The following is a 283,904-nucleotide window of genomic DNA, read 5'->3' on the forward strand; positions in this document are numbered from 1 at the left end:
TTCCACGAACCCACCACCACTCACTCCTTCCACCATCACCCCCAACACATCTTCCCTCCCTGCCCCCACCCCTATGGAGACACCCATGCCCTGCAACCTGAAGGTGTCAAAACCTAGCCCGAACCATTAAGACTAATCAAAATCAGATTGGTTTTGTATTGGGGTATGACGGGACCGGTTGAAAATCGGACCACACTAGACCGACAGATATCCAAACTGAAAATCGAACAAAATAAAATCGATAAAAAAATCATTGAGTATAAAGTTATGAATAGGTGAATTGATTATCCATTGATTTCAATATTAGTGAACAAATTTCTTATTGTAAGGGGAATTGTTACAAATCAATAAGTATGAGATTATGAAAATAGGGAAATTGATTCATAACAATGCTTCTTCCATTGATCTCCTTGTTCACTATACAAAATTAGTTGGATTATCAAATAAATGATTTGATAGGAGAGATCATTTTGTAATTTCAATATTAGTTATCTTTTCAATGACTAGTCATTGATTTCAATATTAATTATCTTCTCATTGATTTCAATATTAATTATCTTCTCATTGATTTCAATATTAATTATCTTCCCCTTACAATGAAGGATAAATAATTCTATGATTTGTAACAATGATTTCGCTAAGAACTCTATTTATCCATTAATTTAAATATTACCAATCTTTCATTCTTTCCCTTACAATTTATTCTTCTTTGTTCGGATTACAACATGAATATATCTTATTCATGGTTGTTTACTTATTTAGACCTGGAAAGGTGAATCAAAGTGTTTTTATCGAATCTTTTCCCACTACAAATAATGAATGTAAGATTTCATTGTAGTTCAAACCCGAAAAATAAACCGATATTGAAAAACCAAAAATCAAAGTTTCTTAATAATTTGGTTTTGCTTTCACAGGGCCAGGTATCTCGAACCGAACCCTGTTCGGGCTCAGGGTAGGTCAGAGCAGATTCGGAGCGACAGGGCAAAACTTGCACCCCGGCCCTACTAGGACCCATACATTCACACGTGGAAGTGGATCTATTCTAGGGGTAGATATTCGTGGACCTTTTGCTTCTTCTTTAGAGAGAGAGAAACTTTTTAGAGGCCAAATCGCATGCATTGAATCAGCTTATCATTGGATCCGATTCTAATGAGGCCATAAATTGCACCACATACGGATTTAAAATCACTCGGTGGCTGAGAGGCCATGTCTTTGCCTTTATGACAACGTGGCAAAACTCCATTCCAATGAAGTCTTGTATTTCACCAACCACATGTTTCACACATGCTAATCAATAGAAATTCCTTTTACCAAAAATATATCATCATCAATTACTTGGGCTTAGTTGGTAATATTCGTGTTCTTTAGTTCAGAAAAAGAACAAAAATAGTTTTTGGTAAAATCTATTCTAAAACTAGTTATTACCACTATTATCAACAATTACAAAAATGTCATTCTACTGTTTTGTTTGTGCGACGATTACCTAAACTAACTATGAAATGAATAGTTAAATAAAAAAAATTTTGGTGGATTCAACCCACCACCCCCTTTGAAACATGCTTGAGATATGCTCAATTGCCAAGAGCTCTACCCATTTGAGCTAAAGACCCAAGTACTACATCTAAAACATTATGCATGGACATTATCATCTTCATAAACTACAAATTTGATAATTCACCATAAAAAAAAAAAGAAAAAAAAATAGATGTGAATGTATAAACTTTATACAAGCATGTAACATGATAAGTTTTGAGTCATTTTTCACTTTCCTCGATTAATTAAAGCAGGGAATAGATGCACAGTTGGGTGCTTATAAGCTGAAACAAAAACATAATTAAATGTAATTCAAGATTAAGAAAGAAGAATTATCATGTTGGATTTTGTAGAATGATATATAAGCTCAGGCCCAGTTGCTTCCCAACACATGTATCAAACAATCTTATTGTCTAGTTGTCTTCCAAGCATACAGAGTTGAAAGTGGGAACTTCAAACAAATTCTATTGTATTGTATTGAAGTACATCAAGGATAAGATATAGAAACAGCTAATGCTACAATTAAAAGTTAAAAACAGTAAAAATAAATAATGGGCAAGTTCCAAATGCCTAAGGTATTGAAACTCAACTCTTCAACTTCAAATCATTCAAACAAGATCAAATCAAGTAAAAGAAAGCTACATCCCTTGAAACATAAACCCAAAAAAAAAAAATTAAAATATATTGCATGTTGTAACTTGGAAAATGACATAGGAATTTCATCAAGCATGATCAACTTGATTATAAATATCATATTTTACTTCATGGTAATTCTTCAATCTATCTCTTTAAAATAATCCGAAGAAAGGATATTTACACACAAGACCTTCTACAACAAAAAATGAATTGGCTTTGTTGACGTCTATATCTCCGTAGCCTCGTAGCAAGTTTAGCAATGTTCAACTGTTCTAAAGAAAACCAATTCTAGACAAAGCCAACTTTGAGAAGAAGAAGATGACCCCAAACAATGTAACCAAATGTCACCTTCCAGTCACACAAGCAGGGACAATTCCGGGAAAGAAAAAAAAAAAAAGAGAAGGGAAAAAGCTCAAAACCCTTCTTCAAAAGAGATCAATTCGACACCCAAAAAAAGTTATACTTACTTTGTGTGGCTGGCACGTACGTGCGCTGCTTACCTATTTTGGAGAGAAGATGGCTGAGTCTAAAGATGGAAATAGGAACCAGGGAAGATAACGTAGGCTTAATTGAGGAAACCTTGCCTCAACCTCAGAGAGATGTTTGTTGGTTGCAAATCTCCCCCCTTTCATTAACTTTAATGGAATAAATAGGCTATATTGTGATACACCTCCCTACCAACACTCACCCACGTACATAAATTGAACCCACATTCCCCTACACATGCTGATAGCACTACCCATGACTAACAACCACATGTGATAACAACTTCACATGCAATAATGAAACTAAACCAAATAAGGACTCAACTCACGTCTACCACTACTTACACCACCTGCTGACCAAGCACTCGCCCATTACATGCACTAACTACTAAACCTGCACGTAACAGTTACTTTGTGGCTACTATGAGATTTTTATTGCAATGGACAAATGTAAAGTCATGCAAGATTTTCTTTGAAAAAAAAAAGATAAAATGCCACGTATAATTCAAAAAGATTACATAAAGCAATCGAGAAAAATTATACTTATTTTGTGGCTACTACTTTCAGATTTTTAATTGCAATGAAGAAATGTAAAGTCATGCAAGATTGTTTTTGGAAAGAAAAAAAAGTTGAATAATCTCAAGCTTCTGTGAAGCAGAAATATAAATTCAGCAAATAAATCCTTACAATTTGACCCCATTGATTGGCCTCAGAACCTGAAACTAGCGAAAACATAAGAGAATTTTTGAGATGTTTTAACTGCATTAAAAAGAAACATACATTCCAAACAAAAAAACTATCTTAACCATCAGGATACGAATTCTGAATAGAAGACACTACTAACTGATCTAATATAACCAGAATCAAGCTGTTTCAAAAGGAGATGCATTTGCCTGACCGTGAGCTTCATAGTAAAAACTTATACAACAAACAAAACCGCTTCCATTCATCCATGGCTCCACATGATCGACTTGATTATAAATCTCATCTATAACTTCATAATAAATCTTCAATATGTCTCTTTAAAATAATCCGAGAAAAGGATGACCACACAGAAGACCTTCTCCAGCAAAGAATGACTTGGCTCTGCTGAAGTCTATATTTTCATAGCCTCGTAGCCAGTTTAGCATTGTTCAGCAAATTAATTTCTCTAACATTAGGGTTTTCTTTAGTAAGGAGACTTCTATTAAGAATACGGATAGCATTCCAGATTTTTGGAGTCTGAGTCTATGGATGAGGGTGCTACCTATTTAGGAACCCCTCATGTTAATTTGGGACAATGTTTTGACTCCGGTCCACATTATGTTGCCGCTGTGAAAGACTCCTCTTTTTGATAGGTCTGTGCTCCTACCGAATGATTGCTTTGCCTTTCCTCCAAATAGGTGTTGTTGGACTCTTCTATTAATACAAGATGTTAACGTAGTGCTAGCTTCATGGGTAAAAGATCATTTTTTGTTTATTGGAATACTATTTTGTTGTCCCAAGACTTGTGGGTGTTTAGATTTTATATTCAATTATGTTCATAATAGGTCTCCGTTGGTTAAATTGGCTTGGCTCATTCAAGCTCAAGCTTTGTGTGCTAAAGCTCTTAAAGTTAGATATTTTAATTCGTTCTTTGTTCTATAATGCTACAATTACTAAGGGCTCTCTTATTTGAATAGTATCTATTAGATTATAGCCTTGCTGAAGAAATTGGTTTGTATGAAAGTGCATATTCGATCTCATTTATCTGATTTGTTTGACCCCTGGATCCCCAATCTTTGAAGATTTCAGAATTCCTATTGCATTAATTTGGATAACGAAGTGCAATATGTTAAAAGGATCTAATGATTGATGGCAAGATGAATTTTAACAAGGTTATTCTTTTTTTTCGCTCCTGATATTTGCAAAAGCAATTTTGAAAGTTCCAAATGTTTCCATTCCTGATAATGAGTGGCTGTGTGTTTTTTCTTGTAAATGTGTTACTTTTGAAACCATTACATATTACTAATATTTGTTTGACTATATTCTAAACTTTGTTAAATAGATGTAATCTTTTGTCTTAAAAAGAAAAAAAAACCTATATTCTAAACAGTTAACCATCGGTTTAAACCACTTAACTACATGGTTATAATTTTGAAACCAAAACCAAAACATTTATTAAAAATATTATGATTTTGGTGTAAACGGCTGGTTTTGATTTTGTTGACAACTTTATGTGGAGGTCTATCTGCTAAAAATAAGCTTGCAAAGTTTATGAAGGTTGATATTATTTTCTCCTATTCCAGTAAGCATTCTGTGTTGTCTATTGCTACTGTAACCATGTAGTTTATTACTTGAGCTGGCTGATCCTTTCACTGTCGTCTGGGCCTCTAAACTTTTTTTTTTTTTTTTTTTAATCTGAATATGGGGCATTACCATCCAATGCTTATTTGTGATTGGTATCATGATTCGGCCACCATTACAGCTAAATGTGCTTTTGCTTTGCATAAATCTCAATTCTGTTATGTTGACTTCGAATCGAAGCAGCTCCAACCGCTGGAAAGAGGGTACAAGAACGTATTTTATTTTTAATATTTTCATTATTTTTTTTAATGGGATTTTCTTATTAAGACTCATGGGTAACTAATGATTTGTAGGTTTATTTTTTTGAGGTCTTAATATAGGACCCATTTTGACAGCGAAAAGGGTAAAACATTTCTCATGTATACTAATACAAGAAAAATACATAAAACAATATTTTTTGATCATGACATAATGATAAATCACTTTCAAATTACTTTTTATAAGACAAATAACTATTAAATGAATGTATCACATTCTGAATACAACTATCCTTTATCCATTAAATGTAAAGTTGGGTTTAAACTTATCTTATGTAATATGTAAAAACTACGGCTATATTCAATTGAAGTTATCTACATCACTCTACTCCACTTCCTGAGTGAGGATCTATCGAACTTTATCCACGTTGTAATCTGTGCCGTAAGGCAGGTTGCACCTAAATACGTGGAGATAAACACAATGACAACCCTGTCCCGAGTGGTAAGCCCATGTGCCTGGACCCAGTCTGCACTGCCGTCATAAGGAATATTCTCCCAAAAAAGTAATAATAATTAGATTTGCATTCTCAAGAAACACAAACCGCTAGCAAAGGGGGCTGGGTTTGCTAGATTCTATTTTCTTCCTTTTTGCCCCCTTTTTTTTCTCTTTTTATACTTCTCAAAGGAAATTATCTCGCTGCCCTAAACATATGAATCGACTCGCAACTACAGCTATGTAAGAATGTAAGAATTTCAATTAATGATAACGCAAACAAAATTTACAAGGTAAAACCACTGCAACTTAAATTTGCAACAACTCTAAAACTCTGCTATTCACAAAACTAGGAAGAATGAAATTTTTTTCACCCAATAAAAGCCAAGTAATTTAAAAATGAAATTCATGCATGAACTTGTAAGAAGGAATAACATATAATGGACGAACTTGGTTGGAGGAGTGTCTCGACAATTTGTAATTAAAAAAAATAATGCATAATCTTGTAACAAGTAATATGATAACATATAACGGACAAGCTTGGAGTGACTCGCAATTTTGTATTAAAACAAAATTAAAAAATGTGAGTGAGCATGGATATACCCTGATAAATATAGAATTTAAAGCTTCCAGCAATTTCACCTGTAAACGTCCTCTCCAGCCAAGAGCTGCGAAACAAAATCTCCATGAGATCAAGACCTGCAACATCAAGAAAACCCTCGTGCCTTTATCTTCGACAATTTGCGTCAGTAACAAGTAATGTACTGGACAGTGGCTGCAGTACTTCAATTTCATGTGCAAAGGAAGGAGAGCTCCCTAAAGCCAACCACCACAAACCAGCAATTCAAGAATTCTTACATAAGACACCAATTACCAGCAGCACGATCATTCACAAATATACAAAGCAGCACTCCAAAGCACAAACTAGTAGTGTGTCCTTGTACAATTCCTTACAACCTTAAATGGGAAAACAAAACCAACTCATTCATATGGTATATTTGATACAACAATTGGGAGTAATGATTACAACCCAGATCCGTAGTTACACTCAATTTCTTGGCTTTTCTTTAACATGGGATTATTAGGGATGCAACAAAAGTATAAACTTTTTTAGGGGAAGACATAATATTTCCAGGGGAATCTTGTGGAAGCTTTTGGAAGGAACTATGAATTCGTGGTCATGTATTTTCCACATACGATTCCATGTTTATATTATTTTGATCGATAATGCTTAAAAAGTAGGTGATTTGATCGACAAATATGATGCAGGATGAAAAAATTAGAACGAGTGAGATTGATGTGTCACGAATGTACCTGCTGGATTTGGAATGCGGATCAAGTTGGTTCCTTCATTGCTTGCTTCTGTTGGTAGATTGACAAGTATATCTAGAGTTCATGTCTCAGATTGCCTCGTGGTTTCGCAAGTATCGTCAGAAATCCTATAGGAGGATCGATAGGAGGAGCTACGCCGAAAACACACACACACACACGGACCCAGGGCGCAGACGCAACAGGGGGGAGACCCCAGGCAACAACCCCGTGCGATCTCCCCAAAAACCCCAAAAAATATGATTTTTTTTATTAAGTTTTGTGACCTGCCATGCAAGCGCACCTGACATGGCAAAGGTCCTGATGATACAGAGGATTCGATACATATCCCTCGAATGTCTCGGGGCCTTGTAACGATCTCTTTTTATGAATACATACCGCACCAATCTCTCGCCTCCCTCTTCTTTGAGCAACGACTATCATCAATCTTCGATTAGTTACAAAAAGCAGTTCAGGAAATTCCTCCATCATTCAATCGCCCTCTGTTACCCCAAATTCAAAACAAAACCCGCGCACCGCTTGAAGAAAGGCGCCATCTTCGGGAAAACGCAGAACCTGCAAAAGAAAATCCGAGAAAGAAAAAAAAAAAAAAAAAAAAACGCTCAATCAATTATAAAATTAGATCGACAAACCATAACCGGATCTGATTGGCGCTCTCCACAAATCGACCTCCACCTGACGCTCTGCGGCACAAACTACAAGAGAGGAGATGAAAATCTTAGAAGTTTCATTCGCTGGATCGTTGGACGATTCGAAAAAAAAATCTAAATACACTCGATCGAACAAGTAAACCAGGTAGGCGAAAACAGAAGAGAACCGATCTAAATTGTAGAATTGTTGATGGCAGAGAAATTACGGGATGTTGAGAGATTGATTAAACGGAAACCCTAATTTATAGAGGGAAACACTAGAGGATGTTGCGTTCATCCCAAGGCGGTGAAAAGAATAAACGGAAGAATATTTAACCATAAAAGGCGGTAATGAGAATCGACGGTGTAATTCTTATCTTCCGATTTATTCCAGAGAAATATCACCGCCTATACTTGATAGATCTTCTTGTGTAGAGGGAACAGCTGGACATGGCCCATGAGTAGGGTAGGTAGTGCGGTGTGCCATCACGTCAGGTAATTGTTGTCCTTTTGGATTACGCTAAACTGCTCATAAGGTGGCCGTTCTAGAGATGGAAACGAAGATGGGACGGCTACGATCCATTACTAAATTGGGACCCACGCAGGCATGAATGTTGTTGATATATCTATTCTATGGGCAGATATTCCGGTATCAATTGGTCCGGTTCTTTAACGGTTCCGATACTTGTATCGGTTTTTATTCCACCGGTCTTAGTTGATTTATCGGTTCTAGAATCGTTGGGAGACCAATGACTTGATCGATAGATCCGGAACCATATCAATAACTTAAATTCAGAATCGAATGGATAAGCTATTGTGTGAGTCGATTTCGATCAGTGTCCCGATTCTAATCCAACATTGACATCGTTAAGGTATTGGACTTGGGACTGGTCAAAATCGACTCGGATAGATAAAAAATGACTAAAATCCAAGTTTTACTAGAACGGGTTTGGATCGGTCAAAAATATTAATAAAATTCTAAAATTAGTAGGCGTCCGTAAAAAAATTCAAAATAAAAAAAAAAAAAAAAAACCAAAAGTCCCCCCAAAAATGACTAGTATCGGATTGGTCAAAATTGATAACAAAAAACTAAAATTGATATGGAGCGGTAAAAAATAAAAAATTATTAAAAAAAAATCAAAATCCAAAAAACATCGATAAAAAAACCTCAAAAAATGATACGTATCGAATAGTATCAGCCACTGTAATCGAGTTGATCGCTCAAAAATAATACATGAATACCTTGCCAGAACCGATATCATTTGATCCGATTTGAGATTACGAATCATAGTTGATAAAGAGCAAACACCACACAATGAAGAGGTCAAGAGTTGAACTCTCCTTTGGACTTATTAGAAGAAAAAAAATCTCTCAACTTCGAGCTTATTAGGCATATCATCCGTCGAATGAGGATCCGTCTACATGACAGAATAAATGTTTAGTGATATTTGAAAATAACAGATTTTTTTATAATAATAATTCTTATAAAAAAAAAATCTTCCAAAGCCTAGAAATGAGTAGCTCAAAACTCATTTTGTTATAAGAGCATGCAAATTCTCGGTTCTATTTATACGAGAAAATGAACAAAAATATATATTTTCCAGAAGAAGTTGTATTTCCTTGAGAATGGAGGAGATCCCTGTCAATGGTTGTAAGATTTGATAAACCAATCATCGAAGAAGCACTTGACAATCCGATTGTAGCTCAATTCAACGAATTTGAGAGAGTGAGCTTCTTTCAAGCAATTTTAGTTTTATTTACAAAAGATGGCCTCTCTTGTAAGAATAAATTATGAGAGATGTGTTTTCAAGCCCGCATTTTTTTAATAAATATTTGAAAGTAAGAACAAGAAAGGGAAAATTAGAAGTGTAGGCAACATTCTTGTGACCAATTACAATTTTCATATTGTTCTTGTGATATAAAAGTTCCAAATCATTTTAACAAATTTTTTTTTTTTTTTTTTTTTTTGTGGGGTGAGACAATTGTGGAGGTATAAGCAAGAAGGAAAAATTACAAGTGTAGACCTAGGTGTTAAGACCAGCTACAATTTCCATTTGGTAGTTAGAATATCGTAAAAAATCAGGGTACATTATTTGAAAGATTGTCTATGTTCACGATGAAATGCGATCTATTTTATTATCAATGGAGAATAAGGTTACAGTCGTTCATCCTCACACGTCTCAAATTGCATTTCAGAAAAAAATCCTCGTTACAATTTATAGTCAAATTCTATACAAAAATTTTACCGAAATACCCATATAGCCCTAACGACTCTTTAGAATCAACCGACTAATCCAAGCGACGAAATACAAGACATCATACTTCCAACAGTCTCTTGCTCACATGTGAAGTTTCAATCCAATGAAATTTGTTGATTAGACCACCAATAACGTGCATGGACATACATGGGAGAATTTGCAATTTTTGGGACATGATTCTATTGCAGAAATGACTTTTTGTACATCTGTTACTAGGCCATATTTTTGGGCAAAAAAATTGTTTGGTAATGCATACTAATTTTTATTTCTTGATCTGAAAAGAAATAGAAACGCGTTTATTATGCATAATCATTTTTGTTTCTAAAATTTCTATAAAATTTTAAAAAAATGTCATTAAATACCCAAAAATTTGGTGGAGGTTGACGTGGTGGTGATGGTGGTGGTAAAAGTGGTAGTGGTAGTGGTGGCGGTGGTAGTGGTAGTAGTAGCGGTGGAGGTAGTGATGGTGGTGGACGTAGGTGGAGAATTGAACGACTAAATCCAATTCAGTAGATAGAGAAACAGAAATGTTATCATGTAGGCCCATAATGACTGAATCCAATTCAGTAGATTGACATTTGAATGTTTAGGGAGTCTGAGCCCACGTAAAATCTATGTAAAAATTTTTAGATAAGAGGTTGGACTTTTAATTCGTGGGCTAAGCTAGAGTTGGGCCGGATTTCTAGGCTTGGATTGGGTTCGGCCTAGGACGAGTGAAACCCAGCCCTAATCCACATTACCAAGTTATGTTCAAATGCCTACTTCTGCCACATGAAGTATCAAGTTGGGCTAAAAGTTCATATGTCAAGTTTCAGTCCTAAAGTGTGAACAGACATAGATGGACATGGATACCAATCATATGGCCTGGTTTGCCAAAGAACTTATGCCTCTAATGTGTAAAAAAAAGGTGTACCCAGTGCACGAGGCTCCTACCATTGCGGGGTCTGGAAGGGTCATAATATACGCAACCTTATCCCTGTTTTCGAAAAGAGACTGTTTTCAGACTTGAACCCATGACCACTTGATCACAATGGAGCAACCTTACCGTTGTATCATGGCCTGCCCTCTTCTACCGCTAATGTGTCACAAACCAAATATTCCATGTTAAGTATTTCACAAAACCATATACAATCTTTAAACGTAGACTATCTAGGAAATTGATATTAATCATATAAATCACAAAGGAAGAAGGGTAAATTAGGTATAAAATGCAGACAATGATGCTCAAATGAAATAAAAAACAATGAAGATTGTGTATTAAGCATGTGACGATATGAAATATGTTTGATGAAAGAAAAAGGTTATCTTTGGTGTCACATTCACAGAAATAGTTTCATTTTCAAGCTCTCAAATACAAAGGTACCACCTGAGAACCCACTTGGGTCAGGCAGGCTCACATTAGCCAATAAGCTCCTGATTTCCACATACAAACACTCCTGATTATTATTAATGTCTCTCCTTCTTATCAATACTTTTACGATTTTATATACAAAACGAGCACATCTGAACGTCTCACTAACACAAAAGTGGTGATGGTGTCCATTCTTTTGTTTACGCAGTATGGGTTTAATCCTTCCATTCTCCTTCTCGCTCATTTCCTTCTTTTTCTCTTGCTCTTAACATACAAAGAGAAACAAGAATATCTTTTAAGGATTGAGTTTTATTCAAATTCCTAACAAGTGATATCAGAAGAGCTAAGACTATGATAAGGCTTAACACATCGAATCCAGCCTAGAAAATCAAATATAGATACCTGGATGATTTTCATGGATGACGTCGTCGTCCTCCTTGTTGTTGGTCTTGGTCATTGTCTGGTTCTCTCCATAAATTGTCCCTCCAAACCCTTCTTCTTCGGACCTCGTTTCATATTTAACTCCGAACGAGCTACACATGGTTTCCCTACCCAAAGTACCCATTTATCCAAATAGAAAAAATCAATTTATAGATAGACCTTAGAGAAAAAATTTGGACCAAAAAACAAAAAAGAGAAGAGAGAAAGAACTGACTCGGTTTTCTCGTGGGTTTCGTCCATTTTATCCTGCAGGTTATTGTCAGACTGGGTCGACACAGATTTCGCTCGCCGGTATGTGACGCTGAGGGGCTTCCGAGCAAAAGTCGTCAACGGCAAGAGAACTAAGGCCGGGTGGTGCGTACGAACCGCTCGAAGTGCAGCTGGAAGCATGATTTATAGATCAAATATGGATGGATAGGCACAAGAGGCAGAGTTGAAGAGCGCTTCTGATGAACAAAGTCTTATTAGTGTATCTGAAAGAAACTATAAAGAGGTGGTTCCGGTTCAAGAATACAAAATCTAGAAGATATTGCACAGTGACACATGATAGTGTATGGAGTCGGTGCCGCCATAGCAGTGCAAATTATCACCGACTGTATACGTGGGAATCTCTGGTTTTACATGTTGACAAGTGGCAGCAGCAACAGCAGACAAGAGCTGAGAGGAACTACGAGTATTTTTTTTTAGGGGCGCTGTTCTCTGTGCCGCCGCAGTGCAGGCTGCGTCTAGGCACATGGGAGTGGACGTAATCACCACCCTATCCCCCTGAATGATAGGCTCGTGTGTGGGCACAACGTGCGCTGCTGCAGTATAGAAAACATTTTCTCTTTTTCTTAATTTTTTTATTGTATGGATGATTAGGTAAGCATAACAAAGATTAAAATTCTTTGTAGTGCTGCGTCAGGTGGTGCACAATAGTACGTTCCTGAGAGTTCGACACATGAAAGAAGCACTGAGGATTTTTTTTCCGCATAAACAATTTGTGTTGCAGGAGTTGAGACTAAGCCATGAGTAGCTATTCCCTGCTTCTAATAACCAAAAAAAAAAATGTTATTTCCTGTTTCCTACTGTTCTTGATAAATTGTGAAAATAAATGATGATTGATTCGATAATTAGTTGTTTACCGCATTACTTATAAAAAAATTCGAAAGTTTATTTTTTAAAATTTATTATACTTATTTCACATATATTGTATTCTTATGACTTAATTTGGTAGATGTTGTGTAGTGTATCCAGTCCATGTCATTTATTCATGTTTGACTAATCTAATGGTATATCTCCAATTAGATTTTTTTCCCTGATAATAACAAACAATTAGATTAAATTATGAGAGTACATATCTTAATAACCATTTTTATTCTCTCCCTAATACCTTTAATAATTTAATGAAAAAAAAAAAAACTCATTTTGAATTGTTAACAATTCCATAGACTTTGCTGAAAAATCCCCCCAAAAAAAGGTATTATTGATTTCCAGGAAGACCTGATGATATTCAATCCATTCTGACAAATAGAGTTTGGGATTTGACAACAGATTGGGTCCATCTATATATGGGACCATGCAGGTCAGATCTGAGTTGGGGAATTGATGATAAATTTTAAACCAAATTGAACAAAAGCCCAGCCCAGTTCAGTTCATTTTTGGTTAAAAGCTGAACCCACTTCATGCCCACAGGCCACATCTAATGGCATCTATTCAAAATATTAAATAAAAGAAGTTGGCGAAAATTTTGATAATGGAGAGACTGCATCCCTTTCCTTCGGTAGTCTTTTTGGTTTCCCAAGGATAGCAGTAGCTGGGGCAAAGCCCGCTTTCTTCGCTCCGCGAATGAGAGAGAAAGTAAGAGGAAATGCCGCACGGCTCCAGCACCACAATCTAGCTGAAAAATTACAGTGCACACGTTAGTGCATTGGTGTTCTACGATCAGCTTTACTCCGTCCAAGTGCTTGTCTCCAGCAAGATACAGTCAAAAGCCGCGTCAGCGCTCAAGCACCCTTACCATTATTAAGTAAATAGAATAACTTTCGAGCCAGCAAGAAAATCAAAACTCTAACAATTGGGCTAACACGCCAAGAAATATATATATATTTCTTTTAGGGTAGGGTAGGGTGGGGTGGGGTGAGGTGGGGTTGGGGGGGGGCGGGAACTCGAGAGTTTTGAAGGTAACAATCAGGAGACTCGAACTTGAGACCTCCTAGTAAGAATTATGGGAGTTACGATTTCTTTTGTTTTTTGGTAAAATGGGAGTTATGGTTTCAGTTGTTCTATGAGGGTAAGAGAAGTGGCAGGAGTTACCCTAACTATGAGTTGTAATAATTGCTATGCCTAATAATAACTAGATTGAAAGAGAGAAGACTGAAAAATCCCAAATATTTTCTCTTGATATATATTTATTATTTGGAGTAAAAATTAATCCCGTATTCCTATTTTATCTCTTTTATTTTAAATGATATTTTTTCTCTTTCTTATTATCTTTCTTTTCTTATTTCATCTTTCCTCTCTCCCAACGGTGTACATATCATCCTTTTCTTTTAACAGAAAAGATTTGAGCAAGCTTTATGCAGATATGCCCCCCACAAATTTGTAGTTGATGTAATGAAATGTCCAATAAAGCCTTGTTCTTTTGCCAGCATTAAGGAGATATAATCAATAAAAGATTCATATATAAAGGATATAGATCGTGTTGAATCCATTTTCACATTAAAACCTTGGCCAAAACGTTGAGTTGCATTTATGTATTCATACATAGGGTTGGGATCTTTATCCTCTCCAGTTCTCTGTCCAGCCCAGTTGCAGTTCCTCACAACTCACAAGCGTTTTTTTTTCTAGTTCACAGTAAAAAGAGTGGTTTGTGGATATTCATCCTCTCAACTGTGGTGTATTGCCTAATGAATCGGACAATGGTCATAGCACTTAGGGGTGTCAATTTTCGACCGGAATCGGTAACCGAACTGGAATTGATCCACCCAATAGCTTATTGGTCCGGATTTAGTCTGGTCCCAAGAACCGTTAGAACCGGAAGAAACGACTAGAACTAGATTATCATCTAATAAAATCTAACAAATGATGTCATACAAAGAAAGACAACTTAGAAGCTAGGTTTTGGTATTATCTTCATTCATACCTAACAACCGCAATGTATAGATTATTATTTCAATAAAAAATTTATGCACGAACCACCAAATTAGTGATGAGATGAGTGAATTATTATAATAGTTTGTTATTTCTAAACTCTCTCTCTCTCTCTCTCTCTCTCTACATAAACAAAATCTAAATGTAAGAAATTATGTGAAAGTTGTAGACATCAAAATTAGTTCAAATCTAACATATCTGTTCGCATGAGATGATAATATATACATTGACACATTGGAACGTCTATCGTTTTTCTAGATCGAGCAACTCTTATTGTCCTTGTTTTGGACTCTACATTATAATAATGTTTGAACCCGCTTAGAAACCAGAACCGGGCCATCCATTACTTAATAGTACTGGATCTCAAATTTGAAACCGATGAGCTTATTGGTCTGGTCTTGATATATTAGAACCGAAACCACTAAAGAATCAGATTGATAGCCCAAAACCGGACCGACAAACCCTCCTGTTTTAGCTGGGCTGTATCCTCCAACTTTCGTCACAGTTGGAGGAGAACCAAATCCCTATAGCCGCGAATTGAGGCATGCTGATAAGAAATCCCCACCTAGAAAGTCGGTGCTTTTTACAATCTTATTATTGATACCAATATCTGATCCAGGATCGGATAAAGATTGATATCAGTCTTGGCCGGTACCACTTACAGGTCGTCTCTACCATCGGGTGGCCGGTTTGGTTTCTCTCACCACCAACAGAGAATAGAATAGAGGAGAGAGAGAGAGAGACTACGAGCCAAGGACAAGTTGGAGAGAGAGACAAATCTGACACTGTCCCGCAAAGTAAGGACTCTAACCAGTATGTGAGGAAGACAAAGGGCGCAGCACTACCTGGTCGGTGCGGGCAGCGAAAGTGGAATCTCCCTGCAACGAGTAGGAGTTAGGAACGTAGGACTAGTAGTAATAATCTTGGCTAAACATAAATAACCAAATGTGACGTCAACCTCTCCTTCCCTATTATTAGAGATGTTACGCTGACACATATTGTCCCGCAGCTGACGTGACAGCTAATAGAATGCGAAACCCACTCCATTACATCTGTTTTGAATTCACACCTGGACCTTCTGTAGTATGCCCGTCTCTCCATGTGGGAGTATCAGGGATTTGTGAATCTTTCCATCTGTAGAAGAAAAACTTTCTAAAATATTTTATGAGAAACAAAATAAAACTTAAATATTAAAAAATTAGGAAAAAGAACACTATGTGGTGCCTGTGCCTAGACTCAAGAGGGCAAAATGACTGTCTTAACCCTCATGAAATGAAAAATCACCCTAGTGTAAGTTTTAAGCATTGCGCTGTGTGTCATCTAGTCGAAGAATCAAATTTGAAGATATCAAGTTGCTCAAGAAACTTTGTTTTGGAATGGTAGAGCTAGCACAAACATGAAGATCAAGCCTAGTCATCCATGAGGATTTAAGCAACTCGAACCAAGATTGAAAATTTCCTTTTTGTTTACTTGGATATAATACGTGGCGTTGGTTTTCATCTTGTGTTATGTAGTTAATCCTAGGATGAAATTATCCCATGTGCTCAGGCTCAACTAATTACCTAATGGATGTAATGGACCTTAAACTGAAAAACCTAAGATAGGTGGTTCATCGTATTGACTAACTAATTGGTGATATTCATATTAATATTGACATAACCCTATGATAACCTCTATTGGACTTGAATTTGGTTCACTTGGTATGATATAAGCTTTAACTAGAAAATATATCGAACTAATTTTAGCTAAAAATGAGATAAGGCCAAAATTGGCTATGGCGGTCGATATGATGACCGACCAGATGTCATTTGGGCGATTGATATGATAACCGACCAGATGTTATTTAGGCGATCGATATGATGACCGACCAGATGTTATTTGGGCGATTGATATGATAACCGACCAGATGTTATTTGGGCGATCGATATGAGATGTTATTTGGGCGATCGACCAGTACTGAGATAGTTGGTTAGTAAGAGCACCTTAATGCATACGGTCGATATGGAAACCGATGGACCATCGACTGGTAGATGTCCGAGAGGTGTTCAAATCAATCTACATGATAGTGGTCGACCAGAATTTGAATAATTAGTCCATTAAGAATCATAACAGCTAGTTTTTTTTTTTTTATTGTAACTATCTCTACAAATAGAATAGATTAGCTTTTGAAAAACAAATTTTAGACAAATTGTGGGAAAACCCTATCGGAATAAAACTAGAAAATCCAGTCCAAGTGAGCCTAAACTTGTAAATCAGATGAGTGATTGATCATAAGCTATTGAGCTTCAAAGGGAATCTTAATATGAATTTTTTGATTATGAGCATCTAAGCAAAGGGGATCAAAATATTAAGCTCCAACTTGCAAATTTGCCTACATAAGAGGTACCCCGTTTTGATTGTGAACTCTTGTTTATCATTATTATAGTGATTATAGTGATTGTGTGGCCCTAACACTTGATCACAGTGGTGATTTGTGTAAGGTGTTTGTCTTACCATGCAAAGAGTGTGTTTGATCTCAAGAAGATCATTGTGTGCAGGTGTTTCTCCTATCCTACAAGGAGATTATGTTAGCTGAATTTCAAGTTGGCAAGAGCTTTGGGAATGGACACAAAACGGTACTGAAATTCAATCGAACCACTATAAATCATGTGTACACTCTCGATCTTTTTTTTTTTTTTTTATCTATGTGAACAATGCAAGAGTCTTATCTCTTCTTTTTTTTCAGGTAAAAAAAAAATTTACTGATTAATATGTGTACAATCAAACGCGTTGGACCTATAAAGTTATGAAATCTGATCAATCTGTCAGACACATAATAGTCCAATAGATTTTTGAAAGAAGTGTGATGGAGAACTTTCCCAGTCCTATCATACAAACTTCAATATAAAGGATCTGACAAAATTTCCCCATTATTTATTGCCACCTCACCAAAACCCTTCTATCTAAATGGGTGATTTGGGTTGGACCGTTGGATCATCCAACAATAAAGGAGGAAGCAAGGGGGTGTTTATGGAGAAGACACGGAGAAAAGGAGAGGAAAGGGGTGTTTCGTGAGAGAGGTGTGTGTGTGATACGAAATGGCTTTTCAATTCTCGTGTCAAGAGCCTCAGATCCCTCAGCTGTTATCCAATTTCCGCGCTTAGAGAAAGAGAGAAAGAGAGAAAGAGAGAGAGAGACACGGAAGGAACAAAGAAAAACGCTTCCCGTTCAATCATGTTTGTTTAAAAAAGGTTGACACGTGGCATTCACTCGTTGTCTAGTATTCCCTCCTTCCCGGCCACAAGGTTTTCAAAATTTCGCTCGTTCTTTCTCTGATATTTCAGTTTCTAATCACTGGGTTTGTTCATCTGAGGCTTCAGCTACGACCCTGTTGATGATCAACCATTTCAATTTTTCAAATTCCTCAATCGACGATGTCTCATCTAGGCTAGGGCATGGACACATTTCTATTCGATCAGTTATTGATTTATAATTAGACTCAAAGTAATTAATTTACTCGGACTATAATCAAGTTTCAAATGGGCTAATTGACTAATTGTGCTATAAAAAAAAAAAGAAAAAGGCTACGGTTCTTAGATGGGGTATAATCGGATTGGTATAATTGGATTATATCATTGGACTGTAATCTACTGTTTTTTTTTGGTTCTTCCACAGCCCTTCGGAATTAGCACACTTAAGCAAACAACAGAATGATATTATGTCCCTAGTGTAAAATGAGTCTGAATCGCCTTGGCATTTTTTTTTTCTAGTGCTGTTTCTAATTACATATGGGCAGCATGGCCATTAGGGTTACAAACAGAATTTTTCGAGTCTTTTTTGTTTTGTGATCTTTTTTCTTGGTTGACCTGTTCTTTTGCTATACCTAAAATTGAATTGCTAACTAGGTCTAAACCCCTTTTTATATGTATTTTCATGTATAATTTGGATGATATATTTTTAACATCTATTTAGATTTCGGTTATGTCTCTGATTGAATATCAAACATTACAATCAGGGCATCACCCAATTATTATTTGTGATGGCTGTGTAGATCTTATTACTTACAATGGTTGTTGGGCTTCAATTATAATTTTTCAAATCCATATTTCATTGTGGTTACTTGAGTTATGGCTTCCTATGGATTGTGCTGACATTAAAAGCTAGAGGTATCATGTAGAGTCTCTAACAAACAATGGCAAAAGGATACAGGAAGATAGAAATATGGGTGGATAGTAGTGAGCTTTTGTACATGGTCACTCGGCTTTGTCAAACATAGTAGAAATATGGGTGGATAGTAGTGAGCTTTTGTACATGGTCACTCGGCTTTGTCAAACATAGTCAAGGTGAGTCATGTTTTTTAATTTCTAATGCAATAAATATATATAAATTAGGTAAAAATCAGAAAAATATGGGAAAATTAGAAAAAATAAAATAAATAAGGAATCACATATCAATGCATTTTGAGTTTATATAATGAACAAGAGAAGGGAGTAGAGGATCTCTGTATTAGACTAAGGATTTACTATTTTACTCAACTCAGTTTCTAAGTGAATCAACTTTATGATTATTTAAATAACGACTAAACTCACCAAGTTTGTGATGACTCGGATAAAAATACCAAGTCTTATTTGACTTGGACGATTAATGACCTACTCTCATCATTTTTTACTTTTGACCGGGTTTTTCAAAATTTTGACTCAACTAAGGTGACTTGTCCCAATCAAAACCCGATTTTCCAACTATGAAAGACATTAAATAAACAGTTGCTAAAAGCATGCCTTTGTTGAGTTTAATAATAAAAAAAAATATTTAGGGGTGGAAAATTAGTATTGCTAAAGGTTTATTTGTAAATTTTGTAGTGGCAAATGTTACAGGTGACAACAAAATATCTCAACATAGCAATAGTTGCGTCACATTTAACAATAAATTTTGAATAATAATAATAATAAAAATGAGAGAATTGGACATGCTGCAAGCTTTCAATAAAGAGGGGAGACGATGACACATGAGGGCAAAATATAGGAGAGAGGATGGCACATTCTGGGCACCGTGGCCGTGCCTAGCCTTTTCCCTAAAAAGAAAAAGAACCAGGAAAGGATTTAGCAACAGTTTTTTTGGAATTTTTTTCTTGTAGTGTAGGGTACGTCCGGCCTCTGTTTTTCAGTTCTTTCCAGCTCCATTCTCCCCTTCATGTTTTTGTTTTCGTGTACACCAATTGTGAGTTGTGAGTGATAAATCTCTTTCCTAATATTCCCGTGAACATCCGTCGTCTCTCATCATATTGGTTTCAAATCTAAAATTTATGTAAATGGAGAAAAGTTATCTGTGGGGTATACCGTACACATAATCACACGGTCTACACCCAAACATAGTGGGGAGCGATATGACTATCCCACCCCCATAAAAGGGAAAAAGCCCACCTCCGAAACTGCCCGTGTTCTCATTGGCTGTCACATGCACATAGCCCGTGCACTCCCCCACCAAGAACGCTCTCCTTATGTAAATATACATAGGAAGTAGGGATGTAAATGAATAGCCGAAATCCGTTTCCATATTCATATCCGTATTCGTCCGAAAGCTAATCGGATGCGGATGCGGATATAGCACTATTCAAGCGGAATCCGATCCGCTTACATCCCCAATAGGAAGTGTACTAACCAAAAAGGTTTTTTTTTTGTTTATATATATATACACTTTTTCTTATGAATTTGAGTTGGTGAATCAACCTGAGGTAAGGAGATCATTTTTCTCATAACCATAGTAGACTTTTTTTCATTCTAGCAGGTGCTTATACCAAATCCCACATTGACCAAACCAAACACTTATTTTTTTTTTTGGTAACTACCAAACACTGATTAAGTCCTTTATTTTTCACTGAACAAACCATTAAAAAGGAATAGTGAAAACGCCTACTCTGTGAGTGGATCAGTAGATCTCTAAGTTGTAAAGGAGACCGCTTGGGGCCTTTGGGCAATTGAATAGCCCAACGGCATAATTTTCAAAATAGTATATGGTGATAAGAAATCGAAATGGTCCTAATGTTTCCATTACAGTGTCGAATGACAGCGATTAAAACCAGTGAAGCAGGAAAGGATATATAAAAGAACCCATGAAAATAAAGATAACAAAAGAAGCAAGCAACCAACCAAGAAGAAGATGGAAATCTGAAAGCGGCATTGCCCGATGATGATCTAATTCTCTGCAACTCCAACTCTGCGTAAATCTGTACAGAAGCCATTTTAAGGACTTTAAAAGAAAACGACTGGTTTCCAAATTTAGGTCTGTTTTACTTACATTCAAAGTACGACAATGAACATCGGTAGAGAAGAAGACTAAGTTCATTTCACAAGCAACGTAACCAAAGATTCAAAATTATTTACAGATGACTAAAGAAGACATTTTTCTTTCCTCCCACTTCTCTTTTTACAGTTCTTCCTACTCAAACCTGTAGGGAAACTCAGAAGAAAAAAAAAAAAAAAAAAAAAAAAAAAAAAAAAGGAAAAATAAAACTATGCCAAGAATCACAAGTAATTGTTCAGATCAAGAAGCTTCAAATATGCTCTAATGGCGATTTTTGCTTAAAGCAGAAATTTCCACACCAGAGGGAGAAAAAAAACCCAGGTGGAATTTGCAAACAAGCAATCTATATTAAGGTTAAAACCCATCAGTGCCATGACGAAACAGTAAGAAGGGGAACATCGTTCCAGGCAAGCGAAAGAAACCCAGGTGGGGATTCCATTAGAGTGTACATAGAACTGTAATTGTAGTTCCAAAGTAGAATTTTAGCTTGGCTCACAGCGTAATGACTGAGTGATAAGGATTCAAAACCACAGCTTTCCATTAAAATCTTCCACTGCTCTTTCTCCTCCATCCGTACTCGTCTGGTCGGACCTTCTTCTGGTCCAACCACATTGGTGATCCGTCTACCAAGCAGTGCCTTCTCGATTTGGAACCGTTCAGCCGAGTCTCTTCCTAAACTTGGTTCCAGCGACTCGAAAATCGCAGAGTAATACCATAACGCGTATTTGAACCGGTTCATAAAACCGACCCGGTTCAAGCTCGCTTCGTACTCTCCCAGCGTCAGTACACTGGGGCTCAGGGATTTCGCCAGTTGCAGAGCCTTCTCGACTGCTACTGATGTCTCGTCCAACAAGTTATACAACTGAAGCATGAAATTCACAGCCAAAACCTCGTCCGAACCAACTAGGAAACTCGATTCGTTCAGTTCCGAAATCGGAGTCAAGATGGGTTCAAACTCAAAATTCAGATCGAGAAGCTTCGCAAAATCGCGGAGACGATTGCCGGTGGCAAACAAAGACATCGACGGCGATTTCCCAAGTGCCGGTGCCGGGATTCCGGAGATTCGGATTCTCGAAGGTTTTCCGGCGGATCGTGTCGTTAGAGCTTGGAGGAGAGCTGCCCACTGAACTCCTTGGACGATTCCGAAGTCTATGATATGTATTCGAGTTGCAGTTTCTGTGGCTTCGAGAATCGCTTGGTTTGCAGTTAAATGGGCGAATTTCAAGTAAGGGCAGGCATCGTTTAATGCCTTGTAAGAGAGAGTGAAATCTTCGGGAGACATCTCAAACGTAGGAAGGGTATTCTCAGTTTTCGAAGACACCCGACTATAAAGAGCTTCTGCGAAATGATACACCACTCGCTCCGTTGGAGTACCCTGTTCGAACACCGGCTTTCGGAGTTGAACAAGTGATTTCACGGCGCGTTCCGGTTCTGAATCGGCCACTCGGGCACAATCGAGTAGGGATTTCAGCAGGGGCGAGGCCGACTCGCTTTCTGGTGACTGAGCTGGGATGCTGGCGACGTCATTTTTACTGTGGGTCAGCGCCAGATGATTGTCTGGTAGAGAGTTGTCAACCGCCGCTGGTGGTGGTGGTGGCAACGACGGCGGAGGTAGAGATGGGCCCCATGTAGGCATTTGGGCTTGCAGCGCGGTGGGGTTCTTTGGGGTGTCCGAGAAGAGAACCCGATTGAGATCGGTGGGAGGGGATGGTGATGAGAGGTTGAGTCGACTCGAACAGGGGAGGAAGGGATCGCGACCATAGAGAGAGATTTCGGCCTTGCCGTGCCAAGCGTTGCAGCCGGAAGGAAGCTCTGAGCTCTCCGTCGACTCTCCACCTCCCATTAGACTTTCCATCCATTCGTCCGAATCGAAATCGCCAACCGTGCTGCCACCCAAATCGGAGAATCTGAACCCGGTAGAATGGTGGTGCTCTTCTAACTGGGGAAACGATAGCATCGTTTCTCCCGTATCATTGGTTTCGGCCACCGGAAATGGGTCAGAGAATCCGGCGCTGGTGAGACCATATACGGAGGAAGAATTGGAGATAGGTTGGTGGGTGCCGGTCCATGGGTTCAGGGAGAAAGGGTTGACGCCAAGGATTTGTTGTTGCTGTTGTTGCTGCTGCTGCTGTTGCTGTTGCTGCTGTTGCTGCTTGATGACTTGTTGAGCGATCGCCATTAGATTTCCACTGTCGGCACACATATACGCCATTCTCTGGTTGATACCGCCGGAAAACACCAGGGCAGTTTAAGGAATTAGGGGGACAGCATGGTTACACGGTGGTTTCCTAGATTGGTTTTCACAGACAAAAGATAGTGTATGAGCAGAACAGGTTATTCCAGATTGCACAGCAGGAACAGAACGGATTTATGCGAGAGAGCGAGAGTTAGTGAGTGACAGAGAGTAGATGAAATGACGTTCGTGGGCTTTAAGAAGAGAGTGTGAAAGAGAGAGAGAGAGAGCTCTTAGCTTTAGAAAAAATGGCCCCAAAACCAACGCGATCGGTTCGACAGAAGCGCTTTTAGTAAAACCTCAAAGCAACGGGACTAGAGAGAGCGATGGCTCCCAGGAACTGGATTTTTCCAATGAAGAGGGTTTCATCACCTGGTTCGAGTTGCGACTCAGAGAGGGAAAGAGAGAGATAGAGAGGGAAAGCAGGAGGGACAGTCGGAGAGAGGGGAAGTTTTTGAGAGCCGAGAGAGAGAGAGCTGAGTGTATTTAATTATTAATTTGTTAATTTTTAAAAGCGCAAACACCTACAAACCAGAACCAACGCTATCAGGGCCCCCCGAAAAAAGAAAAACCAAAACCAAAACCAAAACGGTCCCAATCACATCGTCCCCAACCCAACAGAAACAGACTAACGGAGATGAGACTCTTAACCCTTCTTCTCCCCCCCCCCACCCCCCACCCCCCACCTAAATAAATAAATAAAGAGAAGCAGTTTTCTGTCCGATAGTGTGGCCTATGCCAACGCTCCCATTTATCTATCTTTCTCTTCCTTAAAACAAGGGGGCATTCGCACATGAGGAGGAGAGAGATAGACTCATCACTCATGGGAGTGTGGCCTAGACTCATCACTCAAAACGGTCCCAATCAATCGTCCCCAACCCAACGAAACGACTAACGGAGATGAGACTCTTAACCCTTCTTTCCCCCCACCCCCCCCCCCACCTAAATAAATAAATAAAGAAAGCAGTTTTCGGATACTATGCCAACGCTCCCATTTATCTATCTTTCTCTTCCTTAAAACAAGGGGGCATTCGCACATGAGGAGGAGAGAGATAGACTCATCACTCATGGGAGTGTGGCCTAGACTCATCACTCATGGGAGTGCTGGCATAGGCCACACTCCCAGACAAAGATCTTTTTCCCATAAATAAATATGGTAAAAAGAACCGGTTGCACGGCACGGTGTGTACCTGCGCCTGGACATAACCGAGTGTAAAATGATCGGCATACCCCTTGGAAATGTGGAAAGGACCAGGGGTGCGTCGATCATTTTGCGTGTTGTTGTTTCTAGGCACAGTTACACGCCTCACTACACGGCTATATGGTAGACAATTTAGCCTTCAATCGTTGGAGGGGGGGGGGAGGGAGAGAAATAGGTAATTTCACTTCTTCCTCCCACCCCCATCCAACGGTTCTTTAAGAAAGCGACATAGAGAAGCACACCAGTGAGGTGTAACAAGTTCATTTCATTTGAGGAGAGAGAGAAAGAGGATGCTTGCAAACCTTCCCTTGGTGGATCAAAGAACCATTTCCCTAATCAAATAAAGGGGAGAATGTTATGTTCAGGAATATGGCCTTGATGCCAGTGCGAAGGCAAATGCGAGTGTGCATAGGAATATCAACAGGAGTGAGATTTCTACCTTTCATGGGGGGTGGGGTAGTCATTTCATGGGGCCTATATTTGGACATAGGAGGCCATGCATGCTACCAGACAAGTTCTTTTTTCCCATGAAATAAAATTAGGGGAAAAGAACTCTGTCCAAGAGTGTGGCCTATGCTAGCACTCCCATGAGTCTATCTCTCTCCTCTCCATATGAAAAGATAGCTCTGCCCCCTTGTTTTAAGGAGGAGGGAGATAGACACATGGCAGTGCTGGCATAGGCCACACTCTCGGACAGAAAACTGCTTCCCATAAAATAAAAAAGAGGAGGAAAATGAACTTTGTCCCAGAGCGTGGCCCATATGGCAGTGCCTCGACAAATGAAAGCACATATGCTTGCATCGACAAAGAGGAACACAATGGTCATTTTGCACACCCCTACGTCTAGGCTTAGGGCACACTCAAGAATAGAAAGCAAGAGTGTGCAGAATTACCACCTAACTCATTTTGAAATTAAAAACCCCATTTATGTTTATGCCCCTACACCTACTGTCATTGGCCTTCACACTTGTGTAGGGGCTACATGACCAAATAGTGATCTTTTACCTCAAGAAAGTACTAGTAGTTAAGTAGTGTATTAGTATAGTCTATTATTTTTTGAGTAGAAACATTTTATTCATGATCAAGGTGAAACACTCATGGCACGAGTTGAACTCATCTTCTGAATCTAGATTGGAATTGAGCCAAATAATCGTACTTGTTATCGATAATGTTCTCTTAATTAGAGAATCAACCAAGCTGTTAATCTCAATTAAAATAAAATTAAACCAACAAACAAGATACAAAATAAGAAGACTAGTGAAGAATATCTTTCAAAATGACTCTCAATTTCAAATTTGAAGCTGTAAGCCTGTGATTCTAGTAGTGTACGACAGCTTCTCTCTCTCTCTCTCTCCTCTCCAGTACAGCGGCGCTGCTGCCTACGCCATCATGCATGCACCGTTCTAGCTTCGTATTCTTTGGGGGGAATAGGGGAGTGGGAGTGGGCCCCATTTACTGTGTAATGCTTCCCTTCGATCGAGCTGTATATGACGTGGCACCCTTTCTCTTTTGAGATGACACCACCGTGATTGAGCGTTTTCAGACTTTCATAGTCACCCATCCATCCATCCCTCAGTACGGCAGTGTATACCAACCCCCCTCTCTCTCTCTCTCTGGGTTTTATTCCTATCGAAGGCTATCTTTTCCATACAGAACACGACACGTCAGTAACCGGCGCCCGCACAGTCGCCGTCTAATGACGTCATAGTAATCTCTTCCAATAAATTCCGCCATGACCCGTTTTTAGATATCTAACGGGAAAAGTAAGGCGGGCTGGTGGACCCAACGGCTACTTCTAATTTTCTCTGGTTTCTATCCAATTCTCTTCCTTTTGATTAAGAATTTTCTCTTCGGTCAAAAAGGTCGCTTGGGGTAAAAACAAAAAAGCGCAAGTAAAAGGTTAAAAGTTTAGGAAAAAAAAAAGCACCTCTCTCTTAGTCTCTCTCAGTCAATTTTAAAAGCTAAGCCGTCTTCTTCTATTGGGAAAGTGGAGGCGTACCCATCACTTCCACGTATTTGCTTCCGTTCTTTTTTGGACGGTTAATGGGACCCACATTTTCTATGTAGGTCCCACGTGCAAAGAGAACTAGATGACATGTGTGACAAGTGGAGCCCATGAACAGTTCGGCTTTCGGACCAACCCATTTTGTAACAAAGCAGCAAATTGCGAGATCTGAGTAGATATCGTGACGAGTCCTTGACCAAACAAATAGCTGCCAACCGGTTCAACTCGTATTGTCCATAGAGTCCAGTCACGTGATAAATGATCTTCTTTTTGTCTTGAAAATACTAGTATCGCTGGTGATACGTAACGGTTTTGCTAGTGGTCGATTCTGATACTCTGTTGATATCGGTGACATGGTACAAACAAAGGGATAAAACAATTAATTGGACAAATTTGTTTGTGATAAAGTCAATCCATGCCGATATCATATCAGTATCGTAACGGACATATCTGAGTCACGAACCCATATTTTGAAATGATTGAAAATCTATGGGGAAGAACCGAAGAAGTATTACAAAATTGCAGTTTTATTGGTTCAAATTGAATCTTCAAATTAGTTTTTGTGAAACCAAATGAGACCTAGATCAAAAAATAATAATAATGCTTTAGCTTGTCATTTTTATTTAATTTCATTTTTCTTGTGTTTTTATCACTTCAATGCTCTATGGCTTTGTCTAGTAAAACATGAAAAATAGATTGTTGAAATAATACCTTTATTTTTACCAATAATACCTTTATAGGTGTATTTAGAACATTTTTTTTGGTAGAAAGGTATATTTAGAACATAGTAACCGTGTTTTGATTGTTCCTTGTTTTATTCTCAATAGTTTTTCATGTTAAACGAAAAAATAGAGGGTTTCCAAAATAATTTGAAAGTGATTTTCTATTATATCATTTTCAAAGAGATGTCATTATCTTGTGTGTTTTTCAAGTACACGAGTGAAATGATAGGATCTCACCTTCACCGTAAGAAAAAGTGTACTATACTGAAAAAATGAAAACAGAAATAAAGTTACACATTATTCGACACTTTAAGGAGCTAAAAGAGTGAGGAATAAGCCTAAAATAACCATAGGAAAAGTTGTGAGGAAGGACATACAAATTCTAGGTCTTATACCAGGTATGACCTCGGATAAAACCTATTGGAGGACAATGATCCATGTAACAGATTCTATTTAGTTGAGGTTCTCATCAGCTAGGGTGTACTTCTTTCCTCTTACTTTTATCTGTCACTTTTTTTTTTACATCATTCATTTGTCATTTCCCAATTTTTACTTCTCATCTCATTTCCCTTCCACCTTTTTCTATCTCTTCATTCCCTTATTTCGTCTAATTCTCAGTTTTATCTACTTTTTATGTTTGGATCCATGTAGCCAATCTCATTAAGTTGGGATGAGACTAAGTTTGTTGTTGTTGTATTATTAACACTTTAAAGATAAGTTGACAAACAAAGTTTTCCAACACAACTCACATTTTTCAAAACTTGATTCTTCTCCTTCTCCTTCTCTGAATGAGAAGGGTGTGAGGCTATGGTTGTTTCGTAGCCCATAGGTGAGAAGAAAAAAAAATGCTACTACTGAAGACAAGGTACAAAAATTTTACGGTACTTTTGTTTAGTTGTAGATCAAGTTTATGTTCTATGAATAGTATACAACTCAATAAAAAAAAACTCGTCGAGTTTCACATGGCTTACGCAAAAATACAGTCAATGAAAACTCAAACCTAGTTTGATCATTTCTTATACTTGGGCGTGTCTTCATGACTCTTGACCAGGTTTCATGTTTTTTTTTTACTCGAGTGACTTGCTCAAGTCTTGACCTACTTTTCCACTATGCTTAAATTTTAAGGGTGTCAATAAGAAAATCATTATGAAAAATAGAAAAAAAAGAAGAATTTATATAATATATGGATTTTTATTATATGTGGAAAATTAGCCATTCAAACCATTGGAGAGGTAATGTAAGTTTATTGCATTAGTCATGTGCTGAGTTTGGTATCACTAATTACAAAAATTTTCATTATTACCGAAAAAAAAAGTATTAAAATTTTCATTTGTATTATCAAAAATAAAAGTTTTTTAATTAACTTATCAATCAATTTTTTTTTGGGCCCTTATGAGTTATGATGGCACATGGAAAAATTTTAATCAAGCTAAATATGAGATCGATATAGTATTTGATAACATGGGCTCCAAGTATGTATGTCAATTAAGGCTATGTTTGGTATGCATTCTAGGTCAATTTTGCACTCTCGGATGATAAAAACAATTATTTTCAACATTCGAGAATGTAAAATCGATTTAGAATACATTCCAAGAATGCATACCAAACGCAACCTACCACACAGACGAGGTCATGGGATTGGGGTACAAAACCTTTTGTCATAAATTTTTTTTCAAAGGTTTGTTGATAGGATGTGAAAAATGGCATAAAATATAAAGTAAAAGTTTTACAACGTTTGTTTGACCATGTAAAAGCATTTTCTACTAGAGCCACTAAGGAAAACTTTCATGGGGAAATTTTTTTCAACAAAAGTGTAGATAATATGTGGTCACCATGGTTTGAGGAATCCGTAATGGATGGGTCAGATTCATCGATTCATATTACTCTCATTAGAGACCGATATCGATTTGTATCGGTGCCAGTATTAATTCCCGACTGTGATCCTATATCGGTGTGGACCAAGGGTTAAAAAAAAAATGCATTTTAAAGAAAACATGGGTAAAAAATCCATCCGATTCTAGCCCATTCAGATTGATACTATCACTATCAGGCCTGCGATTATGATGATCCGAACAATGAGAACTTGTGTGTATTACTTTGTTTTCTTGCGTGGCGATGATTTAAGTAACTCTTGCCCAGACAAAACTTGGCTGCGGCCGTGTTGCGACCATGTTCCCACTGCCCCAATCATAGGCACGGAATTAGAATCTTGAAGGATATTTTGGAAAATATTAAAACCTAAACGGGTATTTATGAACCCAAAGGGGAAGGGAATTATTCCAAGTTGGTGCCTGGTACTGGGGCAGCAGGAACATGGTTGCAACTCAGGTTACCAACTCTTAACATTATTTGAAACAACCAAGCCACCTCCACATAGTGTTCGAAAAACAACGCCTAGAAATGGGATATTCTAGAAGAAAAATGAAAAAGGAAGAGAAGATCAAAACAAATAAGCACACAACACCAAGGATTTACATGGTTCACTCCCAATAAGGTAAGCTACATCTACGGCCGACGATAGAGCTGTTTTCACTACTTCTCTGAAATGTGTTACAAACCCTCAAATCTCACACACAATCCTCTCAATGAGATAAGAACATTTTATAAGGAAGCCTTAACCCAAGAAAATACAGAAATGTCCCTAAAGCCCATAAAACCTACCCGGTCTGGTTCGGACCAGAACTGAACATATGTCGAAATACATATCGATTCGAAAGTCTCGATGAGCTTTACAGGGTTATATAAGCCTTTCTGGCATGTTTCGAAGCCGAAACAGTCCTCCGAAGATCCCCACTGCACTTTCTGGACTGAAATCAGGTTTCACCAATAACACATAGTCCACACTCCACACAGTCGAACATTGTGAATGCAATACTGTCGATCCTAGTCATTCTTGCCGAGCAACTCTCAAGTCTTGACACAATTACACAAAACTTTCCTTGTTTGTCTATAGACGTATTAGGTCATAGCATATTTTATTTTTTTCTCAACCCCATTGCAATATGTCTTTGCTGAGGCCGTTGTTGTATGCATGGTTTTAGTGCATGGTATCGGATCAGGTATCAATCACTTGTAAAACCGATATGATATCAATACAGTATCAACATGGATAGGCCGTATTGAACAAATTTACCCCTGATTTTCTTTTAAAATAAGATTCCCTTCAAGAGGACGGTAAAAATCACTGCACTTTCTACCAAAAAAAAATAAAAAAATCACTGCACTCACAATTAAAAGCATATATCAATGGTAATTATAGTTATTTCTAGATTAACTCACTTTGGCATTTCACATATGTTCAACCACAAATGAAAATCCCACAGGACTTGGTCATTGAATGAACTCATAAGCATTATGAATATTGAACTCACTTAGCAATCTACCATAGATGGAATCACAATTTAATGAACCTCATCACCCCCACACATTCCCATATGTGAATATATTTATTGATGAATAATGAATGGACCAACACCTTTGATCTCATATTAATAAGAAAACCCTATGAAGCATTATGGAAGAAATGCAATTTGGACCCTCAGGGCGTGGACCCCACCCGGGCAAGGTGCTTAGGCAGTGGACGGGGCGGTCATTTAGACCCTACCTATGTGAGGCAGCACAGCTGCCCAGCAATAGAAGATAGAGATGAGCAATACATACACAAAATTGAATGCAAGGGAAAATAACAAACTCACTAGAATCAATTACGAATGGCATCACCCAATTTGGATCCTCTCTTGCTGCCTGCCCGTGCGGCCGGCATGAAGTCTCACACAAGCAGAGGTGTGGATGAAATGACCGTCCTACACACTGCCCCAGTCCTTAATCGGGTGGGGTCCACATGGGATCCAGACCCTGCCTGTGTGAGGCTGCACACCAGCCGCACGGGAAGACGGCACCAGAGGATCTTGATCCTGACATCACCACACCTAAGAGGCTTACACAAAGAACAAGGAGTTAAGAAGTAAATCCAAATGTTTGATTTTCCAAGAAAAATCCACATGTTTGATGAATACAACAACCTCTAGATTGGCCAATTGTCAGGTTTTGTGTCTCATTCTAACCTCATGAACCACCATGTACTGTACTGGACTTGTCCTTTTGTAATGCAATTATCTAAACATATTTTGAGACAAAAAAAAAAAAAAAAAAAAAAACTATCCTATTTTTAACTCTACAATCAAATTACTTCAAAGTTCAAATGATAAAATATAAACCCAATCTGTCTCCTATGCATATTATATGTTTTTTTAGTGTTAAACTTCATAATGGTCAGAAAACAACGTGATCACGGCTGTTACGGCAAAAACAACTGACATCACCCTGCTTCACAATTAAGGTTCCTTCATCAACTTTTATAATCTTCATTTTTTTATTATTACCAAATGATAGAACTGTCCAATATCAACCCTGAAACTTTACAATTATAAATGGGGTCACGATCTTCTCTGCCCGGGAGCGCACGGGATGCGGGCTGCATTCAGACACATGGGGTGGAATGTGACGATTATTATTTCGGCCATTTAAGGGGTCAGGATGATCATTTTGCCCACCCCATGTGTCTGGCTGCATTCTGTGCCCCCAATGCTAAGAACATTTCACACTACATGACTATATTTAATCAAATATTTTTTGTTTCTGCTTTATTATGGGAAGAAGGAGAGACTTGGAGATAACAAAATTGAAAGGATTTACAGAAGGGAAAGAGGAAAGAAGACCCGGAGGGCTGGAGGGGATAGAGAATACTAATTCATGTTGGGAGTCTAATCTAGTTCCACATCAGTTATTAATGTACAACCCCTTTATACAGTTGGGAATCTCCATCTGCTAGTTCAAAGCTAGCTATTGATATTTTCTTGGAGTGATTATCATCATGTTTTTAAAAGGGTTTGGTTAGGGTATTTTTCTGGTGCCGGCTACCAACCTGACGGAGCAAGGGTATGGTATTTTTGGTGTCGACTATCGACTTAACGCACCAACCCTCCTCCTTTATCAGGCTTGGGACCAACAACAAACGTTGACGAAATTTAATCAATCAACGGATCGCATTACATATATACCTAATGGGGATGTAGAGATCTTCCATATGAACTTTGTCATCTTATAAAGATGAATATGACCCATGTATTTAGGACCTGGCTCCTGTCCAACCGTGGTGGGAGCTGGATGGTCCAGTGCTCGAAAACTACCCCAAAAACCAGAGGGGTACGTGGTCATTTCACTTGAAGGGCCTAGGTGGGACCCACCTATGCAATGATCATCCCACCCCTGTTTTTGTTGTCGTTTGGCGGAGTTGGACGCTCTAGCTCCCACCACGACTGAACAAAATCCTTTTGCATGTATTTATTACATAATGTAATATTTTTTTTGCTTAATGAAATATTGGGGGAAGATTCAAGAACACCAGTGAAGTGAATTAACAGAAGGGATTTGTAAAATGGGCATTTAGCATCACTAACAATGGTATGAGTTGGATCTTGAGGATTCCTGAGGATGAGAGGGGAGACCTTAAATCCTTTTTTTTTTTTTCTTTCCAATCCCAAAGGTAGGTTTGGACAATCATGGAGATTTTGACTTGTATTAAAGGACATCATGAATAGGTTTGTAGAAATTTGTCAATGACACGTTTGTCCTTATTTGGAAAGTGAGTCAAATAAGTCTTGAGCTTGTGTCATATATTTTCCACATACGCCCATTAATTTAGACCATAAGCTTATGAATCAACTTGCATGGGCAACTGCCACTATTGGGGGAAAAGAAATATAAACAAAAAAGTCATCAATAAAATATTTTTGTGAAATTCCACTTGGGCTATTACTTTATATGTGAGAGAATCTAGTCTGCTTATTCAGAAATTTTTGTATCTCATTTGAACTATCAAATTGTGAATATCAAGGAGTTGCATGGAAAATCCAACTAAAGGGTGGTTTTCGGTGCAATAGTAAGATTGCGTCTGACCTAGTGGTTATGGGTTTGAGTTGGGAAATAATTTCTTCAAAAGGAGGGGGGGGGGTAAAGCTGCATACATTATGATCCTCTTCAGACCCTATAGTGGAAAAAGCCTTTTTATCAAAAAAAAAAAAAAAAAAAAAAACCTCGTGCATTAGGTATGCCCTATTCCATAAGAATAATTTTACTCAAGATGAGAAAGTGAATTGATAGCGACAACCACCAACATTACCATAGCTGACAAATTAAAAATGAGTTAGAAGTCTGATTTAATTTGAGAAATCACTATGAAAATTTGGTCAAAATTTTGAACTACGGCAAAATGTTGAATTTCAGAATATTTTGGATCATGTCTTAAGGAACTCTCACGAAGATCATGATTTATTAGGAAATAATTTAATTTGAGAAACCATTATGAAAATTTGGTCAAAATTTTGAACTATGGCAAAATGTTGAATTTTAGAATATTTTGGATCATGTCTTAAGGAACTCTCACGAAAATCATGACTTATTAGGAAATAATTTCTATTCTATAATTATTTTTATTTTCTAAGTGTTGTATTAGTGATTCTCATTAGTACTTAAAACACCCAAGGACTTAGTCTTAAGTCACCTAAGTTTAATTGGTCTCATACTCTAAGTTAGGAGATTGAGTATAGTGACTTAACCCCATCCAAGCGCATGATGGATGCAATGCTTGAACTTAGAATGAATCTGACATAAAGTGATCAACATGAGACTTGTAGGACTTCAAGTTTGCTTTCATTTTGATTTGGAATCCATTTGCCCGGATAAATATAAGAGAAGTTATGGATCATACAACAAGATTAGTTCATATAGTTCAAAACCCTGCTTCTGCACATGTAACAACTTCATGAGCATTTTAAAATCCCTTTCATTTATATTTGGTACAAGCTCAAAACATAATACTCTCTTTTGGGGTTTTGGGAATTTTCTTGTATGTGATTAGTTCTCCAAAGCTTGGCCTTTTTCTGATGGCATTGCCGAAGGTGAAAGATTGGACTTTGAGAAAGTTTTTTAGTACCTTTTCAATCTCTTATGTAACATCATTTTTTTTTTTTTTTTTTTTGGGTAAACAACTTTTTTTTCTTCTTAATATATACTTTGTTGACCTTCAACAAAAAATAAATAAATCAATCCAAGCGCGAACGACAAAGTTGTAATCAAAAGACATACACACCGTTTGCATGGGTAAAAAAATGACCTTTTTTTTTTTATCCATTGAAGAGTCTAACGGCTAGTTTTTCTAAAGGGGTTGGTTAGCCTATAAATAGATGACTTTAGGGAATTTTTCCACAAGACTTTGGGACATCATTTAGGCATGTTCTGGTCTTGACTTTGGTGTTATTGAAAATTAGAGAGTTGTTCTTAACATGCATTATCTACCTTTTAGAAATTTTCAATTTTGTGCTTTTATTTGCACATCTTGGCTTATAGAGGTTTTGTATATTGAGTGGAAACACTAAACCACTGAAGTGATTATTCTAGATTCGTATGTAAATCTTGGGGAAAACAACTTGTAAAGGTTGTAAGTAGTGAGCATGAAAACTATTAGGTTTGAGTTTGAGTCGGTGTGAGAACATGGAAAATTTCATCCATATCCTTGAAGGTAAAGAATTAAGGGTATCTTCTTCTTAAAGAGAGAGAAAGAATATACAGATAGAGTCGTCACCTAAATTAGGGTTTAGAATCCATGAATATGACTCCAAATATGATTTTAATAGAGGCATAGGTCAAATCAAAGAATGAGGACTTGTCAAGTTTCGATCTAAAGAAGGTGTTAGACATCTCTATCCACCAAATCAAACTGAACTTCCTAATTATTTGGTATTCTAACCTTAAAACAAGTATTACAATATGATGAACAAATAATATCAAAGATTAAAACAAAAAACATTATGTAGAAGGATTCTAATAAGATAAAAAGAAAAAGAGGATACTTACCTCTATGCATGCTCCACAAAACAAAGTAAGTACTATATATTCTCACGAAAAATCAATATAAACTATTGCTATCATCCAAACAAAAAAAAACCCTAAATAGCAAGTATATGATATTTGTGAGAAATACCATTCATACCCGATCCTGACAAATAGGAAAAGTGCCTCAAAAGTGATTTCAAGATGACAAAGGCTAAATAAATGCCACAAGATTTTGGCAGCATTTGGTATGCATTCTTGGAATGCACTTCAAGTTAATATTGCATTATCGGATGATAAAAATAATTGTTTTTTATTGTCCAAAAATGCAAAATCCTAATTATGATAAAGAAGAAGATCAGTTTTTCCTAAACCACAATGAAGGAATTCGGGGATGGCCATCATTGTACTTGGATGGGTGTATGAGAATAATGAATGGCATTTCAGATTAAAAAAAAACAAAACCTTATATCCGTGGGTAAAGTGGTAAACAGGGAAAACTTTCCCCCAAAAAATTATGGATGTAGATTATAAACTTGATCTGTTGGTGAATCAGTTCGAGTTTGGTAATTATCCTGAATCTGGCAACAATGAGTAGATTCATCTTTTAACGTGTGTAGAGATTGTGCAATCACATAGTTATAACACAACCTTTTGATGATTACTCGTGGACCTCTTCATTTCTTGAAAGTAAGAAGAAAAAAAAAATTTGCCTTTTGGAAACAGGGATTGTGATGTTCTTTTAGGAGATCAAACCATGAAAGATAGGGGGAAGGGGAGAGCCAAGGGGGGCATTCTTGTTCTTCCTTAACTTTCAATTTTTGAGAGAGAGAGAGAGAGAGAGAGAGAGAGACCTTTTCAAGGGAAGCTATCAAACAAAACAGATGCAGGTAGAAGAGGGGAAGAAGAGAGGCTCCATGTTGAAGAAACTTCTTGAGGGGTTTCTTTTTGTTGAGTAGAGTAACAACTCCCAATGGCAAATCCCAGTTTCCAATTAAAAGCAAAAGTTGGGGCTTGTGTTACAGCCTTTTTTAGTTGAGGCCGATTGAAAGTGTGTCATCTGTTGCTTGCAGTGCATCTAAACTCTAAATCCCATCTAATCCCGATTTGCTTAATTTAGTGAAAAATTGCAAGTAAACATTTCAATCAAAACCTTTGTTGAATAAGTTTGAAAATTCTCACCAGAGGAAGGGAAAAAAAAAAAAAAAAACGAGGCAAAAGTATATATGGAGAAGACTTGGAAGACAAGCCCTTGGGAGTTCTTGCCTTTGCTTCAATTACAATGAAAGTCAGGCACTCAGGCATCAAAGGACCAAGAGGAATCGTTCACGTCAATCTTCAGCTAAATTCTCCACTAGCTTTTTTTTATTGCTTCTTGACAGGACTCCCCACCTCACCCCTCTACACTGAAAGAATCATCTCAACTGATGTTAATGAAACTATCCCTTCATTCTGTCATTTTTTACCCTGTAAACATAAAAATCCAAAGAGGAACAAAGAGAATTCTTCCATTTGCAAGCTTGAAGAGTCCTTTCCTTTTTCCATTTCTTTTCACTTTCGCATGGGACGGGAAGGGCTGCAAGAAGAGAATTCCAGTTCTAATTGAGAGAGCAGAAGATGGCAAAGAGATCAGATATATCCCAGAAGCTCCTGGATGATCTAAGGATGCGGAAGGAAAAGATGGCAATGTCTCATACATCAAGCTATTCAAACCAGATGTCCAGAGGTGAGTGAAAACAAACCTTCTGTATTAGAATCCATTGAAGCACTGTTTACTTACGTACCTTTAAACTGTGCTCACCATTTTGTTGTAAACTCCAGAAGCTTGTGCAAGCATTTTTACCTCCAATCTGTTAGTCCAAACTCCCAAGTTATTCAATATATAGGAGTACTTACCTATTGATGATTGATGATAGATTCTATCGTCATAAAACCAATATGCCCAAAAGTAAACCAACCTCTTGGACAGCTTCGAAAAACACCATCAGATTTCAAAGTAGAAAGATCCAATTCAAGAAATTACATTCACCCAATTGAGTGTGTCTAGCATATTTTTTTCACAGTAGCTGGACCGCTATAACTATCTCCGCTGAGTTTGCGTCCATAGAACTCAACAGTTGTGGAAGACTATATTGGCAAAACCTGACCACTTGTTACTCGTGCCAATGGTTTTCGCTGATAATTAGATTGCCAATTGCAGGTGGAAACTCCAGAAAACCCATGCAAGGATCGCGAACAGTATACAATCGTGAAACAGTAATTTCTTCTTTTACCCCTTCTAGACTTCTTTCCCCTTTCCCTTCTAAGGGTTCTATCTAATAGTATAAGTAGAATTGGTCCATACACTTCAGTTGTGTTAATTTGTTGCAGACTAGTTCTTCAATGGGAGACCAGAACAAATGGTTTAGTACTTCACATAACAGACCAGTAATCAAAGAGGGAGCATCAAAAGAGATTGTTCCATTGGGGAGAGCTCAGAACTCTTCTCATATTGGGGATCTATCGATGGCACTTGCTTTTGCACTTGAAAATGGTGGCACTCTGAGACAACTGACATCCTCAGACAACCGGATGTTGGGTTTCCTGCGTCATATTGGGAGATCAGTAGATTTTGTGCAAATGGACAGGAGCAGCAGCAGCTTAGTTAGGACTAGACCTTCAAACAGTCATTTCCCTAATCTTTCTCATCTCCACATTAAAGAAATATCAAAAGGTGCCCAGAAGTTAAACCAGATCCTCAATGCCTGCTCCAATGGCCTTAATTTTGACAGATACTCCATGGATATTGGAAAGGAGCTACTAAAGGGAGCCATGGAATTGGAAGAGTCACTAAGAATGCTTGTAAATCTGCAAGAAGCTTCACAGTACATGATCAGTTCACAGAGAAAACAACGAATCAGATTGCTCGAGGATGAAGATGAAGATGACGATGAGACCACTATCGAAGTAAACCATCATAGGCAAGTGAACGGTCCAAAGTTCTCTTTCAAAGGGCCCACCCGAAGCTCTCCTGAAGATGCCCAAGAGGTCACAAAGATCACCCTCCTTAAGCAACGACTACTTGCTCTATCATACTCTACAGAAGCAGCTCAATTCAGCTCCAATAACCACAATTCAACCACCTATTCCAGTTCAGTGTCTCAAAGGAGATCAGTCAGCTGTGGTCTAGATTCAAGCACTCTTACTGCATCATCAGAACCCATGAAGCACTCAAATACATCTCATTCAAAAACTGGGACAGGGCGAATCCCAAATGTTATTGCAAAACTAATGGGACTTGAAGAACTTCCACCGAACACAAACCCAAAGAATGGAGCAGAGAAAGACAAAGTCTTGAAGCCAGAAAAAATAAGAAAGGATGCAAAGCAAATTACAGAGGGAAGGGTCAGAAAAGAAGAAAGGACTCTTTTGGAGAACAAGAGTCAATCCGAAAGGACCCAAACACCTAGGCCACAGGGGTTACATGCAAACATCCGTACAACTCCAGGAAGCAGCCTTGGTCCTGGAGCAAACAAAATCCTGGTGCCTCACATTGGCAGCCTTGAATTCATGTTTCATGAAGAAACACCACAATTGAGGGACCGGAAAGATCTGGAAAATTTGAACCAAATATCAACCCCGAAGCCTGCCGCCAAAATCAATAGTCTGCAGATGAACACAAACCAGTTGAGCAAAACTATTGGAATTCAACAAGACAGACATGGAAAGGAGAGAAAGGAGGAGAAACCCAATCCCAGGTATTGGAAAACAATACGGAAAGGTGTAAATAGTGAAGCATTCTTAGATGACTTGCAGAGGATGGTACCACAAGCGAAAAAGCACCAAGAAGCTGTTGATTATAAGCAAGACAAAGGAATGGAGAAACAACATCATAAAGAAAAGAAAAATGCTGACAATTTTAATATGTCGAGCAATCAACAAAAGGCCCCACATAAGAGTGGATCTCAGCAGCCTCGACAATTTGAATCCCAAAGTGCAATGCTTCATGAGGATGAGATAAGGAGACACAACACAAAAGGCAAGTTGCAAGTGAACAATCCCAAGGGTAGTGGAACAGTGTTGAAAAATTCACTGAAATCTTACCATGGCAAAACAAATTTGCAAAAGAAGCTGCCACGTACCAATCACAGCACAGCTGGAGACAGAATCCCCAAAGAAGCTTTTGACAAAATGCCAACTGAAGGATCTCACAAGAAAAGCCACAGTGACGATCTCATCAGTGATGGAATTGCCACAAACCATAAACTCAGCATTGACTCACCGGATGAAAGTTCAGAAGCACGAGCTGATAATGATGTCAAAAGAATTTCTTCTCAATGGATGCTTTCAGAGGCTATGCATGTGCAACTAAGACAGGAGAAGTTAGGTAGCAGAGACATGCATAAAAGAGTCAACTCCCAAAAGAGAGATGGAAAAGTTCATGAAGTGGTGACCCGAAAAAATAGATCAACCAACAATACAGGTCAACCATTGAAGCAACAGATTTCAGTATTACAACTACTAAAACAGAGAAAAGCAGAAGAGACCCACAAGTCCAAAGAAGCAGAAATAAGCATTGACATGTCCAGGAAAGCAAAAGCCAGCAAACCAATGAATTTGGTACCACATGAAACGGGGGAACCGAGTTCCACCTTCAACAATCCTGTAGGAGACAGCTGCCAAAGTCAGAGAGAAATGGGTGCAACAGCTCCACATGCCATTGTAAGATAGTATTCCTTCACATCAGTAAATAATCCTAGGGTGAAACCATTCAGTATTTGCATCTAACATCTCAATGTCCAGCTGCTTTTGTTCCCATAAATATGCTTATTATCAAACCTAATTTTGGTAGATTACTAGATTCTGAATTTTTGTCTTCTGTGATGCCAGACCAATGACAAAACCTCAGGAGTTTCAAATTCTCTACGAGATCTTGAACCCATGCTTGAAAAAGATGAAGCAGTGCCATCCTACTCCATGTCAGTTCAGCTCAAAGGTAAGTACAATTAAGATTCCTTGTTCACCAAACATCTTAATGAAAACACAAGTTGGGGCATTGTTATCCTCCCAAATTTCCAGAATCTCTTCTTCCTGCTTCTTTTAGAATCATCCTTCCCCAAGGTTTCTCCAGAACCTGTCAGATGAAGTCACCATTACGGTCTCCAAAGCACTTCTAGACAGCTATTTCTTTGATTTGCAGAAAGTTAATAAGATCAACTCTTAATTTCAAAACAGCATGAACCTCTAGTCTAACTGGTTGAACAATCACGTTGCATTCATGCTCAATGTTTTTATGTTACAGTTCCAAATGAAAAAAACATGCTAGGTATCTTTAACTCCTCACAACTGGAGCACCAGAAAAGCTTTGGGGAACACAGTTTGCTAAAGGAAAATGAAAATCATCTCAAGCAGACACTACTGAGAAGCCAAATATTCCTCAATACAGCGGAGGCACTTTTTGGACTTCTGATTCCTATCGACATCCTCCATTCCAGTGCTAACACATGCAAAGATGATGACAGCAAGATAGTTTTAGACTGTTGCTATGAAGTGATGAAAAGAAAAGGCAGAAGAAAAGAGCTCACATATTATCCTTGTGTAAGGATATCTGTCAGGTCAGTGAAGCTGAAAAGCTTGGATGATTTGGTTAAAGAGTTGCAGGAAGATCTAGAAGAGTTGAAATTCATCAATCAGGATAGCGGTAATGAAAATGACACTGCCCTCTACCTACATAGCATGCTTGAGAGAGACATTCAAAATAAGAATCCAGATTTGAACTGTATGTGGGATTTTGGATGGAGTGAAACAATGCTCGGATATTTTGAAAAAGTAGAAGTTATACGGGATGTGGAGAAGTTTGTGCTCAATGGACTCATAGATGAGATTCTGGAAGATATTTTGTAAGTAAGCATAACAAAGCTGAGAAATAATCTTTGAGTAGGCTTGGTATTTCATTTCATTACACATCAAAGGAGCTTTTAAGAATCTAGATATTTTGCAAGAATGCAATTCATAATTATGTTTGCTTCCGTTGTCCATGTTCAAGTAATTATTTATTGTTCAACACTTCAACCTTCAAAAATCAATAAATTCACCATCAGATTTCAGAGCACAAATATAACTGTACTTGGAGAAGAATAAAATACCACACACAAAATTAAAAAGATGTCAAAGCGGTAAATCATTTGATTCAGGTTGACAATGGTGCAAAAAATAATTCATGGATAATACAAAGCCTGTTATTATTCTTACTATTTCTGAAATGAAAGAAAATTTTATCATACAAATCAGATCAACACACTAATACAGGCCATATTGTCACAATCCTGGATCCTCAATAATTTATCAGAACCTTGTGGTCCATCCCTCCAATCTGCCCATTTTACATTGAAAAATGTTCAATATACATGTGCTTTTGGAGGAAATGACTCCCCTGCATCATCCAATGTGTTCATATGGACAGGTCTGTAGTCCAGCTGCACCTTCTCATTCTCCCAGTATCTGCAGACCAAAATAAAAATCAGTTCCATTGACAAGAGTTGACTTGGAGAAGTGGTAATTAAAGCATGTCTTTTAATGGTTTGGCATAAATAAGACTTGATATTAAGTTTCAATATCTTAATAGAATACTAGATATTAAGTTTCAATATCTTACCAAACACAATAATTAGAAATGAATACTAAGTTTCAATTCTATTCATTAAATACCTTGAAGCTACTCCCAAAAAAATAAGGAATATAAACTGAACCAAACTGCGCTGTTGCATACATAGGATATGAAAGACTCACAGGAAATTTTTTTTTGTTTCACTGACCACAGGACCCTCTTAAATCCTGATGTAATAGGCTTAGCCTTTAAGTTTCTTACTCTTGACATTAACCCCATAATCAGGACAACTTTAAACCTACTGGGGTAGATAAGAAGCAGAAGTAGGCGTACCCCAAAGTGTGTTTCATCCAGTTCTCATCATCTCTTTTCCGCACAATCAAATAAGGATTATTTACTAAATAAAATACAAGGGTAAGCGAATAAATGATAAATTGTTGGAGAAACTGAACCAACCGTAAAATCTTCACAGGCATGTGCTCCTCTGCTCTCCTTACTGGCCTCAGCAGAATGCATGGTTATACATGCATTGATCAAAAGGTTCCTTTCGTATCTATAGTCTCCATCATCAAATCAGAGTTCCTGAAACAAGATGTCAGTGGCCAGATCTGACGAAGATGGACAGTTTGTGGATTAATTTTAACACCAACCAATAGCTTGATCTCATATTTACCATATCAGACTCTGATCCTTCAACTTAACATCATGAAAGCTGTCCCTATCATAAGAGTAGTTTAGATAGATTATCTTGTTTGTTAGTTTCCTTTCGTATCTATTTTTACTTATTCAATTGTATCTATGACTGTTTGGATCTATATAAATAAAGTCTAAAGTCCAGCGATAGAACATACAGACTGGTTCTATCGCTGAACTAGTTTTCTCTCCATCGTCTCTCTCTATATCTCTCTATCTCTCATTGTATCTTCTCTGTTACTCTCTGGATTGACTGGTTATTGAATCTCTTACTTACTCACAAGGTTAAACATATAATGCAATTAAGTCTTTTCTATAGTACACAATAATAGCTATATATTATACACCTTGCCTCTGCATATGGATTATAATCCATATTTTAAGTATAGGTTAAAAATAAACCACTAATAAACCACTCCTGCAATTGAGTGTGATGTAAACATTTTCAATGAAAAAAAAAATCCAAACAATTCCAGTAGTCTCAAATCTAAAGGCTTGGACCTTCACAAATTATCACTATTGAGCCCAAACCGACCAAGTTGTAGATTGCATGGGCTACATGGTTTGTTCACATTAACAAAGAATGCCATACTCAATATACTAACCCCAGGGTGAAGAAAAAGTTAATAAGAGAGGAGCAATATAGTTGCACTGTAGCAATAAATTATTTCATTGACTTCATGAAATAATATACTTCCCTTCCTTTTTCCCTCCCACTCCCCCTTATCATACTGCCAAGTGGCATCAGAAAGGGATAGCTTATAGTCCTAAATTTAATTAAATCTATTAGTTGCTTGACAGTAGTACAGCCTACCATGATGACATCACGCATGTGTATAATTTATAGCCTCTTATAGTTTGTATTTTCTACAAATCCCCATTTAGCGATACTTCTTAGAATGTACCCTTGTCCTTTTCATTCTTCAATGGAAAATGGTGCAGTTCCCATAAGATATAAAATACAGTGTAGACACTGAATTTTGTCACCCCCCAGCAATGATGACAACTAGACACGGACAGACATCGGTATCTCTCTTAAAAAGGACTATTGCCCCTACATTTGAGCCAATTCACCCTAACATCCCTAAAAATGACTTATAAGACCCTTTTACCAAATGCTAAAGGAGGTACTGCTCACCTTCCCCAACCACGGCGATAGGCCCAAACAAACCCAAAAGAGCCAAAAAGTAGAGGATGATGTCATCCTAAGGGCACGGCGCCGTGGAAGGCTCCCACGGTGTAGTGGCGAATTTCCACATCGCCGTGGGAGGTTGAAACATCATCAGGATGACGTCACCCACGGCGCCGTGGAGGGGTATGGTGGACCCACACGGCGCTATGAAATGTGGGGCTCCCCCTATAAATAGGAGGGTCCCCCTCCCCCATTTTTCAAGGAGAAAAAGGTAGAGAGACCCTCCTATTTCTCCCACTCAAGCTCTCTTGCCCCCTTTTAAGTCATTCTGAGGTGAATGTGAGCGGTTCTGTCCGAGTCATGGGTAGATCCTTCGATTACCGACTTGAGTGACGAATACTCCTGTCCCAACCCAGCTGCTATTCCATCAGCATACGGATAGCAATAATGTTTTTTTTATAGCCGTTATTCTGTCTGTGTACAGATAACGAGTATCCCTTATACAGCCGTTGCTCTGCCCGAAATCTGAGTAACAAAATCCATCTCATATAGTCCTTACTCTGTCCGACAAGAGAGAGGCAAGCTGATCGTCCGTCTCCACCTGAGCCGTGGGACATCGCATATTTCGTATTTGGTACATTTTCATTTATTTCTTGTATTTCTTGACAGGTATCTGTTTCTTTCCTTCTTATTATTTTTGGCATAATTTAGACCATTAAAGTAACTTGCTTTAATAGACATAGTAAATGATTTTTTTTCTTTCTTTATCATGTTTAGTATATCATAATCTAGCCTTGCATGTTGATATAGGATGTATTATTAAGGGAGAATATTCGAAAACAAGCATCTAGCAAAAAGACCGGTTTATCCAGGCGAGGTGGGTGCCTAATACCGTCCCACTCTTGTAACCTGACTACTTACCCTGAATTTCTGACTAGACCATATGGAATCACATAGCCCTTTCCGCTAATCCTAGATGGGGCTACACCCATTGGGTCCTAGGCCCTAATCCTAGGTGGCGACTCCATTTCTTTATGAAGCATGATCCCAATCCCCATGATGATATGTCAAGGAACGATATGTCGTTATTCATCGAAACCAATCCTTGTCGCCATAAGGCTGAGGAACCCTCGTCCCGAGGACCGCAGTACTTACATACAGATTCAACTATAATAAGCATTAGAAGAGGTATAGGATAAACAATAAAGGGGAATGGAATTGTTTTTATCATTTTCATTGTATTTAATTCATAATTGTAGTTGCTTTTGTAGTCAGTATGGATATTAAACTGCGAAAGTGATGACTTGTTTTATTCCACTCTCAATGCCCACAAAAGAAAAGAAAAATGCAATATCTGTCGGCAACAGGATTTGTCCCAATATTAATACCACAACATAACCTACTGATGATCATGTTAAAAAATTATTTATTCACCCGTGTCCCCCTTTGGATAGTCCACCGTGTTAGAGCTCCTGTATGATATACATATTGTTTCCTCCCTTTCCTACAAGGTCGGCCTTTTAGAGGAAGCGGTTTCTACATGGTATCAGAGCAGGCGCCGTGTTAGAGCTCCTGTATGATATACATATTGTTTCCTCTCTTTCCTACAAGGTCGGCCTTTTAGAGGAAGCGGTTTCTACAATCCGACATAGCCCACTTACACTTAATAACATAAGAAGAGCCAACTTACACTTAATAACATAAGAAGAATAAAACTACCCCAAAAAGACCAGAATACCCCACGGTATTCTAGATTACATATTCCAACACTCCCCCTCAAGCTGGATTATACAAATAAGTAAAGAAAGAAGATCCAGCTTGAACTAAAGAAAAAATAACTCATAATAATGCTAACAGATCATCATCAAGAAGAAACAACAAGGGAGGCATTATGGTCAGCAAATTTTCTTACAGTTATATGTCATATTGCATGCATATATCAAATTTTTTTTTCTTGTCAATATCAAATGTTCTATTTACATGCCTAAACAATGATTTCGTTTGAACTTATATTTTAAACAAAAAAATAATATAGCACTAGTTATTTGGATACACAGCAAGATTCCAACCAACATCTATATTGAAAATCTCATATATTTCTAGTAATAATCACATGAGCAACTTCACATCATCAATACAGCCTTCACTAAAACATATAAATTTAGAGCCCTAACATTTTCAATTGTGGTAACTAAAGGCTTTGGTCCATGCCAACGAAGGTCACCAACAGAGGTTATGAAACCTTAGCAACATGTTTAAAAGACAAGCAAAACCTTCCATACCTGAGCTGTAACAGTATGTGACCTAGTAGGGAAAAGTTTAGTAATGCAAGCCGTATTGAACCCATGCTCAGAGAGCCTAATGGCCGCTCTCAGCCCTGCTCCACCAGCTACCACCGCAACGACATCATATGTATGATCTACGATGGTATAAGAAGATCCTCCCCCCAATCTGCCACCCCAAAAAAAATGAATAAACATACTTTTCTAGCGTATCAACTAACAACTGCATTGATTTGAAAATCGAGAAAGGAGTTACAATTAAAATGAAGGGAGCACAGAAAACTTAAGAATATAATTCAAAGCAGACAAAGTTAGAAAAGGAAAGGGAACTCATAAATCATTACCGGACAAAAACGAAAAATGTAGTAGCTATCGAAATTATATGAAATTTCAATTTCTGTTAAATTAGAGGAAAAAAATGAAACAGTTGATGAAAACTAGCTTCCATTGCAGCCTTGCAAACACACAGATTCTAAGAGGAAATTAAAAAGAGAAGGAACAGAGAGAGATCTTACCGATTCAGTGGAAAGAAATCTTGAAATAAGGGATTTAAGAGGTTCACTAACGATCGATTTCTTCGAAGACGCAGAAGAAAATTCGAAGGCCAAGGGAGACGCAGCGCCACATATTCTCACTTCTTCCTCGTCGTACTGGAGAGAATGGAGATGGCAAACGAGGGGAAGCGAAAACAATAACTGAAGGTGGTGGAGGTTGTCGCGGTCACCTCCTACTCCAACTGACATGTCTTGTCCCTAACGAATAAAGGAAAAGGGCAAAGGAACGCGAATTTGGATCCTCAACTGCCGACCTGCCCGGTAGGACCGTGTTGCCTAAACATGGTGCTACGTGCAATGTCCGTCTTATCCCTGCCCAAACTCCTTGCCCGAGTGGGGGTAAGGCGGTCTTTGTGTGCGGCGCCATGTCTGGGCAGCACAATCCTGCCAGGCAGCTCGGCAGTAGAGGATCCAGATTGAAGGAACGCCACCGTGTGTTGTGGCATGTACCTGTGCCTAGACAAGCTGGATGCAAAATGATCGGCATACCCTTGCCTTTCCATGGGGTGGCACAGTCATTTCACGTTCGGCTATGTCTGGGTGCAGGTACACGCCACAGTACACAAGCATGACTTCTGCTGTGTCACTGGATATGCACCGCCGCCCCGCTGGAACTGCAGAGGATTTTAAGGACCCTGATCTTCTACGGCCCCACGGGCAGAGCGGCCTGAGGGGCGCACATACAGGTCGCCCTGCAATGACTGCCTTGCCCCTGCCCGAGCGGGGGTAAGGCGATCATTGCAAGGCGCCTTGTTTGTGCGCCGCTCAGGCCGCTCTGGGCAGGGCGTCGTAGACGATCTGAATACAGATTTTAATTCTTAATAATGCTCTTCCTTGAGGCCCGTGATGGGCTTACATTGAACCGTCTAAGCCAACTTTTGGGCCTTCAATATTTAGAAACAGGACTGGGAGATGCCCATGAAATACAACCAAATCTGCAGCCCAGGCCCAGTATCCACCTATGGTTAACCATGAAGATGTCCATGGGAAACCTTGAAGCAGAGCTTGAGATTTCTTGTACTATTTTTTGTGACCTTCTCATGGCTCATGCCAAATTTCCAAAAGCAGAAAGGGTGAGGTTGTTGGGTGATTTTCAACCAATTTAGGTCCAGAGATTCATGCCTAGGGTTGTACACAGATCGGATTCGGCTCGGATCGCCTATATAAACAAGAAAAAGGTCAGAAAGCGAAAGGAAGCTAAGAGGCCATTGACAATTAGGACATAAACACCTCATAGACCACATGAAGCATATGTGCATCTTTTTCTGACCATTCACAGGATTCACACTTTTTTTCTTTCTTAATGAGAGGAAAAATCTAAGAATATGAAATGGGAAAAGAACGCTACCCGGTCATGCGCAAGGCGTGGCGACCATGACTTGACACAAAAAGCGCCTTGGGCACCTAGAAATTACCTCCTTACCCCATGTAAAATTAAGCAGAATTTTGTATCTAGGTGTGGTCACTACGCCTTGCACACGACCGGGTAGCGTTCTATTACCCATATGAAATATGTATAAAAAAATTTTGCTAAGGAATCAACTCTCTCTTCTCACACTTAAGTTGTGTTTGGTATGCATTCTTGAAATACATTCTAGGTCAATAATGCATTCTAAAATGATACAAACAGTGAAAATTATCATTTCAGAATACATACCAGACGCAACCTTAGAATTCCATCAAACTCACTCTTTGCTTTTCAAAAAAAAAAAAAAAATTTGATGACCACACTATCATCATCCTCCGTTCACACTCTCTCCTTCCTGACATGTGGACTCCTTTGTATAGGATTGTGCAACCACCTTCTCCCATGCTCCCATTTGCTTGGTGTGGGGATTTCTTTCCATACACCAACATGGTGATACTTAGGTAAATAAATAAATAACTAAAGGGGAAAAAAAGGTTTCCAGGCAGCGTGATGCCTGCATTCAAACACAATAAGGGAGAAATGACTTTGATGAAATGAAAAATCCCACCATGTTGGTTATTTTACTATTACATTGTTAAAAAATCTAGTGAAATTTCGACAATTTGTTGTCATGTTTAAGTCACCTAAGCTCAAAAAACAAGCACTACCATGAAAGGAACAAAGGCGAGATAGATAGGCTAGAATCGGGGAAGGTTGGAAGCTCAACCATCAACAAAAATGCTCGAGAGACGGGCTAGGCTCTAGAATAGTGTTTAAGCCTTGCGTGTTGAACTAACTCTTAATTTTAATACAAATCCCTTACTTGTTTTGAATTGAAATTTGACCAATGAGAAGGGTATAGAGTTTTCCATCACATGTATCCATCTATGTTTGCTAATGTTACAATGATCTGGATCACAAGCCCCATTCCTCACCCTCTCCCGGAAAAAAATATGAAATTTTTAATGATCCAAACAGCCCCTTACAGTCATATCTACGTCATAGAGTGGGAGAGAGATTCTGAAGTCAAAATTGACCACTCGAAGTTTTTGGGCTTGAGCTGAAGTGCCGCACCTGGCTGGTCGGACAACTTTTGAGCTGTTTAGTCTAGGCATGGTCAGGTCCAGCCCAAGTTAAGCCTACTGACGAAGATACCCCTTTAGGGACCTATATATTACCTATAGCCTTCATTTTTTTCTGGCAATTTACTTTGTTTGCTTGATGATATATAGATATTAAACGTTTTTTCCCCTATATTAAAGATAGAAAATTATTACAGCTAAAATAGGAAATGATGAAACAGAAGCATTATCACACAAAACAGACAAGTTAGGGGCCCAAGCCCAAACGGGGCCTAGAAAAAAAAGACAAACGAAAATAAAAATGTTACAACAAAGGCCGTGGTCCTATGAATCTTTGTAGTTAATGCTACAAATCCTCTTTTTTGGGGTTTCTCTTCTCTACTTTCATGTGAGGCTAAAATACCCAAATCTTCTACTCATCAAACAATGGCTTTGGTGTTTTCTTGGGTTTTTTTTTTTCTCTTGTCTCTTTACATACAAAAGAGGGATATCGGTTTCGGATATTCGCCACTCTTTAACTATTTTTTGTCGTTTGATATCCAGTACATTGAGAGGCTTATAAGAATGAGAACTGAGCTTTCATGAGTATAGTTATTCTTGTATTGGATCATGGTGGTTGTGGTTGTGGAGGTGGTGGACCTTGATTGGGAGGCCTTTGGGGAAATCGACGAATGGAAAGGCAAGAGGATGATCAGGTTCTGCTAATTCCCAATGGAAATTGAGGACCAAGTGATGAATGAACACGGCCATCTCCAACTTGGCTAGTTCTGAGCCGGCGCAAAGTCGTGGTCCACCCCCGAACGGCATGAAGTAGTTGCTCGTCGTCACGCTCGGAGTGGATGATGCACTTCCCCTACCACCAGTGGTCTGCACATCCTCACCACAATACCAGAAAAAAGAAATAGATAGGGTCATCAATGAGAGAATAGATACGAAATGGAAAAAAATTTCATGCATGCCCGGCATTAAATGTAGTTAGATTGACATAAATGTCCATTTGAAATGACATAAACACCCATGCCCCCTATTTGATGGAGTCGTTCAGAGAAACTTCTGTGTACGAATACAAAAGAGCTTCCCCAAAGATATACACGCGGACGTTAGTATAGGTGGATTTAAGTGATATCAAAGTTGGGGAAAGAAAAAAAAGATTACCATGGAAAACAAAGAAAGAAGCACTGTCAAATTATTAACAAAATGTCCTTTCTTTTGTTGGTATGATAAGCTTGAAGATATCCAACAAAGTCAAAGAGTTCATGGCGATTTGTGTTTCGTGGGGTTCCCATATCAATTTTCTTCTCTTTCCATCGAAAGAAAACTAAGAATGCACGGCTGTTGGACCACATGGCTCCTCTAACCATGGAGTGTAATCCGGTCATATACTGTTATACATGCTATTGAGAGAGCCTTCCTTGATACGGAATTAACAACCTTGTTGATCTCTTTAGGAATACAAAGAAAAGAGTTTTTCATTTTACCATTTTCCACATGCCTAACATTCTTTGAAAGATTCATGGAAAAATAGTCTCCTAATCTAAAAATTGTAGTAACTTTTCTTCGAATAGTTTCATAATCATTTTATCTTTTTGACTGAATTGATTTTTTAAAAAATCATTCTTAAACATAGTTGGAAAACCAAGTTAATTTGTCCAATGCCACTTGTCTATTTTTAAAACCTGATGAACCAGGCAAGTCAATCCTAATCAAAGTGAGTCATTTTATTCCCCTTATTTCTTTAATATCTTTTTTTTCACCTTTTCCCCGAGTGAGGAGGGATAGAGGTTATGGTTGCTACATAAGTGAGAGAAAAAAATGGGGGAAGGGGGGCTAATATATAGACAAACAAAAATTTTAGGATTTTATTTAATTGTAGAACAAACTTATGGTCTATGAACATTACATGGTCCAACAAAAAATATTTACCAGTTTTTTTTTTTTTTTTTTGCCATTCGATTTGAGACATGCCCAAATCAAAATCTGGTTTTGCAATTGTTCTCTTAAGTCTTAAACATTTCAATTCTTACAGTAAAAACATAAATTTAGATACTGAGATCAAACAAGAGCAACACCCACTAATCGACAAAATTACACCTTCACTCTGTCTTCTCATTGACAGTATCTCTCTTCCCTAATCATGTAGGACTTTCTATGTAATATATAATATATTATTTTTTATATATTCTATTGATTTGACGTATAAGATAATTGATTTATTAAAAAAAATCAATTACCACATGCACCGACCGTATATCATCGCTCGCATAGAGGATATGCAACTTTTACGTTTTTCGTTTCTTATCCAATAAAAAAGAACCGAAAAAATATCATTAAACAAATTATTTTCTCTTTTTGACCCACTTATAACACAGGCGCACGTGCATGCCATATCCCCATTCTCCAATGACCTTTAATCATTTCCATAATTTCATAAATAAGAGGTTTTCTTTTAAAAATAAAATAAATAATTAAAAAGAATTAAGAAAGAGAATGAAATAAATTAATAAAATAAGTACTTTAAGTTAGACTAGGACCTGTTTGTTCATAATAGCTGATGGGACCTAATTCCGTACATTATATATAACAATAAGTCATTAAATAGAGGCAGACAATAAATCTGCCCAAACGGGCCCATACCTCTCCTTGGACGGAGCCACTACTGGGTAGTCCCTAAAATCTAATCCATTTTCGTGGTTCTGAATTCTGATATGTCAAATCAGTTATAAAACTGAATGGTCTAGATTGGATTACTTGGTGGGACCATGGGGTCCACTTTAGAATATAGAAGATTGGGAAAAACTCCAAAAGCATTAAAAAAGGCAATTAAGTAGGTAGACATGAACTGACCTGCCATCTCCATGGATTGAAGTGTTGAGGCTGGTCATACATCGAAGGATCCAGATGAACCGAAGCAAACACCGGAAGAACTTTCCACCCTCTTGGAATGTCATACCCTTTTTAAGACAAACAAACAAAGGACGGGAAAATTTTCAGAATTGGAAAATCAGATTCCAATGTAAAATTTCCCACCTTTAATTAAATTAATCTCTCTAATCCTCCTAATTAGTCTTACCTTTGTATCTAACATCTTTGAGAGCTTTTCTGTGTACGAATCTAACCACGTTTCCAAGCCTAAGTGTTTCATTAATAACCTGTATTTAAAAGAGATTAAGTCTCAATCAAATCACAGAGAGAGAGAGAGAGAGAGAGTAGTTGAGGTTAATTACACATTGTGTAAACTCCATTCTTCTGTAATCGTCCCAATTCAATCCAAAATCTCCAGGTTCTTGCTTAGCTCTTCTGATCTCATCGTGTTCTTCCTGAAAATTAGCAGAAGTAGTTAAGAATTTACCAGAGAAAAAGAAAGAAATTAGAAGTTCCAGCAGAAACCATTTCAATCATACCCTTAATTGTTCGACTGCTTTGGGGCAACCTTGCAGGAAGTAGATAGCCAAAGAAATTGCAACAGAAGAAGTTTCATGACCGGCAAAAAGCAAGCTTAGTATGAGATCAAGAATCTGCTCTGTAGAAAGGTTTGAATTCTTCAATACCCAACCAAGAAGATCATCTTCTACTCTCTCGCATTCATCAAAATCATTTCTCTTCGGGATTCTTTCCTCCATTTTACGCTCGATTACTTTAAGAATAGTCGTTCTCGACTATTTTATCCATGAAAAATTGATGAATTTAACATTCAAAATCATGAAAATTTGTTGAATTTAACTTTCAAAAATCATGAATAATTGAAAAAATTAATTAGTATACCTGTAAGGCTTTCCAATAAGCTGTACCAGGAAAATTCAAAGGAGCTGAAACAACGCCTTTCATGAACGTAATGTACTCTCGTTTCAACTGCTCTGTTTCTGGCTTCCCTGGATCCATACTCATAATATGTTTCGCCATTAAATTGAAAGTGAACTGCAAATTAACAATTCCCCTATCAGTTAAACTTCGTCGAATCCTTTAATTTTAACCTAATTCAAAATAGAACTTACCTTCTTTGCTTCATCTTGAGCAGAGAACAAGGAATTCTCCTTCCAAGATCGTAGAACCAGCAAGGTATGTCTCTCGACTTCAGGTAACAGATGAGTTCGAAGCCTAAAATTGCTCATAAAATTGAGAGAAATCATTCTCATATCTCTATGCATATCTCCAACCAGAACCAACATCGACCATTTCCCAAGAATCCCTCCAATGCTTCTTGGATAACTACATTCGAATAATCTTCCTTCGTTCTGTAATATATATCGATTAAGCCCTGCATCTGCCGATACTATTGTAGGCTCACCGAATAGATTCGATTTGTATATTTTTCCAAACCTGCAAATGAACCTCTCTAGCCGTTGGATTAGTCTCTGTATCAAAAAAATTTACAACCGTAGGATAAGAATTTTCCGATCTGAGCTTCTTTAACTTCTTAAATTATAGTAGTAATTGTCGTCTGTTTTGGTTTCATTAACTAACTTCGCAACAAAACGACAGAGATGTTTCTTAGATCTCAGATCTGACTGAAGTCGTAAAAAGGCATGTTTCGCATTGAAGAAACCACCGGAATGTCGGACGTTTTTGGTGGTCGTCGGTGGTTAGCATTCCGGTGGACTCTTCACCGGAAGTCGGAACTAGAAAGAAGGGAATAATGAAACAGGGTACGAGAGAGGAAAGGGGAGAGAGTACCTTGAAATGTGTTGCTCCATGAATTTTCCGGTAGAAGTAGCAGAGTGAGACTTTAAATAACCAATTGTTTCGCCGAGAAAAGGCCAACCCATATTTCCCGGTGGAAGATTATGTGTTCTTCTTCTCTTGGTTCTGATAAAATTCCATGAGATAATAAGAGCTACAATTGCTGTGGGAAGCAAGAGAAGTAGCTCTGTTACAGACATGGAAACGTGAAACGTTGAAATAGCACGGCGAGGCGACCCTCTTTAGTTCTCTTTTTGTATTGTCGTTCGTCTCTGATTATTCGTTTGAATTGAAGGAGGAACGAGGAGTTCAGAACTCTTGCTTTCGTGAAGCTTCTTTGTGGAACTTGAAATGGAGTTTCAGAAAGAAAAAGCAATTTAAGTCCTCGAGCTCGAAGCGACACTTGAGAGTTAAGACTTAAGAACTAAAGAGTAAGTTGAGCTGCTTTTAAAGCTTCTTTTCCTTCTGGGTTTTGCTACGACAAAGTGAACTCACTCTTTAAACAAGTAATTTACGTAAATAGCCCTTGAAGTACTAATCGTCATTACGCATTACATTTAGGAACAATAATACTAATCCGGTCCGGACCATCCTAGTAAGTTATACTACGTCACATCTTGTGCCGTGTATGTATATCACGGTAGGTAGGACACATGTTTTGTGATACTCTTGAGCTACACAGGATCAAATATTTTGTTGCGCCAGAAATATACGAAAAGCCTGGCCCAAGAACCAAGACGAGGAGTGGTGGAAGACCTGATCAAGATGGTAAATTAAAAGGCTCTGTAAAAATATGGATAATCGGACCAGGTAGGTTGTTGACCGTGCCAGGTTCGTAGCCTGAAAACCTAGCTATAACGTAGGCTTCATTAAATGGGGGATTGGTAGTTCCGTGGAGTCAAACTGTAATAAATTTTGACCCATGACCTAAGTTGACCATTTCAAACCCTAGTCAATTTCGGTCAACTAGGCCCAGCTCCAAGCCAGGGCTAGGTAAGGTGTGGACCATTGGATTCGGTGATCTCCTCTCCTAGAAACCGGACGATTTAGATTAGTACTAACGTTGAAGAAGCGTAATAAGATGTCATTTGTAAATGATGAGGACCCACCATGGACGGCGTCATGGAAAGATCATCTATGCCAGCAAAATCAGACCAATCGTAAGTGTGTTGGACGGTGCAAAAGAGAGCATGCATTCATTACTCATTAGTGGGAGAGAGAGAGAAAGAAAAAGAAGGGTACAGCCTGCAAATTGCAAAAGGGTAGTTGGACCAAGGGGATATAGGGCCCCTTACCTCCTAATGAGGTCAGCATTTGACTAAGAATATCCTTTAATTTAAGTGGGTCCACCGAATGGTCGGCCATAAAACGCATGCACGTGTGCCTCATTTTGGTAGGAATATGAATGCCCGTCCACACGATATGAGACGATGATTATATGGCAGGGATTTACTCAAGTATGTGATGGACCTTCATAGTCCTTATAGTCCATCAATCTCTTCCATGTATTCGTTTTAGGCGAGACTGGATCATCTGCACGTAGTAAACGTACATCTTAGAGTGAATTACTTGTTTATTTTTTTCTCATAAATACAGAATGGATCAACTGCGCGTATCAACAGGTGAGAACGTACATCTTAAAGCCAATTATATTTTAATGGATAAATTATACGTCGTTCTTTGGCTTTCAAACAAAACTCAGATCATCCCTTGATTTTTGAAAAAACCCAAATCACCCCCTCTATAGTATCGATGTTATTCTGCTGTTAGTTACTGATGTGAAAGGATTATTTTACCCTTGTATTAAAACATTAGAACTAAATTGCTAAAAGGTAGTTTGGGAATTTAAATTTATTTAGCTGGGTGACATCATCACTTAACGACGTAAAACTAACATTAGGGACTAATTTGTCATATTGGGGTCTAAACCAGGGGGTGATTTGAATTTTTTTCAAAAAATCAGGGGGTAATCTGAGTTTTGTTTGAAAACCAAGGGATGACGTGTAATTTACCCTATTTTAATTTTATTTTCATGAAAACCCCTCTTCCCCTTGTAAATGACAAAATTAGGATAGGTGGTTGGCTCTCATATCTACGTTCACCAATTGGTACGTGCAGAGGAACCGAACTCCCATAAATACTCCTACAAAAATAAAACAAATAGTTATGTGAAGAGGAACCTGAACTCGTCTGAGACCGTTATCTAAATGAGAATGGATCATCTGCAAGTACATGCAGGTGATCCTACATCTAAGAGCTAATCATATATTTATTTTAGGGAAATTTACATATACCACCCGTGAGGTTTGACGAAAGGATATTTTCATCCCCCAGTTTTGGAAATTTCTGCTTACCCCCATGAGGTTTGCAAACGATAACAAATAAGCTCATTTCGTCAGTTCATGACTAACACTTTTAAAAATTAGACTTGAACAGATGGAATTGTCCTTACAAGAAAAAAAAAAAAAAAACATGCAACTCATCTTCCCCAAATCGATTGGGAAGATGAGTTGCAGGTACATACAACTGTACAAAGGGAGAAACTAGAAAGGGAGGAAGCCACTGCTGTTTTACTACTGCTTATTGCTTGGATTATGGAAGAAGAAGAAGAAGAATGAGGGTTGGAGCGAGGGGTGAGCAAAGTAACTGAACCTCTGCAAATTAAAAAGTTGGAAGTGAATGGAATCAGAAATGGCAATATGGGTTAGATACATAATGATATAATGAAACAAATCCATGCGATTCCAACAGATATCCTGACAGTAGGTGATATTTATTTCTCTCTTTCAAAGGTTGCATGACTTCAAGTCAATTAGATCATCACTTATCACCAACTCCACTCTCTTGTCACTTTTTTTTTTCCCTTCAAAAACATAAAATAAAATCAGTTACCTGCTTCACAGCAAGAAGCTCACGGCAGTGTTCTTTCAAGGACAATAGGCCTTTCTGTATCTTCTTTATCCGATAAACAAGCTTCATCCGATTCGCCTGTAACATTCACATCCAAAAGGAAGGAAAAAATTTTAACTTGAAAAAAAGTAAAGCATCTAAGTTCATAAAATTAAACAAGAAATGAAACACAACATTTAGTCTAGAAATCACATGAAAAGAAAGACGAGTGCAAAGCAGAGGGAGAAAATTTAGATCTATAGGAGAGAGAACGGAGGGAAAACATTTTCAGGGTAGATTTGCTGGAACTCCTTCTCGAGCCGGTGATGAAAAACGCTTAGGTCATGATTCGCTTTGGTGAACAAGTTTGCCAAATCGTCCACCGCTTGATGATGACGATGAAGGTGAAGACGATTCTGGTGCCCCATGTCTCTTCTCTACAGAGCTCTGGAATCTCTCTCGCTCCGTCTCTCCGTCTCTTCTTCGTTTTTCCTGCCGGTTTTCAAAACTTAAATAGGGAAGCGGGAAGCTGCAGTTGAAGCCTTCTAAATTGTCGTCTTCTTGTGAGATTTAAGGATTTCGGATTTCCTTCATGGCCCACTCAAATCTACAATGGATGGCGATTTTCCCTCCTCAAATTAGGGTTTTGATTTTCGAAAGCAGAGGTGCGCTGTGGCTGTTTCTTCATTTCTGGATTTTCCCGTCAAAGATTGATTTTGTGAGGAGCATTTCGATCAATGCATCTTTCACTATGGAAACCTATATCCCACTGTGCGTCCCTATTCCTGGAGAAGAAGAGTAGGAGGAGAGATGGGTTGGATTCAACAGAGGAAGGCAATGGCAACCCTTCCACCCTCCGGCAGTTGCAGGAGAATAAGCTCAGAGAGGCTCCCGAGGAAGCATCGGAAGATGGGTTACTCGTCAAATCCAAGCAATAAGCACTAGTAGTAGTGATGAGCAAAGCAAATCGGAACTGTTTATTGCTTGGACAACCTAGTGAAATGCTTCCATCCTCCGGCAGTTGAAGAAGAAGAATAATGAGTTGCAAGTGTTTTTTTTATTTTATTTTTTTCTTGTAAGGATAATTCTGTCAGTTCAAGTCTAATTTTTAACAGTGTTAGTCATGAATTGATGGAATAAACTTATTCGTTACCATTTGCAAACCTCAAGGAGGTATACAGAATTTTCCAAAATTGGGGGGTGAAAATATCTTTTCGTTAAACCTCAGGGTGGTATGTGTAAATTTTTCTTTATTTTATTTTAATAAATACCCCTTCTTCCTTTCCTTGTAAATAGTAAAAATAGGATAAGTGATTCGGTTTCACATATAAGTGCACCGTGCACCTAGCTGCACGTCCATGCAGAGGAATCCAACTCTATATAAATTCCTCCTTCCCTGTCTCAGTTGATGGTGTTGTATCTCACAACGCCATGTGGATAGAGATGATTGGCTTGCCACGTGAAACTTTATCCACTACTACTCTGGACGTGATGCAAGGGAGGATTGTCTCAAGTGGGAGAAACCCGTGACCAAAAAGTCTGATTAGTTATTCGTTTGGGCCCCAAGAGATCAACATATAATACAAAACGAACTAACTCCTATTTTTCTGAAATGAAAGAATGCCTAAGTTTAACACGTGGCTAAAAATAGAAAGACAAGAAGAAGAAGAAGAAGATGATATTACATGTTAGGATAGGAGGCTAACCACCCAACCACCCACCCACCCACCCGTGCGGCTGGGCATCGGTTGAGATTGACAGTCGAGACGACGTGTGTATGTGTAGTAGGAAGTGTGTATGACACAGTGTATGGGTTATGGTATGTAGTCGTACCAATCATTGTTACCATTGGGCTTTCACAATCCTTGCTATCAACAAACGCATACACGTGTATCATTAAGACAGGCCATATGCGGCGGGGAAATGAATGCTCACCGCCTATGTACTTTAGTTTAGGCCCTTACAGCTGGAAGAAGCAAGGAAGAAGCAAGTTCCTGGCAGTTTTTTTTTTTTTTTTTTTCCTTCTCTGGCTAAGTACTATTGGGTATCACAATTTTCACGTGTCGAGTTCTCAAACCTACAGTATACTGGAATTTTTATCCATTGTTGTAATTGGAGCATTGTTGTGCACATCATGCAGCGCAACAACGATCATGTGTGCATAGTGCGGCTTATTGTGCACACATAATCGTTGCTGTACCGCACGATGCACACAACAACGCTCTAGTTATGATAACGAATAAAGGTCCCTATGATGCACCGCAAGATTAGAGTATTGGAGAGGATTTTTTCCATTGGTAGAGAGTGCAGACTACAGACTATAACGCTATAGAGGTGATGATCAGCTACGCTGCCATTTATGACACTAGCCATTAACTTGGTCAACTTCTTAGATAAGTATGTTTGAAGGGTCAGAATTAAGGGTTTTTTTTATTTATAACCAAATTAATAAATAAAAAAGAACACAACAACAACAACAACCCAGTCAAAGATCTTAGCCCTCCAATTAGTCTTATTTGAGATCATCCTGAAAACAAGACCTAGGCCGTACATGTTTTCGTTATCATTTCTCTTAGGATCATTTTAGGTTTACACCTAGTTCTTTTAATACATTCAACCTGAACCAAATCACAATTTGAACTCGAGCTTCCCAAGACCTCTGTTAAGCATGACCATGCCACCTCAATTAAATTTTCTCGTAGCTTATTTTGAATCAATGCTACTCTCAAATCAGTTCTAAGATGGAAGAAGGGAATATCTCTTCACCTACTGTTTAGGTTAGTGGGTATCTAAAGGTAAAATGAACATTTCAAATCCACTCTTAATGACACGTCAGCAATTAACATTGGATGACTAGCAATCAGTTTTAGTTTAACAGGTTTTTGAAACTACGAGGGGTGCACTCGTTCACTTTTTGAAATCTTAGATCGATTTATATTTAACGCTAAGTATAGGGGTGTACGCATAATTTTCCCAAAGAATTATTATCTTGGAGAAAGTTTTCCTTCACTCAGATGAAGGGGGTCCATCCACAAATCTAAGGTCATCCATCTATATATTGTAGGTCCGAATGCCCTTCATTGTTCATCTTATACTCTTATCATAAGATGATATGATTCTACCTTTCAATAGATAGAGTACAATCTAAATTGGTCACATATCAAACTTCAAAGCTAACTTCAATCATATAAAATCCAATCTGGTTTGGATACAGGTCCTTGCATCTGACTGTTTGCTTGAAATATCGTATTTAATGTATATTTATTACCACATGATATATTTTTTTAAATCTAATTAAGGCTATTAAGGCCAATAAATGTTATGTATAAGATTAGAACTCAAAACCTAATGGATACAAAATAAAAATTTTACAATATAATGTTTATTGCACATAATTAATTTAAGTCTCATTTGTTATCTTTCATTATCTCAATTTAGCTAAATTGTTAAGTTATCTAAATTACATAACTTGTTTCGACTTGCTTTTTTAGAAAAAGTTTTCCTACACCATAGGTGAAGGAAAAGTACATCCATCTAGGATCATAAATTTTCTACCCCCTATTGAATGAAGTCTATAATATCCTTCACCTTCACTATTTCCCAATGTCTTTAGCACACTATCTGAACCTCTCCTTTGTTCGTGGGTGAAGGAAAACTACCTCCAAAAAAGTATTTTGAATGAAATAGATGACAGAAGTGCAATAATACATTCCTTTATCTCCCTCCATCTAACGATTGAAGACACGACCATATACATACATATCGTCGTGCATAAAACCATTTTCTTTTCCTTTAGATTTTAAAAAAAATAAAAATGGTTACAATAGCTAGGGATCGATGTAAATGGATCAGATTCAACTTAGATTTACTATTATTCGAATCCAGATCCGTTTACCAAATGGCATAACCATATCCAATCTGATATTTGACAAATTTTTAAAAATTAATATCATATTTGAATTTAGGATTCTATCGAATATTCAGATATTATCCGATTCGATAAATTATCCGATGAGTAATTAATTTGACCTATATCGATTACCAATTTCCAACTCTGATTATCAAAATATTCTTATAAAAGTGTTTATAATAAGAGTAATATAGTAATATATCATATGTTTTTATAAAAATATAAAATTAATCACATTTTACACTCAAATAGTAAGTTAACCAGATATTATCTGGATCCTTGACTATCGAACAAATTCAAATATTTTTAAAAATCAAAATTCAAGATTCGAAAACCCCTAAACTGATTCCAACAATAATCAAACATGGATTTGCGAGTATCCATTTACATCTATAATAATAGCCCACCCTCGTTTTAGTCTTTAAGAGCAGCTCTCCACTTGCCACAAAAAAATAAAATTGTTTGATAAGTGGGTCAACAACGCCACGCGCGTTTAAGTTTGATGAGCGTGGGTAGGGTGCACTTTGCAGGGACTAGTGGAGTTACGGTCCCCTACGGACGGCTGGCAGCTAGGCTATCTCTCGCTTAATCAGGCACGCCTACAGCGCGGTCGCTTATTACATGCACGTGGGACATGCTATGGAGAGTGTGACACTTGCATTTAGTACTTTACTTACTTACTACCTTGCAATCGTAATATATGACGGGTTGTGTGTGACCCCAAGACCCCAAAATGAAGGCTGCCTATATACGTCTGCTCGATCTGTTCCTCTCACCATGTGCATGTCATCATCTTCTGCTGCTGCTTTGACTCCAAAATTACCTAACCACCCACCACCCACCACCCGTGTTGAATACTCAGTTGACCTAACCTTTATTGACAACTCTTTCTCTTTAGGGGAAAAAAAAAAAAACCAAAAAAGGTGATTTACACATACCACTTCTGAGGTTTAACGAAAGTATGATTTTACTCTTTGATTTTGGATAATTATGCGTATCCTCCCTAAGATTTACAAACGTTAACAAATAAATCCATTCCGTTAATTCATGTATGATTTTACTCTTTGATTTTGGATAATTATGCGTATCCTCCCTAAGATTTACAAACGTTAACAAATAAATCCATTCCGTTAATTCATGACTAACAGTATTAAATCAAGGGGTAAAATTATAAAATTATCCCTTCAAGAAAAAAAAAAAAAACTTGCAACTCATTTTCCCCAGTTGCATCTTCCCAACCAATCGAATTGGGGAAGATGAGTTGCAGGTATCCTTGAGTCTTGGATGTGCTAGTGGAGCTTTGTCGGATCAAGATTGTCATCGTCGGCCCAATTTTTTCTTCATCTTCTTCTTCTTGCTGGTCTGGAAAGGAGGTGATGAGACTTTCCCCATATGAGAGATATCGGCCATGGTGATGAGACTTTCTCCTGTCTGTCTTTGCCTTTCTTTATCTTTCCGCCTTTTTCTTTTTCCATCTTTAGATACCCTGCAAGATGATGCATCACTGGAAGAAAGCATGAGTTTCGTAAGCAATGGTTTCGGTTTCTGGTGGGGATTTACTGTTCTCCTCCTCCTTGTGACTCGGTCTTTTGGGTTAAACACAGACGGAGTTCTTCTACTCTCCTTCAAGTACTCTGTTCTAAGTGACCCTTTGTCAGTGTTAGCGAGTTGGAACTACGACGACCAAATGCCTTGCTCATGGAACGGAGTTATGTGCACCAGAATTGGGACTGCGGGCACGGGCAATTCTCTTCGTGTCATCAGCTTGGTTCTCCCCAGTAGTTAGCTTCTGAGTTCGGTTCTGCCAGACCTGGGCATGATCGAACACCTTCGCCATCTCGATCTCTCCAATAATTCCTTCAATGGAACTCTACCCGTCTCGTTGTTCCACGCTTCTGAGCTTCAATCACTCGCTCTCTCCAACAACGTCATCTTTGGTTCGTTGCTGGAGTATGTCAGTGGGCTCAATAGCCACGAATTTCTCAACCTATCCGATAATACCTTGGCGGGAAAGATTCCTGACAATCTAACTGCGCTTCCTTATCTCACTGTCCTTTCCCTCAGCAGCAATTACTTTTTTGGCGCTGTGCCCAGTGGATTTGAAGGTCTAGAAGTTCTCGATCTGTCGTCCAACCTAATCAATGGATTGTTGCTTGCTGATTTCGGAGGAGATAAACTCCGTTGCTTGAACCTCTCTTACAATAGGCTCTCTGGAGCTATCCCACTGGACTTTGCAAAGAAAATCCCTGCCAATGCTACTTTCGACCTCCCCTTCAACAATCTAACCGGAGAAGTCCCGAAATCCGAAACTTTCAGTGATCAGAAGACAGAGTCATTTGCCGGGAACCTTGATCTATGTGGGAAACTCCTTAACAAACCATGTTCCATTCCTTCTTCTTCGGTCTGTACTCCTCCAAATGTCACCGATGCCACGTCTCCGGCAATTGCAGTGATGCCCAAGGCTATAAACTCAACCCCTATAACTTGGTCGAGCGGGAATGGGATTCAAGACACTCAACAGCAGGGACGAAGCGGACTTAGGCCAGGAGCGATAGCAGGCATCGTCGTTGGGGATTTGGCGGGACTAGGGTTGCTAACAAAGATGAAGGGACAAAGCTCCACTAAGCACATCCAAGACTCAAGGATACCTGCAACTCATCTTCCCCAATCGATTTGGAGAAGATGAGTTGCAGGTGTTTTTTTTTTTTTTTTTTTTTTTTTTTTTTTCTTGAAGGGGTATTTTTGTAACTTTACCCCTTGATTTTAACATTGTTAGTCATGAATTGACGGAATGGGTTTATTTGTTAACGTTTGTAAACCTCAGGGGGATACACAAAATTTTCCAAAACTGGGGGATAAAATCATACTTTTGTTAAACCTCAGGGGTGGTATGGGTAAATTACCCAAAAAAATCCACCTAAATTCCCTAATCCCCGAGTGCGGTGTAGTTTAGGAACGAGAGCTCAACACATGGAAGATGTGACATTCAATGATGTCAAGTTCAAGAAAAAAAAATGGGTCAATCAAGCTCGTAACATTAGATGAAGTATTTTTCACGTGTCAAGTTCTCAGCCTCGAATTGTACCGCACTTGACAATTAAGGAATTGGTGAGAATTTTAATCCCTCTCTTTATGAATCGTTATCCCCTGAGGTTCGTTGACCGGTACGATTGTGCGGTTCCTCTCATAGGGGGTTGAAATGATCATTCCATCCCCTGACGGAACACACTGCCCGGGTGGGATCCACCCCACTTTTATTAGAGGCACTAGGGAACCGTACCGGGCAGGGGAACCGCAGGTGATAAAAATTCTCTCTTTATATGGGTGAGAGAAGGATAAAAATCCTCATTGATGCCCACATTGCTACTGCAGTGCAGTGTGGGCAGCAGAGAGGATTTTTATCCGTGAGAAAAACACAAGTGGTATCAGCTACCCTCAACCCTTTTTTGTTTTTTATATAAGTATTTCAACGAAATTCTTGTATATGATTTCACTATAAATTTGTAGCAACTATTCTTTTTCTGTAATGCAATCTGTGAGAGATATGAAAACGAGCGACTGTAATCAAATCTTTGTATGTACTATGTGATTGTTTATTTACAATTTCCATTATTCTCTGCATCATTATAAGTTACATTTCTGTAAAATCTCTCTCTCTCTCTTTCACTCTTTCTCGTTTATTTGCAAATTCCATTATTCTCTGCATCAATATAAGTTACATTTCTATAAAATCTCTCTCTCTCTCTCTCTCTCTCTCTCTCTCTCTTCTCTAAGTTTATCTTTTTCTCAATCATATATGGTGGTTGTATCTATGATCCAGATTCAGATAAGGAAGATTTAATGCTAAGTCTTGGCTGCATTAGTTGATATGATTTTGTGAAGCTTCCGAGAAAGAAAGAAAAAAAAGTAGTTAAGAGGTTTGTGGGTTCCAAGTTAATTACTGATGTTGAGCCTTTTCTGCCAAAAAAAATTGACAGTTCATGAGACCCTTTTGGAATTTTGTATCAACTAATATTAGAGGCTAAGAGTAGAAACACATACATTGAAGTGCTTATGTCACCTCAGCATGACTCAACTTTATTTTATTTCCCTACCTACTCCGTCTCCTCCTTTTCCCTTCTTCTCCTACTCCTAGGAAATTAACCAATCAAATCTCTTGAACAAGTTATGGATTCCTCTCTACACTACATGTATTACATGATCCAATTCAACTTTAAAAAAAAAAAAATTTCAATAATAATTCATATAGTGGATGCATGAAGATTAAATAAATTAATTAAAAGCCCTTTTACATGTTTCTTAGCCTATGAGGTTCTTGTTTCCTGCCATATTAATGATGAGTACCCCATTATGTTTCTTATTTGGTTGTTGGAGTTGCCTTTATGAGAGTTGGGTCCATTCTTCCCTATATATAGGGATGGTCGACAAGGCTTATTATAAAAAATTAAAAATCTTGAAAGGGAGCGTGATTCGATATAGAGAAAGTAAAAAAATCTCACTCCTGTTAATGCTTTCATGTACGTTTATATTAGCCCCTACTATAAGGGCCACATTACTTTTTAAGGAACAACAAAAGAAAGTGACCCCATGAGTAGAAATATAGATATTCTCCTCATCAAGGATGCCCATACAATAGACAACTAAGCCTGGTGATCATAACCATGGCAATAATAATAATATGAGACATTAATACCTCCATCAATCGATCATCTTTTTATTTTTCTTTCAATCTCAATCAACTATACTTTTCTTTGTCTTCTCAAATGAAATATGTGTTCAATATGCTTCCTCGTCATGGATAATTTAATATAATTTATACAATGTAGTGGATTATTGGGGAAAGTTTTCCTTCATTAACGGTGAATGGTTCATCTACAAATCTAAGATCATCATTACGTACTCTCTCCTTCCCTCTATATGTTGAAGGTCTAAAAACCTCGTCTTTCATTGTGACTTAAGGAAAACTTGGTCCAATATAGTGGGTAGCCTCATAAGCAATAAAATCAGTGGGGTTTGGTCAATTTCATGATGAATTGCAGGTATGGTGAGCTCATGATCATTCCATGGAAACTCTTGGATCCATTGTGTGTGACCATATTGGAAGACACTAACTCCATCATGTGGTGGTTTTTCTAATCTCAATCAATCATGTCTACTTTTTCTTTTGAAATGAAATAAGCCCAAACAGTTTTTTTCTTGGGGTGGGGGGTGGGGGGGGGGGGGGGAAGAACACTAATCGGTCACGTGGTTTCTACGCCCAAACACAATAGTGTATCCAAACCAATGCCTCTATACACACTCTCATGGGCACCGTGCTGATGCATGGGCTATAGGACCGGTAAGCATTCTCTTGCACTTTTTTTTTGGGGGGGGAGGGGAGGGGATCATGTATAATTTAAAAAAGACAAATATACAAAACAGGTTTTGTAACAACAAATGGAGTTTTTAAGCAAAGACTGAATCAAATGGAAGCTAACTACAATAAAATTGCAACAAAAAAAATCTTTTTTTCTTCTAAGATGACCCACCTATCCAAGGGATATTTGGGCATTTTGTTTACATTTTTCAATCTAACTTTTACATGAACTATATATAAAAAAAGATATTTTTTTATTGACACTCCTCAAGATGTCAAAAAATTTGTAATCTTACTTTTTTGTCCTAGTATGATATAAAAAAAAATTTCTAATGAAAGTAATAACGTCATTTCAGATATATACTTGAAAAATGTGTATAACAATGACACATTTTGATAATGACATTAATACGTTTTTTTTTTTTTTTTTTTTGGGTGAATTTTTTGTTTTTTTTTTCTTAATATTGTAATGTAAGACACAGACTCACAATGACATTAATATGTTACTTTCAAATTATTTTTGAAAACATTTTTATGTCTTATCTTAAAAAACTTTTGAGAATAAGATAAGAAAAAAATAAAAGGTGTCAAGTTCTAAATACACCTATATGTTGAAGGTCTGAGATCGATCTCTTATCAATGATTGATGAATGAAGCACTTGTGTTACCCAACTCACCATCGCCACGTAGGCCCACACAAATTAATGAGGCCATGGCTCAAAAGGGGGGGAGGAGTAGACAAAGCTTGGTAAAGGTCCTTCTATCTCAAGGAAGTAAAAGGAATAGATATTCTTGGCTTTGTTTCATACATGTCACTTTAGAAGAAGAAGAAGAAGAAAAAAAGTGTATGTACATAGCCTTTACCTTGAGAGAGCTAGTGGTCAGTGATTACTACTAATTATTTTGTTATTTCAAAAGCCTTCTAGAGCATCATACCTATGAAATAGTTCAAAACTGATTTTGGCCATGGCCAAGTTTAGGGATGGAAAAAGAATCAGATATATTGATGCATAGGTGGGGTGAAGGTAGCATCAGCCCTCTATATCTATGGTCCTCAAATCAGCATTGAGCACAACAACTAAAGGTCCCCCATGATGGAATTGGATTAGTGATGACCATGGCTCAAAAGTAACTAAAAAGTCACACTAATTAATGTATAATTTATATACTTAGTGGGATAACATCGACTAATCGTGAACCGGGCATCTTCCAAGTGTCTTAGGTATCACATTGGCACATCAGCTAAAGGGAAGGTTCATGCATTAGGCCTAAGAGTTCTACACTTAGGGTTTATGGCTAGAGATATGATCCTAGACTTTAACTAGTATTTAGGATAGCATATATGCATTACCATCCTAAAGTTGATGGAAATGAAAGGGGAGACCAGAAATGGCCTCTATGTCAGAAGCAACCTAAATATTTTAGAAGATGATTTCCTTTTGGAACCTGCAAACTTTCACTTTTGGATAAAGAGATTATGATTTTGATCAATTATAGAAAGATATAAAACTATAGACCTATGAAGGTGATGATCATTTCATAACTCAATAGAGAATAGATTTTGGATGGAATATTACATTTCCCTACCTACCATTGTTTAAGGTTATATATTACTTCTGTTCTAGTAGATTACATCACCCTCATGAGTAGGAGCTATGAAAATCTTTTGGTGCAAACCTGAGATAAGATGGACCAAACTCAATGTTGATGGTTGTTCATTAGAAAATCCTCGGGGAGAGCAGGAGTGGAAGGTGTTTTCAAGGACCACTTGGGTCAAGTGATAGATACTTTTAACGTCTATATTGGAAACACTTAAAATTTTCAAGCGAATTTACTGGTCTTATCCGGGACTTATTCAAATCCAAAGAATTAAATGTTGAACATTTATGGATTGAATGTGACTCCGCCTTAGTGGTTATATCCTTCCAAGCATGCTCGATCAATCCTTTGGTATTTACAGAAGGAGTGGCATTTCCTCCAACCTTTTTTGAACTCTATCAATTGGAAGATTTCTCACTGTTAATTAAGAGATGCCAACTAGGCTGTAGACTACTTGGCAAGAGATGCAGCGAAAAATTTATCATCAACTACACATATTGCTCTCCCTTTTCACATCAAATAAGAGCTCTCGATCTATTGATGAGGCAGGTAGACCGAGATTTAGGTTCTTTTTTTAATTTCTTTTTACTTTGAGTTTACGGAGTTCCTGTTGATGGCAATGCCAAAGGTGGTTTCTCTTTTCCTATGTACTTGTATAAGGCAGGGTACGCGTATGCCCTCCTTCCCTCTTTTGTTTACTTTTTTTTTTTTAAATACAATCTAACCTTCTAGCAAAAAATACACCACCCTCATGAGTTGAACTGATCTTACTAGACAATTTGCAAATTTACTCTTAAAAATGACCTCTAATATCCCTACCCAAATGGGGGGGGGGGGGGGGGGAAGTGCTTTAGACCTTTAAGTACACAAGCAACCAATTAATCAGAGCATTAAGGAACAATTTGTGTGTATTTAGGGGTTGGAGGTTTGAATGGTACGGTTTGTATATTTTAATGAGTATAATGTGGATGGAAGATCAAAAACTACCCTACTAAACCGTCCCTAAGAACCTTTAACATGCATTGTTAATCTACTCACTTTAGTGATAACTGCATTATTAGGCACTCTCAACTGTCTTGAAGCACTTTAGATAATCTACAGGATTTGGTTATGGAAAGAATGAAACAGTTGGAGAGCTTTGTATGTAAAGAAACTAAATAACAGGAAAAAAGAGTTCAGAAAATCAATGGTCCATCTTGATCCACACCATCTATCTAACTATTATAAGCTTTTAAATGTGAAGTCAAAGGAGATGGATTTAATATTGTAATAATCATTTGGAGGAGCCCCTCCTGCCTGGTCCCTCCCCTCCCCATACTATCTAAAGATCAAACAGAGAAAAGTGAAAGATACCCTCTTCCATTCCTTCTTTGAAGGCATGCTTGGGGACCAAAGTTGTTACATAGCTAGATGTGTTCTTTTAAGTGCATATGCGCCCATGAACATGATTGATTGATTGATTGATTATAGTGTTTCTTTTCTCCTTTGTTTGCTATTTTTGGGTTCAGAAACTGTTAAAGCAGGGAAATATATATTTTTGTTCTTTTAAATGCATATGCACCCATGAACATGATTTATTGATTATTATGTTTCTTTTCTCCTTTGTTTGATAATTTTGGGTTCAGAAACTGTTAAAAGAAAGGAAAGATGGATGCATGAGGCATGCCGGAGGCACATGAGATGAGCAGGTTGTTAATGGCTTATTATATACCAGATTGAACTGAAGATCTCCGAACCCAGTGAGCTACCAAACTTTCTAGCTCTGATGCCACTTGTTGAGGTGTAGCACTTATCCTTAAAAACTAGCCATGAGAGGGTGCTTAAGTCCTTATAAGTCTTCGCATAAGGCTAATCACATTAACTTCCTGCTATTCCTTCCCTTACATTAGTCCAACAATTCACATTAGAAAGTATTTTGGATGGTTTACAGAATACTAATTCACCAAATCATAAAATGATCCACCTAGGCACATGAGTTTTTATGGTTTCTCCACTCTATGAGCCTCTCTTTTTTTTTCTCTGTTTCTTGATTCCATTCTTCTCCAGAGCATTGTAGCCTCATTTTGTTTCAATGGAAAGTATTCTAAAGATTTTTTTTTTTTAATTCCAGAAAAAGGAAAACATTGTCTTATTTCACTGAAATGCAATACACATTTTAGAAAGGAAAACCTTCAAATTTCAAGTTTTTAATGTTTTTTCCCAAAATGAAAAAGATGATGCTTAGAACAATAATACAGTTTCAAACCATGGAGAAGAGCACCACCTTACATTTCTCAGTCAGACATGCAGAAATAATAGAGAGGGATGGGAGGGTCATAATGTACGCAGCCTTATCCCTGCTTCACAGAGAAGCTGTTTCCCGACTCAAACAAACGACGACTAGGTTTGCAATGGAGCAACCTTACCGTTGTGTCAAGGTCCACCCTCTCCTAGAAGTGCTTCAGAAAAATGGACAGCAGCCAGTATAGTTCACCCTGTGACCAATACCCAGGGCTTGATAACCATCTCCTTTTTTTCTTTTTTTGTTAATTTGCACTTGACAATTTTCTTGATGGAAATAATACAATAGGCAACTGTCTTGACAACCCCAAATTTGCAACCTTAACTGGCTGATTTGAACAGCAAACAGTTTTGTTCTTGTATATTCTGTTCGACTGGGTTCAGTTTCAGTATCACATTTAACAACACTTTTAGTTCCTGCTACAATGCCAGTTTTTCTCAACTTCGAAAATGAAATGCTCCATAGAAGATCCGCTTGAGTGAAGTACCCACCTTTAAACCTGACTGAAATTTTACAACCCACCATGACAAAAGAATACAATTGGTATGGATCTAAAATGTATGGTGTTTACATCAAAAGGACCCTGTTGTCAGATTATCACAGGTCTGAGATCCAAGATGATAGAAAAAAAAGAAACCATAGCATCAACTCCATGGAGCTGGTGAGTGTCTTTCCTCAAAGCTACTTGTACAAACTACATGGTTAAAGGGCAAGCAAAAATCTCTTTCTGACGCAAGTCGAGGAGCCAACAACCTTGTAAATCTCCATAAGAAATATAATGTTCACATTGACAAGGGTAGCAACAACCTTCTCTCCCTTTTCCTTGCCAATCTCCTCTGTCTAGAAACATGCAGGAAAGTGGGAAGAAGGATACTGAAGCATATAACCACCACCAAGATTCGGAAGTGTTTCAAGTACAGTGTCACATAAGAGGTCACTACAAGCACACTAAACAGTAGAGCCCATAGGAAAGCCACAATGACATCAGCCCTGCATAAAATCAACAGAAATTGTTCACATTTTTTGTATAATCATAAACCCCCTTTTTGGTACATAATGCCAAGTAGACATACGATCCATGCAGATTAATGCAAAATTTGCCTAATAATAACTAAAAGAGAGTGGGCAGAGGGAAAAAAATGAGGGAGATAGAGAACATGGAAAACTGGAGAAGTTACCAGAATATATAAAGATAAGAGCAGCAACTCCCCTTTCCTATTTATCCAAGGTGCACACAATTTCAGGCACTTCTAGTTGTGATTAGAACTGCTACTTCAGGTCTTCAAAAGTTATCGTTTTCATAAACATAAGAATTTCATTATAGAGCATCAACAATAAAAGGGGGAAAAAAGACGGAGCATGTAAGAATAGGATAGAGTTTCCACTACTCAACAAAAGTTCTTGGTTCAATTTTCTGACTCATTCCCCTCCTTGGGAACATGACAGAAGGAATTATCCAACATTAGACAAAGATCAAGAGGATCGTGCAACAATCAGATATTGACAATTCAATCTTCTCTTAATTTATCAAAAACCCAAATAACCACTAGCCTTGCCGCACTAAGCAAGTCCATATTCAAAACCAAAGGAAGAATGATAAACTGTCCTAGGCATCAGAAAATTTATTAGAGTAGCACAGTAACAGGTCTCCTAAAGACTTCTCGTCGAGGGACGGGTACCTCTCTTCTCTCGAAAGAAGAGAAAAGGGATGGAAGCATCATAGCACTACTTCTCAAAGATCAGTTACCAACTCATTATGTCACTTGGGTGAACCAGGAAGTGAACAGAGATTGTCAAATCAGCTCCCTTCAAATGAGAAATAGGAGAGAGTAGGCACTTAACTGTAAACAAGAGAGTAGGTTGTCTTAAACCTCTCAACAGAACGCAACCAGGAGTAGATTCCTCTTACCTCTTGCGATCAATCTGGCCCCTCACACAAGGCTTCAAACCTCTTGAAATTTCAGAAACAAGCTTGCAATCATCAGTCCTTCAGATTCCAGACCAAAGAAATCCCAACACCCTAGATTTATTTGGGAAATAAGTTGCTGAAACTGGACCTAGCTGTAGAAAGGAAGGACCAGATCTGGTCTAGGACTGCAACTCTCTAATCCAGCAGGTTTTCGGACTATAACTTGACAGAATGGGTTGCCATTAGCTACTGATTATAGCCTCAAAGTTCCAGACTGAATGGGTTGATCTCGAATGAGATAGACCAAACTAAGTGGGCCTGTACGATCGCCCAGAACAGACCAGGGGTTGGGTTTAACAAAGACGGTTGCAACAGTAACATAATAAGAGTAATGACAAAGAAAAGAGTAGAAAAGAGGGAATCTAACCTGAGAGAGAGAAAGGAAGAAGAGGAACACCAGTAACCACACACAGCAGCCACAAAATTTCAATTCAATCTATTCTACATTGGTTACATGCATCCAAATATAACTCAAAACAATCCTAATCGTACTCTATGTTGGAGGTAGAATTTGAATCAAACTCAACTCCATGATTCGTCCAACAGGGGTAACAGAAAATAATAATGAATAGAAAATGACACGTATAACCCCAAAACAAGTAAACAAACCCTTATAAACTCCTATCGAGGTCAATCCAACCTTGCAACTGCATCACCTATAGAAAAGAACACCAATATAGTACAAAACCTTCTATATCCTGTATTAAGTTGGTCACTGGAGAACTTCCATCCTAACTTCCATACAACTTTTCAGGAACTACCTGCACTAGCAGCTTCTCCTTTCTCCCATTCAGGTTTGCTAAAGTTGATGATATCCTGGAAAGTCATCTCTCTGATATTGCATCTAATCTAGTTCCTTCTGGTTTCATAAACAAGTGAGCTCACAACTATATGGAATTTTTTGTATGTTTCTGCTTCAGAAATATGAAATTCTGTGGGCATTTCTACTAGAATTCCCAGTATGGCATTTCTAATTTCTGAAATTTTGTCTCTGAAGTCTGAACTGTAAAAAAAAAGCACTTTCAAGTTATGAGTTTTTTAGACAGGGTCCATGATGCAAATCAAGAGGTGACTTGGCCTCAAAGAAGAAATATACATTCAATGAGGAAAGGTTTTGACCCTGGTATTTCTCCCAATAGGAAGACTCTTGACAATTTTAGTCCATGGAGTGGATGAAGAAGTTTGCCCCCCCTGTAATGAATGACCAGAGAAACTTTCATCTCGTTGACATAGATTTTACTGCTGACAAACTACTGATTTATTTTGCGATTCAATCTTCTCACATACCCACTCCCTCACAGCATCTCTACCCTATATGGTGAGATAAAACCATTCCTTCTAATTGGTCATCACATCCAACTCTCGTAAGGCTTCATTCAAAGTTTGTTAGGGTTTGAGAGCCATTTGATTGGGCTTCTTAGTTTTCTCCATCCAAACCCTGGAGCAAATCCTGGTTCCATCCAATATCTATTCTACCAAACCCTATTATTTTCACTCACTCAATCACTTACTTTTTTTTTCTTTTTTTTTCTTTTGGGGGGGGGGGGGGTTGAATACTCGCTTGCTATTATTAGCTAGGTTAAAGATTACTTTCAATTAGATGAGTAAGGATCACTTTCCCAGGCCTCTTACGAGCAGGGTATATCAATTACTTTATCTAGTTAAGCTAAACTTATTCTCAGCTGCTCGACTCCTTTCAATACCACAATATTCTTGAAGCTTTCAACTCTATTGAGTATTGAAGAGAAAACAGATTGAGCTTAACATGGGCCAATTAAAGGTTTTCCGCTTGAACACAGCTACTAAAATGTGTCACCAAGTCTTACAGAGTAGACAAAATAACCTGCTGCAAACCATAAATCACCTTTTCTGGTTTGCATGCATGATGATTATTTCCAACACCATTGATCATCTGGCAAACACGATTTATGCCCATCAATATATTGCATAAATGAACTGGGAATCAAACCCATGACCTCAAGATTGTAATTACAAGTGCTTCCCAATGTACAGGATTTTCTATCCCAACTTTTGAATCATCCTTTGATTAAAGATCTAGTTTGGCTACTGGTTTGAGCAATCGAATCCAGTACTACATTAGTCAGTCTACTCTTCAGAAGTAACAAGGCACCCACCCTTGCTTTTGACAAATTTTAAACTTGGTGAGGGCTGGAAGACAACTGTTGTAATAAGGGTACAAGGGTATATTTGTCCATTAGGGTATAGTTGGTGTTGCCCCAAGGGTACAACTATAACTTATACTTCATAAGTTTTATTATAAATAAAGAGGGTTTGTGTCTCATTGACATAAGTTCAATTCCCCAAATCCAACATGGTATCAGAGCGAGAATTGACATTGGGATCCAAACCCTAATGGCCTTGCTCATGAAACATGGTGGTCTATACTTGCTTGAGAACTCTCCATCAGCTTTGACTATTGTGGCTTCTCTCCCTGGTTCGTCTACTTTTGCATTATCAGAGTTACATGGATGGCATCGTCATTTGGGTCACCCCCCTTTAGGAACTTTATCTAAGCTTTTTCCTAATTTGGTTAAACAATGTAACCCCAAAAGTTTCTTTTGTGATGCTTGCATTTTTGCAAAGAAAACTAAAGTTGTTTATCCAATTTCTGATAATAGAAGTTTGTTTCCGTTTTGTATGATACATTCTGATGAGTGGGGCCCTGCCCAATGTATGTCTACTTCTGGTTTATAGATGGTTTGTTACATTCATTGATTGTTTTAACCGCACCACTTGGGTTTATTTGTTACACCAGAAGACCGATGTTTTACCCTGTTTTCAGTCCTTCCATAAGATGGTCCACACTCAATTTGGTGCCAAGATCAAGATTCTTCAAACAGATAATGGAAAAATGTATATGGATGGTTCTTTCCAGTTGTATTTATCTGACCATGGGATAATCCACTAGGCTAGCTATGTTGGCACTCCTGGTCAAAATGGTGTTATTGAACGAAAGAATCGCCATCTCTTGGAAGTTGCTCGTTCCCTCATGTTTGCCATGACAGTTCCTCCACAGTTTAGGGGTGATGCAGTTCTCCTGACCACCTTTCTTATTAATAGGATGTCGTCCCGTATGTCGGCATCACGCTGCCCTCTTGACGTTCTCCTGGGTTCCTCCTCATTTATTGTTCCACCAAAGGTGTTTAGTTGTGTGGTTTTTGCTCGCAATCACCAGGTTCGTGGCAAGTTTGATCCCAGGGGACTCCAGTGTATTTTTCTTGGTTATTTTGCCACTCAGAAGGGTTGCAAGTACTACCATCCCCATTTGCGCAAGCTGTATATAACCATGGACGTGGTCTTTCAAGAATTTGAGCCTTTTTATTCTTCTACTACACCTCTTCAGGGGAGTCTTATCCTAGGGAAGAGGTGCCGTTAATTAATCCCATGGAGATACCGATGGAGGATGAAAGCTTGAAGAAGGTATAACAGGGCAGGAACAATAGCCCACGGTTCAGGTTCAGAGGGAGCAGCCCACGGTTACTTCTCCAGTTCTCCTCTGAAAGCCTTTGTTCGCACTCGAAGAAAGAAGAGTAAAAGGCAAGTAACCAAGATCACCACCATCATTACACCTAGCCAATCGGCCTTACCGGATTCAAGTTCTGCACAAGTTCCTACCGTGTCTGGTGAGTCTCTCTCTCTTCCTTCTAGTGATCCAAGCCTTAATTTACCAATTGTTGTTTGTAAACCCAGTAGAACTCGTACTCAACATCCCATTTCTAATGTTGTCTCATATGAATCTCTTTCTCCCTCCTTCCATACTTTTATTTCTTCTTTGTCTTTTGTTTCCATTCCTAATACCTGGCAGAAAGCCCTAGCTAACTCAAGATGGAAAGAGGCAACGAATGAAGAAATAAGGGCTATTGGGAAGAATGACACATGGGATTTGGTACATCTTCCTCCAGGGAAGAAATTTGTAGGTTGTAAATGGGTTTACGCAGCTAAGCAAAAGATTGATGGAACAATGGACAAAAACAAAGCAAGATTGGTTACTAGAGGATTCACACAAACATATGGGATCGACCATCAGGAGACTTTCACACCAATAGCCAAAATGAATACCGTTCGAGTTATTCTCTCTTGTGCAGTCAACCTAGGATGGGATCTTCATCAGTTGGATGTTAAGAATGCATTTCTCCATGGTGAGCTTGAAGAGGAGGTGTGCATGGATATTCCACCTGGATTTGCATCCCAGGAAACCCATGAGAAGGTCTATATACTAAAACGGGCTTTGTATCGGTTGAAAGAGTCTCCTAAGGCATGGTTTGGTCGATCTCATAAAGCCCATGTCCATTGGTTATAAACGAAAGTAATGCAGATCATATTTTATTTATTAAGAAGACAGATAGCCATATTACTATCTTGATTGTCTACATGGACAACATCGTGATTACTAGGAGCAGTATTGATGAGATATCACACCTGAAGAATTATCTGGGAACAGAGTTTGAAATTAAAGACCTGGGGAGATTGAGGTATTTCCTTGGTATAGATGTGACTCACTCAACTCAAGGAATTTTCTTTTCTCAATGGAAATACATCGTTGATCTTTTATCAAATACAGGAATGTTGGGTTGTAAGCCAGCAGACACTCCATTTGAGCCTAATTCCCATCTCAGGTGCAAAGATGGTGAATCAGTCGACAAGGGCAGCTATCAAAGGCTGGTTGGAAGACTGATATATTTGTCCCACACTAGGCCGGATATAGCTTTTGTTATTAGTGTGGTTAGTTAGTACTTGCATGATCCTCAATCATCACACTTGGAAGCAAAGTATAGGATCCTAAGATATTTGAAATCAGCCCCTGGGAAAGGTGTCCTCTTCTCTTCACATAATCACCTACATATTGAATCTTTCACAGATGCAGATTGGGCTGGCTGCCCAGATGATCAAAGATCTACTTCTAGATATTATACCTTTGTAGGTGGTAATCTGGTTACCTAGCGAAGCAAGAAGCAAGCAGTAGAGGCTCGATCCAGTGCAGAGGCAGAATTTCGGGCCATGGCCCATGGCATATGTGAACTACTCTGGCTTAAAGAGTTACTTTAGGATTTAGGAGTCTCAGTTGAGCTGCCTATGCGCCTATACTCTAACAGCAAATCAGCAATCAGCATTGCCCATAATCCAATTCAACACGATCAAACAAAGCCTGTTGAGATTGACCGTTACTTTATAGCAAGAACTTGTTTGTATCCCATTTGTCCCATCAGATAATCAGTTAGCTGATGTGTTTACTAAGGGACTAAGTATTAAGAATTTTGTTTATATTGTTAGCAAGTTGGGTATGATTGATATCTATGCACCAACTTGAGGGGGAGTGTTGTAATACGGGTACAAGGGTATATTTGTCCATTAGGGTTTAGTTGGTGTTGCCCTAAGGGTATAACTGTAACTTGTACTTCATAAGTATTATTATAAATAAAGAGATCTTGTGTCTCATTGACATAAGTTCAATTCCCCAAATCCAACAACAACCAACCTTGAAGTTTTCAACCCACCTTTTATGAATAACTCTCAAATAGGGGGGGGGGGGGGAGAGGAAATGAACTTCCATTATTTCATCATCAAATGAGAAAATTTATTCTGATAAATAAAGTAAGATTTCATCAAATAAAGGGGAAAAGCAGCAGTATCAGTTTTACCAAAATCTTTCTATTTCCTACTGATTTTCTCCTAATTCCCAGTTGAATATTGCCTTGGGAATAATTGTTCATCCGCACATCTACTTCCCCTTCACTAACATAGAAGTTTGGGGTTAGGCAGACCGAGCCAGACCTCGAACCACTAAAACATATAATACATCTTGAAAATTTTATTAGCAGTAGGTCAAAAGAATAAATAAAACTGGTGATGCAGCAGCAAACCATTGCACAACCCAGGCCATCGGTTGGGTCCAAATTGGACAAGAACTGGACCAAAACCTGGTCCAATTGACTGGGTCACTTCTACTCTCCAGATTCAATGAATCTGGTTGTTTTCTGACCCTATCAGGAAACTCTCCAGTCAAATCATGGAGGCTTTTCTTAGTAATTTATTTTATAATTTAATGTAATTAGTTAGGCTGGATTAGGAGATTATGTTGAAATAGGCTGCTTACTGCTTACCCGATTGGGGTAAGCAGTCCTAGTTCCACTAGGATTGGTCCTACCTGTCCTAGCTTACTAGGATTAGTCCTAGTCGAGTTAGGGTGGTTAGTCCCACTTTATTTATGTTTCTTTTTCTTTATTTTTTATTTCCTTTTATTGTTTTTCCCCAGCTGAGTCCTAGTTTGGGATTCCTAGTTGTATTAGGAATTCCTAGTAGGACTAGGACTGAGTTAAGTTTCTATTTTCAATTGTAATTTTGTTCTTTATATAAACAGGGCCTGAATGATCGAATTAATCATTCAAGCATTCTCTACATCTCTCTTTTAACATGGTATCAGAGCTAGTCTCTCAGATCTAGCCTGGTTCCTAGCCCCCCACCCTCCTTCCATTATCACTCGATCTCCATCTTCCCCCCCCCCACTCAACTCTCTTCACTTTTTCTGGTTTTTTCTCCACTTAGGGCAGATCTAATGAGGTGATTTGTAGATGCTGCCCTAATTTTTCACCTCAACAATTGATGATTTAAGAAGTTCTTTGATCGATAGCTGCTGCCCACACTTCTGCAAATTTTTTTTGGAGTTCTCCCTTATTGAAGATCAGATTCTCTTACAATTACAGGCTGGTTTTCTTGGGATCCAACACTGCAGGTTTTTCTGGACAGCTGCTGTCTCTGTTTCTCTTCCTACCATTGAGGCATATATCCATATCACTCTCCAGGTTTTTTTTTGAACAAATATTCAAGACCTGCTGCTTCTCGATCTGGTTTATTTCTCCTCTCTGCGTGGGCAGTTTGTTGCACAGATCTGCATCAACTTTGAAGACAGTTTCTACAAATTTTTTTACGACTTGAAGACCCCTGAATCTCAATCGACTTCTCTTCTAGGGTTTCCTCAAAACCCTAACTATCGATTTTTATTTAGGGCTGGTTCTTGTTGCTACAGAAGGGACTCATCTTTCAGTTTTTATACTGTTTTGTCTGCAATATGGGGGACTCAGATGTAACCACGGCCAACTCTGGAGTTGATTCTCAGCCGCAGACAGAATTTCTCCCTTATGCTGCAGCTATTAGACTTGAGGGATCAAATTACCTCATCTGGGCCAGATCTATCTCCTTGACTGTGGCTGGTAGGGGACTCACTGGCCATCTTACTGGCACCACCACACAGCCTACTGAAGAAGGTGCTGCCCGTACTAAATGGGCTGCCAATGATGCTATGGTGATGTCCTTTATTACAAATTCTATGACCACTGACCTCTCCAGTCAATATCTACTCCTTGACACTGCTACCCAGATCTGGACTGTTGTCAAGGGAACTTATGGCCGTTCAGGTAATGATGCTCAGGTGTATGACATCAGGAAGACACTCCAACATACCACTCAGCAGGAGCTATCTGTCACTAAATACTATGCTGCCCTCAAGTGTTTATGGCAGCAATTGGATCACTATGTTAGGTTTTCACCTACTACTACTACTGACATCACTGCCTATCATTCCTATGTTGATAAGTTTCGGGTCTATGATTTCCTGGCTGGCCTCAATGATGATTATGATCCTATCCGGGTACAAGTCCTTGGTCGGATTCCTTTCCCCACTTTAGAGGAAACTTTTTCTTATGTTCACAGTGAAGAGACAAGAAGGGCTGCCATGATGATTACTCCCAAAGTTGAGCGATCAACATTACTGACTGCTGCCTCCACTCCCGTTACTTCTTTTAACAGTGTTGGTGCTACCACTACTAAAGAGCCTGTGAAAAGTGAGCATTGTCACAAACCATATCACACGAAGGCTCAGTGTTGGAAATTACATGGCAAGCCTGCTGATTTTGAGGCCAGACGAGGACGTGCTAACTCTAAAAGCAAAGCCAATCACACTAAAAGTGTAGCCCCAACTTCTACTGCTGACATCGGTTTCTCTCAGGAAGAACTCCAGGCTCTCCGTCGTATGTTGAACACATCCGCTGCCTCTACTACATCTGTTGCCAATTCAGGTTCCTTCTTTGCCCGTACAGGTATTTCTTTTGCTGGTCATTGTGCATCGGTAGTATCCACTCCATGGATCATAGACTCCGGTGCTACTGATCACATGACAGGTTCTTCTAGCCTTTTTGATACATATTCTCCTGCTTCTGGTAAGGATAAAGTCAAAATTGCTGATGGGTCCCTCTCCTCCATCTCAGGGAAAGGATCTATTGGTTATTCTCCTTCCCTTACCCTGCCATTTGTGTTGCATATTCCCAAATTTACAACTAACCTTCTTTCCATTAGCAGTGTCACTAAATCCCTAAATTGTAAAGTGACTTTTTTTCCAACTCACTGTGTTTTTCAGGAGCTGGACTCGGGGAAGACGATTGGATCGGGTAAAGTGCATGGCGGATTGTACCTGCTTGATGGAGATCCTACACCTACTTAGTCTTTACCTTCGGCATCTTTCTCCTCTGAAATACATAAATGGCACTCTAGACTAGGCCATCCCCCCTTAGGAACTTTATCAAATTTATTTCCAGCATTAGTTAAGGATTGTAATAAGGAAGATTTTTTTTGTGAACCTTGTGTCTTGGCTAAACAGACACGTTCAACTTATCCTATTTCTAATAAGAGATCCTCTTCCTTATTTCATTCTGTTCATACTGATGTATGGGGGCCTAGTAGGAAAGCTTCCCTGACTGGCCATCGGTGGTATGTCACTTTCATTGACTGCTATTCTAGGTTCACTTGGGTATACCTTATGCACACAAAAAATGAAGTTTTTTCTTGCTTTCAGCACTTTCATCAATTAATTAAGACCCAATTTACTGCCACTCTTAAAATTTTGAGGAGTGACAATGGGAAAGAGTATACGGAAGGTCGGTCCAAAAATACCTTCGCCCATGGAATCCTCCATCGGACCATGTGTTGACACTCCCCCAAAATGGTGTGGTGAGAGGAAAAATCGCCACCTCTTGGAGGTGGCTAAAGCTCTTATGTTTGCTCGCAATGTCCCTTCCCTTTATTGGGGAGATGCAGTTCTTACTGCAGCCTATTTAATTAATAGACTGCCCAGTCGGGTTCTTCTTTCCAAGGCCCCTATTGAGCTATTACTTGGCTCTTCTTCCTTCATAGTCCCACCTAAGGTGTTTGGCTGCGTTTGTTATGCCAGGGATACAAGGTCCCCTGGTAAACTTGACCCACGTAGTCTCCGTTGCATTTTCTTGGGTTACTCTGCTACCCAGAAAGGGTACAGTGTTATTACCCTCCTTCCCGCCGGACTTTTGTTAGCATGGATGTTGTTTTTCATGAACATGTTTCATATTATGTGTCCCCACCTCTTCGTGGGAGAGTGTTAGTGAAGATGTGCGACTATTGACTCTCCACCTCCACTTCATCTGTTTACCACAAGTCCGAACCTTCGGCTGTCCCGATTCCCCGACTCGGGGGAGAGGTTCCTATAGTGGGGAGACTATCTCTATTCAAGAGGAGCAACCTACCGTGGTCCAGACTCCTATCCAGAGGACTATTAGTGAATTTCAGAGGAGGATTGATGACCGTACTGTGAAGACCTATGGAAGGAAACATAAGCAGGTTCAATCAACTGTTGCTCCAGTACCCATCCAATTGCCGAACCCGGATCTAGAACCTACCACTCCACCTGGTAATATTCCTTCTCCTGAATTACCTATTGCTCTTCGCAAAGGTGTCAGGACTTGCACACAGCATCCCATATCTCATGCTATTTCTTATAACTCACTTTCCCCATCCTTGCATGCTTTTGTTTCCTCTCTTTCTTCTGTTCGTATTCCTAACCATTGGCAGGAAGCTCTATTAGACGGAAAGTGGAAGGCAGCTATGATGGAAGAAATGGAGGCCTTGAAGAAAAATAACACATGGGAGCTTGTGGTTCTTCCACCTGGGAAGAAAACCGTTGGATGCAAATGGATGTTTGTGGTGAAACAGAAGGTTGATGGCACTGTGGATAGGTATAAGGCATGGCTCGTGGCCAAGGGGTTTACTCAGACATACGGCATTGATTACCAGGAAACTTTTGCACCTGTTGCAAAGTTGAATACTGTTCGTGTGTTATTATCTTGTGCAGTCAACCTTGGATGGGATTTGCAGCAGCTAGATGTAAAAAATGCCTTCCTAAATGGAGCACTGGATGAGGAGGTGTATATGGACGTCCCACCAGGGTTCTCTAGTGACAGAAACCAAGGAAAAGTGTGTAAACTGAAGCGTGCACTTTATGGGCTGAAGCAGTCACCTTGAGCATGGTTTGGCTGGTTCCACAAAGCTATGATTTCTGTGGGCAATAAGCAGAGTAATGCTGATCACACACTCTTTATAAAGAGGACTGGTGAAAAACTCGCTGTTCTTATAGTCTACGTCGATGATATAGTAGTTACTGGTCATGATGGTGATGAGATCAAACGATTGAAGACCTTCCTTGGACAAGAATTTGAGATTAAAGATCTAGGGAAATTACGATACTTTCTTGGGATTGAAGTAGCCAAATCTTCTAAAGGCATTTTTCTCTCCCCAGAGGAAGTATGTCCTAGACTTATTAGCTGAAACCGGGTTGCTAGGCTGTCATCCTTCAGATACTCCTATGGACCCTACTGTTCGACTCAAGGAGAAAGAAGGGGAGCTTGTTGATAAAGGCCGGTACCAAAGACTTGTAGGGAAGTTGATTTATCTCTCACACACTCGTCCTGACATTGCTGTCGCCGTGAGTACTGTAAGCTAGTTTATGCATGATCCCTATTCTTCTCATATGGAGGTTGTTCTTCGTATCTTACACTATTTGAAGTCAGCTCCTGGAAAAGGAATTCTTTTGTCTACGCATGGTCATCTACGGATAGAAGCATACACTGATTCTGATTGGGCTGGTTCTGCGGATCGCAAGTCTATTTCTGGGTATTGCTCCTTTGTAGGTGGAAATCTTGTCACGTGGCGTAGCAAGAAGCAAAATGTTGTTGCCCATTCTAGTGCCGAAGCTGAGTTTCGAGCTATGGCACAGGGTATTTGTGAGTTACTCTGGCTTAAAGGGTTGTTACAAGATCTTGGTGTTCCTATTCGTCTTCCTATGATGTTGTACTGTGACAACAAGGCTGCAATCAGCATAGCACACAATCCTGTACAGCATGATCGTACCAAGCATGTTGAGGTGGATAGGCATTTCATCAAAGAGAAGTTAGAAGATGGGCTGATTTGTATTCCTTTTGTGACATCTGCGGATCAACTTTCTGATATCTTCACCAAGGGATTGTCTGGAAAATTGTTTCATCCCAATTTAGTCAAGTTGGGCATGATCGACATCTTTGCTCCAACTTGAGGGGGAGTGTTGAAATAGGCTGCTTACTGCTTACCCGATTGGGGTAAGCAGTCCTAGTTCCACTAGGATTGGTCCTACCTGTCCTAGCTTACTAGGATTAGTCCTAGTCGAGTTAGGGTGGTTAGTCCCACTTTATTTATGTTTCTTTTTCTTTATTTTTTATTTCCTTTTATTGTTTTTCCCCAGCCGAGTCCTAGTTTGGGATTCCTAGTTGTATTAGGAATTCCTAGTAGGACTAGGACTGAGTTAAGTTTCTATTTTCAATTGTAATTTTGTTCTTTATATAAACAGGGCCTGAATGATCGAATTAATCATTCAAGCATTCTCTACATCTCTCTTTTAACATAATCCAGTCCTTTTTTATTCTGTTTCCTTTATTATTTAGGTGTTTTAGTTAGTTAGAAAAACCTCCCAGAAAGGTTACCGATGGAAGGAGGTTTCCTTCTTAGTTAGGTTATTGTTTTCTTGTTTTAGGTGGTTTGGTCAGAACACTCCCAAGACTGCTGGGTGATGGGGATGTGTTTTAGTTTATTTGGGTTTGTTATTTTTACAGTTCTTTGATAAATATTATAAAGGCCTAACAGCCTAAAAACGAATTTGAGTAATGAATGAAAGCTTCAAGTTTTTTCGGTCTGCAGATTCAGGTTTGCATCTATGGGCTCCAGCTGTGTTGACTCTTGTGGATTCAAGAGTATCTAACTGCTATGAGATTCAGTAGTGAACCCTGCTGGGATTCCAGGTAGGGGTACAGGTGGTTTCCAAGCCTGAGGATCAGGTGGGATTCCTGGTTAATATCATATCTTCCTGATGGGTTTCTAGAAGCCTAAAGGATTAGGGTTCAGAAACTCAATTAAACCAGAATCACAGTGAAATATGTGACCAGATTCAAGAAAATTTTGATAACTAACGATCAATAGTTCAAATACATAGAGTTATCTGGTTTTCTCTAATCTAGCTTTATTCCTTTATCCGCGATCATGTTGCAAGCTGAACTCCCACTAGATCTCACTAGTTCGGCATTAGCACTGCATTAAATGGCCTGCTCGGCAAGGTTACAATAGAAAGGAGGAAAGTTTTCCCACTTTAGTTGTCTGCCTATGTGCACAAATTCTCACAAGAAGGTAACCATTGCCATGAGTGATTGATAGACTTTGTTAAAACTACTAATTCAGAGTCAATTTATCCCTAGATTCTCCTTTACAGATTTTGTTTGGGTGTGAACTAATTCTTCCTAAGATATTTTGGAACACAGAACCACAGAAAATAACAATTGGAGTTCCAATCGGGAGAGAGGATCAAATACTGGCAAGCGATCATTTAATTGAACTGGAAATTTGAAATACTGTAGCTATGCTACCTAGACATGGCAAAGGGTATATCTTGGGTGCAGAGAAGTTCAACTTCGCATTCATATTGGCTTTCCTGGAGTGTTGGACACAGGTGGAAGTATCCAGTTCACATAGCACTGTTGGGTTCTCAAGTATAAGATAAAACGCTGAAGGTTAAAGATTGTTACATAACTGAAATGGGACATTTGTAACCCAGAGGCAACCAAAGAGTTAAACTGTGTTTTGAGACCATCTTTGGTAGCATTTAATTGGAACAATTAAGGCTTTTCTTTTCTCTCCCCCCCCCCCCCCCGAGATACGAATCGACATCCACCGAAACTCTTCTCCCTCTAGGAATTTATTATGCCAATATAAGGGGGCAGTGTGTCGATCCCTCTTCCCAAAATAATAATAATAAATTTTTGCTTAAAGAAAACAGTCATATACAGCCTTAGATGATCAAAATTACAGCCCAAACATGAATAAAAACAATACCATACCCAACTTTAGTTCCTCTATTGGTTACATACGAAACATATATAACTCCCTTGAAACATAAGACTGGCAATTTGATGGCCTCACAAAATGGTCTTCTACTACTACAGATGCCCATTCTTTCATCATGTAGCACGTGTAAAACAACTAATTTTAAACCAGATGGATAAGATTAAAAAAAAATAATAGATACACTTTTAACTAATTTGAGAGGACAACATTAGGATTTTGGAAAGTGACAAGTATAACCATGGTTTTAAATTTCACCAAAATTTTGACTTTCGAGTGACAGAATAATTGAGATCTCAAATATTTCTGGTATATCAGCTGAAATTTCAGCATAATTTAGATTTTGAAATTTTGATAAAACTTTGCACCCATAACGTAAAATTTTTTTGTTTCAGGCAAATTTTTCTGAATATTTTCAGAAAACTTTGACTAGAATATTTTCTTTCAGAAAATAATTTTAAAAAATTTTGAACTTTGGACATATTTCAACTGAAATTTAGGAAATTTTCTTCCTAGTTCCTAGGCAAAAAATTCAAAATTACATTTCTTTTTAAACCTTGGAGTAGGACAGAAACGTTTGAAGAAAACCCCAGAGATTCAAAAAATTGTGACAATAGTAATGAGGACCAGTAAATACTAAATAATTAACCCCAAGGGAGTTGCTTAGTTGGCAAGGACCAACACCTCACAAATAAGAGGTCATGGGTTCAACTCTCCTTGGGGCCTAACTATCCCAAAATATATATATACTAATTAATTGGGTAACCTAGCCTTCTATTCTTGTCTCTCACTTTTTCACCCCATCTTCTGGATGTCCAGTGGGCAGTCATCTAATCAGGCAACTGAAGATCATGTAACCAGAATATGTGAAGACCACCTTTTCCCCCAAAGTTTTAAAATCAATTATCAGATGCAAAGAAAATAGAAAACAATATTGACGAAAGGCTAAGAGAAAAGGAAACCACTTTTTATCTGCACACCATCAAGAGATTCTCAATAAGATGACTAAGAAATGCAATAATCTGAGAAAAAAGTTCCATCACAACCAAGTGTTTGTAAAAATGTGCTGAATTATAATGATGTACATGCATAAAAATCTCTCGCGCTTGTGAAAGTATACCAGATATACAAATCCATGAACACACACCCCCTGTCAAATGCACAAAGACACAACATATACATATTGCATGTTGCACACACAAAAGACCACATTCTGGCTAAATAGAACTTGAATTTTCATGAGCCCTATCAATACCTAGAAAGTCCTTAGCAGCATTGGAAGGTAGGTTTCAAAATCCAGATAAATGCTTGGAGCAGCCAATTTACCACCAAAAGTCTGTCTATACATCTTGTTGGATATCCTCCACAAGATAAAGGAAACAAATTTCACCATACTATGTCATAATCATGACCCTATTACTCAGAGAAAGTCAACCAAGGTGATACTAACAACCCCACATGAATTTTAATCGACAAAATGATCTTTTTATAACCTTTGGCAACACTGCTGTCCAGTTCCTCCCTAGCTTAAGTATCTGTCACAGTGATGAGTGATCCACCATAAATACTTTCATTTATCTTGTCTACCACATACCATTCATTAATGCTGTAATTTGACCTCACTTTTATCTATGAGGACATATCAACTAAGGCCTTCAAGCCTCTTTTTGTTTCATTTACCATATTTCATATGTTGGACTATACTAATGGTGCATATCATATGGTTCAGAGATCCTTTTTGCAGAGCTTGTGACATAGCATTTCAAAAGCTTGAATGACGTTGTGATGCAGGGATTTCGGCTGTCCCTGCCAGTTCCAGCCTAAGGTACTCCAAGAGGTACCATCTCAGGCCCAAGCCCCCTACAAGTCCCCTAGCTGACCCTGCGGTTCAGGCCCAGCCAAGCCTAGACCCTGCGGATGGTCTGGCCAGGCTTCCCTAAGCCTGCGGTTTTTTGGGGGGTTAATTATTAGTCTTGCTTGGAAGGCACTAGAATAGTATTAATTATTTTTAGATTTTAACACTAGGCCTTTTTGTATTCCAAGGCATATTTATAAGCCTTTTCCTATTCCTAGGCTGGTAGTTAAGTTTTTTAATTTTTCTAAGTATTAGTCTAGAGTCTACTGTTAATCTTTTCATATTCCTAGATTCATGTATTATGTCTTTAATGTTTTATAGCTTAGTTTCTAGGTGTTGGGAGTCCAAAAGTCAATTAAATGTAATTGCATGTAACCAAGAGGCATTCAGCCTCCATCTTATGGCTATATAATACAAACCATGGGCTCTCTAGGGCACACACCAGAATTTTAACAAAAGAAATCTCCTCTTGAAGGACTATATCCTGTGGACTTTATATCCAAGGTGGATCTCCCTGGTGGTGGCCTTGGTGGATCTCCAAGAGCTGGGCACTAGTGGATCTCTAGTTGCCACATATCTATCATCATTTAATTCATCAAGTTCATCACATCAACCACTTCATCCTCAACCTCCAACATCAACAAAGGTTCTTCAAATCTGAACCTGAACTTCAAACAAGGATCTACCCTATTCAACCTATATTTATACCATCTAAACTAGTCTATACCAGTTCTATACTTCAAACTCAGTCTGTCCTATACACTTTAACCGAACCAGATCTGGGTGTGTGTTTCCTTCACCAGTTGGATCCTAGTTGCTTGACATCTTGTCTTGCATCACGTTGTTCGCACAGCTTGAGATCTAGCATTGGAAGATGTTATTGAACTTCACAAATGGGCAATGTGGTATCTAAAGGAATTTCTAGAGCCTTTTCTACACTAAATCGAGCCTCATTAGGCACATAACAGACCACCACGCTTCTGCAGCTATCATCCTCAGCCCTTTCTTGATGGCTTTCACTCTACTCTAAATAGCCCTCTCCTCGGTAGCCATTTCAATGACTCGAACCTGTGACGTGGTGTCTATCCCTGTTACCAAATGTTAGGTACTTAACTGATACGCCAAAAGCTCCAAAGCTGATGGAACGTGTTAAATCAAGCCCTTTAACCTATCTCATACTAGGTTGGCCGAATAAACCGCCCATACACTAGATTGAGCCTCATTAGGCAATAACACTTTGTCAACAAAGTGGAGAATCGTATAAATATGATAACATTTAACGAAAGAGTGAAAGACTCCAGCAATGCTGAGGTACTATATAGATGAATCTGAGAATTAGATTCTGATTTTAAATGAAACAAGAAATGAACTGCCCTTTAGTTATATGATGGGCACAAAGCCTGTGTATCAGATCCCAATCTAGTTGGGATAAGGCTTCGCTGAGTTGAGTTGGGTTGAGTGGGATGGGTAAGAGTGGCACAAAACCGGCAACTTTCCGGGCCAGTTTCAAGGTGAAATACATCAACCAAATTCGTTACGGGCTCAGACCATGAAACATTCATTGTTCCTAATAATCAGCATGACTATTTTTAATGATCGCAGCAACTAAGGTACAAACTCGTTTAGAAACCAAGACCTACCACTCACCGACACAAGCCCTTACTCACACAAAGCGCTAGCTACAATCACTATCTTCATGATAGATTTTCCCAAAATTTCCACATAGACAGAAACCTTCATCAAAGTACCATCTAATCCATTAAGATCAAATTGCTTGAATGAGAAATTTTTATATATCTGATCCATTAAACATTTAAACCAACTTCTATTCGCCCTCCCACAACGAGATGAATTCAGCAATACACAAGGAGGGGAAGAAAAATCACAATAAGCATAATTGAGTGAATCAGGGAATGGACAATACCTGTTAGTGATGTGGGGTTTCGGAGAGAAGAAAATAAGTGCTGCCCACTTGTGCTGTGATCGAATCTGATATTCTCTAAGTTGCTCGACGAGCTTAGAACGAGTAATCATTTCTCAGATCGGAGCACTTCTCCGACCCTCCAGCCAAACGGGGGGGGGGGGGGAATCCTAAAACTCAGAAGAATTCAATTGTTCTTGAAAAGGGCAAGGATCTGAATCTGATTTCTGGACATGAACCCCCCCAGTACAAGTAAGAGGACGACACAAAGTCACAGAAATTAATGCAAAATTGGCATCGATGAAACTGAGAGTTCAATCTTGAATTCTTGATATAGAACGAAAAACCTCATGCTCTGTGGCTAGCAGGCAAATTGAAAGAAATTGAGAAAGAAAGACGATGTAGTTCACCTTCTTGAAGACTTCAAAACACAGGCTTTTTGCAGAGTGCAGATATACGCGTCGAATCGATACGGAGAACTCGAGAGCGTACAAAAACAATCTACGGTGTAAAGAACGCTCGCTTGCTCAGAGGTTTCGTTCGTCAACGTAGAGGACATGAGGTGAAGTATACAGGTGAATCATGGAGGACATTTTGGTCATCAAAAAGACTTCGGATCTTCTTCCTTCAGGTTTGCTGTTGAATGTTCAAACTTGACAGCGAAACTGTACCATATTAGAGCCTACGCGATGGACCGCTAACACGCACGCGTAAAACGCACGACTGGTCGAGCCTCGGCTGATACAGGCGAAGCTCCTCACAAAAGGAATGGAAGTGATTACATCTTGAAGCTTTTTGGTACAAATTTATGTTTTGGAATTTGGAAGCCAAAGAAAAGAAACAAAATATTGAAATTGAGGGGAGTGATATCTATGCAACCCCTCCTAGTCTTATACACCCTTTTGGTAGTGGAAAATAATCCCCTTCAATTCCTTAAAACTGTGCAGTGTGGCAATTCGGAATGGAGATGCCAACATGTGGCAGCTTGGACATTCAATGGGATTTATTTTTTGGGGGAAAATTACATGATTAGCTACTTTTGGGTTTTCATTTACAAAACTGTCCACCCTATGTTTGAGTTAATAAAAATAGACAAAAACAAGTTTAGTTTTACAAAATTAGACAAAACAGTGACTCTCCTTCCTTCCTCGACCGTTCCCCTCTGAAAAAATCTCTTTTGTTTTTCCTCTGTTACTTGGGATAGCAGAGAATGGTGGTGGTTGGGACAAGGGTAGGGTTGCAGGGAACGGAAGATGCCTGGGCAAGAAGGCAATGACAGGGATAAAAATGTCTAAAAAAGTAAGTGTGGGAGTGAGAGACACTATTTTGTCCAGTTTTGTAAACCTTAATTTGTTTTTGTCTATTTTGTTAACTCAAACATAGGGTGGACAGTTTTGTAAATGAAAACCCAAAAGTAGCTAATCATGTAATTTTCCCTTCTTTTTTTTTCTTTTTTTTTTTCTTTTTTTTTTTTTTTTTTTTTTTTTAGGAGAAGGTTTGATCACGAGATCTCGCTTCCTGAGGCGGAGTTTCATGTCCCCTTCAAGCCAGCTGCGCTAACCCCTTGAGGTTCATACTGACATATGTTACTCTCTATTCAATGTTTAATGAGGTTTTATCAATGTCAAATGAGCATCTTCTAGTGCATCAACGATATCTTATTATGTTATCCAGATTGCATCAGACGTCACGATTACTAACTTTCTATTTGTTCTCTAATAGAGAGTCATGTCTTGTGAACCCCTTTTGGATGTGTATGACCAAGGGGTGTCTTTCATCTAGATATAGAAGTCCAGAGGTTGTCTAGGTCTTTTAGAAAACATCATTTTTTGGATCTCTCTCTCTCTCTCTCTCTCTCTTTTGTATTACACCATAAGAAGCGACTACGGTTTTAAGGAGAGTGATTGGTGACATGACTTAATCCGATCGTATCTCCTATCATTTTTCAAGTGTTTTGATGATTCTTATTGATGTCAAAGGACTATAAAAATCATGATTGCCAAATCATTAATGTAAGTCTATTAGTCAATGTTCTTGGTGCTTATTTGACACGTAAAGTCGAGATATGGTTACACAACAAGCAACCAAGAGAGGAAAGGTGAGGCACCCTCACCATGGTCCATGGATGCCACAACCCATGAGGAACAAGACTAGAGAGAGAGAGGTAGAGGAGACAAAGGCAGACCAAGGAAGCCTTGATTCTTTCCTGACTTGTTGCAATCTGAGTCTTCTCTCTTCATCCAAACGGGTATTACCGTGATGGTCCTTAAACCTTAGAAAGATTTCTCAATTGTTAATGATAGCATCGAACTAACACTAAAATAAAGGGAAAAAGAACTTTGCCCGGTCAAGTGGCCCCTGCTCCAAGATACAATTCCTCCTCAAATGATCACCCCATCCCTACAAAATGAAAGATTTCCCATGGTCGTTGCCCTTGTGTGTCCTCTCATTGCCTCCCTCGTTGGTACAAGGGTTACATCGGCCCACATGACTGGGATGCATTCTTCTTCCTAAATATAAGGAGTTTTCCACACGGTGGTTTAAAGAAGAATCTATTTAATGGGCACATCTAGTATTATTATGTGACAGAGTGATGTGGGACATCTAGTAGCCGTTGTGTATATAGGGAATGGTTTAAGTACGAAACATGTGAAATTCTAGCCTAAAACTCAATCATTTATTCACCCATTCCTCAAATTTGATGTCATAACCTCCTTTGTATGTTCATGCACCACATCAAAGTCATGCGAACTCTCTCTGGTAGTCCTAGATTTTTTTTATTCATTAAATTGCCATTTTGCAAACTCACACTGGTATGAAATTGAATATGTGAGAAGGTGGCATTGGAGTCTGTCTATTTATAAAATTTTAATCTCATCTGGCTTATCATGTGGCAAATTTAGATGCTAACTGAAGATATATTTTTTTTAGAGAAACCTTTTTCGCTGCACAATTCTTCATCCACCATTATTTGACCTCGTGATTGGACTCTAAAAAGATTAAATTCATCATTAACTCCCGCTCTTTAAAGTTGAAAACATCTTTTCTTAATCTAATCTAAACGTTAGGTGTCATGGCTTAAGGTGTTCCCTCTGCACCATAGAAGAAAGGAAACTCAATTTTCTTTATTTTGAAAATCCATGTAAAGAAATGAGGAGGGAGGAAAAAATGGTGACATCAATCCATTGTCTTTAGTATTATGTTTGGATGCTAAGAATAAAAAAACATAATGAGACAAAAATCATCATGATGCAATGATTAATTTATGTGCCTCTCTCTCTCTTTCTCTGAAAATTCCAAAAAAAAAATTAATTTTTCCCTATCTTTTTTTGGTTTCCAAACATAGCCTAGGTGACTCATATGGAAGAGTTTTTCCTTATATTCATAACCTATTACCCATTATTTGATATAAACAACCCTAAATGTCATTTTGCTATTTGATTAATATGCTTGGGTAAACTAACCATTCATTTCTTAGGTTATGTTTGGATGTCAAGAAAACAAAACAAAAAATTCAACAAATTTTAAATTGAAGAGAGAAGTGATTTATTATTTCATCATCATCTTTGTCTGTTTTTTCTTTTTTTGGCATCCAAACATAGCCCTAGGGCTTATATGTATCTAACGAGATCCCGCAAGGGAGGGCCGTGGATCCGACGGTCGAGCATTGTCAATCTGGTCCCACTGTAGAAATCTGAGAGAACAACGAAGCCCCGATAGGCGCTTTACAAGTCACAAATTCCAGACAAAAGGCTACACAGTTGAAACCAGATAATAGCGGTTTGGATTTGCCACGTGTCATAAGATAAAAGCGATTTAGATTTGCCACGTGTCACATCAGACAACTTACCTGTACCCTCAAAGCCCGCATCTTATGTGTGTTTAAAAATAGATTTCAGAGAAACTGCAGCGCTTTAAACCTTCTCGGTGCGTCAAACTCAAGCGACAGAACATTTCCTTCCTTCAAAGAGAAGAACGAGGGACTGAGGGTATATAAGAAGCAGAGACACCTCTGTATCATCCGAAATTGAAGGGTGAGAGGTATTGGATCAGAAACTGTAGATGGAGGAGAATCTGATTCAGAGATTAGAATCGGCGGTTGCTCGCCTGGAAGCGCTTTCTACTGGATTCCATCAGCCGGGTTCCTCTAACGTTGATGTAGATGCTCCGGTCGACGCGACAATTGTCGCTTACGACGACATGACAGCGCAGTACCTTTCTAAGGTTTCTGCTGCTGCGGAGAAGATTGGTGAACAAGTTCTTGATGTGACTAAGATTGTAGAGGAGGCATTCTCTGTTCAGAAGGAGCTTCTCATCAATGTCAAGCAAACTCAGGTTGGTTTCCTTTTCCATTAGTCTTGTTTTGGTTGAATTACTTGATTGTGGATTACAATTAGGCCCCTCCGATGATGACATCTGGATCTAATTTCCTTCCTCGACATATGTTTGGAAAGAAGCGATATTTTTGCTTATTTTCTGTTTGTGTTTCCTTTGTGAGTGTTAAGACTTCTGGCTAAAATGGTTAGATCTGATGAATGTGAGAAATTGAATCTGGATCAGTTGATTTGGAGTTGAATCGTCATTGGCTATATCATATCTATAAAAAAAATTTGGGGGGTAATAGCCTTGTTTCTAATTTTAAGCGAACAAAAACTAATATATTATGAAGGCAAAAGATACCGTTTGTGGTTTTCTTATTTGATATATTTTGTATTATTTCTTCATATGAAGAACTACATTGTGGTATTCTAAAAGAAAAGTAGGGTAAAAGATAACGGTGGAAAAAAGCAGTTGTAGAGAATCTCAAGATGTTTGAATTTGGATGTGTTTCGGCTGTTAACTTGTGAAAAGTCCATGATTTGGGGTTTCGTTTTAGAAATCATTGACAAGTACTCGGATGGTTGGTAGTGAACAGTAGAAAAATTCATCATTTCTAATAGCGTGTTTTACATAATATAGTACTAAAATTTTATTACATTTGTATGAAAGATAAAATTAGCTGCGTGGTTCTTAGTATTGGATTTACGAGTCATATGACTCACGGCACAGCGTCCTTGCTCTTTAGAAAATATTCAGTTATTTCTGTAATTACAAATCTCTTATTTTTACAGTAATTTGACTGTGAATTGCAGTTAGTCCTAACTTTTTTTATAACAAGAACAACTGTGATAAAAAAAAATAAAATTGATGGACTAACTGCAATTCAGTCAAATTACCTTAATGTTTATCTTCGGACAACTTGTTCTGGTAAATCATGGATCAGTGCTCTACTTCTCTATCCTCTGAAATTTCATCCACTGATTTTTCCAGAGTTCTCATCCTTATTCACTTTTGTGTCACCTCCTAGTGTTGATAAACTACATATTCACAGTAGTGTTCATTTCTCTTCTCCACTGATGATTTCTGAGCCATCTTTGGTTTATTATGAGGGCTATGCACTTTATATTTCATCGTTTAAGGAAAGTGTAAAAATGCCAGCGTAAAGGCACAGCTTGGAGTTTGAGAGCGGGCGAACAGCCACTTGGTGCTACAATGCCAAATTAGGGTTGTCGCCAATCCACCCCTTTGAGGACCCAGTGAAAGTGGTACTTGCACTGGGTATGCCCCCTCCCTTCCTGGGTTTTTTTTTAGGCACAATAGTAGCCTATAAGAACTCTTGAACGAATCTGAAATTATGGCTATCGAAGCTTCCATGGACGTTGAAATGGAAGAGGCTGCACCTGGTTAGTATGGTTCAACCAACTAAATGAAATTTAACAGAGCTTTAACTCAACTCTAGTGATTTCCATGGAAGGCGGTGAGATGATGTCTTGAGCTGTTATATATCGAGGATCCCTGATGAAGGATTATTTGACACTGTGCTTTAACTTATAATCGATTAACAGAAAATTTTCTTGTGTCAGTATGTGGATGGGTCGGCAACTTATGGATATGGCTACAATGAAGGAAAACACTACTTCAAAGGAACTTTTATGATAGCTCATCAGTCAATTAAACAATTAAAACTACCTAATAGAGGGGGGGTGGGGGAGGAAGCTTCCTTTTCCTCCTATTCACAAAAAGAAGAGAAAATTCTATGTGTGGTTTTCATATGCACTGGTATTTGCTTGTGCACAAATGATCAAACATACAAACACTATGGAGAATTTTATTTTTATTATTTCTAATTTGATTTTGTTTTAAAATTTTCAGAAGCCCGGCCCTGCAGGCCTTGCAGAATTTCTCAAGCCATTGAATGAAGTGATAACTAAAGCTAATGCTTTGACAGAGGGCAGGCGATCTGATTTCTTTAATCACTTAAAGACTGTTGTTGACAGTCTAACAGCTTTGGCTTGGATTGCCTACTCAGGCAAAGATTGTGGTGAGAAAATGTCTGGTTATGCTTCTGCTCTAATGCGTAGAGTTTCAGTTCACATTTGTTTCTTTGTCTTTTGCTTTGAAGGTATGAGCCTTCCTATTGCGCATGTGGAAGAAAGTTGGCAGATGGCTGAATTCTATAGCAATAAGGTATCATAAGCGATTGATATTTGGATGATTTACCATGACATAATGTGAGCACTTTCCTCACTGCAAAAAAGAAAGGAGTAGAAAATAATAAATTTCTGCTCAATGACTCGCTCAGAACCAAAACATACTAATCCTGTCTTTATGTATGCTTATGCTTTTAGCTTGTTTCACAGTCTTCCTTTAATTGTGCAAGCTATACTAATAATTCTCTAAATTACTTAAGTACTTAGTCTTTGCATGTTTCTCTCTGTCCCGAGTTCCCTCCTACATCCAGTAGGCACTAACAGAAGAATAATTCTGCATAATTTCAGTTGGTTCCAACTTACCTTCCACGTTCTAATTCAGGTTCTTGTTGAGTACAAAACAAAAGACCCAAATCATGTTGAGTGGGTGAAAGCTCTGAAGGAGCTGTATCTATCTGGTTTGAGGGATTATGTTAAGAGTTTCTACCCTCTGGGTCCAGTGTGGAATCCCAGTAGTAAAACAGCGGTTTCTGCTCCTGTTTCCACAAAAGCTTCTCCACCGAGTGCCCCTGCCCCTCCACCTCCTCCACCAGCTTCTCTTTTCAGTTCTGAATCTTCTAGTGCATCATCATCACGTCCAAAGGAGGGGATGGCTGCTGTTTTTCAAGAAATTAATGCAGGAAAATCTGGCACATCAGGTAAAACAAGTAAAAGTTTGATGAATATTAGCTATATTCTTAGATGCTCAACAGGGTGGTATTAATTCAAATCCTTGCTTTGTAGGTTTGAGAAAGGTAACAGATGATATGAAGACAAAGAACCGTTCAGATAGAACTGGTGTTGTTACCAGCGGTGAAAAAGAAGCTCACGTTGGTTCCCCTTCCTTCTCTAAAACAGGACCTCCAAAATTGGAGCTTCAAATGGGTCGCAAGTATGTCTTGGTTGTTTTGCTAATTTAAATTTTGCACTATTTTTAGCACTTTCTCCCATATATAAGCTTTTAGCATTACATGAAAAGTGTATGTTTGTATGTCATAAGTCATTATTGTTCATGGTGTTATCGTCTGCCAGATGGGTAGTTGAGAACCAAATTGGAAAGAAGAACTTGGTTATTGATGACTGTGATGCAAAACAGTCTGTGTATGTTTTTGGGTGCAAAGATTCTGTTTTGCAAGTCCAAGGTAATTTTTGCTTTCCCATTGGCTGAATTATATTGCTTGCCTTCTCCTTCTAAATAAGACTTATCCTATTAGTTAATAAGATTTAGGAATCTGACATAGGAATATATAATTCAAAGTTATGTACAGGCTATTCAAGTAGAAAAAGAAGAAACTTAGTGCTATTCATATAATGTGCAGGAAAAGTGAACAATATAACTGTTGACAAATGCACAAAGACAGGAATTGTGTTCAAGGTCAGTATATTGTTAGCTGTATATTCTGTAATATCTCTGTATTACTTTGTATATTTTTTTACCTTGTATTTTCCTTGTACAATCTTTCCTCGTGTAGACCTACCTTTTATAGGTACCATTCTTTTGTATTTATTCCCTTCTGAATGAATACACAAAATATAGTTTTACCAGTTCTCACATGGTATCAGAGCCATGAGCATCTCTGCTTCTACAATTTCCAGTTCAGTGATCTCTGTTGCTCTCTGTCGTCCCTATGATCATCCCTGTGGGCACCCCTGTTCAATCATTCTGTTGCTCTCTTTCGCCCTGTGATCGTCCCTCTGTTGCCACCCCTGTCAAACTCCCGAGCCATCCCAGCTGCTGCAACATCCACCATCTTCTGCAAGTCACCCTGCCACTGCAACTTGTGTTCACTTTTGCTCTTGCCGCTGTAACTTCCGTCCACTTTCGGCTCCTTACAGCTGCAACTTCTGTCAACTCCTGCCTTTGTGATCTGTTGATCCCATCTTCCCTGCAAAACCCAATCATCCAGTGTAAGTCTTCCATCGTCCCTGCTGCTCTTTGTTTTTGTTCCTCCAGCCCCTATCCCCGCAAGCACCGATGAAGCCCACCCTGCCCTCCTGTAAATCACCTGCAACCCCTGCTGCTATCACTTACCCGCTGCCCACCCTCAACCCCCGCAAGCCTCCCTTCCTTGTAAGCATGTAACAAATATAGCTACATTCTTATGTTGAATTTTGCATAGCAAGAGAGATGGACTAATTGTTCATGGAATTGATTATTTAAAAACAGGATGTTGTAGCAGCTGTTGAGGTTGTGAATTGCAACGGTGTTGAGGTGCAATGTCAGGTAGTCTTTCTTTTATTACTTTACTGCTCTTTATTATGTGAAATTTGGAATTTACATATTCTTCCTTATTTATTACTATGAGTTTGCTTTACTACTGTGCATGCGCTAAGAAGATCTAATAACTAGAGTTTGCTTGATATGTTTAGAACTCTATAAAGGTTCTGAAGTGTTTTCGTCTCTCTGCCCCTCCCTCCCCCCCCCCCCCCCCCAAGGGTTCAGCGCCTTCAATTTCAGTGGATAACACAGCAGGCTGTCAATTATATCTGAACAAAGATTCTTTGGAGGCATCTATAACAACAGCCAAGTCAAGTGAAATCAATGTATTGGTGCCTGGTGCTGGTCCTGATGATGATTGGGTATGCTCTATCTTTTCTTCTAGACTTGTTGTTCTGTTTGTTACTAGTTTCTTTCTTTTTTCTTTTCTGGGTGTCAGTGCACACATGCAATCGTTCCTGTAAAGAGAAGAGTCTTAATACTCCAATGGAATGCAACCAGAACCAAAAGAAGCTTTGCAAATACTGATCCTGTAATGCAGGCCTAATCAAGCTTCGTGTTGATGTGTTCAGAATCCCTATATTACTTTCCCTCCATTACCTCATGTATTGTGCAAGGGTCATCAGCAAAATGCAAGTGTCACTTGAGGTTATCAAGTCCACATTAAAAGGTCTAGGTAGAAGCTCCATACAACTCTTACTACTTGGATTTTCTCCTCATTGCACATGAAACCTATTGGCAATTTGGAAAGCTCATCATGTATTGTGCAAGGTTCATCAGCAAAATGCAAATGTCACTCAAGGTTATCAAGTCCACATTAAATACATCTACGTAGAAGCTCCATACAACTCTTACTACTTAGATTTTCTCCTCGTTGTACTTGAAACCTATTGGCAATTTGGAAAGCTCTTCATTTTAGATGATCTAATATATGATCCAATCGGGGGCATACACCCATGCAAAAGTTTCCGCCCTTGGTAGAGCGCAAGAGCCCGTATATTTGGAATATAGTGATCACCCCAACCTCTTCGCTAAGCACTCATAACATGTTTTAACCAACAACTGTCATATGACTGAGCTGGGCCTTGTTTTGCTTGGCTCCTGCTTATTAGCTAAATGGGCTTGAGTATGGTGCTATGACATCGTGCACAGATGTGGTGAACCATCTGTGCTTCTGCTGAAAATTATAACCCTAAATGGTTGGTGGGGACTTAATTTTGTCGTTGCCATGTGTTGAGGTATGCATTCAATTTCATTGCAGGTGGAGCAGGCATTACCGCAGCAGTATGTTCATGTGTTTAAGGATGGACAATTCGTAACATCTCCAGTCTCTCACTCTGGTGCGTAATATAGAAGTAATACTGGGTTCCTACCTTTTCAGTATTTTATTTGCACGGAAGGTAGAGAAGCGGCTCTAGGGATTGGATTTTCTTGATTCATTTGAGGTTGGTATTTATGCATGGCTTGTATTTGTCATCTGTTGGTTAACATTGTCATTATTCTTTTGACTTTCCCGCTGTTGTATCAATTAGTATTTGTATCCTTCATGGCCTTGACTGTGTTCGGTTTTGTGAGTCATTGTCTCAGGTTTTTTTTCAGTTTTGTGGCATTAATAAACTTTGCTGTTTTGGGGTTGATTAAAATTTATGGTTTAAGCACTTTTTGGATGTTTTGGTTGAATTTGCAGTGAAGAGTTACAAACTACTGTAGTGTGTTTTATTTTTGAATGGTTCTTGATGCCCTAATCACTAAACTGGAACCTCCCCCTAAATTTCTTCCCAGAGGAAATCTCAAAGAGCTTCCTACTTTTGGTTGTCAGACTCGGCCTGGATACACTAAAATGAGTTGATGCTTGACTAGACCATCACAGATAGGCCTGGTTATTTGCGGCCATTATAAAGCCATGTTGGTTCTCTCTGTTTTGGAATGCAGATATTGTAGAGATTTTATTATTATTATTTTTTTGGGTGGGGGGGGGGGGGGGTTGTTTGGTTTAAGCCATGGCAAACTGATACTTGTGAACTAGCCATTGGAGGTCCTTGGTGAACAGCTGTAGTTTACTAAAAAAAAACTGAAATCTTTCATGAAAGCACAGGAGTTCAATGGCACTGAGGAATGCGGCTTTACTGTTTGAATTAGTGTCTTGAGTTGTTCTTACAATACATGTATCTCGTGAAATCTATAAAGATACAATTGGACCTCAACAGAAGAATCAATGTTTTACTACCAGTCACGAGTTTCATCTTGGACATTGTCAATGGAATAACACCATCCCAATTTCTTTGGAAATGTGCAACAAATAAAAGATCTTTTTTTGTAATCAGTTGCGGCTAACTTTCAGGATATTATTCTTGAGGATCATTTGCATCCCATGAAGTAAGGTATGAGAACATACTCTCCAAATCATAATTCATTAAGGTATGAGAATATCCTCAAAAAAGCACAACTCTTCTGCAAGCAGAAATTTAGGGATACACGGATTAGAGAGGGTGATCGTAACACCGATATTTTCATGCGGTAACAAAAGTACGAACAAAAGATCTCTCATCTTGTAACCCAGGGAACCTCGAGCCACTTTCAGATCTCTTCCCTATTCAAATTACTGAGCCAGAAAATCAGTCCCTTGTCCGAGTCCCTTCTGAGAAAGATATCAAAGATGTGACTTTTAGTATGAACCCATCCAAAGCCCCAAGCCCAGATTTTATTTAAGCTAGTTTCTTCCAAAAGTACTAGAATGCTGTTGACATGATATCATAAACCTTGTTCAAAGTTTTCCATCTCTGCAATCCTTCCCCATTGGAATCAACCACAACTTGATTAAAGGTCCAAAACTCACTCACACCTCATCATTATAGACCCATAAGCCTGTGTAATATATCGTCTATAAGTTTATCTCCGAGATTCTAGCAAATCGCTTACGATCACTCCTTTAGTAGATCATCTATCCCTCGCAATCAAAATTTGTCAATGGATGACAGATCTGTGATAAATCCATCATCGCTAATGAAGTCTTCAATCACTTGAGAAAGTCTTAAAAGGGAAGAAGCTTAATGGCAATATAAGTTGGCATGTGTAAAACCCAAGACAGAGTTTCAAAGTATCCTTTAAGTGCAGCTCTTCATCAAAACCTCTATCCACGAAGCAAAAGCACTTCAATGGACACCTTAAAGAGTTAAGAGGAAAGGAACTTGATAAGAGGAAATTGATAAAACTCGGACCGGCCAGATTGAAATCGAACTGAACTTGAATCGAAACTAAACTTCAGCTTAAAATTTTGATTATGATTTAGCCCAATACCAGACTGTAATACATTCAGCTCAACCAAAACCAAACCGAATCGACCGATTGACACTTTAAGTGGAAAGGTCCGAAACTGCCTGAAGCTCAGCTACCAATACCTTTTTCTGCAAAGAATTTCTACTTTTTATGGTAGAGTTCTATCTCTGTTAGTGCTAAAAAGGAGCATATATGGTCATTTGCACCAACCTCCCTTTTTTTTTTAAGAAGCTTTTATTCCATTACAACTTTGTAATCTTGCTGACTGTTCTAATTGATGCCCTTTTTCTTAACCTTTTGGTGATACGGTTATGGAAGTGGAAAGTTGGGAATAAGTCCTTTTTCCTTGGTGCAAAAGCAAACATTTACACAAAGGCAGCACAATGCCACAATGGGCTAATAACTTTTCTCACTCTTGGCCCCACCCGATTGAAGATTGTTTCATAGTTCTCATGAGTCATGACCCGAGTCTTTCTTGATTCATATGGGTTGTTGGGTCATCAATGGACCAAGGGATCGGGGTTTATTTGATATACTAATTAAAATTAAGGGTGAATAGCATGAAAGGGGAGATTATTGCTATGTTGTTATGTGTCTAATGGGGTTCATTCTAGTATATGGGCGTTAAATTGGATCAACCTAAATGAGATATGTTATCAGTTTTGAAGTTTTTGGTATATCGATCAAGTACTTAACATTTGGTATCAGAACTAGTCATCACCTCATGAATTTGAATCATGAAGAAAATTACCTAGGAGATGATACAAGTTTGAGGATCTGAATCCCAATTCACACACATTTCCACTGCTGCGACACATGCGATGGTGCGATCCGTCTTGAACGGTTTTGAAGCTGATTGGGTCCCACTTTTGATGCCAATTGATCTTAATTCGACGTAAGAGTTTATCACTTTATATTAATAACAACAGCGAAAGAGGTGGGTGGATAAAACCAAATTAAGAACTTTAAGTTAATAAAAGTTAAGTAGCATTTGGTGGTTTGTAAAATAGCCACCATGACGCAATTAATTGTACACGTGTAGATTGATGACGAACAATTAAGGTGATCAACGATTCATTATCTGACACGTCAGAAAATAAAAGGGTATTTCTGTAAATATACTTGAAAATTGACAGCTAGGCCCCACAACGTAATACACTCTCCACTGGACCACTTCGTTATTTACCAGTTTTACCCATTCCATTCGTCTCCTTAACGGCTTTGTCTCCCTTCTCTCAGCTGTGGACTGTGGTCCTGTGGAAGATCTCTGAACTACACTAGCAGAGCTAGCTGTTCTCCTATGGCGATGCTCTATCGGAACTCAACCTTCTTCGTCCTTGCTGCTCTATTGCAGATTCTTCACTTCGCAAGTAAGTACATACTCCTGGTGTCACTGCATATCGAACAGATCACTACAGATCCCGTGGTCTCTCTTTTGGATTTGGGTTCTTGTTCAAGGCCTCCATTCTTGACTGATACCTGTAATCCAGTAAACTCTGATTTATCTGTTGTGATGAGTTCTCTTTCCAGATGCGAAGCTTCGGTTTAAATTTCTTTTGCGTTACTGAATTGGAGCTTCGTTTTTGTTATTGTTATTCTTTTTTCTATTCTGTTACTAAAGTAGTGAAAATCAAATTGGAAAGTACAGTTAACTTTTCGTTAGTTTTCTTTCTTGGATTTTAACGTTTTTAATTGAATTCTGCTTTCGAGATCATTAATCCTATTTCTTAGCTTACTTCTTCGTTTCGTTTTACTTCTTTATTGTGATATTGAAATCTTGAAATTATCCAACCTGCGACTTGGATTGGACTCACACTAGCTGCAACTGAAACATGATTGCAGAAACTCATTCATAGAAATAAAATAACCCTAAAACAAAGAGTTCAAGAGAAATTGTAATGAAGAATTCCTATTCTTGCAGCTTCGCAGTCATTCCTCGGCGTGAACTACGGCCAAGTCGCCGACAACCTGCCCCCGCCATCGTCGACCGCGAACCTGCTCCAGTCCACCTCGTTTAGCAAGGTCAGATTGTACGGAGCCGATCCGGCGATCATAAAAGCCTTAGCAAACACCGGCATAGACATCGTAGTTGGCACATCGAACGGCGACATCGCAAACTTGGCCTCCGATCCTAACGCGGCACAGCAGTGGATCAACTCCAATGTCATCCCCTTCTACCCGGCCAGCAACATCATCCTCATCACCGTCGGTAACGAAGTGATGAGCTCCAGCGACAACAACCTCATGTCGCAGCTAACGCCGGCGATGCAGAATCTCCAAAATGCCCTCAATTCTGCATCTGTGGCCGGCAAGATCAAGGTCTCCACAGTCCACTCCATGGCCGTTCTCAGTCAATCCGATCCACCGTCCTCAGGAATGTTCAATCCTCAGTACATCAGCACCATGAAAGGGTTGCTGGGGTTTCTCAATGCAACCGGTTCCCCCTTCACCATTAATCCTTACCCTTTCTTTGCGTATCAAAGCGATCCCAGGCCTGAAACTCTGGCCTTCTGTCTTTTCCAACCGAACTCGGGGCGAGTTGACTCGGGGAACAACATCAAGTACACGAATATGTTTGATGCTCAGGTAAGAAATATAGGTAAATTGTTATCACCGTATTGGCGGTGTAATAATAGTGGGTGGGGCCGGTGGGCCTGAAAATTCCCATTATATTTTCAGCCATGTCTTACAATCTAAGGTTTTTTTTTGTTTTCAGGTTGATGCTATCCGATCTGCTTTGAACTCTATTGGCTTCAACGGAGTGGAGATTGTGGTGGCTGAAACAGGGTGGCCATACAATGGGGATAGCAATGAGGTGGGCCCTAGTGTGGATAATGCTAAGGCTTACAATGGGAATTTGATTGCACACCTCAGATCAGGGGTTGGGACTCCACTGATGCCTAATAAATCAGTTGATACTTACATCTTTGCTCTGTATGATGAGGATTTGAAACCTGGGCCGACTTCGGAGCGGTCTTTTGGGCTTTTCAAGCCTGATCTTACCATGACGTACGATGTTGGTCTCACCAAGAGCAGCCAGGTGAGAATTTTCTTATGAATCCCCAATCAGAAGAAAGGACTATGTATGCTGCCCTCTTTTTTTTTCTTTTTTCTTTTTTTAAATATTTATGTTGCCTTCTATTGTTTCTTATAGTGGGGCGCTTCTATTATAATCTGGGATTACATAGAATCTATTAGTCATTGGAGGCATAAGCATCCAATGTTAAGTTTTCTTTTGAAGCCTTGAGGGCTCAAATTTGATTGGTTAGTTTCCTTCACTCGTGGTATAGTGAGAATCTCTTAAGCCACATAGGATCTGTCGTTTTGATTTGACTAAGGGTATTTGGGACCTTCCTCAATAAATCAATGCGGGGTGGGAGTTAATGATAAGATTCACTCTTCCAAAAGTCCAATCATATGTCAAATCACCGTGAGTGAAGAGATTCTCTCTTCAATTTGGATGACGTAAAACTTTCCCCAATTTGAATTGGTGCTCTTGAAGCGCTAAAAGAACAATTTAAAGAAAATTTTCCTTCACCATGAGTGAACCCATATATCAAGGTTCAGAAATACTTGCCCTGTTTGGTAAAGGTCTAAATGCCCTATTTGCAGAGTCCCATCCCAGAATAATGAAGGCTCTCCACATGTCCTATAAAAAAAAGCCCTAATAGTGAAGGATAACCACTATCAATTTTGTAATGCCCCGCATTCCTGTTTCCATATTTTGATACGTAGTTGGGTTATTTGTGAATATTTAGTGCTTGAAATTCTGTTTATTACATTATTATATATTATTCTAATGGGTTATATTATATTAATGTTACTATAATTTAAGATGTATTATATTATTATTTTTAATATAAGATATATGAATTATATTAGTGTATGTGTTTATATATATATATAATCTATGGTTTATATTTGTATTATTTGTCTAGTGAATAGTGAAGTAGGAGGTGGCATAGTAAATTGTAACTAGGTTTAATTAAGACTTAAGTCTAATTAACTAAGCTAAGTGTATTGATCAGTGGTTAGTGGGGGTTTTTGAGGTGGCAGTAGCCTATTGGACCATATGGATAAGCACAAGGCTGCCACCATGCGCATGCCTTAGCTTGAGGTGGCATGTTTTTAAGTAATTATGATTAATTTAAGTATCATTAGTTAGACTAAGTAGGATTACCTAGAGTTAGTGCAATATTCAGGGTGACAGCATCCTATTGGACCACATGTCTTGACATGAGACTGCCACATACACAAGTGAAGGAGCAAGGAGGTGGCATGAAGTGGCCAACCACCTAAATCATGCAAGCATGAGCTGGATTGAATGCTGTCAAGTGGTTAGTAAAGTTGGATTAATAATTTAATTAGTAGATTAACTAGATAAGAGAATAGTGAAGCATGAGGTGGCCTCTTTAGAGTTAAAAGTGATTAATTATCTTGACCATAGTTAGTGTTAGTGGATTATTTGAGATGGCACCATTTGAGTGGAAACATTTGATTGGAACACATGGCTGCATATGATGCTGCTACCTTGTGCTGGAGGTGGCATGGGAGGGATTGCCACCTATTGTGATCATGGTTCGTGATCTTGGTATCGCTTGGATCTGATCGGGATTGCCCAAACTCAGGCAAATATGACACTTTTGTTCCTGTTTTCTTATTAAAAAAACTATATTTTTTACATTTTTACCCCTGTCCGTACTTTTGGATCGGATCGGTATCGGGATCAGTCTCAGCTGATACCGATCCGATTCCTCAAACCATGATTGTGATGGAAGTAGGTGGCTCTAGTACTCAGCCACATGTTGTGTTGAGGTGTTAACAGTTTTGTGGACCGCATGGCTGTATATGGAGAAGCCACCATGTGCATGCCTTAGCTTGAGGTGGCATGGGAGGGACTGCCACACATCAAGAAAGGAGGAGGTGGCTATGGAGCTTCAGCCACCTAAAGTCTTGGCTGAGAGCTGGACTGCCACATGTCAAGAAAGGAGGAGGTGGCTATGGATCTTCAGCCACCCAAAAGTTGAGGTGTCTTGGCTGATTGTTGAGTTAATAAACATGGTTTGACTATGGTTAATCATGGTTAGTAGTTAGTAATGCTAACTAGCTTAATTGTTAATTGAGTGGATATAATTAATAGGATTATTAGTGGTTTATTATGTTATTAGGATATATATATATATATATATATATAATGATTAATTGTGATTAGTGTTGAGAAAACTCAGCAACACCAGAATGGGTTTTGAACTGGGAAGAAGAAAAAGAAGAAAGGAGGAAGAAGGAAAAGAGGAGAAAGTGAAAGCTGGAATTGTGAGAATTATTGTGTGTTGCTGAAATGGTGAAAGGCTGCAGAAGGACGTTGATTGAGGAAGATTATGTTGTTGAATTAACTTGCTAGAAGAGTAGTTCGAAGGGAAGAAGTTGGGAAATCTTGGAACTCTGTTCTAAAGCTATGTTAACCCAGAATTTGATTGTTGATATCTAGATTTTAGTTAGGAATTGAAGTTTTAAGAGGACCATTTTGTTATTTTGAAGAAATTGCTTTTATCAAATGAAATCTGGAGATGAGTAATGGAAGGTCTGAAGTTATAATTTGAAAGAACACGAAAAAGAATTGAAGAGGGAAGAGGTGATTGAGATCTCAATTTTATAAGGTATAAATAGTTTTCTTTTAGTTTTTTGTTTGAATCTATTGTAATGAGCTTTTATAGAAATCTCTGATCAACGATAGAACAAGATCCATTTTGCATCATATCTAGTAGTGGAGGGTACCTTTGGGTTATTCAGTGCTTTGTTTAAGGGGTTATTAGGCAGTAGAGTGGAAGGCAGAACTGGGTTTTAATCTCGCTAAAACAGGGGTCAAAACCCCATGTTAAACACCGTTAAAGCTGGAATTTCTCTGTTCTGGCAAACTGACCTTTGGGCAGTACAAAGACCATATTTCTGTCATTTCAACTCTAAAAGGAATGATTCCAGAAGGGCTATCATTTAGAAATAGATTCATCCCAATTCTACTCCTAAGTGGGTCTAAATTTGCATTCACAGTAGGGGAAAAACATAGCTTTCGAGCTGAGTTTTGGACCAATCTGGCTAGCCGGCAAAAACAGGCGGTAAACCGTTTGGGGATCCACTTGTCATTGGAATTTTCCAGAGCTAATAGGGAGAGGCTTCCGGTGAGTGTGCCGGCGAGGCCGACAAGGATCCAGTGAGACCAGATCAGCCCTGTTTTGGCTGTTTGGCTTGTCTTTGAAAGGCCAAGTCTATTGGATCATTTCCACTAGGTTATAAAGTGTTCTTAGCAATGTTTTGAGCACTGAAACTATATTGTGTTAGTGCTAGATGTTATACTTGTTGGGGAATCTCTTTTCTCAAGTGCTTGCAACCGTGGAAATATAAGTTTTAGGAAGAGACAAGGTAAGGGAATCATACTAGTATTGCTATATTAAAGAATGATTGCATGGTGTACTTGATTATATTTGTATAATTGCTTGTTATGAATTGTTAGTAGTTTGATATCAAAAGGAAGGGGACAGAAAGATAGCTTGAGTCGAACGAGGCCGTTCTGTCCTTAAGACAATATTTGCACCATATTACTACACTAGGTTACAGCAAACCTGCCTCCCAAGATAAATTAGGCTGGACTGATTACTGATTTACAAAGACAGTAATCACTTGAAACTATCAGAGAATTGTTATATCTGAATGACTGAATTTGTGGGCTATATATGGGCTTGGACCTGGCTGTTCGTATGGGTACAACCATTGGGCTCACATAGTTGTTCGGATGGGTCACAACCATTGGGCTCAACGTTGTTCCAAGGGTTGCACCCCCTTTTGACCAGCCACCGATCCAACGGCCGGATCCTAAGTACCCTTTTGATCAGACATTGATCCAATGGTTGGAACCTAACCATCGCACTGGTTCACAGACCTGCGACCTAGAAAAGATGCAACCCCCCTTTGACTAGCCATCGATCCAACGGTCGGATCTTAAGTACCCCTTTGATCAGACATTGATCCAATGGTTGGAACCTAACCATCGCACTGGTTCACAGACCTGCGACCTAGAAAAGATTAAGGCGCCTCATTGCGACGATGCACACATGTGAAGTGCAAAGTGCGCCATCAAAGCGCCACATTGCGCCTCACGCATGCTCACGCACACGTGTATGCACTCGGAGGATCACCGTCCTGGCTCGCAAGTGCACCGTACAATCCTTTCTAAACATAATGTGTGATAATAGATCATTATCACATATAAGCCAAAAGAAATTTTCTTTCATAACCGATGTGGGACTAAAGTCCCACATTATTATTTGAAAAATTCCAACAATTGATAAAATTACTAGCATCTTTGCTTGTTTTGTATAAGCATGAGTTTAGTTTTATGTTTTATGTAGTGTTAATTGGCAATTGAGCATGATGTGAATTATTAAATGTTTATCTTGTGTACATGAGTTGTGAATGTAAGTGGACTGTATATGAAATCCGTTATGATGAGAAGTTATTTTGGGATATTATATGACAAGTTGTGTGAGCATATGTATATGTATGAGATATGTGAACAAGAATACGAGATATGTGAATCATGTGTATGAGATTGTAGTAGTAGTAGTAGTATTAAGAGAACATGACCTTGTGAATACTGTCCCTTTCCAGTAGGGGGTTAGGTATTGGATGAGGTTTCTTACGAGCTATCCTTCGGGACTACGAGAACATGAGTATGAGTAGCCATGTCATTCCTCTCCCGGGCTGCAATACTAGGATAAAGAATTGAATAGATGATATGAGGCTAAACTAACCTCAACTATTATGTGCACAATTGGTATTTCACAACATTGACTAAGACCTAACCTAACAATGAAACGTTGTATGCATGTACACTGTTAATAAAACATACGAGCGCTTGATTGTATTGTACTGTGTTTTCCTCATTGAGCTATTGGCTCGTCCATGTTATAAATATTCTTTTCAGATGATGAGTTCAGAGGACAGGTATGTACAGTTCCAGACTCTTTGGGTTATGAGTATACATGGTGTTCTGACCTAGGGTACAGGACTGAGAGAAGTGTTTGTGAACAGTAGGAGTTATGATGTGAGAAAGACAAAGAACATGTTTTGCAATAAAGTATAAATTCCCAGAGCTTTGTAATACTTGTTTAATTGCCACCAGTGTTATATATATATATATGTCATGTATTAGTCTTAATCCCAACTTGATAGTGTTAAGTCTTCCGCTGTGTATGTATGAATTGTATGGGAGTAGGATATTTATACAAATGTGAAAGGTGATTTCTGATCAATGCCCGTGAGTGCAGACTTTATACCCTGTCCGGGTTTGGGTCGTTACAAATTTAATTTACCTAGTTTGCATTTTCTGGTCCAAACGTATAAGATTCCATGTTGAAGGTCTTGATTGAGCGTTACCATAACCAGGCCAAATTTACCGGAAATGTTTTATGCTATGGACACTGGAAATCATAGAAGTTGCATTGCACTCGTATATTTACCAGTACAGCATGAAGATGCATTTGTATAAAATATGTAGAAAATGGTGTTTGAATGACTAATGATGTACTGGAATATTTAAGTAGTTAATAGGTGTTTAAGTATACATTTTCCTGTTTTTTTTATAGAAATAAATGCTCTCATGGGAATGCGGGAGAGAAAGAGAGTATAAATTACAGACATCTTCACCATCTCCACCCACAATTTTCTTAGAGAGCTTACTATGGCCTAGTAGGAATCTCCATAGGTTTCAATTGATTAGTTTCCTCTTGCATAACCCAAAGATCAAGTTCTCGCATCAAGCAACCAAATACTGCTTATAGCTGGGAATCTCTAGAGAAGTATTTGCGGTTTATTTGATCATCATAATCTGATTATCAACTGATTTGAATAATTGGACTGAGATGATTTAAGATCCTAGATGGAGGGTTCATCTCCACTCCCAATTCAGTCATGGGAGCTTACCAAAAGGGATGGGAATGATTTTTATACATTTTCAATTATTTCTTCATTGTTTTTCATGAATAATGTGGTTTTTTATCTCATTTTTCTATCGCGATGATACTAATTTTGTTTCTCTTTTTGCATTGAAGACTCCAGCAACACCAACAACTCCTGTGACTCCAGCCCCCAAAGCAAAGACAGCGGGTTGGTGTGTACCCAATTCAGGCGTTTCTGATGCCCAATTGCAGACTGATCTTGATTATGCTTGCGGCCAAGGGATTGACTGTAGTCCAATCCAACCAGGTGGTGCCTGTTACGAGCCAAATACTGTAGCTTCACATGCAGCTTATGCCATGAATCTCCTATACCAAACTGCTGGCCGGAATCCCTGGAACTGCGATTTTTCACAAACTGCAACAGTCACATCCACCAACCCTAGTAAGTGAACTCAATTCAATCATCCCTTTGTTATTGTTGAAATCAAGCAAAAGTTATTTGAACCAATGGCCATATGGTGGCACCTTTCCACCACCTGTGCACCTACTCAAACATGTAGAACTTGATTCTAGTGGGACTGTAGAAAACCACAATTTGTTAGTTATACCCCAAGAGTTAATCTTCCGACCGCTAAGGTCTCTTACCTGGCACATGTTGAATACTCACCCATTCCAAAAAGATTTTGAGCTTTTGAAATTGGTTAAATCATTGCTTCCTTTTCTTCTAGTGTAGTGGCTTACAGGAACTAGCAGTCCTGTTGTTGTGGTCTATTCATTATCTTTTCCTCAAATGTCACTCATGTGGTATTTTATTTTAAGTGAATGATGGAAAATGATTTCTATAAATTTAATTAAAAATTCACCATGTAACTTCAAGCTTTTAAGCTTAATTTTAGTAGGAACAGAGGGTGCATATGTGGAGCCCAGCTGGATTGCCAAAGGAAACTTCCACGTGAAGGATTCTCCAGTCCCCTAGATTTGTTTTGCTGACTGATTTGATTCACCTAGCAAAGCCTTACTCTCTATTTTATCTATTCACTAACCGTTTGTTCCTTGTTTTTAGGTTATAATACTTGCATATATCCTGGTGGAAGTACTTGAAAAGCAGAGGAACTTTATTCCATTGTTACAGAATAGAATAAAGATTAGTGTTTTGGTGATATTAGGGTTCTTATTCTTAGCATGGTCAGTGGTAAGGTCTCCTCTCTCTCTCTCTCTCTCTCTCTCTCTCTCTCTCTCTCTCTTCCTTTATTAAATGTGGGGGTGGGGTGGGGTAGAATCTCTCTTGTATTTTTGTTGTGCAAAAGTCTCACGAAATGTGTAGGTGAAGTGCCTAAAGGTGCAATAATGTGTAGGTGAAGGGCCGTAAGATGCAATAATATTGAGAGGAATTGAATTGTAGTAGTTGGGGCAAATGAGAGCTTTTTTCTCTGTCCATGTACTGTTTACCAATTATATATGTAAAGAGGGCCAGTGGCCCAGCCTTTCCAACTTTGTATTCAACCCATGAATGCTAGCTGTTGTTGGCATTTTGATTCTTTTACCCCATTTTTGGGAATTTTTTTCCTTGGTTGGAAATCTAATGGCATTTGGAAGTTGACAGGACGACCCTCCTCTCTTCTTTCCGTGGAACTCAGAGACAAATAATACAAGAAAAGGTTCCTTTTCCTTCTTCAGGTTATTGAATGGGTGGACCCTGGTATCTCCAACCTCTATACAAACTACAAAGAGAAGAAAAGAAAGCCATTTACTTTCAGGAAGAGCTTATTCATGAGGTGACAGTGAATGTGACCATAAGACAGGAAGGTTTTGTTTGGTTTCGTACTACTGGCGGCTTATTGGCAGAGGCCAGAATGTGATCCAGCAAAATTGCCATGTGGTATTCCAATTAGGGCTCAAATTTGATGAACTTAGCCATGTTTGATTTGCTGATCAGTTTGACTCGTCTACATCATTATAATAATAATGCTTGGCATCATTTTTCTACAGGTTGACTACAATCGACTTGCCCAACAAATTCCATGAGTTTGCTAGCCGACTGTTGACCTGCTAACTTTATTTTCCTTTTTTTTTTTTTTTTTAGGGAAGGGGGAATTTATTCATGGGAGAATGTTTTCTGTGCCGCAGTGCAGGCTGCGTCCAAGCGCACATGGGCAGCCTGTGCAAGGGGCAGGGTGGTCATTGCGCCTACCCCATATGCTTGGGCGCAGTCTGTGCTGTGGCACAAAGAACAGCGCTTCTTTATTCATTTACTAGAGGGTGAAAAGAAATTTACAATAGGGATGGGTTGATTTATAAAGGATGAAACCCTTAGCCCAACACGAAGATAGGAAAGCCCCCAGCGTTCTAAAATATGTGCTTGTAACTTCTCATATCTACTGGTATAATAAAAAGAACAAACATCAAAACAAAGCTAAACCTGCTTGATGTCGCGGATGATGGTAAAGACATTAGATGTCGGAATAAGACTGACATCATTTAGACATCGAACCAATGCTTAGTATAACAGAATATTCAAAATTTGAATTTCCATTGAACTAGTCAAGAGGCGTTGGGATCGTTCCAATAGATAAGGATAAGAACTATCCCTACTAGAAACGAAGTTTTACATGAGTTCAAACTCTACCTCTTGTAACAGGTTGAATGTAACGGTGTACATTCTTAAACTACTATAAAGCAAACCCCAAAGTCGATAGAGATGACGAGGGGAAATACAATACAGATTCAAATTCCATCTAAGATTCAAAGTCTCTCTCTTAGTAATGGGTGATTTAATCATTATCCTTTCAAAAATGGGATTTTCTCATTGATACCCTTTAAGGTGTTAAATGATTTGTATTTGTATTTTTTATTATTTGTCTTTTTGCATAATATACATTTTTTTTTCTCGGTGATAGCGGCGCGACGGTGATTTTTGTTAAACTCACCACTAAACGCGACGGGTAAATCTGAGCCGTTTATTTTTTTAATTTTTAATCGTAGTCGTTGAATAAAAAAAAACCTTCAACCTGCTCACCGTGACAGCAGGTTTCTTCTTTCTCTTCTCTACAGCAGGTCTCGCCATCGTGGTCGTCTTTGGAAAGAGGGAGAGGGAGAGCAAGGCTTCCATCTTCTACCTCCAATCCTTCTCGCCACCGTCGTCGTCTTTGGAAAGAGGGAGAGGGAGAGCAGGGCTTCCATCTTCTACCTCCAATCCAATCGTTGGTTATATCAATGGGCTGTACGTGTCGGCGAACGCATCTCTTCAGCCTCAAGAAACAGCTTTTAAACAAGACCTCCTCCTCCAAATCAAATTTCATCATCAGGATTCAGGAGGTGGAGGAATCAACAAGAAAAAAAAAGAAGCTGCGAGAGAGAAAATTTCTGATCTGATGATGTGTTCTAGCAACGGATAGCGGAAGTCAAGAAGAACAAGATGTGCAGGTCGACTGAGGATCCTAGGTTCTATCAGAGTAGTCCATCTTCCAGATTGGGGTTTTACTCTCTTTTCTGAGTTCTGTCTCTCTTGCGCAATCCAAAGACTCAAAGAGTGAGTGATCGTCGTTTTGTAATTGTACACATAGGAGAGAGAACATAAGCGGAGAGGAGAGTAGCAAAGCTAAAGAGGGAGACTGTCGAAGAAGAAACCTTTCAGCGGGGTCCACCGTGACGCTGAAAGACTTTCATGGCGGTTCCATCCCTTCTGATCTTCCCCTACCTTCTGCTCCTGGAGTTTATGTTCTGCAATAGATTTTTTTGGTCATAATCATGTTCCTTCGGCTCCATAATCATGTTTCTCTTTAAACCTCTTTAAAAGAAATGGAATCTCTTCTCTTTAAACCTTTAAAACCTCCATGATCAAAGCAGATTAAGGAAAGAAGGAAAAAAAAAACCAAAAACGAAACAAATAACAAAAGAAAAACTCTCATTTTCTGCTCCATGCTCTGATCAAAGCTTCAAATATCACTTGGTTGTTGATGCTTGGTGATGCTAAGGCCTGTAATCAGTGGAGAATCGAGTCATCACCCTGCGCCTGTAATCTTGAGTTGATTATCAGAGAGATGGAGAGCCATCGGAGATTTGTCGGAGAGATGGTTTGTGGTATTGTGAGAGAGGAGAGAGAAAGGAACCCTACTTGGTTAGAGAGCCGGTTGCCAGTTATTTAATCTACAATTGAGGTTTAAGTTTATTTATTCAACGGATGAGATTAAAAGTGTTGCGTTTATCGTTGCGCTTAAAGGATTATACACGTCGCGCTACGACTTTTTCTTTAAAAATAATAATATCATTTCACATGTGTACTACAAAAAGTATGCATGATAATGACATAATAATAGTCATTATCATTTCTGTCAACTTGTTTTTCGAAACCCTTTTATACCTCTATCGTAGAGGACTTTTGGGAATAAAACAAGAGATAATTAAAAGAATATGTTGAATTTTAAATTGGCCATAGAGGTGTCATTAGAAACTCTCTTCAAAGATTGTTAAAGGCTTTGTGGAGAGTTTACCAAACAAAAAAAAAAAAAGAAAAGGCTTTGTGGAGGTTCCAGAACAATTTAAAAAACGGAGAACATTTAAATAAATAAGGGAAAAAGTCTCATAGAGGATGGGTCATACGGATAATACAAGTCACTAAATTTGACATGTATTCTATTTCGGGAATTTCTTTATCGATGGTTTCTAAATTATCATTCCATGTGGTAGTAATAACTATTGTGTTGATTAGGGGTGCAAGTTTGGTCATGTTGGCTCGAGCCTGGCTTGGGCTGAGATACCCAAGCCTACAGGGCAGGTTAGAGTTTGGAATTTTTGCCCCTGAGTCAGGGCCAGGCCGGGCCAGGGTTGAGGCTTTGGGCTGAGTCTCAGCCCATCTCAGCCCGACCTCCTCTTCTGTTTTCTTCTTCTTCTTTCTCTCCTGGGGCAATGCAATCAACTGGAATGCCACCGACCAACCGAGCTAACGGTTGTTTGCACTTACACCTCTATTTCACCTACTCTCCTTGGAAGATTTGGATCCACCTTGAAACATAGCTGGGCCGGATCTAGTACACCATAGGAGAGCAGAGAGTTTGAAAAAGTCTGCAATCAGTAGAATTTGGGTCGGGCTTAATATTAATGGGCCTAAGCTAATCTTAACTTTTAAGTACAATACTTGGGAGGTTGGTAGTGTGGCACCACGTATCAGTTTTAGGCCCACCTCCACGAAGAGAAGGGTGAGCTACTTCCAAGCCCAGCAGTTAACAATCCAACACTATCTCATTCACATTCAGATTTAGAAAGTAAACAAACCCCCGAGTCAACCCGGCGATTCGGATGTAGGTTTTGTAGCGCTGAGTTAATTTTCTGTTAGACGATCCGAGAGTGCCAGACAATGTTAGTTATGCAAAAGCGATAAAGAGAGAGAGACAGAGACAGGACAGACAAGAGGGACGTTCAGAATCTAAGCTAAAACCTTAGAAAGAGTGGCAAATGAAAATGGCGACGAGAGAGAGAGAGAGGGAGAGAGATCGAGAGCTTCTGATTCCCGTAGCAGGAAGCATTTCAGAGGATGGAGGCTCGGAATCATTGTCGGAATCACCATCTCCTTCTGTTTCTTCGTCTCATCATCTCACCGGAAGAGAGGTTTGGAATTCCATTCTTTCTCCTCTCCATTAGCTTAATCTGACATTTTCTTAAGATTTCCTGTAACTTAACGTTCTCTTGAATATTTTCATCGATCAATCTTCTAAATTCGTTTGGAGTATCTCTTTTCCTTTCTTTTTTTTCCCCCTTTGTTCTTCCTAAGTTTTGTACTGTGGAATACTAATGGAGATGATCCGTGTGATTGGACATTTGTTATGGACTCGTTGATTGACATTGTTTTGGATTTGAATTTCCTTTTGAAGAGCTATCGTTTGCATGAAGTTTGCATTCATCTGGTAGATCTGTCTACAAATGCTAGAAACTCCATCATTAATTGACTCGTTTATGCACCTGAAGGACGATAAAGAAGCACATTGGATCTAGGCAAACAGAACAAAAAATTACAAATTTTTATTGGTTTCTCTACCCTAGTTGAGTCCATTGTGAGAGTCCCGTGGACATTCAAAGCACCATTAAGGTTAGAAAAACTGTGCACCTCTTTTATGTTTGGAATCATTGGTTTGCTCTTGTGGTAGAAAGAGATATAGCATATTTTTGGAAAATAAAAATACAACTTTGTACATCATTATTTATTGAAGAGATATTGTGTTATGATTTAGTATGAAAAATTACATTCTGCACCCTATCATATATGTTCCTAAAAATATGCAAATGAAATGCAAAAGGAAAAGATTACTATGAGTAAAGTCATCAACAGAGAAGAATATGAAGAACTAACAAATTGCAATACTTACGATTCTAATGCTGAAGACCAGGCTGAAGTTGCATCTTTACATCTTTATCTGGTCTTGCTAGTTGGCTTTTGTTGGTTCTAAGTGAAGATTATGATTGCTTTCAAATTATGATGGAAATGATTTTACATATCTTTATTTTCTTCTCTAGGCCTTTTATAAAGTCTTCCGTAGCTGGGCTTCAAAAAAGTTTGTGACAGGATGGTAAGTTATCATCACTCAACATTATCTCTTTTTTCTTTCTTTCTTTCTTTCTTTCTTTATTTTTTTTTGGGGGGAGCGGGGAGTGGTTGGGGTTAGTTGAGGTTATTTTTCCTGTTTCAGTTATAACTGTTTACTTACATATCATCAATCCGTATATCTTGAGAATAATCTGCAATGATTTTTCCACCCTGAACCACGGTTAGTCCCTGTACTTTCTTTGTGACTAGATGATGTTCCTAGTATTGTATTGTTTCAGAAATTGAGTCTTTATTTTCATTTGAATTTGGTAATATTATTTTAGGTGACAGCAACCACTGAATCTTCTAAACCTGATTTTATTATTCAGAATTCTGAATCTGATGCGTTTATGCAAACTCCAGTGCATATTTAGGCCTTTCTTATGTCTGAAGAACGCTAAAAAAATCTGAATATTCTATTAAGAGAGATGAAAATAGGTTGGAGGTCCAAAGGACTATGTTGCATGGGGAACTATAATTTGAAGATATATAGATGTTCTGATCCTAAATCTTTCAAACATCTCTTGATAAAATGAACTATTTTGCAAGGTCATCATTTCGTAAGAGGCACCTTCAAAGCATAGAAATATAATATTACCAATGATACTCCAGTTAGCCTAGGTTTCTAGCTTATTAAAACTGTAATTTGTATTCTTCTTGGAACTTTTCATTCTAGGTCTTCACAACCCCAACACTCATTAGTCTTGATTAATAGAAATGCAGTTTGTTCTAGGCAGTACATCCGGGGGAGAAATTCCTTCTTTGAATTAAAATGAAAATGTCCAATTCACTCCCATTTAGGCTCCTATCCACTTTATACGTATCTACTTACCCCAATAACCCCAGCCCTGAAAGGCTGAAGCACATTCAATCTAAATTATACAGCAGCAATAATTAAAAACAAATTATATGACTTCAGTTGCCAACCCCTCACACTTTGCTTCTGAATTTCAACTAAATCATTGTTAGGTAATCACCCATGATATCAGTGACGTCTTCTCCAATAAGAAGCATTTTGGCAAACTGAGTTGTGTCATGTTATTATGAAGTTGTTTAGGTGCTGCATTTTTTTAGAGAGAGAGAGCAGATTTTTGTATGGGCAAACTTATGTGTTTACAGTTACTCTAATCCTTCAAATATAATCCCTTGTTAGTGTACTTTACTCAGATCAAAATACTTAAACCAGTTTGATGATAAGTTTACATTGTTTGCAGTGTCATACTTCTTCCCATAGCCATCACTTTCTACATCACTTGGTGGTTCGTTCACTTTGTAGATGGATTCTTCTCCCCAATCTACACTCATCTGGGGATCAATATATTTGGTAAGTATATTCCATTTTCCCATCTATACAAGGTTGTGACTTATTTGGCCCTTCAACTGGCACCTTAGCCAAACTGCTGGCCTATAGTCTTTCATTTAAGGCACAGTGTTAATTAATTGAAGGTTCAAAAGTTGAGCTTTAATATTCAAATGTGATGTAAAGGAGTTAATCATGGCCATTACCATAATATGATCAACCCACCCTCCCTAAGATTACAACAACAACAATCACTTCCAGAAGTATGGACCCTTTAGAGTATACTTTTATGTTGCTTATAATATGGTTAATTACAGGTCTTGGATTCATCACTTCGATCACTTTCATCTTCTTAGTTGGTCTGTTCATGTCCTCATGGTTGGGTGCTTCTGTTCTTGGTTTGGGTGAATGGTTCATTAAGAAAATGCCACTTGTAAGTTACATTTATTCTGCCTCAAAGCAAATAAGTGCGGCAATATCACCAGGTAAGTATATTCAATGTTCTCCATAACTTGAGCTTGTAATACAATTGTCTGGAACATTTATATAGCACAGTTGCAGATCAGAACTCCCATGCCTTCAAGGAAGTGGCTATCATAAGGCATCCACGTGTTGGAGAGTATGCATTCGCCTTCATCACATCATCGGTGATCCTCCAAAGGAGTGACGGGGAAGAGGAGCTCTACTGTGTTTACGTACCCTCAAACCACTTATATGTTGGAGATGTTTTCCTCGTCAGCTCAAAGGATATTATGAGGCCAAATTTATCTGTACGAGAAGGGATTGGTGAGAGTCTAATTCAAGCTCTGACAACAGCTCTTGTCCAACTTTTGGATGCTAACATAAGTTTGGTTTTTTATTTTTCACATGATGCAGAAATTGTAATTTCTGTGGGAATGTCAATACCTCAAATAATAACTACAGTGGATGCAAAAGCCATTCAGCCTGCAAGAGTTGGCAGGAGCCCGAAATTCACGATTGCAAAAGTCTAAGGGGAATCTGTAAATAACGAACCTTCTTTTATTGATTTTTAACCTCTAGGAAACATTGGATGTTGGTCATTAATTGGTTACACAGTGAAAAAAATACTACACCAATGAACCTGATGTTTAACTTGCCAAGAGTTATGATCCAGAGTTTTGAAGGATTAATTTGCCTGAACGAATGGGCACACCACAAGCCATTGGAAATTTGAATCAGATGTTATAGGAATAACCAGGCAATTCACTTGATTTAAACACCCAATTTCTCAGGATTGTAAAAGTAAAAAAGAAATACACTGCATGTCTTACTGAAAATCTACACAGTGCCCTCAACCAAATGCAATAGTTATCGTAGCTGCAATTTTGTAGTCCTAGTTGTCCTGGAGGAATGAAGCTCTCAATTGATGTTTTTAAAAGAGGGAAGCTTTTCAGAGCAACCTGCTCTTTTTTGTTTTTGTGTCTTTTGAATGAACAGAACAGTCTGAACCTAAATATCTACTACATGGCAGATTGGATGGAACCCTGTAGTTGTAGACAAGAAGACCCTAAGATGGCCTTCTCATTTGTAAAATTTCAACCCAAATAGGGTCAAGTGGCAAAATAAAAGTTTAAAACTTGACTCTGAGAGAGTGAAGTGAAGTGGTACAAGTAAGGTAAGTATACATGTACCGGGCAATGTGTTCGTGCAGGGGGGGTTAGGTCATCATTTCCGCCCCCTCTATGAGAAGAACCGAACAAGTGTATCAGATAGGAAACCTGAGAGGATAATGATTCCTATGCCCATGTATTTGATTGAATGAGGGCTTGAATTGATTTCTGGCTAATCCAAAACATCTACCAACTAATCCAACGGTCAGACTTACTATATCATTATTCCACGTGGCCATTTTGATAAGCTTGTCAAGGTCAGGCCACTCAAATGAATTTCTTCCTTCTGAAAAAAATAGAGAGATGGGGTGGTCATTTAACATTCGGTTATCTCTTACGGCATTCTGTGGGTGAGGAAAATTCCCACAACTAAAATGTCGATTGTAAGAAGTTATAACAATTTTGGCACCAGGAGTCCCATCCAATCACCAAAAGTAATAGATGAAAAGATTTTGTTTTACACGATGGGTGAAAAGAAAACTTGTATTATTCAAGTGTCACCTAGTGAACTACGTACGTAATTGTTAACATATTACATCACATGGACATATTTAAGGTGTTATCTGAAATGATCACGAAATACAGCAGAATGGGATCACGATCAAGTAATGGTACGAGCCTCGTGAACTTCATGTATCTTCTTCAGCTTCTAGATATTTTGAAGAGCAAGACTGAAAGTGAGACAAAATAGGAAAGAAGGGGTGGGGGGGGGGGCGGCCAGCTTATGTAGCCGACCTCTCCAATGTAGGTCGCGGCCCCCGCGGCTGCCCTTATGGGTGGGCGCCCCAAACTGGGTTAGACCTGTTTCGGTCGCGTTATCTCCCAGTTTCTTCTTCATTCTCCCTCCTTTCCTCGCAAACCCTAACAGCGTCTCACTTCAGTTGGGACCATTGTTTTCATTGCAACAATAATCATGGGGATTTTCATAATAGGATACTATCAGCAAATCTGCAATAGGTTTTTATAATTTAAGTTTCATTTTTTGGTTTAGAATTTCAAAATCTAAAGGTTTAAGATATGGTTTCAAGTTTAAGGTTTCATAATCTCCGATGTTTTTATGAAGTTTCATGTGCTTAAATGGCGACTGTCGAGCCCAGTAGACCTTAGGAGCAGCCCTTGATCGGGATCCTCTCCAATGAGACACATCATCAGGATATATGTGGCATAGCCCAGCCATCGGATGCCTCATGGGCTCTCCAATGAGGATCCATACAAAAAGTAATTTGTGGGAAACATATTTTGACTTTCCGAATCACAGAGTCGAGCTCACAAGGCCGCACCGCAATGCACCAATCTGCACTGCAAAGGATTTTAATCCTTCAAAAGGGCCAGCCGCCATCCCCATCCATTGCCCAGTAGATTTCAACCCTATCCAGACTTCTTGAAGAAACATAAACTAATAAAGGACATCGTATTACACTACTGCTGCTACTCGAGGCGTGAAGGTATATGAAATATGGTATCGTACCAAGAATAAGAGCTATGAGAGATACAGATGGAACACCGGAGAAGTGCAGAGCTTGCAAGTTTTTCCAATGTATGTAGATGACACTTCCAAAGTTATGCCTTCGGAGCAGATCTTGATTCCTTTCTAAGACTCTTTTTACACAGTTCAAATCTAGCGAATCATGAATATGATGTGCACATTGAAAGTGCCAGCTAACACAGTTTTTATCCCAAACCTCGATCATTCCCAGACACCTGCAAGCATGGCTCCAAGTGAATGTAGCCATTTCAGCCCAGTTACAGGGACGTCAGACTTTACATAAAGCTATTTGAATTGGATTTGATGCAAGTATTTTTTGTTACAACCTATAATTGCTAGTTAACAACGAATTATTATACCAACTTATTTCCCATAATCTTTTTTCTAGCCAGATGGAGGGTGCACACCATATCCATGGTACGGTTGAGCCTACAAAGATTAGTGACACTGCTGACATCAAGGTTTCCACTGTTTTACTGAATATATTGTTATCATCTGGTTATTTGTGAAATTACTCTTAAACTCTGTTTTTTATCAATGTGGTGAATGAAATTCTTGCATGGGTATCTGTAAAAAATGAAAATGACCAACAGTATTTTTCTGAAACAACCAGCTGATAGCCAGAAAAACACATTCATTAGAAGATATAACATTTGAGAACAGAGATAATTAATTGAAGTAGCAAGTAACGATATTTACTGATTATATTATGGTATGATGGAATCCTCCACAAGATTTACAAAAACTGGGGGTGGGACTTGGGGAGAGGCCTTACGCTTTTCCTGCTCAATACAAAACTGCAGGCTAGTCAAACAGTCCTGAAGGCCAACCAAAACTGCATCTGCAAAACCCCGATTCTTTAGAGTCCCGGATGTGCTATATCAAAAAGATCTTAACCAAAGCAATGTCCCCCAAAACACCGCCTTAACAAAAATTGTATCCAATGTCAGCTATTAAGTGTAGAAAGCATGCCTCCACTTTTAGTCGGCATTACCACCTCCCAACCAGGACCATTAAGAGGAAAGGCATTAATTGCTAATTTATCACCACTAGAGGCGTCAGCAATCAGATCACTGCGGTCCAAAACCTTTTGAAAATCTTCGTCACTGATGTCTGTCTGAATCTGCTTGTCTTCAGCATTTTCTTCATCTCGAAGGAGAGCCAGCAAATCATCTTCCTGAAAGAAAATATATCACCAAACCAGAAGGATAACAGTCAAGGTACTTTCCAGGATGGGTCAAACCACATGATGGACATACAGTGAGATAGTATTATGTAGTTGGCCTAATTAGCTAGTTAGTCTAGTACCTTCCTTATACTCACCTACTAGTGAGAAGAAATAAATATGGACCAACAAATACCACAGGTGGAACCATAGGGGATTTTTAAAACTTATAAATGTACTTGGCCTATAGCCGTCTAGTGTTATTTCCTAGCTCATAAATTACTTATTTCTTATTTCATCAATGAGGTTTGAAGGGGTCCCAAAAATAGGTGGATGTCTATCACAGAACACACAATTTGATCAATGATAAAATATCTAAATACAGGAAAGGAAGCAAAAAACAAACAACAAAGTGGTCAAATGCTAAAGGTGTTGGAACAGAAGTGCTACTATAAAGTCAGCCAATAATGTTTTCCTGAACTATGGGTGAGTGGAATTTTGAAGGTTTTTCCCATTTAGTCGTCATAACACAGAAAACCATCACAATGTGAAAGATGAGTTTAGGAAAGTGTAAAACATTGAGGGATTTGACTGGCATGAGAAAAATATATGAATTGATTTTTGGGTAACAGAAGTTACAGAACAACACATTCTCCTACTCAATTCCCACCAACACCATGCATACCAGAAATAACACAGAAATGAAATGTCTGCAAACTGTACAAGACCTCAAGGACCTCCAAAGTATTAGGCTTGGTTCTTTCTTGCTGAAACTGCCCTTTCCCAATCACCACATGCTCAAGCTTCAGCTTGCTAAAAGCTCTCTTTAACATGCGACCCTGATAACAATAACAGTCTTGATTGCCTTTTCAAGCTTCCTTAAGTAAATATGAAAATCATAAATAACAAGACGTACTTCAACCGACTGGGCTGTTGCTAGCCTGTATACATGAACAGGCCTGGTCTGCCCAATCCTGTGGCATCTATCCATTGCCTGCAAATCCATTTGAGGGTTCTGGTTTGCAAATTCAGTATATGTCAGTCTAATGGTCCCAGACATTTAATGCTGGAACAAAATGAGGCCTGGAAAGGGCTTACCCAATCACTGTCGTAAAGTATGCAGGTATCAGCTGCAGTGAGATTGATACCAAGCCCACCAGCCCTGGTGCTGAGGAGAAATATCCTATAGTTGCTGTTTATGTCATTAAACTCCTGAATCTGATTACAAACATAGAAGGTGATCATTATATTATAGATGAATCACCTGTGTCTCAAACAATGTAACGTCAATCAGAACAATATAAAAGGAAGGAAAGCACACAGTCACTCTTTTTCCCTTTTTTTCCAGTGATGTAGCAACAAAGGGCATTATACCATCTCTATATGTGAAATATTAGAGTCTTCCACATGGAAGCAACTGAAATTACATGATAGATTCAACCACAAAAACTTTCTATTCACAAATGCTAGATTGAATCAGATAATCCTATCCATTATTCGGCAACTCCTATCTAGGCCTTTCATGATGGTTTCTCTGATAATCCAGAAAATAATAGAGATTCCCATCCAAGCCCACTCTTATCAAAGGAGTCTTCCAAGAAAGCTCAACTAAGCTTGATTGGTGGGATCTCATCACCTTTTGGTCCTTATGCTAATTTTACCAGCATGATGATGCCGGATTGACTAAAAGACCATCTTCAATTCACCAAAACATAAAGGTAATGAAAAAAAAGGAAGTCTACTGAGATAATTCAATCATGTGCACAAAGACCACCGAGAGCAATAGTGGGAGGTTGAAAGGCTCTGAATGAATGTGCATTGCAGAAGAGAGAAAAGATCTACAGGCTTGAGGGTTTATAATAAAAAAATAATCGGATGGCCAACCGTGATTTAAGCTTACCAAAATAGTAGGGAAGGTACACAATAAATAAAAATAACTCTCCTTACAAATCTTTGACAAATTTCCAACTATAGATAAAGCATACCTGACTCTTCCTTTCTTCCAGCTTCACATTGCCATCTATCCTACAAACTTCAAATCCCTTCTCACTAAAATAATAATCTATTATATCCAATACCTTAGTCCACTGTGAAAATATCAGAACCTGATTAAGCAGACAATTAGTGAACACAAGTTAATAGATGGACAACAAATTGGGGTTGGGGATTGTAGCCCTCAACTAAAAGATTCTTAAGGACACCTTGTGCTTGCGATCTAATAGTTGTGCCAGTAGTCTGTCCAGCAAGCGGAATTTGCCACACTGCTCCACCAACTGTTCAACTGGTGGATATGTGTCTACAGAGAAAAACAAGGAAAACAAGAAAGGGTAAATGAGATGTTGAAATTTAGAGCACATAAAGGGTATGCATATTTTAGTACAGGGATTGCAAAGTGCACACATGACCCATCGAAAGCTGACTCCAAGAGGTCAGGATGATTGCAATTCTTCCGGAGTTGAATCACTAAATTATTCAGTTTTCCTTTCATACCATATCCTGCAGTATCAAAAAGTTTGCATCAGCAGTAAAGTAACAGTGGAAGGCTAAGAAACCCCTCCCAAAAAAGAAAGGAGAAGAGAAAAGCAATACATAAGAAATTTTCAAGCACCCATTTGGTAGATTGTTTGTAAGGCTTTCTAGGAACCACACAGATGATATGTCGTACAAACAAGGGGTTTGAGAATTGAGATACTGGCTAACTTTATATCCATGTTTGAACGGCATGGAAAGTCTATTTGGGACTGAAACATGGACCAGCATGATGAGTTTGAAGCCCCCTATGACATGGATTTGACCATACTTGTCATGTGACAGTGAACTCTACAGAAGTCATTGACAAGCACGAAACAGGAATCGAAGTTCATTGATTCCTTTTTATGCCTGTTTAAGCCTTAATTGCCCTTATAATTTGGCATGCATCCAATTCAAAAAAAGGATCAAGAAACCTAGGCAGAGGGCCACAAAGAGATGGAGCAGCTTAGAGTCTTAAGACCCCAGTGCCAGGGCTAGCGGTCTTGGGTCTCTGGGCCAGCAAAGCTGTCACTAGGCAACAGTTTGAAAATAGTGTTTTCAAGTTTTGCTCCCATAGCTGTTCCAAGCAGTATATATATGACATTTCAAGTTCATGGAGGCTGCCCTTGCAATCTAGCCTTGGGTACCTTACCATTCTTCTATGTATTTCTATAAATTATAGTTATTTTCTTACTGTAATTTGATTTCTCTTGTAAGTAGTTTTCCAATGTCTGATTAATCAAATGATCCTGAAAGTTCTTTTGGTGCTCAGTCATGTTAGCATATAAGATTATCTCTTTTTTCCGTGGAAGCATCTGCTCAACATCCGATTTCATTCTTCGAAGGAGAAAAGGTTTCAATATTGCATGGAGTTTTGTTATCACCTGCAAACAATTAACTCCTACCATTACACACAGATATGTTAAAGCAGAAGACAGAAATTCAACAGACTCCGAAAGGTTGCATACTTGAACCCTCCTCTTCTCCTCCAACTCTTCCTGCTGTGCTTCACTGTTGCACATTCCTGACAGGTCAAACCTGAATATGAAATCCCAAGTCATAAACAAGAGCAATGGACATGATAAGCGCAATACCATATTAATTATACATTCTATAGAGCAAAGATATATTAAATCTGAATTAGTTTGACCCAGAATCAAAATAACCTTCTAGAAAGTGAAAATAGAGCATACAATGCAGAAATGCATCCAACCAAATAAAAAAAACCTTCCAGAAAGTGAAAATAGAGCATACACTGCAGAGAAATGCATCCAACCACAGGAGATAGTAGAGCTTAACAGTTTAATTAGTTTGAAAACACTAGAGATGCATCATCAAGCACTTGCCCCAGCTAGAGATGATAAAGACGAAAAACATGAATGCCGAAAAGCCTGAAATATTTTTTTCCCCTTAGTGACTGTCGCTACCTAGTACCTATAGGTAATCCTAGAACGAAATTAGGTGAATAATTTATTAATGCACATAGCATAAATAACTGTGGATTATAAGGAATTGTACTGAAATTTCATTTTATTTAATTGATCGACGAAAAAAATCTTCCAAATTGAAGACATGACAGTAAAATCCCACAAATTATTCAATAAAATGCAAGTACAAAAGAACAAGTGCCAATCAAAATTACAATATGCAATAAGCATTGCCAATTTTACCAAGACTCAAATTCTTCTAGGGATGAAAAAATATCAGGCAAAATGTAATGCAACAATGACCAAAGCTCAGCCAAGTTGTTCTGGAGTGGCGTTCCAGTTAACAGGAGCTTATTTTCAACAGGCAACAGCTTCAATTCTCTCAGTAATTTGCATTTTGCATTCTTCAGCCGATGCCCCTTCAAGAACAAAAAATTTAGTAAGCTAGCAGAAACATTAAGTAATGGTTGCAGAAGTTGAATAAATTGAAAATAAATAACTAAAATAATGAACCAATATATCCTACATAATTTTACCACTAACCTCATCTACCACAAGATATTTCCAATTGTAGTGTTTGAAAACTTTTCTTGCATCATTTAGTGCAACCTCATACGAGGTAACTATGATGGGAAATTTGAGGCCATCTGTTTTGGTCATGTACTTCCTTCTGATCTCCTGCCTTTCTTTCTTGTTACCATGGTAAATAATTGAACTCATTGAAGGAACAAACCTAAAAATACCATTAAAAGTGAATAAATTTGAAATTACATAATGAATAAGGAAGACTAAGACATAAATTTACCTTGAAATCTCATTTATCCAGTTCGAGAGTGTAGAAAGAGGAGCTATTATCAAGTATGGCCCGTGCAATCCTTTCCATTTCAAATGGGCTAGAAATGCAATAGTTTGAATAGTTTTGCCAAGCCCCATTTGATCTGCCAGAATTCCATTCAGCCCATTTTGCCACAATGAAATCATCCACTTAACCCCTTTGATTTGATAAGGCTTTAATTTTCCTCCAGTCAACAATGGCACGAGTTCGGCCTGCTCTTTTTCAGCTTTCTCCTCCTCAGTCAGGTTTGCATCTTCAGGAGCTGTCCCTTCCTGGGATCTTGTTATCATGGCTGCAACTGCTTTCTTGGCTTTCCTCTAAAGAGTGTTACCACATGGGCACAAATCATTATAGCTAAGAAACAGATATGAATAAAAAAGAATGAAGAAAACCAAGCATTCAGCTTAAATACTTCCCTAATTAATAAAAGAGTATGTAAACTGCATACACAACAAAAGCAAATCCATATAAAATCAACAGTTCTGTGAATGAAATTGGATAAGAACACAAGGGAAAAGTTTTTTCTGGCAGGCCCCATAAGGAGGCCTCTTGATGTGGGCCAATAGGCAAAACTAATCAGTGCACACACAGTTGGAGCAGTTGGTGTATGTGCACTATAACATGAGATTGAAGATGCAGCATATACGCATGAGCATGGAGAGAGATAAATATCAAACCGAGCTTGCCAACATTTTCCAAGTTGAGTTAGATGATGAGGAGGATCCCTTATACAAGTAGGTGAGGGATCGAGGTGACCCTGTCATGGTTCGGCCTAGGGGGTAGACTTGATCCCAAGATAACTAGTCAAATGGATATTGATGTTGACGAGTTTATGGTGTCTTGAGAGGGCTGTGTTCATTCACAAACACCCAGACCTTTTGAGTCTTAGGTTGGAGAGGAAAATGATGAGGACATCGATTGGTCGCATTCTAGTGGCCACACTTGCACACCGCCCCCATGATGGGGTCAGGGATGCGCCAGGGGTACCACCAGTCAAAGCGAAGTCTGAGCAAGAACTTAGGATCCGCTTCACAGGTGAGAATCAATTTGATTATGGCATAGGATGCTGACCACAGTGTACGTGCCCCCCACAAGTGCAAGCTACTCGAGAGCCCCGGGCCACCAATTCATACCACCACCTGAGGACGAAGACGATAGCATGGAATCCATGGACATTGATGCTACGAGCTTGACCGATACTCTCGAAGGGCTGGGCCTGCAGGAGAGCAATATGCATGGGGCAGTACCATACACCATCATATGCCATGTGGTGGCTATGGGCAGTTTATCTCTTCATTCATTAGGCAAATGAGGGTCAATCACACATTGGGTCATCATTTGTGGACAGCATCTACTCATTCTCAAGCCCCAATCATACATGCCAGTGTCAACTCCACAGCCACCATCCAATAGCAGTGGCTCTCAATTTAGCTCTTTATGGTTCAGAGTTCTATACCCTAGATTAGGGTACCTCCAAAATGATTCCATTTATAGGGCTGTTGTGAACTCAAGAGTTTCTTCTGCCATACTATGATATGGCCAACTTTTGTGATACAGTCGTACTAGGACTCTAGGATGGGCATAGGGGTGACTTGATTGTATTGTTGACTCCGATATATTTACCTCTTTGTAATGAACCACGTATGATGTATGGTTTATGAAATGGTTTATAATTTTATGTATTATTCATTCCAAATGCATATCTAAGTTGTTTTACTTGAATTACATGAGTTCTAGTACTAAACATTGTGTGGAATAGGCCATATTATAGAATGTTTACAGCGTACACTACCAACCTAAGGTCAGAAATCAAACTACCATTTTGAATGTGGTTTTTTAATATCTAAGGGTTCCACTATGTTTAGAGGGCCTAAAATAGAGTTTCCTAAAAGTTTCGGGACTTAATTTGGTCATTTGGGCCTTGAAATCCTTCATCGAAACTTGCTAGAGAAAATGTATAGATTTCAACCGAAATTTCGATTTTGGTAAAATATTTAAAAATCTTGAACCTTACCTTCCACACTTTTAGGTATCTTATGCATTTGCTTATAGGAAATGGTTTTCTTTCATGAACAATTTACGTACAATTAGTGAATATGGTCTCTTTCTTATGCTTTATATTCTCATCCAAGCCTTGAAAACAGGCTGATCTCAAGGTAGATTTTGTAAACCAATATTATCTTGCAACAGGTAATCGGTTCAATAAACTGTGATTATGGCAGCAGAGAAAAGATATTCATTACCCGCTCACCAAAATACTCAACCTTCTTCCTTCTCCCCGCTTTCTTCATTTTCAATTACAGCACTATGGTTGAACAAAGAATTTTTGCAGAACATTAAGAGAAATATGTGCCAATGTCGTATGTACACTTCAACAAGCAAATAGCTTGCTAACCAGGATAACTATACGTGGGACAACATAACCCAAAACAACATATGATAACAACAATATTAGTTCATGTTCAAGAGCCTAGCATCGTACATTGTTGTAGTGAGTGGCAGCCTTCCTCTTCGCACCACGACCTCTTTTCTTCCCATTTGCTTTCTCTTCATTTTGACTCTCTACTCCATTCTAGGAAAGTGAAGTCGCACAATAGCTTAAGTAACAAGAAATAAGTAAATAAAGAAACATGAAATTACATTGAAAGCATGTGCATGAGAGATTACAAATGTGATATCCTCCATTTTTTCTAAGAGGAATTGTGAGTAGAGCTGAGTCTGTGTCAGGAGCTCATCCAATTTGGTGAACTGAGTGTCATCCATCCCAGGCCCTTTCTCATTATCCTTTTCCCTTTCAGCATCCTCTTCCTTCACACGAGCTTCTTTTAAATTATCTTCTTCCTTGGCCATTGTTCCTGATATTAGGGAAGAGTCTCCATTTTGTGCATCAGTCAGGGTTCCATCATCCTCAGTTTCAACTTTGACTTCCTCCTTACAAATCTCCTGCTCATTTGGTGATATGTAAAATTAAGGAAGAAAAGAAACTTACAAATAAAAAAATAGATAATAGACATACAATCCCATGCATATGTTAAAAAGGAAAAGAAACGAGAGGGGGGAGAATATCATAGCTAGAAAAGAATAAAATGGCTCTTGTCTACCATCGTTGCTTGGATTTGCATTGGACAGTTTTACTGTGAGATTCATACACATTGTTAGGCACATTATTTCCTTGGCACCCACACTGAAATCCTCGTTCCAAAGGAAACCAAGGTTGGCTATTATTACATCTATGATTTAGCTAAACAAAAAGTGGTTAGACTAGTATTGTGTTTTGCGTATTCCTTACATTTCTTAGTCTGGCTTCATGTGATGTTTTGTTCGCTTTGTATTCTTTTCTCATTTGTAGTTAAGTATTTATACTTCTAGCATTCTTTGGCAAATGTATGTGTCTGTGTGTATTGTTGTGGGTGGGTGGGTGCGCAGTGCATGTTTTATCAACAAACTACAAGTAGCAGCAAATGTTTCCCTCATGAAAGATGCTAGCAGATTAGAGATCTAAAACTTAAAGCAAAAGATAGAGGATGGAGGGACAGACACACACACACACAGAGGGGGGTTCTAAAGTTAAAGAATGACTCGACAGGGAATTAAACACGAGCCATAAATCGCAATAACCATGGAATTGGGTAACAGAAGAAGGAGCACCAATCATGATCCTAAGCCCTGGAACAGATATGTGAAGAGGGGGGGAACAAAAAATAAAGACTAACCCTTTACATAAACATCATCATCAATACCAACATTTGCAACACGATATCAGTCTACGTGATCAATATTCCTAAAAAGGACCCAAAAAAAATCAAAGATACTATAAACATTAAAGGGAGAATGCTCCAAAATATAGGATGGAGCTACAGATCAATTTCAAGTTATAGGAGGAAGAAATTCAAAGCAAAAAAAAAAAAACAAAAAATGAACCGTAATAATTAAGGGGAGGAAGACAGCAAAATAGTGAAGGAAGAAATAGGAAAACGGGGAGTATATGCAATCACACAACAAATAGGCACAGTGCAAATCTGAGACACAAACAGAAACAGAAATTAAACTGAGAAAATGAAGCTAATAAAGCGAACAGGCAGGGTGAAATGCCAAAATAGGAAACAGGGAGAAACCTCATCTTTGAGAACGGAAGTTGGAGAATCAGCCGCTTCATTATTCTTCGTCTCATTCTCAGCCTCCATAACTCACGAAGCCTGAAAGGAACTCTGAAATCCAAAACAATCGATCAACTCAAAAACAATATAAAGGAAAGGTGGTAAGATGCCAGGTCAACCTAGGGTTTTAAGTTTTCCATTTCCATTCCATCGAGCTCGAACGGGAGAAAGAGTGGAAAGGAAACTCGGACATTATTCTTTTTCACAAAAAAGGATAACAAAAGGCGAACAATGTTTCCCAAAAGAATTGCAGGAATAGGTACCTGTGCCAGCAAAAGCTCACTCGTCCACAGAGAGGGAGAGAGAACAAAACACAAAAAATGAAGCCTCAAGCGTAGGTAAAGGAGAGAAGTGACTTTAATGACTGATTTGAGTGATGACCAGTTGCCTCGTATAGTGGATATTTAGGCGGGAAAATTAAGTCTTCCTTTTACTATATAGGCAATTGGAAAATGTTTTAAGACTTGAAAATTGGATACAAACTCAATTATGTACAGGCGAGTGGCCAACCGTTCGATAGTAATCTGTGCATTTGATTTCTAGTACAAAAGTCGATGACCACCCAATCTAACGCTCCACAGAGAAAAAGTAAAGAGCTCTGGGAAAGATAACAAAAATGGGACACAGGCTATTGTGCCACGTACGTCGCACAAAGCTTCGGGCTAACCCAAGTTCCATAACAAATTCACCATTCTTATGTTTGGAAACCAAGGGAAAAAAATAAAAAGGGCAAAGGTACGTCACCAGGTGGCGCAGCACGGCGTGTGTACATGTGCCTAGATGGAAAAGCCCAACCAACTTTGGAACAACTTATTTAGCTCTGAGTAATGGGAACGAGGACTAGAACCGATCGATTGACAATGTTCAATAGTAAAATAGGCGAAAGCCTTGTTTCTGGTTATAATAGGTCAATGAAACCAATATTGTGTACTTAATTTAATGTATGTATTGTTGATGTCTGCACATGTCTAGTTATAAATCACTATACGGGGTCCATTGTATTAACTTGTCAATGAAAATGACGCTTAATAAGGAATTCACTATTCATACATGGAAAATATCTTTTGAGAGAATTCTAATTTGATTGAACGAAATTCTGAGTTAAGTGGTTTAATTATAAATTGATTACAAAGTATTTATAAAATTATTATTTATAATAATTATAGTTTATAAATGTTTTATCACGTTCTTTTGTTGTCCAATTAATGGTCGAGATACTCTATTTAATGGGTTAGGGTGATCACAAAAATTTAATCTATACTCGAAGGTCCATTGTGAGATATTGTAAAGTTGAATTATCTACACATAATGTTTCTATCAGTATAGATTTTGTGGTTTATTACCATACTAACGTGTCCTTATCAATTATGTTTATTTAAGTTTTTGAGTAAGATTCTAATTAAGTTGCTTTGGTGTACAACCTCCAATTGCACCCAAAAAAACGAAAGGTGTACAACCCAATAGGATAGCATCACTTGCATATAGAATCCAAAGAAGGAAAGGGATATTGTTTAGCTATTTAATAGCCTTAAGAGGAAAGAAAAAGTGATTGCCCTATTAGCTTGTACAATTTTGAGAGAGTCAGAGCTATCTCGAAGTCGTAGACTCTCTCTCTTCAAGTGTTGGGTGTTGCCATCTGTTGTGCCCGGAAAGTCTTCTGATGACGTATACGACCTGCAAGGGAAGAAAAGACGAAGAAGATGTCCGGAGCGGACTCCGAGGGGGGACTCTCCGATGCCAAAGTCAGTCCGGGCACAGATGATTTGTCAGAAAAGGGGTACGGAGAGAGCAGTAAGTCAGAAAAAAATGAGCGTGTAATACCTGGGTCCCCTCCTTCTCTTTTTATATCTGGCGTAGTTATTGAGGCGGTTGGTGGCCTCCCTATCTCCCACCTTCTAACACGTGCCGTAGCGGGGTTGGTCACTTGCCTTAATAAGGGGGACGCCTCCTAGTGGGAAACGAGATTCCTTCCCAAGTGTTGTTAGAGGGAATGGTTCTCTGGTTCATGTTATGTGCGGTTGCTTGCCCCCCAAGCCAAGTTTGGCTACACGTGTTACCCGATCCGTTTTGTCGGTTATCGGTGGGGATCTTGCCAAGTGTTGACCATTGAGTGGTCGGATGTTTTTGGGTGTATCACCATCGTTCGATAGAGGATTCTGTTGTATTATTGTTCCATCAAAGCGTTGTGTGGAAAACAATTCCTACTTCTATAGGTTTGGTGTTCAAGTGTTGTGAATCGTTGGAGGTGTTTTGCTTGCAACACTAAAATGTAAGCCTAAACCCTATTGAGATGTTTGTTTCAAATATCCCATACTCCGTGAGATTCAAACTGTCACTTTGAATCAAAATTTATTTATTTGGAGACATGGCAGTCAACAACAAGCATAATTTTATTATCACGAGGGCCTTTAATTTTCCAAACTTCACACCCATCCTGCTACATGGATAAATGAGGTGTAAGTTATGATCGTTGGATAAAGAGGACATGGTCTAGACTCTAGATTAGCCACGTGTCAAAGTTTAAAGTGTAATTCTACTGAATACCCCCCATGTATTGTTATGCATCTAATTCCAATGTTTGTCCATGCATGTGTACTAGTACTCTAGTATTTATTGTGCACTCTCCCAACTACGAGTAGGAACAAATGGTTTAAATTGTAAAAAAAAAATGAAATTGAATGGTTCAAATCTATCTCACAAGTACCTGAAACATCACAAATAATGGTGAAACCAATAACTATCCCAATATAATATCATTTTTTAAATATATATTTTATACAATGAAATGGGATATTTGCCATGAATCTGGTAGAAATAGGAGCTGGAATTGTTATTAAGTACCTTCTGTTAGCTTTAGTCCTTAATTTTAAATTGACCCAACATCATGTTAAGTATGTAGCTTGTCAATTATGGATCCAACCGATAAGAAAATGTCGAAGGTTTGCAGTTTAGGTCACTTGGTTACTATTACAATACTGGACAACATACTATCACTTTTCTATCCTTGGATGATTTTCACCCAAAGTCTCCTACCCCAACTTTCTTTTATGTTGCTTCTGGAAAATGCACACTTTTTCTTCCTCTTTTTCTCCCTTATTCATTCCAAATCCCATAAATACCGATGGTCCCCTCCCTTCCAACAGCTCCCAAACAATTCACCCACGTCCCACTACCTCGCCTCTGCCCCCACATCTTACTGCCACTGTCTCTCGATCCCTTTCCCCACCCCCGTCACCATTGCCATTGTCTCCCAACCCCCGTACCATAATCTACCCAAAAACCATATGATAACCTATTGGGGTTTCATGCTCCTTCTCCTAATAGTTAAAAAAAATGAGGATTAAAAAAATGGATGCTTCATGGATTTTTACAAAATAAAAAAAGACCGAGTTTCCCTCCACCCATAGTAAATGTGATTCCATTCACCGTAGGGCAGGAGATGGCGGGAAAAGATAGTAGGAGGGTATTTTGGAACATACCAAAACACTAAAAGGGTTTGTGAACCGTCCTCTATGGATGGAGGAAAACTTAGTCCAAATAAAAATATAGTCTTAGTACCAAGCCTAGCTCAAGATCTGATTTGCATTTGAAACTATTGCAGAGGAGATAAGTAGCAGCATAAGGATCCATCAATCAAAACAATTAAAACTTGGATCTTTTCTTAAAATTCCACAAACCCACCTTGAAAAGGAGGGGGTTGACATGAACGTCCATCTAGGGCTACAACAAGGTCGAGCCTTTTAAAACCCCAAGCCAACCCTAAGTCCCCTTAGCTGGGCCCAAGCACGGCCAGGCCCTGATTTAGGGCCAGAAAAATTCAACCCTGACTTGCCCTTAGGGTCCGGCCAAGCTGACAAAGAAAGAATAAATTTTCGATCCTGTTGGTGTTGTAACATCCCATATCAAGGTGGCTCTAGAGGAAGAGCAAGACGAAGAACAAAAATGAAGAAAGAAGAAGAATAAGAAGAAGAAAGAACAACAAGAAGAAGAACACAGGGCCGGGCTCAGCCTAAGGCTTCAACCATGGTCTGACCCGGTCCTCACTCAGGGCCAAAAATTCCCAACCTTGACCCGCCCTCAGGCCAGGATATCTCAATCCAAACCCTGTTCAGGCTCAGGATGGGCAAGGGCGGGCTTGGGCCAAACTTGCGCCCCTAGGTCCATAAATCAAAACTAAAAAAATTTCAATACTATTGCATAAAGGCAGAGTTATAGGAGAAGGTAAAGTCATGTAATATTCTTTGGTACAACCTCTATCGTATCACATATTTTTGGTCCATAATTTTGATATTCAATATTATCATCAAAGGTTTATGACAACACATACAATAAATTATTATGATGCAACATTTTTTTTTTGGTAAAAGATGATGTAACATTCAAATACAATATAAGTAAATAAATAAAAACGTAAGTATAAAGAGGATAAAATTATGGGAGAGGGTTCCCAGAGGCAATGTGCTCTCTACACCAATGTAGGATCAATGGGAACATGCACAAAAGCATCAAATGGGGTAGTTTGCCTTTCATTGGGGTGGGACAATCATTTTGATTTGGGCACAAGGGCCGCAGTGCCTTCCATGGTTCTTTTTCCTTAAAATTATAATAAAAAGTCTCTATGAACATAAAGTGTTTTCTCTTTACCAAAAAAAAAAAAAAAACATAAAGTGTTTCTTACGTCTTATTATATATAAAAAAAAAAGGCGTACCCAGTGCACAAGGCTCCCACCTCTGCGGGGTCTGGGGAGAGGGTCATAATGTACGCAGCCTTACGTCTTCTCATATAATTTTTTATTATTATTTTAAATCTAAAACTTATATAGTGAAAGAATGTAGGAAATCTTGTAAGTTCAAATAACCCTTTCCCAAAAACTATAGTTGTATTTGTATATGACAAAATTGATCAAATTCCACGTCGTAGCTTCATGATCTTTGTGAATCTGTTCTACCAAAAAAATAAAAGAAAAATCTTTGTGAATCTGAAACTTTAGGTTATACACATACTATCCTTCAATGAATCTTTCTTTTACCAACAAATAATAATAATAATAATAAAATAATTAATATGTAATTAGAGTAAACGAGCATTGTCATTTCATTGCGAATAAAATTGAAATAGAGAGATGATTACCCTTTATAATTACAATATGTGAAGTAGTTTTTTGTCCGAAAATGTGGCCTACAATAGCATTCCCCAATGTCTCTCTCCACCTCAAAACAAAGGGACATAAGTGTATTTTCATATGGGAATGAGAGAAAAAGACTCATGGGAGTGTAGGTCACACTCCAAGACAAAATTCTTTTAATCTTTTTTCCTTTACAACTTATGGGTTCAATAGAGCACAGTGTTTACCAAAAAAATAAAAAATAGAGCAGCAAAGTCAAATATTTACAAGTAAACAATTAGGTAATCTTTACCCAAAAAACAATTAAAAAAACAATTAGGTAATGAATTAGTTAAATAGAATAAATGGAAAAAACACATACATTATTAGTTTTCTTACTTACCTCCTCTATTTGATATGGATGCCTGTAAGAATGAAATTATAATATCAAGACCTTGTTACGTATATTCTTAGTATCAATCATCAATTGATAGTTAATCTCGTATTTTTAAAATAAAAAAATACAACTAAAAAAATTAAAAAACACTAAAATAAATATAAACTAAAATAACCATAACCATATCTAGAATATTTAGGAAATCGTCTGTTTTTTGTTTTTTGGGTATATAATTTAGGAAGGCGTCTCAAGAATTTGCCATGTGGCAGATCATTTGGTATTCAAAGTTGATTTCATGTAATAAGTGGACATGTAGTAATGTCAAATGTGGTATGCTTCATACCAATTAATTGTTTTTTTTATTTTTAATAGACGAGGAAAGAAAAAATTAAATAAATATGTATGACACCGATTAGACATCCACCTTGCCACCTACTACAATTGACATATCTTCATAATAAAATGATATGATACTATTTTGCCACATCTCATTGGTGTGTTTTTCTATACGTTGTTTCTTTAGAAAGTCACCTCCATTATCATTAATACATTATTTTTTATTATTTTTTATTTTTTTTATTTTTCTTAAAAAAAATAAAAGATGCAAGAGCTCAGCACTACCTAGTCCAAATTACGGCTGTAAATGGATAACCGAAAATCTGAATTCGATCCGCATTCGTATCCGTTTAGGGGCATCCGTATTCGATTAGAGATATCCGAACAAAAATCTGAATACTTCGATAAAAATCCGAATCCGAATACTTAATTTTTAAAAATTAAGTAAATAACGATCTTGAGGGTTTTTGAAGATTCAACAGATTCTAGAATATGAGGAGAAGAGAATCATGATCTAAAACTATGGATTGAGTGCGAATTGTATCCACTAGGGGGAGGAAGGTTCGGGTTACACAAGGCAGAGGTGTAAATGGATGGTCGAAAATCCGAATTCGAATTCATCCGAATCCGTTTAGAAGTATCCGTATTCGACCAGAAAATATCCGAATCCGATTACATCCGATCCATATCCGAGCTTAATCCGATCCGTTTACAGGCCTAGTCCAAATAGACGATCCCTTAGTTCTAAAGTTGCTACCATGACGTGCGATTTGTTTGTTTTGCAGGCAATAGTATTGAATCTTTCCAAATTTATCGAGGATTGAAGGACACGTCAGGCTCCTCTTCAACGACCCCCCATTGCCCAGGGAATGCCTAGTGAGTATCCAACGTTTGGGATGACTGGGGCCACATTGGGATATGTGTTTGTACGCATCTCGGGTACACCCAGTCAGCCCAAGAATGAGCTCCTCTATAGAGAGCCCAGCGCTCAGAGAACCATCCAGCCGTTGGGCTATACCACACACATCTCAATGACTGATTAGATGTAAATCAAAATGTATGTGGCATAGCCCAATCCTTGGATTCTCCCTTGGTCGCCGAGCTCCTTGAAAAGGAGCAGGATCCGTCAACCCAGCCGTTGGATGTCTCACTCCTAGGCGATAGACTCCCTAGAGAGGAGCCGGATCCGTGAACGACCGGCTCATGGTATTCACTTGCATCAAAGGACCGCATAATGCGAGATGTGTCTCCTTAATTTATTTTCAGTTTTAAAATACCGTGAGATTGAGGATTCGTTGGACACGTGTTTTCCTATCAGAAACTGACGGCTTCTTTGAGTGAGCGTGAGTACCGATCAACTTTTTTCACTTAAACCACCCAAAATCATAAAACCAGCAACGGAAGGAGCTTCGGTGGACTGAAGACGATTTCTCTCGGCCAAACTCGAAAGTCTATTGTGCAACTTCCAATTCGAGACCGGTACGCTCTCGCCCTTCCTTTTTTAGTTCAACTAATGAATTCCTTGTCACTTCGCATTAGCTTTGGCTTTATTTCAGAGGGTTTTATGGGAAAAGAATAATTTCATGAAGTATTCCTTCTCGATAGACTAGTTCTTTGTTTTCGATTTTGTTCTATTTAATTATTCATCATATTGCTTCTGGATTATGGTTGCCTGCAATGCTATCATGCCGTTTGTTGAATCTGAGTTCACCTATGGACATGAGTAAATTAGTTTACGAGGCAAAAGGGGGGGGTGGGGGAGTTGGGAGGAAAATGGTTTCTTACATGGCTGCTGATCGTACTTTTGGCTGTTTGCCTATTTGTTTAGTTTAGGAAAGCAGCTGATGGGAGATTTGTTTTAATGCAAATTGTGCTCATTTGGATGGCTTGTTTGGTTCATGGGATTCGATTAAATTTCGAGTAGTTGGGGGATCTGGTTTTGCTACCTCAGCAAATATTTACATTTTTTTTGGTTTAGTTCAAGTCCTGGTTTTCTTGACTTATTTCGTTTGTTTGGTTAATATTAAGACAAATTTTTGACATCGTTCATATTGGAGGAATTAACTGTGTTGGGTTTATGCCACGACTACAGATGGCTGCATCTACTCTCATTTGTGACACTCAGCCTTGGAAGGACTTGAAGGTATAATTTTTTGTGTTATTTTGTAATTAGGTGTATGCCGAAAGTTTCCATGTAATATTTAATACGAAAAGCACATTGATATGCAGGCCCATGTTGAGGATATCAAGAAGATGCATTTACGTGATTTGATGAACGATCATGAACGGTGCAAGTCAATGATGCTGTATGATCCTTTTTTGGATTCTGATATGTTATTCTTATTTTTCAATTTTATGTTTAGAACTTTGAGTGAAGTCATAGTGCATGAGTGCTTGTTCATATTGTTTGATCCTTTGTCAGCTTCCTAATTGTTATTATTCTCTTTGAATTCTATCTTTTGAGTACAGTATAGTACATGATGAAGTTCATGCTTCTTTACTTGCACCCCTCTCCCCAAATCCCCCTTTGCCTTTGTTAGATTTTACTGATTGTACTTAGATATCTATTTACCACTTATTCTTATGTTCATCGATATAATTGATGGCGATTTTGTGTTTGGGTATTTTTCATCAGTGAGTTTGATGGGGTGCACTTGGACTACTCAAGGCAATGTGCTAATGAACACACCATGGAGAAACTTTTCACACTCGCAGAGGTGAGTGTATGTCATTCATGTTGCTGGAATACAAGGTTCTTACCAGATTCTAAATGTTGTTCCTTGTATCTTAATGCAGGCAGCACATCTCAAACAGAAGATCAACAGCATGTTCAATGGAGAGCATGTAATTGCAGATTTTATTTATCAACAAACACCACATTAGCAATGGGGATTTTAGTTAATCAAAAACTTTGAACTCCTGCCAACCAAAAAATAAAAAAAGAAAACTTTGAACACATAGTTCACATTTTTCCAAAGTATTTACCCCATGTTAGAGTTTGAAAATTTGAAATGATCTTTTGATTAATTGTTGTAATATTTGGATGGTACCTTCAGATAAACAGCACCGAGGATAGGTCTGTCCTTCATGTAGCTCTGCGTGCTTCGAGGGATGAAGTTATATGCAGTGATGGGAAGAATGTGGTTCCAGAAGTTTGGAAGGTCTTGGACAAGATTAGTGACTTCTCTGAAAAGATTCGAAGTGGCTCCTGGGTAATAATCTGCTTGAGTTGTTTGTACAATATCTTTCATATAGTTTCTTAAATTTCAAGTAGTAGACTAATATGCAAATGGCTTGCAGGTTGGAGCCACAGGAAAAACATTGAAAGATGTTATTTCTGTTGGTATTGGTGGTAGCTTCTTAGGTCCTCTATTTGTGCATACTGCCCTTCAAACTGGTGAGTTTAAGCATTCTATAACCAAATCTTTGGCACCCACTTGTGTAAATGCTTGAGGTGGTTTGCATGAATGACCTGACAGTGTCTATGTCTATGGTGTTATCTTGAAATCTCACAGATCCAGAGGCAACAAAATGTGCAAAAGGACGCCAACTACGATTGTAAGAAGCACACCAAATTGGCTTATTACTTCTTGACTGTACTTCCCTGGCCACTGACCTTGACCTAGTGGCTTTTATAGTTTTGTTACACTACTGGTGGCAAAGGCTGAGTCACTATCTATTGTAGTACGGTTGGATTGTGCAAAAAGAAAAGCCAGCTTTAGAACACATGTCATTTATTTTGTTCTTGAAAGACGGAGGCTAGTACTATTTGAACATATAAATAATAGATTAATGCCAGACCTACAAGGTGAACTGGGGGCCCTGCTGTGGTGTCCATTGTTGGTCTCCTGCTCAACTTCATTAGAAAGCTAGATTGTTCTTGATGTTGGTTGGTTCTATGCAGTTAGTAATGTATATATTAGGAGGAAAAATTTTCAGTATAATCATTAATTTTGGTTTCCTGGAGGGTTTATATTAAATTATTATTTGTTGGGTGTGCTAAGTTAAATGCCTAGCACTTGTTGTGCTTACTTATTTTTACTTCCTAACCACCAACTGTTCCTAGTTTAGAGAGGGAGTCATAGTGTATGTGATTTCCATTACCTCTCTAACCTTATATGGTGGATTTTTGTATGTTTTCTGTGACCTCTACATTTGTTGACAAAGCATCCTGAATGCCATAAATTTTGTTTAGAACTCTATGCTTCTTTTTACTTTGAATACTGCATAAGATTTGCATCATCATGGTAGTATGTTTTTTCTCAGCAAGCATCTGTGATTGAAAGACATCCCAAAATCCTATTTCAAATGTTTAGAAAATGAATGTATCAAGTAAAATGGATCCTATGTGTTGCAGTTTAACCTAGGTAGCAAGGGCACTTGCAGGTGCCTCTGTCGAACATGGATACAAGTGTCTGATATGAAACCTGTCGTATAAACTTTTGTAGGCTATTTAGAAACAGAAGTGTTAGTGTTGGTATCTTACATTCTTACATGGAGACATGTTGTTCAACATAAAAAATTCTAAAGAATTAGAGAGACAATACCTTTGCAGACACCTTATCATGGACTTTATTCTATTTTTAGAAGAAACATAATACATTTTTTGATCCACTGGGCTTAGTTTTTCTTTCACATGCTATCCCTAACCTAAGCTCAAAATTGGAGATCAAGAACTCTGAGTATCACATGTGGCTATTTAGTTTGCAGACACAGTTGTTATCATTCGTCAGTCTCTCCATTTTATGTTCCAGTTGTTATCCTTCGTCACTCTCTCCATTTTATGTTCTACCTAATGTTGTAGCAGCATTTGACTGCAGTCTTGCAAATGTTGATCCAATTGATGTTGCCAGAAGTATCTCGGGGTTGAACCCTGAAACCACATTAGGTAAGCCATATTTTTTTTGGTTTTTTCATTGTAATAATTTTTTGATGCAAGATACCTTGGTGGTTTTTGTATCCTAGCTGTTTCTCTTTATTATGTTTTAATCTTTAGGGTGATAAATGCAGTTGTGGTGGTTTCAAAGACCTTTACGACAGCTGAAACAATGCTCAATGCTCGGACCCTGAGGGAGTGGATCACAGCTGCTCTTGGGTTAGTTATATGATACAACTTACCTTTTTGGAGTACGGATCTGATAATTAATTTCTTTTTGGTTACAACACATTTATGCGACTATTATACCATTTTCAGGCCTCAGGCAGTTGCAAAGCATATGGTTGCTGTCAGTACAAACCTTACGGTATTTCCATATTTCTTTCTTTGATTTTGTTGTGGTTTCTATTGAGTATGTGCTTCATTCTATACTGTAGTTACATTTTATCTTTACATCTCAAATTTTTGTTGTGGTATTTCCATATGGTTGCTGTAGTTATATTTCTTTCTTTGATTTTGTTGTGGTTTCTATTGAGTATGTGCTTCATTCTATACTGTAGTTACATTTTAAACTCATTTATCCCCTTTTAAATCTTCAAAATTTTCTGCATTCTGGTACGTGAATTCCTCTGTCACAGTAGTGGTCCTACACATCTATCCAGAATAAGACCTTTGATGGATCCTGTTGAGGATGTGTAGCTAATGAGGTGTAGGTATGTGGCTCACATGTTAGTGTCCATGTGTCCAGTGCATTGACCTCTAAATATTAGCATCACACCACAGGTACTATACATACCTTGGGAAGTATACATCCATAAGCGATAAGGGGGAGAAAGATGATGTCGGGAACCCTCGTGCATCAAACCTAAAAGCCCTAAACTTTCTTAGTGAGAAGTTACTAAATATATATAAGAAATCCCGGAGTCACAGAATCTTCCATATGGTGATTTAGTTGGCAGCCTGAAATGGCTCCACATGTTGGCTTAACCATTCCATGGTAGTGCTATAAATTTCTGCCCTCGAGTACTAAGCCATGTGGAAAAATAAAGCCTAGTATTTGTCTGGCCATTTTTAACTAGAAAATTAAAGTTTTTGAAGGCTGAAATTGAAACATGGTGGGCATGCAGTTGTGGTGGACCATGAAAAATGATATGTGGTTGGTCAAGAGGGTCTCCATCTATATGAAGGGGCCAGATTTGACACATCTTCCCTTCTCATGGCTCAAATTGGAGAGATCTACATCCAAAGATATTTAGGCAGACTACCAACAGCATATAGTTCAATTAGGACTCCTCTCTATCTGTAATACATCTGTTCTCTATTTATCTATCTATCCATCTATTCTATGTTTTATCATTTTGAATGGTAATGAAACAGGACACATCTCTTTGGTGTGACAAATCTTCTAGAAATTCAAATATCCATATCAAATTAGACAGGGACATAGTGCATTATGGTGAAAATTTTAAGATCCCCTGTAACTCTGTTCCCTGATAACACTGATCGAAAGCAAGAAGATTTTCTTTTGGCTGTCAATAGTACCAATACAGATCAGACCACTCAGTATACTGAAGATGACCAGAATACCATGGCAAGGAGATAGGATAGAAGGGGAAAAAGAGAGATATAAGAGTCAGGGTTAAAGTAATTGTCGCACTGTCAGACCATGATGAAAATGCAATTTTTGTTTTTCTTCATCTCCTTGAATTGTAGTCATAAACAGTATTGAATTGACAAAAATTTCCCTACAATTTAAGAGATAATGTAACATACATATCTGTGGAGTCACCTTGTGGTTCTGCTCCTTTTGGGACAGCGGTGTCTCTATCTACTTCTAGCTTTCTCTTTATTGATTTCTTGTTGTTGGAAGGTGAGTCCCATCTTCTTAGCTAATGATCCAAGAGACCATCAACCATTTCAATTTATATTATTTCCATCGGTTCAACCCACTACCACAGGGATATTCTTCCTTAGCTTCAGTTTTCTCCACTGAAATTACTTCATCTTGTTGTCTTTGCTTTGTATCTTTCAAATAATTATACAAAATACAAATGAGTAATGGTACTGAAGCTTCTGACTCCTCACGCACACACACTTTCCCTTTGGATAAGTGACAGGTACTTTGCACTTCAATATTGTTGACAGTCTATATTGAATTTCTGAATTTAATCCTTATGAGTTATGTTATAATTACGTTCCACCTCCTTGCTCCTGGAAGCCAATATTTCACATATGAAGCCTGTGTTGTAATGATCTTCTACTATTGTACCCAAGATTTTCTTGCTCTCATCTGTCAAGTGTTTATACGTCTTTGTATGTGCTTTTGATGCCAGCTTGTAGAGAAGTTTGGCATAGACCCTAATAATGCCTTCGCATTTTGGGACTGGGTCGGCGGCCGATATAGTGGTAAATATCCTTTATAGGATCTTATGGTTATTTCAAACTTTGAACTATTTTTTAAAAGTCCTGATCTATTGCTTGTTTTAATTTGATGCTGGTGCATACTTGTTGCAGTTTGCAGTGCTGTTGGTGTTTTGCCTTTATCTCTCCAATATGGATTCTCTGTTGTTGAGAAGTATGGTAACTCAAATCAGTGTTTTCTTACATTCTTTAGCAGTAGTGTATGCAATAGGAAATGTAAAAAAGAGAGAAAGGAATAACTGCTGAATCCATTTTGTGGTTCTAAGAGAGACTGAGGGAGAGGTTGAAGACCGTCCAAAATAATTCATTTTGAGTGTTTTGATAGATACTTACGCAAACCTTGCTTGCCTTATTCCCCCACCAGGCCACCAAAAGAGATAATAAAAAGAAACCCTAGGTTGTTAGCTCAAAGAATATTATCTTTTCATTTGTTTTCTTTTGGTAATTTTGTCTATGTTATTTAAATTTATGGTGAGAAGGGCCATTGCTTGGTGTAATGGTAAAAGGCTCCTACTCCCAGCTTGATGACATGGGTTTGATTTGAGTCTTAGAGTGACCACTTTGTGCAAAAAACACCAAAGGATGGGACTGTTTCCAATCCACCTTCAGGGGACCCTGCTGAAGGCTGAAGCAGGACTTACACCTGTTTGTAACTTCTTTTTAAATTTGTGGTGGACACTTAAGCACTCTGTTTGGTGAAAAGGGCTAGAGGCCAGCATCTTGTTTGTGGAACAAACTTGTGCCAAATATTAATTCACTAGATGCTTCCTTTATTTATTTATTTATTTTTGGATACAATACACTGCCTTTCACATGTTGTATTTACCTAACACAGCCTTCGTAGTGACTGCTGAAAGCAATGAAGGCTATAAGAGGTGTTAGAGATGCTTTAGGTGCATCAGACCCACAGAGGCACAGATGTTGATAGCTTAGTTTTCTCGTGTTGATATGTAGATCTTGTTGCTTGCTGATTTGTAGCATGTTTCATAGAGTGTTATTTGTTGAAACTTTTATCTAAACTATATCAATCCTGAAAACTGTTATGCTTTTCATTACTTTGACCGATTCTGGTGCATACATGGATAAGATGTTTATACTGTTCCTCTTGAAGGTTTCTTAAGGGAGCTTCTAGCATTGATCGACATTTCCACTCAGCACCTTTTGAGAAAAACATCCCTGTAAGGGCCCTAGACTACTTTCTATAATCTATTTTATTTAGTTTTTAATTTCTTCTTCATCATCATTTTTTTAAATGAGGAAGCCTACATTGCCTGTTTGGTGGGTCATATAACAATCTACCGATGGTATATTAGTACTTTTGACACATAGGCATGTGCTAAAAGGGCATTTTCCTTTTGGGTAAATTCACAAAACTTCTCAAAAGGATGACTGTAGCCATTTTTGGAGCATCTCCCAGGCAATGACCGATCGATCAGCCCCACTAACCAATACCTTTTTTGACGGCATCAAGGTCAGTGCATGCCATACTAGGTTGTGGACCAGTGTTTGGCCAATCAAGTTACTAGTTGGTAAGCCAATTTAGTAATTCCTTCATATTTTAAACAGAAGGCCAGAAAGCTGTGATTCAAATCTATTAATATTTTTAGTGGGAAGAGCTTGAAAAGTATATGTGGCAATGTCTGACTTCCAATCTCTTAGCATTTAGTTACTATCTTTAGTCATGTAGGTGAAAACTAATTATATGCTAGATCACAAATTGCCTATAGGAGGTCAAAGTGCCTAGTTTTCTCCAAGCTGCCTTGACCAGTAATCTCAACCATTGCATTCTTTTGGAAAGTTAGACAGCATAGGGCTAAAAGTACAAGCAAGGTGACCCATTGATTTGATGTTCATGATCTTCAAATCAGGTTATCTTTCCCTAGATTCACTGGTGGGGAACATTGAATGGCTGGTCTGTGTCCTGCTTTGTGCCATGAATAATTGAATACCACTGTGGGTTTGGCAGACCATCCTAATAGCCTTCAAGATGGGTGTCTTAGTTATTCTCTTGTTGGATGGTGTCTTATGTGTTGATCCATTTGATAACAGCTTATTGGTCTTTGAGAGCAGGTTCTTCTAGGTTTATTAAGCTTATGGAATGCTACATTTCTTGGATATCCTGCAAGGGTGAGTATTCCTTCTGCTGTGGAACATGAACTGAACTAATTTTATAGTATTTGGTTTCAATGTGTATTAATACTCCTGTAACTATGAAACTCCAGGCTATCTTACCATACTCTCAGGCCCTTGAGAAATTGGCCTCACATATCCAACAGGTATGTGTGCTATTCCCTCCTTGGTTATAACTTCAAGAATTTCTTCCTCCAGTGTTTTACGTTTTACCCTGTGCTGTGTTGACTCTGATCTAGGTTAGTATGGAGAGTAATGGAAAGGGTGTATCAATTGATGGGGTGCCACTCCCCTTTGAGGCTGGGGAAGTTGATTTTGGTGAACCTGGAACTAATGGTCAGCACAGCTTTTACCAGCTAATTCACCAGGTAATTTGGACGCCTGTCATTTACTATTAGGACAATAGGGTAAAGCTGTTATTAAACTAAATAACACTTTATGTTTAATTTGATTTAGTTGAAATACACTATCTGATAATTGTACAACCCTCTTTTGGATAATATACTAAACTTAGATAACCCCTTTAGAATTTTGTAGCTTTATTCTTAAAAACAAGTTTTGTTTAAACTGTCAGGGCCGCACTGTTCCTTGTGATTTTATTGGTGTTATGAAGAGTCAACAACCTGTGTACTTGAAAGGTATCATTATGCTATTCCAATTATTTTTTCTTTTTTTTTTTGGGTGGGAGTATTTTTTTTTTCTTTGGGAGGGGGTGGACGGGAGAGAAGGTACAGTGCAGAGACTGGTCTACTGTGCTTTTTATTTGCAAGAATTTAGGTTTGTACCTCATATTATTTATGTTATTGCCTTTTCAGGTGAAATAGTGAGTAACCATGATGAGCTCATGTCTAACTTTTTTGCGCAGCCTGATGCCCTTGCTTATGGGAAGGTAGGTTTTACAATTTATCATGGATCTGCCTACCTTTTTGCTTCCCTTCCCCCTTTCAACAAATAAATTAAGCCACATAAAATTTCTTGTGAAGTAATCTTTGATACTAAGTGTCTAATACTCGCAAAATTACTATGTATTTCACGGTAATGTGATGTTTATAGGGTGACTAAAATACTTAAGCTTTTCCTATTTTGTGTAATTTTACCCTTTTTTTTGGGGGGTGCGTTGATGCAGATTCATCACCAAACCAATGGTTCAATTTAAAACACCAAATAAAAAGCAAAACATGAAAATAAAACTAAGTATAGGACTAAAACATCCAATCCCGTATGCAACCTAATTACTCATATTTTAGGCCCATAAAAGTGGCCTATTACATAGAAAGCCCATGGGATCAAAGGGCCAACATGTATAGAACCCAACCCTAGAGTTATTCCTAATAAAACAAGCTTATGTTGCTGATGGATCTGCATCATGCATACTTAAGTTTCCTGATATGTCCTGAATCCTTATTAAACCATGGAAAAGAAAATAAGACGGGAATTGGAACTATTCCCTTAGAACTAGATTCATGTATAAATTATATGCTTTCTCAATGCTTTATTCCATGTGTAGCTTGTGCCTAAATTGCATTGTTATCTAATTTATTCTATTTTACCTTGTAGACCCCAGAACAGTTGCGCAGTGAGAAAGTGCCTGAACATCTTATTCCCCATAAGGTGATTTATTTTGGTTTCTGTTTGACCTTCAAATGCTGAATCCTTTGTTTTGGATATTTAATCTTGAACTTTGTTTTACCTTTCGCAGACCTTCTCTGGCAATCGACCATCATTTTGCCTTTTACTTCCCTTTTTAAATGCTTACAATGTTGGGCAGGTATGTATTGCTTCCCATAGTGAAATACATTTCCTCTTCAAGTGTTATTGTCATTTCCCATTTTCTGATTTTGTATTCAAGAAGTTAACTTATTTGTTAGATATTCAACTAAATATTTTTCTGTTTCAAGCGGTAGCTTGAAAAGGACTGAGGTGGTTGAGTATATAATAAATGCCCGACATCAGTGTATCTCTTCCTGTTCTCCTTGCAATTGTCAAGAGATTTGGAATGATTTGTTTTACTTGGAGTACTGTATGTTGCTCCAGCTTATTACTAATTTTAGTGTTGGAAATAGGCCCCTTAGGTTGAGAGGGTAATTGTTTGTGAGGTCTGCCTTCTTAACTGCATTACAGGAAATGTGTGAAGCTAGAAACGAGAAAAGAATTCAAGATATTTTCAGCCTACTCCTTGATTGACAGGATTCAACTTAGGATCACCCGGTGGGTATCTGGAAAGAAGAGAAGGAAATGATAGAAAAGGGGAAAAAAAAAAAACCATTGTGAGCAATGTCAACAGATCCATTTTATGTGATTGGCATGTGGGGGCTCTATTAGCTCAAAGAAGGATAGTGGTTTTGAAGATTTTGTCCACCCAGTGCTGGACTTGATGGACTGTACTCCTCTGGCCTATAATTTTGGGTGCTTTCCACATAATTAAGAAAATCCTTTGACTTGTCATAATAAAAGGAATAATTTAGTTTCATCTGGCCTTCTCTCAGTTTATATAGATGCATAACAAGTCTTGCTTTTCTCAGTTTCTTGTACGGATGACTATTCCAGTTTAGTAAATGGTGTTAGTTATTAACTAGTATTACTTATCCACGGTATCTATTTAATACTAATATTTTCTTCTTTTGGGTTCTGCAGTTGTTGGCAATCTATGAACACAGAATTGCTGTGGAAGGTTTCATTTGGGGCATAAATTCGTTTGACCAATGGGGAGTAGAGTTAGGCAAGGTATGTGATATTTTGCAAGGCTAGTTCTTTTTCTTTTTTTCCTTGGCATTGTGTCATTTGGTGTCTGGCAACTTGAAATTCTTTTTTCTGATGAAACTTGTTTGACCTGCAGTCATTGGCTTCCCAAGTTAGGAAGCAACTTAATGCTTCTCGTACGAAAGGAGAGGCAATTGAGGGCTTTAATTTCAGTACCACGACAATGCTAACAAAATATCTAGAGGTATGGATATTCTTCTTCAGCAAATATGATTAATGTTGCAAAGATATCCTGTGATATCTCATGCTCTTGAGTCAACCTTTAACATAGTGCTATAGGAAATCCCGATCCAAAAAGGTAGTGTCACATTTCACCTTCTACTCAACTACTATGCAGTTGGGAATTTTTATGTAGCTGAGCTTTATCCCAACTAATTGGGGTTGGCTACATGATACTTCTCTTCAACAGTAAGCACTTTAACTTGTTTCTTTCACTTTAATTAAACTCATCTCTGGCCTTGTTCTTTAGCATCTCCAACTTGCATCATATCACTACAAGAGATGAGACCAATGGAAGGGGGAACTTGGGCATGCAAGAGAACCAATTTTCATATCTTATTTTGTTCTGCTGGCCTTCCCATATCCATTATGATAATCAAAACCTTGCAGGTAGGACTAAATCTGTCGTTTTGATATCATAACCAATGGTTGTTACTAGAAGACCATTGATACCTTTATACAGAATGTCTTGAACCAGATAAAAAGACTGATTTATTTTGACCTGGAGACTTACTTGGGGCAATGGTAAAAGGTAGGTTCAGGCTGCAGAGAAATGCCTTGGTTTGAGTCTTGAGAGTGGCCACTTTGTGCAAAAATGCCGAGGGTTAGGACTGTCTCCAAACTCACTCCTCCCACGACCCTGCATAGGCAGGATCAGCACTGAGTAATGGCTCTTCAGAAATATTTGTTGGGACCTACGTATAATATGGTTGGGGTTTGCTAGTTGTTTTCCATTAATGTATGCATTTAGGGCCAGCCAAGGGCTAGGTTAAAATGGGTGGGGTTGCCTGCCCCAACTGTACCTATATGGGTGGGGTTGGTAAGGCCTAGTCATGTTTATGATAGGGTCCAAGTTTCATCTAGTGATTTTTTGAGGAGTTGTGGTTGGGTTTGGGTTGTAAAAAGAAAATGCATCTCTTGAGGCTTTGTATTCAAAATAAATGTTTATAGAATTTGTCTCTAGTCTTTGTCCTTTTCTTTTTTTTTTGGGTAATTATCCATGTAATAATGGAAGGTGATATTTCCGAAAATCATGTCAAATCCGGGCCATATGTTTTTATTTTTCATATTTAATATCGTCTGTTTCCACTTGAAGTTGGGAGAGTGTACAATAATGTCTATAAGTATTGGTACACATGACATACATGGGATGTGTGCCAATATAAAAGGTGGTATTTGATCGAATTAGAGACTGAAATTTGACACGTGGCTAATCTGAACCATGTCCTCTCCATCCAATGGTCGGAATGGTCATATCATCTGTTTGCTTTTTTCTTAATTAATTTTTTTTCTTCAAATTATCTCCTTTATCTCCTTTTCCTCTGAATGGAGTTTCTGTCCCATTCTTTGGTTGGGTTGGTTTAGATTGCTCTTGTTCTCCAAGTCTTTCAGTCTGCTGTGGATTGTTGTCGTGCATGGTACTAAAACATATTTCTTCCTTTGTAGGCGAAATCACCGGTACCTTCTGATCCAGTAACTATTCTACCAAAAGATATAACGCAGTGAGTAGAGGAAGGTGGTCGTCTCTGAATTGAATGAGTTTTGAAGTCTTTATTGCATCGGTTTCTACAATCCATTTGAGGACTGGATTTATGTATTCCTGAGTTTTTCAAATACAATGTAGTTTCTAAGTTGTGTCTGTTGTCAGCAAAACAATTTGAGCTCTTCTGACATTTTGTTGTGTAGATTGGTTATTAAATTATTTTGACCGGTAAAGCCACAAATGCTACTGTTTCGGGAACTGGTAATGCTATTCACCCCCCCTCCCAATAATTTATCGGGTGTAAAACATATGTTAGTTTCATATAATTGTGCTTAGAACTCTGGTGTTTCTAGATCATTATTGGGGGTTATGGGTGAATAGATGCGATGGAATTGATTAAGTTTATAGTTTCCCTTGAAATTTTTCTTTATCAAACGTGTGGAAAAATGTATATTGGAAATCGATTCTTGTGATGAACTTTGTCTAAGTAGGTAGTCTGAGAATTTGCAATCCATAGGTGCATTTCTCGAAGGGAGTTGGGTTTGAACATGCGTGTTCTGGAATCATTCCATCATGCCTTTAGTAACTGCAATGTAGGAGAATCTTGATCATGAAAAGAAGCTGTCTGCGAGGCTTCTTAGGCTATGTTTGGTAATGCTTCTGTTCTGAAAACGCTGTTCTTTGTCAGAAACGTTTTTTTTCCTGTTTGCAAATTATCCTGTTTGTTTTAGTCATGTTGCTCATGCTCTAGCCCGGAAGGCTCTTTCTCTGAAATGAAAGACAGTGTCGCTGATCTCCACTCTGTGGCTTCACAATTTATGTTATCCTGAGGCTTGGTGTTCCTAAAATAAAACCCACCAAAATGATCGTTTGGATCAAAATCATAAAACATCAATAGGAATGCCGGAATGGACAACCCACATTAATGTGGTGGAAACAAACATTCCAACCACACTACTGATTCCGATATTGATATCCATACGTATGTGATTGTAACGAGTTGGATCAGACAATTTTAACCTCAAGGTTTCGATACATTTCTTTAACTATTTCACTCCTCAAAATTTTGTAACACCGATTTGACATGGACCAGATATCGGTATCAGTAGCGGTTATGATCGATCCAATATCAATACTTAAATCCAAGGTGGAACTCCATAGTCCTTCCTGCTGGCGGGAATCACCGTGCATAAATTTGAAAGGAAGACAATCGAGTAGGATTGAGATCATTATCGGATCATTGGAATTAGTTGTTTTTTTGGTAAAAGGGAATTTATTGATGGAGGGGGTGTGTACAACCAGTAGCTTCAGTCACACAAAGTTTCTGAAGCCACTGCATGGAATTCGACCAATCTGTCGTGCACACAAGAGACAGCGCCTTCCTGACTAGGGCATCTGAAACCACGTTCATAGCCCTAGGAACAAAAGAAAAAACCACCGAAGAGAAGGAAGAAGAGAGCCTGAGTACATCCTTTATCAGATCTTCTACTTCCCAGGTAGGGGGTTTCCCACCATTGATAAACAAGATTGCATCCAAACAATCAGTCTCCATTAAAATGTTCTCGAAATTCAGTTCCATCGCCAAAGTCAAAGCACTACGAATTGCAAGGACCTCCCCTTGCAAGGCCAAACCGAAGTGAAGAGGGATAGATCGAGCCATGTGACAGGATCCTGTATGGTCTCTACAAATCAAGCCCAGACCACCCTTTGCTGCATCCTTTGTTAACGCTGCATCACAATTAATCTTAACCACTCCTACAGGAGGGGGTTCCCATTGCCGAGTAGTGTAGTGGGAATCAAAATTAGAGATTGGAATCGATACTGTATTTGTTTTGATTGTAACGGTTCATTTTACCCCTATTATATATAAAATTAGGGTTGATGTTTTCTGTGCTGCAGCGCAACATACACCCAGACACATGGGCCTACCATTCAGGGGGGTAGGGTGGTCATTTTGCCCACCCCCATGTGCCTATGCCCCGGACACAGATAACATTTGACCATAAAATTATAAATATAAAGAAAATATTTTGTGTTGGTGGGGGGGTCGTACGCCACGTTTAGACACAATTGGGAGAAATGACCGCCCCACTCCATGAAAGGTGAAATCCTGCCCCCGAGCCGCCACACAATCTCATTGGCTGGCGCACGCGGGTGGGCCCTGTGCTCCCTGACCCAGAGAACGGTCTCCGATATATATATCCCTTCCTAAACCCTTTTGTATCTCCCCATCGGAAGCCTCAAGTCGAGTATGAACTCTGAACCCGTTTTACCCTTTAATTTCAAAACGGGATAATGCATTTGAGCGGCATTTTATGAACAAATAATTGTAATGCCAGTCCGTAAGTGGGGGATTACAAATTCATTTAGGCCTCAACCTGACAGACCCAATTCCAAAATGTCTCTCCAATCATTCTTCCCCTCCTCCTCTTTCTTCTTCTTCTTCTTCTTCTTAACTACCTTCCTCTCCCTGTTCGGTCGGTCTATGTTCTTCTCCTCCTTCACTCAAGTATCTAGGTGTTCGGACAAATACCTAATCACTCACTGTTCTGTTCGTCACGCTTTGGTTTCGTTTATGGCTACAAGATTCTCGTTTAGAAATGGAATTTAAGGCATACATCGATCTCGAGACGACGAAGCTGTAATGGCTGAAAATTTTTGATTTACCAGTTCGAGGCATTCTAGGGTTTAAAGATGTCCATCGCGGAGCTGAACGAGCAGAATATATCTGCCACCGCGACTGTGAATGCTCTCAAAGAACGTTTGAAGCAGAAACGGCGTCTTCTTCTCGACGCTGATGGTAGTTAAAGTTTCTTAGTTTTGATATGAAAATTTTGGAGATTTCCCCCTTTTTTTTTGTTAGCTTAGATCTGTTATGTTTCCTCTGATTTTGCAGTTGCTGGGTATGCTAGGTCGCAGGGACGATCGGCTGTTAGCTTTGGCCCCACGGATCTTGTCTGCTGTAGAACTTTGCAAGGACATACCGCGAAGGTACAATTCATATCCAATTTTGTTCAATGTTGAGTGCTCACGTGTCAAGTTTCATTTTCGCAGTAGTTTTTCTTATAAAGTATCTTTTGTGCTTCTATACCACCATTTCTTACGCCTCGATGCACTTTCCCTCCTATCCGTATATAAATCTCTGGACCACTACATTTTATGGAGATAACTGTGGCTGCTTTGGTTTAGATTTACTTAAGGAGAATCGAGACAGGGAGGTGGGAAACTTCATTATAATTGAAATTTCAATATAGCAATCTCGATTCTATCAGGTATTTCAATCGATGTGTGGTTGAGGTTATCTACGAAGGAATTTGTCTAAATCAGCTTTGCTGATAATTTGTATTTCTCTACATGCCACTAATGCTAAAGAATGGATAGTTGCTGGCTGCTATGTATTTGTTTTGAATATTGCCTTAATGTTGCTTCTTGTGAAAATCATATTCGCCTACAAAAAAATTAACTTCTTTTTCAGAGCTGCTTGAAGTTTTTTTTTTTGGCTTCTCTATGGCTTTTATTTGATTCCTTTTGATTTTGTGTGGACCCTCTGTTTAGAGTTTGGTAATGCCTTGCAACATCTACCAAAGCATATGTGTAATTTACTGAACTATTTTTTACACTTTATACATATCTTTTCGATCGTACTGAATGATACTAAAATTGAAAATTGTATGTTTTCGCACCGGGGGGAGGGGGTGGGGGCAGGTGACACTGGTGTTGTTAAAGCTGTTCTTAGAGTTTAAGCTTAAACTGAACTTTGATGCTTTTTTTTCCCCTAAAAAAAAAATCTGTCAGGTGTATTCGTTGGACTGGACTACTGAAAGGAATCGAATTGTCAGTGCATCTCAAGATGGGAGGCTAATTGTTTGGAATGCTCTAACAAGCCAGAAAACTCATGCTATAAAGCTGCCTTGTGCATGGGTTATGACGTGTACCTTCTCTCCAAGTGGTCAGTCTGTTGCATGTGGTGGGCTTGATAGTATATGCTCTATCTTCAGTCTAAACTCTCCCAGTGACAAGGATGGGTACCTACCAGTGTCAAGGACGCTGAGTGGGCATAAGGGTTATGTATCGTCATGTCAGTTTGTTCCTGATGATTACACTCACTTAATAACCAGTTCTGGTGATCAGACATGTGTTTTGTGGGACATCACTACAGGCCAGAGAATTTCTGTCTTTGGAGGTGAATTTCTGTCAGGGCACACAGCTGATGTTTTGAGGTACATGTGAAGATCATGAATTTCCTAGACACGGGATTATTTATACTCTTTATTCCCCTCTTCCCACTGCCAGTGAAATCCTTTACTTGTATGAAGTCTTTCTCTTAAAATTTGTTTTGTGATATTAAGGTTTGTGCTTGCATTATTGAATGGCATATGGATGTACTATAAACTGCTTGTTTTATAACTTGGCAACCTAATGCAACTAAATGCATAATTGGAGCTGTTCGGTCCAGGTAACCATATAAGTAATCAAGATACTTTATTCAACAAGGTGAAGGAAAATAGAATGAGTGCCATGAGTAACTTACTTATAGGAGCCACATTCAGATTAATGTCCTTTCCTCTTTTGCGACTAGAAAGTGGTTCCTCATGAAGTTTGGATCCTTCATATCTGATATGGGATTGAAAAGGCAAAAACTCATTTTGGTGTTTCCATGAGAAAAATCACAGGTTCACTGCTTCTCACAGGTAGTTACCACTGCAAATTTCATGCTAGCAGTTAAAACAGTGGGGTATTACGTGAGATTGGATAGGGTTTTGTTGGAATTGGTAATAATGTGAAATTAATTTCATTTTAATTGGAATTCAGATTGTAATTTAGGAAGAAATTGGAGGTACAATATTAGGTTCCGCAAATGAGGATTAAAAGTAGGGTTCAAGTTGCTGTTTGATGTTAATCTTAATTGTAACGCTGTACTTTCCTGTGGGTGGGGAATTCTAACTTGGAAGAAGAGTGCAGAAAACTGCAATTTGGGGGTTACGCTGGTGGAAACTATTCATTCCCTAGGCAAAATTCTCATATTCTCCTTGTGGTATAAGCATCATCATTTATTTGGTTGCACCTTCAAAACATTCCACAGTAATTTTGCCACCTTCATAATATCCGACACTCGACAGTATTTTTACATAATTGTTTGCAACTTATATAGTTTTCATCTACTTGCAGAAAGGAACAACAGCATACAGTCTATATGGTTTAGAAGAGAAATTTTCATTTGAAATATCCATTGATTCAGGATTCCTGTCTGTCAGTACATATAAATGAATGTGCCGTTCCAACTGCAATCTGTTTAATGGATATATTGGTGTAGATCACAGGTCCATGTGTAGCCGCAGGAACAAGTCCCAAAACCAGCCCAGTGTAGTTGTGGGATTCAACTGCTGTGAGAGGCAGCCTGGTCTGATGATGTGGCGGGTTTTTGTTGGTTCGATGGAGCATCTAATAAGGCAGCCCAAGTCCAGATTGTGTGGAGAAATACGAAGAAGAAAAGAACAAAACACTGTTCACATGAACAGTGTCACAGCCTATATTTGCTCAGTTTGTGAATACTTTTTAGTAGATCTGGTGGGTCCCATAGCCAGCTGGATGAGATCAGTTTGAAGACTCAATTGCCAATGCGTGGAGGACTCCTACAGATGTTTTAGATAGGTTCTAATTAGGATATATTTCTGTTATTTGATGTAATTAGAGTTTGAGATAATTTAGGATTACTTCCTTTAATGCGGTAAAGACTAAAGAGGAGGTATTTACCATAGTTGTCACGTCGTCACGGTGATCCAAGTCGGTGGAGGGGTGTCTAATCGATATGTCGACAAATTGCCCGCCATGGCGATCATGGCGACCATGTTTTATTTTTTATTTTCTCTATTTTTAATGTCATTTAGTATACTATAATTTATATAATTATATACCCTATAACATAAAAAATCAACATGAAAGTGTACTACTAATCTACTATGGTTTAATTCATGAAAGGGTAATATCCATTAGTGTTTAGTTTACGACTCTCTCCCTCTCTGTGACTGTGTGTGTGTGTGTGTAACTAAAGTGTGAACAAAATAGAAAATGGGGAGTGAAATTAGCAACTAAGGAAACAATATAAGAAGTTATAGAAATAGAAACTAGAGAATGTAAGTTGCTGCTGCAGGTCACCACAAGAGAAAACAAAGAATTACTGCTAGAAAGGATTCAATGGACTGATATGGTGGTTGTTCATGCATTATAATGAATTCTGGAACTGAGAACAAGGCTACAAGGAATCAGTGAACAGAATAGCAAGTCAAAATCCAAACCGAAACGGGAAACAAAACTGATATGTGCAGGGCGCATTTAATGGAGAAATTTGACCTTTAGTGAATGAAAAAGAAGAAGAAAAAAAAGGATATGCTAGGCGTCTTACTCTCGACTGTGAGAGACTGAGAGTGGCCTTGGCCTGTGAATATTACCTATAAAAAATAAAGGAGAAGAGGAGCCGCCGGAAGTGAAGAAGACGACTCTCTCTCTCTCTCTCTGTCTCTTGCTGGAGTTGCTGTGTGTGTGTGTGTGCGTGAGTGAGAGAAGAAGAACTGAAGAAGAAGAAGAACTGAAGGAGAGAGTTGCTGGAGGACTGGGAGGAGAAGAAGAAGAAGAAGAAGAATAAGAACCAAATAATAGAAAAAAAAACAATTACTTACCTACTTGAAGAGGTTGCCGGAGCTGGGAGTACTCACTGGAGCCGAGGAAGGAGGCCGAGAGCCGCTGGAGGGGTTCGACGAAGTGAAGAATGTGTCCCCGTCGAAGTCAAATGGTCTCTCTCTATCTCACGACTCTCTCCCGCTTTGTCTCTCTTTTTGATTTCTATTTCTCCCACGGGAGTTAGGGTATAGTGTATTGTTTAATGTTTTTTAATTTTTTTTTTATGTTAATGTGTATTGCAGGTGTAACTTTTCAAGTTACACCACCGATACACATTAAGGGAAAAGCATTATCTCTTAAATGGTTAAAAAAAAAAATTATTAAAAACTTTTTATACACTGAAACAAGAATATCGCCTGGTATGGCCATATGTCGTCCATGACGGCGCCATGGCGACGCCATGGAGGCTATATTGGTCATGGCGCCGCCATGGAGGCTATATTGGTCGATATTCTTACATCACCCATATTGTTGGTCAATATGCACACAATTCCAGCAATATGACGCCATGACAACTATGCGTATTACTCAGATTTGGCCCACATGACAGCTTGTGTGGAGTACTTTGAATCCAAAAAGGTTGTTGCCTTGCATGGGGTTTTAGAGGTTTATTATTTTAGTTATTTTCTAGATTAGTAATAGGAATTTTATTTTAATTGGACATTTTTTTGAGATATTTCTAGAAGAACCTAGGATGTAATCAGTTGGAATTATAAATAAAGGAATAGGCTGAAAACCAGCCAATTCGAGTTTGAGAAAAAACAAATGAGCATGGTTAATGCCATTAATGGCTGTGCGAGATAATTCCTGTGACATGCAGGTACGGTAAGAGGCTGTGGGTGAGAGACCCGAGGGAGAGAGTGAGAGGCTCAATCCAACTATCCTTCTATCCTATCTTCTATTTTCCCTTTTTTATTGTGTGATCTGCTACAAGTTCATCAATTGGTTCCCAGTTTTGAAGACCAGACCAGCATTAATTTTTGTTCAAGAAGATCCTGCCTGGGGCTAGGCCTTTGTGATCCAGCCTTACAGTATATCTATACCCAAACAAGCAAATTATTTGCTAATAGGGGGTCAGTCTTATCTATTCTTTTTAAATTTCTGCATATGTTTACAAATCGTAAGAATGAGATAGATTCCCATCACAGACCTGGTACATTGTTTATTATGTTCACCTGTTCATACAAATGATAAGTACCAGAATACCAATGTAGAGATTGAGAACTGTAATAACTCCAGAGCTTAGTAAACCAGCACAACAGATGGAGAAGATGAAGCAGGGAGAGAAGGCCTAGAGTATGATAGAAAGGAATGCCCACTACCGTACCAGCCATTATTAATCTTATAATAATCCAATTACCTACTCTTCTTAGGAATCTACTAAGAGTGGAAGTATAGTTAATTAGTTACAAAGTAAATAACCAACTACTAAGCCCAATTACAAAAGGAAACAATAAAGGAAATAAAGATAAAGATAACTAGCTAACTAAGCTCTTAGACAAAATTATCCCACGGTACACTGGTCCATGGACCAACACCCACGACACACACTTTAATACTTCCCCTTCAAGCTGGAGTATATATATCTACCATAACTAGCTTGAAACAACAGCGAAGAAACTCAGGCTGGAACAACACCTTTGTGAACATATAACCAAGTTGATCGCCAGAGTTGACAAACGGAGTCGAAATAAGCTTTTGCATAACTGCATTTCTAACAAAATGACAGTCGACCTCAATATGTTTTGTTCTCCCATGAAAAACTGGATTACTGGCAATATAAATTGCAGTTTGATAATCACCATAAATCTTCATAGGCTCTGTAATTGAGAACCCCAACTCTTGAATGAGAGATTTCAACTACATCAACTCCCCTGCATTGTGAGCCATGGTTCTATACTCAGCTTCTATATTAGACCAAGCTACAATAATTTGGTTCTTACTCCTCTAAGTAACAAGTTTAACACCAACAAAGGTGCAATAACCAGTAGTTGATCGACGATCGTCTGCAGCACCAGCCTCAATTAGCATCAGAGTAATCCACACTATCAGTGTGACCATGACATCAATAGACATGACCTTTTCCAAGAGTGTCTTTAAGATATTTTAGAATGTGGCACACAACATCCTTGTGAGCCTGTTTAGGATTCTCCATAAACTGACTAACAACCAAGGTACGATGTCTCGCAGAGATCTCGTTTTTTTTCTGCTATTGAGTCAAAACCACACATGAAATAGGAAAAGAGCAATTTCTTGTCCAAAATTTCAGTATCTTGTCTAAATTTTGGTTTGGAAATTTGTATCGGTTGAAATACAAGCTGCCTTCTATAAGTACCACTACTCTACTATTCTCGGTCGAAATTTTGACCTGATCTCGGTGGACTCAACTGGCTTCAGTAGTTTTTGAAGAAACCCTCCCAATCTCCAAGTTGCTCCAAATCTTACCCAGACAAACTTGGAACAAGAGGATTTTTGTTGCTCAACAACAGCATTTGGAGGGTATTTGCCACTGGTCAACAACCTTCCTTGGAGGAGATTTGAACTTGAAGGTAACACATTTTTCTCCAAAAGTAATTTTTGCAATTGTCTTTTCATTCCTATTGCTTATTTAAGTTGGTTTACTTGAATTATCTGTGTTCTAATACTAGAGATTGTGTGGAATATGCCATATCAGTAATTCATATATATATATATACACACACAACAACTCAGTCTTATCCCAACTAAATGAGGTCGGCTACAAGGATCCTTTCAAAAACAATCAACCTAGGGCCTTAAGTCAAACTACCATATTGAGTGTGGTTTTTAAAAAACTACGAGTTCCACTATGTTTATAGGGCCTAAAATAGGCTGTCCTGCAAGTTTCATGACCCAATTAGGTCATATGTCCCCTGAAACTAAGGGCTGAAATTTCAAAAAAGGAAAAAATGCATAAACTTGGCCGAGATCTTGATATCTCGCCTAGACAACTCGGTTTTTTGGGCTGGCCAAAACCTTGCCCGAGATTGAGACCTTGAACTATGCTAACAACTCCGATGGCAAAAGAAATATCAGGACGAGTAATAGTCAAATAAATAAGTTTTCCAACCAATCTTCTATACTGATGCTTATCCAAAAAATCTTTGTCATCATACGCCCCAAGTTTCAGATTATGATCTATAGGACTATCAACAGGCATACAACCCAACATGCCAGTCTCAGAGAGAAGATCAAAAACATATTTCCTCTAAGACAAATTGACACCCTTCTTGCAAAAAACAACTTCAATGCCTAAGAAATACTTGAGCGTTTCTAAGTCCTTCATTTGAAAATATTGATGGAGATATGTCTTGACATCTTCAATGCCAGAAAGATCATTACTAGAAATTCTAATATCATCAACATATGCAACAAGAATGACGATCCCCAGGATGATGAACAAATACAGAGTGATCAGTGAAGTAATGAGTGAATCCATAACCACTAACAACTTTACTAAACTTGTCGAATCAGGTGCGAGGAGACTGTTTAAGCCCATAAATTGCCTTGTGAAGACGACATACTTTGGGTGCATTCTCCCCTTGAGCAACATACCTTGGAGGTTGCTCCATATATACTTCTTCCTCAAGATCATCGTAAAGAAAGGCATTTTTAATATCAAGCTAAAACAGAAGCCAATCAAGATTCATCGCCAAGGAAATTAGAACTCAAATAGAATTGAGACGTGTCACTAGAGAGGTCTCAAATAGTCGACACCATGTGTATGAGTAAACCCTTTGGAAACCAATTGAGCCTTTAGCTGCTTAATGGAACCATATGGTTGGTACTTAATCGTGTACACCCAAGGACATCGCACAAGTTCCTTTCCTGAGGGTAAGTCAACAAGAGACCAAGTTTGATGATCCAACAGGGCATCCATCTCTACATCCATTGCACGTTTCCATCCACGATACAAGTCATACAACACTTCCTGATTACTTGGTAGGTATAGACTGAGTAGACAAAGACAATGCAAAGTTGTGTAATAAAGGTGGAAGATGAGATATAATAAAAAATTGAGAAACAAGGTCAGCAATCTGAGACAGTTGAGTACAAGTACGGGTACCTTTACAAAGAGCAACTGGCAAGTCAGGAGGAGGATCCCTAGGCAAAGGTCCCTGATGAAGTAGAGGGCAATAGCAAATTATCAGCTTGGTTTGTTGAAATTGACTTAGGACGATGCTTGTAGATCTGCAGCTGCTTAGGAGAACTAGTAGTAGGAGAGTTAGTAAGAGGAATAAGAGAGGGAATCGACGGAGAAAGAAGAACCTCATTATCCAACTGACGATTTGCAGTAGAGAAGTAATGTAGTCCTAGATAGGTAGGAGACCTACTAGGAGCCAGATAACAGGATCCATAGCAAAAGGGGTTGCTGGTTCGAATGGACATCACTAGGTTTTAGGCTAATTCTAGGGTTTAGGATGGGAATTTGGGAATGGGCCTTATATGACTTTAATATGCAGGTCTAGGGGGTTATTATGGGATAAAAATAATTGGATTTGGGAAGGTTTTAAAATTCTGCAATTCTGGACAGAATTGAGTTGCAGGTTTTGGGTTTAATGGAGTGGGGGAATGGCGGGGTTGTAGTGGAGACTAAGGGCTAGGTTTAAGGTCGAGTGTAGGGAGAGGTGTGGGGGGATGTAGGCTGGAAGTAGGGTTCGAAATTGATGGCTAAATTTGGAGTTATGGGGGAGTCCTAGTTGAGGTAGGAGTTGCAGGTTTAATGGAGATTAGGGCTTGATGGATGGAGGGGAATGTGGATTAGGTCTAAGGGAAGATAAAGGCTGCTAGAAGAAGGTTTAAAAACAAATAGCAGGTTCAAACTTACTGGATTGCAGAGAACAATGGTAGCAACTTGATAACTTGAAGAAACCTCCCGATCTTCACGATGCAAGGAGTCGCAGGAGTCCACCCACCCTATCCACCTTGAGATCCACAAGGATATACACTCACAAAGAGCAGCAGCAATGGCAGCAAGAATAAAGCTAATTTTTATTAATCAAATTCGTATTCAATGCTGACTTCCCTTACAAACTTATATAGAAGGCTCAAAAATAGACTTTGACACTAAAAAGGAAAGGCCTAATCCTATCCCTAACCTATTAGCTAGCTTAAATTGACTAGGAAACTGAAATAGACTCAAAATAGAGTCCTAATCCAGCCCAACTAAACAACTAAAAGAAAAACTAATAAAATCACTTAAATTGAACCATTGGTTGATCCGGTTCAATTTAAAACACCAAATAAAAAGCAAAGTATGAAAATAAAACTAAGTATGGGAGCTAATCCCGTATGCAATCTATTTACCCATATTTTAGGCCCATAAAAGTGGCCTATTACATTAGAAACCCATGGGATCAAAGGCCCAACATGTATGTAACCCAACCCTAGACTTATTCCCAATGAAACAAGCCCTATTTGGTGATGAATCTGCATAAAGAAGTCTCAATTCTCAAAGAAGGTAACATTAGCACTGACAAAGTGTTGACGTGTATTAGGATCATAACACTTATTCCCCTTCTGAGTGCGAGCATAGCCAAGAACACACACTTGGTAGCACGCAGGGATAATTTATCAAGACCAGGGCAAAGGTTGTGAACAAAAATATACAACCAAACACACCTGTGGAGTTAAACCAAACATAGAAGCACCAGAGAAAACCATAGAATAGGGAGATTGGTTTTTAAAAACAATAGATGACATGCGATTTATTAAATAAAAAGCAGTAAGAACAACATCACTCCACAAATATTTGGGGACATGCATATGAAACATTATCGGACGGGCAAGCTCAAGTAAATACTGTTTTTTCCATTCAGCAACACCATTCTATTGGGGCGGGGGGTATAAGTGCAACCTAGTTTGATGTATCATTCCATGAGCAAAGCAAAAGTCAGATATTTCACTTTGGGAATATTCTAAAGCATTATCCGGATGAAAAATCTGAATTGATACACCAAACTGAGTATGTATTTGAGAATAAAATTGTTTAAAAGTAGATAGAAAATATAAACAATCCTTTAACAAATATAGCCATGTCATCCTAGAATGATTTTCAACAAAGTAACAAAATAGACGAAACCTAATTGACTCTTGACATGACACGGACCCCCACACATCGGAATGAAGTAAGGAAAACAAGGAAGAACTACAAGGAGCATCACGATATGGGAATGAGGCACAATGATGCTTTCCAAGCTCACAAGCTTCACACTCAAGGCGAGAGATATTCTTGCAGCTAGGAATCATTTGTTGAAGCTTGGAAAGAGACAGATGTCCCAATGGGTAATGCCATTGAAGAGGAAAGGCGGTCGTAGTAGGGGTATGGGGTAAAAGGTCACTGAGCAATTTAATGATTTTGTCAATTGTGATTAATAGACAAAAGACTTAAAGGTAAGTTAAGAACATGAAGAATATAATTTAACATAGGAAAATAAGGTAAGGAGACACAACCAGATGCCGACACTGGAGTAGAAAAGCCATCTGTGAGAACGACTCTCGGACCAATGGTGTGAAGGCAAAAGTGGAAAGAAATGTGCCAATACCGGAGTGAGCAATAGTAGCAGTGGATGTAGATGCAAATGTCTCAATTTGTTGCATTCGTTGTTGTAACTGATTTAATTCTTCTTTAGGGGAGAAACATGCTGACTACCTCCAGGTATAGAAGCAATATTGGCATCAGAGGGTGATGCCACTATAGAACTCTGAGAAGAAAAGACGGGGTTGGCTGAGAGCTGTTGTGCCCATTCTGGCCTACCATGCTTTCCCAACATGTATCAATGGTATGATTCGGCATACTATTGACCTCTTACTCCCCAATAACCTTGACCTCTACCAAGAAACCAGTACCACGACCATGACCACGACCGCCACTATTTGAAAAAAGAGCAGAATTTTCCTTGGTGGAAGTAGAGTTAGATTTGGTGAATCAGGGAGACACAATGTGTTGAATATGACTGAAAGTCTCATTCATAGATGGTATCTTTTCACCGGTCAATAGTTGGCTTTTCACTGGTTGGTAATCGGAATTAATAATAGATAAAAACTTGGCAACCGAAGAACTCCACACGTTGAGATTTAAGAACTTCAATATTTGTGGTGAGAGGTTGGTATACATTGAGCTCTTCCCACATGCCTTTTAAAGCACCATGGTGTTCACTCACAGAGAGGTTGTGTTGCTTGAAGGAGAAGAACTCTTCATATAAGTCATATACTCTGGACATATTCCTGTCCTGGGAATAAGTTTCTTTTAGGTTGTCTCCGAAACCCTTAGCTGTTGTATGATACAACATTGGAAGTTATAGAAGGCTCTATACTGTTCCACAACCAACAAAGGACTGGTATTCTCAGAAATTCACTACGGATATTCAGTAGTAGTAGTAGCAGGGGGGCTTGGTCAGATAATCCATTTTACGCCTGGCCGTGATGTACATGCTGACAGCCTGAGCCCAGATTAAATAGTTGGATGCACCTTTGAGTTTAACAGAGGTGATTTGGACATTGAAGGAGTCCACCGGGTGGGGGAGGAGGGGTTTGGAATCACTCATGATAGACAAAGAATATCAGATATATGTAATCAAATAATCAGATATGAAACCAGCAGCCAAACACAAAGAGTACCAGATATACGTGATCAAAACTGATGCCAAACAGTAATTGGGATAACCTTTGTTGATAAGTGTCCAAATCTGGAGATCAATAGATGAGTAAATTGGGGTTGCTAACCAGGTATATACTCAATGTAATAACCAGCAGTCAAGTAGTAGCAATGGATATCAAATATCAACCTTTAACCTTAAGAGTGTAACCAGTGACAGCCACCGGTTGGCAGATTCAGATCAGAGCACCTGATAACAGAATTATAGACAGACCACCTCCAATAGGTCTCTAATTCCAGAGAGATGTAGGCAATGAATGGATAAGAAAAACCCCACAACATGAAAGGAATATGACGAACAGATATAAGGCAGCAGTAAAATAATAAGAATCTGAAATCCAAAACCCAGAATTTGGGTTGATTTCAGAGAGCACAGAATCTGGGTGTTGGATTGTTACCAAAATAGGGTCGAATGGACCTTTAAGTGAGTCGAATAACTCAATAAGTGCCAAAAATAATCAGACACAGCTATGGTCTGATAGAAAGTAATTGTAGAAACAAACCTGCCCAGAAAATTTTGAAAAAAAAAAAAAAACAGAGTACCACCCGCCCTTGGAGAAAAGGAATTACTCTTCATCAGTAAGGTAGATCTCTCTCAGTTCATGGTCGATTGGACTCTCCATTAGGGCCAACAAAGCCCTAAAAGCTCATAAATATCAGATGGCTCGATGCAAGAAAATAAAATTTCAGTTCTGTCCAGAAAAACAGAGCACTGCCAGCAGTAGATGGATTAACCTTGATTCAGGTAGATATACAAAAACATGGAGAGCCAGATGGTGATAGTAGGTGAAGGAGATGTTAGATCGTCATAATATATGCTGCAACTGGGGCCTCATAAAAGATATTTGTCAGCAAAGATGCTCCAACCCAAAAAAAATAAAAATAAAAACAGGAATTGAGGATGAGATGATCAACCTGGCTCTGATACAATGTAATAACACCAGAGCTTAGTAAGCCAGCACGACAGATGGAGAAGACCACTACCGCACCAGCCATCTGATCTTATATTAACCTACTCTTAGTAGGAATCTACTAGCCTAATTACAAAAGGAAACAATAAAGGAAATAAAGTTAACTAGCTAACTAAGCTATTAGACAAAATTATCCCGCGGTACACTTCCATGGACCAGCACTCACGATACATACTTCAACAAGAACTAAGATCAGGACTGATCCGGGATAGCACCGAGTACATAGTACACAAGATTAAGCACAGTTGGGCATGGGGACCTGTTTCAATTTGTGCTGGGATGAACAAACCATGGACCCAAATGTAAGCAGTGGAGGTTCAGCAATGGGAGCAGGAAAGATAGATCTCAACTTGCCTCTTTAAAAAAAGGAAAAATAAACAAAGGGCAGCAAGAAGATATCCATATGCACCAATCGTAAATGCATAAAATACCGTGGCGTTCTGTGAAGGACAAAGTGTTGGCAAGGCCGTGACACTTGAGGTGGCACATGTGTGTGTGCTTGGTGGCTCGTCAATGGGGCCTTTATTCTTGATGGAGTAGGGCATGGGTGTGCAATGAGGGGAGGTCACTTGCCTAGTGACATTTTGTAATACATCAGTATGACAAAATAGGGGGGGGGGTCCATGTCTACTTCTAGAAAAGTGCGAAATCATAAGAGCTACCTTGAAGAAGGGTTGTGTGCCTCACTCTTCTTGGTGCCATGTCACAAGCAAGGTTTGGTGGGTGGCATGCCACAAGCTAGGTTTGATGGGCAAGGTGGTTGTCACAGGCAAGTCATTGTGTGCGAGGTTGGCCTAGCCACGCATGCATCAAAGCATTGGTATTCCATGGGTGGACACCATGGGTGAATTCTCACTAGCTGAAGTGGGCTGTGGGTGTTTCCCTTGTAGGTTTGGTTACTAACGGGGACCATGTTCAGAGGAAGGCGCACTGCCAGTGAGGCAGAGGCTTGGGACTGTGGTGCTACTAGTGATGCAGAATTGGTACATCGATTGAGTTTCAAACTGGGTCCATACCTGGCCCATATTATGGTATTATTTAATTCCAATTTCCCAGCCTATATTCTGCCCAAGGATAGCCATCGGCCAGCTTTATTTGGGGGGAGAATATAGCTATCAATTTTGCTGATTTGAAGGGGGATTAATTCCAGGTCGATTAGATTTATTTGGAGATAATTTTGAGAATATTCTGTGGGATCCATGCCAGCCTGCATTAGAGAAAGATGCTACCAAGAAGCCATATTGTGTGAGAGATTTTCTGGTGGAGCCCAGCTGCTTAGCGATGTGTTGGTTTAATATAATTTGGGATTTTAATTGTATTGCTTATCTAGTCCTTGCATGGGGGACTTAGTAGCTTCAAGATTGTTTCCTTTTTTAATTAGATTTTTTTTTAATGTAAATTAGTAGTTTTTATTCCTAGGATTCTTTCTATTTCAGTTATCTAGATAGAATGGATTTGATTTGTAATTAGTTTCCAATTAGGATAATGTTTAGCTTGTAAGGGGATTCCTTTCCACACAAGGATTCAATTGCTGTAATCAATTAAAGGTTATAAATAAAAAAAAGCTGCTGGATTTCAGTGGCCAAAGAAATGAAGAAAAATTTAAACCATGCTATGCTGTGAGATGCAGTGGGGAAGGGTGAGATGCCTGTACCTGTGAGTGGTATACTCGATCCAATCCTATCCTTCTTTGTTTCTATTTCGATCGATCATTGTGTGATCTGCTACAAGTTCATCAATTGTTGCCCAGTTTTTGAAGACCAAATCACCATAAAACTTTGTTCAAGAAGATCCTGCCTGGGGCTTGGTTCTTCGTGATCCAGCTCTACCTTAACTAGTACCTTGTGTGCATCAGTGGCACCGTAAGCTTGAGCAAGTGGGCTATCCTGTGTCTCGCATGCGGGTGTGCCTGTCCTTGGCATGGCTTGAGTTCGGCGTACCTTGGACGTGTCTGTGGGCTCGGTTATAAGAGCACACTGTGCGACAATGACGGCCAACCAGATTGACAGTTCGGTCTTCCAAATTGACTTGATGTTTGAAGAATTTATTGCAATTGATATTTGAGATTTATGATTTGTATGCACTTGTCCTTGTCCACGGACCGTTGTAATGGGCTTTGGGTTTTTTTTGGGGGGGGGGGGGGAGGGGTGTAGCATCCTCTTTTGTATCATCTTGTTGCTCTTTAGTTAAAGTTTGTACCAGTTAAGTTTAATGCAATTATTATTTGAGATTTATGATTTCTCTGCACAATTAACCCAATGCTTGATCAGGATTATACGACGTTAGCTACATTCGGTCAATCTGTTTGCATTTTACACATGTACTTTATTAATTGATATCTTTTAGTAGATCATGTATTGCCTTGTTCTTTTGCAGTGTATCAATAAATGGATCAAACCCCAAGATGTTTGTCTCTGGTTCATGTGATGCAACAGCCCGATTATGGGATACTCGCATTGCAAGTCGTGCAGTCCGAACATATCATGGCCATGCAGGGGATGTTAACACGGTTAAATTTTTCCCAGATGGCCAGAGATTTGGGACGGGTTCTGATGATGGGACATGTAGGTTATTTGACATGAGGACTGGACATGAGCTCCAAGTCTACCATCAGCAGCATAGTGATAATGGTGTTCCTCTTGTGACCTCCATTACCTTCTCAATATCAGGGACCCTTCTATTTGCTGGTTACTCGAATGGTAATTGCTACGTATGGGACACCCTATTGGCAAAGGTGTGTAGATCATAAATATCAAGTGCCTCTATCTTACGCTGTTTCATACGGGCAATATATTTCCTCTTAAAATGTGAATAGAAAAATATTCTGTTTTTGCACAATGATTTGGAGTCCACATTGATTCCCTCATTCATCTGCGGTTATTTAGCATATGATTCACTGTTTGACAAGAACATGCCAATCCATACAGCATTTACACTGGGGGGGGGGGGGGAGAAACAGTACAGTGCATGTTTGTGAACTATGTTTTGAGTCTTTGATTTCTGTTTACAGTGTGCTTTTGGTATGTCTGGACGTAGTTTGATGTATCTTTCATTTTCTCTTATCCTGCAAGGCCGTAACCAATGATGTTATCTGATAATAGGACTATACTAATTTTTTTATTTTTTCAATTAACCATCGGATTTTACCATGTTCGAGAACTCATGGCAGTGTCTGGTGTTGATACTAGTCCAAGTTTTTTACAAGTGTTTTTGAAAGAAAAAAAAAGGGGATTGTCTACACAATGTTTATATTAATTCAAATACAAACGGAAAGGAAGGGTGTCTGCAATTCTCTTCAAAAAGAGCTGCTAGAATCTGTTCAAGAAAGGGATGGAGATTGATTTGGTTTAAGGTGTGGCATACATATTTGGTGTGTCAGTAGAAATACTGACAGTCTGAACCAGGCACACTTAAGGTACTTCTGTTTTCAGCCCACAAGAGCCTTGGCTGCATGTTGTGCCTCTTGTAGACTTTGTAGCCTGAACCTTGTAACTCGAGTGTGAATTCCCCTTATTCCCCCCAGCGGTGGGATAGGGGGAAGGCCAGAATTTTATTGATTTAAAAGTGGAGTTGTGTATACTAGTCCATGCACCACAGCTAATTCAGCCACTAATTACAAAAGGAGTGGCATTTTCTCTGAATCCTTGCTTTACTAATTACTTAGAGGTAGAAGTCCAAAGATCAATCTTGTCTAAAGCCAATAACAACTTAATAGGTTGATTCTGCATGGCTTTTGAAAAGCCATTTTTCCCCTGAATACTCTAACAGCTCTTGGAGTTTTAAGTTTCTTGTCTTCTGCATTAAAATTTGATTACCCCCACCACTCATTTTCTTCAGTAAAATTATCCCACTGCTCCAACTGGTGTACATGCTAAATTTAATTCCCTCAAAACAATTTACCAAGACTTCAACTGTGAAAGATCCTTGAAGGGGGGTAGGGTGTGAGCAGGGATTCAAGTATCGGAATTGGATCAGCTGATCCCGATTCTGGCCAATCTGGAGCAGGACAATCCGACCGATCCTGTGTTTAACAAAAAACCTGTATGTTATGGACACATGTCGTGGCTATATGCATTAAAAAATAAAAAAAAAAACAAAAACAAAGCTCAACAGTAAACATGGAATAATCGAGGACTGAAGGAGACTCCCCAGGGGGCCACCTGTACCGGAGGAGGAGAGGGAGGGGGGAAACTGGAGAAGGATAAGGAGAGAGAGGGGGGGGGCTGGGACACATGGGTGTTGGAGTGGGAGGGGGGGGGCGGAGAGGGAGAGGGAGGGAGGAAGAGAGAGGAGAGGGGAGGGGAGAAACAAAGAGAGGGGGGGGGGATCATTCTAAGCAATCAGCAGCTGCAGAAGGTGTGAAGTGAACCTTACTCAGACACTTCAATATCTCAAAGCCATTGTCACGGTCAAGAACCTTTCAGCCATCGTGGCCATATCCAGCAGCGATTTCACCTGAGAGAGAGTGTTGCCACAAGAGCGGCTGGGGGGTGTTGCAGAGGGGGGAAGGATTCGGAGGGTTGGGAACACTGTGGTAGGAGTTTGCATCAGTCGTTTTTTTCCCATTTTAGAAAACATCCGATCCACTGGCCGATCTGGGACTGATTGCAAATCAGGCCTATTCTGGTTGATCCAGATTGATTCCCGATCTGATCCGGATTGGAATTGGCCGGGACCAATTCGGATTCCGAATCCGGTTTTTTGAACCCTGGGTATGAGTTACAGAATAAGCAACATCCATCAAAGAGACACACATGAGATTGTAGTGACCTGTGATATTTAGGTTATCTGATGTAAATCGAAATATGAAGAAAAAAGACCAAAACACTGTTTATGATACTGTTTACGTGAACAGTGTCACAGCCCATATTTGCCTTGTGTGGGGATGTTTTTTAGAAGATCTTGTGGGCCCATCAAGTGGAGAAAGATTCTATCCTAATGCTGCCATAGTTTAGTTTCTATTTTCAGTTTTAGAAACTATATTTTATTTCATTGCAATAAAATCGTAGGTAGCTCCTAATTTGAGTTTGTTATTATTTTGATGTATGACAGCTAGATTTTATAGGAAGTTTCTATTTTGGTTGTAAGCTACTTGTTAGCAAACACTTTCCATTCTTTTATATAAATAAGGAGCAAGGCTGAATAAAGGCCACGATTGAAGAAAATAGAGAGCTATGGTTTGAAGCTGTGAGAGGTAGTGGCTGTGGGATGCGGCAACGGTGAGAGGCCGTGGGTGAGAGACCATGGACTGAGAGAGTCCCCTATCCCCCTTCCACATCCTTTTATGTTCTTCTTTCATATGTAAACAGAAAAGAGAATAAAGTTCAGTTATTCAATTTTGTTCTCCTTATTGTATTGATCCTGCTGCAATTGATCTCCCACTGGTTCTTCCCTGGTTCGAGGTCGAGTTTGTATTATTACCACTGTTAAAATTTGATCAGTGTTACTGTCTTTAAGAAAAATTTAAATTTGAAGGATCCTCAGACCCAAACAGAACCCTAAGGGAAAGAATACCTAATATTTATTAATTTATGTCTAAACAAATCTTAATTTGGTGGTGTGATAGATTCTGGTCTTATGTTGTAATGTATGTAGACCATTTACTCTTTGTCTTCATTGCAGGTGGTTCTGAACTTGGGATCTCTGCAAAACTCTCACAAGGGCCGGATCGCATGTTTAGGATTGTCAGCTGATGGGAGTGCCTTATGTACAGGAAGTTGGGACAAAAACCTGAAGGTTTTGTTTTCCACAACCTTGTTGAGCTATTGCGTCTGCTGTTTTATTACCTAGTTAAACTCTGTAAATAATAGTTGTGTATCATTCTAGATGAAAGGATGTCATAAGATGAATACAGAGTTACCTTGAGAATCTTGGATTTTAGTACCCATGATTGACTTGATGGATTCCTTGGGTAGCACTTATCCAACAAGTAGTATGATACTAGGATATCCATACATCTTGAGATCAATCTTTTGAATCTGGGTGCAGGTTGATGTGCCAGTCAGCATTTGATCTAGCTTGAATTTGTGCTAAATGTTGTGCAACATTACTCTAGGGTAGCTTATTTCCCTTTTATATGCTCATTGGTAGACAACTAGACATTGATGTATAATTGCTTGTGAATGCATATTATTTCATCCAACTGATGATGTAGCATATGGTATGCATGATTGACATGTTTATTTATTTGTGCATATTTAATATATTTGCGTCAAAATCGTTGTTCTAAATCGGCAGCAGTATGACTCCCTGGTACATGGGCTCCTTCCCCCCTCCCCCCCCCCCCTTTGAATTATATCTTCTTAATATTCTTTTCGAAGTATAATTTTCAACTGCTGAAATTTTGTGTCAAAATCTAGGATTTTTGTTCTCCGATTGGTCTGCAATCCGTGGACTGGTATCTGTGTGCATTTACATTATGCTTCTCAATTAGAAAAGAACAATCTGTGGCTGAGCTGCTTTTAGTTCTTCAACTACAAGAAAATAAAGTGATCTTGTTTTTTGTTGTCAGATATGGGCTTTTGGAGGGCATAGGAGAGCACTCTGAAATATTTATAAGGTGGAGTCTTCTGCCCATCTCCCACTCGTTATTTTCATTCTTCCGATGCTTTGTTTGACGCGACCTTCTACCATCAGTTCTTCGTCTTTGAAAAGCCATAATGCCCAAGACACTTTCATCTTGTAATGCCTTAAAGGAGACAATGGAACACACAGAAATTGGTGTCTTTACAATTATCTTCAACGGCAAAATAAAGTCCTTCAAATGTTTGAATTGTTGGGGCCATCGTTCTGTCTCTCTCTCTCTCTCCGAAGTTGATAATGACCTTGCTTTGATTCATTTTCCCGTGGGAACTGGGAACAGAGTTTTGTTGTCATGACCGATGGAAGGCTGTTTCAAATATTTTCTCCAACGGTAGCTTGTAAAGTACACACTTCGACCTCTCTTACTCCCCTAATATTTTCATGATTCAACCGGTTTCTCATTTTCTTGTTGAATTGGTTCACTTAGTTGAGTCAAACCAAATAACTTGAACCCCCCCAAAAAAATAAAAAATAAAAGAGAAAATAGAAGAAGATTAACCACTTTGCCTTCTCCCACGTTTCTAAGAGCAACTAGAGCAATCCGGTAGTGAGGCTAATCTCACTGTGAGTCTACATCCTCCAGGGCACCAGAATTAGAGTTATCATTGAAGATGTCGAAGAGTTTCTGAAGCATTTGTGTAGTTTCCCTGCCTAATCGATGAAGTTCTTCGGCTGGTGGTTCAATTTACAGCTGAGCGACCAGCATAGCCACTACTAGTGGATCTATTAGGGCAAAAGAGTGAAAGACGGAAGCTTTGCTGTCCTTGGTAACGTTCATCTCTGTTTTCAATGGTTGTGGTTGTTGACTGTGCTGATGATGCCATCATTTCCGGAACATTGTCACATTGAATTTGCTACTCAGCACGGTCAGCAGAGATGGGAAGACGGCGAGGGCGTAGCAGTTCTTGGACATTGCTAAGGGTAAGATTCGACCAGATGCGGATACTTGTGCAATTTTACTTGGAAGTTTGGGAGAATGAAGGCAATGTTGCCTGTGCTCGGCTTACTTTTGGGGAGATGGTGGATGAAATTGGTTGGAACCCAGAATCTCCTGCCCCTGAATACATTACTCAATTATCATGACGGTATGCAGAAGCTATGAAGTTCTTTGATGTCATGATAGAGAAAAGGTGTTTCCCTGGTGTGATATTCTTCAATAGTAGCATTGGAGGAGTTTGTCAAGACCAGCTCAACAACTACGACATTGCTTTTACCTAGATGCATTATTTGATGAATCCCCTGTATTACCATCTCAACAACTTCTTGGTGGAAAATCCAACACATACACATAGGGGCACAATGCACGTGGTGGAGGTAACGCGGGCGTGCCAGAGCCTTTGACGCAGGCTCAAACGGAACTGGAAATGGCTTGGTCCAACTTTCGATCAGGACGAAACAGCCTGTTCTAAATGACTAAACGACCTGTTCTAAGATGAAACGGCTTGATCAGCCAGGACGAAACGGCCTGTTCTAACTTCCAGCCAGGCCGAAACAGCCTGTTTTAAGAGGTCGAAAACGGTCTGTTCTGATTTTTAACCAGGACGAAAATAGAATCTTTCCGTGCCTGAGTAGCTCTAAGGTCTTTTGGGTGAAAGAAAATTGCGATGGACGAAGCAATAGAAGAAGATTGAAAATCAAAGTTGCTTACTTGCAGTCAGTATCCGATTGGAGTCGGTACAACTTGTGAAATCCGACATTGGTGAGGTTTACAACTTGGTATTTACACTACAACTATTCTACAACCAAATCGCATAATCGCCCAAAAACGGATTTGATGAAGCTTCCACAACTCTGCTAGCCACGGACTGATGGAGCTTGCAATTTTTTTAAGCTTTTTCAAACACGGGCCAAAAGACAAGATTGTCGGAGTTATTCTCCAAGCAAGACCTACATGAATGCCCCTTGAAACACAAGTCAATGAGGCATTGGTGGCTGTAAACCAACTCCAGTAAAAATTACAAGGAAAGATGAAAGACTACATCTTGAAAGATAAAAAAGGAATAAAGATAATAGAGTGTTGTGTTGTCGATTGTCGTGTCCCTCTTTTGCTTGGCTTTTGTCTTATATATAGAAGACATTTACTTGATAACTCCCGTAACCAACACTTCCACCTCCTTGTATTGAGGCCACTTTCAGTCCAAAGTGCTAATCTCCTGCGCCATGTGGGGTTTGTAACCTCCCACCATCTATAGTCATGGTGGGTCCCACCTTTCCACTTTGTCACTCAAAAAGGGAACCTATTTGATGACAACGTGCAATGCACGGCCTTAAGGCATCCATAACCGAAATAATTTTTATAAGCAGAAATGGGGTGTAACACAACTACGACATTACTCAGCAATTCTTGGATGAAATGGTCTTCAATGGAGTGTTCCCAGATTCAAAGTCTTATAATCTCTTGGTTCAATTCTTGGTTGTGGGCTGCATAACTGAGAGCTCCCATGTTCTAATCACACCATTTAAGAGAAAACAATCGACATTATTATCATCTAAAATCCACAAACTCCTAGTTGTTTTTTTAGTGAGCTAAACATCACAAACACCAGCATCACAAGAATGTTCATGTGGCCAAACAAAGCTTCAGTAGAATTGAAGCACACTCTTTAAGGGAAATGAGGAAAACTTGTTATGACTGTCAAAATTTTTGTACCAAGGTCCTACAGCAACAAAATTATTGCACAATCACTAGTACAAGAGATGTTAGAGGCCAGAATGGCTGTACTGAGAAAAGACAGATTGGGAAAATTTGGCTGCCCCAAGAAGAATGATTGAATTTGAAGTTCATCAAGTTTGACTGTTAAAATAAGAAAAAACAGGTTTCTCCTATGAGCATTATATACAAACATGATACCTGCCATATATCCATGAGAATTAACCCCTCAAGGAACAAAAAAAATTCATAACATGAACCAACATACTTCCTTATGAGGTCAACCATGAGAACCTCTTAGTAGAATACCACCCAATCGAACAGTGGCCAAATACGAAGTGGATTAATTATCATAGATTGAACAGAGCAGCCTAGCATTCATAAATATTGTTTTTTCACACTTCACAGTGCACTAAAGTGTCTCCTACATTTTCCTCAAACGATGATTGTTCTTATAGTGAAGAAGGTGGGAGGAGGTAGAGTCAAAGCAGGATTGTTCTTGTTGCTCTCAGAGACAACGGGAGAGGGCAAAGTCGTTAATCTTCCTGTACCACGTATTTTCCCTTTGGTTTAAGTATTTTGGTTTGATTCAACATGTAAACCAATTCAATGAGAAACAAAGAAACTGGATTGAAACATGAAAATAGAGGGGTAATTTTGATATTTTAAAATATTAGGGGTATAAGAGAGGTAGAAGTTTACTTTTTTGGGGGAATCAGAAAAGAAACTTGGAGTAGGGGAGTTTTGAGTGAAAGGATGAATGTTGTCTGATCGCATGCAGCCTGTGGCCAGACAGAGGCCCCCCCTGAAATGACCACCCAATGCCCTACAAAATGAAAATCCGTCCTCATTGGCTCAAGCGTTGGTGCAGGGATCATGTGACCGAGCAACATTCTTTACCTAAAAGAAATAAGGGAAAAGGTTTTCTAAACAGCTAGCGTATGGTATATTAGCATTTAATGCCCCTCTCTTTCTCTCTCTCTCCTTCTCCCCAAAAGGATGTACCCAGTGCATGATGCTTCTCTCACCGTGGGTCTAAGGAGAGTAATAATATACACAGTCTTACCCCCATTTCACGGAGAGACTATTTCTTGATTCGAACCCATGAGCACTTGATCACAATGGAACAACCTTACTTGTGCCTAACTTTTCTGTGCCTCATATTAAAAGTCCTACTCTACGATGAATAATACCATTTTACCACACCTCATAAGTGGGCTTTTATGCCGTATGCTCATAAAACCCATTCTCACTAAATACATAAAGTTACACCAAAGAAAAAAGGGGACAGAACTTCACCCCATCATGTGCTGTGGTGTATGCCTGTGGCCGGCAGACACAGTCGGGCATGAAATGACCGATACATTCTTATGATTCTTATCTTTCTATACGGGTGAAGTGGTCATTTCACATTCGACTGTATCAGGGCGTGGGCGCAGGCACACGCCATAGCGGTCGACTGGGTAGCGTTCGTTTTCCACTACTAAATATGTAAAGCTGGAATAACAAGTGGCAGCGTTACCTCTAAGCAGCGTGAGTTACAGTCATCCATTCCCGCGAAAAGAGAAATGCCGATCCAGCTCCAACTACTCCAAGTTCACTCCCTTCACTTCCCATCGGTCTGCTCGTCTTCTTCCAACCCATCATCGTCTGCTTACACTCCTCCTCTCCCTTCTTCTTCTCACTCCCATTCTCCTTCTCTTTCTTTTACTTCTGGTCGCCACCCTCCACTCCTTCGCTTCCGTACTTCCTACCGCGAAAATCTGCGATACCTCAGAACCCTAGGCATTATCTCCAACAGAGAGGTCCCCTCCCCTGAAACTCTCCAGAGCATTCTCTCCATCATCAACTTCTTCAAATCCAAGGGCTTCTCCGAATCCGATTTCCGCAGACTCTACTTCCTCCGCCCTCAACTCTTCTCCCCCAGCCTCGATCCCGCCGATTTCGCTCCCGTCTTCGAGTTTTTAGCCACCGAAGTCGCAGCGTCTCCTGCCGAATCCTGTGCTCTGATTCTCCGGTGCCCTGGAATCCTCCTCTCACACGTTGACTTATGCCTGAGACGTACGCTTCTCTTCCTCAGAGAATTGGGGCTGGAGAAGCTCAATTTGCCCACCTCCCTCAACGCTCATTTGCTCAACACTCGCGTCGATAAACTTGAAGCGAAGATTAGGTTTTTGCAGAGCTTAGATTTTTCCCGTGAGGAAGCTGCTAGGGCATGTTCTCGTCTACCTGCGATTTTTGGGTACAGTATCGAGAATAATATGAGACCCAAGTTCAAGTATTTGGTGAAAGAGATGGAGAGAGATATCCAAGAACTAAAGGAGTTTCCGCAGTATTTTGCCTTCAGCCTGGAGAAACGAATTATTCCGAGGCATTTACATTTGAAGGAGAGGAACGTTCGGATACCGTTACAGATGATGCTGTTGTGGAATGACGAGAAATTTTATACCAAATGGAAGTGAAACTCGGTATGTTTGTTTAGCCGTTCTCGATTGTATATTCTCTCTTTCTTGCTTCGTATAAATGCTGAGTCTTTTTTCTGGGTGAAAAATAAATGAAATCATTGATTTCAAGATTTTCGCCATTAACTAGGACTCTAACTGGCAATTGCAGATTGTTGCCTTTCTCACTCTAAAGCTTATACTGTGGTTTAAGGAGTTCTAAAGTGGCCCTTTTCTCTCCTGGTGAGGATTTACTTCATCTCATTAATTTGAGCTCCATAAAATACATCTTCATTGTGAAAAACCCAAGCAGATCCAAAGTTTTATGATCATCTAAATGGTATTTCAAGTAGGCAAGTGAGACTATAAATGGGTAAGAGTAACCAGAGTAACCATATCTAGCGTAGCTAATGCTCAAAATATGCAGCTGGTGTTGTTTTGGGTTGTGAACATGTGGTGGAGTAGGTTTGGATTGATAGTGAACCCTTTACAGACTCCTTTACCTAAAATTATCTGTGTCCATATTGTGCTCAGTGAACCAATAAGAGCAAATCTTACATTTAGCTGTTAATTTATCGAACCTTTTCATATTCCAGGAAGCTGTACAGAGGCCCTAAATTGCAGGGAAAACACACTAATTCTCTAACTAGTATTGGGCTCAATTTAATTTCGCTACGCCACTCTTATTATCATTTGTCCTCGGCAAGTTCTTTACAGAAGGGGAAATGGAGTAAAACAAGATTGCAAATTAGTAATGAAAAAGAAACCCGGATCAGTCTTGCTAACCATTTGATACAGGGACTGGAGTACCCATTGAAACAGATAAACTAGCCATTCTACTTGGATATAGGCGGTTTAAATAACTGGCTAGACAAAGGGAAGAAGGAGGAATATAAGTAGCTGTAAATTGAAGAATACTGCTAGAACCCACAATTTATGCATTTAGGTCTGATGACACAGACTTTCAAACCCCATATACTCATTGTGCTCCAGCTTTACAACCATATTTGCTATGCCCACGCTTCCTGCATTGTACAATAGAATGTTGAGCACCTTTGCCGTATCCTACGGGTAACAGGTAACACCTTCCACTCAAGCCGTAAAAGTCAAGAGGATCAATTACCTAAACTGATTGCGCTTATAAAGATGGTCAGAGCCAGGATGAAGATGATTAAGGATGCTCGACCAAGCAGTATAATTAACTTCCTCACTACATGCTGACCAATGAGTGCAGCAAAAGTTGCGATTACAACAAAGTAGGCAGCTGCAGCAGAAAGAAAGTGAACTCATGTTACAGTTAGAAAATAACTACAGCGACTGTGGTTTGGTTCATACTTGTTAGACTTTTCAGGTTGGTTTGAGTACTTTGATCTAGTTTCCTTCTTTTTTTTTTTGGGGGGGGGGGGGTGTTGGGGGGGGGGGGTGGTTGACAATGTAATCATTAAATGTTTCTGCAAGTTTCAGAAGAAGTTGATTGTTCTTGCTACCCACCATATGGGACTGGAAAACGTTTTAGAAGATAATATTGTACAACTGACATGGAGGATGAGAATGCCATTGCAAAGGTTGATGTTGCACTTGCAACCTGTGAAAAGGAATCCATTAGTACTAAAAATGAGCTGGGAGGCTTATAGATAGCCTATCAGAAATATCAGTGATGGTTGTGAAATTTCATAGATTTTGGCTATATTTTATTTTATAAGATTTTATTCCAAGAAATAAATTGCAGAGAATATGTGTAAAGGTTGATTCTAAATGGTATTCTGACACAACCCATACTAAGTGATGGAGGCTGCCAATGTGTTACCTGAGGAGGAATCCCTAATTCAAGGAAAAGGGGGCCCAAGATGAAGCCACCTCCAAGCCCAAGCAATCCACCAACTACTCCAGCTACTATCCCGCAGCAACAGTAAATAAATAGTAGGTGCACTCTCCAATTTGTGACTTCCTTACCCTTGGATGCAATTACCCTCTTCCCTCTGTACAAGCAGATGGCTTCATAGAGTGACACAGAGACAGCAATTGGTACCTTCACAATGCGATGAAACCTGCTATCTTAAGAATCTAAAAATCGTAACAAATACAATCCAGTAATACGAAAATAGAATTGTCCCAAACTTGCAACTCATAAGGAATAAACTTGTTTCTGGAATATGAAGCAGGAAATCCGGATGCTCTGTCAGTAGTACCAGACAGAATTGTTCCAAACTTTCCAAATTGATAGCACTTCATTGTCCCTAAGACAGGTTCAAAACAATCATGTAAAGGAGGCCTTTTTTATAACCTGAAGCAACCAGCAAGCCATGGAGAAAAGTGCACTTATGAATGTCTCTATTTGGTCAAGTGAATGGTTATCACTTATCTGTGCTAGAAAACACTAACTATTCTTCAGGCTCAGTTTGTGAGGATTTAAGTAATGTCCAATAAACAGAAACCTTTGGTTGAGGTGTCACCTGCATTAAGTTCAGAATCCAGTACTGGATGGAGCAAGTTGTGGCATAAGTCTGCATAGACATTCAGAAAGAAAATGAATGGTATGTCCAGTGATATTAGGCAGCTCCATGGTGCCCCAATAAACTGAGAAGAGAGTGTTGGCTAGGAAGAATGAATGGTACCATTGGATACAATTACTAACCTTAACTATCTGCACCGTAAGGAAGGCCACCCAGACAAACATGAGCAGAAAAAGCTCCTTCCAGTAAATGTTGTCTATCATGGGAACCTGGATGGATGTCAAAGATGACAATGAAGGCAAGGGCAGCAACACAATGACACTGTCAAATTTAATCAAAAATTTTGTGAAATCAGTGTGTGCTAAAACATAACTTGGCATACTTCAGAGTTACCTTGTCATCTGGCGAAGCAGCTGGACCAGTAGGCAGTGGTTTGTACTCCATTCCAGGATCATCTGAAAGCCAATAGTGGGGTATATCACACTCAAGAGTTCAATTCTGGTTCCTTTTTACAAAGCTGCCTCATCAAGGCCAGACGGTTAAGGCAATGTGAGCCATCTAGGCTTTGGCCAGGAAGGTCTTTATGATGGAAACCGAAGCCCCATTTTATGGTGCCTTTCGAGTTCCTAACTACAGAATGTGCAGAAGTGCAGAATTAATTGAATTTGGGATTGAGAAGCCACAAGCATATTATTAAGTTAGTTCAGATGCATTTAGGAAATATAGCTGTTTGATGAATGTACTCCAGGCAATATCCACTTTGGGCTGTTTCTCAAGGTAGAACTTTCTGTAAATAAGTAGTTTAAAACAGGTGATCACACCTGCACATTCTTGGCATTTATTCTTTCCCAACTTAATGAGGTAAAATTCTTCTTTTATTTTCTGATCTTAAAAATTTGGAAGTTTAGGTTGAAAGGGGGAAAGGGGACCATGATCACAACTCACCAGTTGATTTTGATTCTGACTTCAATAGTTTGGCTGTCTCCTGAAAATCAAGTAAATTCCAAAAGCATCAGTAATGAAGTCAAAGGTGGGTGGAAGCATTGTAGAGAGCTGAACATAATGAACCTTGCCTTCTTCATCAAGGTTTCTTTCTTCCATGTCTCTATGCCTTTGAATAACGCCTTAGTAGACGTACCTACCACCATTAATATACAATGCATCAGTCCTTTTAGCATTTCATTAGAGCAAAATAGCTTCTTCTCACTGGCTACTTGTTCATCCTTCTGTTCTGGTTTGCAAGCAGGTCTTCAGCTAGCAAGAACAGAGTTACAGTGCAGAAGCACACATACTCTTAGCTAGCTACTGATAATTGGTTTAATCATTTGGGTAATGTTTCTAAAGAGACCTCAATATGGAATCAGATCAAATGTTTATGAATGCCATTTACCCATGAAGAGAATGATAAGCAGAACAGTCACCATCCAATCAGCAAAGATGACATTAAAGGCAACACCAATGCTAATGCCAAGCATGAGCATGGGCTGAAAGAGCAAAGCAAGATCATAATCTATGATGGGCAAGTCAAGTGTTGGATGCCGGAGCCGAAGATTGTAATACACTGTTGATGCTGCTGCACCCATGATCATACCTGCAAAGAGGTAGAGAAATCAAATATTGATCATAATTGAATTATAATTCAGTGATTTGGAAAAATTCGTAGTGTGTGGAGTGTTAAGGCCATTAAGGATTAAAAGGGAAGTTGCAGTATACTGACATTTAGAAATGGCAGTAGAGGTCTTGGGGTCGAAGCCGATAATCAAGGTGAGCATTGGGACGAAAATTCCTCCACCACCTACTCCTCCAACACTACCCAGTGCTGCTCCAAAGAATCCAATTATTGATCCCACCACCGGTCTCCAACCAAATTCCATCTCCTGTCACACCAAATCCAATTTTTTTTTAAAAAAAAAAACAACAGATTTGATGAAATTCTAGGTAACAATTATTAAAGAGGAGAATTAAACCCAGAAGGAAACGAAAATTTCTATTCAATATTTTCATTTTTCCTGTTTGCAGGTCCTGTAGAATGCATAGTCTCAACACTGAGAGAAAGAGAGAGAGAGAGAGAGAGAAGAGAGATAGAGAGATTTGGCCTTTAGGAGAAGAAAGCTTTAAATTGTGGGGAATAAGAGATGAGATCTGACAGGCACTAAGCCACTAAGACCACCTGAATTTCGTCATCCATACCATTGCCCCCATAAGGAAGTTCTCAGAAAGCAAACAGAGGCACGTTTATGGAAAATAAAATCCATAAGAGGCTATATTTGGGAAAGGAGTTAGAGAAGAGATTGTCTGTTGGAGTTCCTTAGAAACAGAATTACAGTCCACTAAAAGCCATTAGCTGTGCTAGAGAGAGAGAGAGAGAGAGAACCCACCGGCCAAACATGGTGATAAGAAGACTTTCCGCTCTGCCACAAGAAATTAACCATTTGGATCATGAATCCTTCTTCTTCTTCTTCTTCTGCTACCTTTTTGTGAACCGAGCTTTGTTGAGCAATAGCTCTCGGGAGTCTTTCTGCTCCACCCACCTGACTCATCATTACAAGACCCAAACACACCACCCAAGCCACTGCATTTCTTCGTTTCACCTCAACCGAGGCCATATGGACTACGGCTGGAGAATGTGCAACACACAATTGGTGTTTGAAGGACCTCTCTCTCTCTCTCTCTCTCCCCTGCCCTCCCTCTATATTTTAGTTTTGTTTATTCTGCAATCATTCCTGTAGTCTCTACCAGTACTCTACCAGCTTGCAGGTGGAGAAGGAAGAGAGATGAGTAATACTCTCCAAGGTAGGTTTTATCGCATGCCCACTAATGTGTGTATTTATAACCAAAATCCAGATTTTTTTTTTCTCTTCAATTTTGTTTTGTTTTCTTTTTCTAGCCTTTGGTTTGGTTAATTCGGCTCTCCTCTAGCCGGCGGGAGCTGGAGGATCCAGCCTAGCAAAACAAAGGGTGTTTGGGTCATTTCCCAGGTGGGCCGGCTGGAGGAGAACCAGGTCCTGGTTTGGTGAGCCTAACCTGATTCTTGAGCAGGGTTTTAATGCACTGTATTGGAACAGATATTGGTCGCTGCCGATACTGATACTGATATTAATAGAGTTCGGTTCCTCTGCACGTACCAACATACATGTGAGAGCCAACCATTTGTTCTATTTTTTTCATTTACAAAGGGAGGAGGGATATTTTTGGAAAAAAATTAAAATGTGATTAGCTCTCACATGTATGTTACCTGTTGGTACGTGCAAATGACCCATTCTCATATTAATACTGATGTGGAGTGGCCATGTCATGTTGGATCGAACACTTTTACCCCTTAAGATATCATTATGGGTATTTTGTTTTTTACTATTTTGCCCTTTATATATCTTCAAGAGCAAGTATCAGTATTGCCCACGACTGATCTTGATTCCTAAAACCATGTTCCGTGCTTTATTGGCCATTTTATGTCATCTCTTCTGAAAAACTTGTCTTCAATTGACTCGTGAGCCAATAAATGAAGAATTTAATTGTAAAAGCCATAACATTAATAGTAAAAGAGGAAGGTATTGATTCTCTCATCAGTCATCATCCCATCAAAAAATGGGTGTAAGGGCTTTTATGTCAATTTTTATTGGTATTTATGTCAATCTGATTACATTTAATTCAAGTCGTACACATATAGACATTCCATTTAATGCAAGTCGACACATATAGATAATTCAAAAGGGAAGGTTTTTTTTATATGTTTAATTTAATTAATAACTGAAATGATTCACCAATTAATTTTCAGTTTTTAGTTGCAAACACAATAATCAAAGTTTTAAAACTTATAATCAGGTATGGGATCAATCTCCATCGATTCTGATTCAAAATAGTCTGAAAATCACCCAAAGAGTTCGTTGTGAATTGAATGAACTCTTTCAGAATTGGCTGAACTCACCCCCAAATCGGAACATTCTAGTCAGACTCAGTACATGTATAATCGGGTTTAATCTGAATCGAACTTGGCCAGTTCATTCAATGATAATCCAAGTTTTAACAATTAAAACAACCATGCTCACAATGTACTCTCAATCCTCTAGGTTGTTAAACTCTGGACCGGAGTCCTCAAAAATGTCGTCAAGCCTCATATGGGTAACACGAGCTCCCCCGCGGCCCGGTCGAATTCCCCAATCAAAGAAAAAAGCCACAAAATAGAGGGACCAGGATCCTCTATAGTACCGGCGGGGCGACAGTGCACATCCGACGGCACAACAGAGGTTAGGTGGCACACATGGCACATATGGCACACATGGCCTCTGCTATGTTGTCGGATGTGCATTGCAGAGGCACCGGTACTGCAGAAGATTTTTATTCCAAAATAGAGTGAGAGAGAGAGAGATCACTCCACGAGTTGAATTCCTATGCACATACATTCACTTGTTGTATCGGTCAAATACCAACAACTGTACTTTTTGCTTCCATAAATACCCATCTTCACCCTTTAAATGGTAGCAAATGGGATAAGTGTTGACACCTGAAAAAGATCTTGTGCATCCGAGCAGTTGGGCTGCATGTGCAATGCCAGACACAAGGTGCTGTGTTTTGACAGTCTTACCCCTGCTCGGGCAAAGCGCTTAGGCAGGGGGTAAGGCGGTCAAAACGCACCACCTTAAGTCTGATACTACATATGCAGCCCGGCTGCCCGGATGCACAGGAGCCAGGTCCGTTGGCACCTGACCTGTACGGCTGTACAGGTGAACATACCTACAGAGGAATTCACCTTTCGATCTGCTGCTTATATACTAGGAAGCTGAGAGGGCTTAGTCAGCATGCGGAGAAGAAAGTGACACAACCACCAGCGCCAATATATGAAAGGGTTAAAGCAGAAAATGCTGCTGCAATATCAGAAACCTACCCTGTGTAGCACATATTTTAAAATTCTTGGTGCATGTTACCCACGTGAATGCTCTGTGGCATGCATGCATGCACGTAAATTGTAGGTGGCAATGTCCTTCTATTAACCCCAAAAAAAAAAATTGAGTAGAGACTTTAAATTAAGAAAATTAGCCTTGGCGTCAATTGAGAGTTATGATCTAGTGAGTGAAATATACTCACATTTGTATTATGTTATTACCAGACACTAGGTTGTACCTTCCGCGTGAGAGTTGAGGTTAAGGATCATGGTTTTAGTGCATGGTATCGGAATGGTTATTGGCAACACGGAAAATCGATATAATATCGATACGGTATCGGCCTAGATTGTATAAAATTATTTCTTGATTTCCTTAAAAAATGAGTTTTCGAACCATTTTACCCATTTTCCGTACCGTATTATCAATATGGTATCGATATTGATGACTAGTAAAATCGGTCCAATATGGATGATACGATACCAATACTTAGAACCATGTTAAGGATTGACTCCTCTGATACCATTGATATGAACTTCAAGAGAATCTATCCTTATAATCTGATTTATAAGGCAAGGTAACCTCAGACCATATCAGCCCACAATAAATCTTTTTTGTGACCAATGTGAGATCAACCCACATATGATTGATTGAAGTTATTAAAGTAATGAAAAAAAAAAAACATTTACTGGTCTTTTGGTTCCAACATCTAGATACAGCACCGCATGAAATTACAATGCAGCTCCAATGAACAAAAAAATCCCTCACTTAAGTGCTCCAGCATCCAATTTTATTTGCCCCCTGCATTGGTGTAAGCGTTACACGACCAATTAGCATTCTCTTACCCGTAAGTATATTAAGAACGATTGACGAGATTAATTAGGAGATAAAACAAAACACAACAGGTAGCTGAGTTTGTAGCTATGAAGTTGAGAAGAATTATAAAAGAGAAATGAAATGAAATATTGATTAATGAAGCATAAGTAAAATGGGCAATGGAAGAAAGAAACCAAATGCAATTACAATAAATTGTCATGATATGCGTGCCAGAGGCATTGCTTAAGAAACTTCGCGGAAACTGATATATTATTATATAACTTAACTAACTAACAACCCTAACAGTACCTACCGTATCCTATTAAAATATATATATATATATTGACTTCATTTTCTTTTTCATTTTTTGTTCTTTTCAATGTTTGCTATTGAAACGAAGCTTCTTCTTTTATTCCTTCTTAAGCATTTATGTCACTTGGCTTGTATAACTAGATCTGTCTGGATCGATACCGACATGTATATATATATATATTTGCCGGAAAGGGTACGTAAATAAAGGGTTAGCTGCCACCAACTTTCCTTATCAAAAATAAAAAGCTGCCACCAACTTCATTGAATTCCATAATTGGTTTTGGTTAAGCAAGCTTGGCCACGTAGAAGCTTCACGGGTGGACGAGGGTGGGTTTAGTTTGACACATCTCTCCATTGGATTCCCAAAGGTCGATCCATGATTGGTTTGTGTGTGTATGTGTGTTTCCTCAACCTTGAATTTGTTGTTCGATCATTGGGTACAATTATTTTGACACATTTCCTCCATTGGAAAGAAAGAACAGTGTGTGTGTCAAAAAAACAATAGGTAGAATGACGATTTTGTAAAAGAAAAATAAAGAGAAAGAGAAGATAATCATATAAGACAAGATTTTACGTGGTTCACCTTCAAGTAGGAAGGCTATATATACAACTGACTGAGAAATAGAACAATTTTACTATTTTTCTAAAGCAAAAATACAAACCCTTAATCTCACATACCTCTTAAAGAAGAATAAGAACATTTTATAAGAAAATTCTAATCCTAGAAAATACAAAACTATCATTATAAACCTAAGAGATCGATCCACTCGGTTTGATTCGGACCTGAACTCAACATATGTTGAAATATATATCGAATCGAAGATCTCGACAAGCTCTACAAGATTCAACTGACAAATCATCACAACACTTTCTGAATTGAAAATCAAGCTTCACATGTATATACGGATGTGCTTGCATGTGAATCGGTCACCTCTCCTCTTCTACAATTTTTGGTGATCTCTTTGTTTTTGTTTGGCATTAATTCATTTCCCTGGACTGGAGCTTCACCTTTCACGGTATATTATTAGCGTAGATATGGTAATGATCAATCTTTGTCGTCTATCAATGGTGGGAAAGTGTTTGGTGGGAGTGGGAAGCTTCAGTACTGCTTCTTGGTTCATGGCTGCTGCTGCTCATTTCTGGTTATTCATATTAAAACATTTTGGTTGCACTTCCCCCCCCCCCCCTCTCTCTCTCTCTCTCATTATTAATATTATTCTGATACTTTTTTAAGGAAAAATCTTATTGTAATCAAAATTAGTGAAAAAGAGTAACCTTAATTTTTTGAGTCTGGCTCAAGTTCTTGTACGAGAACCATTCTCATATGAGAACCGTTCTGATACGGGATTGAACAGCACAGATGGTATCCAATAGTGGGATCCACCTCGATCTTTTGAATTCTATCTACGTGGTTCATGCTGTACGAGAATGGTTCTCGTACGAAAACCTGAACTGCACTCTAATTTTTTGCCCTATTAGAATATATAACATGATTTTTTTTTTTTACCAATGAAGGTAATCCTGACATTTCACCTAAGACAATAATCGTTCATAATGATAAGTCACTTTCAACTTAGTATTGAAAATCTCTTTTTAACCTTGGCTTAATTAACTTTGGAAATAAGATAAAGGGCAAACAAAAGAACGATACACTATCTAATATCACCTCTTTGGTGACAAGAAGTTACACTCTACTCTATTTAAGGATAACATTCTCTCTCTCTCTCTCTCTCTTCATGACACATGTGTGCTGCCCTCCCTACATTGATTGGCTTCCCATCCTACTAATTTATAGATCATACTCCCTTTAATTTATGATTTATTTGATCAGAGGAAAAGCATTCCCAAGGAAATTATTGTGATCAAGTAAACAATTTAGACAAGAGAAGGTAGTATAACTAAGATAATTCACAAAAATTGGTAATATTGATAATTAAACTCATAAATACCCTTTGGTAGTGAGGACAAGTTATTAAAAATTACAATGGACATAAGGGTCTTTATGTATCTCTAACAAGTGAAACTCGGTGTCCATGACCCTAGACCCATAGAGTCCATTAGATTCCATAAAATCCTGATTTAGTTTGGCTTCTAGTTAACTCAACCAAATTAATAAGCACTTCACTACCTAACATCATCTCACATAATGACAGATTAATATATAGATTATACGTCATGTGAATAAATTAAGCCAGATAAAATCCATATAAATTAAGGACTTTAAATTTGTCTTTGTTGATTTCCTGGGAGTGGTGGTAGGTTGGTTGTGGACATTTTCATAAAATGGATCGTAATAGACAAATTAAACGGCCCCACTAACAACAGAGTATATTTATCGGACACAGTACAGTTTTTTGTCATCCACGTCCTAAAGTGCCTCATGCCAAGTGCCAATCCCGATTCCACTTGGTGTTTTTGAAAAAGGGGCTGATGTTCTGTGTGCCGCAATGCATCTTTCGTCAGACACATGGGTGTACCATTCAGGGGGACAGGGTGGTCATTACGTCGAAAATTACTATTGTTGTACTCCAAGGTTATGCTGTAATGTTCAGAATCTATGTGGGAGACTTTTCTTTTTTTCTTTTTTTCTTTTTTTTTATGTGTTTGCAGGTGATGCCAATCCGGGTGTTTGTGGCATCGAGTTTATCATCGACTCTAAAGCTCCTGTCTCTGTCCAATCTTCACCAACACTCTCCGGTTGTCGGACGATGGTCCACTCGCCGATCCAACAGATCTTTGCAATTCTGTTTGAAAGTAGGTTGTGGCTATGTTTCTGGTGGTCTCCTTGCCATCAATTGAAGCTCCACTCGCCGATCCAGTAGACTATTGTTGATCTGGCAAACTTGTTTGAAAGTAGATTGTGGTTATGTGTCGACACGCGTGGAAAATGTGGCGTTGAATTGTTCAGCACATATGAGGCCCCTTCTATTGGCAAGTATGTACAGGCGCTCAACTTTAGTAGTGGCTACTGCTTGTTACCTAGGGAAGTGGCAGTGACCCAACCCCTAGTTTGGATGACTAAGTCAATGGCATGTGTGCCAGGGTCAATTTCCATTCCTTGGTTTTGGATATCGTATATCCATGCTTTGTGTTTATCATGTTTTCTATCTATTTTATGTATTTCTTTCTCCTTTGCTTGGCGGTGGATTTGCATGGATGAATAGCTCTTTTCTACCAAAAAAAAATAATGTGGCGGGGAATCCTAGACAGGATAAGAAATAGAAGATCTCCAACTCGAAATCTCTTGAGGGCTAAGCTCTATTGCACTACCCTCAAGCTAGCTGGGCTAACAAATGTTCTCGATGCCACTTATTGTTGCTTTTAGAAATTAAAGCCTTCTATTTTTTTAGCCTCGTTCCCATGCATAGACTTAGGTTTCAAGATCAGTATCGGTGTTGGCCGAGACCAACATAGGTACTGATATTGATATCGATACGGATCGATTGTGTCGTGCTAGATTGGACCATTATGCCTCTTAAATGCCAATATTTGGGACCGTTTTACCTTTCCCTGTTCCCATTGACACGGTATAAGTCAGGTATTGATATTGGACACAACTGATACCGGTATGAATCATTCGATTCAATCGATCTAATACCAAAACCTAAAACCATGTTCCCATACTTCTTGTTGCAGTGCAGCCCTAACCCTAACAAAGGAGTTAAGAGAGTTGGATCACCAACTTGGCTCGCTCATGCTTGTTTAAACTACCTCCATTGTCAAATGGGTCCTTCTAAAGTATGATATTTCACTATTTGCCACTTGACAATACAATCCATGTGATAGAGCAAGACCCACATACATCTCAATACTAGTGGGATGTTTGTTTGGTCCTCGACCTATCACATGGACTAACCCATGGCTAGATCTGATCGATCCATATGAGAGCAACTTAGGCTGAGTGGATAGGAATCAAAACAATTGATTCCTCAAACCATGGTCCTTTCCCCCTTTTCATGCAACTTAAATGATACTTATGGATTGACGAAAAGATAGGAATACTCAACCATTACATGAACGGTTGGATTGTGACTGAGGGAGAAAAAATTTGCATACAGTAGAACAATTATTTTTGTCTTTTAAGGGAATATCTTTCTCTTGAGAGAGAATGAATAGAAAGTCATCACCAAGATTAGGGTCTATCTATCCCGGGTCATTAGCAAGCGAGGATTTTAGAGAGGGCTGTGCAAAGCGATAGAAAATCGAAACCAACCCTTTACAACAGAATTGAATTTAACCAAAGCCAAATGGTTCGGTTGCGGTTTTAATAAATAACCCAATAAACCACATTTAAACCAAACCTTAAATCTTGGTTGGACCAATCCAAAACAGCAAAATCCATTATACCCTTGCTTATTTCGATCTTTCAGAACATCCTATTCCATTCTTTGGCTCTGCCACTCTGCTTCTCTGCTTTTCATTCCTCTTCCAATTTCCAAGTTCCAACAAAGAGAACAACTTTCTTGTTCCAAAGGATAACGCAAAACAATTCAAGTATAAGACGGGTTGAACTGAGAACACCTTGAGAGTTGCTCGCAGTCTCAGGTAGATCTCTCTCCCTTCTTCAGCTCTTTCTCTGCTTCTCTGCTTCTCTGCTTCTCTGTTATTTAATGTTTAAACCTCTCTGTCCCCCCTCTTCCTTGGTTCTCATCCGAAATGGGAAAAACAGAGTTTTCTTCAAAACCCCTTCGCAGAAGAAGATTTACTGATCGAGAGCTCTCCTTCTGATCTAAGAGGATCTGAATTATTCAACAACGAAAAAACCTATCTTTTTGGGATCATTCCATTTTTTGTAAGCGGGTTTTTTTTCTTGAGGAAATTTTACTATGAATATTTGGATGTACGGTTCGCAGGGGAAACAGATTAATTGGTTGGTGTTTTGAAAATTACAACAGTTGGTTTTGATAATTCTTGTTTTTGAAAACTGGAAGAGAATTGAAATTTTAATCCTTCATTGCATCTCATCAGGTTTAAAACCAATCCGGATTTGATTGGATTGGAATCCGCCTTGAATTAATGGAAATATGCTAAAAACCCAGAAAACCTAGTTTCGTTATTTGGATTAACGAAACCATATAATTCGGTTCGGTTTTGATTCGTGCGGTCGTGCCTAGTTCATTTTGAACCAAAAACCAAACCGCTTTGTCAGATTCAAACTGGTTGACCACTTCTAAGGCGGGAAGGGAAGGGTTGGAAAGTGGGAAAGTTAAAACCGCTTCTCACTATGGCGGGAAAATTTGGCGCCAATATTTGAACCCATCAAATGCGGATCTTCCATTATATATACGGGACCCTTCGACTTCCCTCAAAGGCCTCTCAAATCCAATTCCACCTTAGAAAGAAATCGAAGGTTCTTGTGTCAAACCTCCGCTTCTGAGAATGGTTCAGCAAGACGTAGAGACCAACAACCATTGCTCTGAAGCAAAAGAACCTGCACTAAAGATCCCGAAAATCACCCATTATGGCGTTTCGGAGGTTTTTCCACTTCTGAAAGTGAAAAAGCTCTCGGAAAATGCCGTTTTGCCTAAAAGAGGATCGATGCTTGCGGCAGGCTACGACCTCTCCAGGTAACAATGCTGCCAATCCTCTCTGTGTTATATGGTTTCATTTTGACCTAATGGGTTTCATCAGAAGTAATACATGAAATGCTTACATTTCTCTTCTTGTGTGCTTTTTTTGTTCAGTGCGACGGAGGCCAAAGTCCCAGCTAGAGGAAAAGCCCTCGTTCCGACGGATTTGAGCATTGCCATACCAGAGGGGACTTACGCACGAATCGGTAACTTTCTTCTTTCCTTCGAAATCTGTTTTTTTTTTTAATCAATTTGATTTACTGAACTCAATCCCTACTGTTGTGTAGCACCACGATCCGGCTTGGCTTGGAAGAACTCGATTGATGTAGGGGCTGGTGTAATCGATGCAGACTATAGAGGTCCCATTGGAGTTATCCTTTTCAACCACGCTGATGTCGATTTTGAAGTAAAACTTGGTGATCGGATTGCCCAGTTGATCCTTGAAAAGATCATAACGCCTAAAGTGTTGGAGGTTGAAGATCTGGACTCAACTGTGAGAGGAGATGGGGGGTTTGGATCTACTGGTGTTTGACATCCTCCCTTTAACCCTTTGCTTTAACCTTTTATAGATAGAAGATAGTGATGGGTTTCTTGAGTGACAACTGTGCTTCCGAGTATTTTAGGCAAATGGGATTGATATCCACTTTAATGGAATCCTTACTTTTGAACTTTAAAATTTGATCTGTTAGGGACAGATGGGCCCTTTACCCAAAGAAAATCCTGTGTGTGATAAAAACTGTATTACGGTGTTTAATCGTGTGTCAGAGATTACTTCCAAGCTGCATTTTCTATTGCCTTGCTTTTTTTCTTTGTTTTTTGATAGAGTTCATGAGCAACAAACTAAAAATCCTTCAGTGTCAATAAGGAGTGATGAGTGATTAGAACCAATAGTAGTTGGTTGGACAAAAAACACTTGCATTAACAAATTTAGCTCTCAAAGCAACATTGCACATGGCTCTGTCAAGCCTGATCATAATATTTGTATAAATCTCTTATTATTCCAGGTAAATTTGTACATCTATGATTTCTTAGATCAAGAAGATGATAGACATTCATCATAGATTGAAATGAAAACATATATCTCTACCATTATGGCTTATCCCACCCTGTTTCTCTTGCCATTTGAGATGTGCAGTAAAGTGCCCCATACATGATCCATTCCTTATCATGGTTAGCACCAAGGGCAACTAGTTTATCCCCAACATATTGTCTTTGAGATTTCATAGGGTGACCAAAAACAGCTCATATAAAAGGAAGAATCCAGTCCATAATTAACAACATCTATGATATGTTCTGAAATTTATAAAACATTTAACAGTGTAACTGTTTTCCAAAATAAGGCCATACCACTAGAATTGCCAATTGGGGTCCACCGTCAGAAGATTATCCATATGTAAGGCTCTACGCACCATTTCTAGATGTGGACAAGCACTCTTAGTCTTCATTAAGAAAATAAAATTCATCCGACCAACATGGGAGAGTTGAGAAAGCTACGGAATGTCAAGGGTCTCTCTCCATCCCCCGACAATTCCAGCTTAATATCTTCATTGTTGCCCGTGAGCTTGATAAACAACAGCCTCCATTGGGGGGGGGGGGGGGGAAGAGACCACAGTCTCCAAAGTATCATCAGTAACAAAAGAATCAGTAGTTTCAGGTGACGAAATATGAGGCTATTTGTGAATCTCAGGGACAACTTCTTCAGTGTGCACTTCAGGGTTAGCAACAAATCCTTCAGTTGTATCCATTGGTGAAACTGAAGTTTTCATTTGGATCATTTGGTGAGGTATAAATGGTATTTCGGTTTTGTCAGACTTTGCAGAGTGATTTTGGATTGAAACAGATAGAAGGCGTGGGAGAAGGGAGAGGATGAGTTGAGAGTAATCATGAGTAGAGGGGCTCAGTGAGTGAAGTTGGCCTGTATCTCAGCCTAGGTGAAAAGAAAGGATGTAGGTTACTGGTTCACTTGGTTTGTAGAATGATGGGGCAGGAAAGAATGAGGTGGCAAGATGTCTTTGGTGTACATCTGTTGTGATGTGGCTGGGGCTATAAATGCTGGCAGTTGTGGGGCAGTTGCTGACTGGGATGGATGATGAGGATTCTGTAGTTGCAGACCCTTGGTATTAAGGTTACCTGAAGTAATCATCTTGCTAACTTGGTGGCGGATACTGTAACCGTAGGCTGCCGGAGAAGGCCTCTGAGTGCCGATGGATTGCCTTGGTGACCACACTACCAGGGAGGAGTCCATTTGCCTTTGTGTTGGAGCAAATCCCCCAATTGTTTTGGTCAGATCGAAGTGGAGGTCCCCATCTTCACAATCATCTATACCAGAACAGTCATGTTCCTTCTGGTGAGCAGTTGGAACATCATAATAGTAAAGTTCACAGCCTCTTGATTCATGGCCAAGAATGCAGTCATACGGCAGTTGAATATCACATTTCAGTACATTCTTCCATGCTTGATGCGTATGGCCTTTTTAAGGGGCCTTTGAACATCAATGTTTACACAACATCGGTACGTAATTTCCAGGAGTCCATTCTTGAATGTTGAGGTTTCCTTGATACAAATAGGATCACCAACTTTTGATGCTAGGTCCATCATCACCCTAAGGGACTGTAACTTAAAAGGTACATACTGCAAGTGTACTCAAACATCATCATAATTGAACTCATGAATATTGATGTAATGTTGCCATTTTTCCGAAGATGATCAGATTTCCATTAACCGACCATGGTGAATTTATCAGTATGGTCTTAAGATCCATTTCATGGAAGAAACCAAAGAGATAGATATCCCCTCTTGTAGAGGTGTCACGCAAGCCTTCACCAAACTTTCAAACACTGATTGGGACGGTAAGGTTTACCAACTATGATTTTCCCAACCAGAGAGTAATCCAAGTTATCCAGTGACTGCTGGCTCATTCTCATCCGCCACAGAATATGTATCATCATCTGGAACATGATCAAATTCTCTCCCCGGATGTTCTCTCCACTGGGCGGTGGCCATGAAAGGCTGACAATGCCCGCAAGGCTGAAGAGGATGGCAAAGTTGTTGAAATTGAAATGTTGATGGTTAAGAGGGTGAGAGGATGATGGTTTAGAATGGGTAGGGGCAGATGGTGAAGGAGATACAATTACTTGTTTCGCTTTTGATGGATGTGGTGGAGAGAAACAGAGAATGTCCTCTGTTGAACGAGAGTATCAATCATTGCCATGAAAATTCATGCACAGAGCGTCGGAGCATATTTTCACGCACAGAGCGGCATAGCACTGTTGCCTTGCTTGATATTGATGATTAGGTAGTTTGATTTAGTAGACGAGTTCCCTAATCCCTTGAACAAACAACAAAACAGTTTCAAAATCTTATTCCAACGAATTTTTACCGTATTATATCAACTAGAATTTATAGCCAAGACTGATCTTTAGCCTGACGGGATGAAGCCAGACGGAGGCTTCACCACAATTCACAAGACGAGCTTGTCTGGTCTCTTCTATAAACCCAACAGAGAAATGCTGAGACCCACCCCAGGTCATTACCCAACTAACAACCAAATGCTAAACCACCACTTGACCGAGCTCCACTCGTTCATTAGAAGATTTTTTTGCACACACGGGACAAATATAAAGATTAAATTTTCCCAAATTTTTAAACCTCACACTGATAAGTAACCCATTTCCTAGAAGTCTGTAAAGATCAGATTAAGAGGTCAGACATCTAGTCCTCAGTCCTGCAAAGGTTCTCCCACCTCAAATAACATAAAATGGCATATTGATGTACGCAACCATTTAGCGCCCTGAGGGTTGACACAAATTAACATCCAGCCTAACAGTTGCAAAAAACTATTAAAATGCCAGCAAAGGGAAGCTTGAATGGAGTTGACAACTGATAGTAACACATAACACATCCACCAGGATACAATCCGTTAACAGAAGATCCAGAACACAAACCAAACGTTAGTTGTCAATTCTTTTAGGGCTGTACTTCAGCTCAAGACACAAGCAGATGCAAAGTGCAACTCAAGTCTGCTACACATGTATGAACAATCATGTACCATCTGGCAGTACATGATCAAATACTTGCATACAAATACAAACTGTTAAGTAGCCGGCCTAGCAATAATCATAAAAAGTGTACAACATACTCGGATCTGCGACCCATAACCAAACAAATGGCTAATAAAATCCACAGTACATTATCTATGAAGGTTTTGAGTGTGAAACCAGCACAATCCCACAAAAATAAGAGCATGACTGCGCTCTAGTTCATTCCTCCAAATCAAAATAATCAGCGACTAACAAAGACAAGGCATGTACTCTTTAAACAATGCCCAACGGTACGAAAGCTCACTCCTATAGGATATAATATTTTAACCCAAACTTAAAACATTATCTGTAGCTGTTAAGATGAGAATAGTAGATCATTCCCCCACTTGGATTTGTCCCATTGAATACACCGATACCTTCAAAAAAATAAGGAAACCACTATCAGATAGGAGAAAGAACGATGCGCATGTGTGCACACTTTTCTCACGAAAAGCGGATATAATGGGTCTGAATTTACCAGAATAGCAAAACAAATGGGAAGAAAGCCACATCACCTGCATTCCGAGTGCTCATTCACGTGAGAGAGACCTCTCTGAACGCTCATATTCTCGTTCTCGATCCCGAATTTTATCCCCTTGATCATACCGGTCTTCCTCAGGCTCCATCTGATCATACCGGTCAGGTTCATGATCAGGGAGTCCCTGATCATTCTGGGGCTCAAAATGATCATATCCTCCACGACCTTGATCCTCATAATGGTCATAATGGCCATGTTCACGGTCAGCCTCCCCACTCCCATATCCATGCCCAGGCTCAGCATGGTCATACCATCCACGTTCATTCTCAGACTCCTTGTGACTGTAATCCCTCTCCTTTTCCCGTTCATGCTTTGGCTCAATACGGTCATAATCAGATTCCCTGTCACGAGAACGCCCACGATCTTGTTCAGAATCTCCGCGATCATAATCCCTCTCTCGCTCTCGGGGACGATCACGTCCACGATCACGGTCGCGTTCACGCTCACGGTCTCTATCTCTGTCTCGATCGCGCTCATGGTCACGACCACGGTCTCGATCACGACGATCACGATCCCTGCCACGTTCCCGATCCCTGTCCCTGTCTCTATTTCTATCACGGTCTCCCCCACGGTCTCGATTGTGCCTTTCTTCTCGTGGATCACGATCCCTTGTCCGGTCATGGGATCGCTCACGAGACTTCTCACGTTCCCAGTCTCTGTCCCTTCCCCTTTCACGGGACTTCTCCATCTCCCTGAAATACCATTTTTGAAAGCAATCTAATGAGAGAACATCAGAAGAAAGACAACTCCTCATTGGACCCAAACAGAAAAAGATCATTAAAAAACGATATTAATGAGAGCAATTATATTAGGTGTAAACAGTTAGTTGTGCCAACTTAAAACAAATGCAAGGCTGATCTTACCGATCAACATGGCGATCCTCTCGGGATCTGGGCTCCTCTGACCGAGGAGGTCCACCTGAAGTTATCTGCTGCGGCTCTCTGAGCAATAAAAAAAAACAGGCACGTTACACCAGTAGCCAAAAAACCAGCAAGCTTATATTCAGTACTAAGGCTTATAAAAAAATATTAATGAGCAGGGAAATTACTGATGTTGGCATCCTCTCCCCCCCCCCCCTTCCCAAAAAACATAAATCTAAATCACTCATGTGCACCAGACAGACTTACAATGTCCATCCAAGTTTTTAACAAGAATGGCATGAAAACCTTCTCCCCACTCAACTGATTATATAACCATAATAAAATGACCGCATCTTCTTTCTTGTGAAAGTTAAACACCCCCCCCCCCCAAAAAAAAAAAGGTGACAAAGTGCCAACAGAAAGCAGCCATTTTAAGGTCTCCCTGCAGTTTCAAGATCAACAGCGAAAGAGAACTAAAAGTTGTCAACACCAGAATTCTACAAAACCCTCCTAATGCCACCAGTTTAGGGGAAGGAACCACACCCCCACTGGAGCGGCAACTAATTGAAATAAATCATTGCATTCTCTCACAACTAAAATTTACTCCCTCCAAAATACCACTTACAACGGGCCAACTGGACGTGGTTAAAATAGTCACATCCAGCTAACATAGAAATATAGCAAGGCCTTACACCACTGTGTGGGATAAGTTACCATTCCCCAGAAGCACAAACATGTTCCGAAAATCTTCAAAACACACAGTAATTAAGACTGCGTCATTCCCTCATGTGAAACAACTACTATACCACCCTCCATACATCATGGCTATTCAGACCACCTCACCAGGTTACCTTTCCTGGTACGAATGATTTTGAGTATATCCACTTTCAGTTGTACACTCTCATATAGCAGGGCATTCTTCCTCACATTTAAACATCATGTATGGGAAGTTCAGCCAAGCTGAATCTGGGACTAAACAGAAAATTAAATTGAAGGAAAAGTCTAATCTGGGATTTTAAATCAGGAAAAGAGTGAAATATAAGAAAACTCGAACATGAGAGGCTTTGAGTGATTAATATGGAATCTGTCCTGAATTGCAAATAAGGGAAGTAGTCTTCTTCTTCCTCACATTTAAACAGAATATCAGCATTAAACCCAACCCAATCGCATGTGGACAGTGGAAGAACTCACTCAGATGAGCTCTGTCCAGCCTTGAACTTAAGGACAATAGGACAAATTTCTAGATTCTAACTCCCAGCCCTCTTAAGAGTAACCAACAGCAGAGTCAGAAAATCACATAATAAAATAATATTTTTTCTGAAAACTGAGTCTGGTGGAAACTGATGGACCAGATTTTTTTGTTTCAGGTCGTTTTCTTTCAGCAGAGCTGGCTTTAGGGGATGAGGACCCAGGGTTACAGTCACCAACTAGGGAGGGACACACACCTAAAATCTTAAAAAAGAATGGGAAGAAACAAGGGAGATCGATCAAACTTGTTGGACAGTTGGTACCACCAGAAACAAAGGTGAACCAGTATGTACTACATACAGAAAAAACAGGTAATAAGGAAATAAGCAAAAGAAGAAGAAGTAGAAGATTAGTAAGGAAGAACAAATAAGAAAAAACACACCTGGAACAAAGGGATTCAGACGGAATCGCACCAGGGAGAATGGGAGAGAGTAGAGGGAAGCAATCGGTTAAAATTACTTGTGCATCAGCCGCTCTTAGCAGCATACGACACCATAAAAAGAACAACATTTAATATTCAATTCAAATTTATTCTCACTGCAGGGTTACAATAATATATAAAAGAAAAAAGGGGGAAAAAGACTCTTAATAATAATAATAATAATGAAATTACAATAATAACTGCAATAAATAAATCTCTAAATAATCCTACTGGACTTAAATCCAGGTTTGAACCAGGTTCTCCTTTGTCTCGGCCTCAACGGGTTCATGCCGGTCCAACCATGAAAGTGTTACTACATCACAATATTAGTTTCATCTTCCAAAAACTATTTTACCACACGAGAATACATAAAAGATACTAGTCCCACAAAACTTGGAAAGTGGGTTGCAACTTACAAGCGCCATGATCAGCACACATACCTTCCAGAATACTTCTGATTGACCTCTTCACCGCCAACCCTGGTTGATCCAAGTCCACCACCAAGTCTGCGAGGTCGCCAATTGGGAACAGTTCTACCACGTTCAACATCCACAAGCACTCGCCTATTATCAAGTTTCCTCCCATCAGCTTGTTTGTATGCAGCTGCATGATGCATAGATATCAATGCACATAAAATAAGCAACGACAGAACCAGTATAAGCCTATGCAAACTACAACAAACCTTTCATATCCCTTGTATGCATGTACTCGATGAACGCGTAACCTCTAGGTTTATTTGTCTCCTTATCAGTAATCATTCGAACCTAGATGTCCACAGCAGAGTATAATCACATAAATGAATCTTGTCTGAAGCAAGAAGTAAAGAAAATAAATAAAAGCCAAATGGTTTTAACCACTTGGGCAATAGTTCCTATTGTTATCATCTAGAACATAAAAAGTAAAAATACTAAATCCTAACTGGCACGGCAGACAGGCACTATGCCTCACTAGCCGTGCTCACCTTTTAAGGTGTACAGCTTCACCGCGCAGGATGCATCACCACCATAGGGAGAGTTGGCAGAAAAACCGATGAATGGGGCCAATTGACCAGTAGCCAAACAGACTTACCATCCCCTTACCAGGGAAAGATTTTAAACTAGCAAACTAATTATAAATAAAATAGTACCAGGATATCTTCTGAATTGCTGAGAGATTTTCGATTGGCCTTTGGAGTCAAAAATAAATTTTCAGTAGCAAGATAATGCAAACCAGAAAGCAAATAGGAGGAAGAAAGGTGCTAATACTCCCAAGTTTGTGTTTTACCCAGCACAGGAGAAGAAAGGAACTTGGAAGTTCTCCTGTAGTAGCTTGAAAAATAAAGGCCAAAAGGCACCATGCATCACTACCCTGCTCACCTTTAAGGAAAAAAGATATTTTTTACCATGCACCATGTACCGCCATTGTTGCAATTGGATTGGCAGAAATCAAGGGAGGCGACCAAAATGCTAGTCACAAGACAGAATAACAACCCCCTTACCAGGGATATTGCTCCATCGGAAACTAAATACAACTAACTGGAAAGTAGGACAGTACCTATGCCTCTACGAGATTTTCTATGGCAATCAAAATGAAAGAAGGATAAAGAAAACAAACCCTTACTGCCAATTAGTGACAGAGATACCTGCTATTACTCCCGACTCTTGTTGACCCACCACCAGTGACATTTTAGAAGAGGGAGAAGTTCAACAATCCCCTTTCAAACTTGAGAATAAGGCCAGAAACATGTGGCGTTGTGCATCATTGACTATGCTCATATTTAAGGTGCAGAGAATCACAACCATGATGCATCACAACTCTTGGATGCTGACAACCAAGAGAAGGGCTCGTATAACCCCATACCAGGAATTCACAAAATTAATGACAAACAGGTAAACAATACAAAGAATAATGTGGCAGAAATCAAAATTATCTGTTATTAAAAGAATTTCTACTTCCAAAATAAATGTAAATTTCACATTTTATGAATAATGCTTTTTACTATCACAATGTTATTAGGCCATGGAAAAGGAAAAACAGTACAAAGGAGTATGCAAGTATATAAAGACATAAATATGCCACATAGTAGAACCATCTACAGTTAAACTTGGCCTAACATCATACTATTGGGTATGGCCCTATGATACATTATTAATTATGTGTAACTTCCTAGAGGAAATATAGATGAACATATCCAGTGGTGAATTATAGGGGAAAAACATATCCAGTGGTGAAATTATAGGGGCACGGGGAAGAAAACATATCCAGTGGTGAAATTATAGGGGAAAAAAGAAAACCTGGCTACTAGATTTTTATCCCCCCCCTCCCTCCCCCCATAAAAAAAAAATTTAAGTACATAGAGATGGCAGCCAAAAAAACAAACACTGAAGAAAGAAGTTCAGAAGTTCCAAAGAAGGCTACAGCAGAGAGCTGCCCCATTACAGAACCTCTTACCGAAGTCAAAAGGCAAAACCTGTTCCCTCCTTGGGGATGCTCTAAAATACCTACCCGCTTGATTGGCCCATAAGCTTCAAACTCCCTTTTTAGTCTATGCTCGGTTGTCTCATAATTCTGCAAGAGAACCACAGCACATGCTAGTCATTCCAATCTAAATATTTAAAAGCATGAGAATCGAAGAAGAAAGAGAACCACAGCACATGCCAGTCATTCCATTCTAAATATTTAAAAGCATGAGAATTGAAGAAGAAAAAAAAAATGAAACTACTCACAAGTCTTGCAACAAACAAAGTCTTGTATGGATCTCCAGAAACATTTGGATCACTAGCTGGATCATCTACATAAAACATAAAATAATAATAATAGTAATAGTAATGATAACGACAAAAGAACCAGTATTGTTTGACTCCATGTGTCTGACCAATTTTGCTTTGTGACCTCTGGAACTAGCCATAGAAACAAGTGTTTCTCTGGTTGCCCCATTGAGTGAGATAAGACAAGAAGCACCAGCCACATCAATGCTTCCCAGACATGGCAAGTGCTATTTGCCATAGTTCAGCCAATGCAGACTTTGGAGCAGCCGGCAGAAACAATGTTCCCGTAGAATTAACGAGCCCTAACCCTAAATTTCAATAACAAACAGGAAGCGTAGGGTAATCACATTTCTGAAGCTCTTCAGCAGCCTTTTCTGCACCCTGCTCCAGTCGTTGTTTATGAATTCTAGCCCTTCTTTGAACCTGCAGCCACCAAATGTATCAGCAAGTGTATTCATAGGGTGTCAGATCTAAATTATTCATCCCATCAACGCAACAAAACCACATGTAAAGTAAAGCAAATAAAAATTTGATAGAAAAATCTAACCTTCAATATTGTTTCAATTCAATGGAGCACAAGACATTCCAGCAGTAGCAAACAAAACATTGTACAAGTTAGGAATCTACCATCAACTAAATAGCACACTTTTGTTCATCTAATGGAATATCGCTAGTTGTGAACTAGCTCAAATCGAAATAGGGAAATGAAACCAACATGTTAGTTTCTATTTACTTGTTTTCCTTAGGCAACAAGTTGTTTACTTTGTCAGGTGCAGTGTTAGTAGATCTTAGTTTCCCTTTTGGATACTTTTATTAGACAAAGAAGTTATTTGTTTCTAAATTAGAGCTTCTATTTTAGTTGCTTAGTTGAGTTAGAGTTACTTTCTATTTTGGTCCCATTACTTGTAACCCAAGTCTCAGCTCTTATAAGAGACTTGCTATTTTTATTTGTTTCTATTTTGGGCTCAGCTTTAGAGCTTATTTAATGTACTGCCCATAGAGGCATCCCCATGATTTTACCAAGTGAATGAAACTTTTGCTTTGAAGCATGAATATTCTCTTGTCCATGTGAGTGACTTGAAGGGCTGGAGGCCTGGTTGAGAGAGCCAAAACTCTAGGGCTGAGAGAGCCTGGCTGGTGAGAGCCAAATCTCCTTATCCCTTTCCTTTTCTTCTCCTATCTTCTCTTCTTACCCCACTCGATTCCCTTAACCTGCTGTTTCCCTGAGATTGCTGCAAGTGCTGTGAAGACCAATGGAAGATCAGAATCAAGTCCCAATCAAGATCAAATCTGTTGCTGCTGCATCAATTTGAAGGGAGACTTTGAATGCCCTGCGGCTCTGCTGTTCTGCCCAGATTCTGCTGCAAATTTCAAGCTTGGATATCTCCCCAACCAGCCACTGAAATCAATTGAGATTTGGAGGGCTGTATCACATCATTAAAGGCTACATTCGATCCCAATTTTGGCCTATTCTGCTGGCTGGATTGTTCTGCAGCACTTACCTTCTAATTCTGAGTTTTACCTTCTATTTTCAAGACCAACTTAGATATCCACTTCTGACCATCAGAATTGGATGAAATTTGGAGTACAAGACCTACTCAGCCCATGCTCCATTCGACCTAAGACACTGTTCTACAGGCTGGTTTGATCTCTACCTCCTAAGTTACTAATTCTGGTTTTATTGCAATTGTGAGGTTCTGCGGCAACCTGTCCACGATCCTACTGTAGAGAGGTTCTTAGCTAAACCCCTTCTACATTAAGGGGTTTTTATTTTCTCTTTAAATACAAGCTTGTAACTGTCGTTTTAGGCAGATTTTAATGAATTAGATATTTGAGTTGGAGTTTCATGTTTGTGTAGCCTCTTCCCCCCCTCCCCCTTTCTATATGATTTCCTCTCTCTCTCTCTTTCTTCTTTATTTCTGTTTATTTATTCCAATGCTGTTACTCTGTTCTGCGCGAACTAACAGTCCCCACCTAAGTTGATTGATTCCCACCTGTGAGCAGCCGTTCAACTGAAATTTTGGACGAAGGAAGCTTTTATCTGGGAACTCGAACCCCCCAAATCTTGGCGGCTGAAGTCCTTTCCATTGTGAGATTGCGCATCTTCGTTTCAGGTCTGAAACTAACATTACCGCCAGACCCAGTTTCAGACATTAAATTATATTATTTTGCTTGATATTTGGGATTCTGGTTGAATCGATTCCATAGCCCTCCAGGTTAGGTATCCCTGCCTGAAATTTCGAGTGGATTGGATAACTACTGGCAAAGATTCCTCATTTGAATCCAGTTTGGGTACTCCACTGGTTTTGCACGATACTAGGAAGAAGGTGAATTAATGTTTCCTCCTCTCTCCCACGATTGATTTATTATTTTTTAAATAATCCCAATTTCCATTAGTACCCCCACCTTTACATTGTATTCCCATTTAAGTTCTATTTCTTTCTTCCAAAAGTACCCTTTCCTCATCAAACGTGCTATCCCACTTGCTGGTTTACTTTCTTTATTAAATTGACTTCCATTGATTACAATACTGTCATCCCTTTAAAACCTTTCATTATTTACAATTTTTATTTACAATTTTACCATTGTCCTTATAAACCCTCAAGTTATTTACTGTTCCGCCACTAAAACTTGGATTTGAGTGTTTCCTTGCTTGGGTGGGCCTGTAAGCAACCCAATAGGGGTTATTCCAGCCTGGGTCTGCATTAGTTGTCTCTGCATCATAACAGTGACAGGTTCTGAATCACCACAGAACACTCTAAGGCATAAGCCAATAACTCAAATCATTCAAAATCGTAGGGCATGTGTTCCCCTTGCTTGTATTTGTAAAATTGGAGGCTGCTACAAGAATAGGAAGTCTTGGCTACTAAGCAGCTTACAAGATAGCAACTTTCTAGAAAGAAGATCTAATTGCTAAAACACTAAAAGGAATAAAAGGAAAGAAAAAGAAAATAATAACCACTAAGTAGCTATTGACTAACAACTAAGACCCATTACAAAAAAATAGGACCTAAAGTAGTAGTCATAGTTGTCACGGTTTTTAAGTGCAAGGTTAAACCAACAAGGCGACCAAGGCGCCCGCCTAGCACCTTGATAACTATGGTAATAGTAGATCTAACAGAATATTCCAGCAATCTTCTATCCATACAAATCACATGGGCCCACACAAATCCATTCAATCTTCTAGAAAATCCTCCATGCAAATCTCTTCCAAATCTTTTAAACAAACAATAAATATCAAAACTAAAACTAACTACTTAATTCCGTATAGGACTCAAATCCCTAATATTTGGGCTTATAGGATTGGCCCATTACAATAGTAAACCCAAAACTACTAATCTCATGGCCCATATAACTCATTGGGCACTCAAATTAAGCCTAACTTAAACAAAACTTAAACCATAGGTTCAGTTAGATTAAATAAGCTAAACCAAACCCAAAACCACAAGCCCATCTTCTCTTCTTACTGGAATTCTGCATCAGATTCTGTTCTTGTTTCCCTGAATCATTTTATCAATTTCATCAATTCTGAACCTGCTGTTAACAGTCCCTAAACTGGTAGGACTCCTCATAAAGTAACTGTTCTATTCTACCCAAAAAAAAAAGAAAAAAAGAAGTAACCGTTGGGTAATCAGAATCAGTTCAGATTCTGCAGATCAGTTCTACCTATAGAACAGACCCATGGATTGAAGTTTTGGGCCATTCAGATTTGTTTGACTGAAGTTAAAGAATGTCTCTCTATTCTGGTTCTGTTCTCTGTTCTGTGTTCTGTGATCCTATTTGCACTAGTCTTGTGCTAGAATATTCTGGTTTGGAGACTGGTTTGCATTATGCCTCTTCCATTTCAAATATAAATGAGACTGCCATTCACAGAGGCATTACTGTGTAAAATAGCATCCAGAATAAAAGAATCTATCAAATAATAGTTAAATCATCAAATTCCATGCTGCGAGTGTCTTACTGGAGTTTCGCCTGTTTTGACAGGAGGAGCATATTCAGCGTCTCCCGGCTCCGCAAAGTTACTTACAAATTGTGCCATTCCTAAAGAGATAACAGAAGTGTTTAGGACAACAATAAACCCCTTTACATCAAAACAAAAATCAGACCTCGAGGTCATACGTACCCATGTATGGTGGGCATTTCCTCTTCTCAGGGGGCGGTTTATATTCCAGTGCAGGTCGGGGCTCAAAAAGCTTCAAGAGATTATTCGTAAGACCAGTAGGATGACTCTGCCCAATCTGCACGACCAACATGAAGAAGTGGATTTAAATTCCATTCAGTAACCGTTCCAGATTTTATCAAGAAATAGAACTGTGTAACGTCAACAAGCTACAAAAACATGAAATGTCTGGCTGCGATAGCCTAAACGCGAGATACAAAGTAATCGATCTAAATTAAAAAATTCTCTCGATCGTAATTGTCACACATCTATTAACACCAGCAAGCAACCAGGGGAGAGGCAACTAAGAGTAATGCGACGTCAAGAAATAATATTTCCAAACCAAAAAACGAGAAAAGGTATTGTGAAGTTCGATCACGATTCAATATTGATGATCAGAGACAGGATTCTCCTTAAGAATCGAACGAAATACACTCTCACACCCTCCTTTTGCAAACAACTGCATTATTATCAAAAATTAAGGTAAAGATATAGAAAAGACAATCGCAATGCGAAATTAGGGATAGACGAGAGGCGAATTAAAACTACAATAGACAGAAAAAAGCAGAACAATGAATCCAAGATCACAAGAGAGTAGACAAAACATACAAGTTTCAACTGCAGAACGTTCGCGCGATTCTGAGCTTTGGTGCGAGCCTGCACCGCAGCGTCCCTGTTGCGCATGTACGGATCGTTTAAGTCTCCCATTTTCAGAGATCAGATCGGAAGAACTTCAGGGTATCAGGATCCTTCACAACGATGACCAGAGAAGAAAACACATCCGAAGATCGACCGCCTCTCTTCTTACTCCCTCTCTTGAGTCGCGAGCGAAAAAGAGAAGAAAGGGTTTTCAGTTAAGCTATTTATAGTAACACAGCTTCGAACAATTGGTTTTTAGTTGGAGTTGAGCTATCTATAGTAACGGAGGTCCGAAACGCAGATAAGGTCCAGTGGTCCACTCCGATACCCCGCAGGTGCAAGTGTGCAACCAGGGTTTAAAAAACGCGGTGCCGATTCGGCTTGAATCGATCTAAAGAGCCCTAGAATCGGCATATTCAAATTCAGCCCCCATAGGTTTGATTATCTTCCCAAAATGCCCTCTCCATACCCTTTCTCGTCCCTCGTCCACCGACCCCAATCACAGTGGGTGAAGGGAAAGTGGGAAACTCAATCTTTACTTCCCAAAGTGATATGTCAAATTTGGAGGACTGTTATTATCGTACAACACCCTCCCCCTTTTTTTCACCAAACTTTCTAAATCTTATATTAATACGAGGGGCATTTGGTTTGACATTGACAACATGTTCATAGAGTTAGGGTTCCGATATCTGCCAAATCCAATGACATCTCCTTTTAAGTTAATTACTAATCTTCTTATTGTTAATTGGTTTAGGTGTTTTTAAGCTTTTGCCCCCCATACCCCTTGTTGTATAGACTCTTGTACATCTGTTTCTTTTAACTAATATAAAACTTTTCCTTATTTTCATCAAAAAAAAAAAAAAAGAGTTAGGGTTCCATCATATACATCTTAACAGAATTGGAAGGGCAAGGGGAGAAGCCAAGATGTGATTATGGTCAAGATATTTTATTCACAATTAGTTTCCAACCAGATTAGGTTTGGGAAGTTACATAGGATCATATTTAGGGGTGTAAGTTTGGCCCTGTCGGCCCTATCCCATCCTGAGCCCAAACAAGGCCTAGACTGGATTTTCAACCTTGAGGACGGGTTAGGGTTGATTTTTTTAGGCCTGGGATCAGGGTTGAGGCCTTTGGCTAAGCACGGCCTGGTTCGGTGTTAAGTTTTGCTTTACAATTTTATTTTATTTTTTGATGAAATAAGAAACGTTATATTGACAAAAACTAAGTAAGTTCACATAATAGAGGAGCAGGTATCTCCTTATCAGGGAAAGGTAGTTCCTTCTGAGAGAAAAGGTGAAAAGTAACGTTCAGGAAGTTTTGCAATAATTCAGCTAATTACAAAAAGAGGGGAAGGGAAAGCCAAGAAATTGTGGAACGATCCGGGTCATTGAGCCAAGAAAATAACTCCTTATCCTGTACCCAAACTTGACAAATCTCCACTCCCTCTTGTTGAGCTTTCTTCCAGCCCTGAAATAAGCTATTTAGAGCTGCAATGGTTGGGTCCTGTACAGCGATACAACCTGCATCTCTAGCAAAACAGTTGCCATCTATGAAAAGGTTAAATGTCCACTTGGCTAAACTAATTTCTGGTTCATAGAAGCCTGCGACCATTAAACCAGTGATGGTGGTCATAGTGTTAGTAGGGAGTTGTAAAGTTATTGGCAAATTAACATTAGAACAACATAAACGTGAATTAAACGAGGTGGGCCATAGTCGAAGATCAGTGGCCCATCAAAAAACATTTTGCATAACAGTTATAGGGTCTAACTTGGCAGCCTGCATTACAGTCTTGTTCCGTACGTACCATAGAAAATAACAGGTAATAGCAAAAATAGGAAAAAACCAAATGAGAGATTGTTTGTCCATATCCAACGATGCATGTAGGGAAGAGCAGAGATTGAGGAGGGATGAGCCTGAAAGATGCTCAGTTCTTAGTCCAAGCGGACCAGAAGCCCAAATACGTTTAGACCAATCACAAGCAAGGAATAAATGCCAGATCGATTCCTCACAATTGCCACATAGAACACAAGATGGGTCGATAGTAATCCTTTTGGCAATAGTAGCCCTGACAGGGAGCCCTGCTTTACAATTTATTTATTACATTCTGCAATCTTTGTTTAGTAACTAATTATCTATTGGTTTACCAAAAAAGTATTAAAAGTTAATTATCTATTGAACAAAAGTATTTAAAATTTTAAGATTGGGCTAAGTTTTTTAACCTAAAGAAAAGTCTAATGGTCAGTTGAATATGAAACAAATCAACACCCAATCACATGAGACTGGTCAATAGAGCCAATCAGTCACCAACAAAAATCAAGGTAAATCAGCGTTGGGTTGGGCTTGGGCTGAGTTATCCCAGCCGAACCTAGGGTCGAGGTTGGGCTTGGGTTGAGCTAAGAAGACTTAGGGTTGGGCTAGGGTTTTAAAAACTTGTCCCTATTTCACCCCTAATCATATTGCATCCACGGGTACCCACTTTACTCAACAATCATTTCGGGGTGAAATCTTGGTGCCATCTACCTTGATCGGGTAATAGAGATAAAGATTTAGTTTAATTAACAATGGATGTATGTAACAAAAAATTATATTTTTTTTGGTAAGATATGTAACAAAATTTCACCCTCCCCGTTTATAGATAGGGAGTTTAGGTAATTTTGATACACAAATATACACTTTTGTATGAAAATTTTCGTTGTCATGATCCTGTTTTGATAAGCTTATTAGAACGGTCCACCATTATAAGTCACATGGATCGATGGTTTTGGACAACTAACAATTGGATTAGTTGTACACCTTATGGATTAACAATGTATCAAATTTTATACTTGAATTAATATGTTATTTTTGGTAGCCTTGAATTAATAATGTTATGTGTCCATGCATCTTTGTATTTTTTTAGTCTTTGTATATCTATGCACCCTCAATAGTCTCTCTAGATTTCAAAAGTTTTATTTTGAAACTTGGTAAATTCTGTTTGGACTGAAACTTGAGATGTAGTTGAAATACCTTAAATTAGATCTTTGGATGGTTTGATATTTTCGAAACATTTGCCCTACTTATTTATGCATTAAGTCGAAGGCTAGCCCATACCTTTTCCGAATGCAGTTAAATTTAAGACCATGGCCCATAGCACATATCGTATTGCCATATTGGAAATTATAAGTCCCTTTTCCTTGCTCTTTTAACTCTTCCATCCATTCCGTATTCACATATCCTCCTTTCATCTCAATATCTCTTGTATTTTTTATTTTCTCATCTCCATGACTTCACCTTTATCATTTTTTAAAACCTACTTTAATAAAAATTTCTTGAATGGGTCATCCTTGAAAAAAGCTTATCAAGGCAACCCAAATATTTACCATGGACCCAAAATTTGTAGACAGGTAGACAAACCGCAAGATTTCTTGTTCACATGTAAAAATTCTACTTTATTGTTGCTTATTATAAGGAAATGTTGCGTCAAGAAATCGTCGAGCGGTCCTGCGAGTGCCGTCACCTGCAAGTGGACCAAAGGGGTCAACAGAGAGAACCGGTGTGGTCCCGGCCTAGGGCTCTCCGATGCCAAAGTTAGATCTCCTGGCGCAAACAGATGAATAGTGATTATTCAGTATGAGTTTAGATGTCCCTTGATGGGGTTGCGTACCTTGCCTTTTATAGTAGCATATGGCGGTGTGGAGAGTCCCCGTTTGATTGACGATTGTGCCGTTGAGTGGATAGAGGCCCTGGGTAACGGGGCTCTATCCTGATTGGCCATCTCCCCGCGGGAGGGAGTGTCCTGGTGGCATCAGGATCCTTGGTGGATAGATATCCGCGTGTGGTGATAACGTCCTTGGTGCTTGAATATGCGGATGACGTGACCTCTAAGGGTCTAGAGTCCTGGCGGTGACATGAGTCTTAGCGATACGATCGGGGTCGTAGATGGGTAGCCCCCACCTCGGTGCCCATGATGCTGCGCTGGGTGAGGCCGCGCCCTGGTGAGGAGGCCGCGCCTAGGTGAGGCCGCGCCTGGTGAGGAGGCCGCGCCTGGGTGAGGCCGCGCCTAGGTGAGGCCGTGAGGAGGCCGCGCCCCGGATGTGTGGCCGCGCCCGAGTAGTGGCCGCCCCCGAATGGTGTTGGGACTCCGGTTCGTTCCCCTTGGCTATGAAGCGGGTCGTCTATGACACGTGGCGGTCGTTGATTGGCCCTGTGAATATTGGATGTATCATTTGCCCCCCACTCTCTTGGGATAGGATGTCCAAGAGAGTAGGTGTCTTTGCATAGTGAGGGGTCCGCTGCGAATAAACTTTCCTGTGGGGTTTGCCTGTAAATCCACTGATGAGGTAGGAGAGGTTGGGGGTTCAAACCTTACCTCCTACACTTTTTCTTTTTGTTTTTTGTAGGTATATGTTCCTTCCTCTCCCTTCTTCTTTCACTTCTCATTTCTCTATCTTACTTTTTGTCTTCCCTTTTGCTCTCCTTTCTTCTTTTTGTCTTTTGTCCTCTTTTTGGTGCCCACCATGTGTTTGTTTTTGGGTCACCTCCACTAGTATCTACTTTGCTTGATTTTTGGGTCCTTGTGCTTGGGTGGTGTTCTCTTGGTGCCTTGGTTTGCTTGGAAAGCTTGAGTGCCTTTGTTATACCCGCACCCCGGGAGTATAATTAATTATTAATTCTTCCCCGTGACGTGTAGTTATCACTGCCACGTATGCCGGTGAGTTGTTCTCACTGGTGGTCAAACCCAGCTATATTGACCATAGTACGAGGTTGCCTGTGGAAACTAGTCGGGACCACGGAGGTTGCACCTTGACGTGTCAGGGGTAAGTAGTTGACCAAATTTTATTGTGTGCTTACTGCCCTCTCAAAGCCCTCGAAGTGTGGTCCAAAGGCCCTGACCTCTTATGGTGGGAACCACCTTCCTACTCGCATCGGAGGCAAGGTTCTTGGTCGCCTCCGACCCCGCATCAATCTGCTAACAAGGACCCTTGTGGGTGAGACCTTGTGGCTAAGGTGCTATTGGTGCCCTGCCATGTTTGACCCTACCCAAATAGACCCTAGGTTACACTTATGAGGCCTTATCCAAATAGGCCAATAAATGTGAAGTCTATATGAGAGAGAGGGGTAAGACTATTCCTTAGTCTTTCTTTTTTCTTTCTCTTTCCTAACCTAATCGTGAAAGGAGAGGAGAGCTTTGAAGAGAGGAGGAGAAGGAGGAGAAGGAAGGGAAGAAGAAGAAGGAAACAGCTGCTGGATTTGGAGCTTTAAAGAGGGTACCTCGTGTGTACCTCAAACCAGGTAAGCCAAGTGCCCTTTTCCCCCATTTTTCTCTCTTCCCCCTTGCTCGTTTGAGCTTGGGTGGTTCGTTGGTTGCAGCCCCAAGATGGGGATTTCTTTTTGGAAACCCAAAGGGTTAGCTCGAGCCATGTGTAGTTTCCCCTTGTAGGATGCTATCCCATTTCATTACAATCCTATAAAGACCTCTATTTGACCTCTTGTTGAATCTATTTGATTCTAAAGCTTCAACCACCAAAGAAAACCCCAAATCTGGATTTTTGAGCTTTTGATCCTTTAAACCCCCTTAAATCTTTGAATGTTGGGTGTTTCTAAGACCCAAATAGACTCCAAGACACCCCTCCCTTGTCCCTTGAGGCTTAGAGAACCAAATGGGACAACCCTGGGCTTTTAAAGACCTTGAAATCACACTTGGGTTGCATCGGAGGCAAGACTGCGTGAGTCCGATGTTTGCCTCCGATGTGTCCCGAGCCTCGCAGGAAGGTCGGAGGCAAGGTCGAGGCAAGCTGCTGAGTCCGACGTTGCCTCCGATGCAGTTTTAAGGCTTATAACTTATGTAAATGGTGGGGTTTCTCTATGAGGCCTCCCCTACACTCTCTCACACTCTTATTCACTTCCATAGGTGCCAACATATGTGCAATGGGGTGATTTTAAGCGGGAATCGTTGCGCTTATACAAATTCCACTTGAAGTAATTGGTGAGTGGGTTTGGGTGATTGTTTGAGCTTGTTTACTATTGCTTATTCATGCATTTATGAATTATATTGTGACATTATCATTCAAGCATGATTGCATATTTGCATTTATTCTTATTCGATGATGATGATTTGGATGATATGGATTTGTGTTGGGTTACGGTCTGGAAGTATCTGCACGGAACCCCGTGATACGATGGAATTGTATATTGCATCTCATTCTTGCTCTGTATGCGCCGTGTTGTCTTGGTACCGGGTGTTAGATGGAATGGGACGTTGACACACCCGGATGTACCTCTCAACACGATAGGATTCATGTAGTATATCCGTGGTTAGGCTCGGTTCCCTATGCTACGACCCTTACCAACAGGGGTTAGGTGTTGGGTAGCGAGCAGCACCGCCGCTGTGGAGAGTTAGAGAGGCCAGGCCAGGGGTAGTAATGGTTATCGGGGTCGCCTCTGGGTGGTGATGACTACGACCGGCGCGGCTCCATAGTAATAATTGAGGTTGCATTGTGGTGAGAATGGAAGGATCCACAATGTCTTCCCGAGTTATTGCAAGTAGCATATACCCATTGACTTAGCATTGTGTGTTAGGTGGTAAATGAATTAATAATAGCATGCACCATGGACTATTTGTGATTGTGTGATTGTGCATCCCCTTTTCTCTCTCACTAGCTCGGTGGAGCTAACCCCGTGTACACATTCTTTTTAGATTTTGATGCGGATGATTCTTGTGGAGCCAGAGATGCGGATCGAGGATCATGGCGATGGTTGCCCATGATGATTGTGCCTCACGGCTGTATTGATACTTGGGACTTATTCCCTTCTTTTTTTTTTTTTTTGGGGCCACGTGCCTTATATAAATATTTATTGTTATATTTGTTTTGGGATAGTTATGCTATGGTCATTCGGGATGTCCATCCAAACTATTTACGTATCACTTAGCCGTATGAACATGAGGTAACTCATCAGAACGCTTCGCTTATTTTATGATCGTTGGAAATGTAATATACCTTTGTCTTTCGCACTCGATATTATTGTATTGTAATATTGGTTTATGATCGTGAGTTGGCCATCGATCGAGATCCTGGCGGTGAGGTGGGATGACGCGTGTCACCCCAATCATACCCTAATATTGTATTTTATCCCTTGTCGGGATAGGGGTGTGACAACATGGTATCAGAGAAATGATGCTCTGCACCGACCACAGTCTTGCGGACTCTTGATTTACTCTCCACAATTAGGTTCTAAACTAAAAAATCTTCAAGAACATAAATGATTGTGTGCAGACATAGGAGAAGACTGATTGTGGTGAAACAAGGACTTAGAAGATAATAGGTAACATGGAACTTAGGACTTGAACCATAGGCTATTAAGCTACAACTATGTAATTGCTTGGTTGAGTCTTAAGTAGGTCATAGATGGGCAACTATATGTTAAAAATTCATAAATAATAATGAATCAATTATAATCACCCACAATTATCAACAATAAATTAAACAAGAAAGAATTAAGTAAATACATAGAGATACATATAAGATTAATTACAAATATCAAATTGTTCCAAATTTTTCTTGGGAGGCAATCATATCCTTCCTATTTCAACATTCATGATTTCATCTATTCCAATAAAAACATATGACTCCATCCTGCTCAATCAAGAGATACCAATCTAAACACCATAATTGTTCCAGATTCTCTGTTTGGGCATAAGCTGTGCCTTTCCCAACTCGAATGCAAGACCCCATTTGTTCCAATTGAAACATTTGATTACGGTTATCTCGGATTAAATATACAAGTCTACCATTTCTAAAAGTTCCCGATTGTTCATCCTAAGACAAGAACTAGAAGAAGCGATCAGGATAACTTCAATTTGTTGAGAGAAAGCTGGGCTAGTCATTTGCACCACCGCCACCACCGCGACCAAGAAAGGTGTTGATGTCATCTACCCCTCTCTCGATACCCTCTAGGCGCCGAGTCTGGTCGAAGAGTTGCTTCGTGACCTCATCGAAGCATCCACCACTCGAGTTCGGTCGCCGATGGTCGTCGAATGTCAATACCTCCCACTGATGAAGGTATAGGGATTCCTTCTAGGTGAACGATGAGGTCTTCTCTTCCCAATGGAGACATTGATAATGCCGCCAATCGTGTCTGCAAGTGAAGGCTATAGGAACCCCTTTACATACGAAACAACCCGATAGTTTTGTGTGCCGGGTTCTCGGTGTTCGATTTGCATAGAAATGCCTCGATGAGTTTTGGGTAATATGGTTCAGGAGGTTGAGAATGTCATCCACCCCAATGCCTCGAATCTCTGTTCCACATTGTATGCTTTGAGATCATCCAACACTACATTTCACCCCTTCCACTATATTTTTGAAGCGGAAGTAGTCTTGATAAAGCTCTTGGTCCTCTATCTTTTGAAACCAAAGTGGATCTAGGACAGTTGGTGCAACTTGTTCCACGCATGCACGCCGTGTTCTTGGAGCCATTGATTGTTTTAACCTGCAGCTAAAAGCCAAGTAGATAGCAAATTACCTTGAATGCTAAGGCCTAAGTAGATGATCAATGTAAGGTTATGAGGTTTAAAATCTAGCCTTTGATTCTTTTCCCAAAGCAAATTAAATTACAACAATATTCTTATGCTAGAAATTTCTGATTTTTATCAAATTGTGATCTAAGAAGTTGGGGAAAAAGGAAAGGCATGGCCATTGTGTGAATGACATGATAAATAATGAAGATTCATGGTCATAATATGCCTAGAAAGTAATATTTTATACAAAATAGTGGGTTCAAGCAAGAAATTGGTTTATTCAATCATGGAGCATGCCTTGAACTTCAAAGAAATTTTTTCAGATTTTGTGGTTGGAAGTTTGAATCTTGGAAAACAAGTAAATATGGTTTGTGACAACTCAGAGAATGTAAGCTAAGCCCTATCTAGTAAGACCGAATCAAATATGGCAAAAGAGAAGAGGAAAGATTCTAAGGATTTTATCAACAATCATGTATACAAGAAAATATGTTTGAAGATAAGACAATGTGATAATTTTCTATGAGATTTTATGGCATGTAAAAGAATTAGATTTGAACTTGGAGAGTTTTCCCAAAATATTGTGAATTGAGGACTTTACCACAACCAAAACCTGAACATAATCCTAGTAAAATTCAACTAGACATGACAAACATAGCAACAATCTCTAAAATGTTTGCAAAGACTTGAAAATTTATAAAAGATGCAATAATCAAACGAGGATCCAACAACTTAGTGCCATCGATCAAATAGGGCTTGATTTACATCTAAAAACCCTAGTTCCGACCAATCGATTTTGGCATGGACTTGGTGTACATGGCCATGGGATTTCAAGCAAAATCAAGACATGATCACAACTTGAGATGATTCATCCCAAATCCAAGAAAGAGAAAGTAGGAATGAGAAGAAAGTCATATCATGAACAAGTAAGAGTTGAACCTTGAGGCTTAAGATTACAAGAAAACCACCTAAGGGGAGCTTGAACGAAAGTCCCTGTAGAGCTTTTTCTCCTCGCGTTATGTCCTTTTCTTTGGAGCCAAAAATGCGTTTTAAAACTCGTGGCTCTGCTTTTGTTAAAATTCTACGAACAAGCGAACGAACGGATCCACTTGTTGTGAATCCGCTCCGCACAAAACTCGAAATTATCATTTTAAAATCGTGCGGATCAACGAACAGATCCACACTCATGCATCCATTCGTAGATCCGTTTGACTTCAACTCTCTCTCGCCTTTGAGACTTCGAGATCGGACGAACGAACGGATTTGCATTCCACATCCGCCCGTTAGTCTGCTTCTACCTATTTTCGCGGAGGAGTCACGAACGCACCGGAATGCCGACGTCGCTTGTGAGTCCACCCGATTTCTTTTAAGATTTTGAGCCTATTTTGGAGACCTTTTGACCACACCTATATGTGATGATCTTGTGCCTATACCCTAGATCGGACACCCCTGTTGTGTGACCCATTTGTGGGGACCACATGAGTCTAGTTAATACCTAAAAATTGAAAGAGGTTAGGACTTGTACCCGACTGGGCCAGCTAATAAGAACTAGCAGGCATTGGTAACCGCTGTGACTCCTCTCTTACCTAAAAGGAGAAGAGTTACCCTTGAGGATGAAGATCCTTAGACCCTATGAATGTAAGGACTCAAACCTTATGGATAGGAAAACCTAAATCTATGCGGGTAGAGACCCTTAAGGGGGTGTGTAGAATCTAAACCTGTGGGTAGGTACTAGGAAAGGAAAGTAATAGGCTGGTTTGGGCTGTTTATTTGAGTAAGCCATGAAGGTCACGTGTATTTGGAAGTCACTCATAACACCTCAAGCTAGTGATGACTCTATTTGGACTTTACTTGGTCCATCCAAACCTTGTTTAGACTCATAGAGAAAGTCCTACACCGTGATTCGACTTTCCAAAGAAAGGACTTAGCGAACCGTACCTGAGAACTTCTTGTTCTTGTGGATTGACCTAGATGACAGATATGTCCATAGGGATTTGAATGTAATTATTGAATCTATGCCTACATATTGGTGTGATAAATATATATAGATATCCCTTAGAACCTTGGACTTGTGTGACGAGTGATTCTCTGGTACTACAAGTATGACTTACCTCGACCTTGCTGTGAAACTAGCTGGAGCCCTGACCTTGGTTGACCAAACCTTAGGGTAATGAATAATGAATTTAATGACCGGATAGGTTAAATTATGGAGACTGCTTGAAGAGTTGACTTGGACAAAAGCTAGTAAAGGTTGTTGGTTCTCGAAAGAGGACTGATGTGGACTCTTTCCGTGGGATAAGCGTGTTATAGGTTTAAAGGTTGTGAAAGCTAAAACTGAAGGATGTAACAAAACCTTCTCCAACGACGATATGAATGGGGTAATGGATCACCAAATGCGTTCCCTCCGTCTGGGAGTGAACAATAGGAGATTCCATCAATATTCCAAATCATTCTAAAGTTGGGTTAGGTAATGAGACAACAGATGTGAAAGCCTTGAGAATGTGAACCCTATGTTGGGTCATGGACAGGTTAAATCCTCGTAACCCAAGAATGACCAGAGTATCGAAGGCTAGAGTGGTATCACCCGATCCTGGAAGATCTAGGGAACCTTTGTTCCTTGAGACTTAACTTAGTAGTTGGAACCCCTGTTTTCCTAGGGTTATTGTGAACCACACCCCTGTGGTAATGTGACCCTGTAAGGAAAAGAGAATTGTGGAACCTGACTTGCGGTGACATGTAGGCACTGCCTCATCTTGACCCGACCTTGACTTAGTTTAAGATGTGGGTGACTTGGGATGTTGTTATCCAATGACCCTTATCACTTGAGACCCTAGTCGCCTCAAATTTCGGGGACGAAATTTCTTGTAAGGTGGGGAGAATGTTATACCCGCACTCCAGGAGTATAATTAATTATTAATTCTTCCCGTGACGTGTAGTTATCACTCGCCACGTATGCCGGTGAGTTGTTCTCACCGGTGGTCAAACCCAGCTATATTGACCATAGTACGAGGTTGCCGTGGAAACTAGTCGGGACCACGGAGGTTGCACCTTGACGTGTCGGGTAAGTAGTTGACCAAATTTTATTGTGTGCTTATCGCCCTCTCAAAGCCCTCGAAGTGTGGTCCAAAGGCTCCGACCTCTTATGGTGGGAACCACCTTCCTACTCGCATCGGAGGCAAGGTTACCGGCTGCCCGACCCCCGCATCCAATGTCGCTAACAAGGACCCTTGTGGGTGAGACCCCGTGGCTAAGGTGCTATTGGTGCCCCGCCATGTTTGACCCTACCCAAATAGACCCTAGGTTACACTTATGAGGCCTTATCCAAATAGGCCAATAAATGTGAAGTCTATATGAGAGAGAGGGGTAAGACTATTCCTTAGTCTTTCTTTTTCTTTCTCTTCCTAACCTAATCGTGAAAGGAGAGGAGAGCTTTGAAGAGAGGAGGAGAAGGAGGAGAAGGAAGGGAAGAAGAAGAAGGCAATTTCTTGGATTTGGAGCTTTAAAGAGGGTACCTCGTGTGTACCTCAAACCAGGTAAGCCAAGTGCCCTTTTCCCCCATTTTTCTCTCTTCCCCCTTGCTCGTTTGAGCTTGGGTGGTTCGTTGGTTGCAGCCCCAAGATGGGGATTTCTTTTTGGAAACCCAAAGGGTTAGCTCGAGCCATGTGTAGTTTTCCCTTGTAGGATGCTATCCCATTTCATTACAATCCTATAAAGACCTCTATTTGACCTCTTGCTGAATCTATTTGATTCTAAAGCTTCAACCACCAAAGAAAACCCCAAATCTGGATTTTTGAGCTTTTGATCCTTTAAATCCCCTTAAATCTTTGAATGTTGGGTGTTTCTAAGACCCAAATAGACTCCAAGACACCCCTCCCTTGTCCCTTGAGGCTTAGAGAACCAAATGGGACAACCCTGGGCTTTTAAAGACCTTGAAATCACACTTGGGTTGCATCGGAGGCAAGATCTGCGTGAGTCCGATGTTTGCCTCCGATGTGTCCCGAGCTGCAGGAAGGTCGGAGGCAAGGTCGAGGCAAGCCGCTGAGTCCGACGTTGCCTCCGATGCAGTTTTTAAGGCTTATAACTTATGTAAATGGTGGGGTTTCTCTATGAGGCCTCCCCTACACTCTCTCACACTCTTATTCACTTCCATAGGTGCCAACATATGTGCAATGGGGTGATTTTAAGCGGGAATCGTTGCGCTTATACAAATTCCACTTGAAGTAATTGGTGAGTGGGTTTGGGTGACTGTTTGAGCTTGTTTACTATTGCTTATTCATGCATTTATGAATTATATTGTGACATTATCATTCAAGCATGATTGCATATTTGCATTTATTCTTATTCGATGATGATGATTTGGATGATATGGATTTGTGTTGGGTTACGGTCGGGAAGTACGGCAGGAACCCCGTATTACGTGGAATTGTATATTGCATCTCATTCTTGCTCGTATGCGCCGTGTTGGCCGGTACCCGGTGTTAGATGGAATGGGACGTTGACACACCGGATGTACCTCTCAACACGATAGGATTCATGTAGTATATCCGTGGTTAGGCTCGCCTCTATGCTACGACCCTTACCAACGGGGTTAGGTGTTGGGTAGCCGAGCACCCCGCTCTGTGGAGAGTTAGAGAGGCCAGGCCAGGGGTAGTAATGGTTATCGGGTCCGCCTCCGGGTGGTGATGACTACGACCGGCGCGGCTCCATAGTAATAATTGAGGTTGCATTGTGGTGAGAATGGAAGGATCCACAATGTCTTCCCGAGTTATTGCGTAGCATATACCCATTGACTTAGCATTGTGTTTTAGGTGGTAAATGAATTAATAATAGCATGCACCATGGACTATTTGTGATTGTGTGATTGTGCATCCCCTTTTCTCTCTCACTAGCTCGGTGGAGCTAACCCCGTGTACACATTCTTTTTAGATTTTGATGCGATGATTTGTGGAGCCGAGATCGGGATCGAGGATCATGGCGATGGTTGCCCATGATGATTGTGCCTACGGGCTGTATTGATACTTGGGACTTATTCCCTTCTTTTGTTTTTTTTTTGGGGCCACGTGCCTTATATAAATATTTATTGTTATATTTGTTTTGGGATAGTTATGCTATGGTCATTCGGGATGTCCATCCAAACTATTTACGTATCACTTAGCCGTATGAACATGAGGTAATTCATCAGAACGCTTCCGCTTATTTTATGATCGTTGGAAATGTAATATACCTTTGTCTTTCGGACTCGATATTATTGTATTGTAATATTGGTTTATGACTGTGAGTTGGCCACTGCATCGAGATCCTGGCGGTGAGGTGGGATGACGCGTGTCACCCCAATCATACCCTAATATTGTATTTTATCCCTTGTCGGGATAGGGGTGTGACAGCCTTGCCTCTTGTGACCTCTATTCCTTGGTTGTGCCTCGTGGTGTGGCTACGTCATTGCCGTGTGGTTGTCCTTCCGGCGCGATCACCTTTTTTCTGAGGTACATCGATTCCAACCCCTCTTTTTTTTTTTTTTTTTTGTGTGGGGTGTCTCCTCGAGGCCGCGCTTGCGGGGTGTGGCCACGCCCGTGGTGAGGCCGCGCCCGGGGTGAGGCCGCGCCCGCGGTTGGGGGCCGCGCCCATGAGGCCGCGCCTGCGATTGGACCGCGCCCGCGGTGGCCGCGCCCGTGGTGAGGCCGCGCCCGTGATGAGGCCGCGCCCTTGGTGAGGCCGCGCCCGCGGTTGGGGGCCGCGCCTGTGGTGAGGCCGCGCCCGTGAGGCCGCGCCTGCGGCTGGGGCCGCGCCCGTGGTGAGGCCGCGCCTGCGGCTGGGCCGCGCCCGTGGTGAGGCCGCGCCCGTGGTGAGGCCGCGCCCTTGGTGAGGCCGCGCCCGCGGTTGGGGGCCGCGCCTGCGGTGAGGCCGCGCCCGTGAGGCCGCGCCTGCGGCTGGGCCGCGCCCGTGGTGAGGCCGCGCCCGCGGCTGAGGCTGCGCCCGCGGTGAGGCCGCCGCGCTGAGGCCGCCTGGCGGCGCTGGGTGGCCATGCCTGGGTGTGGTCCACGCCTTGCCGGTGATGCCGCGCCTATGGTGGCCGCGGCGTGGAGGACGTGATGGACCCTCGTTCTTCTTCCCTATTCCTCCTCTTGTATGTGATGGATCTGCTGTTTATATTTTGCAGGTGACATTCCTTTCCTTTTTCTTGCCAGCTTCAGGGAGATTGCTTTCTCGAGTAAGTAGTTCGTTCCCCTCTTGTCCTTCATGTCGTTCCCTGGTGACCTTGGTCCTGCTTCAGTCGGGGTTGGATCTTCGGAGGAGTGTTCCCCCGGATCGCCTTCTTCTGTGGGTACTCCGCCCTCTATACCCTCCCCCAGTGATACTGGTGGACGAGTGGGACCTTCTAGTGTCTCCGGTCCCCGTAGGGCTCGTCAGCCCTCTGGGACGGCATCCTCAGCTGCCGGTCCTGCTGATAGGTTAGGCCCTGTTGCTAGCGTCTTGTCACCCTCTGACTTGGTTTCCCTCCGTGAGGAGTTTCATATCCCCGCCGAGGTCATGTTGCGCGCTCCTGGGCCTAGCGAGTATGCCTTCTCTCATCGTGCGGGGGAGATCTGCCTCTACCGTGCATTTTTCCTCCAGGGCCTTCGCCTTCCTATCCCTCGCTTTGTCGAGTTGGTGTTAGAGCATTGGCACCTCACCCCGGGCAGGTGTTGCCCAACTCTTGGAGGGTGATCTTGGGTTTCTATGTCTTCTTCGCCCGCTCAAGGCAGCCGCCACTGTTCCCCTGTTCTCCCACTTTTATCGTTGAAGAAGGGGAACCATGGATGTTATCACTTTGCTCGCCGCGTGCTCAAGGGGCCCTATGCCTCTGTGGAGCTTCTCACGGGGATTACTAGCAACGTGAAGTATTGGAGGGATCGCTTCTTTTTTGCCACGGTCCCCCGATGCCCACTACGGACCGTTAGGGAAGTTATTGACCTCAAGAGGGTCAATCAGGGGCTTGAGCTGAGTGATTTTGAGGGTGACTCCCTCAAGCTGTGCCTGGGTCGCGATCCGTTCCACGTCCAGGAGTTGGACTCGGAGGCCTTCCTGTCTCTCTGGAAGCTGAGTCCTGGTAAGAGCATTGTCTTTTGTACTTGATTGGCATGTTGGTATTTGAATGTATGTGTCATCTAATTGGTGGGTCGATCTATGCAGTGGATACGCGTCCGGACTTCAGTTTGCTCCGCGGCAATCTGCGGAGGAAGGCCGCTTCTCGTGGTGGTCCATCTGCTGGAGTGACCGATGTTAGTGGTGCTTCGCACTTTTGTGGTTGTTGGAGCGAAGCGGAAGGGTGGACCAGGACATGCCCGCGTGACGAGCTCGGCGCGCGGGTCCTCCTTCCCGTACTTCTCCGGTGACGGTGGCGTTCTGTGCTCGCCTCCGCCTCCCTCTCGTTGTTCCTTCCGATTCCTCTCGTATTGCCTCTTTCCAAGGGGAAGGGTGTGAGTTCTTCGGGCGGTCCTGCCATCGATCTTCCCACGCCGGGTGAGTCCCCTGGTGATCACCTTGGGCGTCTTGGGAGGGCTCGACCTTGGCCGAGGCCGGCGTATCGCGGGAGTGGGTGGATAGGGCAGCTCCCTACCGCGAGGATGGCCTTGCAGAGGCTTAAGCGATGCTTGTCTGGCCCAGACTCTCTACCATGACATGGCTTCGGTGAGTTATTCCTTCCCTGTTTCCTCATGTCCATTGCTCCATTTATTTTTACACTATTTTATCTCTTGCCATGTTGATTGTAGGTCCATCACCGTATTGCCGAGGCGGTGCTTCGACCGAGGGTCACGCTTCTCGGGAGGTGCAGATACTGACGCACCCTGCGTGACGTGGAGAGGAGCTCCGTGGTCGTCGATGCCCGTGAGAGGGCCGAGGCCGACGCAGAGGGTGTCGGGGAGCTCGTTGTGGCCCGGGAAGCTCCTAGAGGTGTCCGAGGAGGCTGCGTGTGACTCTGCTGGTGCGGCCGAGAGCTCGGCTAGGGTTCTTGCTTTGGAGGAGGAGCTTCATTCATTGAGGGGAAGGCATGAGGTGGAGCGGCATCCGCAGGTGAGCAAGTCGTAGGCTGAGTTCCAGGCATCCTCTGCGTTCTCGACAGACAGCGGCATGCTTCGGCCGCCTATGAGGGAGGGGTCCGGGACTTAGCCGCTTGTGTCTGGAGGTGACCCCGACTATGACTTCTCTGTCTCGGGGTTCTCTCGAAGTTTTTCGCGCGCTCGGGTGCAACTGGGTGGAGAGCGCTCGTGTCGAGGTGGAGGCCATCTCGCGAGGGGGTCGCTTGCACGTCCTCCGGGGCGGACATGATGTCTCCACTGGGTCGGAGGTGACCCACCACTCGTGATCCATTGACCTTACGGTCGTCCCGATCCTGTAGACGTCTCCACCTTTTTCCTTTTTTGAACTTGAATTGTAACTACTATGACTTTTCTATGTGATCGCTTTTGCTTTTCTTTGATTGCCTTGTCTCTTGGTGATTATTTGCGCGTTGATGCTCTCTGACCCTTTATAGTTAACGCCTTAGGCGTAGAGCCTCAATGGTGGCATAGCGCCTTAGGCATGAAGCCTCAGTGTTGGCATGTTGCCTTAGGCTTGAAGCCTCGGTGTTGGCATGTCGCCTTAGGCATGAAGCCTCGATGTTGGCATATCGCCTTAGGCACGAAGCCTCGATGTTGGCATACGCCTTAGGCACGAAGCCTCGATGTTGGCATACCGCCTTAGGCACGAAGCCTCGATGTTGGCATACCGCCTTAGGCACGAAGCCTCGATGTTGGCATACCGCCTTAGGCACGAAGCCTCGATGTTGGCATACCGCCTTAGGCACGAAGCCTCAGTGTTGGCATATCGCCTTAGGCACGAAGCCTCGATGTTGGCATACCGCCTTAGGCACGAAGCCTCGATGTTGGCATACCGCCTTAGGCACGAAGCCTCGATGTTGGCATACCGCCTTAGGCACGAAGCCTCAGTGTTGGTTCGATTGAGTGGTAGGAGAAGACAAGTATTCTTGATGTTGTCTACTGCTACTCCTATCGCATCGTCTTACCCCTACCACTACTCTGCTATGCTTCTACTGGTAGTACTTCTTCGGATGTTCGAGTTCCGGTACGGTCTACCTTCTTGCCCCCTGGAGTCTTCAAGCGGTAAGTCCTCGGGCGTATCCGCTGGAGACTATGTAGGGTCCTTCCCGATTGGGTGATGCCTTCCCGCCTTCCGTGGCTGCGATGCGCTTACCCTCCGTAGTACTAAATCTCCCTGGTGGAATAGCCTTTCCTTGACCCTCGGCGTTATAGTACCTGGCAAGACGCTGTCGGTAGGCGACGTTCCTTAGTAGTGCTCTTTCGCGGACCTCATCTATAAAGTCTAGGTTTGCCCGCAACCGTCGACATAAGTGCGTTCATTGAAGTGCGTAACCCTATGGGACATAGCGCAGACTCTACCGGCGCCAATGCTTCAAAGTGCCATATGCTAGGCGGAATGGGCTCTCTCCCGTGGGCGTCCGCACTGTAGTTCGGTATGCCCACAGGATGCTTGGTAGCTCTTCTACCCACTTGCCTTTGGCTCCTTCTAGCCTTTTCTTGACTCCTTCCAGAGCGTTCACATTGGTGACCTCCACCGACCATTGGCTCAGGTATGCTACCGACACAGCCGATAGTCGATGTTGTAGCGGTGACATGTAATGCTTGGAATTTAGGGTTGTTGAATTGTTTTCCATTGTCTCGAGACGAGGATCCGTGGTACCCGAACTCGTAGATGACGCCGTCCGACGAACTTCTCCATCTCTGTCTCTCGTTATCTTGGCCAAGGGTTTAGCTTCAACCCACTTGGTGAAGTAGTCGATCGCGACGACCAGTGTACTTCTCGCTTCCCTGGTGCTGCGGTGAAGTTGCCCAGATGTCTAGTCCCCACATGGCAAAAGGTATGGGGTTGAGGATTGATGTCACTTGGTGGCGGGTAGATGGGGTATCTGGGCGAACAATCGACATCGCCGCACTTCTTGGCATATTGGATGGCCTCCTCTTGCATTCGTGGCCGGATAGTCCCGGCGGAGGATTTTGTAGGCTAGGGCTCGCCCCCCATGTGGCTTCCACATATCCCCTCATGGACTTCGGCTAGGGCGCACCGCCCCCTTGGGTCCTAAGCACCGGAGTAGTGGTGTCTGTTGCCCCCGCAGACAGCACTCGTCTAGGACGGTGTACTTTGCAGCTCTCATCTTGATCTTCCTTGCTTCGGCCTTGTCTTCTCGGTAAGACATCGCTCGAGGTAGTTGAGTAGAGGGTCCATCCAGCCTAGGTCCCTCCGTGATCTCATTAACTCCGCTTTTCCTTATACGTTGGCTCATGCAGATCTCAACATAGATCGCGCTAGCCAAATTTCTGAGTTCCTCATTGGCTAGCCTGGATAGGGCATCGGGCGGCGTTCTCTTCCCTGGGAACTCGAACCATCTCAAACTTCTCGAAACCCTCGATCAATGCTTGAGCGCGTGCTAGGTATGATGCCATCCTCTCATCTTTTGCCTCATACTCTCCATTCACCTGGTTCACCACGAGTGGAGTCGCTCCGGTGGATAGGTGTGTGACTTGGTGGCTTTGGCCACCCGAGTCCGGCTAGTAATGCCTCGACTTTGCTTCATTATTGGATGCTTGGAAGGTGAACCGCAGAGCATATTGATACGAAATCCTCGGTCTGGTTAATATGAGCCTGGGCCGCTTCCCGCCGCATTGCTCGACCCGGCCCACGAACATGTCCCACGATCCGTGATCCTTCTCTTCGGGCTCCCCTGCTTGTGACTCGATCTCGATCGGGTACATTCGCAATGAAATCTGCAAGAGCCTGGCCTTTGATGGCTGTCCTTGGCGGAACTTGATGTCATGCTCACTTAACTCCACCGCCCATGCTATCAATCGTCCAAGACGTCCGGCTTGTGCAATATCTTTTTCAAGGGTAGGTCTCAGTGAGGACTGTGATGGTATGGGCTTGGAAGTATGGTCGTAGCTTCCTGGCTGCCATTACCAATGCATAGGCTACCTTCTCGATCCTAGTGTACGGCTTTCTAGGTACTCCTTCAATTCTCCGAACGCCTTTTGGCACTCTTCCGTCCATGTGAAGTCCTTAGGGCTTCGGAGGTTCTTCAATGTTTTGAAGAATGGTAAGCACTTATCACCCGATCGTGACACGAACCTGGAAAGGGCGGCAACCCTTCCATTCAACCTCCGCACTTCCCGACTGTTCGAGGAGGTGCCATCTCTTGATGGCCTTGATCTTGGATGGGTTGGCTTCTATTCCACGGATCGAGACCATGAACCCGGAATTTTCCCCGACGTTAATCAAGGCGCACTTTGCGGGTTTAGCTTCATCCTGGTTCCTCCTCGCATCGTGAATGCTTCCTCTAGGTCGGTCAGGTGTTGGTTGGTGTGGACGCTTTTCACGAGCATGTCATCCACATATACTTCCATGTTGCGCCCGATCCGCTCCTCGAACATCTTGTTGACCATTCTCTCGATAGGTGGCCCCCGCATTCTTTAACCCGAACGGCATGACGTTGTAGCAGTAGTTCTCTTTGTCCGTCCGGAATGCAGTGTAAGACTCATCATCCTCATACATGAGGATCTGGTTGTATCCAAGTAGGCGTCCATGAAACTCAAGATCTCATGGCCGGCGGTGGCGTCGATCGTGAGGTCGATCCGGGCAGTGGGTATTCATCTTTTGGGCATGCCTTGTTTAGGTCGGTGTAGTCGACACACATCCTCCACTTCCCACTTGGCTTTGGTACCATGACCACGTTGGCGAGCCAGGTTGGGAACTTCTCCTTTCTGATGAACCCTGATCGGCTTAACTTCTCGACCTCCTCCTTGATTGCTGCTTGTCGGTCGAGGGCGAAGTTACGCCGCTTCTGTTGAACGGGCTTCCTGGTTGGGTCGACATGTAGTCGGTGTTCCGCTATGGAGCGTGGTATTCCTGGCATGTCGGAGGTCGACCATGCGAAGACATCTATGTTCGCTTGGAGGAGGTGTCCAAGCTCTTCTTTCTGTTCCTTGCTTAGCAGCGAGCCAACCTGAACGACCTTGGAGGGGTCATCCTGGCTGAGTGGCCATGGGATGAGGTCTTCCACTTGCCTTCCCCTTCTCTCTGTCAGTTCATCTCTCTGGTCACTGATCATGCTCTCTAGGCAGAGTGCCATTCCACGGGTGTTGCCATTATTCTTTTTCATGAAGGTGGCGTAGCATTCCCTTGCTTTCTTCTGATCTCCTCGGACTTCGCCTACCCCATTCTCGGTGGGGAACTTCATCTTCAGGTGAAGTGATGATATAACTCCTCTAAGGGCTGTCAGTGATGGTCGCCCTAGGAGGCCGTTGAAGGACACCACGGACTTGACGACCATGAAATTTACCATGATGGTTACTTATTGAGGGTATACCCCGAAGGTGACGGGTAGCTCTATGGTACCTCTGATGGAGGCGGTGGCACCTGAGAATCCATGGAGATAAGTGGGCTCTGGTTTGAGCTGGTCGTCCCGAACCCGAACTCGTCGATAGGCGTCCAAGGAGAGTACGTCAACAGACGCCCTGTGTCTATCAAGACCTCGTGGTATGCAGTCGATTGGCTACCTCCACTGTACTACCAAGGCATCTTCATGCGGGAAGTTTAGTCCTTCCAAGTCTTCATCCGAGAAGGAGATCACCGCCTCGGCCTTGGCTATCTTCTTTGGGCTTCTCCGCCACTCCCACGAACCTCGGCATGAGCTTTAGCTTTTCTGGTGGACTCTTGCCCTGGTCCTCCAAGTATGGTGAGGATGGGAGGTCCCTTGGTGCCACTAGGTTCTGTGGCATCTCTCCGCTCTTCTGGGCGGTCTCTCTCTCGATCATGGTTCTCCGCTCCACTCTGTCTCCGTCGCGACCTCTATCTCCTTGGCCTGAGCGGTTGTCACGTCTCCCCTTCACATATTTGTTCAAGCTTCTGCTTTTACCGTTGTTCTATCTCTCTCTTCAATTGATAGCACTCCTCTCTGTGTCGTGCCCATTCTCTTTGTGGAAGAGACAATATTTGTTAGGGTTTCGCTTCTCCGGCGCTGCTAGCATGGGTCGTGGCCAATGGAGTAGGTCACGGTCTGGATCTCGCATGAGTATCCGGGACTGGTGGTATTCGATGGTGTGAACTCGGGGGTGCTTGCCCTCTCACTTCTTCTCGGGCGGCGATCTGTCCTCCTGGATGGGCGATCGCTCTGCTCTTGTCGGCGCTCTGTCCTCGACCTCTTACCCTCTTTGCGGTCATCAGTGCCTGGCCTCTTGTTGTCTGTGGCTTGGCCTCGATTATTTTTGTTCTAGCTTGTAGTACCTCGGCCATATTTGCAAACTCGTTGCACCGCTCCAGGAGCTCTTTCATAGTCCTGGTCTCATGATGTGCCAGTCCTTGATCAAGTCCAGGTCCCTAATACCTCCCCGCTAGGGCCGCATCTGTGTCCGGTCATCCAAGTCTCGAACCTCCAGGGGACTCCTTGGTGAACTGGTAACGTATTCCCGAGAGATTCCCGGGTTCGTACCACGTTTAGTAGATTGACGGTGGTCTTCTTCGCTTGACGCTGCTTTGGAAACGGGTGACGAACTGTTCACATAGCTCGCAACGAGCATATAGATCTCGGCCGTAGCCTAGAGAACCATGATGTGGCTGCTCCCTTAAGGGACGAGGAATGCCCGACAGGATACCACGTCCGACCCCATACAGCGTCATCATGCCATTAAAGTAGTTGATGTGGTCATTAGGGTCAGTGGTACCACTGTAGAGTTCAAAGGTGGGTAGTCGAAACCTGGAAGGTAGTGTGGCTGACATGATCTCTGCCGAGAAGGGGTGTTGTCCAGGTATGGAATGTGTCTCGCCTTTGGTTTGCTTCTTCAACCCTTCCAGCTTCTCATCCAGGTCGCGGAGTCTTTGATCGAGCCCTCGTCCTGTTCCGCCCCCCACGCCTGGCCGGACGTTCGCTGCGACCTCGTTCACGCTCTCTCTCTGGATGTCCCCTCCCGCCTTGAGTGTTGGTAGGATGGGGAATGGTCACGCCGTGATGAATCCTGTCGTGAAGGTGAGGGGCTTTCTTCTCTGTAGGTCCGGCTTCGTCGTGGTATGTGACTTTCTTCTAGTCGTCCGTCGAACACAGACCTTCAGACCGATCTCTGCGGGCTAGACACCCTCGCCCTGGGTGTTGGCGTCCTCCCACGTTCGACCGTGGTGAGAGGTCTCTTGTTCTCCCTGGGATCTTGGGAAGGCTCCCCTCACTGCGGAGTGGGGTTGCTGTCGCGCAGGTCTCTTCGATCTCGCGCCACGGGAGATGATCTCCTAGGGTTTGGCTCTTGTTGAGGTATGGACTCCACCCTGCTGCTTGGTGAAGTCCTCCGACGGTGAGATGTCGCACGCTGCGTCAGGTATTCTCGAAAGAGTCGTTGTTCACCGAGGATCTGTCGTTGCAGGTCGTTGATCTGACCCACAGTGGCTGGAGCATTGGGGTCAAGTGTCACCTCCACCACCACATCGTTGGCCTCGTCATTGTTGGGCTCGGCGATCACGAACTGGTTATTAAGGGGGATCTCCTCCTCCAGAGGGACATGGTCCTGGTCGTTGGCTCTGCGGCGAGAGCCCTCTGGGGGTGGTGATCCATTCCTTGCTCCGTTGTTGGTGGTGGTAGTCTTCCTTCGTGCCATTGAATGAGTATGGAAGCGAGCTAGTAGCTGTAATGGCTAGCGTCGTTCCCACAGACGGCGCCAATCTGTTGCGTCAAGAAATCGTCGAGCGGTCCTGCGAGTGCCGTCACCTGCAAGTGGACCAAAGGGGTCAACAGAGAGAACCGGTGTGGTCCCGGCCTAGGGCTCTCCGATGCCAAAGTTAGATCTCCTGGCGCAAACAGATGAATAGTGATTATTCAGTATGAGTTTAGATGTCCCTTGATGGGGTTGCGTACCTTGCCTTTTATAGTAGCATATGGCGGTGTGGAGAGTCCCCGTTTGATTGACGATTGTGCCGTTGAGTGGATAGAGGCCCTGGGTAACGGGGCTCTATCCTGATTGGCCATCTCCCCGCGGGAGGGAGTGTCCTGGTGGCATCAGGATCCTTGGTGGATAGATATCCGCGTGTGGTGATAACGTCCTTGGTGCTTGAATCCGTCTGGATGACGTGACCTCTAAGGGTCTAGAGTCCTGGCAGTGACATGAGTCTTAGCGATACGATCGGGGTCGTAGATGGGTGGCCCCCACCTCAGGTGCCCATGATGCTGCGCCTGGGTGAGGCCGCGCCCTGGTGAGGAGGCCGCGCCTAGGTGAGGCCGCGCCTGGTGAGGAGGCCGCGCCTGGGTGAGGCCGCGCCTAGGTGAGGCCGTGAGGAGGCCGCGCCCCGGATGTGTGGCCGCGCCCGAGTAGTGGCCGCCCCCGAATGGTGTTGGGACTCCGGTTCGTTCCCCTTGGCTATGAAGCGGGTCGTCTATGACACGTGGCGGTCGTTGATTGGCCCTGTGAATATTGGATGTATCAGGAAATTTCTTTTTTCTTTCCATACCTGTAAACCATGTTATGTAAAGCATTAAAAAAACCGTGTATATGAAGAGCTCTATTCTTTCTATTTTCTTTAATCTTTTTATGTGCACAAAACACAGCCCTTACAAACTTGGACTAAAACCAACCCATTATAGTGACATGTAAATGGGAGATTTTATGTACTAGCAAACAAAATCAAGGAAATCATTTATTGACATTTTGCTTATATTGGCTACATGATGGTTTACTTGACATTGAATTATTTTGTACATGTTCCTAACAAGACTCTTCATAGATAAATGTTAGAGAAAAGTAGACTGATGCCACAAGGAGGAATAGAACCTTGAAGATCAATTGTAGATGTGGATCAACAATTAAACAAAACAATACAACAAATCATGCTAGGGTTTGATTCATAGGCCAATATATATTAGGGAAAATTATATATGCCTCCCCTGTATTTTGCCCTAATTACACATTCCTCTCCTTGATTTTTCTACCTTACATTTTGATCTCTTATGGCTGATGGTGTTAGTTTACTGTAAGTTAATGATTTGAAAAGACAATATTACCCTTGTTCTAAAACATCACAAGTAGAATTACAATGATACCCTTTTCATCATCTTCAACCTTAAAACACTCATTTCTTTCTTCCTCCACCGCCGCCACCACTGCCACCACCACAGCCGTTGCCTCCTTCTCCACTGCCACCATGGACGCTGCCTCCTCCTCCTCCTCGGACTCTTATTCCCTAAAACTTTAAATTCATGCACTGCAAAGACTAAAGAGCAGATGGGTTCATCATCATAGCTTCCATTACCGCGTGAAGAGCACAGCAGAAGGTGTTGATTTCAATCTTCCAGTGCTCTGCTTGAACACGCTGGAGCATCTCTTGTTCTATCACGTAGGAATCACAGAATAACAAATTAAAACTGTATTTTCAATTCTACCCTTCTCATCATCTTCAACCTAAAACACTCATATGTTTCCTACTCCATTGCCAGCACCACCACCACCGCCACCACTGCCGCGGCCGCCTCCTCCTCCTCCACCACAAACAAATAAGAAGAGATTAGAGGAGAGAGACGGGATACCGATTGGTAAAAGATCACAGAAGGTTGCTGCAGGTAGGACTAAAACATTAGAAACCGAACCACCGCTGCAACCTCTGTCCTGCTCACATAAGAAAAAACACCTGTGAACCTCTGGTTCTGCCCACGTTTTTTATTTTTGTCTTTCATCTAAATCATCTTCTCGATAATTGCCAGAGAAAAATAAGAAAGAAGAAGAAATAGAGAGGCAGAAGGAGCCCTTGGGTTTCTCCTGACCAGAGGGCAATCAATTTCGGGAAGGAGAGACTAGAGAGAGAGAGAGAGAGAGAGAGAGAGAGAGAGAGAGAGAGATTGAAGGAGAAGACGGAATTCAATGCAGTTGCAGAGATTCTGTATTTAAATTTTCTTTTTGTTTTATTTGTTTATCGACTTTTGAATTTTTATCGTTAATAGATGAGATAAGATGAAAGATCTAATTATTTTCTTTCTCGCTTCTTATTTCGGCAGTGCTTTTATGTCTTTCCTTCTTGATTTCAAACAGGCATTTTCGCTGTTTGATTCCCTTCTCACCCAAAATAGCACCAAAGATTCACTTCCACCAACATAACTGGTAGTTTGTTTTATCACTCTTTTCAATGGAATTTTTGTTTCCTTTACTGCTGGTAATTCATAAATCCAGGCTTTTTCAAGGTGTACAGAAACCACACACAAAGAGAGCACACCTTGTAGCAGAGAACCGTCTGGAATGAAGAGAAGTTGGTGAAATTGGGGCCTGAAGGTGGGAATGGGTTTCGATAGCAAAAGAAGAAGAAGTAACTCCATTCTCTCTCTCTCTCTCTCTCCTGCGTTAACAAGCCACAAATACAAGAGTGGGGGCTGGCTACCCTGTAACTTAAAACTAGAAACTGAATCCTATAATACAAGAATGGGGATGGGGTTCTAATAATTGTAAAAGAAAGAAAAAGAAACCGGTTTGGGAAGGAATCTGTTTTAGAACCCAGAAACAATCTGGATGACAGCAATGGTCACTGTGAGCATAAATACTCAGGCAATCATAGGGGTATCGTTGCCGGCGATTACAAGGTTCAGAGGTTGAAGATGAAGTTGGGAGAGGAGAAAGGGCAAATTTTCCCTTCTTATTTTGGTTTTTGTCAAAAGGGTAAATGGGTCATCTCACAATGACCAAGGGTTAGTTTAGGTATTATAAAAAATTTAACTATGCCATGTCAGCACTTAACAGACGGATGCTAACGGCAGGGGAGGAATTAGTAATTTTTTTAAAACTACAGAGGAATCGTATGTAAAATGAGAAAATCACAAGGGGCGGAACGTGTAGTTAAGGCAAAGTACAGGGAAGGCATATGTAATTTTTCCTATATATTAATATATATTGCTCAATGGTCAAACCACTAATCAAAGGCAGTGTCTGAATTGCACTTCTATAGGTGTATTTAGAACTTGACACTTCTATAGGTGTATTTAGAACTTGACACCTTTTGAAAGTCCATTGTGATATTTTCAAAAGGTTTTTAAGATAAAGATATAAAAGGGTTTTTAAAAATAAGTTGAAATTGACATCATTACGTCATTATCAAAAGGTGTTATTGTCATGTATATTTTTTTAATACTTATATCAAATGACACTATTACTCTTAGTGGAAAAAAGTCATGTATAATATAAAAAAGGCAAAAAAGTAAGGTTAAGAATTAAATGTATTGCTTTGCCATGTACTGTGCAAGGCTTTGAGCCAAAAGCCTACTGTACTACTAATGAAAGCATTGGCAGATTTTGGATATATACTGTTGCATTTGAGATTAAGGGGAAAGCTTGGGGATTTCTTACCTATTATCCTTGACAACAACAGGAATAGGGTCATCGCTAGTGCTTGGGGCCGGGTCTCCCCTACTCTTTCTTGGCTCCAACACCCCCTTCCTTGGGCTGTATTTTTCTAGTTCTTTTCCTCTTTCTTCCCTTCCTCCTCCTCTCTCTTTGTAATCTATGTAAATTTACCTAAAAAATGTATAGGCAAAGCTTAATTGTAGGCCAATAACAAATAATGATAGAGGGTCCCCAAACATAGTCCATGCAATATTGGGTGAACAAGAGGTTGATGAGACACCAAACATTCCAACACATGCATACTGACCTGAATTTTATTGGGGGAGGGGGAAGGTTCCCACCTTATTAGTTGTCCTACTAGTAATGTAATAAATATTTAAACAAGTGACATATATATATTTGATGCTATTTTGAGGAACAAATTTGCTTGCAACTTAATATAATCTTATATAATGAATAAAATTTCTTCCCATCATAATTATTAGTTATGATTACTCTTATTATATCCCAAGCGCACTATTTATAAATATGCTAATCAATTTAGTTGTTGAGTAGACTTAGAAAAATCTATAATAAGAACCATCAACAAAGACTGACAAAGAAAACAATTGTAATAGAATTCAACCCAAAAACCCGAGCTTTAGGATGGAGAGGCCCTTCCAAGGTCATAAGCCAAACTGTCACACACTACTCAACCGATGTGGGATTAAACTCTCTTCCCATTCATGGCTATGGAATGCATTCATTTCATCAACTCCCCCCATCTTTAGGCCATGAGCCCCTATATGGGCGGTGCACGGATTACCCGCCTTGATACCATTTAATGGCATCCAATCCAAAAGCCCGAGCTTCAGGGTGGAGAGACCCTTCAAAGGTCATAAGCCAAACTATCGCATACTACCCGACCGATGTGAGACTATACTTCCCTCTCATTCCTGGCCAATGAGCACTTTCACTACTTCAAATTGCCAATAAATTTAATTGATGATCCAAAGGTTTCTTTGTTTTGCCATTATTTCAAATACATCAATAGTAAATCCATGTTAAATTGCATAGTTCATAACCACTTGTTACCACATGAAACCAACACCTCATACCCACTATCAAAGAGGGGATAAGTATTCTATTATAGTAGAAAAAGAGAGAGAATGGGAAACATGAGAGCTAATGTTAAAAGGACGCGTGATCGTTTTCACAAAAATCCAATCTCTTAGACTTCATCTAGTTGCAAGGAAAATAAAGAGAAGAGAAGTGAAATCAAATCAATACTAAAGTGAAAGTTTTTATAGTCATTGTCTCACATCATTGTGTAACTAAATCCAAAACATTCTAAAAGTGATTACTAAATTTTATTTTACTTTACATTCATTTGAATATTAAAATAAATATTACATTTGAAAAATATAATTCCCAAATATTGTAAGATCTTTAAATAAGTAACAGAATTATGATTATAGAATTTCCCATTTTATTTTTAAAACTAATTTCACTTCTCCCTCTACTTACAGCCAAACAGAACCTAAATGAAAGGGTGCAAGGGCAAGGGAAAAAAAAATAAAAAATTCCCCTAACCTCTATATCAACTTAAAAGAACATATTACCCAAACAACTAAACAAATAATAGAAGCTAGATCTGCCTCCATATATATAGTTACACACACATAATAGTACATACCCATATATTGTATATGGAGAAGTCCAAAATAAATCCCACAATATCATTCCACTAATTACCAAACAATCCTAATAACAAAACAACATTAAAATGTAAGGCTCCTGTTAAGGTAGATAAAAAGTAACAAATTTTCTCATCTCAAGCATAGGAGTTTAATTGGATGGTTCTAGGAATGTGCCGGTCTGGTTCATTTCTTGATTGTCATTGGCCGGTCTGGTTCATTTCTCTCAATCATCAATGCTCAATGCATATGCTTACGGCTCATTTCTTGAGAGTCACTGCTTGAGGAAGAGGGATTGAGCCCATATTCACTTGTTGCTCCATACTCACTCATTTCTTGGCTTTCCAATGCCATCTTCCTAAACTTCTTCATGTCTTCATTATATGTAGTTGTGTCATAGTCTGAGCTCCCAGTCGTACTTGATAAGTAAAAAGCAGAGCTTTGCCCAGGTTTTACGCCCTCATTCAAATCCTCCAATGCAATATCGCCTTCCAATGCACGCACAATCTGCTCAATATATAGAATTTGTTAATGTTATCACATAGTCAATTCATAATAATAAGAATACTATAAATACGTAACTATTTAATTTCTTTATCAGTTCAACTCATAGAAAACAAAATTCTATTTCTTATTCTCTTTCGGCCATTAAAGCCTATAACATGAATAAAATACCCATAAAAAAAAATCTCTAAAATATTGGTTTTTCTAATTGACAAGTTATAATAACAAAATCTGAAAATTCTTTTCTGTCTAGTAGGAGTAGGGAGTTTCTTTAGTCGGGCATCAAGTTTTGCCATGTGGAAGGGTGATATGGTAATTCTACTAATATTGATATCTAGGTAGGAAATGACCTTAGATTGATTACATGCATGCTAACTTTAGACTCAAAATTTAATCATACATTCTCCCATATATTGGTTGGTATACTCCCTTGTATTTTTAGTCATCCATTTCAAGAAATCATTTTTCATTGGATTTCCATAGCTTTATTTCACAAGTTAGCGAACTCCATTTTGGTTAAAACTTGACATGTGAGTACATAGCGGCCTTTGGAAACTTTTGGTTTTATCTAATCTATTAGATTGTCACGAGGCAAATATTAGGACCGAACTAGAGAATTAACCTACTACTCCAAAAAAATCTAATCTAAGCTAGAAGGGAAGGCTAAGACAAGCCAATAGAATCCTACAACTACCGAGGGGGAGGGGGGGGGGAGAGGAGATGCCCTTTATGGCACAAATGCAATCCAGGAGAGTCGATCCCTTTAACACATGGGAGCATGCACTCAATCAGCAATGCCTCCAACCAACTGAGCTAGCGGTTGTTTGAGGATATAATGGATTTGATTATCTATAGGACTAGTCTATGCCTGTAAATGCTGTAACTTTGTACCTGTTTCATCTTTGGACGTCTTCTAGCAGAATGGCGAATGCTTGCAGCGGCACATGCTACCATCTGGGCCATCTCATGGGGTACATAATTGTCCTCCAAGCGCGGGTCTACTAATTCGTCATAGTTGCCAGTTTCCAAGGAACGTGTTAGAATAGGCCTAGCCTGCTCTCACATAGACAGAAGCAAACAGACTTATTATGATCTTATTGATGGACTTCAATAAGCTCCAATATGACTCCATATATTAATGGAAAAATGGTCATGTAATAATTTATAATTAGATTTTACTTCTTTATTTGAAGAAAAGAGAAACAAACCCAATCTACTAGACTATCTTCCATGTATCTATTAGTAGTATCCACAGGGCGTCTTCCAGTAATCAATTCCAGCAACATTACACCGAATGAGAAGACATCGGATTTATCAGTTAGCTTTCCACTTGATGCATACTCAGGAGCCAAATACCTGCATCAAATCAATGAAGTTTCCTTCATTAAAAAATTTTCTCATCTGTGCAGGTGATTTCGCAACTTATAATCAACATCTAAATTTGATGATTCTCACCCAAAAGTCCCCATTACACGCGTGGATACATGAGTGAAATTGTCAGAGGATAGCTTAGCCAGTCCGAAATCCGCCACCTGGATTAGTATTATTTCAATAATTTTACGTGAATTACCTCAAGAAAGGACATGAGTAAATACGTAAACAAATAATGCACATACCATGGCTTCAAAATTATCGTCAAGTAGAATATTAGCAGCTTTGATATCGCGATGGATGATGCGAGGGTGGCCTACAAGCAATCGAAAGATTAGTGTGTGTGTGGTGATTAACAAAAATATTAATTCTAATAATAAATATTACATACAATCTTCATGAAGGTATGCAAGTCCTTTAGCTGATCCCACTGCAATCCGGAGCCTTGTTGCCCAATCCATGACTGGACGATTAGGTCCTGGCCAAAAAAGAATTACAATTAAATTCTAAACATTGTTGTCATGGCTTGATCTTGAACATTTGGGCTGCGTTTGGTATGCATTCTAGGTCGATTTCAGATTCTCATACTAATTTTATCATCCGAGAATGCAAAATCGACCTAGAATGCATACCAAACACAGCCTTGATGTTAGATTGATGCAGGAGAAAATATCTCTCGAAGTGAGAGCATAATAATAATGTACCGTGAAGATGGTATTCGAGTGTTTTATTGGGAACAAATTCATACACCAACATCCGCTGCCCACCAGCTATACAGTAGCCAACGAGAGACACCAGGTGACGGTGGTGGACACGGCTGATGATATCAACCTCTGCTTGGAATTCACGCTCTCCTTGTCCACTGCCGGACTTGAGGCTCTTCACCGCTACCACCGTACCACTACCAGCCAATACTCCCTTGTGTACATATCCAAATCCACCTTGACCTAACAAGTTGGCTTGAGAGAACCCATTTGTCGCTGCTGCTAGTTCATCATAACTGAATGTGCTCTTATTAAATCCAAGTGCCATGCTTGGAGATGGAGGTGGGAGTGGAGGTGGGCGTGGCCCTGAGTAATTGGAACTTATTTCACTGCTGCTCAGCATCTGAGGCGGTGGAGGTGGTGTAGGCCATCCTCCTTGCTGTGGTGGTGTTCCTAGTACTCCACCGGGAGGGGGTGGCACGTTACCAACGCGGTTCATCATCACTGGCGTGCTGTTGTTCCAGCTTTGAGGTTGTCCGTTACCACCGTAATAATCATTGTTTGCTGTGTATAGTTTATATCTTAGATCAGAAGAAACAGATGTAATTACGGAAACATTTTCTAGGATTGATGAAGTTGAGTAGAATGAGACTTACCTTTGTGTCCCGGGCCGGGATCACTATAGTATTGCATCTCATCATTTGATCTTCGTTTCTTCTTCTTGATGCACACAATAATCAAAATCATAATAATAAATAACGCTGCCGCCCCTGCCACAGCTCCTATTATAATGGGGATGTTGTTAGAAGCATGGGAAGAATCATTGCTTGATGATGATGATGATGACGAAGAACTTTTATGTGATGATGATGATTTATGTGGCGGTGGGGGAGGAGATAACGCTGCCGATGAATTTGACGACGATGGTGGAGGCGACGACCTTGAGGTAGTATTAGTATTTTGGCTATTGTCATTGGGAGGTGGAGGAGGCGAGGATGATGAGGATGAGGATGGACTGTTTGGTGATGGAGGTGAGGAGGAACTTTTTGGTGGTGGAGGTGATGAGGAGGAGCTTTTTGGTGGTGGAGGTGGGGATGATGACCCCTGTTGCGGTGGTGGAGATGTGGACGAGGAAGAGGATGGTGGGGGAGAAGGAGGAGGAGTTGAATTGGGTGGTGGTGGAGATGTCCCCGTCGGTGGAGGTGGTGGAGATGAATTCCCTTTTGGTGGTGATGGTGCTGGGGAAGATGATGGAGGTGGGGAAGACGATGAAGATGGTGGTGGCGGTGGGGAGGCTGGTGACGGAGGTGGTGCATCTGGCGAGGGAGGACTTGATGATGATGATGAAGAATTAGTAGAGCCAGAGCCTGGTGACGGAGCAGTCACTGGGGAGGTCGAAGACATTTTGCGGATGAAATTCCGGCCAAGACTAACGTCAATAGCTGCCGGGAAATTCCACCCGTCCCCTAACTGCTCGTCTAATCAAGACTTCTACTGTGAATCCCTACAAAACCGAAATGCAAGAAAAATTAGCAAAGCTAGCTAAGATTCAAATTAAAAAGAAAAATGATTTTTTTACATAGAGGAGGAAAAGATTGTTGAAAACCCATAATCTGTACAGGCAGAGAAAAGAGAGAGAGAGAGAGAGAGAGAGAGAGAGAAAAGAAGAAGAAAAAGAAACCTGAATAAAGGAGATGGGAGGGTTCTCACAGGAAGGAGAGGCAAAAGAGGTTGCAGAGTGATGGTTGCATCCTAGATAGAGGACCTCTACCAATCAGTTCCTCCAGAGGAGGGAACAACATTGCCAAATTACAATTTTAATTAGGTTTTGCTCAGTCATGCTTCCTAAGCCCTCAAAAGCCGCCTCTCACCAAGAAAGAAAAAAAAAATTTGTTAAAAACCCACCACTCTTTGTTCCTTCCTTGTGTTGTCTCTGCCACCTTTCATTTTGGGGTTGAGTTTGTTACTGGTTTTACCTGTTCTTTGCTGTGTCCTTTACAAGCTGATATCTTAAGATGTCCTAACAAATGGCACCAATCTCCACTTTGGACGCTCTTATGCTCCATTTGTAATAACGACAACCGCAAAAAATACTGTGCTAATTGCATTGGTCTAGAACGCATTTTGAAACAAGGAAAAAAATGAGATTTCAAAATGTATTATAATCCCATAATCTATTTCAAGATTACAAACCAAACACGGCCTAAGTGTTAAGAGTCTGAACCCAATCGGACCATGGTATCGGTATCCGATCGCCCGATACGGCCAATACTACATAGTTTTGAAGGTAATTGATACTGATATCTGGCCGATACTGTATCGGTGGAATGGTACGGATAAGGGGTAAAATAGTCAAGAAAATTCATTTATAAGAAAACCCAGGGGTAAACTTGTCCGATACGGTCAATCTATGCTGGTACCGTATCAGTATTGTATCGCTTTTGAAGATGATCGATACCCGATCCGATACCATACACTAAAACCATGAACCGGACCAAGCCTGGTCTCATCGAATGTCTCAAATCAAGGTGGCTAATCTAAACCTATAATTCCTAGATATCTAACGATGGAAATCACCACATCATCCTTCCATGTGGCATTATTAGCTTACCCCCCAACCATGTAGCCCAACCACCAATCCTTTTGCACATGACCATCTTACAAACCTCAGAAATGCCAAACAAGCAATGCAGGCCTCAGATTCTAGGCGCAAAGAATGGCGGCAGCTGGTTCCTCCAAAGGCTTGGAAAAGGATTTGGCATTGCAAACCATGGCCCAAAATTAAATCTTTGCTATGGAGAGGTTGTGCCCAAGGTCTGGCTTCAGGTCAAGGATTAATCTCCAGGCAAATCCCTATCGATTCGGCTTGCTTGAGGTGTGGCTATCCAATGGAATCAATTGAACACATTTTCTTTGAGTGCACTTTAGCAAGAGCCGTATGGTTTGGAAGTGATTTATCTTTCTTGACCCCTCAATAGGGGCGCTTGACCCTTCCACAATGGCTGATTGATTGGGACAAGATTCCTTTTCCAAGTAAGCGAAGTTCAGAGGAAGCCCTTGGTAGGAGTTTCTTTCTCTGTTGGCACCTGTGGATGGCTAGAAATGATATTATTTTCAAGAAGCATAACTGGTCTCCAATGGAAGTAGTCCAAGCTGCAAACTAATAATTTGATGAATTCTGGGAGGCAAAAGGCTTCAATGTTGCTACTCAAGTTTCATCCTATGAATCCAGCAACTGCACCCCTCAGTATTGGATACCCCTTGCAAACGGTTTCCTCAAGATTAACTGTGATGCAACTTTTATGGAGGACTCAGCAAAAGGAGGTCTGGGCCTGATTGCTCGATCTTCTGTGGAAGCCCAGATTCTGGTGATTTTATCTCCATCAAATTTTGCATCTACTCAAATGGGAGAGGCTCTGGCTATTCAATTAGGCCTCTGGCATGCGCTTCAGAATCCAATGGAATCAAATTGCCTAGTGGTTATCAACCTGATCAAGAACCCTTTTGAGATTGAGCCCATCCTTTCGGATATTGTTGATATGTCGAAATGCTTTGTAAAGTGTGATTTTTAGTATATTCATAGGGAGGCTAACTGTATATCCCACAACCTAGCAAGGGAGGCCCTGTCCTTGAGTGACCCGACAGTTTGGCCTCAATCCACTCCTGGGCTCCACCATCTTTGTGTAAGTGAAGCCTTGTGTTTTGGTCATCAATAAAATTTCATTTTACACAAACAAAAAAAAAAAAAAAAAAGGACCATGAACATATAAGACAAAAATTGCAATCTTGGTGCGCCATATGATTGGACTAGGATTTCAAATTTGACATCTAACCAAAATAGGTTGTTCTTTCACATTTAATGCAATAGTTGGCCCATTTGATGCATCAGGTATTTCTTATGGGAAAGAGAATGTTGCTTGGGTGCGTGCGCTGTCCCGCCAGCCTGCGCCTAGACCCAGGGGTGCACTGGGCTTCTACTTTTCCATGAGATTGCGGTGATCAATGCGCATGCCTCTGTGTTTGGGTGCAGGGACAGCGCATTGCACGTGCCCAAGTGGCATTCTTTCTCCCATTTCTTAGATATACATGTAGGCCAAATGTTCACTGTGCCGGAGGTGCAGGCTACGCACAGACACGTGGGGTCTGTGAAATGACCACCCTGCCCCCTAATGGCAGGCCATGTCCATGTGTCTGAGCTTAGGATGCGCTGCGGCACAAATAACATCAGCCCATACATGTATATTAAAAATTGGGTTACTAAGACTGTCTTTTCTATCTTTTTTTTGTTTTTGGTGACAACTGCTTTCTTTTCTATCTTCACTCATTCTTTTTTTGTGACTATCTGAACTCATTTCATGTTGAGATAATGTAGTGAATGGCGAACTTATTTTTGTGCATTGAAAGAACTAGATGAATGAATATATTTAAAAAAAAAAAAAAGTTCGATCAACTCCTCTTGTTTCACTGAAATAAATCACATTTTTTTTAATCTATTCATTCCAAGAGATGTCTTTTTATTTGCATTCATGCCTTTTTAAAAGAGACGCTAATTTAAGTTTACATTTAGGTGAAGGAAGTATATATGAGGGATACATCAAACTAGCAAGTCTGGTAACTCATTATGGTATTTGAAACGTTTTTTTAGTTATATCGTGAATCTTTCTGATAAATTTCTTATACAATTGGAAGGACTAGTATACTCTTATGTGTGAAAATACAATCTTCTTTTAAGCAATGTCCATTTTAACTATATTTTGATATTAATTACACTAATATTTATTTGGATATAGGTTGGAATTGGGTTCAAATAATCAAATCATTTTTTCTTCTTTCTTGTTTTCTTGATACTAGATAACTTTTTTCCCCTTTTAAATAATGACGACCTTTTTATAGCTACCTATCATATATACTCTCCTACCTTCAAAGAACTCCACCCTCTCCTCCACACACCCCCCCAACCCTCCTGCGAAAAAAACACAGAAGATAAACTCAAGTAGTTTAATTAAATATATAATAATCAAAACTTAGTTGGAAAAATGTATAATTATATGATGCCTTTAAATCTCCTTGTTTTGGTTCATTAGAAATGACTGTTTAATTTGGACTTCATTAGATGAACAAGTTGCTAATGGTTAGTTTCTCTTTTTTTTTTTGGGTAGAAAGCAAAGCTATTCATTCAAGCGCACCCAACGCCAAACAAAGGAAAATGAAATACTTAAAACAGATAGACAGCATGATAAGCACAAGATATGGATATACGATATCCAAAACCAAGGAGTGGAAAAATGTATAATTGTATGATGCCTTTAAATCTCCTTATTTTGGTTCATTATGGCTGTTTAATTTGGACTTCATTAGATGAACGGGTTGCTATAGGTTAGTTTCTCTTTGTACCTATATTAGTCTTTATCAAAAGTGTTAGGGTACCTGACCCTGGCTTCCTCTCTTAATAAAGATATTAAGATCTAGCTTTTTAAGAGAGGAAAGAAATAGAGAAAGCAAATTTTGGTCTTTTTTTCTAAATTATAAATCTACAAGAGATAGATTCTAGGGATCGGAGTGATTAGAGGGAAAAGTTGGGGTTGAGATAAGTAGGAGTGAGGAGATTCTCAGTCAAGAGAGAGAGAGTAGCCGACTCCTTACATCATCCATAAGATTGGCAATGTTCATTACTTTGTTGGTGTAGGAGCAAGACCAGGACCGTGATTGTACCATAGCAAACACATGATTTACGCTTTTTTTTGCTGTAGCAAGTTTCGAACCCGAGACAGCTTCGAACAAAGGAATGTCACCAGCCACCAGAGTAAGGGGCTATTGACATTACCTTCCCCTTTTTTGCAATATGGATCACATAGGTCAATGATGCACATATATAATAAAACTTCATCACACATGATCCTTGCACTTCTATAGAAAACAAAATCTTTTGAGAGTACAATTAAAAAAATTCTTGTGTTACACCTATAAGCTGAATGCGTGCTTGAGGAGAGTAGAGTTGTGACTTGTAACATGGGTTGACGTATAAAGTTGTTAATATTTGGGCATTGGCCAATTACATCCAAGCCCATATAAATATAAGGGTAAAGTAGGTTGGGCATGCTGGCGTTGTGCCTAGTCTGAGTTTGTCTGTCTCTCACCATCTCTCTATTGGACACAACCCTGCTAATTTTAGGAAAGCGGCGTGCCCAACCCTCTCCCTAAATAGAAATATGTTTTTGGATGTTAAACTAATATTAGACAGCTTAATGACATCTACATTGGTGCGATCTTTTCTTCTCCTCCCCCCCTTCAAGAGTAGTGAATTAACATAATAAATGGAGATAAAAATAATAGCTATTTGTTGTTGATGAGCCATAATTCAATCTCCATTGAGGTGATTTCATAGACAGTATCAATAAGTAAGAGGGAAAAGTTGCCTTTGAATCTCTATAGATGCTCTTAGTTGTGATTGGAGTACCCTCCCCATGTAATGCTAAGAAGCACCATCTAAATTCTCATGGTTAATTTTTTTTCTTTTTACCAAGAGAATAAATAAATTATGACGACATTTGTTATTTAACATGCATCTTCTATTTCACATCTCCACCTCCAAAATATCAAATGCTAAAAATGTTTAATCTAAAAGAATTTGTTGGTGGTTCTTTTTTCTATATATGGTTTTGACCAGGCAGTGGATGAGGATTGCAATCTTCACCTATCATAATTTAAAATTCTTACATGTTATTTGATACAAGGCTTGGTTGCTTGAGAAAATGATGTATACACTAGTAGGGTGTAATGGAATTATGGAATTTTGTAAATCAGCATTTTATTGACTGTTAGATGAGACTAAAAGCATCTCACTTGTTTGTTCCCATTGTCATTGCATCACCCTCCACACCACAACTGCAACGGTTCCCTCTTCCTCTCTACATCTCCCCCCTTCCCCCTTCTTTGTCGTCGGCATTTCCAAACTATTAATGCAGATGGGCAATGAAGAAAAGGCCCCCACTCCGACCCTCCCCCTCTGGCAACATCCCCTCCTATGATGACCGACCAATCCAAACAATTGAACTGTTAATGTATACATTGATGCTGCCTTTCCCTAACAATTCGAGCTTTTATGTGGAACAGTAGCAAACATGGTATCGGGGCAGGGAGGTCAAGTGTTCAACTTTTGAGAAGTGTATCGGAATAGTTTTCCCGCAATTTCTTCTCCCTCAATGCCCCTTGAACTCCACGTGCAAGGACCATGGGATATTGTTTTGATTTCAAACCAAGCAGTCGTCCTCACCTTCACATTCTGCATTAGCTCTTGTTTATCCATCTCAATGCTCTAAACGGTTGTCAGCTGTTTTTGGAGTAAAATCATGAGTTGTGTTTGGAAGAAAACCATGAAAATGTGAAGGAGAATATGGGAGAGAGTGAGTGATAGAGAATTGGTACAAAGTAACAAACAATGTTATGGGATTGGCGATGAGAGAGAGAGAGAGGCACAATGAGAGGTCTCATATCGTATTGATCAAGTAGTGGCACCGATCAGTTGTAGGGAGGAATGGGTAGAGAGAAGGTGTAGCGGCCATGGAAGAATGAGATTTTAACAACTAATGGGTTGAACAACTCCGATATAAAGAAGAGAATCTGACGATCAAAACGATGCTAGCATATAATATTCCATTACACAATGCTAGTGTATCCATCCCTTTCACTTAAGGCTTCGTTTACTTTAACCTCAAAACTATATGAGCTGAAGGTGCAAGCAAGCTCGTTAAGTCTTGGGCTGCTTGTATCTAATACCTAGCCTTGGGCTGATTAAGTCCTGCCTTCATCTTCCCCTATATGATCTTACTCTCCACTATTTAAAGTGATCATAATCAATTTTATTTGATAAATAAATAACTACATCAAATCTCTACACTGTCAGAGTGGAGAGTCTTTTCCACGCCTTTTTCACATTATGATCTATGGACCTACAATGACATTTTCTCTTTTTAATCAATATGTGGGTTTCTTACTGAACGAAGTTGTCCTCCTCCTTCCCATTGGTGGGTTTCTCACGTTATGTTGTGAGAAACCTTTGCACATAAATACATCAGGGTCTACCAAAGAAAAATGAAATTATATGGAAGATATTCCAATAAAATCAACTTGAAAACAATAAGATTATGATACTATTGCCTTTTCGGTTCATTTCTCGATATAAATAGGACAAGCCATTTCAGGATGAGTCTCACACAAGACGCTAGTGTGCAGATTATTGTGCATGTCATCTCATGTTCCACCGATGAGTCTCACATTTCTCTCTCTTAAATAAATGCCCATCCCTATTTAATGGTACATTTTTGCCCTCCCTTCCTATTGGTGCAAAACTACACTCTGACTCGACCTCTCCTCCATTTGATGAGGGTGATAGTAATAGGGATCGTGATCTTTTACTGTCGAGCTGCCCGGTAGGACCGTGTAGCTCAGACACAGTGAGGCACGCAATGACTGCCTTACCCCCACTGGGCAAGGCGTTTGGGGAGGGGCAAGGCGGTCACTGCATGCCTCACTGTGTTTGGGCTACATGGTCCTGCCGGACAGCTCGACAGTAGAGGATCTGGATTGTAGTAATAGACCCTATGGGCGAATCATAATCTCAGAATTAGAATACATTATCATTTGAAGGTATCAATGAACGCCAGCCTTTGGATCCTTCCGCCCAAGTCAGCGAATATGATGAACCCACATTTGGTCAAATGGGCCCCATTTATGTTGGATCCTAGAATCTTTATTGGAAGATACGGAAGGCTTTGCTGTAAGTTTCTTGCGTGGTTATCCAGTTCATTCATACACCTTACGCAATAGTGCAATTCCGCACATTGGATGAAATTAAAGGGGAAAAAAAACAAAAAAATAAAAAGACCGTAAAATTTTAGAGCGACGGACCTCCGACTAAGCAAGAAATAAGACGAAACCCAAAAGAATCCCCAAGTTTCTAAGATCCGTAAAGAAAGAACAGAGCAGAAACCAAGAGAACAAAAAGTCCAGGGAAGTCCGAGCAATGCCTTCCCGAAGAAGAGCTCTTCTGAAGGTCATAATCCTCGGTGACAGCGGGTTAGTAAGATTTGATCTTTCTTTGTTTTTTGGTCATTTCGTTGTTTCTCCATTTCTGGTTTGATCGCCATTTCTAGGGTTTTTCTGACGAACCAGGTGGATCTGTTGAGATCTTACATTAGGTAATTGTGAATTTAATTTCTGGAAGCTCAATTTAGTTTCGGGATATTGAACTGGTTCAGTAGTTGATGCACAGAGAAGTTTTTTTTTTTTTTTTGGTCTTTAATTGCTTCTTTCAGTTCAACAATTGTTTTATATACCTTACTATTATATTACTTCGTTGGTTGATATTCTTTTCTTTGGGCTTTGTATTTCATGTGATTTGCAGGGTTGGAAAGACCTCCTTGATGAATCAGTATCCTTCAGTCTAACCTGTTTGTCAATATCAGAAGACTTTTTAACTTTACTCTTGCCTCCTGGACTAAAAAAATTAGAGAAAGCTTGCTTTTCCTTTTAAACTTACGTATACAGCTCATTTTTGTTTCTCTTGATGGTTCACCTTTAGATATGTTAATAAGAAGTTTAGCAATCAGTACAAGGCAACCATTGGGGCCGACTTTCTAACAAAGGAAGTGCAGTTTGAAGATAGACTCTTCACTTTACAGGTTAGTGATCTAGTGTTGCTAAGTTAAATGGCGCTGAAACTTCTTAGAATCTTTTGCATGAAAATGGCAAACTCTGACAGATGTCCTTCGTCTCAATCAGGCTGTATTTTTTGTTGGCAATTTTTTTTTTTAATTATTGAGGGAAGATTGTGCCTTGAACTTGGGCTCCCTTTTGTTGTGTCGTAGTTGGTGAACCATTTAAATAGGTGGGCTATTTATGTTTTGACTTCCAATGAATGAAAGTCACATCATAGTTTGGAAATTTTGTGATTCAAATCCTCTCGAATTTCCTGCTGTACTGCATATGCTTACATTACCTGATTCTTTCTTGTACTTAGTGAAGCTTGTGAATCATGCTGAAGGGATGCTGCTAATTTTTTTGATCAGTTTAAGTTCATCCCATATGAGTTTCTAAGCTGCCATATTGTTCTATGGGTCTATCTGCATTTTTGCTGTTAAATAAAGTGGGATAGCTCACGAAATACCACTTGAGGTAATGTAATACTTATTTAAAAGAATAAAACATTACCGAAACAGAATCGAAAAAACAGAGGAACAAAAATCCATATTAAGGAGAAAACTCATAACAGAATCAGATCAAAAGTTGGACGGATGGACCTATAAACTGGATCGAGTTCTCCTAATTCAGTAAGGAACCTTTGCTGAAAATTTCAGATTGATCTTACAGTTCGATCTGAATTTACGGGCTACTCCTAGTACCACTAGGATTGGGGTAAAATAGTCAAACTAGAATTCAGATTAAAGAACAACGTGCAGGATTATTAAACTCAAGAGAATATCAATGTATGGTAATAATTTCAGACTGAACAGAATAGAAGATAACCTTTAATGAATTCAAGTTTCAAGTCCTTAAAGCAATCCTTCTTGGTATAGGACTTTATGAATCAACCAACAGATTATGGAAGGTTGCAATATCAATAGAAGAATTCTGAAATCGTAACTTAGATTGGGAATATGAAGCTCCCAAAATCTAACGATCCTAGTAAGAATAGGACTGAAGAATTGTAAATCAGAATATGGAAGCAATTGCAGGAAATAAGATGGTAGAACAATACCCTAATGTAGACAAGAGCAAGAACAATTGCACCCGAGCTTCCCAGCGCAAGTTGTTGACTGGATTCACACGAATTAGACCTTGATTTCACAAGGAAGAGCATACCACGATAGGCATCAAAGGCAAAGCTTCTCATTAATCAAAATTAGTGTACAATGCTTGGACCTCCTTATAAACTTATATAGAAAACTCAAAAACAGACTCCAACACTAAAAAGAAAAGGCCTGACCCAATCCTTAAGGTAGGTAACCTAATTTGACAAGAAAACTAAAATAATAAAGGAAACTAACTCAAAACAGGACTGCACGTATAGAATCCTAATCCCGCTCAACTAAAACACTTACATCAAAAACAGTAAACTCAGCCTTACTCCAATTTAATGGGGTCGGCTACATAAATCCAAACAAAACAAAGTAGGGAAGACTTTGGTCTAAACAGGAAAAAAAAAAAGGGAGGGGGAATGAAGAGATGGGAAAAGGGGTATGGGAATGGGGATGAGATGGGAAATGAAAAATGGAAAATGGAAAATGACATCTGGAAGATGGAAAATAAATGAAAAATGAAAGCTGAAAGGTGAAAAATGAAAGTGGCTCTACGCTTGTACCCAACTAAAACACTAAATAACAATTAAAATAAAGAAATAAAGACACTTACTTAACTAATCCTGTATGCCACTATGCCTAGCCTCTACCCCTATTATATTATAGGTCCGTTAAAGTGGCTCATTACAATGAAAACACATGGGATCAAAGGCCCAACACATACATAACCCAACCCAAATCTTATTTCTAATAAAATAAGCCCATTTAGGTGATTTAACTACATCATGGGGTTCAACCCCAAAACTTACGCTATTAACTAGAGATAGTCCAATGGTCCATGAAGACACATCCAAGATCCTAGATAATTGATGCAATTAACTAGAGATAGTTCAATGGTCTATGAGGACACATCCAAGGTCCTAGATAACTGATGCGGCATTTTAACTCTAAAACTCCCAAGTCCCAACATCTCAACAAATGAGTGAATTATTACCTGCTTTTTGGGTCGAGTTATATCATTCATATAGTAATTTGATAATTTGAAGTTGTCTAAATTTCTGTGTTCCACTCAGTCCAACTTACTGTGGAGAAAAAGTGTTTTGTTGTTTCAAAAGCTTTGTGGTAGCACTTAAAAAAGAAGAAGTTATAATGGGATTGAAGCTAAAACTCCGTATGTGAAATATCGTTTAAATTTCAAAGCTCTACACATCATTACTTTGCTATTTTGATACCTGTTCATATTTGGTTGTTTGCACAGGTACTTTGTGATTTTCTTATTTGAGATGTTTTGTGATCCTTAATTAAGATGTAGGAACAGTATTAGGGGCAGAAATGAATACTTGATTTTGTTAATGGAAATTCTTGTTTGCACTTCTTGATCACCAAACATAAGAGCCTCTATTATGATTGGTTTCTCAGCACATAGCAATTGATGGTAGCCTTTCATGTATTAACATAGGTAAGACATGAAGAGATTTGAAGAGATTTTTTTTTCTATCCCTCACGACCATTTAAAGATGCCTAGGGATAAAACTGGAAAGTGAAGAGCTTTATTTTCTCATATATGTTTGATGTTCGGTTTTCGTGCTCTCTCTCTCTCTCATGTGTTTGCTTCTTGTGCGCATGTGTAGGTATAAATTACCCGTGGGATCCATGCGAACCAATTCTCGCAAGGTTCTAGTAATGTACCCACTCATGTCGAAAGAGAGTAAATGAGTAAAAGGAGTCGCCACCTAGATAAGGGTCTAGGACCCATAATTGTCTCTCCTTTTCAAGGGAGTGAAAGAACTCCAATGGATGGTTGTGGCCTGCCCACATTTCTGGTCAAATGTCAAGTTATGGACTGAGAAGGTGTTAGCCACCCAGTCCGCCCAGCTGAAAGCCGGTCTCCTTCTATTTAGACCAATCCTACTAACTAGTCCAATGCTAGGTCACTGGGTGATAAAATCCTAAACTAGGTCACTAGGTAATGAAAGCGAGTAAATTACACTGAGCATGCATCATTATCTATGCTAAGATACATTACGTTAATTCACCAAAAAAACAAGGAGGTACATTACGTTAATTACATTTTTTTACTTTAATTAAAAAAACATGCTAAATGGTTAATTAAGTGCATTATTGATCCCTAATGAAACTAATTACCTGTGATTATGATTTAAACTATTGATTAATTATATGCATCATGAAGTCCTAATTAATCTAATTTATCTTTATTATAACTAGACCTAAGATTTGTTACACACATTATGAGGACCTAATTAATCTAATTATTTGAAGACTTTTAATTAATTATACACTAATTAACTAATGAACTACGCTAACTATGAACTTAATTATACCAAGTGTGTTATACTAACAAATCTGGTTTTTAATATCAATTACGGGGTTACTCTTTCATGGCAACCCTCTTACAAATTGGATTATTTCTCCCAATTCTTGAATTGCCATTTGTGGTAAGGGAAGGATTCTATATATAGCGAATGTTTCGAAGGAAAAACTTCCCCTTGCTCTGTGAGGGACTAAAAACGGTAAGCTTTTGGTGCAAAAAGGGAAAGTTCCTTTTGGCACCCTGGAGCTCCCTAAATTGAATCTTTTGGATGGAAACCTTGTTTGAAATTTATTCCGTGGGTAACTTTGAGAGGGTGTAACTTTTGATCCAAATGTATGACTTCGATGTGCGATATATCGTTGGAAATCTCGTTCAGAGCACTTTCCAATGATGTGGGAACCAAGCACAACTTTGACTGGCAACTTTACTGAAAAAAGTGCAATAAGTAGTGATGCTTTCCTGTCATTGGGGAACCAGTGACCAATTTGCGCCGTTCTCGCTCCAATGTTTAATGCTTGGTCTTTAATGATAAAAAACACGTAACCACATCGTTGTAACCAGTTTCGAAAATCGTTTTCCATTAAAATGTGTACAAGGGTTTTCTCCCAAAATTGAGCTTCTTTAAGAGTAAGTCATCGATTACATAGTAGTCTCCTAGTGTCATCATCGTTGTGGTGGTGACAAAATTAGGTGTCTACAACATGCCCCTAAGGTTGCCTTTGACAATAGTTTTTTTATCTTTTAGTTGGTGATATCTTTTTTTTTTTTCTAATACGAGCATAACATATGAAGGATCAATTTTAGCATAAGCATGGTATGGAATTTGGAAATGTACCACACTACTTCCTTAAACCCCATTTATTTGTCAGAATTTGGACTTGGAAAAAGCCTATGACTGAGTTCCTAGAGATTTAATCCAAGCATACTCTGGCGAAAAGAGGAGTGCCGAGTAAATATGTGCAAGTAATTAATGATATGTATGAGGGTGTGGTAACTAGTGTAAGATCAGCGGGAGGGCAAGCCAAGGAATTCCCAATTATGGTTGGGTTACATCAGGGATCCGCCTTAAATCCTTATCTATTTGCGCTTATCATGGATGAGCTAACCAAGAGCATTCAAGACAAGGTCCCATGGTGTATGCGCTTCGCCGACAATATTATTCTAGTAGATGAGACAAAAGAAGGGATTAACGCTAAGTTAGAGTTTTGGAGATCAACCTTGGAAACAAGAGGCCTTAAGATTAGTAGAACGAAGACGGAGTATATGATGTGTAATTTTAGTCACAATATGATGGATACTGATATAGTGTGAATTGAGGAACGAGAGGTACCGCAAAGTGACTATTTTAGATATCTAGGGTCTATCATAAATAAAGAAGGTGACATAGAGGATGATGTTTCACAGAGAATTAAAGTGGGATGGATGAAGTGGAGAGGTGCGTCCGGAGTGTTGTGTGACCGACGTATTCCTTTAAAGCTTACAGGAAAATTCTATAGGACTGTTGTTCGACCGGCCATGATGTATGGGACAGAATGTTGGGCAGTTAAGAAATGTCATATTGATAAGCTTCGTGTAGCAGAGATGAGGATGTTAAGATGGATGTGTGGAAAAACAAGGAAGGATAAAGTATGGAATGAACTTATTAGATCGGACTTGGGAGTAACCCCGATCAATGACAAACTACTAGAGAGTCATTTAAGGTGGTATGGTCATATTCAACAGAGACCTAGTGACGCCCCAATGAGGAGGAGTGATATGATCCCGAGTGAAGGAGCTAAAAGAGCTAGGGGCCAACCTAAAATGACCATAGAGAAGTGGTGAAGAAGGACATGTATAGGTTAGGGCTTGTTACAAGTATGACCTCGGACAGAGCCTACTGGAGGTCAAGGATCCATGTCGCAGACCCCATTTAGCTGAGATTTTCCTGATGGGTTGGACTCATGGTACTAAATCTTGTTTCGTTTCGATGTTTCGGTCTGACCAAAATTTCTAGTCGAAATATGGTATTTTTCTGTGGGTGTAAAATGCCAAAAAATGACCGAGATTTCTGAAATTTTCGAAACGAGATTACCAAAATTACTGAGATTTTCGAAATTTCTGAAACGAGATGACCAAAATTTCATCGAAATATTTGAAATATTGCATTTTTTCATATCGGACTTGCGTTTCGTTTCGGACAGGGCGAGATACTCGAAATATTCGATATCTCGACCGAAATTTCTCAAGTTTTAGTACTATGGTTGGACTATGCCTCTTTCCTCCTCTTACTATCCTTTTCCTTTTTCATCTCTCTTTTCCCATCTTTTCTTTCCTTTTTTTTGGGGGGGGGTTAAATCTATGTTTTCCATATTTTGTTTTTTGTTTTTTGTTTTGTTTGGATCCATGTAGCCAACCCCATTAAGTTGGGATAAGGCTGAGTTTGTTGTTGTTGTTAGGAATGGATAGTGAAGGAAATTCTGACAACTTTCTAGTGATTTTTTTTAAAGTTTAACTAAATGGTTGAAACAGTTTGGTTTGGGTTAAACAGTTTAACTAAACGGTCCCAATTTTAAAACCAAAACTGCACCATTTATTAAACGGTTTCACAGTTTCGGTGTAAACGGTTTCGGTTTGATTTTGACATCCTTAGCCGGGCGGTTGCTTGGTGCCTAACGCCTTCGCAATCCGTAGCCTGAAACTTACCCAGAGATCTAGGGCAGACCAGCCATTGATTCTTGGAATTAATTTAGCGCACTTCCTGTGAAGGAGGGACACCGTTTATGGGTCTTAGACCCCAAATTTAGGTGGCGACTCCCGTTCTGTTGTTTTTCCCTCCGAGGGTGTGACACAGACCGGATGATTTCCATCCATCGCACCTACAATAGCAACTCTGCTGGAGATAACACATTTCTCCATCCTCCCATTTGGGTGTGCCCAGTGGATTTTTATCCCGCACACCTACAGTCCCAGAACATATGGGACCCACTCTCCCAAACTTTCCCACCTCACACTCTTCAACAACCAAACAGGGCCTTAGTGTTAGGGGAGGAGAGTGCATTTAAGGAAATTGTGAATACACCTATTCCATAATTTTTGTTTAGAAAATTTGCAAAATTTAGGTGATCCTTTCTTGGCTGCTGGTGGCTGGCTTTGGCTTCTGATTGTTGCTGCAGTTTCTAGTGGCTTTTATGTTTTCTGTTTAGTCAGCGGGATATTGGTCTCCCTTTTGGACGCCCACTCCCCCCCCCCCCTTGTTGCTGTTACCTTTTGTGGCTCTTCTGATGTCCTCAGAAGTTTTCTCCTGTCTTCTTTATTTTTCTTCTCTCTCAATCTTCTTCTATTAAAATTTTGTTGCTGGTTAAAAAGAATAACGTTGTTGAGGTTTTGAAAATATTTTGATACAATAATATTCACTAAGAGCCCACAGAAAATCATTTTTTACGAGGACAGACGATCGAATTAGTTGACAATTATGAATCACTTTCCTGAAACAAGACTGGACACTATAGCCATTGTCAATCATGCTAGATTTTTACCTCATATCATCCCTCTGTTAGTTAGAATCTATAAATGAATAGATTCAAGCAATGAAACAAGAATCACAGCAAGGGAAAGAGGAAGTAGAGAAGAGACGAGAGAAAGAAGAAGAGAGTTGGGAGAGAATCGATTATGTGTGTTGAGTGATTCTCAACACACATATTAGCTTTCATTAATTAACTTCCATAAATTACACAGACCTCCCTAGGGAGGTTAATGGAAATAAGAAAAAGAAAGAAGAAAATCAAGAAATACAACTTAGTCATGTCTTATAACAAGACAGTGGCAGAACTACCCTTATACAAAATATTCTAACAACTCTAATCCTATTAGGTGCTGGTCTCCTTCTTCCTATCATGTGGGCAGGACTCCCCATTTGCAACCATTTCTCAACTAAAGATATGTTAAAGAATAAGAATGAGTGTTTTAACTATCTACCTGTCAACTACGTTCATTTAGCAAGAGATGAAAGAAAAAAATGTATCATAGGAAGAAAAGAAAAGTTGTAAAATGTGAAATTTTCTCATAGGTGTTTCATGTTTGGTTGACAAAAAAAATAAAAATAAATAAAAAGTGAAATTTATTGCATGAGAAGTTCACACCTGATGTTATGGTGATTCAAAGCATGAAAGAGAGAATTTTTAGACTTCTTCTTTATTTTTCTATCCAAACAAACATAGCCTTCTTCCATTCTATCTCAAACAAACATAGTTTAATATTTCAAAGTCTAGTTTTTTTTTTTTTTTTTTGGCCCTTTTCTGGGGTGACTGAGGGTGGAGGATTCTGAGCCTTGGAGATGGCCAAGAATCAGGATGGATGTACGCCATCTAGATGCTCAAATCAATGCCTTACTATTAGATCTGTTGAAGCTCATGGGAACTTATCTGAACAAGTCAACTATGGTTCTTATCATCCAATTTGAGCCACAGCCTAGATGGAAAAAAGCAATTCAGACTTCAGACCAATGCTTGAGCTTTTTGCTCTTGCATATACTCCAGGGTCCAGCCACCGGTTTTTTATCCTAGATGTTATTCTTCATGTTCTTCCTTTAAGGCTTTGTATTTGACTTCATATAAAACTTCATGTTGAGTTACTGATCGTTTAAATGCATTTGTCAGTGTTCTCCTTTTGGTGTTTTACTTATTTGAGAGATAATCAAGCAGAACAGGAATATTAAGCTGTACCAACAGTTCTTTAATCAGATCCTAGGACCATAAGTCAAATGAACTACATCAAGAGGATTACAACTTCTAATTGTATTCTTCTAAAGTGGAATTTTTCTCATTGAAACTTTGATGTATCTGGGTCGATATTTTTGCTTTGGCAGATATGGGATACTGCTGGGCAGGAAAGATTTCAAAGCTTGGGTGTTGCTTTCTACCGTGGTGCAGATTGTTGTGTTCTTGTATATGATGTGAATGTGATGAAGTCATTCGAGAATTTGAACAATTGGAGGGAAGAATTTCTTATTCAGGTATATTATCATTATTGTTTTCATTGTCATCGTCATCATCATTGTTGTTGTAGTGATCGTTCTGGGATTGTTAGTGTGGGGGGAGGGCATTTTTTTGCTATATAACTGGACCTTTTTTCATTGTGTGGATGGTTATACATCCCAAAAATTTACAAAGCTATTAAGATATTAGACTTTTGTTTGGAGATGGATGGTCTTTGAAAGGAAGAATGTTTGCAGTTGTAGTTGTACCTTGATTGTGATCTGATAGAGTAACTGTTGCAAACTAGAACTCTCTAAACACTCAACCTTGTCCAAATTATATTCATAAGGAAGATGGAGCTGACATGGAAATCTTGCAGGCGAGCCCTTCAGACCCAGAAAATTTCCCATTTATTGTTTTGGGAAACAAGGTTGATGTGGATGGTGGAAACAGCAGAGTGGTAAGTCATTTATTTTCTTGAACTAGTTTCAGAAATTCTCTCCCCAATGTGAACATGTTGTTTCCATGCATTTCTCCAGGTTTCAGAGAAAAAGGCTCGAGCTTGGTGTGCCTCAAAGGGGAATATTCCGTACTTTGAGACCTCTGCAAAGGAGGGCTTTAATGTGGAAGAAGCTTTTCAATGCATAGCAAAGAATGCCCTGAAGAGCGGAGAGGAGGAAGAGATGTAAGTTGAAGCTCATCTATCGTCACATATGCAGATACATATAGACAAATATGCATATATGTGTGTGTTTGGACACCTTCATAAATTTGGTCTGATCAATTGGTTTGTTCACTTTGGAACAACTCAAGACAATCTAACTGGATAATTATTGGGCTCAGCCAATTGATTTCAAAATAACCTGCATGCTCAGTCTTGTGGCATGCCTCAATGTTTGGGCGTACCCGGTGCACGAGGCTCCCACCACTGCGGGGTCTGGGGAGGTTCATAATGTATGCAGCCTTACCCCTGTTTTGCACAGAGGCTGTTTCCAGAGACTCGAACCCGTGACCACTTGGTCACAATGGAGCAACCTAACCGTTGCACCAAGGTCCACCCTCTAATGTTTCTGCTTATTTATCACAGCTTTGGGGGTGTTCTTAATGCTTCTTCATTGGCACATGTGAAAGAGAGTAAAATTAAATTGGAAATTGTACAATGTGTTTATTGAGTTGGTAAGTTGACTGTATAGGTGCATGAGTATGTGCCTATTGTATTATGCATAATCATGAAGCTCTGATGCAAGGACAGCCCAGATGTATTGGCTGTGTCATGTACCAATTCATATTCACTTGTAAGAAAATGCTGCCTATTAAATTGCAAGGAAAAAAAAAATGATTTAAACATAATGATTCTCCTCATTCCTGCTCCCCATCTAGAGCTAATTGATGTTTTTCTAAAGTTCCAAATATTATCTTTTACTTAATTCTATTATAAGTGAACACTGTCATTGGCCTCTGGTATAAAAAAAGTTGTCATGTATTGGCTCAGGAAATCTCCCTGTTATAGGTTTTCTCGGGCATGGGGACATTCCTCTGAAATTCACAGTTGAAATTCTATGGATTCAATGCTTGAGTTAGTGAAAGGTGGTTCTGTTCTGATACGGTTATCTTTTCTCGAAGGATGACATGAATTGTGCTGCATGAGTTACTTACGTTGTTCTATCTGGCTTCAAACTGGAGTTGTATTTGAAAATATCTGTCTTTCTGAAAAATTTACAGGTGCTATTAGGGGAAAAAAATCTGAAAAATGAGTGATAGCAACAATAGTTGTCAAGGTGTTGCCTAGGCATCCAGGTGCCTTGGTCGCCTTGTTGGTTTTGCCTTGCTTCCAGGCCCCCACTAATGCCGGTCGCCTAGACACCGTGACAACTATGATAGCAACATTTAGAGATTCCTCACACTCAACTATAATGCATTTGCTTTTATTTTAGATGTTATTGTCATCATTTTTCTTATCTCTAATGTATTGATTTTTCTATGGACCTTGCTTGTAAAACTGTCTAAAGTACTAGAATTATTAACTCATTTATAAAATTACTGTATTCTTTTGACCTAAATTAGACTTCAATAGTGAAACAGGAATCATGTAGCCACCAACCCCATTAATTGGGAAAGGCTTAGGGAGTTTAGTATTTCATCATTCATAATAAGCCAGTCTAGATTGCTGGGTTTATTGGGGACCATGCATATAATTTCTAAATTGGATGTCTATAGTTTCAAGATTCACTGGAAGAAGACTGCCTTTTCTAGAATTTTTTGAACTAAGGCTGTGTGGTTGATACTGATGCCAATCTTTTCTAATTCTTGCACGCCCTGAACAATGACAGATACCTGCCAGACACCATTGATGTTGCAAGCGGGAGTCAGCAGAGGTCAACAGGGTGCGAGTGCTAGATATATTGGTCTGATTGTTAGTGAAGTATGTGCTTTGTTCACTCACTGCTGTCACGCGAGACATGAATGAGTGTTATCTATTGGTTTTTTGGATTTTTACCATTTTAATGTCTCCATTCAACTGTAACTGTAATGTACTGTTTGTGCAGGAAATAAACGTCTCTTAGTGCTTGCTTGGATTTGATTGTTTGATGACTCTGTGAATTCTTGTTTAGTTTAAAAGTTGCCACATTTGGCTATTATTTGAGTACTGTATGTTTCTAAGAAAATTGCATTTGGAAAAACTAGAGAAACAACATGCATGATTGCCTCCGATTAGAGCTCTGATTCTAGTGACTATTGACTAGTCCAATAGAAACTGAGACAGTAAATAGTTTTATTGGATACCATTGCCCCCACGTTGGGGACTTTGGAAAAACTACTCATTTGCTGGTGGTTCTAAGATCGGTGAAGTATCATGGTAAATTCGTTCTATTGTACTTGAGTTTTAGAAATAAATTAATTGATTCCATAATTCTTGAAGTTGGTTGGGTTCTTATTGGATGTAGTTAGACAAAGTTAAGAGATTTGTGGAGTTCTGGGTAGGTGGAACTTTTATTTGTTTGTCGAAGATATGGTCGAACTATAGGATATTTAGTTGCAAATTGAGTTTATTGACTGGAGTGGTTTGGCCATGTGCAATGAAGAGCAGGGCTTTCTAAGGACTAAGTATATAAAGGAGAAAGTAGAAGGCCCGAAGGAACACTACTTATTCTGAAGGCATTAGTGTCAATCCAGAACATAAGTGAGATTCAGTGATAAAGACTTGCCTCCATTAGATCTCAGTAATTCTTGTCCTGCTATTCTCCTGATCAACTCTTGGTGCAAGCTTTCTGGCGTTCTCTGATCTTCTCCAGTAAACACATGGTTCGGTAATGGCCAATAAAGAAGTTTGCTTTCTGGCCTTCAGTGTCTCTTACGAGATACAGTCTAGACTCTAGATGGCGATTGTTGTCGCAAAACTTTAAACCAAAACCCTTTATTACTTATCCTTAGTTACCAAGTTTGATAGGCAACTAACTTAACCACCTCAAATTAGCAAACACCCATATGGTGGTGTTGTGGTAATGGGGGACCAAAGAACCCAACATTCTTCCACTTGGCTCATATTGCCACATATTAACTAAATGTTGTGGGTTGCATTTGATGTACGCTATTACAGCCATACATTTAACATTCAAAACGAAAACTTCAACCCATGAATTATGGCGGTACATATTCAATATCTATTTTATTCCCTTCCATATATTACAATGAACTGTTATTTTCATTATAAATCCAAATGTGGTTAATTCCAAATTTTAGAGAATCAAACTGGGGATACAATCCTTGTTGTCCTTTATCTCAGAACTTAAGTTGCACAAACATAATAAATGACAGAAAATCTAAGGTTCATAATCAAGAACTATGTTTTTGATAAAACATAAAGATACAAAATGATCAACATAAGCCCGAATGTCCCACATGCCCCGCAAATACATTAGGTGGAAGCCCTGTAGTGAAACTGTAAAAGGGTCGGCTATCATCTCCTCGGCACCAATGTGCTATATTGACACACGATGATCATGAACGTCATCTTTTATAATAAAATATTTAATCTCTATGTGTCTACATTGACTCATAGAGCACGTGTTGTTAGAGAACCTTACTATTGCAGTGTTGTTACAAACTATCTGTATCAACTTCTCTGTAGACGGAATAATTTGGAGGTTACAAAATAGCCTAACCATGACTTGTAAGAGGCTGACTCATAGCATGCTTCCATTGTAGATGACAGTCTTTGATTGATTTACCCTTTTCCATGATTCTGGTCCTCCAACAAGCATAAAAATGTATTCTAGATTGGATATCTTTGTATCTCCACATCCAATGTAGTTTAAGTTGGAATAGTTAGTCAACTCAAAAATCATCAACACATCAATATGACAACATGTGATCCTTGGTGCCCTGAAGGTATCTCAACACCTTCTTCACTGCTTTCCAATTGGCATACCAGGATTCTTTTGGAATTTCCCCAATACTCCCACTATGAAGGTGATGTCTAGCCTTGTGCATACATCAGACTGACTATTGTAGACGAATATGAGTTACTATGCATTTCTTACTCCTTTAAGGTTGCTTTCAGACATTGTTCCAGACTAAGTCTATCTCCTTTAATAATAGAGGTTACACTTGGAGAACAATTCTTCATCTTAAAGCATTCTGGTATTCTTCACCACCTCTGTCTAATCATACAATGTCAATGATTTTTCTAGTCTGTTTCTCTACTTAGGCTACATGGATCTTTGCCCTCCAATTAACTCTATTCAAAGTCATACTTGATCCATGACCTAAACTCTACATGTCTTTCCTCACAATTTCTCATACGATCATTTTAGGTTTTCCCCTAGCTCTTTTAGTTCCTTCAATCTCAATCAAATCACACCTTCGTACTGAAGCATCCTAAGGCCTTGGTTGAACATGACCATGCCACCTCAAATGATTTTCTCGTAACTTATTATGTATCGGAGCCACTCCCAAATCAGCTTTAAGACGATCATTCCTAGTTTTGCCATTCATCCATCTCAACATCTTCATCTACGTTACATTGAGTTTATCTGTATGATGCTTCTGCCCAACATCCCACATCATACACCATAGTCGATCGTATGACTGTCTTATAAAATTTTTTCTATAAGTTTTAAAGGAATGTTGATCACACAACACTCTGGACGCATCTTTCCACTTCATCCATCATATTTTAATTCTCTATAAAACATCATCTCTATATACCTTCTTTATTTATGATTGAACCAAATACTTAAAATAATCACTTTGTAGAATCTCCCTCTCATCAATTTTCACCTCCTAATTATCCATCATAGTGTAACCAAAGTTACACACAAAATACTCCATCTTCGTTCTACTTATCTTAAAATCTTTTGATTCCAACGTTGATCTCCATAACTCCAACTTTGCTTTAATTCTTATTTTTGTTTTATTCATCAAAACAATATCATCAACAAAAAACATACAACGAGGAACCTCATATTGAATGTCTCTGGTTAAATCATCCATGATAGGTGCAAACAAATAAGGGCTTAAAGTTGATCCTTGATATAACCCAATTGTAATTGAAAATTCACTACTTTGACCCCCATAGGCCTCGTTTGGTTACAAGGAGACTTAAAGGGAAGGGAAGTGATATTTTCATACCTAAAAAAGAATTTTTTTATAATCATTACACCATATGATTATATAACTAACTCTAGATCATTCTATATGTAATTATTAAATTCCATTTTATTTTGCATTCAATTCCCTTTGGTTTATTGAGTAAATTATATGGGAGGTGCCCATTATTTGAGAAAAATACACCACAGATACCTCATTTTTTTAAATGAACGTTTGTGGTCTAAACAAGTTTAAAACTAGTTTGGCTTATCTAACCAAATGGATTTTACAATATTATCCTTTACTCAACACGATGACTGTTCCACTTTCAATCACGTAGTTCCACGGCATAGAGCTAAAGCCAGGGGGTAATGGAGGAAATCCAATGGCACTCTCTCTCCTACCTGATTTAACGATTGTTCATCGTCTTCTATATTAGGGTTTGAAATTTAAGACTGAAGACGAGAAGGGTCTCCCTGCTTCAGTGAGCAAGTTTCCCTGTTACTGTGTGTTTGTTTACAACGAACGTAGCTCCTATGATGCTCGCAATTTTTGTTTCACCTCTGTGTTGCGTTCCGTTCTCGGCGTCTTGGGATAATTTTAGTTCTTGTTTCGTTTCTGTGCTTTCTTGATTTATTTCTTCTAGATCTGTCTGTCGGTTTTTGTTTTCAGATCTAGTTTAGTTTAGTTTTTTTTTTTTCTTCCGTTTTTCACCTTTCTTGTTTCTTGCTTGCTCTGCTCCGCCTTTGTCTTCAGTTTTCATTTTCGTCTGCGTGCCCTTGGTTTTCTTTTATTGGACTTTTTCAATAGATGAAAACAATGTCGATTTGATTAATTAAATTAAATTTTCTTAAACAGCACCTCCCTTGCCTTCAGTTAATGACATCCATTCCTTCTCAGCTCTTAATTACACTGAGAGACAGAGAGATATCAGAAATCCCAAACCTTGTCTTAGTTAATGACATCCATGATCAAGACACAAGATCCATTAATGCCGAATTATTACAATTACTTCTGGTGCAAAGAAGAAGAAGTGTTATTTGCAAGTGAGTTCTTTCCTGAATGCAAGGAATTCCTATCATTCTAAACCTTGCGTTGCTTCTGAAGCTGAAAAACCAGTCATGAGGACTAATCTAATGAAACCAGAGAGCACTTCAACAAAGACATGTGGTTTGAAAGTAGAGAACCCAGATAGTGCTCTATGTTCCAACCTAAATGCTGGTACAAATTTCTGATTCCTAGTTCAGGAAAGTAAGAGACAAGGGAGCCACTTTCATGGGTTCTCACTTCCCAACCCAGAGGATGGAGGAAGAGATTCCCTTGAAGTGAGAAAGACCCATTTCTCCCATTCTGGAGAATAGGATGAAGACTCAGACCGAGATTCCCAGGAATGACCAAGAAAGAAACCCTGAACTCGACGCGACGAAATCCTTCTCTTTTACCCTTGCTTTGTGAAAGAGAGGACGATGGACAACGAAACCCAAATGCCGGATTCCGACGGAAACCGTGAATCCAACTCTAGTAGCCCGTGATACAAATTGTCGTTTTTGATCTTTTGTCTTCGTCTTCTTCGTGGAACGGGACGTTGCTGACCTTAATATTCATGGAGATTATAGGATTTCTATTGCAAGACCGATTGTTTTCAGATTTAGATAATATTATAAAATTCATTTAATTAGATAAGTCAGATTAGCATTAAACTTGTTTAGATATCCCAAACGTCCAATTTCAAAAAAAGAGGTATCTGTGGTGTACTTTTCTCAAAGGGCACCTCCAATGTAATTTATCCGGTTTAAAATATAAAATAAAAGTTATATGTAAAACAACAAACAAAGATTAACCAGCGTGGATGTATTTAGGGTTAGACCCAGCAACCATCCAGAGCCAACACGCCCCACACGAATACGCACATCACCTACGTCCGTTACTCTTTGAGTACGGACTACCAACTAGATAGTCACCTTAACATGCGCCGTATACAAACCAGTGCGTAATGTACTCATGGGTAAGATATTAAGGTAAATGAAATTAGTCGACAAACGATAGATCAATAAAAAATAAAAAAAAAGAGAATATAACCTAAGGTGAGGACAACACTAACTCGGCTTATCACATAAGTGCTTTTGGTCAAACTATACCTCGAACTCCTCACTAACGTAAGCCGATTGGTGATATATTTTTCATCTATCGGCCTTTATCCTGTTAAGTGCCCCCAACTTACATTCTTCCCACCCCTTATTGCGTTCTTTGCACCCATCTTCGAACAAGCCGTCACTAAGAAAAGAGAAGGGTTTTCTCTGTTTGTGTCGGAGCTCATTTTTAACTCTCGTTGATCAATCATGGCTGACAGGAACAATGCTGATGCTCGTCATCACGTCTCTGTTAACTCTCCCCTGCAGATCACCAAAGGTGATTTTCAAATTCGTACCATGTTTGTCATCCTGTTTATTTTTATTTTTTTTGGTTCCTTCGTCGCATTCGCGGAGCTCGAAATTACTTTTTGAATCTTATGATTTATTCTTTATATGGAGTTTCAGATTAGAATCTCTCTCTCTCGCTTTTTTTTTTTGGTTGTTCATATTAAACCTGGCTACTTAATGAGATTTATAGCCTTGTTCTCCGCCAGCCCAACTAAAATTGAGATTATGACTTTGCTGGCATGTTGAGGTAACCGGTTGGAGTTTAATACTTGAAGCGAGTCTAGGTATTTAGGTTCTGTATTATCCTTCAGAGTTTATTTTTTAGAAATATAGAAAATTTCCAATTTCAGTGTAAATAGACAGGTACTGATCAGCTATACATTCATTACAGTTTCACTTATGTGCATAAATTTTTTTTTTAATTCTATATGCTTTCCTCTTTCATTTTTTTTTCTGTTGATCAGCTTATTTGTTATTGTGCTCTATGCACACTCACGCCTCGGTTGGAATGGATAACTGCCAGATTTCAGTATATTAATCTGAGACTCCCTTGTCAGATTCCCCCTACCAAGCCTCAAAATTTTGACATACTGATATTCCACTGTCAAATTTGCCATTTTTCTATCAAGTGTTCATCTTTTCATTCTTTCGTTCTCTATTCTTTTATTTTGTTTTTCTTTCCTAAATTATCTTTATCAAAAAAAAATTCTATCCTAAATCATGCATTGCTAGGGAACTCTCTATATTGGTGCCCCCTTTATCCACATCTATACTGGAGAATGTCTTAGAAAGCTGGGCAAAGACCAGTAGGTGGGTTATTTATCAAAGTGAAGTGTGGGTCTGAACCATCTATCAATAAAAAAAAAACAAAAGAACGAGAGGGTCTGTATCTTTTTTCTTTTTTAAAAAAAAATACAGATAGCAGCTTTATTATGAAGAATAAATAGAAAGATATGTCCCTTGAAGATGGGATAGTGGTCCAACCCAAAAAAAGAAGAAGATGGGATAGCGGTGATTCAATGTCACCACCAAAACTCTACAGAAATGCTATATTCTAGGTTACATCTCACAAAGGTTAACCATCGCCAAAACATTGATGTGTGAAACCATTCTCTGCTTTGGCAATTCATTTGTGGCTTCATTGACAGATCTTGTATGGGTCAGACCACTTTGTCTTACTGTGTAGTTTATTTTTATTTCTTAAATGAAACTTAATGACATCCTTCAGATATCTTGTTTGGTATTCCATCTTCCCAGTCTTTAGCTAAATGAAAGTGTTTCCATTTTCTGGAATCAGCTGCTGAGTTATTAGCCTTTTTGTAATCTCCTTAATCCTAGAATCTCGTATTGATCCTGTCTCATGAAACCATGTCATTTTGCTCACAAAATTTCAAGTCCAGGTTAGTTGGTGCATTAGCATCTTTGGTCACTGGTCAAAAAATTTAAATACTGTTTAACTTTTTGGCATGCCCCGACTGATGACTGTGTAACTGTATATTGGCTTAAACGAGTACTTGAACTATATGTGTATTGATTTTGGTGAGTCTTTTGTGTTGTCTTGATGGCGGCCACTTTGCACAAAAATGTCAAAGGTTAGGACCAACTCCAAATTCACCCCTCTCAGGACCTCACATAGGCAGGACCAGCACTGGGTAATTACCCTTTTTCATTGCATCTTTGTACTTAAAGCTAAGCCTATTATCATTCAAATCAATCGAGATGTTATAATTACGAGTCTGTCATATTCCTGATCCAAGGCATGGTTGCAGCACTTTGGAATGAAGGATTTATGGTGTGTGTGATTATGTGATTTGTTCACTTCTTTGTTTTTTAGTGCCATTTTAAGTCCTTGTACCATCCTTAAATTTGTGAATGAGACCTTGTGAAAAGGTTTTTCTTGTTAAGGTTTTCAAAGCGGAAAAAATGTATGATTCCCATGGGATTCAAGCAATCTTCTGCTTTGGTATGATGCTGTAAGTTCATAACAGCTCTACTCTTCCCAAATTGGGTGGTTTCAGCACCTCTAATGTAGGTTGATCCATGTAAATCTTTTACTCCACTATCATCTTATCTGGTCACTTGTTAGTTTCTAATTTAGTGGTGTTAGTTTGTACTAACTAGCAAAATCCTGTTTCTATTGTTTTATCCAACCAGACCTGTTATGTGTTTGGCCATGATTTCTCTCTCTCACACATAAACAGAATGTGCTATTTTGCGGAAAATGTGATATTTCTCATGAAACCATTTCCAGTGACTGGAAAATAAAAACAAAAGAATGTCTCTAATTATGCATGGATACGTTATTGTTTATCTGTGGATTATTATTTTCAAATGACTCTTCCTCTAGCACCTTGCCTGGCAGTTGCTTTGCTATAAAACATTTATTTTATTCCTTACAATCCTCATCAGATTAGTATATAGGTTCCGTATTAGCAAATGAGATGTAGGATATTGATCCTGCTGTTATCAATCCTCTTCAGTGATGAGTGCCTTTTGTGTGTCTGAAGAGTTTACTCACAGGACGTGACATGGCCTTTTTTTCTGGAAGGGCCACCTTTTTTTCTTCTGGAAGTTGCACATTTTAATGCGATACTGTTATGCTTATATAATTGATTTCCATGTAATACAAAACCAATGTTTTCCTCTTATGCTACGAAAACCTCTGTGAAATGCCCTATTGATTTGCTTTTGTCCTCTGCCTATGTGAAGTTCTTGATCTGGGGAAACATTGGCTTAAGATCAAGTGCCACCTCTGCAGGCCCATGCTTGTGTTGTATCTGCAGAAGTCCGACATAACTTAGACACCATAATTGTAATGGCTAAATGTTAAAGTTCCATATGCTTTGCCCTCCACAAGTTTCAATTATTAATACATCCATTCAGGTTATTTCATGTATTATAAGATCTACTTATAAGATTTCCTTTTCGCCTGAGTTTTCAAATTCTCCTTGACAATAAACAGGTCTATATCATGGTTTAAGTATCGGCACCAGGTCGGTCGATCTGGATATGGAGAAGCAGCATTGTAATGGTTAGATGTTTAAGTGTCAGATGTGTTGCCCTCAACAAGTTGAATTGCTGGCACATCCATTTAGTGTATTTTATGCATATGATGTTCATGTACTTTCTGATGACCTTTTTGACTAAGCATCAGAATAATGATTAAACAACTCTGTATCATGGGTCTAATTATCGGCATTGCATCGTCCAATGTGGATTTTGGTCTGCAGTTGCTGATTTGATACTGGTTCCTTGAAACCCTGGTCTGACCTTTCTTCATTTCCATCAAGGATCGGCTGATTCTGATGCCAATCCTGAATCTTGATCTTCAAAACCTTGTCTATTTATATGCCCAAATAACGGACATCTGCAAGAATATCATCCTTTCCCTCTCAAAATCGACATGGCTATTAAATATATAGTCGTATTATCTCAAAGTTCCAGACATTATATATATCATGAAACAATATAGTCGTATTATCCACTCTCAAGCAATTTATTTATTTTATTTCTGTGTGGGGTGAATCTTCCTGGAAAGGTTGGAAATCTCCTAGGCAAGGCACTGTAACAGTGGTTTGTCATCCAATATATGTTTCAAATCTGTCCATCTTGTTGCAGAATTATAGAATTATTTGCCAGAGTACCTAGGCACTTGATGCTTCATTTATTTCATGCCACTGTATAGCATAGAAGGGATGATATTACGTAGGCTTATATATATATAAAAGCATATAAGTGGAATTGTTTTTTTTTTGGATAAAAATAAACTTATATTAAACAAGAAGAAAAGTATGTAAAAGAAGGAATAGCCGTCTGATTCCTAGCTGCATATAGGGCAAACGATCTAACAGCATGTGTCCACTGGTTAAAGTTATGCACGATTTTTATAGTGGAGAAGTTGTCAGTTAGTTCAGCTAAGTGGAATTGTTGGCATATACATGCAGGTGCCATAGTTATCAAGGCGGGAAGGCGACCATGGCGTTTTAGAGAGGCAAAAATCAAGGCGACACAGCCATGGCGGCAAGGCGTCCAAGGAGCCTGGACGCCATGGCATGGCGACGCCTTGATAACTATGGCAGGTGCCACATATATGTCATGATTGCTAGCATGAATTGAATATCTTTTATGCATGGCCGAGCATGATCCTTATTTTTTGATAAGTAATAAACTATGGGACTTGATGGCTGTTAATAAACATTTAAAAAATAGGCAATTCATTAAAATTACCAAAAATTTGCCTGATTCACACTTCACAGTCTCATTGATTTGAATTTTTCAGGACAAGAGGGAACAGTGAAGACTAGAATGATGACTGGGGGAGAGAGGATTTAAATCTAGTGATTTTGATCCCTGAAACTCTTGCCCATGGCAGCAACAATGCTGTTGATCTCCGGGTCCCCTTCTTGGCCTCTCCTAAAGGTCTTAGGTGTCACCGTTATCCAAACCAAAGGGGTTTTCAATTCTTTCTCAGATGAGTGTTGTTATGCCCCAGCCAGCCAACATTTATTTAATGGCTTTGGACTGCTGTTCAAAACATTTGGGATAAGGCTTTCTTGCTTTTACTTGAAAATAGCAAGTGAATGTATAATTGTACTTCATAAACAGGGGGAAGAACCCTGGAAACTATGCTGGGCCAATTACCTTATAAAGGTAATGGGATAATATTATATTATTGAGAAACCTAAATATTGCATGACAATTGGAGTTGGTCTTCTTTGTTTTCTTAGAAATGCATGTGGTTTCTCTGATACATCTGCTGTAGAGTTTCACATGCTAGTGAGATAAAGAAACGAAGACTGATAGCAGTAATGGAGTAGCAAGGTTAGGGTCTAAATATTCATGGTGGTGACTGGTGACAGTTTATGCATGCGTACCGTGGATATGTTACTATGGTATAGACTTACATACTTTATGCATGTCTGGAATGGGTCTCTTTCTTCAGTGTCAAGTTAAATGCATCTCTTTTTGTCGCGTAGAAAGAGCTAACTTAGGTATCTTGCTAGAACTGTGAATTATTGTGGTGCAGATGTAGCTTCCACATTTTACACTGTTCAGTTCCTCTGGACCATCCCTAATCTATGGCCCAACCAAGATCTGCTGTTAAATTAAGGTAATAGGTTCTTCAGAATAAAACTTGCCTCTTGCCTTCCAGAGAAAGTATGCCACATTCATTTTGTAGCCTTTGGGATCCCTCAACTCCTCCCTCAGATTCTATCAATAGTCAAGTAGAACATGATTAAGATACTACTGAAAACCCCCATTGATGTTTATAAGCTCTGTGGTCAAAGTAAGTTTAGCCTGGTGAGAAATTCTGGTGGCTTGAATGAGTGAGCCTGACTACAGGCAACTTTAGGTATCTGCTGCATATATGCATCATTTCCTTGGTTCCTCTATAAATATTAGGTTCAAATGTAGGAATATAGCGGTTATAGCCCTGTTTAAACTTGAAAGGCCCAGTAAGCTTCCAAGATCCAAATAATTACATCAGCATGGATGCTATGGGTTAGCTCATCTCTTATAAAAATTAACTACATTGGTATCTTGATAGACATCATGAGTACCTTGTCAATTTACTATTGCTGTGGGCTGCACAAATTACCTTGGTATTTGTCAATGCCATGGTTAAGAAAGAAGACCGCTCTTTCATGGTGTTGGCATCTATATAAATCAAAGTGTTTAGCACTTGGAACAATGTTTACAGGTTATTGAAGTGGTGCCCATCGTTTTTTTATATTATACTTTTGTCCAGTTGGTTCAGTTCTTAGATCTTGAGTTTCATAGTCACCGTCTGTTTCTCAGATTTAATAATGTGTATTGTGGCAAGTGTTGCATTAGCAGAAAAAAAAATTGCTTTTTTGGGGGGGGGGGTTGAAATTGACAAATTTGTTTATTCATTCTTCTGTTTGAATTTTGCAGAAATGCAAGGATTGGATAATCTCATCCCCCTTTCACCACAGTGGCTTCTGCCAAAGCCTGGGGAGAGTAAGCCTGGGATAGTGACTGGGGTGAGTTATCCCTAGTTTCTCCTGGTCAATTTAAGTGTTTTCCTATCTCCACACAAAATTTTAACAATGTACATCTCCGTGCTTTGAGATTCTTCATTAGACCAATCTAAATGCTTATCAACTTTATAACGTCGATAACTTAAAATTCTACTTCAGAGTTTCTGCTTTTTGTTTGTTTACGGTACAGGAATCCAATTTCAGCCCTTGTCCAGGTCATACCAATCGTGCGGATGCCTCAAAACCATCAGGATTTGTTGATGAAATCCAAGACAAGGAGAAGAAAAGGGACGTTTTTCAACCAAGTTTCCTTGATACAGAGTCTGGTCGCCAGGACCGCTGGCGTGATGAAGAACGAGACACCAATTCCTCTCTCCGCAAAGATCGCTGGAGGGAGGGAGATAAAGAGCTTGGTGATGCACGCAAGATGGACCGGTGGATGGAAAACCCCTCCATTAGACACTCTGGGGAAGCACGCCGTGTCCCATCTGAGAGGTGGACTGATTCTAACAATAAGGAAAGCAATTATGAGCAACGCCGTGAAAGCAAATGGACCACACGTTGGGGGCCAGAAGATAAGGAGTCAGAAAGTTGGCGAGAGAAGTGGCTAGATTCTAGCAGAGATGGTGAAGTGCCTCGTGATAAAGGATTAACTCATCTGAACAATCATGGAAAAGAGGATAGGGAGGGAGATTATTATCGACCATGGCGATCTAACTCCCAAAACCGAGGAAGGGGAGAGCCCCATCACCAAACTCTAACACCTAACAAGCAAACACCTACATCTGGTTACAGCAGGGGGCGAGGAGAAAATACTCCTCCGACATTCTGTATTGTTCGTGGTAGGGTCAGTTATGGTGGAAGTTCTGTGAATAGCACTTCTACATATTCTCATTCTTTAGGTACTGTCTCAGACAAGGGTGAAAGTGCTCATGGGGAGCCTTCCCCTTTAAATTATAGTAGGACGAAATTGCTTGATATATACAGGACAACTGATTTGATATCATATGGAAAGCCATTAGATGTAGAAGGATCTTCTCTTACACAGGAAGAACCATTAGAACCGCTGGCACTTTCTGCACCTACCCCGGAGGAATTGGTAATCGGATTCATTAATTCATTGAGTGAAGTTTATGTTGTTATTAGAAGTTGGTTTAACTGTTTTTGTTGCTTGAATAGGTTATCCTAAAGGGAATCGACAAGGGTGAGATATTGAGTAGTGGTAGTCCTCAGGTTTCTAAAGATGGTTCTTTAGGACGGAATTCAACTGATTTGGTGCAAACAAGACGAACAAAACTTGGTACTTTGCCTCTTCATGATACATCTGTAGTATATCTGTGTATTGGGTGTGTACTTGGGATGGGCTGGACTGGACTGCTGGACCTAGCCAGCCCATTAACACTCAAAATATTGGGTGCCAACAGTATATTCTGCAGGTTCCAGACCAGTTAAGACTAAACCAAGTTTGTTCAAGTCCTTCTTAGCATAGTGCCAAAGGATTATATTGGCAAGTTCCTAGAGAATTTAATTTTCAATGGATTATTTTGGTTTGACATTTTTTTCCTTTCTTTGGGCAGGTAGTCGAGAAGATTTACCGTCTTCCATTGATGACTTTAAGTACGAAACTTCTGACAATTTAAAAGGTGGGCACTTAAACTATAACAAGTGCCTTTCTTATGAAAAGCATGTTGACACACCTGTCTCTGACTCAGTTGGAAAAAATTGAGAATCTTCAGGCATACCATGGTAACATATTTAGTCTAAAAAGCACCACTTCTATAAAATATAGTAATGCCATATTACCATGAAAAGAATCCCCCCCCCGGGGGGGGGGGGGATGTTATGTAAGCTATGTGAAGGTGTTAACTATTTGATGGGTGAGACTTTAGTATTTGAGGTAGCTTTTAAGTCTTTGAACTATCCATTCTCAACTGAAAGGTCTAAGGTTTAGTGGTGGTGGTTATGATCATCATACTAATTTAATTTTTTGGTTGAGAAATTTAGACCGAGTCTTGTTGAATGCTGTGTCCTGGCTTGCACTTTTGGTTTTCCTATGCATCACTTCCATTTCCTTCAACATGTTGCTAACCCATTGCCACAAGTTCAGTGGTTTATGTTCAGCCAATTTCTTCCACTCATTATATTTTTGCTCTTTGTGCAGCTTTTCGGGAAGATGTTGCTACTAATAAAAAAGTTGATGAGGTGGCAGTTGATAAGGAAATGAATGTACTTGGAAATTCATCTGCTCATTTAGTCCCCTCATGGAGATCTCAGTCCCTAGGAGAGCGCTCACATTTACCATTGCATGATTGGAGAGATTTTCCAACTGAAGTTAGGTCGGTAACTTCTGAAATGGGCTGGTCATATTCAATTAAGGAGCGGGATGCAGAACTGGGGAATAGTAAAGCAGTTCCACCTTCTTACTACAAGGATGAAACTAACTGGCGAGTTGGTGAAGTTTTCCACCCAGATATTGGCCGCGACTCCATTCTTAAAAGGCATTCATCTGAAGTCTTTGACAGGGAACAAGAAACTCGAAAGTTTTTGCTGCAGCCTTCTCCTGAGGAGTTATCTCTCTATTATAAAGATCCACAAGGTGAAATTCAAGGCCCTTTTTCTGGAATTGACCTCATTGGGTGGTTTGAAGCTGGATATTTTGGCACAGACTTGCAAGTCCGTCTTGCAAATGCTTCACCTGACACGCCTTTCTCATTGCTTGAGGATGTTATGCCACACTTACGAGCAAAAGCAAGGCCTCCACCAGGATTCAGTGCACCGAAACAGAATGAAACTGCAGATTCATCAAGTAGGCCAAAGTTCAGCAACCTTGGAAAGGTTCATGCTGCTTCCAGTGAGATTGATATTGTCAAAAATGAACCAAGGAGTGGACATGAATTTGTGAAGACTGAATCTGAGAACAGGTTTTTGGAGTCACTAATGTCCAGTAATATGAGCAGTCCCCCAGGAGAGAGGTTTTCTTTCCCAGAAGGTTCGTTGTCATGGGAATAATTGATTCTGGTTTCAATTAGTGGCGTTATTCTGTGATACAGCAGTACAGCTTATTTTCGACTTCTGTTTTCATTCTTTTGCTGCAATTTGTATGCATTTGCCGTTGAGCAGCTCTCTTAATGGTTTGTTTTGATTTGTAGGTCTGCAAGGTTATATTAGAAATAACTCTGGTGGAATGCCCCCAGTGGGATTAGATAGTGGCAGTGACTTAAATTACCTCATGGCACAAAGAATATCGCTGGAGCGCCAGAGATCTATTCCCAATCCTCACCCATATTGGCCTGGGCGAGATGCAGCATCCATGGTTCCAAAGGCAGAGCGTGTCCCTGAAGCTTCTAGTCACTCAAAACTCCTACCTTCGATGGTAGATGGTCATCATCAGATTCCTCATCTTCAGAATGTGGACTTGATGTCTATACTACAAGGTGGTGCATCTGACAATTCTCCTTCTGTTAATGGAGTTACCAGTTGGTCAAATTTTCCTGTTCAGAGCGGGTTGGATGTGCGGCAGGATAAGATTGAGATGCATCATAATCAACCTTACCCTGCCCAAACTGCATATGGGATGCAACAACAGAATCAGCCATCTTTATCTAATATAATTGCTCAAAACATAGATCATCCTACTGGCATTGTAACCCCAGAAAAGCTACTCTCGTCTGGTCTCTCTCAAGATCCACAGATGCTAAGTATATTACAACAGCAGTACTTATTTTCCCAACTTCAATTACATCCGCAGGCACCTGTTCCCACTCAAGTATCACTACTAGATAAACTCTTATTGCTTAAGCAGCAACAAAAACAGGAGCAGCAGCAACAGCTTTTGCGACAACAACACTTGCTTTCACAGGTTCTGTCTGAGCATCAGTCCCATCAGCACTTTCCTGAGCAATCTTATGGACATCTGCCTGCTGCTGCTGTGGACCATCATGGGCTCCGTCCTCCTCATGATGTCTTTCAGAATAAGTCATGGATGCCAATTTCTAATCCGCAAGATGGTCATGCAGCTAACTTTGTTACTTTGTCCTCGCAACTTTCACAGGATATTGCTTACAGTGTCAGTACTGAAGCCTCTCCTCAACCTTTACCACATCAATTTTTTGAGAATCCCACCAACCCAAAGGGTTGGGGTGTTACTATTTCAGAACAGATTGATGACTCTCAGCAGAAAGATTCATCATTGGTGCCAACTATAGTAAATAGCTCACCCTCAGCAGAAGCAATGGAAAATTCTTCACTTGAGCCTCCTACACTAGAGGAACATGTGCTTATTTCTGACAGTTGTGCTGCTGCAGTTCAAGCTCAGACGTCAGAAAGCATTCTCAGAAATGGTGAAGCTGTTGTAGATCTTACCCCTGAAGCTATTTTGACCTCTATACCTCTAGCATCTCCAGAAGTCCCTCCTAGTGCTCCCTCTTCAGTGACTGACAAGGGTGAAATATCTGTTTCTGAACAAATTAATCTCGAGGAACCACAAGTTCAAAATGAGCAATGTAAAATTGTGTCCCCCATGGTAAAAGAAGTTGAAAATGCTGAAGCACGTGAGGTAAAGAAGGCGTCAGAGAAGAAGTCTAGAAAGCAAAAATCTTCAAAGGCACAATCCTCTTTGGACCAGTCAAAGGGAATATCCAAAGCATTGCCTCCACATCTGTTGAAGCAATCTGCAACTGTGGGGGTAGAGACAAAATCTGAGACACACATGGATATGGGAGAAACAGTTAATGGCACATCACCAGTGACAACAGGAGATGCTGGAACTGGAGTATCTGCTGTGGAAACACTAGCTTCTCAACTGGCTAAGAATGCCTTATCTAGTAGGACCTTTAATAATGAAGTATTAACAGTAGAAGGCATGGCTGAACCAAGAGAAGTTGAATCTGTTCCACTGCATAACACACAGGCACATTCAGGACAGAGAGCTTGGAAACCTGCTCCTGGTCTCAAAACTAAGTCCCTTCTGGAAATTCAACAGGAAGAACAGCGGAAGGCGCAGATGGAGATGACTATTTCGGAGAATGCCACATCCGTTAACTCCATGATCTCCTCAACCCCTTGGGCTGGGGTTGTTGCCAATGTGGAGCCTAAGACTGTTACAGATAATCACAAAGATTCAGTTAGTGCACAGATTATCACGGTAAAATCTGAAAGTTCTGTCAAACCAATGAGCAAACGAAGCCAGTTGCATGATCTATTGGCAGAAGAAATTTTGGCAAAGTCTGATGAAAGAACTATAGAGGTTTTTGACAATACCTCTAATCTGTCACCACTACCAGTTAGTTCCCAAGCAGATCTGATTGTTGAAGAAGATGATTTTATTGAAGCTAAAGACACTAAAAAGAGCCGCAAAAAGTCTGCAAAGAGTAAGGGTATGGCTGCTAAGGCTTCAACACCCATTGCTTCTGCAGACATGCAGATTGCATCAAGTCCTATTGAGAAAGCAAAAAGTTCTCGCCAGGTACAACAGAAGGATGTGTTACCTGCACCGCCATCAGGTCCATCCTTCGGAGATTTTGTGATCTGGAAGGGGGAGGTTGCAAATCCTTTACCTCCTCCGGCATGGTCTGCTGACTCGGGTAAGTTAACTAAGCCAACATCACTAAGGGACATCCAAAAGGAACAGGAGAAAAAGGTTTCTTCAGTACAAAACCAAACTCAACTACCAACTTCTCAGAAAGCGCAGTCAAACCGCGAGACCCGTGGAAGTGGTTCTTCATGGGCAGTGTCTGGGTCATCACCTTCTAAGGCTCCATCTCCAATTCAAACCAATTCCTTTGCTCAGGTTCATTCGAAATCTAAGGCAGAGGATGATTTGTTCTGGGGCCCACTGGATCAATCAAAACAAGATGCCAAACAGTATGTTTATGATGCTACCTGTTTGTTTATTTATATATTCCATACTTGCAGTTTATTTCTTGTGATTATTATAATTTAGCTATACTAGCATCGTTTATGTAGCTTCCTGTTTTGTATTCTTTCATGTCTTCATAAAAAATTTATTAGCTTTAGTCTACATGCAATGAAATTGCATCTACAGATTATAAGCTTGTTTAGCTATTTATTAAGGATAAATCATAAATAACAGCTTTATTAAATTCAACCACAGCAGCATATTGGATCAAAGAGGTACATAGAAGTACATAGTGATACAAATATGAGTAAAGGGAATAAAATTCCCAAAACAGATTTGGGGTCTAACAATCCCTTGCTTAGCTAACTCATCTGCAACATCGTTAGCCCTTCTAGGCTGCCAACAGACACGTTGGGATTGCTAACTGAGGTATGGTACCTCATTACGATTTACACGTTAAGTTATAGAATGCTCCTCCATTTTCTCTTGCATGTGTCGTTATTCTCTTTGTTAAGATATGTGTCACGATTGGGGTTTGTCCCAACGTGATATAGTTTGTTTATTATCTTTAGTTTCCTCTCTTTTACCTTCCTAATTAGTCTAGTACTTTCTTTCCTAAGTTAGAGTTTGACTAGGATAGTAGGATTTCTATTTCCATAGTGACTATACTTCGTAACTGGTTGTTTTGGGGAGGCTGCCAAGTACGGACAATTGCTTCTCTTAGGCAGTCTCCTCTCTTCTTCTCCCTTAATCTCTTTCTCTCTTCTCTGCTGTCTTTCTCTTTGGTAAGTACTGGTTACAGATTCTGGGTTTGTTACACTCTTGATTCTCATGCATTGGCACTCTTAGGTGGATGGCATTCTCTTAGAGAGAATTTCCAATTCATGATGTTGATCAACTCCAGTTTGTTATTTGGTATTTGGTAGTGCTATAAATTATTTCTTTACGTATGTCAACCTCAAATAATATTGAGGCTCCTATCTTGACATCATGGGTGGTTGTGATTTGATGTATCAGGATTGAAAGTTGTCAAACCAAAGCTGGCCAACCAATAATAGAGTAAACAGCCAGCCCAAACATGGGGAAAAAATAGGTAGGTTCTCCAGTAAAGATGCTGGACTTTGTTGGTTCTGGTCTGGTTGGTTAATTGGTCAGGTGAAAAATTGTCATTCTTAATATGGAACTGTATGACTAGGCTCTTTATTATGTTAGGGTAACATAAACAATCATCACAAAAATGTCTCTGCTTTGGCCATCAACTATGTTACCTGTAGAACCGTCTCACAGGAAATCATTCTATAACCTAAAAAAGAGAGAGTTCGGGAGACACTAACTGTGGTCAAGCAAGACAAGTTGACGGGGAACCGAAGGGATGTGATATGAAGCCTAACAGAAGTAAAATGTCACCTTTTTTTTTTAAATTAATTGATAAGTAAAAAATCATATTTCATACCTTATAATTTGGGTAGATGGTGGAGAAAAAAAATGGAGACCCCCCTCCCCCTCAAAAAAAAAAAAGGACGAGAAAATTTACTTAACAAGTTGAAAATTACATATTTTCTTCTAAATCAAAGGTTGCAAGAGAGCAATGGAGAAGGAAGAAGAGGTAGAAGAAGATGAGAAGAAGGTGAGAGGTAGATGGCGGTAGAAGAAGTGGGAGAGAATACACTTCTCTCCCCTATATTGAATCACTTAACAAGAGGAAAATTAAATCCTTACCCCCCAAACTAATATAAGGTAGCCAAGGGAGGTAAAAGGTAAAAAAGGAAAAATACATTATAACATATTGCAACATAATAGCCATGTACCTAAATTATCCTTATTGCATGAAATCTAACACCTTGTGCACTGGGACGCTCTTTTTTGTAGTGTGCAAGTGTGATTAGGAGCCCTTTTATGAGTCAAATTTGGAATTTTAGGTCTTTATATATGTAATACACCCCCATCAATTGGAGATGATCTGAGTGAGGATATAAGTATTTTTTAAATTTTGGTGCTGTTGAGAAGTGCATACGGGATTGGTATCCCAAACCTTTTTTGTTCTCTTCTGCTCTCTTCTCTTCTTCCTCCTAATAAGATCGATCTCATCTCTTTACCCTTCCCTACCATTGATCTGATTTTTTCCTTTAACAACGCAGTTGCTTCCTTTATCTCAGATCTAATCACAGATTTGATCATTGGGCCTGTTTGCATCTGAGATCTATAATCTAGATTTTCAGATTGCATTCATCAGAGCCAAACCTGGCCATTAATACCATGGATCCCACCCTCTTGTTTGCTGTTCGTCATCTACTTCAACTTATGCAAGAGAACTTACGAATGGTTGAAGCAAACATGGAAGAAACTCGGCGACAATGTAAAAAATCCCAGAACCAATTGCTAATCACATCCGATCGTATGGGATCTTCGTTCGATAATTGATCTCGGTTATTGAACAATGGGTGGAAAAACAAGACGACAATCCACTATCGATGGAAGGCGTTGTGGCTCCAATTATTATTGAAGAATCACTCATGGAGGCGCATAAACTTGCTGATATCATGATCGAACCAGTTGAATTTGTGCTTCCACATTGCAACTTCAACAACGGACTCCTTATCGCTGATTTCGTACTGTTGGATTGTGGTTTGATAATTGGTTTCATTGGGTCAAGGAGAGTGGTTGCTAATCTTGCGGTGGAGATCGTCCCACTGTACAAAAGCTCGAGGACGAGTTTTTATGAATCGAGGGGGAATTGATCAAGTTGTATTAGGCATTATTTCCGTATGGAGGCCTATGCGCAAGCTTGGGAAACCCATAAGGTGCTGGTGGCAGTCCAATGGACTGAAATTTGACCTTTCGGTAGTTATATTAGTTGGGCCTTTTTTTTGTGCTTCATTATAATGGGCCTAATTTATAAGCTCATAAAGTGGGGATAAGATTGATACAGGGGATTAGTAGTTAAGTATTTGGGTTAGATTAGGATATTTTATAGTTGGTTAGAATTCTGTTTTGACTTTATTTACTTCATTGAGTTTGTGAGTTTGATTCGATGTCATTTTATGAGTCAAATTTGGAATATTAGAAGGCCTTTATATATATATATATATATATATTTATTTATTTATTTATTTATTTATATATATATGTAATAAACTCCCCATCAATTGGTGATGATTTGAGTAAAGAATATGAATATTTTTTAAGAGTTTTGATGTTGTTGAGCAGTGTATATGGGATTGGTATCCCTAACCTGATTTCTTCTCTTTTTTGTTCTGTTCTCTTCTCGTCTCTTCTTCCACATGTTTTCTCTCTTTTTCATCTCAAGAAGATTGATCTCAGCTCTTTTCTCTCCTTCCATCGATCTGATATCTTCTCTTAACAACGCAGTTGCTTCCTTTGAGATTTGATCATTAGGCATGCTTGCATCTGAATCCATAATCGGATTTTCAAATTGCATTACTTCTATTGTGAAATAGCAAGAACTGAAAATACTTGTGCACACAACTTCTATTTTTCTGTTTTTCTTTCTTTTTCCTCTTTTCAAGGGTCAATTAAGGAGTATAAAGGTTATCTGGATGAGGGAAAAGTATTGAGACCCATTAAGAAAATCCATGAGTTATCGGTGAACTGTAGACTTCATTACTCATGATTTACAACTTTTCTTTATCCAACTTTTCTCAGGATCCTTAAAAAATTGAGCAGTGAGTTGATGCATTCGTGAGGAACACTGTCGTGCATGAAGAGCTTGGAAACTTCAGCATTCCAGTGGTTGATACCATCAAACCCATTCTCTATCATGAGCTAGAAAGAAATGATCGGAGGGAAGAAAGGCGCAATGTGAAAAGTTTGGATCTCTTGTTCTCATCTATTGGGAGAACTTTGACTACTAATCCGAGGAGTTCTCTCGGTTACACCTATAGTGGAGTATGCCAATTCTACCTGATGGTGAAATTATGCCAAAATTACCTGATGTTGAAGTTATTTAAGTTTACTGGACCAGATGACTTGTCTAATTTTCTTATGAAAGAACAATAGCTCTCCTTGGGTGAGAACTTTTCACGAGACTGCCCAAAGAGATTTCTAGTGTTACATCAACTAAGAACTTAATGGCTTATGGCATAATTTTTTTTGGTCAAAGTGCTCTAGTGGGAGTCTATGGTATGCATGGTTAGTCATCAGGGCCTCCCATCGAATCTGTTTTTGCTCCTGGAAGGGGGGGGAGGGTTGGTTTGGGTTTCTTATACTTACTGTTTGGTTTGGTTAAGAGTTTGTGTTTCATGTGCACTTATGTCTTGGTTGGATTGCTCTTCTTTGGCCCTTTTGTTCATTATAATTGAATCTCTCTGTTTGCTTCTGTTACTTTTAACCTCAGTCTATTTAATTTGTTATTTTTATTATTAGCAGGCCAGATTTTCCATCTCTTGCAAAACAGAGCAGTTGGGGATCCAAAGCCACAGCTGTAAAAGGAAATTTAGCAGGATCCACAAGTCGGCAGAAGTCTACAGGAAGCAGATCAGCTGATTATTATGTCTCCTCTTCTGCTGTTTCTCAGTCCTCCAGGAAAGGAAAGCAAGATACGATAATCAAGCAGTCAGGTGAGCCTTTTTCCCCCTCCCCTTCCAGAATGTTCACTTTTTAATTTTAGATTTCCTGCTGATTTTTAAATATTAATGTTTTGCAGAGGCCATGGACTTTAGAGATTGGTGTGAAAGTGAATCTATGAGGCTTATTGGGACAAAGGGTACTATATTGCTACACCATGGTTTGCAATATCTTTTATTTTCAGAGATATGCTTTTTAACGAATTTTCAAATGTATAGATAAGCTCATTATATGTTTTGCTTTTTAACGAATTTTCAAATGTATAGATAAGCTCATTATATGTTTCTTTATGTAGTTTTTTTGTTCTTCTTCTAATTTGGTGTATGTGTGTTTGGGGAGGGGGTAGTTGATTTAGTTCTCGACTCTTATAAGAGGTTTATTTTGGACCAAAATTGTATCTTGTTAGCCAGACCTCATCTTGTCCAAGGCAGAATATTTTCCTTGGACCCCGTTGCCCTCCCCCTTGTGGAAGTTGGATGTGACCCCCATCTTTCTGCATTTTGGGGTAGTCATGCACTCGACTTCCACCGCATTTAAGCTATGCTTGGTTGTCAAGAAATGAAAAGAAAAAAAAAAAAAAACATAATAAGACAAAAACCTTGACAACAGAATGATTGATTTATGTGTCTTTCTCCTCAAATTAAAAAAAAAAAAAAATGATTTTTTTCTTTCTTTTCTTATCAACCAAACATAGCCTTAGATGGAGAAGGGTCAAGTCTCGGGTTTAATACAACTTTATTAGGTTAATTTTGTTGCTTAAGATCAGTTATTTGGGTTCAGTAAGCTTTGGTGCATATCATTGCATAGTAAATTTAATTTTCTCTGCCCATATGTTTCTTTAGTAATGTCTGAGTATATATTTTCTTGGTCCATTTGTTCTCCAGATACAAGTTTCCTGGAATTTTGTTTGAAGCAGTCAACATCAGAGGCTGAGACACTTCTGGTGGAGAATCTTGGGTCATTTGATCCTGATCATGAGTTCATTGACAAGTTTCTCAACTACAAGGAACTGTTGTCGGCTGATGTAATTGATATTGCCTTCCAATCTCGGAACCACCCAAGGGTGGATGGGTTTGGTTCTGGAAATGTAAATATGGAGAGTGTAGGTGATGGAGACTTCGACTCAGGAGGCAAAAAGAAAGGGAAGAAAGGGAAGAAGGTGATGAACCCATCGGTTCTGGGGTTCAACGTTGTTAGTAACCGCATCATGATGGGTGAGATTCAAATGGCAGAGGAGTAGGAGAGTTTGAGTAAAGTTGTAAATACATTTGTCTGAAGGACCCCTTTGTAAATGTTGTTTTAGGATTTTAATTAAATCCCCCTCCCCCCTTTTTTATTTATAGAGCAGCACGATTGTGTGCTCAAGCGGTTTTGTGGAGTAATATTTAAACTGTAGAGCCCTTCTGATTTGTTTATTGTGTAGAGGATTGATATGCCGGCGGTGTACCATGATATGCACATGACACCAATGGTGGTATGGTCAGAGTAAGAGAAAAATAATAAAGAATTCCATATGAGAGGTTATAGTACTCTGGTGGTGCCGGGGTCTATGTTTTTACCCTTTTTCAAATATAATATATTTTGTCTACACAAAAAGTTAATTCAAAGAAAGAATGTTTCCTACAGAGACCTTGGTAGCTTATTTTGCCATGTGGGCAAATGTTTAGTCTGTTCTAACTTCTAACCGTTAAATAAATTGGAAATTTCATTGACGAGCCTCCTTGGTCTTCAACCTTTCTCACAATCCACTACTATTCAATCCTATTGTTTGACGAAAAAAACTGGAAACTATAAATAACGGTGGAAAATTTGCACTCGTTTCACATAAAAGTATCACAAATGTGAGTGTAGTGGCAACTTTTAGGTTTTAAAAGGATGAAAAGAAATCATTGCCCATGTTTTTACGATTAGATTCTTAAATGTGGCACGACACTTGAGAGGATAAAAATCACATTTTTTTCTGCCCTCATTCATTTTCAAAGTGCTCCCATAGCTTCCCAATCCATCTCCATTTCCTCTTTTTCCCATCAAATTCCATCCAATCTCCATTTCTTCTTTTTCCTACCAAATCTTATCTTATTACAAAGTATATATTCTATTATTTTCTTCTCTTTCTCTTTTTTTTGTCAAACCAAACCACAACTCTTAAAAAGAAACCAAAAAACCAAATCACATGTGGGACTTACTCTCACAAGTTTCCTATGCTTTTTTATCCATCAACAAATGGAGCCCCAATGACATGATATGTAGCTCATGATTATTCAAACAAACAATGGCTGGATTTGTTCCGACACCTAACTCTCTCTCCTACCCATCTCCAGGTTTGTGCTCTAACACCCAAACTTCTGTCCTTCCATCCCACCCTGCCCCATATCCCTGGTCCCATCCCTCTCTTTGTATCACTTTTTTAAAGATATTGATAGTTTTTACGGAACCGTAAAAACTCAAAATTCATGGTCCTCTCAAACCAGATGTTGCCAATGTAGGTAGCCATGGATTTCACTGGGGATGAGTTGGACATGGCCAACATAATCTCCTTGTTCATTGCGGAGTTTGTATCGGAGACAACATTTAGTTTCGTCTTCAATAGTAAATTTTCCACTACTCATTAAAAACCCCACAAGAATCACAAATGGAACCCATTCAATATTGATTTGTACCTAAGTGCTTGTGATTATGTTATTAGTCAACAGAATTGAGACAAAACAACAACAAACTCAGGATGGCTACATGGATCCAATAACAAAAAGTATGGAAACAAATGTCTAAACAAGAAAAAGGGGATGAAGAGATGGCCAAAATAGGGATGGAGGATGAGATGAGAAATGAGAAGGAGGGGGGGGGGGGGGAGGAAGATGAAAGATCAAAGTAAGAGGAAGAAGGCACAACCCAGCAAGTCAGGAGAATCTTAGATAAATGGGCTCTGCAAAATTGATCTTTGCCCTCCAAGAGGCTCTGTCTGAGGTCATACTTGGGACAACTTCCAGACAATGCATGTCCTTTCTCACAACTTCTCCTATAGTCATTTTACGCCTGTCCCTAGCTCTTTTAGCTCATTCGATCGGAATCATATCACTCCTCCTTACTGGGGTATCCCTAAGCCTTCGTTGAATATGACCATACCATCTCAAACGGCTCTCTCGGAGCATGTCATTGATCGGGGCAACTCCAAAGCCAGCTCTAATACGATCATTTTGTACTTTATCCTTCCTAGTTTTCCCGCAGATCCATCTTAATATCCTCATCTCTGGTACACATAACTTCTCAATATGACACTTCTTAACTGCCCCACATTCTGCCCCATATATCATTGCCGATTGAACAATAGTCCAATAGAACTTCCCTTTAAGCTTTAAAGGAATGTGTTGGTCACACAATAACTTCTCAACGGTCTTCATCTCTGCTACACATCATTGTCGGTCGAACAACATCCACATCTCTGCTACACATAACTTCTCAATATGACACTTTTTAACTGCCCAACATTCTGCCCCATACATCATTGCCGGTCGAACAACAGTCATGTAGAACTTTCCTTAAAGCTTTAAAGGAATACGTCAGTCACACAATACTCCGGACGTACCATTTCATCTATCTCACTTTAATTCTCTGTGAAACATCATCCTTTATGTTACCTTCTTTATTAATGATGTGTGATTTTAGTTACACTATGATGGATACTGACATGATGCGAATTGAGGAAAGAGAGATGCTGCAAAGTGACTATTCTTTAGATAGTGATTAAAATTCGCACCATGTTAGTATCCATCATAATCAACAGAATTGGGAAGAAAATATAAATCTAATAAATGTGGCAATGATCGGTAAAAAAGATGAAGAAGCAACAGAGAGGACAACAGAAGCTTTGTTTGTATTTTCTGATCTACATCTTCTAGGTTAAGATTCAGGGTTAGAAACCCACTCAATGGTCAAACCACATAAGGAGAGAGAGAGAAGAAGAAGAAGAAGGTTTGAGGTTTTTTTTTTTAATGAAAACAAAACTTTAAAAAAAAAAAAATCAATGATAATATCCATTACATCTTCCACAACAAATATCCTAACCCTATCAGTTTTGGGTTTTATGGCAAGAATTTTTCCTTCCAAATAACCTTACTAAAGTCATTCAATTACCTGTCAATGTCAAATAAAACATGAAACAAC

General features: G+C 39.6%; 16 protein-coding genes, 4 long non-coding RNA genes and 1 pseudogene across 35 annotated transcripts; 12 read left to right on the forward strand and 9 right to left on the reverse strand.

The window, feature by feature from the left end:
* Nucleotides 1–21,354: 21,354 nt before the first annotated feature.
* Nucleotides 21,355–23,726, reverse strand: LOC122658579 (SCARECROW-LIKE protein 7-like). Its single transcript, XM_043853599.1, has one exon. It carries the CDS (start codon nt 23,298–23,300, stop codon nt 21,453–21,455), a length of 1,848 nt encoding a protein of 615 aa, XP_043709534.1. The 5' UTR covers nt 23,301–23,726; the 3' UTR covers nt 21,355–21,452.
* Nucleotides 23,727–36,741: 13,015 nt separating this feature from the next.
* On the forward strand, nt 36,742–41,023 carry LOC122658578. 2 transcript variants are annotated; one of them, XM_043853597.1, is made up of 6 exons: nt 36,742–36,865; nt 37,340–37,395; nt 37,510–39,086; nt 39,120–39,840; nt 40,009–40,114; nt 40,421–41,023. In XM_043853597.1, the coding sequence occupies exons 1-6, from the start codon at nt 36,757–36,759 to the stop codon at nt 41,020–41,022; spliced, it is 3,171 nt and encodes a 1,056-aa protein (XP_043709532.1). In that variant the 5' UTR covers nt 36,742–36,756; the 3' UTR covers nt 41,023. The 2 variants fall into 2 exon arrangements, with proteins under 2 accessions (XP_043709532.1, XP_043709531.1); XM_043853596.1 differs by having other exon boundaries at nt 37,510–39,840.
* A 321-nt stretch (nt 41,024–41,344) lies between these two features.
* Nucleotides 41,345–42,099, reverse strand: LOC122658584. Of its 2 annotated transcripts, none has more exons than XR_006332466.1 (2): nt 42,059–42,099; nt 41,345–41,661 (listed from the first exon to the last, which is right to left on the reverse strand). It is a non-coding gene; the product is annotated as an uncharacterized LOC122658584 (long non-coding RNA). The 2 variants fall into 2 exon arrangements; XR_006332465.1 differs by having other exon boundaries at nt 41,345–41,619; nt 42,059–42,098.
* Nucleotides 42,100–49,331: 7,232 nt separating this feature from the next.
* LOC122658580 (cytochrome P450 90B1-like) lies at nt 49,332–53,761 on the reverse strand. Its single transcript, XM_043853600.1, has 8 exons — nt 53,548–53,761; nt 52,869–53,193; nt 52,639–52,791; nt 52,278–52,532; nt 52,101–52,193; nt 51,947–52,025; nt 51,721–51,827; nt 49,332–49,743 (listed from the first exon to the last, which is right to left on the reverse strand). Exons 1-8 carry the CDS (start codon nt 53,751–53,753, stop codon nt 49,468–49,470), a joined length of 1,494 nt encoding a protein of 497 aa, XP_043709535.1. The 5' UTR covers nt 53,754–53,761; the 3' UTR covers nt 49,332–49,467.
* An 8,019-nt stretch (nt 53,762–61,780) lies between these two features.
* Nucleotides 61,781–63,916, forward strand: LOC122659000 (annotated as a pseudogene).
* A 5,877-nt stretch (nt 63,917–69,793) lies between these two features.
* LOC122658583 lies at nt 69,794–89,050 on the reverse strand. The gene is made up of 3 exons (XR_006332464.1): nt 88,579–89,050; nt 69,994–70,578; nt 69,794–69,815 (listed from the first exon to the last, which is right to left on the reverse strand). It is a non-coding gene; the product is annotated as an uncharacterized LOC122658583 (long non-coding RNA).
* On the forward strand, nt 82,129–98,940 carry LOC122658581 (cyclase-associated protein 1-like). 3 transcript variants are annotated; one of them, XM_043853602.1, is made up of 12 exons: nt 82,129–82,138; nt 83,034–83,038; nt 92,615–92,910; nt 94,768–94,936; nt 95,018–95,082; nt 95,428–95,743; nt 95,829–95,976; nt 96,117–96,226; nt 96,404–96,459; nt 97,252–97,308; nt 97,521–97,664; nt 98,564–98,940. In XM_043853602.1, the coding sequence occupies exons 3-12, from the start codon at nt 92,638–92,640 to the stop codon at nt 98,648–98,650; spliced, it is 1,425 nt and encodes a 474-aa protein (XP_043709537.1). In that variant the 5' UTR covers nt 82,129–82,138; nt 83,034–83,038; nt 92,615–92,637; the 3' UTR covers nt 98,651–98,940. The 3 variants fall into 3 exon arrangements, with proteins under 3 accessions (XP_043709537.1, XP_043709538.1, XP_043709536.1); XM_043853603.1 differs by lacking the exons at nt 82,129–82,138; nt 83,034–83,038 and adding an exon at nt 84,458–84,479; XM_043853601.1 differs by lacking the exons at nt 82,129–82,138; nt 83,034–83,038 and having other exon boundaries at nt 92,563–92,910.
* Nucleotides 98,941–101,830: 2,890 nt separating this feature from the next.
* LOC122658582 (glucan endo-1,3-beta-D-glucosidase) lies at nt 101,831–110,731 on the forward strand. 2 transcript variants are annotated; one of them, XM_043853604.1, is made up of 5 exons: nt 101,831–101,948; nt 102,500–103,164; nt 103,295–103,618; nt 109,683–109,971; nt 110,593–110,731. In XM_043853604.1, the coding sequence occupies exons 1-5, from the start codon at nt 101,879–101,881 to the stop codon at nt 110,628–110,630; spliced, it is 1,386 nt and encodes a 461-aa protein (XP_043709539.1). In that variant the 5' UTR covers nt 101,831–101,878; the 3' UTR covers nt 110,631–110,731. The 2 variants fall into 2 exon arrangements, with proteins under 2 accessions (XP_043709539.1, XP_043709540.1); XM_043853605.1 differs by lacking the exons at nt 109,683–109,971; nt 110,593–110,731 and adding an exon at nt 103,702–103,766 and having other exon boundaries at nt 103,295–103,634.
* Nucleotides 110,732–114,921: 4,190 nt separating this feature from the next.
* Nucleotides 114,922–118,467, forward strand: LOC122657837 (protein LIKE COV 1-like). The gene is made up of 6 exons (XM_043852629.1): nt 114,922–115,133; nt 116,037–116,089; nt 117,321–117,430; nt 117,724–117,891; nt 117,968–118,192; nt 118,283–118,467. Exons 1-6 carry the CDS (start codon nt 114,981–114,983, stop codon nt 118,396–118,398), a joined length of 825 nt encoding a protein of 274 aa, XP_043708564.1. The 5' UTR covers nt 114,922–114,980; the 3' UTR covers nt 118,399–118,467.
* Nucleotides 118,468–121,298: 2,831 nt separating this feature from the next.
* LOC122660353 (ATP-dependent DNA helicase DDM1-like) lies at nt 121,299–130,948 on the reverse strand. Of its 4 annotated transcripts, none has more exons than XM_043855621.1 (16): nt 130,854–130,948; nt 130,577–130,671; nt 129,129–129,404; nt 128,944–129,033; nt 126,432–126,778; nt 126,170–126,359; nt 125,870–126,045; nt 125,168–125,237; nt 124,894–125,083; nt 124,089–124,184; nt 123,890–123,984; nt 123,674–123,793; nt 122,787–122,906; nt 122,605–122,703; nt 122,417–122,527; nt 121,303–121,700 (listed from the first exon to the last, which is right to left on the reverse strand). In XM_043855621.1, exons 2-16 carry the CDS (start codon nt 130,643–130,645, stop codon nt 121,470–121,472), a joined length of 2,280 nt encoding a protein of 759 aa, XP_043711556.1. In that variant the 5' UTR covers nt 130,646–130,671; nt 130,854–130,948; the 3' UTR covers nt 121,303–121,469. The 4 variants fall into 4 exon arrangements, with proteins under 4 accessions (XP_043711559.1, XP_043711556.1, XP_043711557.1 ...); XM_043855622.1 differs by having other exon boundaries at nt 130,577–130,669; nt 130,882–130,900; XM_043855623.1 differs by having other exon boundaries at nt 121,305–121,700; nt 122,426–122,527; nt 130,854–130,915.
* A 6,859-nt stretch (nt 130,949–137,807) lies between these two features.
* LOC122658139 (glucose-6-phosphate isomerase, cytosolic) lies at nt 137,808–150,544 on the forward strand. 3 transcript variants are annotated; one of them, XM_043853044.1, is made up of 24 exons: nt 137,808–137,935; nt 138,549–138,599; nt 138,686–138,762; nt 139,092–139,173; nt 139,253–139,300; nt 139,513–139,668; nt 139,757–139,853; nt 139,972–140,014; nt 141,277–141,344; nt 141,467–141,551; nt 141,651–141,699; nt 143,666–143,738; nt 143,847–143,907; nt 144,865–144,931; nt 145,824–145,880; nt 145,976–146,029; nt 146,123–146,251; nt 146,458–146,521; nt 146,699–146,772; nt 147,441–147,494; nt 147,583–147,651; nt 148,518–148,607; nt 148,720–148,827; nt 150,309–150,544. In XM_043853044.1, exons 2-24 carry the CDS (start codon nt 138,549–138,551, stop codon nt 150,366–150,368), a joined length of 1,716 nt encoding a protein of 571 aa, XP_043708979.1. In that variant the 5' UTR covers nt 137,808–137,935; the 3' UTR covers nt 150,369–150,544. The 3 variants fall into 3 exon arrangements, with proteins under 3 accessions (XP_043708979.1, XP_043708978.1, XP_043708980.1); XM_043853043.1 differs by having other exon boundaries at nt 137,822–137,935; nt 138,514–138,599; XM_043853045.1 differs by having other exon boundaries at nt 137,875–137,926; nt 138,539–138,599.
* Nucleotides 150,545–152,911: 2,367 nt separating this feature from the next.
* On the forward strand, nt 152,912–172,411 carry LOC122658140 (guanine nucleotide-binding protein subunit beta-like). Its single transcript, XM_043853047.1, has 6 exons — nt 152,912–153,145; nt 153,242–153,336; nt 154,141–154,565; nt 168,046–168,403; nt 171,292–171,405; nt 172,181–172,411. The coding sequence occupies exons 1-6, from the start codon at nt 153,040–153,042 to the stop codon at nt 172,214–172,216; spliced, it is 1,134 nt and encodes a 377-aa protein (XP_043708982.1). The 5' UTR covers nt 152,912–153,039; the 3' UTR covers nt 172,217–172,411.
* Nucleotides 172,412–174,569: 2,158 nt separating this feature from the next.
* Nucleotides 174,570–195,234, forward strand: LOC122658799. The gene is made up of 4 exons (XR_006332496.1): nt 174,570–174,667; nt 179,925–179,930; nt 183,338–183,343; nt 195,222–195,234. It is a non-coding gene; the product is annotated as an uncharacterized LOC122658799 (long non-coding RNA).
* On the forward strand, nt 176,440–178,101 carry LOC122658797 (transcription termination factor MTEF1, chloroplastic). Its single transcript, XM_043853919.1, has 2 exons — nt 176,440–177,369; nt 177,939–178,101. Exon 1 carries the CDS (start codon nt 176,470–176,472, stop codon nt 177,361–177,363), a length of 894 nt encoding a protein of 297 aa, XP_043709854.1. The 5' UTR covers nt 176,440–176,469; the 3' UTR covers nt 177,364–177,369; nt 177,939–178,101.
* LOC122658796 (sulfite exporter TauE/SafE family protein 3-like) lies at nt 177,995–182,475 on the reverse strand. 4 transcript variants are annotated; one of them, XM_043853918.1, is made up of 12 exons: nt 182,174–182,475; nt 181,513–181,672; nt 181,186–181,386; nt 180,869–180,933; nt 180,741–180,777; nt 180,194–180,250; nt 179,978–180,066; nt 179,796–179,846; nt 179,150–179,371; nt 178,834–178,927; nt 178,466–178,606; nt 177,995–178,367 (listed from the first exon to the last, which is right to left on the reverse strand). In XM_043853918.1, the coding sequence occupies exons 1-12, from the start codon at nt 182,399–182,401 to the stop codon at nt 178,285–178,287; spliced, it is 1,428 nt and encodes a 475-aa protein (XP_043709853.1). In that variant the 5' UTR covers nt 182,402–182,475; the 3' UTR covers nt 177,995–178,284. The 4 variants fall into 4 exon arrangements, with proteins under 4 accessions (XP_043709853.1, XP_043709852.1, XP_043709851.1 ...); XM_043853917.1 differs by having other exon boundaries at nt 180,741–180,780; XM_043853916.1 differs by having other exon boundaries at nt 179,978–180,064; nt 180,189–180,250; nt 182,174–182,474.
* Nucleotides 191,096–192,013, forward strand: LOC122658798 (deoxyuridine 5'-triphosphate nucleotidohydrolase). The gene is made up of 3 exons (XM_043853920.1): nt 191,096–191,367; nt 191,485–191,576; nt 191,658–192,013. The coding sequence occupies exons 1-3, from the start codon at nt 191,180–191,182 to the stop codon at nt 191,900–191,902; spliced, it is 525 nt and encodes a 174-aa protein (XP_043709855.1). The 5' UTR covers nt 191,096–191,179; the 3' UTR covers nt 191,903–192,013.
* A 626-nt stretch (nt 195,235–195,860) lies between the features above and the next one.
* Nucleotides 195,861–206,264, reverse strand: LOC122658800 (U1 small nuclear ribonucleoprotein 70 kDa-like). Its single transcript, XM_043853921.1, has 10 exons — nt 206,032–206,264; nt 205,387–205,501; nt 205,225–205,304; nt 201,611–201,686; nt 201,222–201,286; nt 201,001–201,063; nt 199,199–199,280; nt 198,957–199,119; nt 196,851–196,928; nt 195,861–196,679 (listed from the first exon to the last, which is right to left on the reverse strand). The coding sequence occupies exons 1-10, from the start codon at nt 206,128–206,130 to the stop codon at nt 195,980–195,982; spliced, it is 1,521 nt and encodes a 506-aa protein (XP_043709856.1). The 5' UTR covers nt 206,131–206,264; the 3' UTR covers nt 195,861–195,979.
* A 28,587-nt stretch (nt 206,265–234,851) lies between these two features.
* LOC122657955 (putative proline-rich receptor-like protein kinase PERK6) lies at nt 234,852–237,711 on the reverse strand. Its single transcript, XM_043852765.1, has 7 exons — nt 237,212–237,711; nt 236,899–236,985; nt 236,753–236,823; nt 236,592–236,668; nt 236,345–236,492; nt 236,028–236,189; nt 234,852–235,139 (listed from the first exon to the last, which is right to left on the reverse strand). Exons 1-7 carry the CDS (start codon nt 237,708–237,710, stop codon nt 234,873–234,875), a joined length of 1,311 nt encoding a protein of 436 aa, XP_043708700.1. The 5' UTR covers nt 237,711; the 3' UTR covers nt 234,852–234,872.
* Nucleotides 237,712–246,072: 8,361 nt separating this feature from the next.
* LOC122658392 (ras-related protein RABG3f) lies at nt 246,073–257,938 on the forward strand. Of its 2 annotated transcripts, XM_043853331.1 has the most exons (8): nt 246,073–246,286; nt 246,615–246,641; nt 246,792–246,891; nt 255,183–255,329; nt 255,671–255,751; nt 255,831–255,976; nt 257,622–257,713; nt 257,838–257,938. In XM_043853331.1, the coding sequence occupies exons 1-7, from the start codon at nt 246,234–246,236 to the stop codon at nt 257,686–257,688; spliced, it is 621 nt and encodes a 206-aa protein (XP_043709266.1). In that variant the 5' UTR covers nt 246,073–246,233; the 3' UTR covers nt 257,689–257,713; nt 257,838–257,938. The 2 variants fall into 2 exon arrangements, with proteins under 2 accessions (XP_043709266.1, XP_043709265.1); XM_043853330.1 differs by having other exon boundaries at nt 257,622–257,938.
* Nucleotides 257,611–267,566, reverse strand: LOC122658393. The gene is made up of 3 exons (XR_006332436.1): nt 267,555–267,566; nt 262,276–262,288; nt 257,611–257,720 (listed from the first exon to the last, which is right to left on the reverse strand). It is a non-coding gene; the product is annotated as an uncharacterized LOC122658393 (long non-coding RNA).
* On the forward strand, nt 263,113–281,156 carry LOC122658388 (protein ESSENTIAL FOR POTEXVIRUS ACCUMULATION 1-like). 2 transcript variants are annotated; one of them, XM_043853320.1, is made up of 11 exons: nt 263,113–263,289; nt 266,263–266,331; nt 269,217–269,305; nt 269,493–270,401; nt 270,482–270,602; nt 270,880–270,945; nt 271,464–272,291; nt 272,452–275,164; nt 279,546–279,736; nt 279,823–279,882; nt 280,628–281,156. In XM_043853320.1, exons 1-11 carry the CDS (start codon nt 263,220–263,222, stop codon nt 280,981–280,983), a joined length of 5,472 nt encoding a protein of 1,823 aa, XP_043709255.1. In that variant the 5' UTR covers nt 263,113–263,219; the 3' UTR covers nt 280,984–281,156. The 2 variants fall into 2 exon arrangements, with proteins under 2 accessions (XP_043709255.1, XP_043709256.1); XM_043853321.1 differs by lacking the exon at nt 266,263–266,331.
* Nucleotides 281,157–283,904: the final 2,748 nt, after the last annotated feature.

The sequence above is a fragment of the Telopea speciosissima genome, chromosome 4, assembly GCF_018873765.1.
Source record: "Telopea speciosissima isolate NSW1024214 ecotype Mountain lineage chromosome 4, Tspe_v1, whole genome shotgun sequence".
NCBI lineage: Eukaryota > Viridiplantae > Streptophyta > Magnoliopsida > Proteales > Proteaceae > Telopea > Telopea speciosissima.

What these genes read in the sequence shown, in the direction of transcription:
- LOC122658579 (XM_043853599.1), bottom strand. Translation starts at nt 23,300, where the DNA reads ATGGCGTATATGTGTGCCGACAGTGGAAATCTAATGGCGATCGCTCAA.
- LOC122658578 (XM_043853596.1), top strand. Translation starts at nt 36,757, where the DNA reads ATGGCAAAGAGATCAGATATATCCCAGAAGCTCCTGGATGATCTAAGG. An exon ending in CAGTATACAATCGTGAAACA is followed by an intron (nt 37,396 to 37,509) that starts GTAATTTCTTCT and finishes AATTTGTTGCAG; the next exon opens with ACTAGTTCTTCAATGGGAGA. An exon ending in CAACAGCTCCACATGCCATT is followed by an intron (nt 39,841 to 40,008) that starts GTAAGATAGTAT and finishes CTGTGATGCCAG; the next exon opens with ACCAATGACAAAACCTCAGG.
- LOC122658580 (XM_043853600.1), bottom strand. Translation starts at nt 53,753, where the DNA reads ATGTCTGTAACAGAGCTACTTCTCTTGCTTCCCACAGCAATTGTAGCT. An exon ending in CTCAAGATGAAGCAAAGAAG is followed by an intron (nt 52,792 to 52,868) that starts GTAAGTTCTATT and finishes GTTAATTTGCAG; the next exon opens with TTCACTTTCAATTTAATGGC. An exon ending in GAATGGAGTTTACACAATGT is followed by an intron (nt 52,026 to 52,100) that starts GTAATTAACCTC and finishes TTTTAAATACAG; the next exon opens with GTTATTAATGAAACACTTAG.
- LOC122658581 (XM_043853602.1), top strand. Translation starts at nt 92,638, where the DNA reads ATGGAGGAGAATCTGATTCAGAGATTAGAATCGGCGGTTGCTCGCCTG. An exon ending in TCAATGTCAAGCAAACTCAG is followed by an intron (nt 92,911 to 94,767) that starts GTTGGTTTCCTT and finishes TAAAATTTTCAG; the next exon opens with AAGCCCGGCCCTGCAGGCCT. An exon ending in AGACAGGAATTGTGTTCAAG is followed by an intron (nt 96,460 to 97,251) that starts GTCAGTATATTG and finishes ATTTAAAAACAG; the next exon opens with GATGTTGTAGCAGCTGTTGA.
- LOC122658582 (XM_043853604.1), top strand. Translation starts at nt 101,879, where the DNA reads ATGGCGATGCTCTATCGGAACTCAACCTTCTTCGTCCTTGCTGCTCTA. An exon ending in GTCTCACCAAGAGCAGCCAG is followed by an intron (nt 103,619 to 109,682) that starts GTGAGAATTTTC and finishes TTTGCATTGAAG; the next exon opens with ACTCCAGCAACACCAACAAC. An exon ending in AGTCACATCCACCAACCCTA is followed by an intron (nt 109,972 to 110,592) that starts GTAAGTGAACTC and finishes CCTTGTTTTTAG; the next exon opens with GTTATAATACTTGCATATAT.
- LOC122657837 (XM_043852629.1), top strand. Translation starts at nt 114,981, where the DNA reads ATGAAAATGGCGACGAGAGAGAGAGAGAGGGAGAGAGATCGAGAGCTT. An exon ending in ATCATCTCACCGGAAGAGAG is followed by an intron (nt 115,134 to 116,036) that starts GTTTGGAATTCC and finishes TTTCTTCTCTAG; the next exon opens with GCCTTTTATAAAGTCTTCCG. An exon ending in ATCTGTACGAGAAGGGATTG is followed by an intron (nt 118,193 to 118,282) that starts GTGAGAGTCTAA and finishes CACATGATGCAG; the next exon opens with AAATTGTAATTTCTGTGGGA.
- LOC122660353 (XM_043855621.1), bottom strand. Translation starts at nt 130,645, where the DNA reads ATGGAGGCTGAGAATGAGACGAAGAATAATGAAGCGGCTGATTCTCCA. An exon ending in AATATCTTGTGGTAGATGAG is followed by an intron (nt 126,046 to 126,169) that starts GTTAGTGGTAAA and finishes TTGTTCTTGAAG; the next exon opens with GGGCATCGGCTGAAGAATGC. An exon ending in AGGAGAAGAGGAGGGTTCAA is followed by an intron (nt 125,084 to 125,167) that starts GTATGCAACCTT and finishes AATTGTTTGCAG; the next exon opens with GTGATAACAAAACTCCATGC.
- LOC122658139 (XM_043853043.1), top strand. Translation starts at nt 138,534, where the DNA reads ATGCCACGACTACAGATGGCTGCATCTACTCTCATTTGTGACACTCAG. An exon ending in AGCCTTGGAAGGACTTGAAG is followed by an intron (nt 138,600 to 138,685) that starts GTATAATTTTTT and finishes ATTGATATGCAG; the next exon opens with GCCCATGTTGAGGATATCAA. An exon ending in GCATACTGCCCTTCAAACTG is followed by an intron (nt 139,854 to 139,971) that starts GTGAGTTTAAGC and finishes GAAATCTCACAG; the next exon opens with ATCCAGAGGCAACAAAATGT.
- LOC122658140 (XM_043853047.1), top strand. Translation starts at nt 153,040, where the DNA reads ATGTCCATCGCGGAGCTGAACGAGCAGAATATATCTGCCACCGCGACT. An exon ending in TGCAAGGACATACCGCGAAG is followed by an intron (nt 153,337 to 154,140) that starts GTACAATTCATA and finishes AAAATCTGTCAG; the next exon opens with GTGTATTCGTTGGACTGGAC. An exon ending in GGGACACCCTATTGGCAAAG is followed by an intron (nt 168,404 to 171,291) that starts GTGTGTAGATCA and finishes TCTTCATTGCAG; the next exon opens with GTGGTTCTGAACTTGGGATC.
- LOC122658797 (XM_043853919.1), top strand. Translation starts at nt 176,470, where the DNA reads ATGCCGATCCAGCTCCAACTACTCCAAGTTCACTCCCTTCACTTCCCA.
- LOC122658796 (XM_043853915.1), bottom strand. Translation starts at nt 182,401, where the DNA reads ATGGCCTCGGTTGAGGTGAAACGAAGAAATGCAGTGGCTTGGGTGGTG. An exon ending in CTTATCACCATGTTTGGCCG is followed by an intron (nt 181,673 to 182,173) that starts GTGGGTTCTCTC and finishes TTGGTGTGACAG; the next exon opens with GAGATGGAATTTGGTTGGAG. An exon ending in GCTTATCATTCTCTTCATGG is followed by an intron (nt 180,934 to 181,185) that starts GTAAATGGCATT and finishes TAATGGTGGTAG; the next exon opens with GTACGTCTACTAAGGCGTTA.
- LOC122658798 (XM_043853920.1), top strand. Translation starts at nt 191,180, where the DNA reads ATGGTTCAGCAAGACGTAGAGACCAACAACCATTGCTCTGAAGCAAAA. An exon ending in GCAGGCTACGACCTCTCCAG is followed by an intron (nt 191,368 to 191,484) that starts GTAACAATGCTG and finishes TTTTTTGTTCAG; the next exon opens with TGCGACGGAGGCCAAAGTCC. An exon ending in GGGGACTTACGCACGAATCG is followed by an intron (nt 191,577 to 191,657) that starts GTAACTTTCTTC and finishes ACTGTTGTGTAG; the next exon opens with CACCACGATCCGGCTTGGCT.
- LOC122658800 (XM_043853921.1), bottom strand. Translation starts at nt 206,130, where the DNA reads ATGGGAGACTTAAACGATCCGTACATGCGCAACAGGGACGCTGCGGTG. An exon ending in CTTTGTTTGTTGCAAGACTT is followed by an intron (nt 201,064 to 201,221) that starts GTGAGTAGTTTC and finishes GTTCTCTTGCAG; the next exon opens with AATTATGAGACAACCGAGCA. An exon ending in GAGGATCGCCATGTTGATCG is followed by an intron (nt 196,680 to 196,850) that starts GTAAGATCAGCC and finishes ATGGTATTTCAG; the next exon opens with GGAGATGGAGAAGTCCCGTG.
- LOC122657955 (XM_043852765.1), bottom strand. Translation starts at nt 237,710, where the DNA reads ATGAACCGCGTTGGTAACGTGCCACCCCCTCCCGGTGGAGTACTAGGA. An exon ending in ACTCGAATACCATCTTCACG is followed by an intron (nt 236,986 to 237,211) that starts GTACATTATTAT and finishes TTTTTTGGCCAG; the next exon opens with GACCTAATCGTCCAGTCATG. An exon ending in GACGTCCAAAGATGAAACAG is followed by an intron (nt 235,140 to 236,027) that starts GTACAAAGTTAC and finishes TATATTGAGCAG; the next exon opens with ATTGTGCGTGCATTGGAAGG.
- LOC122658392 (XM_043853330.1), top strand. Translation starts at nt 246,234, where the DNA reads ATGCCTTCCCGAAGAAGAGCTCTTCTGAAGGTCATAATCCTCGGTGAC. An exon ending in ATAGACTCTTCACTTTACAG is followed by an intron (nt 246,892 to 255,182) that starts GTTAGTGATCTA and finishes TTGCTTTGGCAG; the next exon opens with ATATGGGATACTGCTGGGCA. An exon ending in AGCGGAGAGGAGGAAGAGAT is followed by an intron (nt 255,977 to 257,621) that starts GTAAGTTGAAGC and finishes GAACAATGACAG; the next exon opens with ATACCTGCCAGACACCATTG.
- LOC122658388 (XM_043853320.1), top strand. Translation starts at nt 263,220, where the DNA reads ATGGCTGACAGGAACAATGCTGATGCTCGTCATCACGTCTCTGTTAAC. An exon ending in GAGGTTTTCTTTCCCAGAAG is followed by an intron (nt 272,292 to 272,451) that starts GTTCGTTGTCAT and finishes TTTGATTTGTAG; the next exon opens with GTCTGCAAGGTTATATTAGA. An exon ending in GAGGCTTATTGGGACAAAGG is followed by an intron (nt 279,883 to 280,627) that starts GTACTATATTGC and finishes TTTGTTCTCCAG; the next exon opens with ATACAAGTTTCCTGGAATTT.